At 42.4% G+C, this 288,358-nt stretch overlaps 4 protein-coding genes across 9 annotated transcripts in view; 2 read left to right on the top strand and 2 right to left on the bottom strand.

The window, feature by feature from the left end:
• TFDP1 (transcription factor Dp-1) overlaps positions 1–89,372 on the bottom strand; it is a 103,882-nt gene extending 14,510 nt beyond the window's left edge. The window contains exons 1-10 of one of the 5 annotated variants that reach the window (XM_084638941.1): positions 89,271–89,372; positions 87,991–88,078; positions 59,874–59,940; positions 35,611–35,717; positions 29,454–29,575; positions 27,711–27,876; positions 27,390–27,536; positions 20,117–20,185; positions 11,664–11,815; positions 8,413–8,579 (exon numbers count right to left, since the gene is read on the bottom strand). In XM_084638941.1, the coding sequence (XP_084495067.1) occupies positions 8,413–8,579; positions 11,664–11,815; positions 20,117–20,185; positions 27,390–27,536; positions 27,711–27,876; positions 29,454–29,575; positions 35,611–35,717; positions 59,874–59,940; positions 87,991–88,002 (1,009 nt within the window). In that variant the 5' untranslated portion in view covers positions 88,003–88,078; positions 89,271–89,372. Of the gene's footprint in view, positions 1–8,412; positions 8,580–11,663; positions 11,816–20,116; positions 20,186–27,389; positions 27,537–27,710; positions 27,877–29,453; positions 29,576–35,610; positions 35,718–59,873; positions 59,941–87,990; positions 88,079–88,224; positions 88,422–88,831; positions 88,950–89,134 lie in introns of those variants that run through there. The other 4 variants (XM_084638943.1, XM_084638939.1, XM_084638940.1 and 1 more) reach the window with 4 other exon arrangements.
• A 19,662-nt stretch (positions 89,373–109,034) lies between these two features.
• TMCO3 (transmembrane and coiled-coil domains 3) lies at positions 109,035–182,437 on the bottom strand. 2 transcript variants are annotated; one of them, XM_084639924.1, is made up of 13 exons: positions 182,148–182,437; positions 171,631–172,154; positions 149,471–149,650; positions 146,994–147,185; positions 145,141–145,269; positions 142,016–142,108; positions 140,396–140,582; positions 132,078–132,195; positions 130,205–130,400; positions 122,115–122,265; positions 115,717–115,796; positions 114,869–115,018; positions 109,035–110,627 (listed from the first exon to the last, which is right to left on the bottom strand). In XM_084639924.1, the coding sequence occupies exons 2-13, from the start codon at positions 172,075–172,077 to the stop codon at positions 110,514–110,516; spliced, it is 2,037 nt and encodes a 678-aa protein (XP_084496050.1). In that variant the 5' UTR covers positions 172,078–172,154; positions 182,148–182,437; the 3' UTR covers positions 109,035–110,513. The 2 variants fall into 2 exon arrangements, with proteins under 2 accessions (XP_084496050.1, XP_084496051.1); XM_084639925.1 differs by lacking the exon at positions 182,148–182,437 and adding an exon at positions 181,863–182,135.
• A 164-nt stretch (positions 182,438–182,601) lies between these two features.
• Positions 182,602–231,736, top strand: DCUN1D2 (defective in cullin neddylation 1 domain containing 2). The gene is made up of 7 exons (XM_084612451.1): positions 182,602–182,811; positions 186,209–186,425; positions 190,074–190,242; positions 200,412–200,542; positions 221,670–221,752; positions 229,965–230,061; positions 231,203–231,736. Exons 1-7 carry the CDS (start codon positions 182,809–182,811, stop codon positions 231,280–231,282), a joined length of 780 nt encoding a protein of 259 aa, XP_084468577.1. The 5' UTR covers positions 182,602–182,808; the 3' UTR covers positions 231,283–231,736.
• A 17,486-nt stretch (positions 231,737–249,222) lies between these two features.
• On the top strand, positions 249,223–282,324 carry ADPRHL1 (ADP-ribosylhydrolase like 1). Its single transcript, XM_084617512.1, has 7 exons — positions 249,223–249,461; positions 262,095–262,259; positions 267,196–267,321; positions 269,223–269,363; positions 274,398–274,525; positions 278,724–278,856; positions 281,981–282,324. Exons 1-7 carry the CDS (start codon positions 249,248–249,250, stop codon positions 282,136–282,138), a joined length of 1,065 nt encoding a protein of 354 aa, XP_084473638.1. The 5' UTR covers positions 249,223–249,247; the 3' UTR covers positions 282,139–282,324.
• Positions 282,325–288,358: the final 6,034 nt, after the last annotated feature.

Genomic DNA, 288,358 nt, shown 5'->3' with positions numbered 1-288,358 from the left:
TCTTCTCAGTTTCAACATGATGTGAAACATAGAATCCTGAGCAGATACTTCCCTTAAGCAACATGCTCTTACAGAAGTGCTCCCCAAACTAAGTGGGATGCACCCATGATCAAAATCTTCGTTGGAAGTGGGGGACTGAATGGCAGTGGGTGAACCCTCAGTGCTGAAGGAGATGGTGATAATCTGCCTCCACTCCATGATACCGGCAACAATCTGGTCCCTACTCGAGGACAGGGACACAGAGAGATACCGCAGGGAGTTCAGTACTGGCTAAAGTCTCAATACCGGGCACTGTGGTTGGAAAGTAATGATGAATCCAGTTCTTGGAGCACAAAGATGTCATTTGGAGTCAAGAAACAAGCTGGAGTAAATCGGAGTTGTTTCTGTAACCTGAGTCACCAAAAGGGGCGCCAGATCTGGCAGTGTTGACATGACAGATTTTGGTGTCGAGTACCAATTCCAGCACTGGAAATACAGCTCTCTTGCCCTTCAAAGACATCATGGTCCAGTTCTTCCAAGTATTGGACAGTTCCACTCCAGAGTATGAAGCTCCCAATGATTCAGTACAGTATGGAGATTTCTGCCTCTTCTTAGAGGGCTTGAAGCTAGAACCTTCGCTCTTGTCCTTGTGGGAACACTTATGTCTCCCTTCCTCCATCTGTCCTGGCTTTACTCTCCCAAGTCTCTCGGATCCGAAGATAACAGAATCACCTGGAACCAAAAAGAGGTGCCACTTTATCTTCTTCAGGATGATGTACAGGTGTTGTTCCTGCCTTTGTGGACTCCTCCATGAGGAATGTCTGAGTTGAAACTCCCTTTGACTGTTTGGCCCTACTCAGGAACGTCTTGCACACTGCACCTGGAAGGGATGTGGGTTTCCTCCAGGCAGTAGACAAGTGTGGTAATCTGAGCAGGGAGGATTTGTGGCACTTGATGTAGCTTTTAAAGCTGGGGATCCTTGGCTATTCTCCCACACCTGTAGCAAGAACAAAGGGTTTTTTCTTTTTTTGGGGGGGAGGGGCAGTTTGTACAGAGATCATTTCTTGCCTGTGAGGAAAGGCGCAAGTTCCAATTGGAATTGTACCCCTAAAACTATCTCCTAACTAAATAAATGGCAAAAGGCATTTAGCTGGCAATAGTCACTCGGAATCATCTGTACATGCACTCCAGCAGCATTCACTGTGTTATAGCTGCATCAAACGGCAAAGGAGTACGTTGAAGAGCTGTGATTGAGATATGAGGAGATCTGGGTCTGTCTCCCATGTATGTTATCAAACAGAAGAGTTGCAAGTGTACCTTGAGCTTCCAATCTACATCATTTCAACAGAGAATTGTGTAGATTGTGTCAGTAGCAGGGCAGTAGCAGGGCAGCAGGGTCTTCTTGCCATGGATGCCAGCATTGAGGTGGGATGAGACAGCAATCTGTGGATTTAATAGTGGGTAGCGGAAATTATAGGTTTAGGTAATATTCTATGTGCAAGCGTGAAGGGGTTGTAAGTGGTTATTAAACGTTACAAGTGTGGTATTTTGTTGTGGTAGTGAGCTCCGTGTTTGAGCAAAGAACAGGGCAAGAAGCAACTGTCCATTACAGTGAAAAGGCAGAATGGGAGTTGTTGTTAGTTGACTTGGGTATGTGTGTTCTTTTAGTGCACTGTCCAGCTCTTCACAGATAACTGGTTCAGCAGCTTCAATAGTGTCACCTACTGTTGTTAAACGCTGAAGGCCAGAACATCATTGCCTTAGTAACACTGTTCAGTCTGTCCAAATCGTATGTCCTTGATTATTATTAGCAGCAGATAACGTAGCCTGCTTGTTCTGCAAACTTCCATGTTACTTATAAAGAAAGAACATAGGCACGATTTAGTGGCAAAGGCCAGGTTTACTGTCGTCACGGAGCAGTCCTAGCCCCCTTAGCATACCTGTAATCACAGATCCAACACGAGTGCCCTGTTGCAAGAAACAGCTCAGTCAGCAGCGAGAATCTTTGCTATTCTCTAAGCCACACAAAGAATTAAGGTGAAGTAGTCCTACGTTTATAGATTAAGACATACATACATAAACAACATACCACCTTATGTATTTCATGACATCTGTTTGTTACTGCCCTTTATTCCTGATATCCTGGACAAAACATTCCTATTCATTGTTTTGTCAGGCCATCTTATCTTGTACTAGATTGGGATGTATCTGTATTAGCTAAAATATATTTAAGTAAATATCTAGTACCTAGTACATTAACAAATCCGCCAAGTCCTCATACTAAACAGTGAACTTCATCTACTTTAATATATGGCCTAATTTTGTTTCAGAGTCTTTGATTCAGGTTTCAATATCTTGCACCAGGCCCAGTGCTCCAGGCTCTTCTCTCGTTCTACTACATTAGTATGTGTGTTACGGGTGTCTTGGGGAATCGCCCAAGGAGGGCCGAGCTAAGGTTGCATAGGCATTTACCTTAAGTATTTATTTGCTGCTTTTAAAAAGTTTGAATTTTGCTGAATTTGATGTTCTGGAAGAGACCAAGCTAATCACTGGGCAACCTGAACTCTGCATTAACAAAGTAATTTCCTAGTTTTTTTGAACGAAGAGAAATGTTTGTTGGTAGAGTTAGTGGTCACTTAGACAGTTGTAGTTCTCATCTAGGTTTGTAGTTGATATGCTACTGGGGATAGGTAATAAGAGATCTAGCTTTTATATAGTGCTTTTAATCAACAGATAAAGAACTTTACATCACTATCCCCATGTTATAGATGGGAAACTGAGGCATAGAGAGGTGAAGTGACTTACCTAAAGTCACTCAGCAAGCCAGTGGCAGAGCTGGGAACAGTTTCAGTTCACTGGTCTTTCTACTAGTCCACTCAGCTCCTGTGTGATTCTTCAGTGCTTCTCTACCCCTCCAGTAGAGTAGGGATAATGGTCAGACTCTGAAATGTTTGTATATGTGTAGCTGCTAACAGGGCTGGTGAGAGAAATCTTATCCATGGTCTACATCCCCCACTGATCATTGTAGTATATGGCTGTTACAGTAACCTTAAGTGTGTGAGAGAAAAGTGGTGTCTCTCTCTCTCCCCCCTTCTCCATTCCTTACCCCACTGTTCCCCACAACATGTATCCCCAACATGTATCCACAAGGGGAGTAGCTCCCAGCACTGGTGCACTGTTTACACTGCCACTTTAGAGCACTGAAACTTGCAGCACTCAGGGGTGTGTTTTTTCATACCTGAGTGAGAAAGTTGCAGCGCTGTACAGTGGCAGTGTAGACAAGGCCTTAGGTAGAGCAGAGCTGCCCTCCATTATAAAATTAGAGGGAGAATGGAAGGGAGGAGCTCTACACATTCATCATCAGCATAAAGGGTTCAGAGAGGTGTTAAGCTGCCTATTCAGTTTAATGAGTTATTCTCAGATGAAAGAGAACACAGCCTGATACAACTCTGACACCTGTGAACTGGCACATTCATGTGGCATGGGAGTTGTGTTTCCCTGCTCCCCAGAGCTGGAGAGTTTCTGATATATGTCAAGCATACCTGTTCTCAGCACTTCATCCCAATCTCAGCAGTGTGTTTTTGGTGCCTGCTCCAAACATGCCTATTGTAAGCTCACCTCCCAGAGGGGAAGGGCGTCCCCAGATTCTGGCTCATATGTGGGGAATGGGCTTGGAAGCTACTAGAAAGGCATACCCCCTTGGAACCTGGCTCACATTGGGGGGGGGGGGGGGGAAGGCAGGGCCCACCCAGAACCTGGCACACACAGTGGGGCAGGGAACAGGACTGAGACATTCCCAGGGACCAGGAACCTCAGATCTCAGCTCAGATAGGCGGAGGAAGAGGGGCTCAGACCCCCGGCCCAATAGGTGAGCCCCTTCTAGAACCTGGTTCACATAAATGGGCAGGAAAGGGGGAGGGGGAGTCACACCACACCTGTAGAAGGCCTGGGGGCTCCCAGATTGTGTTACACACCTGAAACGGGACTGAAGGGTTAACAGGCACCTCACTCACCCCCCATCTCAATGTTCTACCACTCCCCTCCCTCTCCTCATCACCTGATCCCCCAATCCCTCTTCTCGTCCTATTCCCACATACTCTTCCATTGTTAGTCACCCTCCCCTCCCTCAGCAAGCATTTGCTCGTTGTAGTTGATTTTCCTTTAAAAAAATAGCTTCAGTGTTTTTGAATATTCTGCTGTACTCAGATTACATTTCCCCAAAACAAAATCCATCCTTTGACAAAGAAAGATTGGAGCAATATGTCTGGGGCTTTTTCAATTTCAAATTTCTGCCCTGAGTTGGATTTGAACTCTCTCTTTGACATGATGCTCAGATTCAGTGACATCATCATACCCTTGGAGCCACCTAAATCCTATGATGTGAGGGGAAATAAACAGGAAGAACTAGAAATATTAAGTGAATAATCAGTTACAACATAATTGGCATCAGATATTTGGTGGGATAATTCACATAACTGGAACACTGGTATAGAAGGGTACAGCTTCTTCAGTAAAGAGAAGCAGAAGAAAAAAAAAGGAGGTGATGTTGCTTTGTATATCAAAAATGTATACACTTGCACTGAGGTCAAGACAGAAGCACGAGGCAAACCTGTTGAAAGTCTCTGGGTAAGGCTAAAAGGGGTAAAAAACAAGGGTGATGTCCTGGTAGGAGTCCACTGTAGACCACCTAACCAGGAAGAAGAGGTGGACAAGGCCTTTTTTAAACAACTAACAAAATCATCCAAAGCAGAGGACTTGATGATGATGAGCGACTTCAACTACTCAGACACCTACTCAGAAAATTACACAGCAAGGCACAGATTATCCAACATGTTTTTGGAATGCATTGGAGATAACTTTTTATTACAGTAGGTGGAGAAAGTGTCCGAGGGAGAGGCTATCATAGATCTGATCCTGACAAACAGGGAGTAACTGATTTGAGGACGGAAGGCAGCTTCAGTGAAAGTGATCAAGAAATGATGAGTTCATAATTCTAAGAAATGGTACGAGGGAAAACAGCAGACTAAAGACAACAGACTTCAAGAAAGCAGACTTTAGCAAGTCTAATGGGAAAAACACAGTTCAGGAGAATGAGCAGGGTTTTTTTTTTTCTAAAACAGAGACATTATTAAGGGCACAAAAGCAAACTATTTCAGCATGTAGGAAAGATAAAGTATAGTAAGAGACAACCTTGGCTTAAACCAGGAGATCTTCAATGACCTGAAACTCAAAAGAGTCACACAAAAACTGGAAATTAGGTCAAATTATCAAGGATGAATATAAAAAAACAACTAAGCATGTAGGCACAAAATTAGAAAGGCCAGAATGAGATTAAGTTAGCTAGGGAAAAAGGATAACAAGAAAATATTTTACAAATACATTAGAAGCAAGAGGAAGGCCAAGGACACAGTAGGCCCATTACTCTATGAGGAGGGAAAGGCAGTAACAGAAAACACAGCAATGGCCAAAAAAAAAAAAAAAGCCTTTTTTGTTTCAGTTTTCAACAAAAAAGTTGGCAGCGATTGGACAACTACAATAATGAACATCAATGAAAACTGGGTAGGATCTGAGCTTAAAATAGAGAAAGAACAAGTAAAGAATTACTTCAACAAGTTAGAGGTCTTCAAGTTGGCAGGGCCTAACGAAATACATCCTAGAATACTTAAGGAACTGGCTGGAGAGAGAGCTCTCTAAGCTCCTAGTGATTATCTTTGAGAACTGGTGGAGGACAAGAGAGATTCCAGACTACTGAAAAAGGGCAAATATAGTACCTAACTATAAAAGGGAAATAAGGACAACCCATGTAACTACAGACCAATCAGTTTAACTTTGGTACCCAGAAAGATAATGAAGAAAACAATCAGGCAATCAATTTGTAAGCACCTACAAGATAATAAGAAATAGTAAACATGGATTTGTCAAGAACAAATCATGTCAAACCAACCTAACATCTTTCTTTGACAGGGTAACAAGCCTTGTGGATGTGGGGGGGAAGCAGTATATGGGATATATCTCTTCTTTAGTAAGGCTTCTGATACAGTCTCACATGATCTTCTCATAAGCAAACTAGGGAAATACAGCCTAGACAAAACTACCATAAGGTGGGTGCACAGCTGGATGGAAAAGTGTACTCAGAGTAGTTACCAGTAGTTCTCAATCAATCTGGAAGGCATATTGAATGTTATCCCACAGGGATTATAATAAATTATCTGAATACCACCATAAAGAGTACACTTATAAGTCTGCCAATGATACCAACTTGGGAGGGGTTGGACGACAGGATTAGAATTCAAAATGATCTCAACAAACTGGAGAAATGGTCTGAAATAAATAGGATCAAATTCAGTAAGGACAAATGCCAGGTACTACACTTAGGAAGGAATAATTAACTGCACAAATACAAAATGGGAAATGACTACCTGTGAAGGAGTGCTGCAGAAAAGGACCTGGGGTTTATTGTGGATCACGAACTAAATGAGTCAGCAATGGAATACTGTTCCTACAAAAGTAAACATTCTGGGTTGTATTAGGAGGAATCTTGGAAGCAAGATACAAGAAGCAATTATTTTACTCTATTCAGCACTGTTAAGGCCTCAGCTGAAGTACTGCATCCAGTTCTGGGCACCACACTTCGGGAAAGATGTGGACAAACTGGAGAAAGCCGAGAGCAACAAAAATTATTAAAGGTTTAGAAAATGAGACCTATGAGGAAAAATTGAGGGGAAAAAAAAAGGTTTGTTTAGTCTGGAGAAGAGAAGACTGAGTAGCAACATAACAGTCTTCAAGTAGGTCATAGGTTGCTATAAAGATGACAGTAATAAATAGTTCTCCTTATACGCTGAGCACAGGAGGAGAGGTATTGGGCTCAAATTGCAGCAAGAGAGATTTAGGTTAGACATTACAAAAAACTTCTTAACAGTAAGGGTAGTTAAACACTGGAACAAAATTCCTTATGGAGGTTCCACAATCTTCCTAATTGGAGGTTTTTAAGAACAGGTTAGACAAACATTGGCAGGGATGGTTAGATCAGGGCAACTTACGACCCACGCCGCTTCCTGCAGCTCTCATTGGTCAGGAACGGTGACCCATGGCCACTGGGAGCTGCAAGCGGCCATGCAAATGTAAACAAATGGTCTGGCAGCCCACCAGCGGATTACCCTGATAGGCCACAGGTTGCCCATCACTGGTCTAGATCAGTGGTCCCCAACCTTTCTGTGGGAATAGCATATTCCTATTCCCAGATGACTGTGGCATGCAGCAGCAGCGAGAAGCGTCACCACCGAAATGACTCCGAGAAATGGCAACGCTTCTCGGCGGCATTTCGGTGGGCAGTTCTTCAGCAGCCACATTTCGGCAGCGGGGTGCTGCGTTGGGGACCTCTGGTCTAGATAATTCTTAGTCCTGCCTCAGTGCAAGGGACTGGACTAGATGATCTATTGAAATTCCTTCCAGTCATACATTTCTGTGATTCTATCTAGAGGTAGTTTTCCAGATATCCTCTCTCTCTGTACATGTTCAGCATAAACCATTAGGCATGTGTGCCTTGGTAAGCCTAACTGGAGAAGCAAACTTTTTCAAGTAACATTTTAATTTGATTTCCCCCATAAGGGTGGTAGGTGCCATGCATTCTGTTGGGGTAACCTTTGAGCATTTGAGTACCTGGTGCAATGATCTGAGCCCTGGTTCAATCCTTATTTGTGAGTAAAAAACATTTTCAATTTTTAGAATGTGCCAATTTTTAAAACAAGCTGTTTTTCCCCATGGTACTATCTCTCTGGAACCCATTGGTCAGGTGACCCCAAATTTCAGTCACTGACTGTACCCCGCACCTCTACGAAGCACAACAAATTTCAAGGCAATCTCATTAACTATGGCTTTTAGAACCCCTAGAATAAACAGACTTTAAACAGAAAGCTGATCTTAACATTAACTATATAGCAGAGCTGTCACTCTGCTATAACACTATTGAATTTTATTTTTTTTAAACTATTTACGAGGAGAAGCTGAAAAAGTTGGCACAAACTGTGAAGCTCCATCCACAATCACCAATGGAAGAAAGAAATAAGACAGTGGCAGTCCGGCAGCTCCTTGATCTTCTTGAGTGAGGAGCAGGAGAGTGAGGGCACACATGATGACCAGACACTGCTAGAGAAAAATCTTCAGACTTGGGTGCATGTGCATCCTGAAGTGCAGTACACATAAGGACAATCACTTGAAAAAGGGAAAAAATTCAGTCTTGTTCTTACCACTTACATCCTACAACAACATACAAATTTAAGAGTAAGTTAAATATCTACACTGTTGGCTAATCAGAAGTTAGCAAACTAAACATTTTATAGATGGGTCAAGTCAGAGTTGTAGTTCAACCAGTTTTTCCTCAAGTCCTATTTCAAAGAGAAAAACAGCAGAAAGATCTTACTTTGAGTAACTAACCTGTCACATATGGTTCCAGAGCTTTAGGAACCAAACTCCTTGCAATTTTTAGGTCCTCTGCTGAACAGCTTCCAGATTCAAGCCCACAAGCCATTCCCATTCGCTTTAGTACTTCTATATCATCATGAATTTCAAAAGTATTGTCAAAATTAAACAGATATTCAAACCTGGAGGCGAGAAATTCAATCAGCTTGAATTACTTGCACTAATTTTTCCAAAACATTTCCAACAGATTTCAGAGTAGCAGCCGTGTTAGTCTGTATTCGCAAAAAGAAAAGGAGTACTAGCGGCACCTTAGAGACTAACCAATTTATCTGAGCATAAGCTTTCGTGAGCTACAGCTCACTTCATCGGATGCATTCTGATGAAGTGAGCTGTAGCTCACGAAAGCTTATGCTCAAATAAATTGGTTAGTCTCTAAGGTGCCGCTAGTACTCCTTTTCTTATTTCCAACAGAGTGGCACTTCAAGAAAATGAAAGCATGGCATTACAACATATGTAGCCTTAATATTTTGTTCTAGTGAGCAATTCCAATGTCTCAAAATTCATACCTTAACTATATAAGACAAATCATGAAAACGTTGCATGTCACCCAAACCATTAACAGGAGATTTAGCTGCAGACCCATAAGAACACAAGAATGACCATACTGGGTCAGACCAATGGTCCATTTAGCTCAGGATCCCATCTTCCAACAGTGGCCAATGCAAGGTGCGTCAAAGGTAATAAACAGAAGAGGGCAATCATCGAGTGATCCATCCCCTCTCATCCACTCCCAGCATCTGAAAATGAGAGGTTTATGGACACCCAGAGCATGGGGTTGCACCCCTGATCATCTTGGCTAATATCCATTGAGGGACCTATGATTAAGGCTGTGAGTTTGTTATGGACATAACTTTCTGGGACCTCCGGAACTTTTGCACTGGCCACTGCTGGGGCAGTCTCAGGCTACCGCATCATAGAATCATGGAATATCAGGGTTGGAAGGGACCTCAGGAGGTCATCAAGTCCAACCCCCTGCTCAAAGCAGGACCGATCCCCAATTAAATCCCCCGCCCACAGCAGCAGGAGTTTGGGTGGGAGAGGGTAAGGGCTCTGGGTGGCGCTTACCTTGGGGGTGCTCCCCAGAATTGGCGACATCCCAGCTCCTAGGTGGAGGAGCGGTCAGGGGGCTCAGAGTGCTGCCCCTACCTGCAAGCACTGCCCCCGCAGCTCCCATTGGCCGTGGTTCCCGACCAACAGAAGCTGCGAAGGCGGTGCTTGGGGTGGAGGCTGTGCACAGAGCTGCATGGTCACGCCTCCGCCTAGGAGCTGAGGGATGTCGCCAATTCTGGAGAGGTGCGGAGCCAAGTAGGGAGCCTGGCATTCCCGTGCTTGTCTCTCCCCCCTTCACCCCCAGCACCTGCAGTGCCCCCCCCAGGCCTGCCCCCAGAGCACCTGCACTACTCTCCCAGACCATGAACTTTTGTTTATTGCCCACAACCTGCCCATGACTTTTATTAAAAATACCCATGCCGAAAACGTAGCCTTACCTATCTTCCATGAACTTATCAATTCTTTTTTGAATCCAGTTATAGTTTTGGCTTTCAAAACATCTCCTGGCAACAAGTTCCACAGGTTGACTGTGTTATTTGAAGTAGTACTTCCATTTGTTTGTTTTACACCTCCTGCCTATTTATCGGGGACTCTGGTGTTTGCGTTATGTGAAGAGGCAAATAAGAGTTCCCTATTCACTTTCTCCATACCATTCATGATTTTATGGACCTCTATCATCTCCCTTCATTAGTCTCTTTTCCAAGCCAAATAGTCCCAGTCTTTTTAATCTCTCTTCATATGGAAGCTGTTCCATAACCCTAATAATTTTTGTTGCCCTTCTCTGTACATTTTCAGTTTCTAATATATCTTATTTGAGATGAGGGGAACCAGATCTGAACACAGTATTCTAGATGTGGGCATAGCACAGATTTTAAGAGGGGAGTTAATGATATTTACTGTCTCTTATTTTCTCTCTTTCCTAATGGTTCCTAAAATTGTTCGCTTTTTTGACTGCCACTGCAGACTGAGCTGATGTTTTCAGAGAACCACCCATAATGACTCCAAGATCTCTTTCTTGTTTGGTAACAATTAATTTAGACCCCATCATTTTGTAGGTACAGTTGGGATTGTGCTTTCCACTATGAATTACTTTGTATTTATCAACACTGAATTCCATGTGCTACTTTGTTGACCAGTCACTGTTTTGTGAGATCCCTTTGTAACTCCTTGCAGCCTGGTTTGGACTTAGTGATCTTGAGTAATTTTTTATCATCTGCAAACTCTGCCACTGCAGCGTTTACCCTTTTTCCCAGATCATTTATGAATATGTTGAACAGCACTAGTCCCAGTATAGCTCCTTAGAGGACTCTCCTATTTACAGCTCTTTTCTGTGAAAACTGACTATTTATTCCTACCCTTTGTCTCCTGTCTTTTAACCAGTTACTGATCCACAAGATGACCATCCCTCTTATCCTATGACTGCTAAGTTTCCTTAAGAGCCTTTGGTGAGGGACCTTGTCACAGGCTTTCTGAAAGTGTAAGTACACTATTCCCACTGGATCACTCTTGTCCACATGTTTGTTAACCTCTTCCAAGAATCTAACATTTTTTGGTGAGGCATGATTTCCCTTTATAAAAGCAGTGTTGACTCTCCCCCTGCAAATTATGTTCCTCTGTGTGTCTGATCATTATGTTATTTACCATCGTTTCAACCAATTTGCCTGGTACTGAAGTTAGGCTTACTGGCCCACAAATGCCAAGATCACCTCTGGAGCCTTTTTTAAAAATTGGTATCACATTAGCTATCCTCCAGTTATCTGGTACAGAAACTGATTTTAATGATAAGTTACATACCACAGGTAGTAGTTCTGCAATTTCATATTTGAGTTCCTTCAGAACTCTTGGGTGAATACCATCTGTTCCTGGTGACTTATTACTCTTTAATGTATCAATTTGTTCCAAAACCTCCTCTACTGACACCTCAATCTGGGACAGTTCCTCAGATTTGTCACCTAAAAAGAATGGCTCAGGTGTGGGAATCTCCATCACATCCTCTGCAGTGAAGACTGATGCAAAGAATTCACTTAGCTTCTCCGCAACGACCTTATCTTCCATGAGTGTTCCTTTAGCACCTTGATAGTCCAGTGGCCCCAACTGATTGTTTAGCAGGCTTCCTGCTTCTGATGAGATACTTAAAAAATTTATGAACAACCTACTTGTCATTTGAAATACTACAATCGATCACGGTCTTCTTGCTGGTGTTCACAATGATAAATGGCAGATGTATGACAGAATTGGACGGCGGTGGTCGGTTTGCCTGTTGTTCTGTTTGACGATTTCGTTGAACTAGATTCTTGAAGGCAATTTGCTGCAAAAAGTAATAGTGGCTTACAAAACTACACATTTAACAGTTATTCCTTCTTTGTTCTCTTATTAAAATGTAATTATTTGTGGTGTCTCTGAAGAAACTAAAGCAGAATTAGGAATCTCAGTATTTAAAAGAAATATGCTTGACACTGTCAACTTTTTCCAAACTTGTAAATAACTAAAATATAACATTTGGAATTAACCAGTTTAGTTTAATTAAAATATTTTGAAACTAAAGAAGCAGACATTTATCATTTAAATGCTCCACCACTTCTTTAATGTTACTAAACACAAGTCAACGATACCATAACCCAGCAGATCTCAAACTGTGGGTCAGGACCCCAAAGTGAGTTGTGGCCCCATTCTAATGGGGTCGCCAGGGCTAGCATTAGATTTGTTGGGGCCCAGGGCCAAAGCTCCAACCCCAAGGGCTTCAGCCCCCCTGACAGAGCTCAGGTTTTGGCTTCGGTCCCCCTGCCTAGGGTGATGGGGCTTTGGTGGGCTCAGGCTTCAGTCTCCCCTTCTGGGGTCATGCAGTCATTTTTGTTGTCAGAAGGAGGTCGCAGTACAATGAATTTGAGAAACCCTACCATAACCCAACACTAGGGTTGGCTGAAAAGCTTCCATTAGAAAATTGGCTTATTTTCCATGGAAAATAGAAGCTTTCTGTGGAAAATTTAGTTTAGTCGAAAATCCATTTTCCAAACAGCCCATACCAGCACCCAGTCACACCAGCATTTGTAGCAATACAGTCAGTTTTCTTTCTGAACCTTTAGCCTAAAGTTATGTCTACACTACAAACCAGAACCATTGCTGATCGCGCCTAACAATATTTGCAACTATAAGTACACACAAGACAGTGTCAGAATGCCCTCAGATTTCAATTTGTAAAGGTGTCACAGAATTATGCACTGAAAAATGCATAAAAGTTTGGGGAAAACTGGAAGTTTTAACCACTTTTGAGGGGCAGTTGTAGCTTCTGACAACAGAGGAGGAGTGGTGGTAAAGCTTCTTTAAGAAAAATTAGTTTGAACTCCCAATTCCTGACATACCAGACTCCATTCTAACTCCTCTTTCCTGCCACCTACAATAGTAAACAGAAGTAGTAGTTGTTCACCTTGTGAAGTAACGATGGTTCTTTGAGATGCATGTCCCTATGGCTGCTCCACTGTAGGTGTGCTTGTGCCCCGCACTGCTGATTGGAGAACTTCAGTAGCAGTGTCCATTAGGCCTGCACATGCGCTGTCTCTCCTTGTGCTGTGCCATGAGGTTAGTCAGTGCACATGGGCTAAGCCCCCTCAGTTCCTTCTCTACTGCAGAGTCATTGACAAGAACTTTGCAAAGTAGAGGGGAGGAGGGTGGGTTGCAGAGCACACATAGGAACACACATCTCAAAGAGCCCACTGTTACTGCACAAGGTGAATAACTACTTCAAGTAGTGTCCCCATGGGTGCTCCACTGTAGGTGATTCCTGAACAGTATCCCTTCTGGAGGGCTGGGACTTCAAAGTGGGGTAAGTTACAGAAGACAGCACTGTGGAGCCAAAGATGGCATTGGAGGTGTAGTCCCAGTGATCACACAATGTTCTGTGAAAATGTTGACTGATTCCCATGTCGCCACTCTACAGATCTCTGAGCTAGGGAGATTCTTGAATAAGGTGACGGATGAAGACCTTGTTGAGTGTGTATAAATATTAGCTGGAGAAGTCATAATGCAAACTTGCTAACAGTGTCTGATGCAGTTGGAGACTAGCTTGGAGAGTCTTTGGGCTGATATTGCTGAGCCCTTGGATCTTTCTGCAATGGAAAGGAAAAACCTGTGGGACTTCCTGACCATCTTTATCCTGTAAAAGGCTAGGGCTCTCCTGACATCTAGAGTGTGTAATATAGCCTCCATGTTGTCTCTGTGAGGCTTGAAATAGAAGGTTGGAATATTAATCAATTGATTCACGTGAAACAGGGAGGTTTCTTTAGGAATGAATTTCGGATGTGGCCTGAGCATAACCTTATCCCAAAAGAATACCATGCGCCATCAGAGCTGCTATTTCTCCTAGTTAAGGTAATAGCTATCAGGAAGGCCATTTTCATTGAGAGGTACATAAGCAAACAGGTGGTCATGGGTTCAAAGAGAGGCCTAGTCAGTACTTTTGGTACCAGGTTTCGGTCCCATGTAGGAGTAGGAAGTCAAAGTTGTGGGAAGAGGTTTATTATACCCGTGAGGTACCTTTCAGTAGTTGGGTGTGATAGCACAGAGTGTCCCTCTATTACTGATGGAAGGGGGGTATACCTGCTAGGTGGCCTCAGAGAGCTTAGAGATCACCCTGATTTTTTAGGGCCAGCGCACAGTTTAAGATATGTGGAAGAGTTGAGGATGTCAGGGAGATTTGTTGGGAAGTACATCAAATCCAAAACTGGACCGTTTTTGCAGGTAGGAACGTTGTGTTGAGGACTTTCTGTGTAATACTACTCTTACATCTCCTTCGAACAGAAGCTTTCTAGGTGTTTGAACCAAGGAGCCATACCTTGAGGTGAAGGACCCCCGAGTTGGGATGTAGGGTACGTCCTCTGTCCTGGGAGAGGAGGTACGGAATGACTGGGAGAGAGATCGGTAGGCATGTCATGAGCTGTGACATGTAAAGGTACCAGATTTGTCTTGGCCGAGTAGGAGTGATCAGAATGACATATGCTCATTCTCTTTATTTTCAGCAGGACCTTCGATAGCAGGTGAAAAGGAGGAGAGGCACAAAGAAGCCCCTTTTTCAGGGGAGGACAAGAGCATTGCCCGAGAAGTGCTGTCCTATCCCCATTCTGGAGCTGTAGCATGGACATTTTCTTATTCAGGTAAGTGGTGAACAAGTCTGTGGTTGGCATTCCCCCCTGCCTGAATACATCGTGAAGTATTACTAGGTCTAGCGCCCATTCGTGGTTGTGTGGGAATTTGCAACTGAGGGTATGTCTTCACTACCCGCCGGATTGGTGGGCAGCGATCAATCTAGCAGGGATCGATTTATTGTGTCTAGTCTAGACGTGATAAACCAAGTCCCGAGCACTCTCCCGTCAACTCCTGTACTCCAGCACCACGAGAGGCACAGGAAGAGCCGATGGGGGAGTGGCAGCAGTCGACTCACCACGGAGAATACACCACGGTAAGTCCATCTAAGTATGTTGACTTCAGCTATGTTATTCACGTAGCTGAAGTTGCGTAACTTAGATCGATCCCCCCACCCCAGTGTAGACAAGGGCTGAGACTGACTGAGTTGTGTGTGCCCAGGAAATAGGCTGCAGACAGTGTGATGTTGTGGGAGATACACCAGTTCCAGTCTTAACACTTCTGTACAAAGAGAGGGTGACCTGACTCCCCCTTGTTGATTTATGTAATACAGGCAGGCTATGTTGTCTGTTAGAATTCTCATGTGTGATCCTTTGATCAATGACAGGAAGTGCATGCAGGCATTCTGGACCACCCTGAGATTGAGGACACTGATGTGAAGGGACATCTCCGTGGGTGACCACTTGCCTTGCGTGGTAAGGTCATTTAGATGTGTACCCCACCCTATGAGCCATGTGTCGGTGGTGATAAGCAATAGCAGATGATGCTGCAAGAAGGAAATCCCTCTGCAAATGTTGGTTGGGTCTTTCCAGTGGACTAAGAAGTTTTTGATCCTGGAGAGTGGTGATAGGGGTTTCTCTAACCTGGCCCGGTTTGGTCTGCAAACTGAGCTGAACCACAGCTGAAGGCATCACATGTGAAGCTTGGCATGTGGTATTACCGCTGTGCTCACTGCCACATGCCCCAAAAGTTGGAGGCAGTGTCTGGCTGATATTAGCAGGCTGCTTTGTATGGTCTCTATGAGTGCAACCAGGGAGAGAAATCTATGATGATGAAGAACTGTGGCCCATAGCGAGTCAAAGTCTGCGCCTATAAATTCCAGGTGCTGTACTAGAATGCGGGTTGACTTCTGGGCGTTTATCTGTAGGCCCAATTCTATAAACAGGCATATTATAGTTTTGGTGACTCGGTGAGCCTCTAGGAGAGATGGGGCTTTGAGGAAGCAATCATCCAGATAAGGCTAAATTATGATCCCTTGGGAGTGTAAGTGCATGGCTACTACTGAGACAACTTTGGAAAATACTCTTCAGCCTGATGATAGTCCAAAGGAGAGCACTGCGTATTGGTAGTCGTCTTGTTCTAGAGTGAATCTGAGAAATTGGCTGTGAGACGGTAGGATTGAGATATGAAATTAGGTATCCTAAAAATTGAGGGCCAAAAACCAGTCTCCCTGTTCTAACACTGGAATGATCGTTGCTAAAGTGACCACCTTGAATTTTTGAGCTTCGACAAACTTGTTGAGCGGTCTGAGATCTAGTATAGGAGCTCCAGTCTCTCTTCCTCTTGGCTATTAGAAAATACAGAGAGTAGAACCCTTTGAATCATAGAATCATAGAATATCAGGGTTGGAAGGGACCCCAGAAGGTCATCTAGTCCAACCCCCTGCTCAAAGCAGGACCAATTCCCAGTTAAATCATCCCAGCCAGGGCTTTGTCAAGCCTGACCTTAAAAACCTCTAAGGAAGGAGATTCTACCACCTCCCTTTGCCTTGTAGATGTTGAGGTACTGGTTCTATGGCTTCTAACTGGAGGTAGCGATCTATCTCTTGTCGTAGTAAACTCTTGTGAGAAGGGTCCCTGAAGAGGGATGGGGAAAGGTGTTGTAGAGGGCGTAGGGAGGTAAAATGGATGGAATACCCAGTGTGAATTATCTCTATGACCGATTGGTCCAATGTTATGTTTTCCCAGGCACTGCGGAACACTGCCAATGGGTGGCTAAATAGGTATATAGCACTGGTCAGCTGTAGTGGTTGGAAGAGTGGTCTATCCATGCCTTGATCAACCTGCCAAAATTAGTGTTTGGACAAAGACGGCTGGGATGAGGAAGATTGCAGGCCAGGTGGTTTACACCTAGAAAATTTCCTTTTCTTTCTCTTTGGCTTGTAGTGGCATTGAGCCAGATATTGGGGTGTGCATGGTCTATGCTGGGATTAGTGACTGAACCTCCTTGTCGTCTCCTGGCATGTAGATGACCAGTGAAAGGATAGTGGCACTAGAGTCCTTCAGGGTGTGAAGGGAGGCATCAGTCTTTTTTGTGAAGAGCTTCATGCCCTCAAAAGGAAGGCCTTCAACAGTTGACTGTACCTCCTTCGGGAAAGCCCAACAAATGAAGCCATGACGCTCGTCGCATCACCACCACCATGAAGATGGACCTCGCCACTGTGTCGGCTGCATCGAGGACAGACTGCAGTGTTGTCTTTGCCACTAACTGGCTTTCCTGGATAATGGCCTTAAATTGGTAATGCTGTGACTCTGGCAGCTATTCAATAAAATCAGTCAGTTCTGAATAATTTATATAATCTTATTTTGTCATGAGGGCTTGGTAACTGGTGATATGGAATCGATGCGTGGCCAAGGAGTATGCTTTTCTTCCGAAAAGGTCCAGGTGCTTCCAGTCACTGTCATAGGGAGTGGACCCCATCTGGAGTTTATGGCCATTGGAGTTGACAGCGTCCACTATGATGGAGTTGGATGGATGGTGGGAGAAGAGGAATTCAGCTTCCTTAGCTGGGACATAGTATTTTTTGTCTGCCTGCTTGCAGGTAGGTGCTACTGATGCTGGGGTTTGCCAGATTGTTCTTGCCGGGTCCAAGATGGCCTTGTTAATAGGAAGGGTGATCTTTTAATAAGAGAAAGAATGGAGGGTGTCTGACTTCTTCCAGTGGTATTTGGAGAGCATCTGCAAAAGTCATCAGCCAAAGATGATGGGGAAGGTATAATACCCTCCTCCTCCCCGGATAAAACTATGGTCACTGGGGTCACTTCTTCCTCAGCACTGCCCTCATGTTCCTCCATAACGTCTTCCACAGGCTCCAGAGCTCTGGATGCTGCAGCAAAGGGAGTGTGCATCAAGGGTTCTTGGGTGAGCCTCAAAGCTCAAGAGGCATGCTGGCAATATGCTGGTCCCAATATGGCCACTGGGGTGGTGGGTACAGAGCCCAGCAATGGTGCCCGTGAATGGTCATATCAGGATGGTGTTGGTGGAGCCATCTCAGGGTATACTCTAGGATCCTTTTCATACTGGGCACCACACGGAGCCTGGAAGGAGTACTACCACTTCCTCTGGCTTGCTGTCTGAACCCTTGCTAGACAGCGGAGAAGAGTGGCATGGCAACAGGGATGATTACCGTGCTAGGCAGAGGCTCAGTGTGGAGGTCCCGATGTCGAGAAGCGGTGACTTCTGTACATCCGATATGAAGAGGTCTCTGGAATGACGGAATTCTGCTGGTACTGACCAGCATGGTGCCGGGGGGACAAGGATCTTGCCCGTACCACTCACTCAGGTGCCAGAAGAGGTGTTGTTGACAGTACTGATAGACACTCACGAACCAGGAGCACCATTTTAGTGGAGAGCTTACTCCTGTCCATCGGTGCCGATGACTCAGTGCCTGTACCCATTAGGTCCATGGGTATGTCAATGGTACCTGCTGCTGTCATTTTCTGTGAGGTGTGGGTACCATGCTGGGAAGGTGTTGGTGCCAAAGATATTGAGCGTGATTGGGATCACTTATGCCTATCTCGGGGCTCACTATGGGGGCTTCCCACCTTCTTCTCCAATGACTTGTGAGAAGGGTCAGAAGCTTGCTTCTCTTCAACCCACAGCCTTTAGAATGTAGAGGGTTGTGAGAAAGACTCACATCTGCCAGGTGACTCATGGAGCATGTCCTGAGAGGGTCTGAGAGCCGGCTCCATGAAGATAATCTTCTGTCGGAGCTCTGTGTCATTACGTGAGCATGGCATGAGTTGCTGGCAGAGACCTCACATCTGCTGGATGTGGCTTTCCTCGAGGCAGCAAATACATTGGGAATGCTTGTCTGCAACCGGGATTGCCTCCTTGCAAGCAAGGCTCTTCTTGAAGCCCGTGAACCAAGCATATCTCGTAGGGGAAAGGGTCCCCACAGTGAGGAAGTAAATGCGGGGTATTTAAAAAAAAAAAAAAGTTTGTTTTTTTTTAAACAGAAAAAAATGACGTAAGGAAAAAACCCCACAACTTTACTAACTAAGGCTATGTCTACACTACCGTGGTAAGTCGCCCTACGTTATGCAACTCCAGCTACGTTATTCACGTAGCTGGAGTCGACGTACCTTAGGTAGAGTTACCGTGGGGTCTACATCGCAGGGGGTCGATGGGAGAAAACCTCCTGTCGACTTACCTTACTCTTCTCGTCAGGGGGTAGAGTACAGGGATCAACTGGAGAGCAATCTGCAGTTGATTTGGCAGGTCTTTAATAGACCTGCTAAATCAACTGCCAGTGGATCAATCTCAGAGCATCTATCCCTGCTGCAGTGTAGACCTGCCCTTTGAGACTAGCTAACTATAAAAATGCAAATGGTTAGGATAGTTATTTCTGACTGTGAATAGCTCTGTCTCTAGCCAGGGGCAGTTGAGAAGAAACAGAGGGTTTAGCCGGCATGAGCTGACTAGCCTCATGGCATAGAATGAGGAGACATAGCAGATGTGCTGGCCTAATGGACACTACTGCTGAACTTCTCCGATCAGCAGCTTAGGGACACAAGCACACCTACAGTAGGAACACTACTGGAACCATAAGAACATTACTGGAAGAAGAACATTATCTAGATCTTTCTGCTAAAGTGATAAGCAAAGAAAGAGTTTAAATTTGGCTTTTAAATTAACATAAATTACATTTCAGAGTTACTCCATTGAGATGAAAAGTGGTGTATCTCACATCTTTTAGAATTAGTGTTTCAACATGGAACTGGTTCACATACCGAAAGTTATTTTTCCAAACATGAGGACTCAAAACTTAATTTTCTACTGTAATATATTTGGCAGACAAATTTGGTGACAGGGCTGTATTCTTAGGTCACGAATCACAGAAAATAAAATGCCAGTACTCGTTATAAATAAAATTTTCAAATATGAGAACAGCTGTAAAATAAACATACATTTCAAATCTGAGATCTGAACTGAATGTCAAAATTCAAGGAATAAAAAGGTTATATTGTCATTGTCAGTTAAAATGCACTTGAAGCTGCCACAGAATTTAACACAGAACACTGGGTTCTTGTGCTGTAGGAGAAGCTGACAACCATCTTGGCTACAGTGCTAAATTCACATGGGTGTATATTCTTCCATCTCCCGCTAGATCTTTTGTTTTTAATATGTGTAAGAAAACTGGTATACAAATACAAGTTACCTTGCCCTACAGACAAGAGTACCTTGACTGTACCTGTAGAATAAGTTCTTGTAGCTGAGACTGTTTTTGCTTTATTCTTTCAAGTCTTCTCTGTCTCTCCACCTTCAGAAAGAAAAGGGGTTTTATTTTAAACAGTATTTCATACTCAAATATATTTTATGATGAAAACATTTGACATTAAAAATGTCTAAAAATGCCATCCACTGAATTTTAATAAATTATAATTTTATACTGCTTTTTAGTGTACGGTCTCAAAAAACAAAAGTTTTTACATCAATTGGAAACTAGAGAGTGGACATTATATTAAAATCACATATAAAAAGATAGTCCCAGGCTCAAAACTTAAATTTATGGCATATACTATCTAAGCTAGTGAAAGAGAAATCTCATATGTGGTGTGCTTTGACAGTTTAATTCAGATATTTACATATTAACACAATTAAACTAAAACTATTTGCAAGATTATTTCAAGCCAAAGACCTTACTCATTACAGCAAATTGTGTGTTATGAAATCATAGGCGTCAAAACAACAAACTCCAGCAAACATATACACTATAGATAATTTCAGAAGTACCTAGCAGTCAAGAGGATTTATCTTAAGGCCCAGATTTTTAAAGGTATTCAGGAGTTGCTGCACTCAACATTCCACTGCCTTACTGATTTATACACCTAAATCTCATCTTCAAAAGGAATGTAGGCACTTACAAGACACAATTCCATTGACAGGGATGAAGGCCTAAATGAGTACGATGCTTTAGAAAATGGGGTTTGGGGTAAAATTTTCAGAAAAACCTATATCCCTGAATACTTGGCCTGTTTTGGAAACATTTATTTAAAGGGTGAAGCTACACATTTTCCGTTGATACAGGACAGTATTGTTTGTGCATTAAGCAGTGCAATTTTACAAGTTTATAAAAACCCCACATTTATTATAAAAGGTACCTGGGTAAACTCAGTTATAACTAAAATTACAACAGAACTCACATTATAATCTCTATTTCCAAATACTCAAAACTTCCTGGAAAAGCTACTCTCTTGGGCTGGTTAGGCTCAGTCTAGAGGCAATGCTGCGTTTTGTTTGGAAGTTAAAATTTTTTTTTTACCCATTTCCACATTACACACTTCCTCCAAATAAAAAGAAACAAATAATTTTTTCTTATGTAAGAATCAAATGTCTGAGAATTTGAAAGTTTGAAATTCAGATTGGGTCTTAATTTGCACAGAAAGAAGAACAGCAATAATTTGCTAATTCTGGCTGCTACAATACTAACTGCAGTACCAGTTATGATGAGTATGGCCAAGTGCCCCCTCTGAAGGCAGAGCCGGAGTCAACAGTAACACAGAAGTAAGGATGGCATGGTATGGTATTGCCAGCCTTACTTCTGTGCTGCTGCCTACAGAGCTGGGCCCTCAGTCAGCAGCTGCCACTCTCCAGCTGCCCAGATGTGAAGGCAGCAGCACAGAAGTAAGGGTGGCATGGTATACTATTGCCATCCTTACTTCTGCACTGCTGCTGGTGGTGCACTGCCTTCAGAGGTGGGTGCCCAGCTAACAGCCGCCCGACTCCAGCCCACCAGATCTGAAGGCAGCACAGAAGTAAGGGTGGCAATACTGCAACCTCCCTAAAATAACCTTGCGACCCCTCTGCAACTTCCTTTTGTGTCAGGGCCCCCAATTTGAGAAACACTGGTCTCCCCTGTGAAATCTGTACAGTATAGGGTAAGTGCACACGCAAGACCAGATTTCACCATCCGTGACACATTTTTCATGGCCGTGAATTTGGTAGGGCCCTATGTATCGGTGCTCCTCTTCAGAAGGATGCAGCTTGGATTGGAGATTTTCAGTAGCAGTGCCCGTTCAGCTTGTACATGCCCTCTACTTGGCCTCATGCCCTGCGCCGAGGTCATATAGAGCTGTGCAGGTGAACTGCACTCAGTTCCATCTAGACTGCAAGGTCTCTTAAAGGAAACCCCAAAGCAGAGCTAGAGCATTCATAGGGACACACACTATCTTGAAGAACTACAGTTACTGCACAGGATGAGTAACCTTTCCTTCTTCAAGCAGTGTTCCTATGGGTTTTCCATTTCAGGTGACCACCAAGCAGTATCCTCATGAAAAAGAGGGGGCTTTGGAGTCAAGTCCAATACTGAAATAATAGTGCAGAGCCAGACACAGCATACAAAGCTGAATTATAGATTACTACAAAGTGCTTTGAAAAGAAGTGTGTATAGAGGTTCAAGTTGCAGCTCTACAGATCTCAGTGATGGAAACATTCTTGAGAAAAACTACTAAGGTAGAGACACACCTCGCTGAATGGGCTAATACCCTAAGAAGAGGCTGAATATCATTATACTGATCACAAGAAATGATGCATCCAGATACCCACCTAGAGAGTCTTTGTCTGGAAACTGTAGATTCTTTACATCTGTCAGCAAATTGATACAAACAATTTGGGACGTTTTCTAAATAATTTAGTTCTGTCCATGTAAAAGACTAATGCGCTCTTACGCAATGCAGCATCCCCCTAGCCAGATATGGTTTGAGGAAGAAAACTGGGAAATGAATAACCTGGTTAATACAGAATTCTGCTGATAGCTTAGTTAAGAACTTTGGGTGAAGCTGTAGCAAAAATTTATCTTTGACAAATACAGCAAAGACAGGGGTTGCCTGTAGGGACCCCCTCTCTCTCCAACTCTTTGAGCAGACCTAATGGCTACCAACAAGGCCATCTTCATAGATAAATTCAGTAGTGAACAGGGAACCATTGAATCAAAGGTAGGTATCATAGGCACCTGAGCACTGAGGTCCCAAACCAGAGTAGAATGTTTAATTTGAGGGAAGAGTTTCCCCAGACTTTTGACAATTCTCACCTTAATCGGGTGAGCAAACACTGAGAAACCTTCTGCCAGAGAATGGAATAAGTCATGCTAGCTGCCAAGTGAATTCTAACAGAACTCTGAGATAACCCCGAGTTCTTCAGTTATAGAATGTAGACCAATAGCAAAGATGATGAAAGGTGAAAGATGTCGCAGAATGTGCCAATGGCTAAATATATTACACTTTTGCAGGTTGGTATTGTGCGTAGAGTCCTTCCTGCTATTTAAAATACCCTTTTCACCTGCAGAGCAGGTAGTTTCTATCCCTATGAACCATCGATGAGCTATGCTTTGAGGCAAAGAATGCAGAGGTTTGGATGAAGGACCAACCAGTATCCAGAGAGAGGAGATGGGGAATGACTGGGAGACTAATTGCCTGATGATCTGCCAGCTGCATGAGGTAAGGAAGCCATGTCTGTCTTGGCCACATTGGGACTATCAGTATAAAGTTGGCCTTCTTCTGTCTTGTTCTCTACTTTCAATATTAGAGACAATGGGAGAAAAGCAAACAATAGCCACAGTGTCCAAAGAAGGAGAAAGGCATCCCCCAGGAGTGGCGACCCAGTCCCTCTCTTGAACAGAACTGAGTGCACTTCTTGTTCATGGTAATGATGAAGAGGTCCCCCTACAGAAGACCCAAATCTAAAATAAGCAACTGAGAATCCAACGGTCTAGCTCCCATTCATAATCCTGTGCAAAATTTCTGCTTAGCGAGTCTACTATGAGGTTCTGAATGCCAGAAAGGTACACTGCAAATATGTAGATATGACTGAGTATGCACCAATTCCATAGTGTTATGGCTTAGAGTAAAGGGAATGCGATCTCACTCCCCTTTGCTGGTCAACATAAAACATGCAGGCCACATTTTCTGTCATGCTCTTGATGCACCTGACTCTGATCAATGGCATAAAATGGAGACAGGCATTTCTGACTGCTGAGTTCCAGCAAGCTAACGTGTAGGGTGATCTTGTGAGGACGAGTATATAGCAATTCAAGTATCTAGTGTTTTTGTCAGTCAAAAGAGTATAAATTTTAACAAACAGTTTAATAGTAGATCAGCAAGTTGAAACAGCAGTTACTTCCAGCAAGCTCCCCACGTCGTGAGCCCTGTCATGTCCCTCCCCTTCCCCGCTCTGTGGAGATGGGATAAAGGAGTGGGGGGCAGGAGTGGGACATGTGCAAAGTTTCAAAAAGTTCAATGAATAGAAGATTGTTGGGGGAGGAATAGATCTGGACAAGGAGAAGTCTGGAGATAAATGTGAGAAGGGAGGGACAGGCAGTAGAAACAAAAGTGAAACTGTTTGAGCAGCATATTTCAGACGTCTTGAGGCCTTTCTCAGTGTAGCCTTCATTGATTTGAGATCTACCATACCATTCTCTCACTAGAGGGGAAAACCTATAATGGCAGCAGGCCGTAAAAGAGACCCAGTTTGGGAATATTTTAATGAAGTTCCTCTACCTGTGGGTAAGACAAGCATGCGTGCAAAATGTAAACAGTGCAACAAAGAAATGCAAGGCCTGGTTGCCCAAATGAAACAACATCATCATAAGAAGTGTTTCTTCTCAGGAGGAAGCTGCGTTGAAGATGGTGAAAGGAACATGTCGGAACATGCAGGATCTTCAGCTTGGTAAACTTTTTTATTTCGTACTTTTTTCTTAAGGACTGCCTGTCTTCCTTCTGAATTATTCTTGAATTGTCACGTTTGAGCAAAAAAGAGAGTTTTAGATGCAATTGTGATAAAAAAATAAATAGCTGAAATAGGCAGATCTTCCTTTTACAATTTCACCTTTAAAGTAGTACTGCGTGTCAGTGAATGCAATGAGCAATACTAAAGGAGCAGCATGGGAATAATAATTAAATAACTGCATTGACTTATTTTGTTTAGGAGAATCCATCCTTGACATACAGGATTCTGAAGACTATCCACCTTCAAGATCACCATCATTTTCTCTAGTTTCAGAGTTATCTGCCAATGACAATGTTTCATCACATCATGTAGGTGACATAGCCACAGTATAGCAAAAAGAAAAAAAAAATCTCCATCATCCAGAAACAACCATAGATAAGTTTGTGATAAGAACCAGCAGATTACAAAAAAGAGGTAATTGATGAAAAAATTGCCCGGGTTTGTTTATGCAACAAACTCTCCTTTCCATATGGTTGGGAACCCACATTTCATTAACATGGTTCAATCATTAAGACCAGGATACAGTCTACCCAACAGCACAGATGTTGCAGGCAAATTGCTGGATAAAGCGTATGAAAGAGAAATTGAGCAGTGTGCAAAAGGTCTAGAGGATAAAATTGTTAACCTGAATCTTGATGGGTGTCCACAATGATCCCATTGTATGTGCCTCTGTGACAACAGAAGAAGGGAATGTCTTCCTTACAGAAACAATTGATACATCAGGAAATGCACAAAAGGCAGAGTATTTACAAGTAGCAGCAGTAAAAGCTATAACAAACTGTGGGGAAAAAATCCAAATGTCTAGTACACAGCTTGGTCACAGACAATGCAGCAAATGTATCCAAGATGAGAAGAAATTATTTAGAAGAGAGTCCCAAGCTAACAACATACAGTTGTTGAAACTGAAAAATACTGCCGTAACAACCACTTTTCAGCAGCTGCTCTGAAAAAAGTGGGAGGAACCAAGCTAACTCTCCCACAAGACGTGCAATGGAACTCAGTAGTGGACTGTTTTGAGCACTATATCAAGAACTAGCCTAATCCAATGACAGTTTGTGAAATCATGAAAAAAATCATGAAAAAATAGATGGCACTATCACAGCCAAAGTTTTCAACATTGGGTTGAACACATGCCGAGTCCCCTGAAGCCTATTTCTGTGGCCTTGAACACAATGCAGGGAAATAGCGGTTTTATTGCGGACGCTGTTGAAATTTGGAAGGAACTGAGGGAGATCTTAAAAAGAGAAATATGCAATGACAGAGTTAAATTACAAGCATTAAAAAAACAAATGGGACAAGCACTATGTCCAGCTCATTTTTTTGTAAATATTCTCAAGAGTTGGTACCAGGGTCAAACCTTAACTGCTGAAAAGGAAGAGTTGGCTATGACAGGCATCCAGCAATCATCCCTCCATAATGCCAACTATAATAAATGTCAGAGTTAAGGGTGAACAATTCAAGAAATATGTTTGCTGATATTTTAAAGAAAGTCACACCAGTGAACTGGTGGAAGTCACTTAAGCACTTGGATTCAGAGACTGTTGAAGTGATAATCTCCCTTTTAACAGCAGTAGCTTCCTCTGCCAGTGTCGAAAGAATATTTTCTTCCTTTGGACTAATTCATTCCAAATTGAGAAATTGTGTGGGACCTGAAAAAGCAGGAAAGCTTGTTTTTCTTTTCCAGATTATGAACAGGAAAACAAAGGTGAAGACTGACTTATAAAACAATTTAAATGTCTGTCTGGTGTTCTCCTCCTCCTAATACAGCACGGCAAGAAAATCCTCCAAATATTAATGATTAACCTGTTGAATTGGAGATAATTCACCTCCCAATGACTTCATAAATATCTCCCTTCAATTACCTTTGGTAAATGAAATAACCAAAACAATCATTCATTTTCTGATATAGCTGTAAAACTAAGCTGAAAAGTTTTCTAACTAGATCACTTTAAAAAGGTCTGTTGTGTACCTTCTAAAAATGAAACCTACATCTATTGTGGAGTTGTGAAGAATATGTATTAAGGTTATAGCAACCAACAAGAATACACTTTTATGTAGAAATCCATGATTAAATAGAGTCTTCCTGACTAGTGATTTAAATCAAATCCACCCTGATTGATAGCCTACTGGGTGGCTGCCGCACAGGGAATTTAGGGGAGCTGATGGGGGGCTGCCGGACCATCCTGGTTACAAGCCCCCACCAGCTAGCGCCAATGGGCTGCTCTTTCTGCAAGCAGCAGACAAAACAGGCGGCCGCCAAACAATGTTATAAGGGAGAATTGCGCAACTTTAAATGAGCATGTTCTCTAATTGATCAGCAACGTGACAACAAAACAACGTTAACCGGGATGACGTCAAGTGAGGAGTTACTGTACCTTAATAGAACCCCTTCCCTTTGTGCTGAACAGGCACTGGTTCTATAGCTCCTATGGTCAGAAGGGAGTCACAATCTTGTCTTAGCAGGTGCTTGTGAGGACAGTCTCAGAAGAGAGATGGGAAGAGGGGATAGGGTAGAGGGAGGAAGGTAAAGTGGATAAAACATTCTGATATTGCGATCTCCAAGCCACACTTGTCCACAGTGATTTGCTCTCACGCCTGCTGGAATTGGAAAGGCAGTCCCCAAAGGGACTCAAATACCCAATAGCTCAGAAGACCATATTCAGGTAGGATTAGATCACATTAAAAATCTTTAAGATTTAGCTAAACAAAAATATCAACTACTGAATTTCCCACATGTATACCTCTAAATTCTGACATTCCTGAGCCGAGTTAGTAGGTAAACCAATCCATTTGATCTCCTTCTTCTCCTTAGAGATAATGTTCATAGCCATAAGGACATTTAAGGCATCGTAGACACGTCGTCTAATATTCTTCTGGTCATAAGCCTGCTGTAGACACAATGAATTAATTAAAAACATACTAGTGACAAAAACGTTTGAAAATGTATTACAGTAGATGGGTAAACTCAGGTAGTGTCTCAACTGTTTCATTTAGCATTAGGAAAAACAAAAAAGTCACATTTTCCCCCACTCAAGTGGCATGTAACCCAGCAACATACTTACTGATTCATTTGGTGAAATGTGATTATCAGTGGTACTGAACTCTGCAACCAACTCATCTGCCACCTCATTATATGAGGTGGTTCCTTTTCTCTGTACCTTCTCACAAACCTTCATAGAGAAGTGTCGCAAACCCTTGCCATTCTTCTCTCCCTTTTTGTTGCGCTTCCTAGAAAATATGTTTTAAAGTAACCGATCAATATTCCAAAGTTTTCTGGTTTGCCAGTTAAACACGTATTGTTCTGAAATATAACCCTTTAAAATTTTAATCAGCAGAGGGCATTGTACTCCTAGAACAGGACAATAAAAGTTACTCGCCTGAGTAGGCGGGGGGAGGGATAGCTCCGTGGTTTGAGCACTGGCCTGCTAAACCCAGGGTTGTGAGTTCAATCCTTGAGGGGGCCATTTACGGATCGGGGCAAAAATCGGGGATTGGTCCTGCTTTGAGCAGGGAGTTGGACTAGATGACCTCCAGAGGTCCCTTCCAACCCTGATATTCTATGATTCTATGAATCATGGATCTGATTAAATTTACAACTAATTCTTGGTTTTATCTTGAATATGAAACACGTCAAGCTAAATTCATCCCTGCTGTAACTCTGCTAGTTTCAATACCAGAGATGAATTTGGATGATTACTTTTAGAAGATGTCAAATTAGTGGTAAAGAAGTTTCTTCTGAAAAGGAGGAGAGTAGTGTAATTGGAATGTGTTTTCATATGAACATCTGCAAGTTGAGGGGAAAAAAGAAAGGGCTAAAACTAGAAACCCTCTGAACTAGAGGAGCTAAAATTTATTTTTCTAGAGCATATATAATCTGACATTCAGGACAGTTAAAATAGTCAAGTATGTTATACTGAAAATCTGATATTGTATTCAACATTACAGAATAACCAAAATATGGATTTGAATGGTCATGGAATACAACTTTACTATGAATATTTCAAACCTAGGGTAGATGCGTCCTACAGCACTTTCAGCATTATTGCATAAGCATTTAGAAGAATATGATAGTTAAGTTCTCAGCATAAATTTCAAATGAAAAATTGTCTGGGTAACTAAAAAATATTTTGTTACAATAAAATGTAAATATGAAAGTCAGCAAATGGAACAGCTTTCAATTTCTGCATATATGGGTGCTTAAATACTTTAGGAACAACACAACTCCATAATTCCCTAATATAAATATTTCTTAGGGCCCCCCCAAAAAGACACACCCCAATAAATGTTAACTTTAAAGCAACTACATTCATCAGTGGGTCCTTCAAAACAATCGTGTGCGTAATAAACCCCCAAAGCACGTTTATGTGAAATCCAGAAGTGAAGCTTTCTTCAAGTTGAGCTACGATCTTATGCTTCTCATTTAAAATGGTCTACAGAATTATGCTTGTTTGGTTTGAAACAATATATTGCATTTATATTTTATCTGACAGTACAAGAGGATGAAAAATCTCAGTTGATTTCACTTGTTCTTTTAAGAGCCACTATCTTAGTGTAAACATGACATCAGAACACTATGTGTCCATTTGTTTCCTCAGAAATCTGACTTTTGCTACACTGAAGTGAAAAGGTATTCTTATTTCTCTCTCTACTCTAGGTAGTAAACAAAAACTTAGAGATCTCTTAAATTAAATCCCTCCTTCATATCAGTGTACCTACAGAGCACATTAATCCAAAAAAGAGAACTTTAGGACAAAATTTCCAAACAATTCTATGAATCCCTTGTAACTTAACAGAATTTTGCTCACCCAGCAGACCAAGGCGAAGAGTCTGCAGTCTGGTTCTGTGATACAAAGTGTGAATTGGGTGTATGTGGACTTCCTACCAGGATAGTATTTGGCGCTGAAGGTCTCTGAGGTGTACCAATAACCTACAGTTAAAACAAAATAATTTGGAATACAGTCAGAAGACTCCCACATTATTCAGATGCATTTCCCCCACTTTTCTGGAGCCATTTCTTTATTTCCACCTATCTCCATGAGATAAATAAAGTACCATCATCCTACCAAAGAAAACCCTTGCAGTTGTACATGGGTTTTGTACATATTGGCTTAGACTACTGTATGTTCAGGTGACAAGTTTTTATTTTTCCTTCCTTTGATCAACCTCATCTGCTTTCTTGATTTGTGATCAAAATTTGGCACAAATCTGACAAAAGTCAAAGCAAGCCTCAACAACTTAACACTAGTAAGTCAGAAAAAAATTAAAGAGAAAAGGATAAACTAAGCTTATAATAGAAAGCAAACAAAAAGGAACTCTAAAGCCAGTAACTCCTCTGGTAAGTAGGCATAAAATGTAGTGCCTACTGCAAAGAACAACCCCATCATTTCTTCTGATTCTCTCTCCTTCCTGCTACTGCATCAAACACAAAACCAACACAGACAGCTTTGGACTTGGGTAAAAGTCACTCTTCCAGTCCGCTTCAGATTACTCAGGTTTACCATGAACAGAGCCAGTTTTCGCAGTACATATGGAACACTGTTTTCTCTACATTTGTAGAACTGGATGATGCAGTAACCCTCATCTCTGCTGTAGGATGGTGCTTCACATCTAATCCTGCATAACAATATAACTTTCGAAAGCATATAATTATGAAGAAAAGCCTCTAAAACGAACTGATACAGCATAGCCTTCCTGATTTTGCAGAAAAATCTGCCTATTCATCTAAATTGCATCTACCTCCCCAACAAAGGCATTAAATTGAACCTGAAAGCTAAAACCTCAAAACACCCCCCATATTTTCCTGAGTGTCAAATGCCTCCGTATCCTTCTACCCAGCTGCCTCAAGCATCTTCCCCAGTCCAATTTCAATAGAGTTACCCTGATGTGATGTTTTGGCAGTACAAGTGTTAATAACTAAGATCACAGAGCTTGAAAGATTTTCCACATCACCCACTGGACAGGACTAAACCTGCTAACCAGATGTCCATATGAACAATTATCAGGGAGCCCACTAGCAAAAGCCCTGGTGAGAAACCAAGCCCATTTTCTCTGCAGCCCCTACAGGCTTAGAAGGGGGAAACTCTTGGGATTCCTACCAGGGTATTGTCTCTATACCTTATGCAGGGACTCCCTCTCTCATATCAGTTGTGCTCCCTTTCAACTGCTGGAAAGCACTGAATTCTCTTCTCCCACCCCCCCCATTACCTTCCCCACATAATCCAGAAGTTTCTAACTAATGTGGAAGGTCACCTTTTCGTCACGCCCCTGGAACCCCTACCCACAATGCTGCTAGTTGTTGCTGACAGAAGAAGAGGCATAAAAGGGTTGCATGTCAGCTAATAAAATTTTCCTCCTCAAAGAGCCCCAGCACTTCTGCTGCACTTCGTAGCTTCCTCAGGCAATGTCGGCAGCAGCAGCAGGGATAATGGAGGAGTCTGAAAGTTCAAAATCTTTATCTGCACTGGGAAAGTGAGTTGTGTTTAATCCCCTCCGCACTAAACTGCCCAGTTTTCACACTCTTGGGTCTTGCAACATTCCCGTTTCCTCAGTTCTCCAGGCACCATAGATTCTTCCTCCCTAGCTAGTACCTGATATGCTAGTGTAAAAGACAGCCTTTCAAAGAAGGTGTAGGCCTTCTTTGAAAATCGAAGCAAGGCACAAGCCCTTTAATTTTATGATTATTGTTACATATAAGCATTTTCTGACTTGTTCTAGATCAGAGATTCATTTTAAGTACTATTAAATATTCACAAGGTCTGTAGCACTCCTCTTATGTGCCACAGTACTCTTTCACTGAGCAAAATCATCCTGTTAAGACTCCATATTACGTCTGTTAGATCACTCCACCTGAATGACTATAATCTAAGTGTAAATACATTTTTTTAAATACAGCCATCTTTGATGCCTGTTTGGCCACTTGTATTTATTTCAGAGAAAATATTTCATGTGTTACAGAGAAGAAAATGGGGGTCAAAACCAAAAATATATATATATTTTTTCAGATTCAGAGCTATTTAGAGTTATTTTCAGGGTAGATAAAAATCAACAACTTAAAATAAAAAAAATCAGATTTTTTTGATAAAATGCTTTTTGAGGAAAAACCTATCTAAAGATAGTTATAATTAAGATACATTAGCTCAAAATATCTCATCATGGAATAGGGATTATATATTCTAATTCTATAGTATGAGCCAATATATTCATGTAATATATGAGGAAAGTTTTGTAAATGAGTTCCAATAGTTCATGAACTAGGGATCCAATTTATGGGGTTCCAGGGGCTTCTGTATAGATTATTTAGGTTAACATTTCTATCTACCCAAAGGGACTCAATGCTCAGTCTAGAAGATACCATCAAGGATGCTTAGTTTTGCAGTTCTCAAACTGCGGATTTGTGTCTCCAGAGATAACCTCGTTGTTAACAGCAAAAATGTTTTAAAATAAATGAATAAATAAATATATAGAGGTGAGAAATAACAGACCTCAACCCTATTGTTCCTCTGCAAATTTGTGTACAGAGTCAATCCCTTACCTCTCTCCAAAAGTGCAAAGTTTCAAAAAGTTCAATGAATAGAAGATTGTTGGGGGAGGAATAGATCTGGACAAGGAGAAGAAGTCTGGCGATAAATGTGAGAAGGGAGGGACAGGCAGTAGAAACAAAAGTGAAACTGTTTGAGCAGCATATTCCAGAAATCTTGAAGCCTCTCTCAGTGTAGCCTTCATTGATTTGAGATCTACCATACCATTCTCTCACTAGAAGGGAAAACCTATAACGGCAGCAGGCCGTAAAAGAGACCCAGTTTGGGAATATTTTAATGAAGTTCCTCTACCTGTGGGTAAGACAGGCATGCATGCAAAATGCAAACAGTGCAACAAATGCAAGGCCTGGTTGCCCAATGAAACAACATCATGAGAAGTGTTCCTTCTCAGGAGGAAGCTGCGTTGAAGATGGTGAAAGGAACATGTCTGAACATGCAGGATCTTCAGCTTGATAAACTTTTTTATTTCGTACTTTTTTCTTAAGGACTGCCGGTCTTCCTTCTGAATTATTCTTGAATTGTCACGTTTGAGCAAAAAAAAATAGAGGCAGGGCCTGGTTGACCAAATGAAACAACATCCTGAGAAGCTGTGCTGAAGATGATGAAAGGAGTTGGCTATGACATGGACATCCAGCAATCATCCCTCCATAATGCCAACTATAATAAACTTCAAAGTTAAGGGTGAACAATTCAAAAAATATGTTTGCTGATGACGTTTTAAAGAAAGTCACACCAGTGAACTGGTGGAAGTCACTTAAGAGGATTCAGAGACTGTTGAAGTGATAATCTCCCTTTTAACAGCAGCAGTTTCTTCTGCCAGTGTAGAAAAAATATTTTCCTCCTTTGGACTAATTCATTCCAAATTGAGAAATCGTGTGGGACCTGAAAAAGCAGGAAAGCTAGTTTTTCTTTTCCAGATTATGTACAAACAGGAATGCGAAGGTGAAGACAACTGAGTTAACTGAAGAAGCCAATATTTTAAGTTTTTCATATTGACCTGGCTGACATAGTCAATTTGTTGGGTTGTTTTTTTTTTTTTTAAATATTTTATTTAAACTATTTCAGGTAAAAACAAATTTTAACAAAAAACAAACCCAATTTTAAAAAACCTGAATGTTTAACTAAATTCAAAAATTCATATGCTTGTTTTGTTGCAATATTGTATGTTTGCTGTTGAAAAAAAATCCAGAATACATAATATTGTTGTTTTAGATAAATAAAACAATTTAAATGTCTGTCTCGTGTTCTCCTCCCCCTAATACAGCATGGCAAGCAAATCCTCCAATTATTAATGATTAAACCTGTTGAATTGGAGATATTTATGAAGTCACTGGGAAGTGAACTATCTGCTTCAATTACCTTTGGTAAATGAAATAACCAAAACAATCAATCATTCATTTCTGATATAGCTGTAAAACTAATCTGAAAAGTTTTCTAAATAAATCACTTAAAAAAATGTCTAGTGTGTACTTTCTAAAAATGAAACCTACATCTATCTCCGAGTTGTGAAGAATCTGTATTAAGGTTATAACAACCAACAAGAATGCACTTTTATGTAGAAATCCATGATTAAATAGAGTCTTCCTAACTAGTGATTTAAATCAAATCCACACTGTGACGTTATGATTATGCTTTGATAACAAAAACAAAATGGAGTCCAGTGGCCCCTTAAAGACTAACAGATTTATTTGAGCATAAGCTTTCGTGGGTAAAAAACCACTTTTCCAGATGTTTTTTACCCACGAAAGCTTATGCCCAAATAAATCTGTTAGTCTTTAAGGTGCCACTGGACTCCTTGTTGTTTTTGTGGATACAGACTAACCTGACTATCCCCTGCTTTGATACCAATACTTCTAAAAGTAGTTTCATCACTGGGTTACTGAATTAAGCTTAATAAAGCTAATGTAAGTGCTGCAGAATTTTTAAATTTCCTTGTCTGAAAACCTAAAGGATAAAATGCCCCATACAAAGGACCAATTTTACTCAGTCATTACCACATACGACTTACACTGTGACATCAAATCAATAGCTGATTTAATTCATAACAGGAACTGCAATGCAATAAAATAGTCTGCAGTCATACAAACATTTCATTAGGTCGTAGTCCACAGTCTCAGTGGAGACTCTTGAGAACTGTCTGCAGTTGAACAGTCTTAGGATCCGTGTACACAAAGACTTGGTACCTATATAACTATTTCAGTTTAAAAAAAAATCAATCATACCCGTGACTGAAATAGTTATACAAATGCAACTTCTGTGAATTACCACATCCCTACTGTGGATGCATTCAAATCAGTTTAGCTTATTGGTATAACTGTACAGTCTAAACTGGGGAGTGAGGCGATTGTTGAACTGTCTTAGCTACAGAAGTATAAAGTGCAGTGTGTGCGTGCAAAACTCTGTAGCTTCTTGAATTCTCTCAGCAATAACACCACCTCTTGCTCAGTTCCCCTCCCCACCAATTCTCTTAGTGCTGTGTTTGTATACTGAAAATCAATCCACGTTAAACCACGCGCACATGCACATACAAATTCAAATGTGTTTATACTATGGCACCTATTTTTTCTTTTATAAAATGAAATGCTTATGAAAGGTGCTATGCTGAAGTCCTGTTTTTCCCAAGAGAACAGTACAGTAAAGGCAGCAGTTGTGCCCTCAGTGTCTTGCAAATGTAACAACCTGAACCACTTTTACAGATGAGAATATAATTCAGTTTCTATGCAAACTAAAATCCTTGGCAAAAAAGTTACTCCGCAGAGACGCTAACTATAACACCTCTCCCTACGTAACAGAATAAATATATCAGTTCATGTCACATGGCTCACCAAATGCTATTGCAGTAATATGGATTGCACTTGGAACGTGCATTGTCGAGACAATCATTTTATCTGATCACCGGCTCCTTAAGTTATCCAGTCTATACACATTTTGCTTTTTTTAAAATTACAATACGCTTTTCAGCAGAAATGTCTGAAATAACTATTTTTTAAAATACGGACAAAAAAATCTATAAAATCCCACTGATTTTCCAATTTTGATCTCAATAACATATTTGCAAATGGGCTTTTGGATAAAGTTTCAGGTTGGTGTGTTTTGAAAGTGTCATGGATTTATCACAGAAAGATTGACAGACAATAGAGGAATCTGAATATTCAGTAGTCTGAAGTATTGAGGGTTGATGTACTTTTTTGTCAATAACTTTCATGATTAGCCCAACACGTGCTCCCTCTCCCCACAAAAACAACTAATGTTCCGAGTACAATTTAAAGTCACACTAAGAAGCCTTTACTATACAGAAAAGTGAGACGGTATGTTCTACATAGAACTAGTAACAACTGATGCTTTATATGATGCATTTACACTGAACCACACAGTTAGATTCATATGTACAACCAAAGGCAAAAAAAATTTAAACTCTCCTTACCACTTGCTGTGCAATGTTGACATTAGACTGTCCAAACGTTTTTGGCAGGAGCTGTTTTCCAAGTGTATTTACTGTAGAAGGATGAACAGCCACTAATGAAACAACCCCTAAAACAAATATAAATACAAATTTTCAGGTCAGCTTTGTTTCTTTCAGTAAATCTAAATTATATTAATATCAAAGCACATAAAATTCAGTGAAAACTAGTTTTCAATAGGCATCTACACAAGCATCAAAAACAAAATTTCTGAAGATGTGCATAAAAGCACCCTACGAATGGAAATATATACTAGTATAATATATTTTTCCTTCCTTCAAACAAACACAAAATTAAGATTCCCAGTATGCCCTCCCAATCTTTCTCTGCTGTGGACAATTGATGCTCTGTGATCCATTAAATCTTCCAAGCTTTTAAAAAAGAAATACCCCAAAACCCACTCTCTCCTAGCCTCACAATGTAGTACCAACAGGTGGAGTTGTTCATAGAACTGTCTCACCTCTGCTCAGAGAAGCAAAACGTTCTACTAAGACTCTCTCCAGGCAGTGTGTCTCCCATTTTTCTCTGTCCTTGATAGGTCCCTTTCTCCCCCTCCCCAGCAGTGAGGGAATTTTTGAGAAGAGGAGCCCGAACCCACCGACTACCACAACATCCAGTCCACTGCCTACTGCAGCACCCCAGGACCTGCAGGAAATTGGTATTTGAAGAGAGAAAGCTGAGCAGTGTAGCAGGCCCAGCTAAAATTAAAGGGGCTCCTTCCTGCTCAGCTGTGCAATTTTGTAGGGCCTCCCCCCACTCAACAGCAAGGTAGTAGCCAAGCCATTAGCTATTTAGGGCAGAAATTCAGCAGCAGAAACTGGCTTTGCATAATCTCCAAGCCATATATTCCTAACTATTCTGTGCTTCAGGACAAGGTGAAACATTGGAGTCAATTGTTGCTGCAACAGCAACAACACGGTAGGCAATCCTTCAAGCGCTTAAGGCTGTAATTTAGTTGATACCTGGCATTTTGGAAGCAACAAGCCAGAGGTCCTTGGCTCCCCCCCCGCCCCCCCAGCTGACTGAGGTGAAATATGGTGTCCTTGTCTTCCAGAGTTTAAGTCAGAAAGACAAGAAAAATCTATTGGGCAGGACGCTCTCCTCATCCCAACCCTTTCAGGCCATGTATGTGTTACGGGGACTATATACATATAGTGGCAAAACTACAGTGCTGTAGCTATGCTGGAATAACCTGTTACATAAATGCAGCCTCCAGCGAAAGAAGGGGTTTTTCTGTCACTGTACGAACCAGGGATTTGGAGCAATCAAATTCTTGAATTGCTCCGCTCTGGCACCAATAAATGACTGCTTCAGCTCCGCTCTGACTCCGCTCCGTGCTCCTACTCAAATTAATTTTTAACTATATAAAAAAGTGCATACTGTAATTTTGAAAAAACATTTTTATTCAGACTTTTAAAACAATTTAAATATCAACAATGATACAAACTAGAAACCTTCGTAATTCAGTCTGTAAAAAATTATTGCAGCAATCAAGTCATCTTTCACAGCCTGCCGCAAATCATTTAAAATTAACTTTAAAGCCGAAAACAGTCGCTTTACACTAGCTTGAGTTGTTGGCATGCTCGAAGCAATTCTACAGGCAGCTTGAATGTGGTGTGGGTAGCTGTGAATGGCCTCAAAAACAGACGACTTTTAGCCTACCAATAGGCTCCATCGCCTCACAATCTTCCCATCCGATGAAGTGAGCTGTAGCTCACGAAAGCTTATGCTCAAATAAATTTGTTAGTCTCTAAGGTGCCACAAGTACTCCTTTTCTTTTTGCGAATACAGACTAATACAGCTGCTACTCTGAAACCAATCTTCCCAAAAGTTTCTCTCGAATAATGCTTCAATACAATTATGAATCACAGAAACTTGCCGGCGTCTTTCTTGTTGATCCAATTCCTTTTCGAAGGAGTCATCTTCTGAAGAATTGATGCTTGAATTACCTCCATTTCCCTGTGATGGTTGAAGACGTCTCAGGGATGGACACTCAAACAAGTTCAGAATGGAGACGGAAGTTTGAGAACAGCCTGCTATTTCTGAAGGATGAGAACTTTCTGAAACCATAAATTCAATTGTTGATGACTCTTTGTTGTGTTTCGTTTTCTTCAACCTCTTCCGCCGAGTTCAAATGTAGCAATAGATTTTGTTTTTCGAGTCATCGAGCAATATCAAGAAGCCCTTCCTTTGCCTTTCATATTTCCCTTGAGGTAAGAAGAATCCGATACCGTGGGTCAACAAACTCCAGCAAGGAAATGAATATTGTCAAAAAGCTTCTCTTCGCATTTCTGCATGGAGGATAGAATTCCTTCTGCAATTTGTCCACCATTTTCTTGCAAGAATTTTGACAGTTCTGTCCACATCCCTGTTCTCAGAGGTAGAAATGGTTTCATTGCCCTCACTGAAATTTTTGACAGCACACGTCATGTTTGCTGCATTGTCAATGCAGATGCTCAGCACTTGCATTTCACTGATCCCAAATTTTTCTAAAATAGCTTTTACTTGACTTTTCACATACGAAGACTTATGATGCCCTCCAGTGTCGATTATGTCCAAGGTTTTTACCACAGTTTTATCTTTTCCTTCTTCGTAGCACTGAGCATTGATTACAAGGAAATTTCTGTTGCCACATCCATTTTCAGGTAAAACAATTTTTGTTCCAAAGCTTTCTTGACCTCTTCACAAAGGCTCAGCTGTGCCGACAACTAAATGATGAACTGCATTGTGCCCCGTCAAAACGCCAAGCTGCCGACCAATTTCATCTGCAATTTTTTGGAATCCTTTGTTCTTTAGCCTGAAGGTAGTGAGCGGTGTTGAACTCAAGCAAACCATTTCCATCAGCCCTTCACGGAAAGTATTGGCATCCCTGATGACTGTAACCTTTGAGGACTTCAAATATGAGTCAAGTTTTTTTGCTCAATTTTGAGTTTCTTTTCAGATGAAGCTCCGCAAAAAAATCTTTTCTCCAGGAGTTTTCAAAAAGCTAGATGAACGTCGTTTAGCTGCATCAGCTTTCTGTTTTGCCTCATCTTCCTGGTCCCTTTTTTGTAACCAGAGCTGCATAGTTTTCAGGATGGCGGTATGTAAAATGTAACCAAAGGTTGCAACTCTTCACGGCACTTGCTTCACTTGTCTTTGAGCTCACCATTCACTTCCTTTTCCATCTTGCACATTGCCGATTTCTTCTTTGCTTTTCCCAAATTTGGGCTTTTTAAATTCAAAAGTAAAGACATCACCGAGATCCTTTTCCATAAATCAGTTATCAATCGTGGGGGCAGATTTGATTTTTTTGTTAAAGCCATGGCCAAATCTTCTTGTGCTGCTACCGCATCCAAATGTTTCTTGTTATGATTTTCGAAAAGCAATGAACAAAAGCATTACATTTTTTTATAATGTACCTGCTTGTGATCTCTTAACCACTTAAGGTACTTCAAATTTATTTTGGATTTTCTGGACAAAAATGATCGCTTTTTTTTTTAAAACACAATTATTATTAAAGTATATTTTAATATTTTAACGTTTCTTGCAGTTTTAATGAAGTAGTATTTTAATATACATAATTAATATAAATTTTATTTATAAATTGCAAGTTATTTTTTCTCATGAAATTTTGCAGTAAAAATATTGGAAATATTTTCAAAGTTTTTAATTAATATCTCAAAAATGCTTTAATATAGATATATCAATGAAATTTGGTATGTGCCGTAGCGTTAGTACATGCTATCGCTGTTCTACAACATTAATTGTTGGGAAGTAACGAGGCTACATGTTACAAGGTTGAAAATAAACCAACAGGAAAGCAGATTCAAATTGCAAGCACAGTCCTTTTAGTAAAGAGAGCAAATTTTCCAAAAATTTTGGATGATGTAGTATGGTAGCACATACTAACGCTAAGAGACAGACATAATTTCATTACTTTATATTAAAGCGTTTTTGAGATATTAATCAGACATTAACTTTTCATCACATCCTTGACAGAGCTCTCTTAGGAAGAATTTTAGGACACGTGTTCACAGAAACGTTTTTTCTTAAAATGACCTAAGGATTCACCCCGAAAGTTGTGTTGGACATTTTCCAATTGCTCTGGATATATCACAAAAATCACTTAATTTATGCAAAAATGTTTACTGTATATTTATATGCCTGCTGCACGCAACTTTTTCAGTAAATTTAAAATTACAAACAACGCTACCAAAAGACCATTGAACAGATGACATATAAAATAAGTCCGCCAGAGTGATATGGGACCATGTACAAATGAACAAATGTACCAGTAACGGGAGCCCGTGTGAGAAATGAGCTTAAGTGGTTAATATCTCTTGCGATATCTTAATATATCAATAAACAAATACATTACTTTTTTTTGCAATACACCTGTTTGTGATATCTTAAATGTTGCGTCCCGCGTCACACTTTTCCATAATCGCAGCACTCAGCGCGTCTCATTGATCAACCCTTACAAAAGAAGTATCAACACATACTAATCTAACTAATCTACGCTAGTACGTACTTGCCTAACCTTGGTGCAAGGATGGGAGCAGTCTACCGTGTTGCCAGATGTCTGATAATTATCCGATTCTTTAATAAAACATATCTCCAAAAAACTTTGTAATTTTGTATCTGTACACTGAATCTTGATTTCGGCCCAAGTGAGAATAACTGACATATTATGTAAAGCGGTAAAGTAGATGTTAATATCAATTGTTATACAATCTGAAACTTTTTGGCACCTTTAGGACTTTCTTGCTAAATATAATTCATTTTGGATTGAAAATGGAAAAAAAACCCTCTGAAGCCAACAGCTGATCTTCATTGATTGTAGCCTTGAATTGCTCCTTATCGGAATCAGGAAGCTGCTCAATAAAAACTGAGTTTCACATAGTTCTGATAGTTGTATTTTGCCATTAAAGCTTGATAGTTTGCAATGCAGAACTAGACGGTGGCATAGAAAGAGGCCTTCATGCCAAAAAGGTCCAAGTGCTTCTTGTCCCACTCATAAAGGGACGGATTTAAACTGGTGTGGTGGCCCTTTGAATTGACTGCATCCACAATAATTGAATTGAGAAGAAAATGGGAGAAGAGGAATTCCGTGTCTTTAGCTGGCATGTAATATTTCTTGAATGTTTGCGGGACCGACACAGGGGTTTGCCAGGAGTGCCTCATTAATAGGGCCCTAACAAATTCACAGCTGTGAAAAACGCATCACAGACTGCGAAATCTGGTCTCCCCTGTGAAATCTGGCTATTGTAGGGGGGTCACAGTATTTCTATCCTTACTTCTGTGCTGCTGTCAGAGCTGGGCGGCAAGAGAGTGGCAGCTGTTGGCCAGGAACCCACCTCCTAAGGCAGTACCACAGCAAGCAAAAGCACAGAAGTGGGTGTGGCACAGTATGGGGGGCTGTCACTGCGGGGGGCAATGTGGGCAACCCCCCAAGGCACCATGATCGTCCTCCCCCATCCCATGCACAGCTAAGGGCCCTTTAACTTCTGAGCATGGGGCCTGGAGCCGGGGAGGGGCAGGGCAGAGGGTGCCCCAGCCACGAGGCTTTTCCTGTACACTGGGCTCCAGCTGATAGTCCTGGCTGGGCTGGGGAGGGACGGGACTTCCTCTTCCCCTGCATGGGTCGCACCCACCTCCGGGAACCTCCCACAGCAGCAGGATGCTCTGTGGCTGCTGGCTGGAAGCCCAGCTCCGATGGCAGCACTGCCACCAGCAACAACACAGAAATGAGTGGCAATATCACATCATGCCACCCTTACTTCTGTGCCGCTGCTGTCAGCAGTGCTGCCTTCATAGCTGGGCTCCCAACCAGCAGCTGCCACTCTCTGGATGCCCAGCTCTGAAGGCAACGCTGCCATCAGCAGCAGCACAGAAGTAAGGGTGGCAATACCACAAAACCCCCCCTATAATAGCCTTTTAACCCCCCACCACAACAACCCACTTTTGGGTCCAGACCCCCTCAGTTACTACACTGAAGAATTTCAGATTTAAATATCTGAAACTGTGAAATTTAAGATTTTTTAAAGTCCTATGACCGTGACATTTAGCAAAATGGACCATGACTTTGGTAGGGCCCTACTCATTAATAGGGAGTGCCACTCTGGATGAGGTGGAAGAATGTAAAATGTCCACCAGCCTGTGGTGTGACACTGTCACCTCCTGCAGGTGTAGAGCCTCTGCCACCCTCTATGCCAGGTCCTGGAACAGTTTAAAATCATTTGTCATAGATGGCAAAGGGGGCATCACAGTCACCCTTGCCACATGAGACAAGAAGCAGGCCTCCTCAACTTCAGCCTCCAGTTCCTCTCTTGCCTGGCTCAGGGGGTTCAGAAGCCCTCAAGGCAGCAGCTGAGGGAGGGTCACTTTTGAGTTAAGGGAGAACTGATGTCTTTGATCCTGCCAGGGATCCCAGTATTGCCATTGCGATGGAAAGGGACCTGCTAGTTGTTACCACAGCTGATCAAACCAGGGATGCTGTGGATCAGGCTGACAATATGCCTGATGTTCATAGTGAAATTGGGCCCTATGGGGCGGGGTGGGGTGGGGGGGAGAAGAACAGTGGAAACCACATCCTGTTGCTCACTTTCTCCAACAACGAGAAGGGCGGTGCATGGCAGGAACTCATCTGTCAATGGCTCTGGGTGAACTCAGTACCAGGGGCCCGGTACTGAGTAGACACAAGTCCCGTGCATTAGACACTGAAAGATCTGTCACGCACTGGAAGTCTAGAAGTGCAGAAGGTGTCGGTACCAGCAGGGGTTGTTGGTGCCGAGAGGCCTGTGCTGATGAGGCTGGAGATGTGGACCTGATAGCAAGGTCCGTTGTTGCTTGGTGTACCACAGGTGGTACTGGTGTTGACGTCTATAACAACAGAATTGGGGTGGATCTTTGTGCTTCTCACGCCGCAATGGTACTGGTGCTTCCTTGCCTGTGCCCAGTGGGTTCTTATGCAACTCAACTAGCTCTGTTGGTCAGTACCGTGCATGCCCTGGGTACCAGATTTAGACAGCTTCGGTGCCATTGGTACAGACTATATTGATTGAGCCGGAGATCATTTTCAGTTGGATCAAGGCTCACTATGGGACCCCTGGACCTTTTCTTAGAGGCCTTATGTGAGTGGCTCACGGGCATCTCCCTGGGCTCACCTCCTTTTGAAGTAGAGGGCTGTGGGGAGGGCTCCTGGGGGACTCCAGAGGCTGAAGGGCAAACTCCATGAGTAGGAGTTTGAGGCTCAATTCTAGGTTTTTCTTGCATCAGCGTTTCAGTTGCTGACACAAGCCAGACTTCTGTGAAATGTGTTTCTCTCCCAGGCAGAGAACACACTGCAAGTGTCCGTCAGTCACTGGGATAGATTCCTTGTAATTGAGGCACTTTTTGAAGCCCGGTTCCCGGGCATACCCTTATCAAGAAGGGGGTGCTCCCCTCACAGGGGGCTGGCAAAAGACGAAATCCTTTTATTTTTTTTAAAAGGCAATGGCCACAATAAAATGTAAATGAAGTAAAGAAAGAAAACCTTCAAGGGAAGCTAAAAATTATCAATTCTAAAAGAGTTAACTAACCGCAAAGAAACAGCTATAGCTTAGTCTCTAGCCAGGGGTGGTTGAGAAGGAACTGAGGAGAATTCACCCATGCAGCTGTCCAGCCTTGTAGCATGCAAGGAGCAATGCATGTGGGGGCTGAACAAACTCTGCCACCAAAGTTCTCCAATCAGCAGCACAGAGAAGCACACACACCTACAGTGGAGTACTCATAGTGGAGTACTCCTTGAAGTGTGTGTTATTGTGGAACTGTATACAACTTTGCTAGGGGACTGATTTATGTCATCTCAGAAAAGTATGAATTTCAAAAGGCTTTTTACAGAACAATTTGTGTAAAGTGGGTTTACTAAGGAATGCAAGTGACCCACTCTGCATCCACCCTTTTGGAAGCAAAACACATTGTTTACCCAGTACCTGCTTCTGGAAAAGTGGGTTCTAGCCCACGAAAGCTTATGCCCTAATAAATCTGTCAGTCTTTAAGGTGCCAATGGACTCTTTGTTGTTTCTGAGATCAAAAGACTCCTGAATTGTATAAAGGGCTGACTAAACATGTCATGACTGTGCTTGTTGTGAGCTGAAGCAGTGATAAACCTCTGACCTCAAAAGAAACCCATCGTTGGGGTTTGGAAGGACTATTCTAGTTACAGCCTACATTAGGGTTACGGTAATCCCTGGTAATCTTATTAGCATGCAAGTAAGTTCTTTCATTATTTTTAATGTTTTCTCTGCAGTGCTTTTACTATAAACCACCTCTGAAGAGAAAGTAAGCAGGTATGCTTGGACAGCCTGTCTGTTGGGAACACCACAGTAAAGGCCAGAAACTGAAGCCTAGAAATACCCCAGGGAGAAGGGACTGAGATGCAGGTCTCCACTCAGGACTGTGGAGCTGGAAGCCTGACAGTAGGTACCCTTGTTAGACCAGTGAGGGGAAGTACACGGGAGCAGCCAGAGATCATAATGTACATAATCCAAAACAAGGCAGGCAGAATCAATGAAGATTTAACTCACTTTATGAAATGTGGGGATAAATTTTCTAAGTGCCACACTAATAGAAATTAATAATGTACATTCCATAATTCCTCTTCTCCAAATACATTGTCTCCACAGAACTGTTCTGTAGGAGAACCCTGTACCGGTAGCAGCAGTCATCAGGCTTTTTTGAATATCAGTTGGGGGTGCATGTATGCTCCTTAAAACCCTTGGTCCAGTTGGGAACATGGACTCAAGAGCACAATGTCCATGAGCAGTCTCCAATTCCTCTCTACCGCAAGATATCCAGAATATAGCTGGGCTCTGAAAGATATCACTGAGGTTCTGTAGAGGCAGCACCTTCAGAGTACAGGAATTTCTCCTTCATGATGTTGCCAACATAGAATCCCATTGTAGAAGATCAGCTAACAGTGAGCTCCCAGAGGACGTGGTTCAGGAGCCATGCTAATCAACAATTTAATTACCACTCCCGCAAAGCTAGAATCTACTCTCTAATCCAACATAAAAAGCAAGATTTTGAAAAACTTGACCAAGCTTCACATAACAGCCCTAGAGATTTCCTATAAAGGCACATTACAGAGAGATGCCATGGATATTGCCATTCCCCCTCAACAGTAAAGTAAGGAGCTCTACAGTGTTCTGGCAAAAGGGCTTTGCAAGACAAACACTTGCACAGCCTAATTCGCTTGTACTAATGAGGTGAGATGCCTGGCTATTGTTTCTTTCCCCTAAAACAGTTTTTTAGATTTCCTGAAGGCTTTGATCCTATCTAAATATCTAAGGATGGCTTTATATCCAAAAACATGTAGTCTGCTTGCCCTAGCGAACATCAACTCAAATGAAATTGAGAGAGTTTTTGTGAGGAATGTGCTAAGACAACGTTACCTCCTTGTCTTCGTGGAAGATAACGCAAGGTGTACTAACCATCAGGGTCTGTACTTTGGACACCCTCCTGGCAGAGGTGAGGGCTATCAAGAAAGAAACTTTCAGTGAGAGACGGAAGAGTGCACAATATCTCTAAGTAAGGGTATGTCTACACTGGCAGAGTTACTGCGCTGTGAGTTACAGTGATGCTCAGAGAGCGTTGAAGGGAAACCGCTGTTGTGTGTTCACACTGTCAGCTGCCTGCGCAATAGTGTATTCACACTTGCGGTACTTGCAGCGGTATTCGGAGCAGTGCACTCTGGACAGGTATCCCACAGACCACCTCCTTCTCTTCTACCGCTAAGAGTTGTGGGAAGGTGGAGGGGGTCCGAAGGTATCCTAGGTAGGTCCTGTCCCAATGCCCTGTGATTCATTACTTCACATCCCAGCAATCCCTGTGCTTCTGTCCGCATTTGGCACCATCAGTGGCTTGGTAGTGTGTAGACCTCAGGAGTTACAGCACAGAAAGCTGCTTTACTGCGGAGAAACTTGCCAGTGTAGACAGGGCCTCAGTATCAAGGGTCAGCAGGCTCTTTGATCAGAGGGTACAAGCTCTAAAAGGTCTTAACTGCTTCACCAGAGGGTGGGGCAAAACAGTTTCCTCTAAAAGAAACAAGGTAAGCAGAATGGCCACTAGATGCCATCACAATTGCTAAAGAGAGCTTCAACATTAAAGAGCAGAAATTCCAGAAGAGTTGGAACCAGATGAGAGAAGGGATCCAGCCCATTTGAACAAATCTTTTGAATTCATTCTACTTGGCAACAGTGTTTTCTTGCCGAGGGCTTATTGGATTCCAACGGGAGTGTCTTGATCTCTTCCAGGAAGTGTCGGTCACTACCATAGAAATCCATGAGCCATTCTCTGTGGTAAAGAAATCTTAACACTCCGTAGGCCACTTTGCCACACTGCAGCAACAGGTCCTGACGAAAGATAAAAGAAACCGCAGATCTGAACACTAGGTATATTGCATCCAAGCTAATGTGATCAATCATGCTGGTAGTCTTGATAACCTTCCCAAGGACATTGGGGGAAAATCAGTGAGAAGGCTTCATCCCAATTCAAGAGAAGTCTGTCAGACTTTGTCCCCCCCCCTTGATGCTCTCAAGCAGAACAACACATACAGCATTGTGACTTGTAGTTGACCCCAACAGGGCAAAACTCAAATGTGCCACTTAAGTTTTTAATGACCATGCATACTGGTCAGCACCTTTCCACTGAGATTTGGTTTTAGTTTGTTTTTTAAAATTTACCCTCCATTAGGTGAATGACCAAAGGAACTGGTTCTAGAGGTTCCACTTCTACCAATGGATTACTAAGGGAGACTGGGTTTCCACCTACCTGTTCACTTAGTACATGGTAACCATTTTGTCTGTAAAAATTTGACCCAATTTCTCACCGACTTGAGGGGGAAATATTTTGAGGGCCAGTTTTATGGCCCTCAGTTCAAAAATATTTATATAGACATTCGTCTTCCTGAGGAAAAGAATTTTTTCTCATTTGAACAACGTGGGAGCACCTTCCCTTAGAAAATATCTTTACTTTTATACTAACTAGTCAGTGCTTCAAAGGGGGCTCCCCATCCTAAATCTGAAGCATCCTTTCCTATCATGACCCAAGGGAACAAATGGGATCCCCGCTCTGGATGTTTTCTGGACAAGTCAAGAGCAAAGAATCTTTCTTATGTTGTAGGATGGGGGAAGACACACTTATCTCCATAAAAGACATAGATAGCAGATAAGCCTCATTTATCCATTCTTGCAAGTGTCTGATCCTCTCCCAAATGATAAAGATGGCTGTAACGATGCTGAGTCTGGTGGGACCCAACTGAGAGTGCCAATTCAGGATAAATTGCTTAAAGCAGGGCAGTTACAGCCCAAGGCTGGGGTTTCTATGCACACCAAGGCAAACTAAACCAGCCAAACACAGAAGACTTTGGTTTTACCCCACTGGCTAACCACTGTCACACAAGCAATTCCCTTTGACACTCCAGTTTCCTAGTATCACCACCAGTGCCACTCGTTATGGGGACAAATGGGTATGAAAACCAATACCCCAGTAAAAGAAAAAAGGTTCTCTTGATCCCAAAGGACCAAGCCCCATACGCAGGTCAATACACAAACCAGATCTTACCCACAAATCACGCTGTTGCCAATCCTTTAGAATCTAAAATCTAAAGGTTTATTCATAAAAGGAAAGAAATATAGATGAGAGCTAGAATTGACTAAATGGAATCAATTACATACAGCAACGGCAAAGTTCTTGGTTCAGGCTTGCAGCAGTGACAGAATAAACTGCAGGTTCAAATCAAGTCTCTGGAGTACATCCACAGCTGAAATGGGTCATCAGTCTTTTGTTCAATGCTTCAGTGTAGCAAAGTCCCTCCAGAGGTAAGAAGCAGGATTGAAGACCAGATGGAGGAGCTGCAGCAGCTTTTTATATTCTCTTGCCATGTGGTCTTTCTTTCTTTCTTTGTTCCAAAGACAAGCTGTCCATCACATGGCATGGGAAAACCTCAGAGTTCTGTCCATAGGCAGGACCCTGCATACCTTGCTGAGTCACAAGGCGTGTCTGCCTTCTCTCAATGGGTCACTTGTATAGATGATGGTCCTTAATGGGGCATCAAGCAGGCTAGGTAGAGCTGACACCAACTTGTCTGGGGTGTCACCCAGAAGCATAGCATAAGTTTGAAATACAGACAGTATAGAGCCAACACTTAGATGTTTAAATACAAAAATGATACATGCAAACAGATAGCATAATCATAACCAGCAAACCATAACCTTGTCTTAGACACCTTATTTGACCCCCTTCATACAAGATTTGGTGCCACCACATGACCTTGGTTGCAACAGTGTTCTATACGGTCCCAGTTCAACTCAATAACGTCACATAACATTCTCCTCTTTACAGGCATTACTGCCTCGTAAGGGCTGAGGTACATTTTCACCACATTAGTAAGACGCTTAAACTTCTACTATGTGATTTATCAATTCTGTTATAGCTAGGGACTTTAGGGCTTGGCTACACTTGCGAGTTACAGCACAATAAACAAGCCCCGGGTGCACTAGCTCACTACCCGTCCACACTGGCAAGGCATATAGAGTGCTCTGACTCCGCGGCTACAGAGCTGCTGGTACTCCACCTCGGCGAGTGGAATAACGTTTGCTGCGCCATCACTGGAGGACTGCAGCGCCAGTGTGAACGAGGTGTTGCTTTACTGCGCTCTGATCAGCCTCCGGAAAAATTCCATAATCCCCTTAAGTCAAGTGGCCACTCTTGTCATTGTTTGGAATCGGCTGTAGGACTGCGGAAATGCCCTTTGAAAGCTCCGTTTCTGACAGTCGGCTGCTTATCTTCTCCGAGACAAAGCAACAATTAGCGTGGAATGCTGTGTGTGAGAGAGAGAGGAACTTACAAGACAGCATGCTGACATGCTCTCAGCCCCCTCAAAACCCACTCTCTCTCCTCCCACATACACACAACACACTCCCTGTCACACTCGACACCACCCCACCACATTTGAAAAATACATTAAAGCCACTTGCATGCTGGGATAGTTGCCCATAATGCATCGCTCCCAATGCCGCTGCAAGTGCCGCAAATGTGGCCATGCCAGTGCGCTTGAAGCTGTCAGTGTGGACAGACTGCAGCGCTTTCCCTACTGCGCTCTTGGAAGGCTGGTTTAACTCGAAGTGCTCTACATCTGCAAGATTAGCCATGCCCTTAGTCTCAATAGTTGTCAAACACATATCATTCATGAATGCTAAAGAAATAAAAGACCAAAAAAAGTACTTAAAAGCTTCTGGATATGAGCAGAATATCTTGTTTTGATTAAATGAAGGTTTCAACCTTCTGTTACTGCATCATGTTTTTCCTCTCCTCTCCATGAAATTGTTGTAACAGAAGAAGTATTTAGGGGAAAAAACTGAAGTACTTTCTCCCCTCTTCTTCCAGAGAATGTGTATATTCACTAGGGTGGGAGCTGAATGGAGTTTACAGTTAAATAATTCCATACATTAAAAATTGCAACTTCATTTAGTAATTGTCCTTTTCTATTCATAGTCCACTCACTAAAATTTAATAAAATTAAGCAAAACCATATTTTGTGGCTCACAAATAGGATTTACATACAAGGAAGACCCTGGTTATAGTGTTAATAGAAATATAGTTTTTGTTCCATTTAAAATACATTTTAAGGACCTTCTTGTTCATAAAATATTTTCTAGTTGTATACCAATACTGCCACCTACTGGTATGGCAGCTGCAAGTGCCTATCTCAAATCTTAAGAGCCACATTCACTAGACAGCCTATAGATTAATTCAAGCAATTTTGTTTTACCACAATGAAATAGAATGATTAGTTCTCTTCCTTTTCACCCATCTGAAACAACTGATTCTATGATCATCCCAAATCCTAAAAAGAGGGGTTGGGGGGGAGAGAGGATTATAATTAAACAGCATCTCACCAAGTATTTAAATATGCCTCCGGAATTTAACAATTTTTTTCTGAATGTACTAATGAAGACAAAAATGAAGCAGCTTTCTTCAAAGTTAACACCTCCAAAACAGTAAAGCTGTGTGAAACTATTTGCTAATTCTCTTCTGCCGGGATGGCTCCTCTTACACCAGTCCAACAGGTTGGATATGCTAGTGAAAATATTGAACTTTCTCAATCACTTTCTAGTAGACTCTCTCCCTTTCCCCTGGCATAGTGAAGCATTGCCAAAGCTGAAAACTGGACTCTATTATTTTAACCCTCCCCACTATGTTAAGATTGAGAAGTAGAGAGATAAGAAACTTCAAGGTTACACACTGTGACAAAGTTCCTCCTCTACCTTGGTGGGTCTTGCGCTTATTGGCGGATTTGCTCGTCTTGGAGCTTCACAGCAGCCCTCAGCTTGGCTGTTTTTCTGAACCCACAGTCCAGGTCGACTCCTCCTGTGTCTGACCAGGAGTTGGGAGGTTTGGGGGAACCCGGGCTCACCCCCTACTCGGGGTTCCAGCCCAGGGCCCTGTGGAATGCAGCTGTTTAGAGTGCCTCCTGGAACAGCTGTGCAACAGCAACTCCTCCCTGGGCTACTTCCCCATGGCCTCCTCCCAACGCCTTCTTTATCCTCACCATAAGATCTTCCTCCCGGTGTCTGATCATGCTTGTACTCCTCAGTCCTCCAACAGTCCGCGTTCTCACTCTCAGCTCCTATCGCCTCTTGCTCCCAGCTCCTTACACGCGCACCACAAACTGAAGTGAGCTCCTTTTTAAACCCAGGTGCCCAGCCTGCCTTAATTGGTTCTAGCAGTTTCTTGATTGGCTGCAGGTGTTCAAATCAGCCCGTCTGTCTTAATTGTCTCCAGAAGGTTCCTGATTGTTCTGGAACCTTCCCTGTTACCTTACCCAGGGAAAAGGGACCTACTTAACCTGGGGCTAATATATCTGCCTTCTATTACTCTCCTGTAGCCATCTGGCCCGACCCTGTCACAACACACATACACAAAAGAAGGCATGCTGTAGTTATTCCCAAGCCAAGCATTATAAATCCAGGAAATTCAGAGTTAAGTTTACACTTAGAAGAAGTCCAAACAAGTTAAAAACACAACTAAGCCACCCAAACATGTTTAGCTCTGCCCTGTAGTGATACACAATGTAGTCGAACAATTATGAGTAAGGTAATTTAGTGTTTGTGGTCCAAGATAAAACCCTGGTTTTATCTGTCTTTTATAAAAATAAATTTAGTTTGCCCCCCCCTCATCACATTACTACAGAGCAGAGTTACGGCACATTTCTTACCTTAACATGTTTGACTTTCTTTTAAATGCAAACTTAAATCTCATAATGTTTGGTTTTACAGTATTCCTCTTTTATTCTTAAATTATTGACACATATTCTCAACCTTAATTCCATTTTAACTGTTTGAGTATCTGGGAATTTTTTTTTTAAAATTACTATTTCATACATGAACACTAAGCAAGAAACCCAATTAATTAAACCATGCAATATTCCTGACCGATTGTATCAACTTTATTTTTTTTAAGGGCAGATTCACCATGCAGTACAAAGCTGTAAGAGCATACCAGCCAATTAATCCGAGTTTCCAGAGGCTTTGCATTGCCAGCACAACACAAAGCAGGTGAAAACCTACTGATGAAGCTACCCTTTTATTTGCAATTGATTATTTGTTTAGGCAGCTGTATTAGTGAGCCCTGTGGTAGGTGATGGGGGAACACGGAAAGCCTATTCCCCGAGTCCCAATGGCTCTATGCTGCAAGGGCTCTCCTGCACTCTTGCCCAAGTTACCCTGGTAGCACTGTCTCAATGCACAGTGAAACCAAGGCCTAAGTGTCATGGGAAATCTTTCTGCTACCAATGCTTAAGATATTCTGTGACTGCATGCTCTTTAGAGAGCAGTTACAGCTGGGCTAAGTAAGCTATCAGTGAGAACTTTTGACACATTTCCAATCTCCTTCCTACAAATTAACAAAACTGTTGCATTCAAGTTAGCTCTAAATGGTGAATGGCTGCGTTACTTCTAATGTCAAAATGGCCCAACTTGTTGACCAAAGACCACCTCTAGGCTGCAAAACCACAATAATTGGATAAAACAATAATTAATTAAAAAAGGACTTACTTACTAGTAACTGTTGTTCTTCAAGAGCTGTGTCTATGCAGCCACATTAAAAGGATATGGTGCCTCTGCCTATGAGCTGTGGAATCATGTAGAAGAGTAGTGTCCAATGCAGGGGAAAGGGAGCTCAAGAACATTCTTGCACTAAGATGTCACCATCAGATCATTCTGTAAGAAAGCATGCTCTCCCACCTCAGTTTCTTTTCCCTAGCCTATATAGTGTCTGGAAATAGAAAACTCCAAGGCAGAGGTGAAGACGGGGGGTAGGGATGTAAGAGTTTAACCGGTAAGCTTGATGCTTATTGGTTTCTGTTAATGGTTAAACGCCACCCGGCAGCCGGGGACCCCGCTGGACATGGGGCTGGCCGCCAGGGAACCCAGGCGCCCCAGGATGCCGGGTGACAGCAGAGCCCCAGGCGCTCTATGAAAATGGGAGACCACCTCCAATTAAACCATCGCCAACAAGCAGCAGTAGCTATGTCCAAGAGGGCTAAGAGTTGGGGAGAAGGTAGGGAATAGACAAATGCCATTCATTTAGTTAAAAAATCCTGAAACCATGGGGAATGCGACTTTGACATTATTAAATGAAAAGTAAAGAAGGAAATGGCCTAAATGAAATTACTATAACGGTGACTGCAGAACTGGTTGAAAGACCATACTCAGAGTAGCTATTAATTGTTCACCGTCAAACTGGGAAGGAGTATCTAAGGGGTCAGTCCTAGATCCAGTATCATTCAATATTTTCATTAGTGGCTTGGATAATGGAGTGGAGAGTATGTTTATAAAATTGGCAAAGGACACCAAGCTGGGAGGGGTTGCTAGCACTTTGGAGGATAAGGTTAGAATTCAAAACAGCCATGACAAATTAGAGTATTGATCTGAAATCACCAACATGAAATTAAATAAAGACAAGTGTAAAGTACTTTACGTAGGAAAGAAAAATTAAAATGCACAACTACAAAATTGGGAATAGCTGGCTAGGTGATAGTACCACAGAAAATTATATGGAAGTGTAGCGGGGTGGTAACCCCACTCCTGCCGGAAGGGGATAAAGCAGCCCCAGAGAGGGCTGCAGCGAGGAAAGCTGGGCTAATTGGGAAAGCAGCCACAGCTGTAGCCAGTGCAATCAGGGCCCAGCTGACCCTTATAAGAGGGCGGTGGGCCAGAAGGACTCAAGAGTCTCTCTCTAGATTCTTGAGAGAGAAGGACCTGGCTGCCAGGGAGCTGAGAAGGGTACCTAGGATAGAGCAGTGCTGGGGAAGGGCAGAAGGAGCTAGGGAACTCCAGCCTTGCAAAACCCCAGGCTGCAGGCCTAGTTAAAGGCCTATGAAAAGGTACTTGGGCTGCAAAGGGGCAGCCCAGAGATAGGCAGAGGCAGCTGATCCAACCCCCCCTTGCCGATGAGCGGTTCATAGACTGCAGTCTGCCCCAGGGAGTGGGGGCTAGACGATGACTGGCAGTAGCCACTGAGGCAAGGAAGGGATAGGGGGTTGGGGATTCTCCTGGGAGGGGAGACCCAGACTGAGGGGATACTGCCAGGGGGCAGAACCCTAATCTAGAAGGGCACTGGGGTCCAGGAGGGACACGGGCCAGCGGCAGGCGAGACACCGGCCTGCAAAGGGCAGTCCTGGCTGGAAGAGCTAATTCCCAGGATGACTGACAGGAGGCGCCGCACTGGTGAGTCGTCGCCCTGTGACAGGGAGTTACAGTGGATTGCAAATTGAATACAAACTAACAATATGATGCAGTTGCAAAAAAGGCTAATATTCTGAGACATTAACAGGACTGTCATATGTAAAATAAGGCAGGTGACTGTCCCAATCCACTAAGCAATGGTGGGGCCTCACCTGGAGTAGTATGTCCAATTCTGGGTGCCATACTTTAAGATATGGACAAACTGGAGAGAGTCCAGAGGAGAGCAACAAAAATGAAAAGGTTTAGAAAACTGAACATACACAGAAAGGTTAAAAACTGGACATGTTTCTTGAGAAAAGAAGACTGAGAGGAGACCTGATAGTCTTCAAACATGTTAAGGGCTGTTATAAAGACGACTGGTCGATTGTTCATGTTCACTGAAGGTAGGGCAAGAAGTAATGGGCTTAATCTGCAGCAAGGAAGCTTTAGGTTAGAGATTAGGGAAAACATTCTAATTATAAAGGTAAGTGAGATCTGGAATAGGGAAGCTATGAAGTATCCATCACTGGAGGGTTTTTTTAAGCACAGGTTACATAAACTCTTGTCAGCCATGGTCTAATGACTCCACTGACAGTGCTGGGTATACAGAGCACACGTGCATACTCAAAGAAAATGGCACCTGGGGTAGGGTTGGCACCAGGCAAATTCTTCACGCTGGCATCTCTGGTGCCAAGAGGGGTATCAATGCTAACGTTAACACCAGCGTCATGCTGAGTTTGGTGGCATCTAAGAGATTTGTCGTGGACTTCTCTATGTAGGACCACACAAGTAACTGAAGAGGGCTCTGCACGTCTTTCCATGCCAATGGGATTCTTTGGCAAAGGAATGCAACTGAGCTCTCTGCAGCAGGCTGGCAGAACATGCACAGCTGGTGTTATGGGAGAATTAAACCTGACATTACAGCAGGCAGCCATTTTGTGTCTCCAGCCACTACTAGCATAAAACCAAACACCACATAGCCAGGAATCATCATTAGGGCTCTGGGAGGCAAGGCCAAATAGCTGCATGACTGCAGTTTTGCTAATCAGACTGGGAGGATGGAACAAAGTTAATGAACCATGAGAGTGGAAGGACTGTTTGGACAGCTGAACTTGGTTTTAAGTGCCCCAACATACAAGTTTTATTGTTATTACTAGAAATACTAGAAATGCTTTGATAAGAAGTTATTTGCTGGAACTAGGAGAATTGGTGTCCTACTAGGAGTTATGTGCTTTGTTTAAGTTAACAATAAAAAGTTAAGCAAAAGACTTTAGAGCAGTCTGAAGGAGTTTTTCTTAGGGCAAGGAGCCAACACCTAAACCCCCTATCAACTGTACGAAAGGAGGGCCCCTGGAAGCCTAGCTGGTGATCACTTGAAACCATCACCTATAATGTTCAGGATACTCTGAACCTATTGCTATAGCATTTATGTGTGTGCGCTTGAGACCTAATAAATTAGCTTTAGGTAAAAGAACTCTGGTTTGTATCTAAGACAAAAGAGCTGTGTCCCCATTGATTTATTCCTGACAGTGTCTGGAGAGAAACAAGTAAGTTACCAGTGCTCTGGGTTCAGAAAACCCAGAGTAACACTGGTACTGAAGGGATTCAGTGTTCCTCCAGGATGTTCCTGACTGAAGTTGGTGGCAAACACCAATATACAGAGTCAAGCAGCTGAGACACAGACAACAGCTTCTAAGGGAAAAGTGGGTTATCACATTCCAGTGTGCAATATAGACCAGTGAGGGGCTGTGTCACTGCTTGCCCCGCAACCTTGGGTACCTCACTATGCTTCGCTGTTGTAGCTCCCCACCTGGGCTACTCAAATGGTCCACCAGCATGAAAGTCACACCCTGAGTGTCTGTGTATAGCTGTAGTCCTGGTCCAGTAGCTCTGACCCCAGCAGCCTGTCAGCAAGACTTCAGTCACACCCTGGCTTCCACCAGCTTTGGTTACTATTAGCAGCATGACCAACACACTCCCAGTTCCAAATTTTCCCAAAACATGTGTTCTGCACTGTCCAGCCCTCTTCTGGGAAGAGTCCCTAAAGGAAACATGCCAGCGGCAGAAAAGGAAAATAATGCTGCCTCCTCCTCAAACTCTCTGTGAGTTTGAATACTTTTTCATTTTCCTCAGATCAGGATCGCACAGATCTGGAAAACTGCTCTTTTGGTCACGGAGTTAACTAATGGCACAAATGAGTCTTCAGTGCAGATATAGGCCTTGGTGCCAGTGCAGACTGCCCAGGTGAAGTCTGCAGCTCCAGAAAGTACTGGATAGGAAGCCTGGCCACTGTAGGCATTGGTCTTGGGGAGCTGGACCTCAGGCTCGACAATGAGGGAAGACAACAAATCAGGAGCAGCTTGATGCATCTCAGGTGTCTTTACAGAAGACCTTGGCAAAGACCCAGAACTCAAAACCTCCCACAGGAGTACCAGGATAGTCCAACTGGAAGCGTACCAAAGTCAAATGAACATGCACCCTGAGATGCCCCTCATTCCTCAGTCAAGGAATAAAAGCATGGCAAAATTGTGCACTGAGATACTATGTGCAATTCTCCCAGGGACAGAAGACACCAAACATGTCTTTGTCTCAGAGAAGATAGCTGAGTGGGTTGCATCTCTTTTGAACCCTCTATGGGGTTCAGGACCTGCCATGATTTTGGGGATAACTCGAGGCCAATTGTCCCAAGTAACCTAACACTAACAGCAAACTAACAGCTTGTTTTCTCTGAATAGTTCCTAACTAGCCTCATGAACAGGAAAGGTATTTCCATGAGCTCTCTGTGGCTGCGAAGAAGGAACTGAGGTGTGTGCGTGGGTGCACTCCCATATACAGATGGAGCTGATGACATCATCCTAGCACAAGAGTGCTCCTGCACCTTGCACTCAGCAGACACTGCTTTTCTACACAGCTGCACAGTATAACACCAGAGGCACCATATCTCATGAGTGAGAATGCACAGAGGCGTTCAAAGAATAAGCCACTTTATGGAGCCAAAGTACTGAAACCATATGAATATTGCTTGTTGTAACGTGATGAATCTGAATCTGCTACTGAACACAGATACCAAACATATAGATCTTATTTTTTGACAACTGTGTCTCTGAAGATCCAAATCTTCAAATCTGTCAGCCCTAAGGAGAACTTTTTAGACAAACAGCAATATTGCCTTCCACTGCTGCAAGCTCCATCAAGCATTTTCTAGGCTTTGCAATGCACCAAACTAGAGATTTTTTTATGTCTCAAGGAGAGGCTCAGAGTCTTCAACTGCCATGGTGATTACAATTGTATTTCCAAGATAGACATTCATAAATTATCCTTAAGAATGTTTATAACTTGAGCTACATCACTCCCTCATACAGTTTTTTGCAATATGATTCAAACTGGTGACAGGCAAAATATAATTTTTAGTCATTTTTGCTATGCTTTGGCCTGACTACTAACTCAGTTTATACTGAAGATATTCCAAAATAGCTCACTGCTGCATCAAAGGCAACACTAACTGAAGGGGTCTTTTGGGACTTAAATAAGATCTGAAAAGATCTTTCAAAATACATTTCAGCTGTTTAGATAATCTCTTGCGATCCTGAATATCAAGGTTCAAATTTACGATTGATGCAGTTCACAGCATGAATAGTTTCTTGTTTAAAGTTGGCCTTCATGACACTTAAACAGTTCATGTTCACTGCTACACAATCTGAATTCAGAGCAACTGTTCTGACTTGAGTTATTCAATCTTGTTACCTGCAATTCCCAAAGCAGTTTTCTGTGCAATATGATCAGCTGTAGCAGAATTTGATGTGTACCAATTCTTGTTCAGCTACAGAATTGTCACTGGATCAGCCATTAAAATTCTAATGATAGTTTGATGTATTCCAGTCATTTTTCAATTTTTTTTTTAAAGTCAGCTGTAACAAAATATTAGGGAGCCCCAAATCAAACTGTTTCACAGCAGACAATCAAATTGTAGCCAATTTTACCCACTCAGCTTTGGTTGGCAACTGAAACTATCACTTGTGTTCTGGCAAAGACAACAACTGCCTTTGATCTAACTGTGGTCTACAGTTTAGAAGGTTCTATTGCTCTGCTCTATCTTCTCTCTTCCTTACCATTAAGTCCTCTCAACCCCCTGAACCCTTCCAGCTACTCTCCCTATCTGACAGGCAGATTTATGTTACTGCACCTTAGAACTGAGGAAAATGGACACTTTCATGAGGAGGTAGCACTCCTACTTGTCCTGGACTTCTGAACAACAGGACTTTTCCCAGCCTGGGTAGTGTCCACAGCTTATACAACACAGAACCCATGCCCAAAGTCTCCCTGTTATAGGTTCATGTTTTCTCAAAGACATCCTTCAAGAACTTCATGGTAGCTATAATCAATTTTCCATGCTAAAATTTATCAGAACTGAAATACAAATTTGAGGGATCAGGAGGTAAAGCCTTCAACAGCAGACTCTAGGTATACCTTTTTGCCACCACATTCCTCATGGAACCAGAATGGAGAAAAATCTGATCACACACTCAAAAGTAGCAACTCATAATAAACATAGACAAGTATAGAAATATTGCAGCCCAATAGTCATCTCACTGTTTCAATCCAACATTGAGGGCTGATTCCTGCTCACTGAAATCAATGCGAGTCTTTCCATCAATTTTAGTGGGAGCTGGATGGGGCTCTTAAAAAATGATACGCAATTTATAGATTCGTCAGTCAATGAAAACACTCTTCTTTGCTACATCATATACAGTTTGATTTGAAATGTCCGTTTTAAAAAAAATACCTACCAAACCATAAGGTACAGATATTGTCAAAAAAGCAGCCATGTAAAACTGACACCTCCTTTGTCAACAGATCTTAAGAGGTACCTGGATATTTTAGTGACAAAAATATTTACTACTTTAAACTCCTGTTAACACTGTAGAGTGTATATAACTATGATCAAGTTTGCTGGATTCCATTCTAGCTCCTCTATAAAAAGAGCTATTAAACAAGTTCCAGTAACAGGGAAAGTTTTGCCTTCAATTACACCTGTAACCCCATTGAAAGTACTGCACAGGATAACTGAGGCCACAATTTGGACTGCCGAATCTTGTTGGTGGTGACGCACAAGCCAAAAAGAACAAAGCTTGATTTTTAGACAGCAGGCAGAGTCTGCAGAGCTAGCACAAACTTTATTTAAAACCACTTAGAGAAAATCTTATATGGAATTACACTTAAGGCACTGAAATGAAGCCCTACTTATTTTCCAGTCACTTTTCGGTTGCCCTTGAAACTCAAAATAAACTTCTCCTTATTCTACTCTTTAAAAATGATTCACAAATATCAAGAAAATATACAAAGTGTGGGCGTTATGTGCTAAGTGAACTGAAAAGGGAATGAAGCATTCACTTCAATTATGGGGGTGAAGGGTCATGGCAGAAGGAAGTCTCACCTACCTAGATACAGACTGCTAACTCTTTTTGCTTCATGTCAACAGCTCTGAGTACACTATGCTGGAAATATCACATCTACCATGAAAAGCCACTAGGACCAGCTCGGCATGATAGGAGTATATAAGGATATTTTAAAAGATAAATAAAAAAAATCAAAAATCAAAGACAAGCCCTTGTTTTGTTTTCAAAAGGAAAAAACTATGAACCCATATATTACAATTAATGCTCAACACCTACACTCACCAGTCTGGCTTTATACTCCTGCTGACAAGTAGAGTACAAACTGAAGGGTTACAGATAGAATCTCTCTCAGAGAATCAGGGGGAAATAAGGGAATCAAATTTCCTGGTAAGTTATAAGCTGTGTGCTTCTCTTGCCTTTGCTAGTTGAAGCATTCAGCACATAATATTGCAACAGTTTTGGAGTTTAGTATCAGAGATCATGTGTCACATAGAAATAGAATTCTATAGCCTATGAGAGTACAAAAAATGTTGAGATCACTGAAGTAGTGAAGACTTAGACAAATGCAGCTATTATCTAACTGAATTACCTAGTTAAGAAGATTTATATTAAGAACACTATCCCAGGCCTTGGCTGTAACTTGGACAAATTCCCTGGGTAGATACTGACAGCCAACCACTACTGTAGCCATGCTGATTAGCAAGCACTTAGCCGAGACAGGCAAAGACAATTTAAACGGCAATTTGCACGAACGCATTTTCTCCAACTGATAAAATACACTGGTGCAAATCATGGCTTACAGCACCTTTGCCTGTCTAAGCTAGGTGGCTGCACCTGTGCAGCTACACGAATGACTGGCCACCTATGGAATGCCAGCTGAACCACCAATGAACTTCACACAATTGTAGCCATAGTAAATCTGCAGAATTGATTCACTAGAGTATAAAAATGAGCTATAAGAAAAGCTTTATAAAAAACTGTGCTAAGGAAGCAGTTGTCAAGGGCTTCTATTGCCCATAATACACAAGTATATACAAGGCCAAAACGTGGAAGTATCTTTCTGATAAAGTATTTTCTTACCTTTTCCAGGACTAAGGTTTTGGTCTATAAAAACCTTAAGTTCTCCATTGGCTTCAATTAGTCCAGCCTAGTAAAGAAAATAAAAGATTTACAATATCTATAGAAAACTACTTTCTTTACTATTAATTTTGAAAGATCTAACGTAATTTGTTAAGACTTCCCCAACCCAGGTTTCCAAATTAAAACTGCAACTCAATAACAATAGTATCTCCACCCCATAATGGCCAGTATGGTAAAGTATGTACTAAATAAAGCTTTGTGGAAAACGTCTGTTCTTTAAAATACTTAAATACCATACTAACAACTATACCGGTGACATATTCCACAGGAAAAAAAATCACTAAGACCATCCCACAAGAAAAAGCAGGGAGACAGAAAAACAGATTTCTGCTTCATTATCCAGAATATACTTATAAAATTGACAGCCAGTAAAATTATAGTAAGTCTTGAGTAAAGAATAAATGTCATAAGTATACATATATGTGCTTCCTCTTAATGATCAATAAACCTCAACTTCCTGAACTTAACTGCTAAACAGGTTAGTAGCCAGGCCCCATATCGCAACAGTTTGTAGAAAAGGACAAAAACAACTAGGAGTCTGGTGGTACCTTAAAGACTAACAGATTTATTTGGGCATAAGCTTTCATGAGTTTAACCCCCCCCCCCCCCCCACTTCTTCAGATGCATGGAGTGAAAATTACAGATACAGGTACAAATATATATTGGCATATGAAGAGAAGGAGTTGCCTTACAAGTGGAGAACCAATGCAGAAGGCCAATTCAGTCACGGAGGATGTGGTCCACTCCCAATAATTGATGAGCAGGTGTCAATACCAAGAGACGGAAAATTGCTTTTGTAGTGAGCCAGCCACTCCCAGTTCCTATTCAAGCCCAAATTGATGGTGTTAAGTTTGCAAATGAAGTTCGCAAATTGTAGCGCAGCAGTTTCTCTCTGAAGTCTGTTTTTGAAGTTTTTTTGTTGAAGGATGGCTACTTTTAAATCTGTTATTGGGTGTCCAGGGAGATTTAATTGTTCTCCTACTGACTTTTGTATGTTACCATTCCTGATGTCTGATGTGTGTCCATTTACCCTCTATGTAGAGGGAAGACTTATCCAGTCCCCCCCCCCAGTCTTCTTTTCTCAAGACTACAGGTTTTTTAAACCTTTCTTCATAAGTCAAATTTTCTAAACCTTTAATCATTTTTTTTGTTCTCCTCTTGACTCTTTCTGATTTGTCCACATCTTTTCTAAACTGTGGTGCCCAAAATTGGATACAGAACCAGCTGGGATCTACTAGTGCTGAGTAGAGAAGGGACAATTACCTCCTGTGTCTAACATACAATGCTCCTGTTAATATACCCGAGAATACTACTAAACCTTTTTTGCAGGTGCTTCACACTGACAACTCAGTTTGTGGTCCTCTACAACTTAAAGAACCTTTTCATCACTACTAACCCTAAATAGTTATTCCCTATTTTTGTAGTTGTGAATTTGGCACATGTAACAACCACTTTCCAGCAGCTGCTCTGAAAAAAAGTGGGAGGAACCAAGCTAACTCTCCCACAAGACGTGTGATGGATCTCAGTAGTGGAAGGTTTTGAGCACTATCTCAAGAACTGACCTAATCTGATGACAATCTGTGAACAAAATTGTGAAAAAATAGATGGCACTGTCACAGCCAAAGTTCTCAACGTTGGGCTAAGAGAAATGTTGAACACATGCCGAGTCCCCTGAAGCCTATTTCTGTAGCCTTGAACAAAATGCAGGGAAATAGCGGTTTTATTGCTGACGCTGTTGAAAATGGAAGGAACTGAGTGAAATCTTAAAGAGAGAAATATGCCATTGCAGAGTTTAAATTACAAGCATTAAAAAACCATATGGGACAAGAACTATCTCCAGCTCATTTTCTTGCAAATATTCTCAATACTCGGTACCAGAGTAAACCTTAACTGCTGAAAAAGAGGAGCTGGCTATGACATGGACATCTAGCAGTCATCCCTCCATAATGCCAATTATAATAAACTTCAGAGTTAAGGGTGCACCATTCAAGAAATATGTTTGCTGATGATATTTTAAAGAAAGTCACACCAGTGAACTGGTGGAAGTCATTTAAGCACTTCGATTCAGAGACTGTTGAAGTGATAATCTCCCTTCTAACAGCAGTAGTTTCTTCCGCCGGTGTTGAAAGAATATTTTCTTCCTTTGGACTAATTCATTCCAAACTGAGAAATCGTGTGGGACCTGAAAAAGTAGGAAAGCTTGTTTTTCTTTTCCAGATTATGAACTAACAGGAAAATGAAGGTGAAGATGACTGAGTTAGCTGCAGAAGCCAATATTTTAAGTTTGTCATGTTGACCTGGCTGACAGTCCATTTGTTGGGGTTTTTTTTTTTTAAATATTTCATTTAACTATTTTAGTTAAAAACAATTTTAACAAAAACAAACCTGATTTTAAAAACCTTGAATGTTTAACTAAATTCAAAAATTCACATGCTTGTTTTGTTAAAATATTATGTTTGCTGTTGAAGAAAAAAATCCAGAATACTTAATGTTGTTGTTTAAATAATACAATTTAAATGTCTGTCTGGTGATGTTCTCCTCTTAATACAGCATGGCAAGCAAATCCTCCAAATATTAATGATAAACCTGTTGAATTGGAGATAGTTCACCTCCAAATGACTTCATAAATATCTGCTTCAATTACCTTTGGTAAATGAAATAACCAAACAATCATTCATTATCTGATATAGCTGTAAAACTAATCTGAAAAGTTTTCTAAATAAATCACTTAAAAATGTCTCGTGTGTACCTTCTCGAAATGAAACCAACATCTATCTCTGAGTTGTGAAGAATATGTATTAAGGTTATAACAACCAACAAGAACACAATTTTATGTAGAAATCCTTGATTAAATTGAGTCTTCCTGACGTGATTTAAATCATGATTTAAATCAAATCCACCCTGGCCAGCAACACTCCAATGGAGCCTCAAATGTAAATTAAAACTACCCTCACCCTCACCCACCCCCACCCCCAGCGGAATCCTGAGGGACTGAAGCAGTACAAACCAACAGCACATTTTCCGGCATAAGTTCTCTTTTCCAAACATAGATGCTCCAGCTGGTGTAGGAAGGCTGCAATTAAAACTCCCATATACCATAAGGAGTTAGTCAAGCTCAACAGATTGCTGTCAATCAGATCTCCTTTGCACATGTGCAGTTTCCTGATTAGTTTCATTTATTTTATTCAAGATAACTCAAATCAAGCAACTTTTCAGATAGCTTTTTATAGCTGTGCTGAGTGAAGCTTGACTTCTAGAAGATCACAAAAATGAGTTAATTTTTCTGTAAGTAAAAACCTAGGACAGATGGGCAAACTTTTTGGTCTGGAGGCCACATCAGGGTTCCGAAACTGTATGGAGGGCTGGGTAGGGAAGGCTGAGCCTCCCCAAACAACCTGGCTCTCATCCCCATCCAACTTCCTGCCCCCTGACTGCCCCAGCCAAACCTCCCCGTTCCTTGTCCGCTGACAGCCCCCTCCCGGGACCCCCTCCCGGGACCCCTCCCCCCTAACCGCCCCCCCCAGGACCTCATCCCCTATTGAAGTCCCCCCCCCCTTGTCTCCTGACTGCTCCGACCCCTATCCACACCCCAACCCTGACAGGCTCCCCAGGACTCCCACACCTATCCAACTGCCCCCTGATTGTCCCCCAAGACCCTCTTCCCCTTATCCAAACCCCCCCACGCCCCACCCCCTTACCATGCCACTGAGAGCGCCAGGACTGGCAGCTGTGCCCCCCGGCCAGAGCCAGCCATGCCACCACACAGTCTAGAGCAGGGCTGGACAAACTACAGCCCGTGGGCCAGATCCGGCCTGCAGGATTGCCCCCCGTGGCGCTGCAGGCCCCTTGCCACTCTCAGAAGCGGCCAGCACCCTGGAGCCCTGGGGGGTGGGGGAGCATGCAGAGTGTGTTGCCCTTGCCTCCAGGCACTGTCCCCTGCAGCTCCCATTGTCTGAGAATGGGGAACTGTGGCCAATGGGAGCTTCGGAGGAGGTACCTGGAGACGTAGCAAGGGGAGTGTGCACGGCCATGCAGGGACATGGTGCCAGCTGCTTCCCAGAGCAGTGTGGGACCAGGGCACACATTCCCTGGCCCAGGTGTGCGCTGCTGCCACTCTGGAGCCTGAACCCCTCCCCCACAACTCCCTGCTTGCACCTCGCACCCCTCCTGCACCCCAACTCCCTGCCTGAGCCCCCACCGCACCCCCAAACCCCCTGCCACACCCCAACTCCCTGCCCTGAGCCCCCCTGCCACACCCATCCTGCACCCCAGGCTGTAGTTTGCCCACTTCTGACCTAGGACTATGATACCTCCTAGAACTTTGGTCTTTTAGACTATTCTTGAAGCAATACTTAGCTGTACTTATAGTTCAGATCTGCAAAAAGGTAAGCTTATTGCTTTAATTACATCTTGCTCCTTATCCTCTCCTTTTGAGCCACATTTGCATAGGCGCTGACTCTGTGGGTGCTCCAGAGTTAGAGCGCCCCTGGGGAAAAAATAGTGGGTGCTCAGCACTCACCAGCAGCCCCGGCGATCAGCTCCTCTCCCTTTGCCCCAGCACCTCCTGCCCTGCCAATGATCAGCTGTTCAGCGGCATGCAGGAGGTGCTGGAGGGGAAGGAGAGGAGTGGGGGCAGGAAGAGGCAGAGCAAGGGCAGGGTGTACTCGGGGGCAGAAAGAGGTGCGGCAAGGGCCTTGGGCATAGCAGGGAATCGAGCACCCCTGAGGAAACCAGAAACTCAGTGCCTCTGCATACTTGTCTTATCTAATTGCTCAGAAAGAGGCTGGGCAAGGGCAAAAAGAATTGGGGCGAGGGCCTAGGGTGAAGCACAGGGCGAGCACCCCTGAGGAAACCAGAAAGTCAGTGCCTCTGCACACCTGTATTATCTAACTGCTCTGAAACTTAGTTTTGTTTCCACTTAAATCACTCTGCTCAGCAACAGCGAATATTATACTATGTGGGCTATGGACAAGTTAAATCACTGCCTTGTCTCTTTCTTTCACCAAAGAAAAACTTTTAAGAGTCCATAGCTAAAATGCAGTGCAAATCATATTTATCAGAGTTCAACAATTTCTCAGGAGCCTAAAAATATCTTCACAAGATGCACATGGGCCAGTGGCCAATAACAGATCTCTCTGGTGGACAAGTTGCTAATACCAATGGTTTTCTTCTCTTGTAGGGAGCAGCCAAATGAGCATAGAATCTCCTGCATTCACCCAAGACTACATATAGAACTCAATCTCCTGCAAGTGACTTAAGCACTTGGTCTGCTAGTCTAAAGAGCAGGAGTGACAAGAGTTTCATTAACTCATTATACTGGGCTGCTTCTCCCATATTTCACTCCTTTACCACTATTACACTGTAGCTCACGAAAGCTTATGCTCAAATAAATTTGTTAGTCTCTAAAGGTGCCACAAGTACTCCTGTTCTTTTTGCGAATACAGACTAACACGGCTGCTACTCTGAAACCTGTCACTACTACACTGTTATTCCTGGGGGATCAGGTGCCAAAAAATTAAAAATTATGTCACAATATTTTCAAATTCTGCAAAATTCTGCATATTTTAGGTGTCAAAATAACACCAGTTTTAACTATTTGTAGTCATTTATTTCAAAATACCTGTCAGCAAGTATTCAGGTAATGTTTTTTGACAAATAGATTCCTTACTAGACATTGTGACAAAGTTCCTCCTCTACCTTGGTGGGTCTTGCGCTTATTGGCGGATTTGCTCGCCTTGGAGCTTCACGGCAGCCCTCAGCTTAGCTGTTTTTTCTGAACCCACAGTCCAGGTCGACTCCTCCTGTGTCTGACCAGGAGCTGGGAGGTTTGGGGGAACCCGGGCTCGCCCTCTACTCGGGGTTCCAGCCCAGGGCCCTGTGGAATGCAGCTGTTTAGAGTGCCTCCTTGAACAGCTGTGCAACAGCAACTCCTCCCTGGGCTACTTCCCCATGGCCTCCTCCCAACGCCTTCTTTATCTTCACCATAGGACCTTCCTCCCAGTGTCTGATCATGCTTGTACTCCTCAGTCCCCCAACAGTCCACGTTCTCACTCTCAGCTCCTAGCGCCTCTTGCTCCCAGCTCCTTACACGCGCACCACAAACTGAAGTGTGCTCCTTTTTAAACCCAGGTGCCCTGATTAGCCTGCCTTAATTGATTCTAGCAGCTTCTTGATTGGCTGAAGGTGTTCGAATCAGCCTGTCTGTCTTAATTGTCTCCAGAAGGTTCCTGATTGTTCTGGTACCTTCCCTGTTAAGGGACCTACTTAACCTGGGGCTAATATATCTGCCTTCTATTACTCTCCTGTAGCCATCTGGCCCGACCCTGTCACAACATATTACTCAGAGTTCTGTATTAATAATTAAATTTAAACTACAATACAGAACTGCTTTTCCTACACCCCTCAGAAGCAGTGCAAAGGCTTGGGGGAGTCAGGGGTAACGGAGAAGCTCAGGGAGAGAGAAGTAAATTGCTGGGAAGGAGCCTGGGTGTGAACTTGGGAGGGTTGTTAGGTATGTGTGGGAAAAGTATGGAACAAGTTTTTGGGGGAGGCGGGGAGGAATTGTTAGGGAGCTTCCCCCATGCAGACCCTGGCTGACCCCTAACCTCTCCAATTCAGTCAGGCACATCTGCCCCTGTCCCCATGTGTCCCTGCACCCCATCCACGTGTTCCTCCACCTCCACTCAGACATCTACTCCCCCCATTCCCATGTGACCCTGCATCCCTCTCCCCATCCCCATGTGGCTCTATGCCCCCACCCAGCCACTACCCTGTCCCTATGTGTCCCTGTACCCCCTACCCCTGCCACCATATGTCTGTCCCCCCACGCATCCACCCCCTGTGCCTATGTGGCTCTGCACCCCTTTTCCCTACCACCATGTGGCCCTGATTCTCCCTCCCCCGTAGCCCTGTACCTCCACTCCCATTCAGCCCCTGCCCCAGGTCTGTCCTCCCCCAGTAGCCTTTATGAGCCCCTGTCCGGCCCCCTAGCAGCACCATGCTGTCTTCCCATAGCCCATCTCCTGACCTGGCCTGACAGGAGCTGTGAAGAAGGCAGGTTCTCTCTCTTCCCTAGCCAGCTGGGAGCTGCTGCTGTGTTCTATTGCCACAGTGCCCTCGGGTGATCAAAAGGCAGAACTGCAGCAACATGTGAGCAGACGCTTTTTCTGCTCTAAAAATTAAAAATATGCATAACTCATTAATTATGCACTCAAGTCATGCTCATCCCAGATACTTCACATGCACAGAACACTGTCTAGTCAACTCTACCAGGCATACTAACGTACAGAGAAAATCATCAAGTGTTTTCTCCTACACGAGAACTCACGATATTACAGTATATATTACAGTCTGCAATGCCAATGGACATCTTATCAGGGCAGCAGTAGCAACAACCATGTCCATAAAAAGCTCTTGGTACTTGCTGCCCTAGACCTGAACAAAATACAGTACAGACCGTTTACGCGTGAATCCGTTTAAAGCGCGGTAGCGCCACGCCTCCCAGTGCTATCTATTTAACACGCGAGACTCATTAACATGCAGTACAGGAACTTGCTATGTAGCGCTACAGATTTGCTCACTTACTCACTGACATAGAAATCGACAGGAAGTGCAGAGCAGAAACGTGTTGTATGTCTTCACCGATATTGGTAAAGATGTATCATGCACACTTAGTCATTGTCACGCTAGAGAGATATAATATATATAGTAGTTATATAGTAATTTATATACTACTTTAGAAAATTTTAACTGTAGACCTAATATAATGGCAGAAGGCAAGCGTCAGCGTTCCTACACTGTAGAAGAAAAGCTAGCTGCAATAGATCGAGTAAACAGCAGAGAAACCCAGGCCAAAGTTTCAAAAGATACTGGAATTGTCGAATCTACTCTCCGAGGATGGCTAAAAAACTAATCTAATCTAATTAGAATTAGAATTAGGCTAATCTAAACTGAATGGCTTTGTACAAAATATCAATTCTGTCACGGGGCTTAAGCGAAAACATGTGCGCTATTCAGCAAAACCCATGACAGACAAAGCCATGCGCACACGGTTTGCTCAGGAAAGGCTGAAAGGAATGCCATTAAGTGGCCCAATTCTTCAAGCCCAAGCGACAAAATTTGGAAATTTAACGGGGGATGAATCATTCCAAGCCAGCAAGGGCTTATAAATTATTTTTAAAAGCATCATGCCATAGCGCAGGTATCTATTTCTGGAGAAAGCCGATCAGCCAATTAATTGGCCACAAACGTGTTTCCCGCCGAGTTAAAATCTATTTTACAAAATGAAGACTACCATGAAGAACAACTTTATAATTGTGATGAAACAGCTTTATTTGCAAAACTGCTATCTGATAAGACTTTAGCCTTTAATTACGACACAAAGAAAACAGCTGGATTTAAAAAGATAAAAGATCATGTGACTTCTTTTTTGTAGTAATAAGACAGGCAGCCAAAAGCTTGCCCCTTCCCTCTTCTCATTGGCCACTTTCATAACCCTCGCTGCTTTAATCACCTCAATAGAGCCAAACTACCAGTAATATACATGAAGAGCAAAAATGCTTGGATGACAAGACATTTTCAACAACTGGTTCCACAACAGCTTTGTTCCAGCTGTTCATAAGCATCTGTGGTCGAAGAAACTCAAAGCCAAAGCACTTTTGCTACTTGACAATTGTTCAGCCCATCTTCCAGCCGAATCACTGGTATCGAGCGATGGAAAAATGTGAGTGCTATACCTACCATTCAATACAACATCAAAAATTCAACCTTTAGATCAGGGCATTATTTAGAATTTTTAAAACAATTATCGACAGGAGCTGATTTCGGCGATCGTGTCATGCACGTCTTCAGGCACTTCCGAATTCCTGAAACAGTTAAACAGGAAGGAAATTTATTTAGTTAAAAAAGCTTCAGACGGAGTAAAACAAAAGTCCATTGAGAACTGCTGGATGAAGGCTCTCAGTAAAGCCTTTTCTGTCAAAGACGGCTCAGACCACTGTTCCCTTTAAGCTGTGCGCCTGTGCACACACACACAGATTCTAAACCCCACGCACACATTTGTCTCACATCCCGATCGCACATCGGTCGGGATGCCCGCTTTTCCCAGGCAATGGGAGCCACAGAGCTTGTGCTTGTGGCGGGCAAAGCACATGGAGAGTTGAGAACCCCCCCACCGCGCCCTGACCCTAGGAGCCAGAGACCTCCCAGCAGGGCTGGTGAGTGCAGCCAGGGAAGGGAGCAAGGTATGGTGGAGTGAGTGTCTGGAGGGCACTGGGCAGTGAGGGCGGTTTGTGTGTTTTAGGGTGCTAGACAGTGGGGGAGGTGTGTGTGTGTGTGTGTGTGACAGGGCACTGGGAAGAGGGAGTCTGTTGTGGAGCATTGTTTAATTGTGGGGGAAGGGCACTGGGAGGGAGGGAGGAGAAATCTGTATTGGGAAAACTAGCGAGTGGGGGGGTTCTGTGAGGTGCTCGGCAGCTGTGGTGGGGCTGTGGGCAGGGGGGCACTGGGCAGGGGTGGTGGTTTGCACAGCACTGTGCATTTGTATCAAATGTGGGGGGTTTTGGGGGAGGCTCTGGGCATAGTGGGTTCAGGGGGTGCAGGTCAGGGGAGCTTTCCCCTCCGCCCCGCTCACCCATTGTGTCCTGATATTTCAGTCTTGCGATCTGGTCACCTTATTTATGGGCGACTTTTGACACTGTTCGCCCACCATCTATCAACACAGCCAGATTCTACTAGCTGGCAAGTGGGGAGGAAAAGGGAAAGGAGGGCAATGAAACGTACCCCTCCCCACCAGTATTTTGAACGTGGAACATTGATCACGTCGGAACGGTCGGGAGGAGGAGACCCACACATCTCCATGTAGTCTGTTCATTTGGCTATGTACAAACTCAAGCACATGCGAATAAGTCAAAATGCCTGGTGGTAGTTGCTAAGGAACTGCAAAGAGTTCCCAGAAATGAACAAAGGTAAGCGTTTTTTTTCGTGATTGAAATTTTTCAAAGGCATTGGATTTCATACATTTACTTGTGATGTTTTACCATTTTCCCGTCGTTTTTTTGCCACAGAGAGATGGACGTGATCGGAGCTACGCACAAACGTCCGGTATCCTGATCTCCCGTTTGCCCTTTTGTCGAGTCACGCTGTTAAGTGCATTGAAATAGTAGCCATATAATAAAAAGTATTAATTTTATATGAACCAATCTGGTAAAAAAATCAATCCCAAAATGTCACTGTCTAGAGGTCTAAGCGTAAAAGAACAGCGACTTCATTTAAATCTGGATGGCTGGATGAGACTATAGAGACAGTTACACCGAAGTCACATAGTGTAATGCCTATTAAACTTCATGAAATATTCACATGAGGACGACAATGGAGTGGTTTGTTTATATTGTTGAGATGCCAGAGCTCCGGGAAAATTTTCAACAGCAAGAATGTGGAACGATGTTGGATTTCTTAAAGCACCATCTGTCAAATAAGTCTCATATAGATGGTGTAACAAGACTTAGAAACAAAAACCCTTCCTTACGGAATGGAATGGTTTCCATGATTCTTGAAAGTCCAGCTGAAAAGCAGAGGAGGCAAATTAATCTTGAACGCAAGCTCTCAAACCCAGAAGAAATCAAGGTACTTATTGACAATGTGTTGTTGGCTATTAAAATGAACAGCTCAGTGCTTTCTGTTCAGGATATTAATGACAATATGGAAAAGAATGTGCACAGACCAGCGAGCTGGAGAAGTAAAAATTATGCTTTTGAATTTCTTGAAATCATCAACTGCATTGTCCAAAATGACCTCATGTGTGAAACAGCATCGGCAATGTTTCATACTCTAGCTGTTGATGAAAGCACTGATATATCCATTCACAGATATTTGATACTCTACTTTAAATATAGATCCATAAATTCTGCAGATTATAAAAAACTTTGTTTGGTGGACTATTAAGATTGCAAGAATGTGATGCTGTTTCAATAATGTCTGCAATCAAAGAGTTTTCTAAAAAACACCAACTTGATCTAATGAAAATGGTGATGTTCACATCTGATGGTGCCTCTGTGATGTGGCGGTTCAGCTGAAACAGGATATTCCACACTTAGTCCAGCAACATTACGTTGCACACCAGGAAGACTTGGGGATTTCCGATGCATGGAAAGAGGTCAATCTGATAAGAGACAATCGAAACCTTAATGAGAACTGTCTACATGGCGTTCTGTCGGTCATCCAAGAGAAAATACAAATTTCAGAAAATAGTGGATGCTTCTGAATGCGAGTCAGTGGCTTTCAGGCCACTCAATGAAGTGCGCTGGTTATCTAGGCACATTGCACTTCAAGCAATTATTCGCAACTATAATCTTCTTCTGGAATATTTTGCGCAAGATAAAGATACTGATCCAGTTTCTAAATACTGCCACAAAAAGCTGAATACCGAATAACATTGGAAGTTTTGAATGATGCTTTGTCAGAGCTGGCTTCACTATCCACACTGCTCCAGAAACGGGGCCTTACACCTCTTGAAGCATTTCACCTTGCCCGAGGTAAACTGAACAATATCAGAAGACAGTACCTTGGATATTCAGTCTTATGGAGTGACAAAGTTAAGGCTCTCTTAGATATGAGCTCTCAAGAAAATAATGAAAATCAATACCAATTCTATACCAATTTCTATAATAACTTTCATAAACATCTTGTGTGCACAGTTGGCAGACAGGTTTCCAGAGGATGAAGTCCAGGAGTGGTCCGCTTTTGATCGTGAAGCAATAGTTAAGTGTGACTTCAATTTTGGAATTCATCAGGTCAAATCCCTATGTTCAAAATACAAAGACTTTCTTGCTGAAGAGATTGTTATAGTCAGTCAGTACAGTGACTTCAAGGTTGTAGTAGCCGAAAGACTCAAAAGCCAATTGGTTTTAAGTTTCCTGGATATGGTGACATTTGCTCACCAGAACGAGCGGTTTCAGAATCTTGCGAAGTTGATTGATATTGGAGGAACATCCCTAGCATCAAGTGCAGACTGTGAGCACGGCTTTAGCTTAATGAACACTCTAAAAAACAAATTGCAGAATCGTTTACAAGTAGATCATTTGGACATGCTGATGTGTATTAAGAGTTACCAGCTGGATGGAGGACTGATAGATCTGGGCAGAGTTTATATTGAACAGGTAAATGAAAAAGATCGTAGGGAAAAACAGTAAGATTAGTTTAGCAGTCTTTGACATTTTGACCAATAAGGAAATTAAAATGCATTTTTAATTACATATTATTCTTGGCTGATAATCATTTATTGATATTTTTAGGAAAATTTTAAATTTAAAACAAACTTTTGTTTTTCTTTTCTTTTTTTTTTACTTACGATGTCTGTATCTGAAAACCCATATAAATTGACACAAACTTCAAATTAAAATTTTAAATGTATAAGCATTTTACTCGCTTGGGCGCATTTGCCTCATGGTGCACAAATTTGAACTCTGCTTCAAAAATTTGCACAGAAGAAATTTTTGCTCACACGGCCTGTCAAGAATTAGAGGGAACACTGGCTCAGATTCAAAACTCCAGCAGTGGCACTGATTCAGAACCAGACTTTGAAGGATTTTTGGAAGAAGACGTCCTACACACATGCACGCAGACAAAAGAGGATAAAGGTAAACTTCTCTTTCAAATGATAAAAGATTTTAGTTTGGATACATTGCCAGAAATCATTACCGAGTGGCTGGAGATGGATGAAGATTGCCCGACTTCAGAATTTCTGTCCGAGGAAGAAATACTAACGGGCTGCAAGGCTACATCAGACCGCGAAAGTGATGGCAAGAATTCTAACAACGCAGGCCTAAATGGCAGTGACGACGAGAATGTTGTTGAAAATGTCAAAATTTCACCCACTTAGTGCTGTAGAAACTGTTGCAAGATCTATGGAGGAGTAAAATGTGGAAAGTATCAAAATCATTCATCTGCGGAAAATGACAGAGTTCAAAAGAAAAAAAAATGCGAGTCAGAAAGAGCAGAAAATAACAGCCCTTTTTTCTAAGTGAATCAGACACTTCTTTCAGCATGGCCCTCTTAAGCCACGGTCCATTAACACGCGGTCATAGCGGCTTGACTCCCGACACCCGCATGTAAATGGGTCTGTACTGTAGATATTTGTTCTTTCAGCAAAATTATTAGAACAGTTTATATAACTGTGCCTGTACTATACAATATTTTAGCATTAAGTGTTGAACACTATTCATTTAAAAGCCATTACCTCACCTACATCCTTAGCAATGTAATCTTTAAATGCCTATAGGTTTATAAAATAATATTCTGAAATAATTATGTGCCGATCAACATGATATCTGGGCACATGACTTCACCCAAACATAATAAATAGGGTGACCATTGTGACATTGCACTCTATGATTTTATAAAAATATACTAATGAGTGTGAATATAATGCAACTGGAATATGCTTCAAGGAAAAGGTCTCTTGTAAGGTATCATTACAAAGCTTATAATCTACTCAGTGTGGTCATCCTATTTGTATCAATGTACCACTCTTGTATCTGAAACTAGAAATATGAAATATAACACTGAGGTCTTATGGTAGTTATGCATAATATGGGCCATTAATGGTGGTTTGGAATCTTAATGGCTCCCATTAAGCAGGACAATTGACTGTAAATGGCTCTGTTTTACCTGTAAGTCTTCCTGTATACCTGTGGACTGGCAAGTGGGTAATGAAGTCTTACAGTGACATGTGATCATGTCACCTGAATTGGAATCCATCTTTAACCTGGTGCTTTTCCATTGAGAAGGAGGGGTGGGAACCCAGAGGGACAAAGGATTCCTGCCTTATGCAAAAGATATTTAAGTGGGTAGAAGAGAACAAATGGGGCAGCCATCATGAGAAATCCCCTAGCTACCACCTGAGCTGGAACAAGGGCTGTACCAGGGGAAAGGATTGTGCCCAGACTAGGAAGGCGTCCAGTCTGTGAAAGAAATTTATTGAAACATCTGAGGGTGAGATTTTATCTATATTCAGTTTTATTACTGTACTAGGCTTAGACTTGCGTATTTTATTTTATTTTGCTTGGTAATTCACTTTGTTCTGTCTGTTACTACTGGGAACCACTTAAATCCTACTTTCTGTTTTTAATAAAATCACTTTTTACTTATTAACCCAGAGTATGTATTAATACCTGGGGGGGCAGACAGCTGTGCATCTCCCTCTCTCTCTGTGTGTTCTAGAGGGCGAACAATTTAGGAGTTTACCCTGTATACGTTTTATACAAGGTAAAACCGATTTATTAGGGGTTTGGACCCCATTGGGAGTTGGGCATCTGAGTGTTAAAGACAGGAACACTTCTTAAGCTGCTCTTAGTTTAAGCCTCAGCTATTAGGGGACGTGGTTCAGATCTGGGTCTGGGTTTGCAGCAGGCTAGCGGGTCTGGCTCAAACCAGGCAGGGCTCTGAAGTCCCAAGCTGGGAGGGCAGGGAAAGCAGGGGCAGAAGTAATCTTGGCACATCAGTTGGCAGCCCCCAGGGGGTTTCTGTGATCCAACCCGTCACAACCATATTTCCCAAAATGAAAAAACGGGACACTGCACGGGGCTGGCCAGAGCAACTCACCCAAGCTCTGCTTGTCCCCGCCATACAAGGCTGGGGCTGGCGTTGCTGCTCGCCCGAGCCCTGCTTGTCCCCCAATGTGAGGTTGGGGGTAGCTGCTCCCCCTCACCACGTTCCTCTGCATCCCACTTTTGTGTTTTTTTAAAAAAAAAAAAGTGGGCATTTGTCCTGTTTGCTCTTGCAAACTGACCAAGTGCCCACTTTTGCCAAAAAGTCGGGACAGGGTTTAATAAATGGACTGGCCGAGCCAAAACGGGACATATAGGTCACCCAAATAAATCAATCATCCACAATCAAGCAAATACAAAACTAAAATTTGTGATGCATTAACATGACTATTATAACTAGCCATTAAAAGCAGTTATCTAGTAAGTACCGCTGTGTTCCTAACACAGGTAAAACTGAAGACATACACCAGAAGTCCATTGCTATATACTGAACTATGCTATTAAATTATTAATGAAGAAGATAAGCATTTTAAAGAACTGAGACTGTGGCAAAAAGACTACAACCACGCAGATAAGTTCCAGAACTGGCAAGTGACTTTTTTAGAAGGCATTTTTCCTTGGTCCTTTAGACGTGACTTCAAAAAGCAAAAATAATTGGGATTTTGCTTGTTTCCTCATTTATGATAATACACTAACTCCTCACTTAAAGTTGTCCTGCTTAATGTCATTTTAATGTTACATTGCTGATCAATTAGAGAACATGCTCATTTAAAGTTGTACATTGCCCCCTTATAACGTTTTTTGGCAGCTGTCTGCTTTGTCCATTGCTTGCAGGAAGGGAAGCCTGTTGGAGCTAGGTGGTGGGGGCTTGAAACCAGGGTGGACCAGCAGCCCTACTATCAGCTCCCCGCTCCCTTAAGATTCCTGTGGGGCAGCCATCCAGCAGGCTATCAATTGCCGGCAGTTCAGTTGTCCTCCCCCACTGCCATGTGCTGCTCCTGCCCTCTGCCTTAGGAGGTTACCGGGAGCCTCCTGCTTGCTGTGTGGGGTGGGTGTGCGTCTCTGCTAATGTCAGGGTGTCCCCCTCCCCCCTGCTTACCCCACGGGGGGGATGGGGATGGGACAGGGCTCAGGGCAGAGGGAGCTTGCTGGCAGCAGCTGCTGTCTCAACTTGCTGATCCACTTAAAAAGGCAACGTACTTAGAGTGGAATCAGCTTACTTAAAGGGGCAATGCGCATCTCTCTCTCCCAGGTAGGATGTGTGTCTCTGTCTGCCATGCTGTCTCCTCTCCCTCCATTTGTGCTGCATTCTGGAGTGTGAGGCTACATTAACATGTTAACCCTTGAAGGCTCAGCCGAGTGCTAGTTCATCATTTAGCTGTAAGGCATTCCTAGGAATATCCCACCCTCCGACTTCACCATCTCAACCAAGCTTCACAATCATCATTGCTGCATACAGTATTAAATTGTTTGTGTGAAACGTATACTGTGTGTGTGTGTGTGTGTGTGTGTGTATATATAGTGACAAATGTCTGGCACTACTTTGATGGGGTCTCGCACTCTCTCTTCTTGGGGAGGGTTCAGGGCACCATTTCTCTCCCCTGAACTGGGGTAATAACTGCCCCAGTAGTGTCCTAGAGGAGGGGAGTGGAGCAGGAGGGACCCAGGCCTGCCCTCTACTCTGGGTCCCAGCCCAGGGGCCCTAGGGATAGTGGTAAACCGCTTGAACTAGCAGTTCCTTCCCCTGGACTACTTCCCTCTCCTGTCCTTCAGCTTGTGGGGCTTCCTGCCCTCCCTCTGCACAAACCAGGTGTCCCTTTACCTACGGTCTTGGTCTTCTTAGCCCACCGCAGCCCTTCTCTAAACTCCCCTCTGCTCCAAGACCAATCCACTCTGCTTCAACTCCTTCCCTTGTCTGATTGAAGCAGGTGGGTTTTATTCAGCAACTAGCTTCAGGTGCTCTAATTGGCTTCAGGCGATTTAATTCATCTACAGCAAACTTTCTTCCCTTTGGCCATGCTGTATCACTATATTTTTTATACATACATTTTATTTTTATATATATACACATACATACACACACACACACACTCTCTTTATATATATATTATATATAAAAATAATAATATAGTCTTGTCTGGTGAAAAAAATTTCCCTGGAACCTAACCCCTCCTATTTACATTAATTCTTATGGGAAATTGGATTCGCTTAACATCATTTTGCATAAAGTCGCATTTTTCAGGAACATAACCTTTTACAGTAACTCCTCACTTAACGCTGTAGTTATCTCCCTCCTGCCTCCATCCAAAAAGGGTGTATGTGCAATGTTTTACCTTTTTAAAAATTTTTTAACATTAGAAATGTCCGGTCTTGTATACTCTTTCTTGAAAGACATAACGAACGACGGGAGAACAAGTAGTATTAGGATATCAAACACCAAGCAAGTGAAAAAATGATTCAGGGTGAATGATTTTAATTCAGATTTTTTTTTAAAAAAAAATCTTTCAGGCAAGTAAGCATTAACAAAACAGTGTCCATAAACAACTCGAACAAGATCTGTTTGTGAGACACTGAATTTTCAACCTCTTCAATTAAAACTTCCAATATGTACTGGAAATCTCCAACAACAAAACAAAAAACCAAAAAGCAAAAACATCAGACTAGATGTTCCTGATATGTAAAGAAAGAAAGCCAGGAAAAAATGCATATAAAATTCTTTTTAGGCCCTCTTCGTGCATCATAAAGCCCTCATTTCCATTACTGTTAGTGTCATTTTGACTTTTTAAATTTTAGCCCAGTTGTAACCTTTGGACTCAGACAGCAGATTTAAGTTCAGTTAGTTTTCCATATGGTACTTTTAAATTATCAAAGTATAGGCTTCACATTATTTTAATTACAGAACTGCAAAACATGAGAAAACAATTAAACTTGAAGATAATGGAGTAAATCTAGTTCGTACAGATATAAATAGTCAAGGTATTCATAATGAAGATTTTGTTCAAAAACAAAAACTGTTGCACATGCATTGGTTTCACAGATCTCATAGGAGATGGCAGTCTGCATAAAATAGTGAGGTTGTTATTGTTATACACCGAACGTATGTCTTTGCCAGTAGGCTTCATCAAATAGGTCTGAGAATGGTATACAAAATACACGTTCTTCTAAACAACTTCAGCAGTCTTGTATCAGGTATTTTCAGTACCATGATGCTACAATGAATGGTAAATAGCCCTCAAACATTAGAACTTATTTACTTTATTCGTAAGGCTGCATGATTACATCAGTTACCACAACTGGCCAAGCTTTTCTGCAAAGAAAACACATGAATCTGAATTCTGACCTGTGGATCTTGCTATCTTTTTTACAAACAATGTATCTTCACTCAAAAAATAGCCATGGGCCTTTACCCTAGTCAGATTTGTGCAAGTGAGCTCTTTTGCTCTTGTAGAACCCTACTGATTTCAGTAGTGCCCTGTGAAAGTGCCAGGGTCCACTCACACTGATCTTATCACAGGATTAGGGCCTTCAATGGCAATGCAGGAAACCACTCCTCAGCATTTCATAAGAACGGCCATTCTGGGTCAGACCAAAGGTCCATCTAGTCCAATATCCTGTTTTCCAACAATGGCCAATGGCAAGTGCCCAAGGGAATGAACAGAACAGATAACCATCAAATGATCCATCTCCTGTCGCCCATTCCTAGCTTCTGGAAAACAGAGGCTAGGGACACCATTCCTGCCCATCCTGGCTAATAGCCATTGATGGACCTATCTTTTTTTTTTTTTTTTTTTTAAAAAAAGCCGTCATAGTCTTGGCCTTCACAACATCGTCAGGCAAAAAGTTTCACAGATTGACTGTGTGCTGTGTGAAGAAATAATTCCTTTTTTTGTTTTAAACCTGCTGCCTATTAATTTCATTTGGTGACCCCTAGTTCTTGTGTTAAGAGGAGGAGTAAAACACACCTCCTTATTTACTTTCTCCACATCAGTCATGACTTTACAGACTTCTATCGTACCCCCCTTAGTCGTCTCTTTTCCAAACTGAAAAGTCCCAGTCTTATTAATCTCTCCTCATACGGAAGCTGTTCCATACCCCTAATAATTTTTGTTGCCCTTTTCTAAACCTTTTCATTTTCAAGTGTACATTTTAAAATATTTTCTTTGGCCAACATATTTACAGACGATATCATAAAAAATAAGTGAAGTGGAATGAAATAATTTATTCAAGTTTCTTTTGAACACCTCCCTTAAAAGGGAGAGAATACACTTCTCTCACCCCTCCATCTTTAGATATCTGGGGAAGTAATATCAGGCATTGAGCCTGCAACAAGCTCCGTGTGGCAGAATCCTGTACAGGGAATCAATAGGGCTCCATACGGGCACAAGGGTCCACCTGCTCAGAGTCAGGTATAGGGTCAGTCTCATTCGGTAACTAAAATACATAAAACACTAAAATACTGTTAATTAAAATACTTCAGAGGTATCTACCTATCTAGAGATAAAGAGAATAATTTTGCCAAAATATTTTCAAGTAAAAAAATAAAAATGTTGGTAGAACACACAATGTAAAATAAAACTTTGAGAAATCAATCAGTCCAAGATTTTGCAAATTCTCTCCTAGCACGGACAGAATTTTACTAAAGACCATATCTGGAAAGAGATGGTCCATGTGAGAGTCACAAAGTATCCCTGTGACAACTATAGCAATTGCCTACACAGAAATTGATATGAAAAAAGCAATTATGCATATTTGACTGTTTAATGCAGTAAGTGTTTTCTCCCCATACATGACTTCCTCCTACCTGGTCCCCTTCTCCCATGGGCACATTGCAAGGCTGTATTACTCCTCTCCTTTGAGCATTCCTTGCTAACTAATGGTTCTAATTCTTGAGAGCAGCTCCTGTTTCTTCTCTTCCTCCTAGGTAGCAGTGACTCCTAACAGAGAGCCAGACACAAACCACCTGTTTTCCTGCTGCTTTTGCAGGCCTCCAGGATTTTCTTTGCAATTGAAGTAACTGAAAACGAGAAGCACTAGCACCATTCTGCCAGTTGGTTTTCCACCAATCTGTTTAAGAACTGCTACACGATTACATTTTTGAACCATTTAGGAGGAATAGTGTTTCCTTCTCTATTTTCAGACATCAGTTCCAATATACAAGTGACCAACACCTTTTCCTGATATCGGGTTAGAGATGGTAGATGGCCATTAGGTTACTAATTATCTTCCCACCAATGCACAATTATTCCTGACTCCCCTTATTAGTGTTGTGTCCAGTCTAGTTTTAAGTTCCCAAAAGATGGAAATCTCACCCACTTCCCTTAGGAGAATATTGGATAGCTTGATAATGCTCACAGTAAGTTTATTCAAGGACAAAAATTCCCAAGTATTCCCCTTTCTTAACTGCACCCTATTAATCTTGCTAGACTTCACTGTGTTGTGATGAATCTGAGTGTTAACAGGTCAACAGGGTATAGAGTGTTATATCTGCTAAAGCTCTTATGTCTCCTGAATGAAGGGTGATAGGCCAAACTGGAGGGGAAGATCCCAGGGCAGTTGGGAGGACAGCTGGAAAGCTTTAAAAAACCCACTCCTAAGCGACAAGAGGAGCTAGCAAACAGGAGCGGCTAACAGGGGAGTTTCGTAAGGGAGTTCAGAGGGAGAATGCGAGAGGGGGTGCTAAATACACTTAACCTTCTTTAAACTTAAGCCAGAAACAGCCATTGATAAAAACCAAACATCAACAAAGGAATGAGCTGCAGGAGTAAAAATACAGAATGCAGGCAGAAGTCCAGCAACAGAGTGGGGGCTATCCATTTTATTGCACCAATGCAGCATATATGATTACCTGCCATATGGACAGGTGGCATACGTGTGCATTCAGTGTAGGGAGCTCCTGGCCCTCACAGACCACATACAGCCTTTGGAGACCAGAGTGGCTGAAATGGAGGAGCTAAAAGAGACAGAGGTACACAGATGAGACTTTCCGGGACACAGCAGAACGGTCCCACCAGCAGCCTTACATCCTCTGTGTTGCTGAGGAGGATGAAAGTTTCAGGGAACTAGAACATCCAACTGAAGCAGAGGGAAACAATCCCATAGTTGGGACTCTCCTTCCAGATGATGTTGTGGTATCCTCTCACACTGAGGAGACCTCTCCAGGGGAGGGAACTCCAGTTACTGGGAAGAGATAGGTAATAGTTATGGGGAAATTTGATCATTAGAAACACAGATAGCTGGGTTTGCGATGACCGGGAGAACCGCATGGTGACTTGCCTGCCTGATGCGAAGGTTGCGGATGTCTCAAAACATCTAGATAGATGTATGTGTAGTGCTGGGGAGAAGCGGATGGTTGTGGTACATGCAGGTGCCAATGACATAGGGAAGGATAGGAGAGAGTTTCTGGAGGCCAAATTTAGGCTACTAGGTAAGAGATTGAAGTCCAGGACCTCCAATGCTTCCAGTTGCACGCGCAGGGCCAGTTCGAACTGCAGGGTCTCAATGTATGGATAAAACAATGGTGTAGGGAGAAGGGGTTTAGATTTACTAGGAACTGGGGAAACTTTTGCGAAAGGGGGAGTCTATACAGGAAGGATGGGCTCCACCTAAACCAAAATGGAACCAGATTGCTGACACTTAAAATTTAAAAGGTCAGAGAGCAGTTTTTAAAAGAAGGGCTGCGGGAAAGCCGACAGGTGTGGAGGAACACGTGGTTTAGACAGATCTCTCTTAGGGGAGGATCTATTGATGGAGATTCTTTATGTCCTAGTAAGGAGGAGAGGATGGAAGCTGATAAAATACAGGTAGGATCTGATGAGAAACAGTCAAATGAAAAAAAGAACAGGAGTACTTGTGGCACCCTAGAGGCTAACAAATTTATTTGAGCATAAGTTTTTGTGGGCTACAGCAACTGATGAAGTGGGCTGTGGCCCACGAAAGCTTATGCTCAAATAAATTTATTAGTCTCTAAGGTGCCACAAGTACTCCTGTTCTTTTTGTGGATACAGACTAACACGGCTGCTACTCTGAAACCAGTCAAATGAAAAAGAGGCCCATTCAATTACATCAGGAAATGGCAGACAGCTAAAAAGTGACAAGTTTTTAAAATGCTTATATTCAAATGCTAGAAGTCTAAATAATAAGATGGGTGAACTACAGTGCCTCATATTAAATGAGGATATTGATACAATAGGCATCACAGAAACTTGGTGGAATGAGGATAATCAATGGGACACAGTAGTACCAGGGTACAAAATATATCAGAAGGACAGAACAAGTTGTGCTGGTGGAGGACTGGCACTATATGTAAAAAATAAATAAAAAAATCAAAGAATCAAATGAAGTAAAAAGCTTGTAAAAAAAAAAAAATGAACCAAACTGTACCAAAAAATCTTTATGGATAGTAATTCCATACTCTAATAAGAATATAGCAGTAGGGATATATTACCAGCCACCTGCACAGGATGGTGATAGTGACTGAAATGCGCAGGGAGATTAGAGAAGCTATAAAAATAAAAAAACTCAGTAATAATGGGGGATTTCAACAATCCCCACATTTCCTGGGTACATGTCACATCGGGACGTGATGCAGAGATAAAGTTTCTTGACACCTTAAATGACTTGGAACCCACAAAAGGAAAGTCAATTCTTGATTTAGTCCTAAATGCAGCACAGGGTCTGGTCCAAGTACTGATTATAGCTGGACCAGTTGGTAATCGTGACCATAATATAAGTAAACATCCCCGTAGCAGGGAAGCCACCACAACAGCCCAACACTGTAGCATTTAATTTCAGAAAGGGGGACTGCACAAAAATGAGGAAGTTAAACAGAAATTAAAAGCCAAAAGTGAAATCCCTGCAAGCTGCATGGAAACTTTTTAAAGACACCATAATAGAGGCTCAAATTAAATGTATACTCCAAATTAAAAAACCTAGTAAGAGAACCAAAGAAGTACCACCATGGCTAAACAACAAAGTAAAAGAAGCAGTGAGAGACCAAAAGGCATCCTTTAAAAAGTGGAAGTTAAATCCTACTGAGGAAAATAAGAAAGGAGCATAATCTCTGACAAATGAAGTCTAAAAATATAATTAGGAAGGCCAAAAAAGAATTTGAAGAACAGTTAGCCAAAGACTCAAAAAGTAATAACATTTTTAAGTACATCAGAAGCAGGAAGTCTGCTAAACATCCAGTGGGACCACTGGACGATCAAGATGCTAAAAGAGCACTTGCGGACAATAAGGCAGTTACGGAGAAACTAAATGAATTATTTGCAGCAGTCTTTATGGCTGAGGATGTGAGGAAATTCCCACACCTGAGCCATTCGTTTTAGGTGACAAATCTGCGGAACGGACGCAGATTGAGGTGTCACGAGAGGAGGTTTAGGAACAAATTGATAAACTGAAAAGTAATAAGTAACCAGGACCAGATGGTATTTACCAAAGAGTTCTGAAAGAAATCAAATGTGAAATTGCTGAACTACTAACTGTAGTTTGTAACATCATTTAGATCAGTTTCTGTACCAAATGACTGGAAGATAGTTAATGTGACACCAATTTTTAAAAAGGGCTTCAGAGGCAATCCTGGCAATCACAGGCCGGTAAGCCTGACTTCGGTACCAGGTAAGGTGATTGAAACTATAGTAAAGAACAAAATTGTCAGATGCATAGATGAACATAATTTGTTGGGGAAGAGCCAATATGTGTTTTGTAAAAGGAAATCATGCCTCACCAATCTACTAGAATTCTTTGAGAGAGTCAGCAAGCATGTGGACAAGGGGGAATCCAGTGAATACAGTGTACTTAGATTTTCAAAAAGCCTTTGACAAGGTCTCTCACCGAAGGCTCTTAAGCAAATTAAGCAGTCATAGGACAGGAGGGAAGGTCCTCTCATGGATTAGTAACTGGTTAAAAGATAGGGAACAAAGGGTAGGAATGAATGGTCAGTTTTCAGCATGGAAAGAGGTAAACAGTGGTGTCTCCCCAGGGATCTGTATTGGGACCAGTCCTATTCAACGTATTCATAAATAATCTGGAGAAAGGGATAAACAGTAAGGTGGCAAAATTTGCAGATGATACAAAACTACTCAAGACAGATATTCAAGCAGACTGCATAGAGCTACAAAAGGATCTCACAAAACTGGGTCACTGGGCAACAAAATGGCAGATGAAATTCAATGCCGATAAATGCAAAGTAATGCACATTGGAAAACATATATACACCTCTACCCCAATATAACGCTGCCCCGGGGAGCCCAAAAAAAACCTTACCGCATTATAGGTGAAACCGTGTTATATCGAACTTGCTTTGATCCACTGGAGCGCGCAGCCGCAGCCCCCCAGAGCGCTGCTTTACCGTGTTATATCTGAATTTGTGTTATATCAGGTTAGAGGTATACATATAAAATGATGTATATCTAAATTAGCTTGTTACCGCTCAAGAAAGAGATTTTGAATTCATTGTGGATAATGCTCTGAAAACATCCACTCAATGTGCAGCGGCAGTAAAAAAGCCAACAGAATGTTGGGAATTATTAAGAAAGGGATAGATAGTAAGACAGAAAATATCATATTGCCTCTATATAAATCCATGGAACGCCCACACCTTAAATACTGCGTGCAGATGCAGTCCCCCCAATCTCAAAGAAAGATATATTGACTTGGAAAAGGTTCAGAAAAGAACAAAAATGATTAGGGGTATGGAACAGCTTCCATATGAGGAGAGATTAATAAAATTGGGACTTTTCAGCTTGGAAGAGAGATGACTAAGGGGGGGGATATGATACAGGTCTATAAAATCATGACAAGTGTGGAGAAAGTAAATAAGAAACTGTTATGAGAAGGAGTAAACAACACACTAACTAGGCAGCAGGTTTAAAATAAGCAAAAGGATGTATTTTTTCCACACAACGCAGAGTCAACTTGTGGAATTCCTTACCAGAGGATGTTGTGAAGGCCAAGACTAACAGGGTTCAAAAAGTAACTAGGTAAGTTCATGGAGTATAGGACCATCAATGGCTATTTGCCTGGATGGGCAGGGACTGTGTCCCTAGCCTCTGTTTTGCCAGAAGCTGGGAATGGACGACAGGGGATGGATCACTTGATGATCACCTGTTCTGTTCTTCCCTCTGGAGCACCTGGCATAGGCCACTGTCAGAAGACAGGATACTGGGCTCATGGACTTTTGGTCTGACCCAGTATGGCTGTTCTTATGTTCTAAAGTGACAGAAACAGGAGTGGTGACTGAGCTGAGGTTTCTGGGATTCCCCAAGCATGGCTGGGTCTAATTTGGTTTAAGATCAACAGGACTCATGGGAGTAGCGTAGATGAGAATATGTACACAGTGTTAAAAAAAAAAAAAAGTTACACCACACCCAACTCTGGGACTCCAATTCCTCTCATCAGAAACTGATCACTGCCAAAGTAAAGGGAAATCATATTATCCTATCCCCAAGCTGCAAACACTCTTCACACACCATGGTCTTTGCTCCCTCTCTATTGTCAATGAGCCAGGCTACACATTTTCAATATCTTAACTCTCCCTAGCAAGTTATTCCTTCCTCCCCTTAAATAACTTTATCATCTCTTCTTTGAATTTAATCAATTTAAAGTCTTTTAGTAATGAGTGTGTCCTTTGGTCTTTCAGTAAATGAGTCAAGTTACTCTCTGTATAGTTCTGCTGACTACCTCTCCACTCTTTGATGTGGTATCTCTGCATCTTTAGTCAACATGACACTGGTCATTTTTGCTGCCAGATCATTCTGGAATTTCATAAATGAGCTGCTCTTCTCCTACATCTCTTTTAGCATTACAGATTTCAAGGTTTCTCCCTATCAAACATTTGTGTTCTGAATTATTTTCCTCAAATATTAGCCTGCATTTTATTTTATTTTTTAATTCATTTGGATTCACCCACTTGTGTTTTTAACTCTCTCTACACCCCTTTGCATTATTTCTCTATCCTCACTGGTGTTTTCTCAACTCCTCTATATTTAATATTAACTGTGATGTGCTCTTTACTCCCTCTTCTTCAATGAAGATGTTATTTATGACTGAAGCTACAGCAGACTTTGCAATAGCTTCTGGGCCTTATCCATTAGAAAAAAATCCATTAGTACTTTCCCCAAACTCAATACTTTGCCATTTATCATTATCAGTTGTTCACAATCCTCTGGCCAGTTTTCAGTCTATATGACACTATATCTATGTCACTAACATTTTCAGATAAAGATTTTGGAAGATTCACCAAATGTTTTAGTAAAATCCATATATTCTTTCTTTAATCCCCCTGCTTTGCTATTAATTTTGTAATTTTTTTTAAAAAGGAATAGATTTTGTTTGGAAAGAAATATTCTTTATACATTTATACTGCTTACTGTTCACAGTGCAAATTATCCAGTAAGATCCCAATCCTGCAGAATTATGCACATACTTGATTTTTACATACATGAACAGTTCTACTGAAGTCTACAGGATTATGCACCCACTTAAAGTTAAGCATGTGCAAATCTTTGCAGGATCAAGACCTAAAAAATTAGGGATTTTTTCCTCTTGTAAATTGTTCCATTATTTCACTAAGGACAGAAGTTAAGCTTTGAACCGTAATCATCAGGTTCACTCTTCTTTCCGTTTTTGAAAATTGGAAAAAAGCAATTAGTACCCCATCAGTTGTCTATCACTAAACTATACATAACTACATATAAGTTTGCAAGTTATCCTAATATCTTATGGTCCATATCAGCTGAACTGGATGAGTAGTATACACTTTTGTTCCCCAAGTACGCTCCTTACATGCTCTTCATCAATATTCAGTAAGTTCCTCCTCATTTCCTAGTTTTCTAAATTCTCCCACACACTCTTTTTTTGGGGGGGGTCAGCAAAACTTGTCAGTCAAGGGTGTGAAAAAACCCACACCCCTGACCAATGTAAGTTTTGCCGATAAAAGCACCAGTGTGGACAGCGCTATGCTGGCATGAGATGCTCTCCCGCCAGTGTGGTGCAGCTACATGGGAGACCTTACAGCAGTACAGCTGTATCTGTTGTGTAGACATAGCTTAGGAGGGATTTAAACAGAAGGACTTCAGTATCTCCGTCATTTTCAACCATCTTTTATGACAGGTTTCAGAGTAACAACCGTGTTAGTCTGTATTCGCAAAAAGAAAAGAAGTACTTGTGGCACCTTAGAGACTAACCAATTTATTTGAGCATGAGCTTTCGTGAGCTACAGCTCACTTCATCGGATGCATACAGTGGAAACTGCAGCAGACTTTATATACACACCATCTTTTATGTTATCCTCTCAATGGGCCTACTTTCTTCCCTCCCACCCATAAGGCCTTTTGCTATCTTTAACGTAATTCACTTCCTTTGTCTTTTCCTGGCAAGCCTTGACTGACTGTTTTTTCTATTTGGTTGCCACACCACTCATTAGGGGTTTTTTTTAAGTGGTTTTTAAACCACACCAGTGCTCTATAATATTAATTCTTTAAACCAAGGATTACTTAAGTTCTATCTGTGTCACACTGTTTGGAAGGTTGCAATACTGTCTCACATCAAACCTTATGCCATAATCTAAAACCTTTTTAAAAATGCTGTTCTGCTTAGTATTTTTTAGAAAATATGCAAAAAACATATCCATATGCAAATCAAAATATCAGAATACTTTACTAGCAATGTAACATGCAATTATGAAAGCCTAATGATATTAGATGAGGACTGCTAGTGAACAGAAGTTTGTTTACATTTAAAAATACTGTCTTATATTTAAATGTAATTTTTCTGATAGTTACAGAGGTATTAAAAAGGGAATTGTAAGAATAGATGGCTCAAGAGATAAACCCTCTTTTATTATCACTCACCTCTAGGTTAGTGGCATGAATTTGATGGACTATGTGGAAAAAAAATAGTTGCCTGAGGGCAATTCCTGTTGGCATTAAGTAGGTTCATTTTGTCTGTCTCAGAAGAGAAGGGGTGGAAAAGAAAAGGGAATGGAGACTGAAGGACCCTCTCACCCCTAAACAGGGTTGAATTGCAGGGAAACACTGACAGTGGTGCTCCCGGTGTACCTGTTTTATCAACAAACAGGTAACTTAATGAAAGGTACTTCACTGACAACACTCAGACTGAACAACAATTTCATTATTTTGTTTTTGTATTAAGCACAGCAGTGAAAAGCAGTTTTCATAACCTCTACTACAAGTATACAAAATGCCTGCATCACAAAATGCTTTTCAGCAAGATGGTGGCTTTTTGTTTTGTTGCACAGAACAAATGTCTGCAGATTCTCTTAAATCTAAAGCCTTTTTATAGTACAAGAGCTAATAATTCTATTCTAAACTTTCTATGTGAAAACAGTGACAGATGCACTGCAAACCCTATTTTAAATAAGATACAAAAAGAGGTCTTCATATCCCCTAATGCCATCTGTGGGATGTATGGCCTGCTTTATTTTTATTAGCAAGAACAAGGAAATATTCTATTACTCATACTTCCACATATAATATGAAAACAAATATACTTACATCTTTTGCCATGTTACCTATGCCTAGAAATCAAGGCGCTTAAATGCTTGATGCCCACAGAAGAAAACAGGAACAGTGATGTTATTTTCTAAAAAGAAAGTCAAGACAACACCAGCTATAATAGTGAATTGCAGAAGTCTGTAAAAATGTAATTTATTAACTACAAGCATATATTCCTTTACTTTAGAACGTGTCTCGCAATATTTAAAAAGTTTTCTGGCATCATCAACTTACTCTCGGTGAACAGCCGCACAACCCCCACAGGGGAACGACCTCCCTGCAGCTCGGGGAAGCTGTCACAATTCGCCCCCTACCTCCAGGGGCTTCCCCACCCCATATATACACGGAGGAGCCCAGCAGGGCGGCAGGCGGCCTGCGCTGGCAGTCTAAGCCCACACCGGGCCGGTCACGGTCCAGCTGTGCCCTCTGCAACATTACTCCCACCCCCCAGGCCAGGCCTCTGCAGAGGAGTGGGGGCGCCTCTATGCCGGACCTGTCAGCTTCGCCACAGACACTAGGCCTCTGCGGCCAGCCCCCTGACAGCCCCCCGTACCCGGCGGCGGGCGCAGGCAGACGGGCCGCAGCTGCGACGGGAGGCGAAGGAGGACGCGGCGCCCCTGAGGCTCCTCACAGACGGGCAGCCCCAACAGCGCCTCAGACCCCCCTCCCCCCCCGCCGGGGGCCCGCCAGCCCGCCCAAGCTGGCGCGGGGCCGCGCGAGGCACTGGGCTCGCCTGACTCAGGGGCCGGAGGCACCATCTCCCCCACCCACCCCGGCAGATCCCGCGCCCCCTCCCCACGTCCCGCCCAAACCCATCCTCCGGCGCAGCAGCACCTCCCACCTGCCGAACGGTGCCTCCACCTGAGCGGCCGGCGGCGGACAGCAGCCTCCCTCCGCCCGCCCGCCCCCACAGCGCCGCTCTGCGGAGACACGGCGGGGGGCGCCGACTGCACATGTGCAGCTCACGGGCCTCCAATGTCGGGGGGGAGGGGGCTCCGGGGCTGTCACTGGCCCCAGGCCCAATCGTGGGGTCTCGCTCCCGGCCGCCCCCCCCCCCACGTGTCAGTCTCACTCTTCCTTGTCCCCGCGTCCCTCCCTTCTAACCCACCCCCCCTGCCCCGCCAGCCGCCCGCTCCCCGCACACCTGCGCAGGCTCCCCCCTCCCCTCGGAGGGCTCCCTGTGTGGGGGCGGGGGCGCAGCCGCCCCTCCCCGGCTCCGACACGCGGATGCGGCCCTAGAAGAATTTTTCCGTTGGCACAAAAAAAAAATTGAAACTTACACTTTTGTACGTCCCACCCGCGTGATGCTGCGCGATGACGTCACAAGGTGTAACGTGCCTCGCACAGGGCACACGCGGAGAGACCAGTGGTCCCTCCACCCGCCGTCCGTGAAAAGCGCATGCGCGGCTTTTTCGCGCCCATGGGTTCCCCGCCCTCCTCTGGGAACAAGTGCGCGGGAAGCACGGGCGCGAGAGCTGGCGGTTAGTCAGTGAAAAGCAGCCGTTGCGCTGTGGCACGTGGCGTTACTCGAGGGGGTGGCTGGGCCCGGGCTGTGTAAGCGCTGAGCTGTCTGCCTCCCACCTGTGGGCGTCAAGCAAAGGGAGACGAGATCAAGACTGTACAGTGACCCACCTGTGCTGATTATGGCTGGGTTGGGGCACTCAGCCCATATCCCCTTCTTCCCTGGCTGCAGGCGAGGGCTTGTTGCCCAGGTGCTGGGTCTTCAGGTGTCTTAGCAGACCTAGCCCCAGGTTCACTAGCAGAACATTTCTGTTGCCCTAATGATATTGCTGGGCACACTAATGGCAGAGCTCACTGTCAAAACAAAGCATGAGGGTGTTGTCTCATGTACGGGCTCTGCATCCATTGCAACAGCATTTTAGTAACCAGCCCTAACCAACCTCTGAATAATGCTCATGTTACTTCCTCCTCACCCACTGCCTCATGATTATCAGGGCAGGAGCACTTAGAATGCCCCATTTTAAACATGTAATTTTAAAGTAGTTTAAATTAGAGGGCATATTTGCTCCTCTGCAAGCTCTGCTGGTTGAAGCAGACACAGTGAGATACTGTACTCATGACAGCTATGACAGAATTGTACTGCATAGTAAGTTCTATAGCATGGTTTGTCATCTTTTAAGACTCCTTTTTCTTCTCCACCATGCTAGGTTTTTAAAATTTAGAGAACTGTGATTTCATCAGAATAAACAATGACCTTTTTGCAAAATGGAGCATCCTTCGAATCTTCAAATCTAGAAGAATGAAGCAGTGACTGTAGAAAAAGGAGCTGGTACACAAATAAAACTGCTTTCAAAAATGTAAAAATCATGGTGTAAGGTTCAAAGACTTTGAAAAATGTTTTAGATTTTTGTGCAAGAGGAAGGCAGCAATTATTTAAGCAGCAAGTGACAGCTTAAAAGCAAAGAGGAAAAATATACGCTAGAGATTATTTTTGGACTGAGAATAACTGGTGACTGATTTATCCCGTTACAAAGAAAGAATAGGTAAGGAAAAAATATTTAGAGATAACATCTGTGCAGACTGGGAAAAGAGACCTAGCTCTAGAGGCTTTTAGATCATTGAGGGCAGCAGTAGTAGGATGTAGCATGAAACAGGTCTACTACCAGCTATGGCATGCCATCCTGCTTCTCTCCAAATGTTTGAGTCAGTTCTTTCTTGATCACAGTCAGCAAAGCAGTACCATCAAGAGAAAATATTTTTTGGTTGCTCAAATTCTTCTATTGCAGGGGTTCTCAAACTTCATTGCACCGCTACCCCCTTCTGACAGCAAAAATTACTACACAACCCCAGAAGGGGGGACTGAAGCCTGAGCCCCGCCACCCGAGGCAAGGAGAGGAGGGGGGCAAAGCCCAAAGGCTTCAGCCCCAGGCAGGCGTACTGTAACCTAGCCCTGACACCCAGTGTTGAAACCTGAGGCTGGGCTCAGGCGTGGGCTTGGGCTCCGGGCCCCAGCAACTCTAAGCCAGCCCTGGTGACCGCAGTGAAATGGGGTCCCGATCCACTTTGGGGTCCCGACCCAGAGTTTGAGAATCGCTGTTCTATTGACAGTTGTTATATAACCTTACCATATTAGTCATATCTTCCAGGCAGTCCAGTGCAGTTGCATAAACTACTTGTGAGGTAATTGGATTAACTATTCTAATGTGCTCTGAGGAGGTTTGGCACTTGTTTTATGTTGTGCTTTATGCCTGCTGCAGTGTTTAGGCAATGCTTTCCCCCCCTGAATTCTCCAGCTCCCATACTGGCATGTCCACACCTGAGTGGGCTTTTCTTTACCGCTATGGTATCTGCCCCAGAGCTCCAGTGCTTGCTTCAGAGCACGAGTCTTCAGTGTTTCTCAGCACACTAATGCCTGACTCAGAATGCTCCTGTGCTTTGCATTTCTCAGATATTTTGGAGCATCAGCACCTGGTTGTTCATGGTGCCAGAAATCTTTTAGTGTTGGCTTTTTCTATGCTCTGCCACTCAATTTTCTTTCAAGTATATTTTCAAAGGAGGAGAATAGGCCACTCAACGTCAAACTATGTCAGTGTGGCAAAACTATGTACAAAATAGCCTCTTTTCTTTGCATCATCTATCTCAAGAGTTGACCACAATATGCAGAAATGCCTGATTTGCCTGCAGAATGATGTCGCCTCATGCACTGAAGAAATATCCCAACTTGTGGCATTCCGATTAGACTGAAAGTCCAAGTGATGCAGGCACAGATTGCTTCAAAGGGTAAAGACTTGAAACTAAATTCTGTGGCAGCAAAGGATATTGAGTTCTCGAATTCAGTTATCACCCATATAAGAGCAGATCAAGACCCCCAATAAACCCAGTGGGGTAGCTTCATCACTGAAGTACCCTGTGCCAACATCAGCGAAGTTGATGACTCTGAGCCCAGGAGGGGCATGGGGCCAGGTGACACCTTCTGCCCAGGAAAGTGGACAGTGACTGGAGGAGGAGCTGGGTTGTGTGTCTGGCTAAGACTGCTGGAGGGGATTTCAGTTTTGGAGCTGGCTGGAGAAATGGAGGGAGACCCAGGACCGGGGTCTAGGCTCCCTGTCCCCCAAGATGGACCTGACTGAGGGGGTCCTGTTGTCTGTACCTACAAGCTCTGCTTTCAACTGTGTTCTTGTTGTCTAATAAACTTTCTGTTTTACTGGCTGACTGAGAGTCACAGTGAATCGCAGGAAGGGGAGAGTGCAGGGCCCTGACTCTCCCACATTCCATGACATGTGGATCTACAGCTAATTTGATGAAGTAAACCTTCCAAACAAGAGGCTGAAGTAAAAAGGACCTCAGTGCAGCTGGGAGCATTTTTTTTTATTTTTATTTTTTTTTACTGGTGGATTCATCTGATGCCAAATAGATCTCCACAGAGGAGAAGCACCAAAACCGTGGCCCCACAGAGGATAATCCTATTTTCCATGGGCGGCAGGGTGACCCCCTGTCATAAATATAAAGGGAAGGGTAAACCCCTTTAAAATCCCTCCTGGCCAGAGGAAAAATCCTCTCACCTGTAAAGGGTTAAGAAGCTAAAGGTAACCTCGCTGGCACCTGACCAAAATGACTAATGAGGAGACAAGATACTTTCAAAAGCTGGGAGGAGGCAGAAAAACAAAGGGTCTGTGTGATGCTTTTGCTGGAGAGAGGACAGGAATAGAGTCTTAGAACTTTTAGTAAGTAATCTAGCTAGGTATGTGTTAGATTATAATTTCTTTAAATGGCTGAGAAAATAGCTGTGCTGAATAGAATGAATATTCCCGTCTGTGTGTCTTTTTTGTAACTTAAGGTTTTGCCTAGAGGGATTCTCTATGTTTTGAATCTAATTACCCTGTAAGGTATTTACCATCCTGATTTTACAGAGATGATTCTTTTTTACTTCTATTAAAAGTCTTCTTGTAAGAAAACTGAATGCTTTTTCATTGTTCTAAGATCCAAGGGTTTGGGTCTGTGGTCACCTATGCAAATTGGTGAGGATTTTTACCAAACCTTCCCCAGGAAGTGGGGTGCAAGGGTTGGGAGGATTTTGGGGGGAAAGAAGTTTCCAAACTATGTTTTTTCAGGAACCCAGATAAAGTTTGGTGGTGGCAGTGGAAGTCCAAGGGTAAAATAGTTTGTACCTTGGGGAAGTATTAACCTAAGCTGGTAAAAGTAAGCTTAGGAGGTTTTCATGCAGGTCCCCACATCTGTACCCTAGAGTTCAGAGTGGGGAAGGAACCTTGACAACCCTACTTTGTGGAAGCAAGCCTGCCGGCCCTGCGCTCCGCCCCACATGCTGGAGCCCCGAAACTCTCCTCTCACTCTGTAAAAGGAAAAGCCCTGACTCTGAGGGGCCCTCGCAACAGGAGGAGCCCTGGCCCGCCCACCCCAGCCACACTGGGCAGAGCCGCTGGCACCCAGGAACCCAATGCCCCCCCGAGCGCCAGGCCAAGCTACTGGTCCCTCTGCCCTGACGTCTCTTCCCTCCCCCGAGCCGCACCGAGCCACTGGCCTCCCCCAGCACCAGGCTGGCCCAAGCTGCCGACCTCCACCAGCTCTGGGCCAAGCTGCCAGCCTCAGCACTGGGCCGAGCCACCGGCCTCAGCACTGGGCTGGGCTTAGCCAAGCTGCCAGCCCCCGAGTGCCTGCCGGGCTGAGCCACCGGCCCACTTGCCAGAGCCAGGCAGTGCCACCTACCACCAGCTCCTCCCGCCCCTGATGACCCCGCCCGCTGAGCCACTGGCCCCAGCACCCGGCCAAGCCTGCTCAGTCCACTGGCCCTCCACATTCCTCCTCACTCCCCCATCTGGAGGAGGAGGGACGCAGCGATCAGCGGGGATGGGAGGTGGTGTGGAATAGGAGGCGGCAGTGAGGGTCTCAGGGAAGGGCTAGGGCCACCACGGCCCAGGTATCCAGCAGCAGCTCCAAAGAAAGCAAGGCCTTCCCTGGTCTATTATACCCGCCGCCCATGCTATTTTCCCTAGTTCTTAGAGAAGTTAGCTAAGATAGCTGATTGAGTCAAGAATAGTCCAGGAATCTACAAGGTAAATAGTTGAGAGAGAGATCTGGGCTATTATAGGGTGTGTGTTCCCGATCCAAATATCTCTCAATTACCCTCTAGCCCCAAGAAATGTTTGCGAGGAAAATGGAAGATGTAGCTGATTCTTTGGGGAGATGTCTCAGGAAAGGATATACTTTTCACAACTGCTTTGGAAATTAGAGCAGCTATGTGAAGGAGTTGGCAAACCTTCCATTAACTGATCCAAGTTAGGAAATAAGGCTAAGATTTTTAAAGGAAATTAGACATTGCTGACCTTAGAGTTACAATGTCTAACTGATTTAGGAGCCTAAATATAATTTTCAAAAGTGCTTTTGACATTTTGGAGCCTAAAACTCATTGACAGTTAATAGGATTTTGGCTCCTATATGCCTAAATCCCTTTTGAAAATAAGATTTAGGCTCCTAAATGAGTTAGGCATTGCAACGCTGAGTAAAGTAACACCTTTTGGACCAGTTGGTGAAAGGTGGTGCAGCTCTGAAACACATTTGGACAATCTTTGAAAAGCCTGATGCTTTGATCTTTCAGCAAATGTCTTTGTTCTATCTAAATAAAAGTATAGCACTGTAAGGACATCTTGGTTCCCCTTCAGGAAGAATGTGGCTTGGGGGGAAAGAATGGTAAGTATATCATTTGATTTAGGTGAAAATCCTAAACTACTTTTGGGAGAAATTTAGGATGTGATCTAAGAGTGACCTCGTCTGTATGAAAAGTTTTATACAGTGGTCTAATCATGAGGGCTTGCAACTCCTTTATTCTGTGGATTGAGGTGATTACTACTAAGAATACTGTCTTCAAAGAGAGTTGCAGTAAAGAATTAGTAGTTAAGGGTTCAAACAGAGGACCCATTAATCCCTGGAGGACAGCATTTGTATCCTAGGGGGGATAAGGCTCTTATACTGGTGAGAAGTTTGACTATTGTTGGATGAGAAAAAATATTGTAGTTTTGAATAGGTGTGTGATGTGCTGATATGGCTGCTAGGTGAACCTGGAGTACACTAATAGAGAGACCCAAATTCTTAAGTGATAATATGTAGTTGAGGATATAAAAAAATTGCAGTATGAGTTGGAAACAGGTTATGTTAAGACAACCAGACTGAAAAGCTTTTCCATTTGGTAGCATAAGTAGATCTTGCCAAATCCTTTCTACTTTGTATTCAGATGTACTGCAGCCCTCTGGAACATATCTCTTCCAAATCAGTCAACAAGACCGCATCTAGGTATTGAGTTGCGGGGATGCTGGATCTGGATGCACAGACTTCCCATTGTCCTGTGAAATCATGTCCAGGGATAGTGGTATCACTATTCGGGGAGGATGTGTGGAAAAATGGTTATTTACCTTTTCTGTGGTTCTTCAAGATGTGTTGCACACATCTATTCCATGTTAGGTGTGTTCACATCCAGTGTTTCAAAGCTGGAGATTTTCCCCATAGCAGTAGCTGTCAGGGCAATGCATGCACCTGGTGTCTGCAGAAGGTGGAGCCACTCTGACCCCCCTTCAGTTCTTTTGCACTGGAATACAGAATGAATTAAACATAGAAGCAGATAAGGAAAGTGGATTGTGGAATGGACATGTGCAACACATGCTCATTCATTCTGTTCTCAAAGGAGACAAACAGCTGAAGAAATGCACAGAATGGCTTACTGCTACCTAAGATGAAGGCCAGGGCTCTACTCATCTAAAATATGGAGTCTCTCTTCATCCTCATGATTACGTGTCTTGAGGAAGAGAGATTGTAAGTACATTTTTTGGCTGAGGTGAAAGGTGGATAGAGTCTATCTATACCCTTTAAAAATCTAATAGTCATGGGATTAGAAAACACCAATCTACCCCCTATCAGAGGGTGGAAAACTGAAACTGCAGCCAGGTGAACCCTCAGGGAACTAACTGAGAGACCTTGTTTGTTCAGGGACAACAAATATTCCAGGATATCATGGAGTTAAGTCTGCAAGGAAAGGATGCCTCATTGCTAAGACTAGATGGAGAAACACGTTCATTTAATAAAGTAATGTATCCTGTAGAAGGTTTTCTGCTGTTTGTTACGAATTATTCCAGTTAGGACACGTACAGTTTGTTTCTAGGCTGAGGCAACCAAATAAAGACAAACTGCAGAGTATCTCAAAGTTTGTGGGTTTATTACGCTTGAGTGTCGTACCGCTCTGTTAAGCAGAACGGGACCCCGATTACAGGTTACACAAAGATTATATACTGTTGGCAAAATATCCTGCCTGTGTGCCTCGGGGGTCCTAAACCAATAAACAGGCCTTCTCCTTACCAATCCCCTGCAGCCACCTTCCCCATGCAAAAAAGCTGAAGTGGCAACTATTTCAGGCTTGTCAGCTGGTTCCTGTCTCCTTTGTTTCCCTTATCTTGAAACTGTCCTGCTGTCCACCTTGAAGGATCCTTCCTTGGTACGTGATGTGCTCGCTTCTAGTTAATGGCCGAGAGGAAACCCAAAACGGAGTCACATATGCTAACTAGGTTGATTTCCCCTAACATGTTCAGTAAAATATTTTGAACTACCACAGAGCAATCTGCTTCCTGAGGGAGGCAAACAAGCAACTCCACCACTTCAAGGAAGAAAGAAATCTTGCAGGTACATGAATTAGCATGTCCAGCAAGTGTCTTGATGAATGGTACACAGACTTCAACCACCCATACATGCACAAGAGGTCGAGGATGGCATGCTGAGTACATGCCTGCAAACCGCCATATGTTCTAGGAGTCTTAGGCAGTTTCTTACTTTCATCAGAGAGATGGGCCTGCAGGGCATTGCATAAGTCCAGAATCTCTTCCAACCTAGACTGGGGCAAATAAGTTGCTACTGTATTTGAACTGAGGACAATTCCAGTAAACTCGATCAGCTGAACAGGTTACAGGATTGACTTGCCCTTGTTGATTATCAGGCCTAAGGCACTGGATTTGTCTGATGATGTCCTCTGTCTGTTGCTTGGAGCAGCCTCAAATCAATCCTTCTGAGGTCAGCAACCACTATTGTCATGCATTTTGTGAAGACCCTGGCGGCTGATGACGGGCCAAAGGGGAGGACTATACATTGATAATGAGCATTTGCATCCGTGAAACTAGGGAATCTTTTGTGGCCTAGGTAGATAGTCACATGAAAATAAGCATCTTTCAACTTAAGGGAAACACACCCATCATTGTGATCCAGGGAAGTAATAACAGGAGCTAGGAAAACTATGCAAAACTTTATATTTTTTAATGTATTTGTTTGTTTTGTAGATCTAGGTAGGATAGGCCTCAGATCTCCTTTGGACTTTGGCATGAAGAAATGATGAGAGTAAAACCCCTTTCCCCAATGTTGCAGAGGCACCTCATCTATGGCTCTCAACTTGAGAAGACGCTGTATTTGTTGCTTGAGAACAGCCTTGTGAGATTGGCCCTTGAAAAACGGACAAAGAAGGGGTGGGTGGAAGGAAGGAATTCAGAGAAAGTGCAGAGTATAATCCAGTAGTGTTTAGAATCCATTGGTGTATTGTAACAAGGCTCCAAGCACTGAGGAACAACTGTTCCAAAAGGGAGGAGGAGGACAAGGTAGATCTGGATAGATTGATATGCTGATCTTGACCAAAGAATCAAATGGACTGCTTCAGGGTGGACGGTTGTTTAGACACAGCCAATGCAGGAGGAGGAGGTGGTGGTGGACTCCTTTGAGACTCATCCCACCTTTTAGCTTATTCAGGCTGTCTTGTGGGATAGAATGTCTGCTTCTGTTGGAATTGAGAATGGCATTGTTTTCTCTTTGAAGATGGAATGTAGATGCCCAAAGGTAGCCCTAGAATCCTTGAGGGAACGCAGGGCTTTGTCTGTCTTCCCAGAAAAGGGGTTAAGTTTTCTCAAAAAGTAGAGTTTTTTATTTATTTTATTTTTATTGTTTGTTGGACTTCCATAGACATACAGGAAAATTGCAACCAAGAAGAGTGGCACTTAGTGACTGCAATTGCCATCACTCTGGCTGCTGAATCTGCCACATCAAAGGCTACTTGGAAGGATGTTCTCTCCACCAGATGACCTATATGGACATTTCCTGGAACTCCTCCTTGGATTCCTCTGGTATTCTATCCAGGAAGTTGGATAGTGCATGCCAGTTGAAGAAATCATACCTAGCCAACAGTGCTTGATGGTTAGCTCTACAAATTTGTAGCCCTGAAGTTAAAATAAATCTTTCTACCAAATATGTCCAGCTTTTTCAAGTCTTTATCCTTGGGGTAGACTTTGAATGCCCCTCTTAAGTCTTTTCATTCACTGCAGTGAGCATCAAGGATCTTGGGAGTTGGGAGAGTAAAAATGTTCATGACCCTCTGATGAGACCTGGTATCTGCACTCTGTTCTCTTAGCCATACGAGGCATAACGAGGGAGTTTGCTGGAGAAACTTTATAGATTCCAGTATAATAAGGCTCATTAATGGGTAATGCTACGGTGACAATCAGAATCCAGCACCCCAAGCAGAGAACAGAAGGCCTGATCCCCAAAGAGTAAGCAATTGAATCAACTAGTTGTATGCAATGTTACTGTGTATAAAATATGTTGAGTAAAGGCTTTAATGAAAGATTGTAATGTTCTGAACTTGATGGTCATTATAAAATATTGTGACAAAGTTCCTCCTCTGCCTTGGTGTGTCCTGCGCTTATTGGTGGATTTGCTTACCTGCCGTTCACTCAGCTAACCTAATCACTGGCCAGCCTGGGGAAAAGGAAGGAGTCTCTGCTGGTCCACCTAGTGGGTCAGGGATCAGGCCAGGGACCTTCCCCTCTGGTGGGATCCACAGTCCAGGTCAACTCCTCCTGTATCTAATAGGGAGTTGGGAGGATGGGGGGAACCCAGGCCCGCCCTCTACTCCAGGTTCCAGCCCAGGGTCCCCTGTGGATCACAGCTGTCCACAGTGTTTCATGTAATGCCTGTGTGATAGCTACAACTCCCTGGGCTACTTCCCCATGGCCTCCTCCCAACACCTTCTGTATCCTCACCACAGGACCTTCCTCCTGATGCCAGATAGACTGTACTCCTCAGTCCTCCAGCAGCATGCCCTCTCACTCTCAGCTCCTTGCTCACCCCTCACTGACTGAAGTGAGGCCCTTTTAAAAAGAAGGTGCCCTGATTAGCCTGCCTGTCTTAATTGATTCTAACAGCTTCTTAATTGGCTCCAGGTGTCCTAATTAGCCTGTCTGCCTTAATTGGTTCCAGCAAGTTCCTCATTGTTCTGGAACTGCCCCTATTCCCTTACCCAGGGAAAAGGGACCTGATTAACTTGGGGCTAATATATCTGCCTTCTATCACTCTCCTGTAGCTATCTGGGCTAACCCTGTCACATATTCCTCCCCCCTCAACACCATGGGGTTCGGCAACTTGGGATGTCAGGCAGTGTACCTGTGATGAGCCATCTGCATTGCCATGGTGGCTTCCAGCCCAGTGTTGCATGGTGAATTGAAAAGGTTGTAGGGACAGGAACCATCTGGTCACCCTTGGGTTCTTCTCTTTATTTCGCTGCATCCACTGGAGGGGTGCATGGTCGGTCACAAGGGTAAACCATTGTCCCAGCAGGTAATAACGTAGTGTTTCCATGGCCCATTTCACAGCAAGTCACTCTCTCTCAACCACTGCATACTTCTGCTCTCTCGGGAGGAGTTTCCTGCTGAGGTAGAGTATCGGGTGTTCTTCGTTTCCAACCATCTGTGATAGGACAGCTCCCAATCCTACTTCAGAAGCATCTGTCTGTAAAACGAACTCTTTGTTGAAGTCTGGGGCTACAAGCACAGGGTTACTGCAGAAGGCTGTCTGTAGATCTATGAATGCTTTCTCTCCGGCATCTGTCGACTCTGCACTCTGGGCTTTTATCGGGTCCGTCAGGGGACTTGCTCTGGTGGCGAAATGGGGAATAAATCGCCAGTAGTATCCCACCACACCCAGGAATGCCCAGACTTGCTTTTTCCAGTTAATCTGGGGCCAATTTTGGATAGCCTCCAGTTTGTTTAGTTGGGGCTTGACCACGCCCCTTCCTACAATGTAGCCAAGGTATTTAGCCTCAGCTAGCCCTATAGCACACTTGGCTGGGTTGGCTGTGAGGCCGGCCCGTCTTAGCGTGTCCAGTACCGCTTCCACCTTTTCCAAGTGGGTCTCCCAGTCAGGGGTGTGAATAATCACATCATCCAGGTTCGCAGCTGCATAACTGGTATGGGGCTGCAGGAGCTTGTCCATAAGACGCTGGAAGGTGGCAGGTGCCCCATGCAGTCCAAAAGGAAGAACAGTATATTGAAACAGACCCTCGGATGTAGAGTATGCCATCTTTTCTTTCGCCTCTTTGACAAGGGGAATCTGCCAATATCCTTTTGTTAAATCAAGGGTGGTCAAAAATCGGGCATTGCCCAGGCAGTCAACTGACTTATCAATACAGGGTATGGGGTTTGCATCAAATTTGGATAGCTCGTTCAGCCAGCGAAAGTCATTACAAAACCTAGTGCTGCCATTGGGTTTGGGCACCAACACAATCGGGCTTGACCATTGACTATGGGACTCTTCAATGACTCCCAGAGCCAACATCTTTTTTACCTCTGCCTTGATCTCCTCCCTTTTTGCCACTAGGACCCAGAAGGGCCTTAAAATTACCTTCGCCCCAGGGTCTGTGATAATGTGGTGATATGTTTTTGTGGTCTGGCCTGGTTTAGTTGAAAGCACGTCTTGGTACTGGCTGATCATCTCCGAAACCGCCTTTTTCTGGTTCGGTGTCAGATCAGGGGATATCCTGATCTGCTCATGCAGGTTATTTCCCTGGTTTGGGGCCTCTTGGGCCACTACACACGCCACTCATGGGTGCCAAGGTTTTAAGAGGTTAATGTGATAAAGCTGTTCTTGTTTCCAGCGTCCGGGCTGCTGCACCTTGTAGGTTACTTCCGGCACAGTTTCAACCACCTCATAGGGCCCCTGCCAGTGAGCCAAAAGCTTGCTTTCTGCCGTAGGTACCAACATCATTACCCGATCCCCTGGTTGGAATTGTCGGACTTTTTCCTGGTGATTGTAATGGGTTTGCTGGGCCTCCTGCGCCTTTTCCAAATGTTCCCATACAATAGGGGTGACCCGGGCTATCCGGTCTCGCATCTACAACATATGTTCAGTTATATTTCTCCCCTCATTGGGTTCCTCTTCCCAGATCTCTTTGGCAATATCTAGTATGCCACGAGGGTGGCGCCCATATAATAACTCAAAGAGGGAAAACCCAGTTGAGGCCTGAGGTACCTCCCGGATGGCAAACATAAGGTAAGGTTGTAGGGTGTCCCAAAAGTCCAAAACAACAAGTATATATTAGTCGCCCTGAGCCATCTTCTCCAGGGATCCCACTAGCTCCATGGCTATTTGCTCAAAGGGGACCTCTATGATGGGAAGAGGTAATAAATGTGCCCTCAGGTGGGGACAGGGACTGTGCAGCTGACACTCTGGGCAGGAGGCACAGTACTTCCGCACTTCTTCATGTACTCCAGGCCAGAAGGACCCATGCCAGGGTCTTCTCTACCCCGAAATGCCCCCCAAAAAGATGACTATGGGCCAGACTTAATACCGCATTCTGGTGTTTTTGAGGTACTAGGATCTGCTGTACCTTCTGCCCCTGTACTGGTGCAACCCGGTAGAAGAGATCCTTCTTCATTATGAAGTAGGGTCCTGGTCCCTGGGTTTTCCCTTCCAGGGCGACCCCAACTATTTTGGTCACCTCCTTCCTAATGTTGTCGTACCTTGGGTCTTCAGCCTGGTCCCATCCAAAATTTTCTCTCCCGGGGCTAATCTGCCCGAGATCTAGGGGACAAGTCTCGGTCACCGCTACTGTTTCAGAGACATTAGGGTGCAGGTCAGACTCAGGAGCTGCTCCCTCCTGGGCGGCCTCCTTTTCAGCTGCTCAGGTCTGCCTACCTATGAGAGCAACCATCTGGCTTTGGGTCAGAATTTGGGTTCCCAAGGCCTTAGCTGCCCTTCTTTCCCTTTTCGTCTTTCTTTCCTGCCTGGGAGCGGAGAACAAATCTGGGAATATTTCAGAGAAGATTGGGGGTTGACAGTATTGTGGATGTCTCACTAACTCCAGGGTTTCCTCCTTTCTCCAATCTCCCTACCGGGAGTAAGTCTCCAAAGCCTGGAAAGTCCCTCCCTATAAGCACTGGGTATGGGAGTTTAGGGACTACACCTGCTGCTACTTCAGTAATGTTCCCCTGGATTTCAATTTTTATTGGGATGGTGGGGTAATAACTAACTGTCCCATGGACACATGTCACCCCTGTGTACTTTGCCTGCAGCAGCTGACTACGCTTCACAAACTTCCCTGAAATAAGCATGATAGCACTCCCCCAATCAACCAGTGCCGTGGTTTCTGCCCCATTTAGTTTTACTGGTCTGGTGTACATATGCGGAGTTAGTGTGCCCCCCACCAGGTGAATTAGGGAGCATGGGTCTGCCCAGTTCCCCAGGTTACTCTGCATAGGCTCCTCAGCTTTGGGACACTGTGCAGCTATGTGTCCCCACTCCCGGTAGGTGTAACATCTGTATGGGGCCCTAGGCATTCCCCAGTCTCTCAGTTTGGGCAGTCTAATGACACTATACTCTTCCCCCTCAGTGCTCCGACTCTTTGTGGCCTCCAATGGGCCTTCAGCCTCTCTCTTTTTCCACCTAGGCCCTCCAAGGGGCCCATTCGCCTGAGCTCTGGGGCTTGGTGCTGCTAGTTTAATCTGGGGTGCCTCTTCCTTCACTGGTTGCGTCAGTTCCCTTGCTGTCCTTCGCTTCTCTACCAGTGCGACAACCTCGTCGTAGGTGGAGGGTTCGTTCTGGCTTACCCAGGCACGAAGGTCTGGCAGTAGTCCCCTCATGTATCAGTCGATGACCAGAACCTCTAGTATCTCTTCTGGACTCTGGGACTCAGTTCGTAACCATTTTCATGTGAGATGGATGAGGTCATATAATTGGGACCGCGGGGTTTTGTTTTCAAGGTACCTCCACTCATGATATTGTTGGGCCCGCACTGCAGTCGTTACCCCAGATCTGGCCAGGATCTCTGATATCAGCTTGGGGTAGTCTGCTGCAGCCTCTTCAGACGGGTCATTGTAGGCCTTCTGGGCCTCCCCACACAGGAATGGGGCGAGGATGCCAGACCACTGTTCTTGGGGCCAAGCCTCCCGCAGGGCTGTCCTCTCAAAGGCCAGGAGGTACGTCTCTACATCATCCTCCCGCATCATTTTCTGCAGCCAGTTGCTGGCCTGTATTATATGCGTCCCATCATGTCAGCGGTTCAGTTCTGTAAGGGCCTCTATCTGGTTTACCAGTTCCCACAGCATAGCATGGTTTTGAGCAGTCTGGTCCATCAACAGGTGATTGGTCTCTTGCTGCAGACGCACTGCCTCCTGTTGGGCAGCTGCCTGGACAGGGGAAGCCTCCTGCTGGGCAGCCGTGGCTTGTATCAGTGTCCACACTACGTCATCCATTGTGGTGGAAAAAAATAAACCCTCTTCCCCCTACCCTTTTTTTAATATATAATAGCACCCTCCTCCTTCCGCCGCACTGCGTACTCCAAATCCCACCCCTAACACCAGTTGTGACAAAGTTCCTCCTCTTCCTTGGGGGGTCCTGTACTTATTGGTGGATTTGCTCACCTCAGTGATTCACGGTAGCCCTCAGTTTGGCCACTTTTGCAAGTGGCTCAAACCTGCCATTCACTCAGCTAACCTAATCACTGGCCAGCATGGGGAAAAGGAAGGACAACAATCCCCGCAGTCAGTGCTGGTTGACCTTCCCCTCTGGTGGGATCCACAATCCAAGTCAACTCCTCCTGTATCTAATAGGGAATTTGGGGGATGGGGGAACCTGGGCCCGCCCTCTACTCCGGGTTCCAGCCCAGGGCCCTGTGGATCACAGCTGTCCACAGTGTTTCATGTAACACCTGTGTGATAGCTACAACTCCCTGAGCTACTTCCCCATGGCCTCCTCCCAATACCCTCTTTATCCTCACCACAGGACCTTCCTCCTGATGCCAGATAGCGTTTGTACTCCTCAGTCCTCCAGCAGCATGCCCTCTCACTCTCAGCTCCTTGCACGCCCCTCACTGACTGAAGTGAGGTCCTTTTTAAACCAGGTGCCCTGATTAGCCTGCCTGTCTTAATAGATTCTAGCAACTTCTTAATTGGGTCCAGGTGCCCTAATTATCCTGTCTGCCTTAATTGGTTCCAGCAAGTTCCTCATTGTTCTGGAACTACCTATTACCTTACCCAGGGAACAGGGAACTGCTTAACCTGGGGCTAATATATCTGCCTTCTAACAATCTCCTGTAGGTTGGTCCTGGCAGAAGTCACAAGAGTCGGAGATCTCCTGGACTATGACTGGGGAGACTGGCTGGATCCCCTGATGCTTGCTCAGCGTATGGGGCTCTCCAGACCTTGTACTCCCCAGCGCATACTTCAGGAGGTGAGGGCTGCTTTGCTGCCCGTGTTTACCTCGAACGGGTCCTGCACGAGGGCACACCCCTCCCACCCTCCACCCCAGGCCCACCAGACGTTTTGATCGGGCCCCTGCTCCGTGGACCCAACCAACTCCACTGCCCCTTCACCACGAGCTGGCTGCACCAGCTGCAGCTGGTCTGCTTCCAGACCGCGCCAAGGAAACATCTATACATGCTCGTGCTCCACTCCCTTCATGTCCTCACCCTCGCGTCCTGCCCCGATACAAAATGGCAAAATACCTTTATGCTTTTAGTTACACTTTTCCCCTCACCTTCTTATTTATGCACTCCCTATCCGTGGCCCCACAAAGTTACAGGATCTCCTGGTCAACCCCCTCCTGGCCCTAGATAAAATGGCCATCTATAAAACCAGAGTGAGGAGATTGGCCGATGGAGTCTCCTGTGATTGTGGGGCCTATTTCCAATCCTCTGTCCTTTAACGTATCCGGGCAGAGTTCCTCTAGGTGGCGTCCACTGACTCCCTTGATGCCTTTAAGGAGCAGTGGGCGCTGTCCGGGGTTCTCTGCTCAGTATCCCCGTCCGGTTCCCTTCGTTTGATCCTTTGACCACACTCCTGTCCCTCTTATTTCATTAGTTGTCCACTGTATTTATTTGGTGTCCAGATCCTGTGGATCCCCCTCTTCAGCTGGGGGGGATCCTTTAGCAGTGGGCGGGTGAAGCCATCTGGCCTGACCCTGTCACAATATGTATAGAGACTGTTGTGAATCTATATGTATTTATGTATATAGAATAAGATGCTCATTACTTGTACTACAATTTAAAATATACCTCACAGCAGGGAGGGACTACTCTCAGGCCAGGTGTTTACAGAAAACCAGACGCAACTAACAATCCATGAAAAGACAAATAATGTACCATTACAGTTAATGAGAAGACACTGAGACTCTGCTATCAAGTTGAGGGAATTTCCCACTTGCTCTGAATAACCATGAATTACTATAGTCTGAGAGAAAGGAAAATAAACTGCAAACCCTGTTAAAAGGGAAGGGTTTTGAAATGAAAGTCTTCCAAAAGTGAGGGACAGTCTCAAAGGCAGGGGACTGTTTGTGAATGCAATATCCCCTCTATGGCAGAGGGGTACGCTGCCAAACTGTTCAAAGGCAATAGGTAACTCGTATTAGAAAAGGGAATGTATCTAATGTATAAGTGTATAGCCTAAAGTTGCATCTTTATGTTTATTTTCTGTGTAAACTGTATGTGTTTGCTTCCCTTGCTATTTCATCTTTGAATCAGTGATTTTTCTGTTTGTGAGCAGGTGCCTGGATGGGCCACACTGAAAATGCCACACTCAGGGCAGACTGCAAGGAATAGGGTAGACAATTCTCAAAACTGTTGGTTTATTCTATTATTAGATTCACCAAGCCAGTAACAAAACAGATTCTGTAATACCACACCAGTAAACAAGAAGCCAAATGCAGTTCCCTCTAAGTATTCCAGCCCTTGACTCCCATCTAGACAGCCAAATCTAATATAGTGAGGGGTTATTGAAAACCTGATTCACCATATGTGAGGTTCAGCAATCCCAAAGGACTGGACACTTATCACCAGGTCAATATGAGTCTCGGACCTTACCCAATAATCACACTGATACCAATTCTTTACTAACAAAAACTAAAGGTTTAATAGGAAAAAGAAAAGAGTTCCAAATGGTTAAAGATCGATATACATACAAATGTGTGTAAAGTTCTTAGGTGAGTTTCATAGCAGATGGCGAGGCTGCTGATTTGTAGAAGTCTTTCTGGAAACAATTTAAAGAGTTATAGTCCAATGGGCAGCCTAGGTGCAGAGTCTGTTCAAGGCTTTCCGTGCATTTTCCAGGTTATACCAAATCATTATATGGAAGATCTTCATCTTACAACTGGTATTTTCCCTGTTCAAAGTTTAGACTAGAGATGGCAGGATCAGGCCCAAGGCTTTCCTTTATAGCTCTCCAGCAAGCTGACAAGCCTCTTCTCACAGCAGGACCTTCCCCCAAGGAAGAATAGGCAGTGTATATTGTCTGTTAACTGTTGCTTTGAAGCTAATCTTCTATTTTCAATGCATGCACAGGTAAACTAGTTGCGTTCATTCACACAAGGCAATTAGCCAGCATTTCATTATAGCACAAATAGTTAAGCTGAAGACAATGTTAATATTATTAATTTCCTGCAGTATCTTACATCTTTGATCTTGAGGTTAACTGAAACATCTGGATGCATAATACAAGGCAATTAAGACATGAAAGAGAATTAGCATCTACAAGCTAATCTGGTTACATTGTTAAACATCTAACAAGATACAGGTAAATATAGACAGCTACACTTTGCATCTACCCTTGATTTCTGTTACTACAAATAAATGGGTTAATGATTGCTGGTCTAGTACATCTCTTTGAAATTCACATATAAGTAGATTGCCTTGATTACATTTCCGTGCCTCTTGTTAAGTTATGGGTCATACCTAGGTTGGCTGGTCTGTCTGTGTCATACTATTAAATAAACCTTTTGTTTATTTTTACCCCAAGTGGTCTCTGTTGTGCAAACTGTATGGAGTGTATGTGCCAAAGTGAACTGGTAACTGGGGGCAGTTTCACACCTTTGGGGATGATGAACCAGAGGGGAAAAGTCCAAGTGTCTGGTAGTTAAGAAGTCAGGGTAGACGGGATTTGGAGAGACTGCAAGGAGTGACCAGGCTGGCAGAAGCCAGCATGAGACCTTTACGCTTGTGGGCTGGCTACTGGTGTCAGGATTCTGAACCATAACAGCATAGCATTAAGGCCACCCAAGGTTACAGGGCAGGGGGTGACAGAACCCTTTACTGGTCTGGGTTATCCCCAAAACATCACAGCTATCCTACCTAGAGCTGAGGTGTGGAAAATGTGGATTTTTGTGAATCCCCACTGGTTGAACACTGTCAGGGTGAGGGGGTGCTTTATTGACCATTAGTGGTTTAGCAGTCTAAGGTATTTTGTAACCCTGGTAGATGAAGGCTGAAATTGTTACTTGATAGGATATCCAATTCCACAGGATGGCCACTCTGGGGACACTAGGATGAAGGTGATGCTTCCCCCCCGTCCTGGTGGGCTTGGAGACAACTTCAGGGAGAAGCCAGCCAGAAACTTCAACGGGAAGAGCAGAAGCAGCCAAAGCAGAGATTTCAGACATTGAGAACTTTCCAGTTTTGATTGGATTTTCTCTGCCCTGTGCTGATCAGCTGTTTGCTCCATCTTCCCCACCATCACTGCTCTCCAACTTAGCTTCATTCCATACCTGTCCCTCTTACCCTCTCCTCTCCTGTTCCCCTTGCCCCTCCCCCCCCATTTAGCTTATCCCCTTCTAAGTAACCCCACCCATGTTACCCAAGAACACCTCTCTTGTACTCCCTCTTTCCCCTCCCCCCACCTAGCTCCAGAAAGTGCTGTTGCAGAGTGAATTGCTTCCCTCTGGGCTCTTGCAAATGGTGGGGACAGGGACTTTTGTGTGATGATACGGAAAAGCCACTCTGGGGGCAAGTGCCCCTGCATACTTCTCACTACACCCACCCATACCCTCTATTCCTCACCCCTTCCAAAAACAGTAGTACTCAGTGGAATTAAAGTAGCCCACTCAGTACAAAAAGAATTTAGAGGGAATTTTGTCAGACCTCTCAGGAAGGAAGGAATGACAGCAGGAGTAGCAGAGGAATGCTTCAGTAAAGAAGCAGGATCCCTAAAACTTGAGTCAGTGGCAATAGCTGCCAGGGCATTTTTTGTAGAGAACTGCTTTGAATCAGATGAATCCTGCCTATCCTGGTCTCAGGAAAGCCTCAGACTTATTTAAAAGAAAAACCTTTAAGCAAGTCTGTTTTAAAAACAAAATGTCAAAGTACATTCCTTGGTGATATGCTGCTCACCAAGATAAAATAAACATTGAGTGTCCATTATTGAAAGGAACAGCCACCTCACACAAACCGTATTTAAAAAATGAGGGATTTTTGATCAGCCATGAGACTGAAGACCCAGTACCCGGCAAAGAAAAAAAACAAGATCCACACGAATAAAGCTTACATAAATTTCCCCACACTAATTAACCCAAGCTAAAGATAACTATACAATTTCTCTTGAAGAAGCACAAGTACAACAGATGGGCACTGCTCTCTTACATCTCGCAGCCACAGGTGTAAAGGAACTGATGATCATTGGCCTTGTTCCACCTTTTATGCCCTCAGGTTGGTGGGATAGTGCAGGTGAGGCCCAATGGACACCACTAGCTAAAATTCCAATTTCAAGTGCAGGCACACCAGAAGTGGAATACTTATAGACAAATCACTCAAAGAACGGTAAATTATTTTAAACAAATGTACGGTAATGCTGCCAGTCTATTTCAATTACTTTTGTAATTAGAATGTCAAATGCTGATTTGCAGCTGAAAACTATAGCTGAAATTAATGAAAAAATTAAAATAAAGAGCCTTCAAAGTTATTTTCTGTTAAAGATGGTATGTTTATTAATTGAACAGTGCTTCAGTTGGTAGATTTTTTTAGATTTCACTAGCAAATTAAGAAATTCTACAATGCATATTTAATGTGCATTTTTCTATTTTTGACTCTCAAAAATGGTATTTCATATGGCAGTGTAATAATACTGGATCTAAAATGTTGACAAATTATATATCTTTCTATTTTAACAAAAACATTTTTTTTAAACAAAAATCACAAGCTAAATCTTCATAGTTTGTCAGAGTAAACTACATTCTGTTAGCTCATACTATGACATTTAAAGAGCGGCTTTCACAAGGTTTACTCTATTACACAGACTAAATTTTAAGAATTTGTTAAAACAGAAGCACATACGTATATCACAAATATGAATATAAAATGTTTTTAATATCACTTTAAAAAGCTTGCATTTTATTCAGTATAAATTTGAAGTTTTGAGTTATGCATGTTCTCAACACATCCAAATTGTCCCTCTTTTGTGAAACATAATTTATACAAAATCATTTTTAATGTAGAATAAGTTAACTACATTCATCCAAAAGCACTTTTAGAGAGTCATTGAAATGTTTTCACATCTATTTTCAATTCTGAAATATTTAGGCTTTCTTTTTGTACCATTTTATTTTGGTCACAATTAATTAAAAAATGTAAACAATTAGTATAACAATAATCAGTAGCGGGAGATGTTGATAATTGGTGTCAGTCTTAAAAACAGTTTAAAAGTCAGGACACCATCTGATCACAGTTAACTTTTAGTCACAAATGTAGTCAATAAATATGTGAACAAATTAAAATGAATTAAAGTTACAACCCTAAGCAAATACATAATATCTGCTTTAAGAGGTATAACAAAAATCAAAAGTACAATATCATACAATATTGGCTGCATCATTTGGGGATATATATTTTAATGCTTAAAATAGCTGAAAGCTAGAGTTGTTAAACCTCATCTCTCCCTTAAAGGGCCAGAGTTTACACACTACTGGATATATATGTTTTGTGGCTGATGTCGGACCAGCATATTAACTCTTGAATGTTACATTTAACTTTCTCAAGAGTTATTTTAAGAAGGTACCATGGGCACGATAAAATAACTTGAATTTTCTTTGTCCTTCCCCCTCTTTTTTTTTTTTTAAAAACAAAATTTTGTGATGAATGAACAGTAGATGATGAAAATCAATGTAATAAAAAGGCACATCCAGGCAAAATATTCAAGGCGACTGCATGATGCAATATTTAAAAAAATAATTTCTACACTGTGTAACTGATTGGATCAAAATCAAAAGTTATTCTGGCAGATTCTAATATGTGACAAAGTTTCCTGTAAAAGCTGTGCAATCATTAAAATACCAACCTTTTTTATGTACTGTTTTGTTTCTTAAAATCAGTATAAGGCTCAGAACCAAGTGCATGTTTAGAGGAATATCAAAACCTCCTGTTTTCTAGCTGCATAGAAACACAATGAGCAATGAGGAGATTCTTTCCAAAGAAATTTATTATTTCCATACAAGTCTTGTCAGGTACTTGATCGTCTCTCTGGTCTTGGTACACATTTCATAATTGCAGCTCTCCACAGTGCTGGAGCAAGCAAAAGGCTTAGAGTAGTTACACTCAAAATAAGGAGGTATACCTGAAAATTAGAGATCAGAATGCCATTACTTCTCTACAGTTCATATTCATAGTTATGCAATAAACTAAGGAAGGGTTGGGAAGGTTAATGAGATATGCCAATTAGGGAATTTCTGGACCACTTTTAATAGAGGCCTCAGACTGGCCTCCAACTCTGTGCCTGCAATTGCACATGCAAATGTATTCACAAATTAAGTAGTGAAATGCAAATAATTATTGGTATATTTTACAGGACAATTTTAAAACTGCAACCCACAGGATGCAATATTGGACAAGACCAAAAGCCAAGTATCAACCACATTTAAAACAAAAACGAACAAAAAAAAAAAACACCACAAACTATATTTGGTGTTAATTAACACCAAAATGTGCTAGCCATTTTACAGATAAAAATCAAGCCATAATCCATACCATAAGTGATTACATTCATTCTAAAGGCATAACTATATGACTGTACATCCTGAAGAGTTTAAAATCGTTACTTTTAATTAAAAAATTTAAAAACAAATAGTTTTTTTGGAAATTTAAGTGCTAGACCTTGACTTAAGTAAGGCTTTTGATTGTGCATGACCGTCTCATAAACAAACCACGGGAAATATAGCCTAGATGGAGCTACTCTAAAGGTGGGTGCATAACTGGTTGAAAAACCATTCTCACAGAAAAGGAGTACTTGTGCCACCTTAGAGATGAACAAATTTATTTGAGCATAAACTTTCGTGAGCTACAGCTCACTTCATCGGATGCACACACAATTGTGATCTCTGTTTGCACAGGCTGCAACTATTTTACAAAAGTGCAGTTTTTATAACTCTTCATGTTATGGAGGGGAGCATACTGCCATTAGTAAGAATGCCTATATAATACACTATGTTTTTATGTCTCCCTTATATGTAACTGGCCCCAACAACTATACAGCTTCCTGCTATCACAGAATAAAGGAGTTCTTTAGCTCAAGTAATAGATTTATTTATATTGTTTTTTGTGCTGAGACTGTAGGCTCAATTTTTATTGACAAATTTATTACAAGTTTAGAAGTGTGAGCAACAAGGGTGATGTCGTGGTGGGAGTCTGCTATAGACCACCAGACCAGGGGGACAAGGCGGACGAGGCTTTCTTCTGGCAACTCACGGAAGTTACTAGATCGCAGGCCCTGGTTCTCATGGGAGACTTCAATCACCCTGATATCTGCTGGGAGAGCAATACAGCGGTGCACAGAGAATCCAGGAAGTTTTTGGAAAGTTTAGGGGACAATTTCCTGGTGCAAGTGCTGGAGGAACCAACTAGGGGCAGAGCTCTTGACTTGCTGCTCACAAACCGGGAAGAATTAGTAGGGGAAGTAAAAGTGGATGGGAACCTGGGAGGCAGTGACCATGAGATGGTCGAGTTCAGGATCCTGACATAGGGAAGAAAGGAGAGCAGCAGAATACGGACCCTGGACTTCAGAAAAGCAGACTTTGACTCCCTCAGGGAACTGATAGGCAGGATCCCCTGGGAGAATAACATGAGGGGGAAAGGAATCCAGGAGAGCTGGCTGTATTTTAAAGAATCCTTATTGGAGGTTACAGGGACAAACCATCCCGATGTGTAGAAAGAATAGTAAATATAGCAAGCTTGGCTTAACAGTGAAATCCTTGCTGATCTTAAACACAAAAAAGAAGCTTACAAGAAGTGGAAGACTGGACAAATGACCAGGGAAGATATTGCTCGGGCATGCAGGAGTGAAATCAGGAAGGCCAAATCACATCTGGAGGTGCAGCTAGCAAGAGATGTTAAGAGTAACAAGAAGGGTTTCTTCAGGTATGTTAGCAACAAGAAGAAAGTCAAGGAAGGTGTGGGCCCCTTACTGAATGAGGGAAGCAACCTAGTGAGAGAGGATGTGGAAAAAGCTAATGTACTCAATGCTTTTTTTGCCTCTGTCTTCACAAACAAGGTCAGCTCCCAGACAACTGCACTGGGCAGCACAGCATGGGGAGGAGGTGACCAGCCCTCTGTGGAGAAAGAAGTGGTTCGGGACTATTTAGAAAAGCTGGACGAGCACAAGTCCATGGGGCCGGATGCGCTGCATCCGAGAGTGCTAAAGGAGTTGGCAGATGTGATTGCAGAGCCATTGTCCATTATCTTTGAAAACTCATGGCGATTGGGGGAAGTCCCAGACGACTGGAAAAAGGAACTACAGGCCAGTCAGCCTCACCTCAGTCCCTGGAAAAATCATGGAGCAGGTCCTCAAGGAATCAATTCTGAAACACTTAGAGGAGAGGAAAGTGATCAGGAACAGTCAGCATGGATTCACCAAGGGCAAGTCATGCCTGACTAATCTAATTGTCTTTTATGACGAGATAAATGGCTCTGTGGATGAGGGGAAAGCAGTGGACGTGTTATTCCTTGACTTTAGCAAAGCTTTTGGCACGGTCTCCCAGAGTATTCTTGCCAGCAAGTTAAAGTAGTATGGGCTGGATGAATGGACTATAAAGGTGGATAGAAAGTTGGCTAGATTGTCGGGCTCAACGGGTAGTGATCAATGGGTCCATGTCTAGCTGGCAGCCGGTATCAAGTGGAGTGCCCCAAGGGTCGGTCCTCGGGCCGGTTTTGTTCAATATCTTCATAAATGATCTGGAGGATGGTGTGGATTGCACCCTCAGCAAGTTTGCAGATGACGCTAAACTGGGAGGAGAGGTAGATACGCTGGAGGGTAGGGATAGGATACAGAGGGACCTAGACAAATTAGAGGATTGGGCCAAAAGAAATCTGATGAGATTCAACAAGGACAAGTGCAGAGTCCTGCACTTAGGACTGAAGAATCCCATGCACCGCTACAGACTAGGGACCGAATGGCTAGGCAGCAGTTCTGCAGAAAAGGACCTAGGGGTTACAGTGGACGACAAAGTGGATATGAGTCATCAGCGTGCCCTTGTTGCCAAGAAGGCCAATGGCATTTTGGGATGTATAAGTAGGGGCATTGCCAGCAGATCGAGGGATGTGATCGTTCCCCTCTATTCGACATCGGTGAGGCCTCATCTGGAGTATTGTGTCCAGTTTTGGGCCCCACACTACAAGAAGGATATGGAAAAATTTGAAAACGTCCAGCGGAGGGCAACAAAAATGATTAGGGGACTGGAACACAAGACTTATGAGGAGAGGCTGAGGGAACTGGGATTGTTTAGTCTGCGGAAGACAAGAATGAGGGGGGATTTGATAGCTGCTTTCAACTACCTGAAAGGGGGTTCCAAAGAGGAGGGATCTAGACTGTTCTCAGTGGTACCAGATGACAGAACGAGGAGTAATGGTCTCAAGTTGCAGTGGGGGAGATTTAGGTTTGATATTAGGAAAAACTTTTTCACTAGGAGCGTGGTGAAACACTGGAATGCGTTACCTAGGGAGGTGGTAGAATCTCCTTCTTTACAAGTTTTTAAGGTCAGGCTTGACAAAGCCCTGGCTGGGATGATCTAGTTGGGGATTGGTCCTGCTTTGAGCAGGGGGTTGGACTAGATGACCTCCTGAGGTCCCTTTCAAGCCTGATATTCTATGATTCTATGTTTGCAGCCACAGTTCATTGCAATTCATACAACAAGCTTTCCCTCTAGAGAACAAGGTTGTAATAGCTTGAAAATGAAAATAAGTCTGATGGTCTCACTGTAGTGCATGTTTTCATAACTTATGGAAAAGCTGGCCATTTTTGCTTAAAACAATTTAAGTCAACAGGTTTTGGAAGTCAAGATTAAGGTATGCTGACAGATGTGTTTGGGAAACTAGTATGTCTCCTGTCCCCACACTCTGTAGCTGTAGGCCACTGTTATTTCATTAGTCGTTTTCAATAACTATCAGTTACATATAGATCTACGATATTTTAAAGGGTCTTCAATCTTAGCTTTAATAATTTGGGTGTCATCAGAAATTCTCCATCAAGTACAAAACTTTAGAGTTGTTATTCTTTATAGAATTAAAGACTGTGCTAAATTAAAAACAAGTTACCCAACAGGGAAAGCTGCATTTTAAAAATATGGAAGCCCAATATGAAATTATATGAATGATGCATAAATTATTTAGCGAAGTTACATTTATGAAAGACTTGCATGCATCAAATATCTTCTGATTTATGCAGGCCTATTTCATTTAGTTAGCATGTGCAAGATGATAGCAAAAGATTACCAATTTAGACTGTATGTTTCAGATACAATATAGTATACAAAACCCAATCAACTACTCAGTTTCTAAAAATGAAGTGGATATCTCTAAGGAGCTCACCTCTCGAGAAATGATCCCTGCTCTGCGTGCTCTACTTCCCAGAACAAAAGAAAACTCACTGACTTGAGCCAGCCCTGCTGAGACAATCCATTTGATATACTGGCTGCTCTTTGGAAGAATCAGAGAAAGGACAAGCACTGCCAAAACAAACTTTAAAAAACAAAGTTTGTTTTTAGAAGTATGGTAGATAAAACAGCATGCTCTCTGTAATCAATACAACAACAGTTACACCAGGTATTCTATTATCGTGTATTGAACAGCACAATGGTCTTCTGAACCAACAGTTACTGTGCATTTAAACACTTAAATCAGACTGTTCATTAGCAGCTGTCCTTTATACAGTCTACAAGTAGTACAGAATTTGGTTTAGTGAAAACATTTGATAATGCTGGCATACATCCTGCAAAATCTAGACTCATGGATGTCAATCTAAATTTAACAGCCCCCTTTAATGTTAAAAAGTCCCATTAAATACTGGGAGTCTCACATCAAAATATAATACTAAGTAAAAATTACAGAATATATAGCAAAAACTGATATTAAACACATTCTTCAAAGTAATAACACTTTATATATTTCCCTAGTTCACAGAGGTGTTGCAAGGATAAATACATCAAATACTGTGAAGTGCTTTGAGATCTACTGATGAAAAGCACTAGGTATTAATTATTATTATTATTATTATATAAAACATTTACTATATTTCACAGACACTACTCACTGTATTCAGAAGAAATCTTTGCCAACATGACAATTCTATACTTACGCACTTCTTTTTAAATATTACATGTATTATATGGCATGCAGCACTTAAAATACTATGTTATCAAAAGATAAATAAAAAATACCTTCATTATTACCACTGATAATGTAAGAAATAGTAAGACTGTGAGTTCATATATTACAAAGGTGGGGAAAACATGAAGCCCTGTAAGAGAAACCGAGAATGGGTTAGAAATATTATTGCTTTACCATATCATTTTCCAGTAATAGTGAATATAACACAAGAACATTTACATGTACATTTCTAAACATACAAAGGATGATGAATTCCTGATTGGTTTTCTTTGTAATAGTTTCTCTTAAATACATCTGTGGAAATCACTGGAACAACATAGTTATGTTACAAGATAATTGTGATTTCTTTTGCTTTTGTTTAGTTGGTTGTTCTGGGGGGAAGCTACAAGATTAGGAAAGATTTTTTAACTTGTAAAGTAACTGGAGTTCTTCAAATGTTTGTCCCTATGATTATTCCACTTTAGGTGTGTATGTGCCCCATGCCCCTTTGATGAGAGATTTTTGGTAGGTGATAGAAAAGCCTGTTTGGTCCATGCACACACCGTAGCTATCCTCATGCTTTGTACCAAGGGTTACTCCTGGAGGAATTCTGTGCTACTGCACACGTGCATAATTAATGAGCTGCACATATTTTTATTTTTTTGTGCAGGGAAAAAAAAAAGCTTCTGCCGAAATGTTGCTGCATTTCCACCTTTTACCCACCAGAAGGCGATGTGGTGATAGAACACAGCAGCAGTTCCTGGACAGCTAGGAAAGAGAAAGAACCTGCCTTCTTCACAGTGCCTGTCAGACCAGGTCAGGAGACAGGGGCTATGAGGAGACAGACAGCGTGGGGTGGTGGAGGGGGTCAGAGAGGGGCTCATAAGGGCTAGTGGGGGAGGACAGACTGGGGCAGGAGCTGAATGGGAGTGGAGGCACAGGGCCACATGGTGATGGGGGGAAAGGATGCAGCGCCACATAGGGACGGGGGTGGCTGAATGGGGGCACAAAAGATGCATGGGGATGGAGGTGCAGGGACACAGGGACAGGGGGTGGCTGGGTGGGGACACAGACATATAGGGACTGGAGGAAGCGCTACAGGGACACACAGGGATGGGGGAATGGGTGTGTGAGTGGGGGCTGAGGGACATGTGGACAGGAGGTGTTGTGACACTTAGGGGTGCAAGAACACATGGGGACAGGGGCAGATGTGCTTGACCGAATGGGAGAGGCTGGAGTCAGCAGGGTCTGCATGGGGGAAGCTCCCTAACAATCCCTCTCCACCCCCCAAAAAAACCTGTTCCATATTTTTCCCCCACACATACCCAACAACCCTCCAAGTTCACACCCCAGCTCCTTCCCAATAATTTACTTCCCTCTCCCTCAGCTCCTCCATTACCTCTGACTCCCCCAAGCCTTTGCACTGCTTCTGAGGGGTGTGGGAAATATGGTTCTGTATTATAGTTTAAATTAATTATTTCTCAGAGTTCTGTATTAATATGCCTTGTAAGGAATCTGTCAAAAAATATTTCCTGAATTTTTTTGTTGTCTGTATTGTTACAGACATACTTTCTGACAGGTATTTTGAAATTAATGACCAAAAATAATTGAAACTGGTGTGATTATATTGTGTTATTTTGACAAAATATGCAGAATTTGAAAATACTGTGCACAGAATTTAATTTTTTGGCACAGAATTCCCGCAGGAGGACAAGGGTATATAGGGTTGTGATGGACAAACAGCACTTGGTTCCTTCTCTATCCCATGTAAAAAAGATTTTGAAGTTGGGGGGAAGGAGTGCAGGTAATGGAGCATCCATATGAACAAACATCTTGAAGAACTCCAGGTACTGTACAAGGTAAGTAACCTTTCCTTTGAGTTATATTCTTACATGTGCTCCACTTCAGGTGCCTCATGAGCAGTACTCCTCAAATGGAGGTGGGTGTTTTGGAGCAGGGTCTAAGACTATCTGGAAAGCAGCAATTCCAAAGGCAGCATCTGCCTGAGATACATGCACTAAGGTATAGTACTTTGAGAAAGTGTGGATGGAGGCCCATGTGGCAGTTTTGTTAATTTTTACAATAGGTCATTTTTTTTTAGTAGGGGTACAGAAGTGGACTGAGATCTGGTAGAATGGGCTATAGCCCTAGGAGGACGCTGGACATTAGCAGCCTTGCAGCAGGAGAGAATTCAACTAGAAACCCATTTGGAATATCTTTGGGTGAACACAGGTATCCCTTTAACTCTGTCTGTGAAAGAGATAAATAATCTAGGAGAGGCACGAAAGGATCTAGTCCTGTCCAAATAAAAGGCTAATAAAAGGTGAAGAGTGGCTTCCTCCCTCCACCAATTAGGTTGAGGATGAAAAACTGGTACATTAAATATGAAAATACAAGGTCACCTGTGGTGAGAACAAGGGATGTGGTCAGAGAAATACTTTGCCTTTAAAGAAAACTCTGTAGGAAGGATCAGCCATCAATCCTCTTGCTCACCAACTATGTGAGCAGGGGGATAGCCACCAGGAAAGTTGTTTTCATGCATAACTAGAAAAGCAAGCAAATGGCCAGTGACTCAAAAGGGAGGTTTCAACTGAGTGTTGAAGATCAAATTCAAATCCCACGCGGTGGTGGGCTTCCTGACCTGCGGAAATATATTAAATAACCCTCTGAGGAACTTTGAAGTTGCAAGATGAGCTAACACCAAACACACTTCCACAGGAGAATGAAACCCACTGATGGCTGTTATGTGAACATTAACAGAACCCAGAGAAAGGTCTGTGTTCTTTAAAATGAAAAGGTTCTCTATAATCTCCAAGAGAGGAGAGCTGGTGGAAGAGAGTTGTTGTTGCATACCCCAGTGGTAAAAACCTCTTCATTTCTGCAGGTAAGTTTTTCTAGTTGATTCTTTTCTGGTATTCAACAGTACCTGTTGAACCTCTATAGAATAGGATAATTCTATTCCCAAGAAGCAACCAGCCGCCAAGCTTTGATTCATAGAATGTTCAGGTTGGGAAGTATTCTTCATCCCGAAGTCCTGAGTGAGAAGATCGGGCATTAACAGAAGATTGATAGCAGGGTGAGATGAGAGACAAATTAGGTATGGAAACCATGCCTGCCTCAGCCAAGTCGGCACAATCACAGTAACTTTGGCTTTGTCCTGTTTAATCTTGTGTAGGACTCTGAGGATGAGAGGTGTTGGAAGACAGCATAGAGCAAGTTCTTTGACCAGGAGATGTGAAAGGCATCTCCCAAGGAATGACAACCTAGACCTCCTCTTGAGCAAAACGGTCTCTTGGTGGTGGTGGCAAAAAGATCTATTTCTGGGAAAGCCCAAGAAAGATATATCTGTTTTATTATGGTGTTATTGAGTTCTCACTCATGATCTGGACAGAAGCGCCTGCTTAGATCATTGGCTATGGCATTCTGGAGGCCAGGTACACAAACAGTTGCAATAAGGATGTGATGGACTACACAGCAGTTCCATAGCTTTATTGCTTCTGCAGAAAGGGAAGAGGATCTCGCTTCCCCAAGAGAATGTATGTAATACATACTGATCCTATTGTCTGACATTCGGACAGATTGTCCTTAGATCATACAAAGGAAGTGTTGACAGGCAACTCTGATGGCCCTGAGTGCCAGAAGGTTAAAAGATCCCTGAGAGGTTCACGTGCCCTGAATAGTGTGCTCTTGAAGATGAGCCCCCCATCCTAGAAGGGAAGCATCAGAAACAATAGTGATGGTGGGGGGTGGATGGGTGAAGGGGACTTTGCTGGGATTCTTCCACCAGTCAAGAGACACTAGTACATGATGAGGAATGGATGATGAGGAATGGAGAGTAACTTGTTCAATCTTTGTTTGTTGGACAGGCCTGGAAGCAGCAGAGTTGTAACCTGGCATGTGATGTGGGGAAGGTACATGCTGCCATGTGGCTGAGGAGCTGCAGAGAAGTCCTGGCAGTTATCTGAGGACTCCTCTGTACTTGCATAACCAAATTTGTTAATATAGTAAATCTGACCTTTGGTAGGTAAGGTCTGGATTTGTAGCAACCAGAATGGTCCCTAAGAATTCTATTTGCTGAACTGGTGAGAGAGAGGACTTCTCAGTATTAAAATGAAGCTCTAGCATGTTGAACAGAGTCACAGCTTTCTCGATAGTGACTTGAACTTTGGTGTAGCCAAATCATCAAGCTAGGGGAAGACAACTACTCCCCATTACTGAAATTTGGTGGCAACTACCACCATAACCTTTGTAAATATCCTGAGGGCAGTAGGAAGCCTGAAGAGGAGCACTTGACATTTAAAGTGCTCCTCTGACTTACGACACAACATAGAAACATCTTACGAGAATGATGTATTGCAAATATGAAAGTATGTGTCTTGTATATCGAGGGTTGCGAACCAGTCATCCCGGATTTAGAAATGGTATAATAGCTTCAAGTATCACCATCCTAACCTTCTTCTCCTTGATGGAGGCATTTAGCATCCTGAGATCTAGACCAGTCTCCAACTGCCTTTCTTTTTGGGAACCAGAAAATATTTGGAATAGAACACTTTCCTTTTGTGCTCGGTGGGATCTAGTTCCACCGTTCCTATATGCAGAAGGGACAAAACCTCTGGTCTCCACAGAGGTTTATGAGATGGGTTCCTGAAAGGGACAATGAAGGGGATGGGAAGAGGATATGGACTTGAAATGGATGGAGCAGCCTCATGTTATAACCTCCAAAACCTATCTATTGGAAGTAATCTACTCCCATGAGGTGAGAAAATGAGAGAGATGATTGCCAAAAGGTGGGCAGATCACAGTAGGATGATGCAATGTCAGATGCAAAAAGTGGGACAAAGGTATCAAAATGTATGGTTGGCTGACAAGGACAGCTGAGTTGTTGCTGTCAAAGTAGCCAACGCTTTTCTTTTCTGTAGTGTAAGTTTCTTTCTAGGAAGTTCTCAGGGTTCGCGGTAAGTAGAAAATTGAGCCCATTGTGACCTATCGAATATTCTCTTGCTTGCAGATGTACAGAACTCCAGTGAACAAAGGGTAGCCCTTGATTCCTTCAGAGAGTGTAAGGACTCATCTGTGGACTCATTGAGACCACCAAAGGGAAAGCCTTCCACTATATTACTCCCTTGAGATTCCTGAAGACTACAGCCATGAGGCTCACGACATGACAACAGCTGCGGAGATGGAGTGAGCTGCCATATCAGCTACTTTGAGGGAAACTTGTAAAAAAGTTATTGCTAGGAGCCGGTCTTCAGTGAAGATGGCCTTAAACTATCCTTGGAGGGGATGTTCAATAAAGGAGTTAAACTTGCTATACTTAATGTCGTTGTATTTAGCAAGGAGCACCTGATAATTCGCAATTCTGAACTGCACAGAGGCTGATGAGTAGCTCTTGCAATCAAAGTGGTCCAAATGCTTTAGATCTTTATCATGGGGTAGGGAGCGTCCTTTTTAATAATGTCTGTTGCATTCATTCACAGCATCTATAGCCAAAGAGTTGGGGGCTGGATGTGTGAAGAAAAATGCCATTCTCGAGCAGGAATGTAGTATTTTTGTATCCGCCCTCTTACAAGTTGGTGGCACTGTGGCAGGGATTTGCCAATTGTTTTTGTGGGCTCTAGAAAAGCCTCATTTATGGGTAAGGCTACTTGAGTAGAGAGGGAGTATGAAGAAAATCCAATAATCTATGTTGGAACTCTTGGACTTCTTCCAAGGTAATGTGGAGAGTGTCAGTGACAGTTCATCAGGTCCTGAAATTGTCTGAAATCATCTGTGCGGGTGTGGGGGTGAGATAAATGCTTCATCAGAGGACGACAAATATTTGTTTAAGGGGTTGCCTCATTAGCTCTTTTTTCTTGTTCTTCCAACAACTCCTCCTGTGGTGGGGACTGAGGTGGAGGGTGGAAGGAACAGAAGAGCGCAGATTCTGGTGCTCAATCCGGGAGCTAGATGCCTTGGAGAGCTGCTGCTGATAGGCAGCCCAAAGATCCCAATATGGCCATTGAGGGGGGCAAAAAGGGAAGTGTGGGGAGACACCCAAGCTTACTCATACTAAGGAGGATGTGGAACGGCTTGAGGCTATCTGTGTCTTGAAATGTCCCTTGGTGGTTTAACAGTTCAGCCGAGAACTATTGGCTATGAATATTCCAACCCAGTCACTTGTACATAACCAACAGGTTTACACTAGCCTGCCAAATTCACCCTCCCCCTCCGTGTGTAAAACAGCTCCAATTTAATTGAGAGATTTAACAATTACTCAAGAATTGGCATTTAAAAATGCCAGTAAGAGGCCAGAGTTATTACAGATTTAATTTACACATCAATAAATAAATACTGTATTTAAAAATAAAACATTAATAAGTTAATGTAGTTAGTGAATACATTTCTTAATATTTTTACAAAATAAAAATCCCGTAAAACTCCCCCCCCACACTTGCAGTCTGACACTTAATGAACTTCCTAAAAAAGTTACCTATAGATGCAAAGAAAATGATGGCAAGAAAGTCACGTATTGGTTCAATACAGGACATAATCTCTTCAGTAACCATGTGACCCTGAGAAGAGATCAGTGCTCCAGCTAAGAAGCATCCCAATTCCATTGAAACATCCAATAGCTCTGTGATCTGTTAAAGAAGAATGGAAAGTTTATTCCTATTCTCTGGCTGTCATCAATTATTATAATAGTTTACAGATATAGACTACAAAAATACTGCTTTGGGATTTAACATATTACTTATTGCATCTCAATACAATTTCAACAATGAAAGGAATTTACAAGATTTCAATATATTATTCTACAGTAATGTATTTACTGTGGTAATCTAGATTATTAATAAACTAGACACCCTCTAGAAACATAATTGTAAATTTTCTATCCCACACTTTAAGACTTCTTGTATGATGTTCCAGGAATAATATCTAGTCCCACTGACTCCCATTGATATTAACAGAGATAGGATTTCACCTAATTTAACTAATTTAAACCAGCAAATTTCCTGCCAATTGTTAAACAAGGATAAATACTCTGAATTTATAATCTAGGACAAGATTATGGTCTTGATTTAACAAAGGATTTGAGCATGTGCTTAAATTCTGTTAATGGGATTTAAGAACATGCTTAAGTGCTTTGCTGAATAGGGATGAATTTAAGCACATACACAAGTGCTCTGCTGAAGTGGAGCCTATCATACTTGAAAGATGTTACACATTGCTCTTCTGTTGCTGCTTGTCCGTTTATGATCCATGGCATTAAAAAGGAAAGAAAATGGTTGTCAAGAGTTCAATTTAAGCTTACAAAATCAAGGAAATTGCACCATGCAAAATGAAGACAATGCTCTGAGTGTTCAAATAGTGAGTAGCACTTTTTATCACGTATAAAAGTATTCAAAAATAATATATATAAATATAACTGGTATTTAAAATCCTGCTGCTGCAGGCAGACATCTTACTGAAAGACAATGTCATAAATATTGAGGGAACGCAGTAAACTGACAATTTCCATCCTAATTTAGATTAAGCAATAACATGTTACACAGTACATTTATGCCTTGGATGGTGTTGCAGTATAAAGTAAGAGGCCTAAACCCAAGAAACTACAATCAAAGGAGGAAAGCATTAATCCCCGAGATATGCACTGCCTAGAATGTCTTATTTACTATGAACTGGAATCAACAAATAAAATAATAATAAAAAAAAAAACCAAAAAACCAGACCTGGGTATTTGTCAGTATTAATTAATTGACTGCTGATTAAACAACTCCATTTGTCCACAGTTTTGAAGCAATTCCAAAACATTGAATCATATGGATTGGTCTATCACACAATATAGTTATTTATCAGTAATCAAACTAATAAAAGAAAATTATAGCCCATGTAGGCTGCCATATCACATCTGGATACCCCATATGTTAAGAATTAAATTAAATTTTATTTTCTAAGTATGGACTGCTCTTATCAGGAATTTAAAATTATTAGAGAAGTTTTAAAGCTTCAAACCACTTTGGCAGAGAAAAACAAACAAAAAAACCCAACACATGATGGTGGATGTGATGGAAGATATGAGTCAAAGAAATTTTACAGAATTTTTTTAAATTATTTATAAAAGAAACAGCACTGTAGGGAATAATCATACTTTAAAAACAGCATTTTCAGCACACAACTGAAATATGCTTTTGCTACTAAGATATAACACATGCTCATGCGTCAAGTTATTAAAAGAGCTGTGTGTCAAAATAATTAATGTTTACATTTTAATTATTTGCATTTGGGATGGTTAATTCAGTGTTTAAGAAAGAATTTACAATCTCTTCAACTGGATTGTCACGCTACTGTGGTGTCATGAGAATCACTGTTCAGCAAGGTAACAACTTAAAATAAAATGAGAGACATACCATCCACAAGTCAACAATGCATAAACACGATAACCAACTAGAAGTTATATACACCAAACAATACCCTGATTTTCCCCTCCAACATAAAAGCCTCAATCTATCCACTTGCTGCAGAAGTTAAAACAGAGCATAAAACACATGTCACTGAAAATGGTAGCTTTGTCTTTCTTTTGTCCACTCTCCAGACCAGTGGTTCTCAACCAGGGGTACACATATCTCAGAGGGTACTCAGAGGTCTTCCCGGGGGGACATTAACTCATCTAGATATTTGTCTAGTTTTACAAAAAAAACTTTTGTAGTTTGTAGTAAAGTATCCTCACACCTTCCTGTCAACTATCTAAATGGGCCATACTGATTATCACTACAAAAGTTTTTTTCTACTGCTGCTAATAGCTCATCTTAACTAATTAGCCTCTCACAGTTTGTATGGCAACTTCCAACTTATCTGTATGTATATATATATTTCTTCTTACTATATGTTCCACTCTATGCATCCGATGAAGTGGGCTGTAGTCCACAAAAGCTTATGCTCTAATAAATTTGTTAGTCTCTTAAATTGCCACAAGTACTCCTGTTCTTTTTGCGCATACAGACTAACACGGCTGCTACTCAAACTTGTTTATACTGCTCTATATATTACATACTGAAATGTAAGTACAACATTTATATTCCAATTTATTTATTTTATAATTGTATGGTAAAAATGAGAAAGTAAGTAATTTTTCAGTAATAGTGTACTGCGACACTTTGTATTTTTATGTCTGATTTTGTAAGCAAGTAGTTTTTAAGTGAGGTGAAACTTGAGGTAAGCAAGACAAATCAAACTCCTGAAAGGGGTACAGTAGTCTGGAAAGTTTGAGAACCACTGCACCAGAATGAAAGCAGTATTATAAAACCCCCAGCCACACAAAATATTTACTACTATTCTACCTGGGGAAAACCTACAGTATTAGTATCACACATAAAGTAGCTAATACTGCAGGAAAAAATACAAGACAAATGGGATTTAACCAGACCACAACTTTATTACGTAATGCATCTGGTATCTATCTGGTAATAACTAATCCAGTCCAGATCATCCTTCTTTTGTAACCCATAGCACCTGGTGGAGAGTCACTGTTTGTGCCCCCACCCCATTAATCTGATCCCAGCAATGCTGCTGGGACTCCATCACCCCCACTTCCTCCATCAGAGAGCTAAGCAGTAGGAAGGTCTCCTTGCTTTATCAGTCATTAGGAGCCCCATCCCCATTTCCCGCCTTCTCGTAATCCACTTCCAATTCCAGTTCATCAGGAAATTAGATCCCCACTGAACGATAACCTGAACTGAACGCCTGCCAAACTGCAACAAAAATGAATTTTGCCACCTAATCTATACACAAGATCCCTGGGCTCCTGAGAGGAAAGTGACAAAAACACACACTGCGTAGGCCAATTGGAGGGAATTTTTCCCCCCAGCCTCAAAAAGGCAACCAGTATTATGCCCATAACAAGGTCCAAAAAACCTGATCCTATATTAATCCCAAATTGGGGTGGAGAAGGGGGAGCTTTTCTTCCTGCTGGCCCAAACTATCCCTCCCACATCTGAGGCTGCAGTGGAATGGTGAGGGAGGAATGGGACTGTTCTGTTTTGCTTGCAGTCACAACTGTGGCATTTGCAATGTGTTTTCTGCAATGCCAACCTCCCACCATCAAGGATTGCTACAGTGAGCCCAAACCTTTTAAGGTTTTCAGTATTACTGGAAAAAATACATATCACAAAACAGAGTTTAAGTTTTGAACTCCTGATGATAATCTATTCTAAAAAACTAAAATTCACCAGAATATCTATACAACTTTATGGCAGATGAAGGCCCAGCAGCTTCCAGGCTCCCAGTTTATTTGGGGACTTCCCCTTGGAAAAGTTTTCAAACCTTGACAATTGTAATGTCACGAAACAACCTTATAAAACCGTAATAAACCAGGATTCTTCATTTGAGCAAAACTACCCCACTGAAAGTGTTTATACTAAAGCACTCATTTCACTCATGCCTTCAGACAAAAACATGCAACTGTCAAATATGACACAAATCAACGTCCCAGTATGAATGGCCAGGACGGGTTAAAGGAAAGAGAAAAGAAAATGCAAGAATGAGGATTATTTAAATACCACCGTTAGATTCCTAGCCAGAAACCTTGTATTCTTCTTTGTTCAACTGCGCCTACCAGTTCTCCTGTATCCCAAATATGTACCAATAAGGTAATGAGTTTCTTCAATTAAATCTACAGCATACTTATTTAAGTAACATATATGAGATGAAAGCTCTTTCTTAATCTCTTTAATTAAAGAATTGAGAAAGCTCCCAAAACAACACAGTTATTCAAGAAGTCCTACAGCAAAAAGGGGTTGATAAGATTTGACAATGCTAATATTTTTAATCCAATTTCCAATCCAATTGATGCTACTTCCTGTTCTACCTCTGATGTAAGGGTAATCATTCTGTTCCACATCTTATTTGGTAAAGTAATGTCACTGGCAAAGTTAAGGTTGTGTAACTCGTATCCGTTAACTCATTTTGTACCCTCTGCAGTGCTTTTTGTTGCCTCCATCATTATCCAGTGTAGTGCTAATGCAAAGAGTGTTGATGATAACACACACCCTTGTCTAACACCAACCACAATACTGAACCACTTACCCAAGCCTGTAACCAATCTTACAGTGCATCTACTTTCATCATAAAAACTCATTATTTTAATCAGCTTGCCTAGTATCCTGTAGCTTCCAGCAATATTCCACGGGGTCTCTGTGGATGCTATCAATCACTTTCTTAAAGTCAGTGAAGTTGATTAAGATGGGTTTCTGCCAAGAGGTAGCTTTTTTCGATGATCTGGCAAAGAGTGAATGTTTGTTCACAATATGATCTACCCACATGGACCCCTGCCTGTTGTAGTAATATTTCATCCACTGCCTTCTACATTCTACTCAGCCTAACAGTAGCTGATACTTTGCCCAGGATTGATAGCAATACAGCATCTCCCCCATTTGTGCATTGAGTAAGATCACTCTTTGTTGGCAATGCCACAATACCCCCATCTTTCCAGTCTTGTGGCACTGGTTCTTTCACTCATATTTCATTAAAGTTTTGTTAGCTGCTCAATCAGAATTTCACCTCCCACCTGTGCTACTTCTGTTTGAATTCAGTCAAACCCAGAAGCTTTCCCTTGTTTGAAGCCTTTGATGGTTGCTTAATTTCATCGGGTGTTATTGGTCCCTCTTTCGTTTTTAATTTAGCATTGGCATTTCTCTTGAACCTGTGGATGATCGTCAGCTCTGGACAGTAATATAGAAAGGAAATATTCTTTCCATAATTTGGCTTGCTCTTCATATGTTTTCAGTATCTGTCCACAGGAGTCCCTGATGGGCATGAGCTGTGATAGTCTGATTCTTTCTGAGAGGTCTTTTATATAGCAAGCAGCAAAAATTGGATTGAAAGTAAATGCAGAGAAAACCAAGATTATAAAGGTAGGACACTGGACAACAGATACAAAAGTGTACATGGATGGAAAAGAAATCAGATGGGTAGATGCGTTCTGCTATCTGGGGAGTGTGATGACATTTGAAGGTAACTGCAATGCAGATATTTATGTGAGATTAGGAAAACAGACACCACTACTGGAAGGATGAACAACATCTGGACAGAGGTCTTACACCAAGGCCAAATTTGATCTGTTGGGCCTTTATTAGTGGTGATAATATGCATGGCGGAAAGATTCCAGACTGAGATTGTGAGGCTGTCAGTTTACAAGTAAAAGGATGTTTTTTCCCCTAATTTGAGTACATTTAGTGGGGAGATAATTAAGAAAACAATAAAGACAGATATTCACACAATGCCATTTTCACAGCCATTTTTCAGAACAGACCTGAATTTTGAGGTACACCTGTCATCTCCCTCCAGCCTCAAACCTGACTCGTCAATATGATACATCTGATATATTTCTGTAACGACTTTTTTATACATTAATAAAATATTTGAAATAAAACTAACAGTTTTCATTCAAAAGTATTCAAAGCAATAGTATACATTTGCTTTCTCCACTTTAAGTGCTGAAAAAGGACTCCACTTTCTTTTATGGCTTAAATCCACTAATATACATCCTTGTGTATACATAGTGCTACTCCTCTTTTACTAACACTTCAGATAGGCACAATTTCTGTTAATGTTTCTAATGGAGGTCCATTTCGAATAAAATATGACCCCTTATTATAGACATCAGTGTATGTTTGTGTGATTAAGCAGATTTCTAAAGTCACCACTGCACACTTTGTTTTAAGTTTCTCTATTGCCTTTCCATTAAGAGTGCTTCACAGAAATTATGTCTGCTTGTTAATGGAAATCTACAAGAAACTACGAATAAATTCTTTTCTTACTTATATGACCTAACAATCTGCTGTGCTTGTTTAGAAAAGGATTAGAATCTCAAGCACTTCTACAACAATGACATTTTTCTAAATTACACAGAAGTCTGTGAGTTGTGAAATGGTTCTCCTGTTAACCTCTTCCATGACCTAAATTATAAAGATTAAAAGATGTTCTCCCTTAGCAAAAAGTGCCGTGCATACCTAAGTCCTTTCCCAAGATACATCTACGCTTAGGGTGGTGTGTACAATACAGACAATGCATGCCCAGCTAGCAGTGTAGATGGTGAGGCATGGTTAGGCAAATCGAGTAGAGTACCCTACATGGCTCTCTACATGGCTAAGCAGCGCCTCCCACGTCTACACTGCTATATTTGGCAATGTAGTGTCCTACTGCCTCCACCCTGCTGGAACCTTTCCACACAGCAGGGAAGACTCTAGCAGTAGAGAGCTACCTGAGCCCTTCACTGCCACATGTAGATACACACCACACTTACAAATGTGGACACAACCTGCCTTGCCTTTTACTATGGCACATAACTACATGTATCCCACACCACACCGCAAGTGTAGACAAAGTCCTAATGACAAGATTTTCTTAGGATGTATCTGAAAGCTTCTGTGCACATTTTGCTGAACTTAATTGTTTTCATTACTCCATCTTGATCCTGCTTCTGCTCCCTATAAAATGTCTTAGTGCCAACATTTTGCTTTAAAAAGCTCACTATATTTTCTAAATTAATACAAACAGCACGTCTACAAGCTCCTCTCACTTTTATGGTCAGTTTCATACTCTGCTTCTGTCTTACACTATTAGTTCTCAAGAATAAACTTGGAGAACTGAAACAACAATCTAAAGCGTGGTAACACCAGTAGAAATTCAAAGAGCATGAACAGATTCCGCAAATCCATATCAATACTACTTCAAACGCACCGTTCATAAAAGATTATGGGTGATAGCCACTTTCTGTTCTCCAACAGTCTGCTCTACTCAATGAGTAGAATATGAAACACTAAATTAATGGACGGGACACTGAGACAAGAGAAATATACTTCTAAGATCTATCAAGAACTTATTAAAATTTAATGTGTGTATGTGTCCTAAGAAACTACAGTGTCTTCAAGGATCCATTATAGCCTTTAAAGAAAAAAGTATGGTTAAAAAAGTCCCACCCACAAAAAAACAAACAATTTGTAGTAAAGACTAAATTTGGTCAGCCAATAATGTTAAAAACAAACAGAAAAAAAGCTGACTTTATTTCAGTAACTCAAAACCCCTCCTCAAATTATTTTTCAAATTTGTTAAAAAAAAATAAAAATAAGAACACTGCAAAGAACCCAAACAAACAAGAGCAGTTTTCAGCACTGGAAAATAGGATTTTAGACTTTTAGAAAATTGGGGCACACAATGAGGATTAACAGACCTTTAGTTGCAATACAAGCTAATATGATAATTTACACAAGCAGTTTTACTTTAAAATTATCTGTTGAAGTTCAACCTGATTTTATTTAGGTTAAATAAAATTAAAATTATTGTCCCTTAACTCCTAATCAATTACTACTTATCACTTATATTGCAGTAGAACTTAAAATGTGCTAGATGCTTTGATCCTCCATGCACTTGAGTTTTGGCTTTAATTCTTGGTTTTAAAATACCAATTACAGAACTGTGAAAATATGTAATAAAGGTTAAATGTGTCAGCGTTTTTGGTATTGATGTCATATTAATCTGTATATCAAAGATATGCAAAAATGTTTTATTATTTTAAAAGATTACCGTTAACATAAGAAAGATGAAAGCAGATATTCCTAAAACGAGGATTTCTTTATTCCCTTTACTCTCCACATGCAACTTGCGATAATATGGTCCTATGAGATAAGTCTTTATAACAAGACATATAAGAAAAACAGCAGCCAGAGAAAAGAGAATTTGGCCAATCAGTATCAGTATTCTCAGTATTTCCATGACAGTGCTAGAAAAGAAAAAAGAAAAAAAAAATGTTATTTTACCTGTTCTCTTGCCTTTAAACCAGTTTTCCTCAAGTGAAAAATCTAATGACAAAAGTTTTCAAAAAGGGTTGCTAGTTAGCTTCCCAGATTCATATTTAGGAAACTCAATACAGGTCTTAATTATCAAAACTGCAACGCACCCAGTAATTCCTGCTAAAGTCTAGAATCTACTCCCATTATGGTCCAACACAGCCTGTATTGGCTGACCTTCAGGGCACAGCATATGGCTCAATAATTTACTCAGGCTTATATTTCAACAGGATGATTATGGGATATAATGAGATGGTATGGAAGGCATTTAATTTCATGACACAAATAACTTTTTCCCCATCATTTGTTTTTACGTGAAGTATTGGGGTGAGGTGTTCTGATTTAATATTATACATATAAATAATATAAGGGTGCACATAGCATTGGATGACCATGTTTTGAGAAACCTGTAGGGACAGGAATTTATAATTGTACTGTAAGAATTGATGTAAACTTTGATTTCATTCTGCCATCCACTCTTTTTGAATAACAGAAAGGAATGACTGTCTGAGACTGAGATCCTGTTTCCCATATGCATTACAATTAGGACCTGTTATAAATTTTAGTTAGTAAAAAGACCGGATTTTGTATTGTGTCTATGATAAATAGATTAGAATTGTTGAGAGCTTGAAGCCAGTGTGAATCATTTTAGTTATAAGATTTAGCAAGGCTTAGTTTACAATGTATTCTGCTACCTTTGAAGGTTTCTGTGAAAGACTGTGTGAATGAGCAAAAAGAAAAGGGAGTACTTGTGGCACCGTAGCTCACGACAGCTTATGCTCAAATAAATTGGTTAGTCTCTAAGGTGCCACAAGTACTCCTTTTCTTTTTGCTAATACAGACTAACACAGCTGCTACTCTGAAACCTGTGTGAATGAGGAATGCATGCATCAGGAAAAGATAAAGTGTGAAGGCCATTGTTAACCAGATGGTCAAGAAAGGGGGAGTGAAGACACTTATCGAGATTTGTTGAAGCCAAAGAACCATCAATGCGTACCCATGATTGAGGAAGGGCAAATTGACAAACCTGAGGTGAAGGCTGGCCCCCTAAAGACAATTGATTAAATCGAAACCAGGACAGGATGACCCTTTCAGAGGTGTTTTGGAATGTTAACACCCATCAAGGAGTAACCGGTCAGAAACTGACACAGCAAAATCTATAGACTTCAACAGAGAAAAAGGACTATAAGAACAGGGTCCTTTGTCATGGGACTTTGGGTTCATCTTGCCACACTCCAGGAGCATCAGATTGTGACCGACAGAGCCCTGCTCCCTTCTGCGACCAATCTGTCTGGCCACTAGATTGATCCAGACTCTGGACTGGTAATTATAAACATCAACTGGCAGAGGGTGTGTGTGTGTGATTAAAAAGCATACGCTAACTGTTGTATTCTCAATACATATGGCATATTTGCCTTCTCTCTTATAAAAAGATCCTGTGTGCTTTGTACAGCATAACAGACATTAAAAATTCTAAATATAGTTTTGTCATAGCCATACACAGATCCTTAAGCTTATGGGTGGTCAAATTCTATAAGCCACAAAACAATGAGGCTCTCTTCAGAGACAAATAAAGTACAAAAATAAATACATTTTTAAAACCCCTTTACCTGGAGTATGTGCTGGCTCCTGCTTGAATAAGGGTCGGCATAACAGCTATAAACAAACCAAGTTGTACATCCTGCATTACCAGCATACCAAGTAGTACACTACTGTAATCAATATCACCTGTTTGTCAGAAAAAGAAGCTGATAAAAATATAGCTTGATGCAGACAAAACATTTAATGGCATCTGTAACAATGTTAGTAGTAACCATATATCGAGAGACTTCTTCATTGACTGAAGATATAGAATACAGTGTTATATTTTTTAAATCAACTATGGCAATCTAATTACGGAAATAATTATAAGCCATTTACAGGAAGCTTTTATCATGGATTAAAAATAAGATTTTGCTAAAGCCAGCTGATCAGTTGTTGGGTATATCATTTCTATTCTGTAAACTAACTAAGATGCTGTAGAATGATAGACACAGAAGCCTGATGAATAGGCATAGCATGCATAAAATATTTATTTTAAGTTTCATGCAATGGGATGTGAATAAATCTAAGTCGATGTCCATTAAGGAGATATGCAGTTTCTTTCTTAATTAAAATAGACCTGTGGGGAAGAAGAAAGGAGATGCTCAAAAAGCTTATGAGGGGAAAATTTTGGGAATCATTGGGAAAATAAGCAGCCATTATGCAAGGTACATTTCTCCTCTGAAATGTGTTCAGGTAAAACTCTTCTGACTTTCCATATCTATTCCATATGTGCATTCAGAATCATATCTGCTTCTTTAGAGATAAAAATAAGTTTGCTTTTCAGTCCTGTTAGCACAGTGGAGTCAAAACAATTAAGAGATTGAGCTGCATTCTATTACTTCTTTGTATCAGAATTGTTTGTTAATTTCCGATCAGTTACATCTACACAAACCCATTGATAAACAACAGTTACGAACCTTTCTGTAACGGTTGTTCTTCCAGATATGTTGCACATGACCATTCCAATGTAGGCATGTGCATGCCCTGAGCACAGCTGCTGGAATTTTTCCCCCTACTGGTATCTGCCAGGTTGGCTCCAGAACCCTCTGGTGCCACACACTCATAGCGCCAGTAAAAGGACCCTGCTCCACCTCAGTTTCTTCTTATCGACGGACTCTGACAGAGGGGTAGGAGAGTGCGTTTTGGAATGGACATGTGCAACATATCTTGAAGAACAACAGTTGCAGGAAGGTTAGTAACTGTTTTTCCTTCCAATCGAATATAGATAATTCACAAGAGGGATAGCTCAGTGGTTTGAGCATTGGCCTGCGAAACCCAGGGTTATGAGTTCAATCCTTGAGGTGGCCATTGAGGAATCTAGGCCAAAAATTGGGGATTGGTCCTGCTTTGAGCTGGGGGTTGGACTAGATAACCTAATGAGGTCCCTTCCAACCCTGATATTCTATGACAAGCAGTTGTACAGGAAGTGGGTTTGGAGTTCCAAGTCAGACCGACTGCAAGGCTGCCTGGCTGACGTTGGCATCGTCTCTAGCCTGCTCGGTGATAACACAGTACATTGAGAACATGTGCACCAACGACCATGTTGCTGCTCTGTAGATGTCCTGAATAGGGACTTGTGCTAAGAAGGCAGCAGAGGAGGCCTGTGATCTTGTGGAATGAGCAGTCAGATTATCTGAGGGTGAGATGCCTGGATACATGAAATAATCCAGGATGAAATTCTCTGAGCAGAAATGGAAAGACCCTTCATTCTCTCTGCTATTGCTATGAACAGCAGAGTTGATCTGTGGAATCGTTTGGTTCCTTTGTATGTAGGAAGCCAGAGCCCATCTAACATCCAAGGACTGTAGGCACTGTTCCTCTCTGTTCACATGACATTTAGAGTAGAATACTGGTAGGAAGATTATTTGACTGCAAGGGAATTGCAAAACCACCTTTGGGAGGAATGACAGGTGTGGACGCAGCTGAACCTTATCCTTGAAGAAGATAGTATATGGGGATTCCAATGTAAGGGCACAGATCTCTGAAACTCTTCTGGCCAAAGTGATGGCCACTAAGACAACCACTTTCCAGGAGAGATGCAACAGCAAGCAGGTTGTTAGTGGCTCAAATGGTGAACCCATGAGTTTCGACAAGACAAGGTTTAGATCTCAGAGAGGAATGGGTTTTCTAACCTGGGGGCATGCCATCTCCAGGCCTTTGAGAAAATGGATAACCATCTCGAGTGAAAAAATGGATTGGTTGTTGACCTTAGGATGAAAGGCTGAAATGGCTGCTAGGTGAACCTTGAACTGAAGAGAGGAACAGGCCTGGTTTCAGCAGCAGAAGGTACTCCAAAACGAGTTGCAGAGAGGACTGCGTAGGTAGAATTCCCTGTTGGGAGGACGAGCTGGAGAACAGCTTCCATTTTGCAAGGTAGGTGGCCCTAGTGGAGGGTTTTCTACAGCCAAGTAGGACTCTATGGACCTGCTCCGAGCAAGCTTGCTCCTCAGGATTCAGCCATAGAGTTTCCAGGCCATCAGATGAAGAGAGCTTAGGTTCAGATGGAGCAGGCAACCATGGTCTTGGAAGATCAGGTCTGAGTGGAGAGGAAGCAGTCGCAGGGTCTCCACCGAAAGGCCTCCGAGCGGGGTGAGCTAATGTTGCCTGGGCCATGCTGGGTCTAGGAGAATGACTTGCGCTCAGTCCCGCTTGATCTTCATCAGAACCTTCTGAATGAGCGGGGTAGGAGGGAAAGCATAAAACAAGTGATTTATCCATAACAGGAACGTGTCTGTGAGAGACCCTGGGCTGTGGCCTCCCAGGGAGCAGAACTGATGGCATTTCTTGTTGTTGTGGGTAGCAAACAGATCTATAAGGGGAGTTCCCCATGCTTGGAAGATGTCCTTTGTGATGTCCAGTTGGAGGGACCACTCATGTTGAGAGAAGATAGATCACCTCAGCAGGTCTGCCAGCTGGTTCTGCATTCCTGGAAGGTAGGACGCTTCTAAACTGATTGAGTGTGCGATGCAGAGCTCCCACAGCCGGATTGCTTCCTGACACAAGGTGGAAGGGTGCGCTCTGCCCTGTCTGTTGATGTATAACATGGCCATCATGTCTGTGAGAACCAAAATTATCTTGTTTGTAATGTGGGGTAGGAACACCTGACAGGCTAGGCAGACTGCCTGGAGCTCCCTGACATTGATATGGAGGAAAAGCTCTTCTTGAGACCAGAGGCCATGAGTCCTGAGGGGAGGGCTCCCCAGCTGAGGTCTGATGCATCGGATGCTAGAGACATGGACAGTTGAGGCAGAAAAAAAGGGTACCCTCACACATACCACACAGTGGTTCAGCCACCATGTCAGTGAATCGAGGACCTGAGTGGGAACAGTGAGCACCAAGTCCAGGTGAGGTCATGAGGGAGAGCATACTGCAGCCAACCAGGCTTGGAGAGGTCTGAGACGTACCCTCACGTGTTGCACTACATATGTGCATGAAGCCATGTGGCCCAGAAGACTCAGACTCTTTCATGTAGTCCTGATCAGATAAGCCTGGAGGGATCTTATCAGGGCTGTAAATTGAACAAAAGTGATCATCTGGAAGAAGGGCCCTTGCCTGCACGGAGTCGAGAACTGCACCAATTAACTCTATCCTTTGGACAGGAATAAGAGTGGATTTCTGGTCATTTACCAGAAAGCCTAGTGGCTGGAAGGTCGATTGGATGAGACGGATGTCAGCTATGGACCGGCCTCTAACCAGCCAGTTGTCGAGATATGGGAATACGAATATGATATGAAAGGGATATGAACTCCCTTTTTTCTGAGAAAAGCTGGCACCACTGCCACACATTTAGTGAAGACCCATGGGGTGATGGACAGGCCGAACGGAAGAACTGCAAACTGGTAATGAACGTGGTTCACGACAAATCTTAGGAATCGTCTGTGGCCTCAGAAAATCAATACATGGAAGTATGCGTCCTTGAGATCGAGAGCAGCATACCAATCCCTTGGATCCAGAGAAGGAATGATGGAAGCCAAGGAGACCATGTGGAACTAAGTTCTTGAGATAGCGGTTGAGACAACGCAGATCTAGGATTGGTCTGAAACCACCCTTGGCTTTCAGGATTAGAAAGTAACAGGAATAGAACACCTTTCCTCTTAGGTTGAACAGAATCTTCCACGGCTCTGACTGAAAGGAGGATTTGGACTTCTTGTTCCAACAGTTGCTCATGAGAAGGGTCCCTGAAGATGGACAGGGAAAGGGGGTGAGACGGTGGGGTAGACAAAAACTGGATGATGTATCCCACTTCAATTGTTCTTAGAACCCAATGATCCGAGGTGATGTGGGTCCAGGCATAGAGGAAGCATGAGAGTCGGTTGGAAAACAAAGGGGAAGCTGGATCCTGTGTTGAGGGGATTGTAATGTTGACCTTGAGCGTCTCATCAAAATGAGTGCTTCAAGGTCCCCGAGTGTCTGGGGTCAACCTGTATTGGTCCTGCTGAGGAGATTGATGGAGGGAGCCCTTCATCTGAATCTCCTGCTCTTCCTCCTCTGTTGATCTTGTCTTGCTGACTGGGCAAAGCAGAAGCCAGTCTGTTGGGGCCTCTGGTGCTTTCTGGATACAGCCAGGATATCATCATCAGACAATCCCTTGATTCTCTACCACAAATTTACATATGGGTCCTGAGATGACTCAGGAGCCCTATCCTGGAATCACAGATCTGCCTGCAGTAGGTAGACATTTCCTGGTAGGTCAGCTGCCTGCTGGGAGAAAGTTTTTTTTTCTCCTTCCTTCTTTCTCTTTTCAGCTTCGAGGGCAAGGTATACAGATCAAAGATTTCAAGGTCACCTTAGAGTCTTTAAGGTTATCTAGTCTAGCATCCATTTGCTCTGAAAAGAGTAATGAGCCTTCAAAGGGGAGGTCTTGAAGTATTTGTTGCACCTCATATAGAAACCCTGAGGACTGCAACCACAAGCTCCTGTACCTGGTTACAGCTGTGGCCGTTGATCTGGCTGCAAAATCAGCAGCATCCAAAGCTGCTTGAAGGTAAGTCAGTGCCACTGTCTTCCCTTCCTTGACTAAGGATGAGAACTCTTGTCTAGACACCTGGGGGAGCAAGTCCTTAAATGTTAGCATGGACTCCCATATATTAAAATTACAGCAGCCTAGCAAGGCTTGCTATGCTGAGCTGTAGAAGTCTGTGGAGTAGGCCTTCTGAACAAAAAGGTCCAATTTCTTTGGGTCTTTCACCTTCAGCACGGACCCTGCTTGACCTTGTTGATTCCTTCTGTTGGCAGTCGCCATAACCAGGGACCCTGGGGGTGATGCAAGGAAAGGAACTTGTACCCTTTAGCTGGTACAAAATATTTACGTTCTGTATGGTTCACTGTAGGAGGGATAGAGGGAGGGATTTGTCACAGTGCCCTGACTGGGTCCATAATGGCCTCGTTAAGTGGTAGAGCCACTCTAGAGGGGCCTGCTGCAGACAAAATATCTAAGAAACTATGTGTTGTCTCCTTGACCACCTCTGCTTGTATTCAAAGTTTGAGGCTTCCCACTTTAACAAATCCTGGAATGCTTGTGGTCATCTTGTGGTGGGGACACCCCTGCTGCCACCACTGCCTTGTCTGGGGAGGACGATAAAGAGGCTATGACCAGCCAAGCAGCCTCCGTCACTTCCTCAATGTCAGCAAAGACCTGTGGTACTTCTTCCTTCCTAAGAAGGAAGTGGGCGGAGTGGTGTCAGCAGGGCCCTTTAGACCAGTGCTATGAGCGCACAGCACCAGAGGGCGCTCGAGCTGACCAGACAGATACTAATAGGGGAAAAAATTCCAGCAACTGTGCTCAGGGCACGCACACACCTACACTGGAATGGACATGTGCAAGCACTCGAAAAAGAACAACAAGTTGCACAGTTGTCTGAGGTTCTGCACCAAAAAATTAAAATTTTCTGCACACAGTATTTTAAAATTCTGCAAATTTTATTTGTCAATAAATAAATATGGAGGCTCCAAAATGGCAATGGGGAGCACAGGCCACTGGCTGCATGGAGGTGGGAGATCACCCCCAACCATCCCAGGACATGGACTCAGCAGTGAGGCTGCACCTGACCTTGACACAGCGCAAGGCCTGGACCTGCCCCCTGCGCAAGCTGCACCACGTGCGGGCAGGCAGGCTCAGCCCAGCAGATACAAGTGTGGAGTGGCTTAGTGTGGGTGGGATCCAGTGTGTGGTGAGAGGGTTTTGTGTGGGCCAGTTTGGGGTCCAGGTATAGGGGGTCTGAATGCACAGAGGCTTGTTGAGGGTTCCAGGTGCAGGGGCAATAGGACTCTTCAGGGGCTCCAGGTGAAGTTGGTTGCAGATCAGAAGGAGGGGTCTGAGTGTGTAGGGTTCAGAGGGGGGTCCAGGTGTAGGGGACTCATTGGGGTGGTCCAGGTGCAGGGGGATGAGGTTCATCAGGATAGGGGTTCGAGTGTGGGGAGCTCAGGGGGAAGGGAGGTGGTCCAGATACAGGGTAATGGGGCCAGGTGTAGGGCCCGGGTGCAGGGGGGTGTTGAATGCAGGAAGTGAGACTCGGTACGGGGGATTCAGGTGGAGGGCTCGGTATGGGGGTTCTGGGTGTGGAGGGGTGACACTTGGCAGGGGGACTGGATGTACAGGAGTTGGATGGACGGGGGGTAGAACTCCCCATACAGTGACCCTTCCCCCAGGGCGGAAGAACTATGGGGGCAGGAATCAGTGTGTGTGCAGAGTTTCCTGCAGCCCAGGGAGGTTTCTGAGGGGGGTCTGACCCAGCCCCAGCCGCTCCTTGCAAGGAAGAGGAAGTCCCATCCTCCCCTAACCCCAGCCTAGACAGGATTAACAGCTGAGTTAGGCATAGGGTAGGAGCTACTGGCTAGGGCATCCCTAGCCCTGCCACTCCCCCCGCTATAGTGATTTACTTCAAGTACCTGAAGCAGCCAGCAGTGAAGTGACGTGCCTGTGCTGCTGGGGAGAGGTACATGACCACTCTTGCAGCTTCCCTTTGCTTCCCTGTTAGAAAGTCATTTTTCTGCGGGGGAGAAAAAAAATCTTTGGGGGACATGAATTCTGTGGACACACAGTGGCGCAGAATTCCCCTAGGAGTAATCATTTGACTTGAATAACCTTTATTACTGGTCATGATTAAGGCTAAGATTTTATCATGGTTATTTTTAGTAAAAGACATGGACAGGTTATGGGCCATGAACAAAATATCACGGAAGCCGTGACCCGTCATCTGTGACTTTTGCTGATGTGGCTCCATTGTTTCCCCTGCCACTGTGGTGGCTAGGAGCTGCTGGGTTTTCACCTCCACCCCACCTCACCCCACAAGGCTGTCCCCAGTTGCTGGAACCTGAGGCGGCTGTCGCCTGTTGCTGGAACCCTGCCGGGGCCGCACTGGCTGCCAGCTCCAGTCCCACAGACCCAGGGGCTGAAGCAGAAAATGTCATGGAGTTCTCTGGAAGTCTCTGCTTCCATGACCTCTGTGACGTTAAAGTAGCCTTAGTAATGATAAATGAGAAGTAAACAACAAATTTTGATTAATAGAATCCAGGTTGACTTGTAGGGCTGACAGTTTGAAAACAAAACAAAAATCTTTTCACCTGTAAACTGAGCAAATAATTAAACATGGAATTCACACACTGGAATTTTTACAGTCACATGGAGTAGAATTACACTAAGTGAAGTGTGTAGGAATGGGAGTACATTTCTTCTAAAAGGAAAAAACTAGCAAATGCAGAACAAGTGCATAATTTAAGGAAAACGTTCAGATTCAGAGCCCTGAAATTTCCATTCATAATTTTCTTAGATATTTATTTAACCAAAAACTATTAATTGAGAATGCTGTCTTAACTTTCCATGTAGGTGGATGTGCTACAGAAGCTAAAAGCATTTGGGGGATAGACTAATTAGCAGGCCTCAGACTGCAGAAAGAAGGTGCAAGTTATTGGGTCAGGCCTTTCTGCCCTCATGGCAGATTGGTAGTAGCAGTCTTAAACTGGCGATTTAGCACAAACATGAAAATCACCTGTGGCCGAAAGGGTTAAAAATCAGTGTGGGACTCCATTACAGAGGGATGTCATAAAAGAGAACATGACACCTTATAAGTAAATGATGTTATTATCTATTCAGATATTTCTATTGATATTTTAGAGGAAGTGAGCCTGTGCAAACCATACAAAAACAAGCAAGCACCAATGCTTGGTATTATCAAATAATACTCCAGGCTCCCCATCAAGTTAGTACATTAAATAGTAAAGGCAATGTTCTTTTTTCTATTTTGTGTCAGGTCATTAGTATGATGCTCAACCATTTTGAGAATTTATTACAGACATTTTTAATCAGTGCTGTCATTGGGACAATCCATATGTAAATTGCACCTACCTTCTTTATCTCCTCGAGCACTCCCTACAAGGAATCTGGATACTAAGGGTGTGCTGGATAAGGATAAACAAGTAGAAATGAAGACACTCTGTGTTGGTCTAATCTGTAGTAAATGTCCCCATAGTAAGCCAAAAGCAATCATCAGAAGTGTCATGTAACAGGGTCCTTGCAAAGATATCTTCCACACCTTGAGGATAACACAGTTAGATTTGTATTGTATAACCCGAGGGCTATTCTCTCATTGATGAATGTTACATTGGTTTTCAATGCAAGTGAGTAGTAAAATAGATCCATGTGATTTTGGGCTGCAGAACTATGCCATACAAGTAATAGCCCCCCACTACACAGCTCTGCTGAGACTATGTCCAGTGTTGGGTACCTCATTAGATGTATTAGACAAACTGGAGGGAGTTCAGAGAAGAGAAATGAAAATAATTAAAGGGCTAGATGGCCTGACATGGTAATTGTTGACAAATTGAACTATACAAACACCACATAGGCAGAGGAATTATTTAGCATGATGCAAGGAGTATAACTAGGAGTAATGGGATAAAATAAGGAAAAAAAGTTACATATCAGGAAAAGCCTCCCAAATATGAGCACTACCATGCTATGGAACAGCTTTTAAGAAAAGCCCCACCCCCCAAAATTATTTAAAACTAGACAGGACAAAACACTAGAAAATATATTGTAGCAGGTACAACTTAATCCAGCAATGGCAAGGTATGGATTAGTATACGGTTTAATAGGTCTTCATCTTGAAGAGCTGTAATTTATGAGTGTCTAGTGAATATAATTTACATAATTAAACTTAGATACCCATATAATTGTCCACATATCAATAAAATAGACCTCCTTTTATGAGCTGACTTTTAACCATCAATTTAAAACAAACATAAGCCATGCAAAATGTGTCTTTTAAACTATTACTGTTATTTGTATTATTGTGCTAGTTTTAATAATTTATTTTGCAACAATATATTTTCAGTTAAAAATAATGTATCTTAACCTTGCATCATAAAACTAGCTGCAGTTTCTGACTCTCTACATTAACAAGTCAACTTTTCTTTAACATATTTGTCTCTTTTTTGCTGTAGTCTGACTGTCTCAATATATAAATTAGGTTATACTATGGTACATGTCTAATCAAGGGCCAACAGGCTCTTACAACACATTTCATCCAGTACACTTTATGTTGTAAATCCATCATATGGTGTTTAATCCGTTAACTGTGCCTTGCAGGACACATGCCTGCATCACAACATTGTGATGTCTACACCTCTACAACTGGATTCAACACCACAGTGTAATATAGTTGGATTGCCCTGCAGTAAGTGTGTGTCTTAATTTCCTAGAAATCATGAACTGTTCTGGGAAAATCAAGAGGGATATTAAAATAGGCACTAGGATAACATTTTTTGCATTCTTTCTCCTCCACCTATCTCCCCCTTCACTCTCAGTATCTGTGGAAAGAACCAGAGATATTTCTCTTACTTTTAAAGATCATGGTCAAACTACATTAAGATATATTGTAGACAGGCTTTTAAATGCTGAAATATAATTGATAACTTCATCACGACCAATCAAATCCTGAAATGCAGAAGTTTTATACAAAAATACCTTTCTCAGCCTTTCAGGGGAAAACTCCAGACCAACTAGAAACAAGGTGAAGAACACACCAAACTCTCCTAATGTCTCCACTTGTACAATAGACTGCAAAATAAGAATATAAAATGTTCAGTGTACTAGTCTGCTTACGAGAATATAATCACATCTACATTACTATTTTAGCTATGCAGTGCTATGGGACATAGGATGGTACATGTACAAATTTCTAGACAGGCAGTACCCAAATTGTGGTCTGTGGAGCACTTACTGGTAGTCATATGGTGCTGGCTCTCTTTGTTCACAACTATTTTTGAAGGTGGCCAGGCTCTCTTTTACAAAGATGACTTACAAACAAGAAGGAACCTGCCTACCTGCCTCTTTTTAGGGGCTGTTGCTACATAAGGAGTGGTGAAAACAGAACAAGAGCTGCCTTCAGGAACTGGCGCCACCAATCGGAGACAAATGTCCCAAAGAGTGGAAAAAAATAATGAAGCAGCTGGGCAACATTTCCAGAGGAGAAGGAAACCAACCAGCAGGGAAGTAGGTGCAGGACAAAGACAAGGGGACCAGGTGGCAGAGAAGCATGTACAGGTGCAGCAAGGGGAGAGAATAATAGAACAGATTAAATGAAGAGCAAAAGTAGGTATTAGTTTTTTTCACAAGTGACTGAACACTTCACATTAGACAGCTAAAAATACATAAATACTTCCTTGCAGCAGCTACAGCAGTTACTTTGAAAAGTGATATTGGCATGTTATGTGACTGGAAACAAAAGGGTGATGGCCTGTGCAATCGCACAGAGGTGGTGTCCTGCAAGACAACCTCTCTATTAACATGTGGTGCACACTATGAAAATTATAACGAACCCCTGATCTGTTCTAAAACATCTTTATCACTAAACAGTCAAATTTTTAAAGCATGTGTCTACTGTAAGTACACAGAATTTTTTGTAATTACATATTCATTAACTACCTTCTCTCCAATTTTCAATCCCTCACTTATTGGGCAAATCTCTCTCTTGGAAACTAAAGCTTTGCGTGCTTACTCTGGAAGTGGACTTTTGCTAAGATTGGCTGAAATGAGTTTTGCCATTTTTGTTTGTATTCTTCTAGGAATGCATGAAGGAAGTTGAAAATTTGAGTTTAAGAGAAGTTTATTCTTCCTCCAACAGATTATTTTATCTATGTTTTAAGTCCCACCAAACTAATCTTCTGTTCTCCATTATTGCTACAATAGTCCCTAAACTCCCTCCCCTGCTTCGTCCTCACAGTTTACAGATTACCTGTGACAGATGAAGCAAGATGGAGATAACTAGAGAGTCAGTGACAAATCTTATGTTGAGTCAGATTACAAAATACATTTTTTTTAAAAGATTTTATTCTGTGGCTATGCAGAAAGCAAAGAAAGTTTTCAAAGCACTCAAGTTTGCAGAGGCCAATGCTGAGCATTGCTGAAAATCCCACCCATAACATTATCATCCTTCAGTATTTGACAGTGATTATAAATAAATGCACTAATATAATTTTGTAAGAACCTGACAAGTGCATGACTAACTGCATTAAAATTAATGTAAAGGTGAAGAGACCAGTGCCATTATTTAGTGGAAACATTGTGTTCTGAAAATGTAAATGGTCACTGAAGTCAGTGGGAGCAGAGTTAAGCCAATGCCAAGTACTTTTGAAAATACCATCTATAAGTTTATTTTCAGCTGTAAAGATTTGAATTCTAAAAATGTTCAATGTATTTTGTCTACAAAAGGAATTCATAACAATCCTCATGTGGTTTGCATTAAATACTTCTTCAGTGTTTGTAAAGCACTTTGAGATCTTTTGATTACAATTCCATAGATCAATTTTTACTCATCTCATTTCCCATTTTATAGCAGGGGAGACAGGCCTAGAACTCCTGTTTACACAGACAAGAATTTCACAGTGTTTATTTCTCTTGTGTTTTTGGCAATAATTCTGACAGAATTAAATTTAAAATTAGAGATTCTAAAAGGGCTGAACTTGGTAAATTTGTAAATAAATGCCTATTAATTGCACTTACTGAATATGGATTGATGTCTCCTGAGCTAAATGTACATGAAGCCAAAGGTAGTCCTAAATCACACCTCAGGGGACACATGTCTCTGATGTCTTCATAAGGGAGGGAGCCTCTGCCTAGCTACTATATTGCTTTGCAGGGTTGAATATTTTCTCGACCTATAATTCATTCCAATAGACTGAAGTTGGTGCTCTTCTCTCTGCTATTCAGAAGCCCTGTGGTTGTATCTCTGATCACTCTGCCACCTCTTTGCTTTTCATTGCAGGGAGAAAATGACACAGTGACAGCAAAGTGGAGAAGGCAGATGCCTCTCTTCCCATAGCAACAGTATCACCACCTAATACTTAGAAGTTAGAAGATTCAAAGCAAGAGAGGTAGATAGAAAACGGGATAAAGAACACCATTGATTATGGGGAAGTGAGAGATGTTCTCTGTACCTCCCAGACTAGAATCCGGCCTGCCTCTCCCTTCCTCCTACAGGCCGCATCCTTCTAAAACTCAGAGGCGATAGTGTGAAACAATTCTTAGGTTAGTGAATTTTATTTATTTACTCATGAGAAACATGACAGATCATAGGAGAAGACTTGAAGAGCTCTTTGTAAGCTCAAAAGCTTGTCTCTCTCACCAACAGAAGCTGGTCCAATAAAATATATTACCTCACGCATCCTGTCTTTTTAATATCCTGGAACCAACATGGCTACAACAACACAGCACAGATCACAGCAGAGCCCCTGAGTAGGAACAACTATAATACGGAAAAGTAGGGTTTTATTCCAACTCCACAGGAAAACAATTTCTCACTGTAATTAGCCTAGAGAAAACTCACTTGCTTTCATTTAAAAAAAGTAAGTTTTTACCCTTCCTGGGGCTGGAGAAAAACTCGAAAACATGAATGAATGCTAAAGGATCTGAAATCAGAAGGCAAATAAAAAGAACATCAGACGTAGTCTCCTTAAAATCCTACGATTTTCTGGGGCCTGTCTCATGATTTTCAAACAATGGAAGTTGGCAATACTGTAAATCTTTAAAAAAATTATTAAAGCAACCCTAAAAATGAAGACAGGTATTAAAAAAAAAAGTCATTTTCTTACCTTAATGCTGTTTAACCCTGATGGTCCCAAGAGTACTCCACAGATGATGTACCCAAACATGGTTGGCAATCCTATCATTGTGCACAACCAGCCACACGGCAAAGATAACATTCCTATGGTCACAATATCCTAGTGTATAAAATTGATTAATATATTAATATAAAAGTCATGAGGAAGTTGTGGTGAAATTAAGGGCTATTTCCAACCCTTAAAGTTTAGTGGCAATGTAAAAATAAATTTAGACAATATCTTCCATCTGCAGAGTTCAAAGAACGTTACAGATATGAATGAACTGAGCCTCAAAACTCTTATGTGGTAAGCATCACTACTGCCACTTACAGATTAAGAAACTGAGGAACAGAGTTGTGTTTTTGTAAATGTAATATACCTTGCCCGTTTTTGCAGCTGAGAGGATTAAAAAAGTAATTTTTTTAACCTGTAATTGATGTTTCTGTATATTAGACACACAGCTCTGGAAAGCTGCTCTCAGCACACAAGTCAGACAAAAAGATCTGACACAGATCAGACAGTGATATTATGCCAAAAGTTTTGGCTCTGAGGACTTTGAATCCTGCCATGTCTCTCTTGACCTTCCCAAATGAAGCTTCCATAAGAGAGAAATACAAGGAAATATTAAAGGAAGAGCTAAATCCATAATATTAAAAAGTATCAGCCAGAAGTAGCTCATATTCCCAAATGAAAAACAAACCAACTGTCGCAAAAAAATTCAAAATGAACAACAAGAATGCTAATGAACCACGTATATCAAAGCATTAATATCTGTAATACTAATGAGAGACCTTCCAAACTGGTGTATCCAAAATACAGAAACATCATTTACATATAAAACATTCTAATTTCTGGATTCATCAGTCTGGAATTAGTCCCTTACAGAAGAGAATGGCGGGGGTGCATGCAGCAAAGTCTTTCGATAACTGATCTCAAAACTGGCCAAAAATGTGGCAAAAACATGGCCAAAAATGTCTCAGTAGTTACATAAAGTGTTGGTCTGGTGAAAAAGTATAAACTACAGGTTTGCATCTCTAATTCTATCCAGATCTATCCCCTCTCACATCCCAAAAAGGAGGCGGCCCCAGGCTTTCATACTACAAGCTCAAAATCAGATAACCTTTGCATTTTTCTTTGCCCATTTCTTTCTTCTAATATTTTAGCTAGAGAAAAACAAAGGAAGCGTTATGTCTCCTACCGGAAAGTGAATAAACAGAACAGAGTTTCTTACTTCTTGCAAAAGATTCTGCACCACCACCACCACCGATTCATTGGAACTGCAAACTGATCTGAAGATTGAGGGTCCTGGAACAAGAGGATGCTCTATGACCCTTTTAGGCAATGGTTCACAGTCCTGATGAAGGGGAAATGACTCACTACGAGGGAGGAAACACAAGAAATGTGTGTTTGGGAGAGACAGGGCAAGACCAAGGATCCTTTACACCAAAACATCTGGTACATGTTGACTGGTGCTTCTGCTAGAAGCTCACATGATGAGAACAACTGATACAAGTTTTCCAGACTGGTGGTATCAGATTGCAGAATTTTTTTTATTTTAAACTACAGTCTTAGTATGTACAGTTCAAAGGGCTGAAAGAAGACGAGTGCTTTTGCCTTGTCTGAAGAAATTTGTTTTAAAAATGTTTAAAAGATTTGTTTTTTAAAAGTTAAGGGCTGATAATAGTGTTCTGAACATGTAAAATACATTCTTTTCCTTATCTTCAGGAAGATCAAGGTAAGTGCAACACTAAGTTTTTGATAAGGGAACAAGGGTGGAATTTGAGAACTTTTCCATCTACTAGATCAAGATAGACAATACTCTAAATAAATGTATAACAATTTACCTTTATGAAATGGCGATCAGCACGAGGGATGGTTGAATCCCTGGGCTTGGTAAGTATATACTGATTGTTTTGGGAATCAATAAGCATGCTAAGACCTAAGTCATCTTCCACTTTTCTTTTTGAAATATTTCTCTTGGAGTCTGCTTCATCTTCTTCCACCCTTAAAACTGCTTCAAAGTTGACACCTCTCACCTGGCAGAAAGCAAGCATTTCTCAGTAGAAAAGTAGATATTCAAGTCTCAGACTGATATTTTTTACACAATCTGCTTTTTATAACAAACATATAAACAAGTTCAAATACTGATTAGATATTGAGGGTTTGTTACTATAAAGATAACACAATTAGGAATTTAGGGAATGAAGACACTGATGGGGACAGGCATGAATGGCACTAGAGTGATGTCAGTGTTGGAAGGGAGGCAGTATGGCCTAGTGTATAATACACCAGACTGGAATTCAGGAGACAGGGTTCTATTCCTGGCTCTGCCATTGATCTGCTGAGTGACCTTGGGCAAGTAACTTCACCTCCCTATACCTCAGTTTCCCCGTATGTAAAATGGGTCTTTCCAAAGCGCTTTGAGATTTACAGATGAAAGGCGCTATATAAGCACTAGGTGTTACTAATTAACAATGAGTGTTGAAGACTCTGAACATCTAATGGGCCAATATGAACACTTCTGGAGTCTGTCTCCTAAAAGGAGTATTTATTGTATGTGGATTGCACATGACAAGTCCTGTTTGCCTGTTTTATGTGCGATTGCTATTATCTTGCATAGGAGGCTTAATAGAATTATTTTCCTTTCCTTTTTATAAGAACATAAAAATGGCCATACTGGGTCAGACCACAAGTCCATATAGCCCAGTATCCTGTCTTCCAACAGTGACCAATGCCAGATGCTCCAGAGGGAATGAACAGAACATTCATCAAGTAATCCATCCCCTGTCGCCCATTCCCAGCTTCTGGCAAACAGAGGCTAGGGATACCATCCCTATTGTGTTATCCTAGTTGGCTATATTTTTGATGAAAACTTATGTTTAGATTACTGATTCTCCGTTAATAGTGCTCTTTTCCTTACAAAAGTCTGGTTTGTAGCCCAGGTTTGGTATTAGTTACATGTTTTGCTTTGGTTCAAGAAAAATTACAAGAAAATACTGAATGCTTCTTGCTAAACTGAAGTGGGGACCTGAGAAGGCCTCTGACTGATACTTTATTCCTTCTCCCCCACCAGCAGAAGCAGAGGGAGGAAGAGAGAAAAGAAATATATTGGAGAAAAAGGAACCATTCAACCTCTTGCCAATTAGCAGGAAATGCAGCATGAAAGGGGTCTGCAGACACACCTGGCCTCCTTCCACACAGCCTGACACCATTAGGCTGTACCACTACTAGCAGGGGTAACAGAACACAGTGCTATTGCCAACTACTCCCTGGTCACTTGTGCTCCTGCTAACCATGACCCCCCCATCTACAAGGATGGGCCAGCTTAGAGTAGAAAAAACATAACAGCTAGTTGTTTCCCAGCAGGAGGCCACCACAAAAGGGGCCTAGAGAGGCCCTGGCTCCCTCCTAAAGGACAACTTCCTGTCCCCCGTAACACAACTCATGAACTGCACAGACCTTGCACCAGGTACTGCAAGCCAACAAAAACCTTTCCCACCAGAACTTCCAAGAGTAGAAGCCAAGGCCAAAGAGCTGCGACCTTATGTTCAGATAACAGGACTGACTGGAGAGGCTCTAAGGAAGGCTGATGGAGAAGGCATGGAGAAATGGATGTGTTCCTTACTCCAACACACGCACAAGGTTAACCTGAGGATTGTTTCTTTCCCCGAGTCTCCCACACCCACAGAGCCATTGCAATTAGTCCAAGATACTGAAAACAGATGAAGTCCATGGAAAAAAGCCACTGCAAATGCAACAGAGGTGTTTCATGCCCTTACCTTGTACACTATTCCTTTTTTCAGACTGTGAAACCTAATTTCAAGGGTTCTCCTTCTCCCATTATATTCTCAACAAAAAAGGAGGAAGAAAAAAAATCAGAAATAAAAATGGAGGCTAATTTTAACAGGGTGAGCCTGTATTTTGAGAGCCTAGACACTCCAAATATCATTGGGCTAGAGGACCCTGAACGGTTATGTCAACATCACGATGTGCAAGTCTGTTCCACAACATAATAGTTAAAAGTTGCAATCATATTTAAGACTTCCAGACCATAAGAGACAAAACACACTAGTGATATGGGAGATGACAGAGTACCTGCTTCCTGGCAAGCAGTCATAATAGCTCTAAACAAACAATTTCTTCTGTGGGAATCAAGGGACAGGAAAGATATGTAATAAGGTCAAATATTTTAAAGTTGTCACTAAAATTACCACCACCATTTATTACATCTGACATAAAAGTAGCATCAATGCAATGCTTAGTTCGATCTAAAAATGAAAGTATATGAATTAAAAAGCAGAACGATTTCTACATCACTTACTGATTTGTTGTCATCAAAGGCATGTTCTTCTATTTCCTCTTCCAGCCTATCGGCCGCTTTCCTAACATCTTCAAGAATTTCATCTAGCATGGACAGGCTTTTATTTTGATGCTGCATGTTCTTAAGGGCTTCAACCTGATGTTTTTCTGCTGCTAAAAGTTCAACATATTCTGTTTCCTCCTGTTGGATTTTACAGCAAATACGAATGAAGTTTTTATTTGATCTTTGAACAGGACAACATTCCACCTTATTAACATTTATTTATACTATTTTTGAAACAAACCATTTTACAAGAATTAGAACTTCATAGCAAATTTTATGCAAATAATTCTACTGAGACTTCACAGTTATTTTTCTACCTTTTATTTATTACTTGAGAAAACTCATCTTACAGGTGGATTCCTCTGTTCTTTTATAACATTTAAAAGCAGTTGGAAAGCTGAGGACCAGGAAGTATCACAGAGGGGACACCCTAATATATCTTCTAGAGAGTTTCTTAATTCCAAAGCCAAGTACAATTGAAAAATATATATTTTAGCAAGGAAATTAGAGCATAGTGAACTAAAAAGTATGACTTCACTAGCTATTACTAAGCAAACAAATATAATGGAAAATATGCTCAAAGTTTTATAAACCTCTATATAAAATCAGGATTTTTTTTTTTAAAGGCCACAATTGTGCAACCATAAACAGAAAAAACATGAACATGTCAAGTGAACTCAGAAAAGGGAAGGTGAGATTTATAAGCATGCTTTCCAACAACAGAAATTAGCAGGTAAGAAAATATTTCTTTTTCAAAGATGCATCCGCTAACCCTTACAAATGGGATGTAGATAATCAGAAAAAGTGTTTACACTGAGAAAAAGCATTCTAAATAGAGAACAAGATGAAACAAAAAGGTAAGCCTGTGTTTGGTTTGGCTGTGACCTAGAGATCGCTTTGGTAAATAAAGCTTCAGATACCAGAGATCTAATTCGTAGCACGTGGAAAAAGTAGAGATCAACAATCAAGTAGCTGTGTTGCATAAAATGGTTGAGGTTCCTGCTCACTCTGTATAAAAAGACACTGCTGCATTATATGTCCTGATGTCAGAAGGCAATTAAATGCCTGATTTCTTGTGCACCTTTCCAAGTCAATGTCTTATGCTTTTAGTCTGAAGTGTTTTGGTCCCTGCACTTCAGATGTAAGGAAGAACAAAGTGCTGACATCTGGTGATTCAGTACATTACAAATATACTGTTATGGCTTCACTATCAAATTTTAGCTGTTTCTCCTCCTCTGGAATTTCAGGTGCAGAAAGATTTCAGAGTAGCAGCCGTGTTAGTCTGTATTCGCAAAAAGAAAAGAAGTACTTGTGGCACCTTAGGGACTAACCAATTTATTTGAGCATAAGCTTTCGTGAGCTATAGCTCAAGTGAGCTGTAGCTCACGAAAGCTTATGCTCAAACAAATTGGTTAGTCCCTAAGGTGCCACAAGTACTTCTTTTCTAGGTGCAGAAAGGATAGCAGAACAATGGAAGGTGCAATATTATCTATTGACAATGTACCAGCTCAAATAGGCTACTGGTCAAGGTTACAACTACTAAGATTGCAACCTTTAACTAGTAAGTAGTTACTGAAGCAAGAGATTCATAGAATGCTCTGTCAACAGGGTGGAGTGATTTAAATCAAGGCTATTTAAATCATGATTTAAACCACCAACTGGAAAGCCTTGAATTAAATAATTGATTTTAAATCAACTTTTCTATTTGTACTTGTTCTTTTCTAAAGAAAGGTGCATTCTCATTGGCTGACAACCATTAAAACACCTTAATTTACAACTAGAGTCTTTGTACCAAATCTAGTGCATCTTTTTGCTACCTAGGAGGGTATGTTATAACTATATCTGTTTTATTTAAGCAATTACATAATAAGAATATGAAAATATTAAGCTAACTGTACATTTTAGTATGTTAGAAAATGGTGAATGATATATTGCTTATTAACTAATTAACTTTCTCATGATTTGTGTCAAGGTGCCTTAGGATCATAGAATATCAGGGTTGGAAGGGACCTCAGGAGGTCATCTAGTCCAACCCCCTGCTCAAAAGCAGGACCAATCCCCAATTAAATCATCCCAGCCAGGGCTTTGTCAAGCCTGACCTTAAAAACTTCTAAGGAAGGAGATTCCACCACCTCCCTAGGCAACGCATTCCAGTGTTTCACCACCCTCCTAGTGAAAAAGTTTTTCCTAATATCCAACCTAAATCTCCCCCACTGCAACTTGAGACCATTACTCCTTGTCCTGTCCTCTTCCACCACTGAGAATAGTCTAGAACCATCCTCTCTGGAACTACCTCTCAGGTAGCTGAAAGCAGCTATCAAATCCCCCCTCATTCTTCTCTTCTGCAGACTAAACAATCCCAGTTCCCTCAGCCTCTCCTCATAAGTCATGTGTTCCAGACCCCTAATCATTTTTGTTGCCCTTTGCTGGACTCTTTCCAATTTATCCACATCCTTCTTGTAGTGTGGGGCCCAAAACTGGACACAGTACTCCAGATGAGCCTCACCAATCTAAGGATGGTAACTGGAATTTAATTAAAAACACAAAACCGTATATCCAATTTATTTTTATTAAACAAAACAACTTTAAATGTTTTGGATAAATCTCTTATCACAACATGCATCACATTTACAACTAAATGATTTATTAAAACAGCAGGATTAACAATAGCCAGTGAATTAATATTTCAAGTCAGCCTTGGGAAAAATTTCAAATATGCCTAAGTGAAAATGACTGAAGCTTAAGTTCCTACTCACCTAAGTCTATTCAAAATGAGAGTCTCCTAAAATTACTTAGGCTGACCTATTGTTCCAGATTTATAAAGCTTGACTTCAAACGCTAGATGTTTTCCCCGATTCTTCATATAGAAAAGCAGCCTTTAACTCAATGTTTTTGATAAAGGCTCATGGAACCAGCATATTTATTTTAAAATTAATGTTTTAAAACATTTTAATAAGTTTAGGCCTTAACATATTTTGTATTAAGTTTTCTTTTTAAAAATAAACCTGTTTAAAATGAAATCTGAATTTATTATAATTTAAATAAAATTAAAAAAAAATCTGATTTTTTCCAAAAGAATTGTTGATTTTAAATCCACTCTCTCGGTCAGAGCACAAAACATTACCATGAGTTTCTTTGGAATAGGGAAGAGAATGAAGGTGGTAGAGAGAAACATTTTTAAAAGACTGAGATGCATTAACTTAGTGAGAGCATGTAAGAATTTGGAAAATAGAATGTGATGCCAGGCTTCTGCTTTTGTTTGGATCCAAAACACTAGTAACAGCCACTATCTGGACCTTAATGGATCTAACACCAACACCAAGCATAAGAAATTGTATTGCATGTAGCAGAAGACATGAGCAGTTTTCTTTTATAAATGACATTGTTCTCCCTTTACACAGAGAACAAGTCCATCCCATTTAGTGACAAATCATGAATAGCTTCTTTGATGTTAATGTTGTGACAACAATCTGTTCAGAACAACCCTGTCACTTCAGATTACCCCTTTAAAACTCTTTCCAGTCACAGACTCCAGGTTGTGACGAAAACCCTGGCCTTGGTGTACAGATTTGTTTATTGTCATGTTTAGAATTGCCAGAACCCACAGTCTCACTGGCACGATGAAAATTACCCTTTGCCAGACAGATCTTTGACAATGTTCCTAGAATAAGTGGTGTTGGGGGAAAAATTAACAGCAAATGTGGCCAGGCCAAATGTCAATAGCTTTAGCTTTTCTATCTAGTCCCCTGGTAAAGACTATTTGCACTTTCATACTTTTCTGGGAGGCTGTATGCTTCCCAACCCTTTATAGCTCTCTGCTAGAAAGCACTGTTTGAAGGGTAAAAACGTCTCCCAGCAGCTCTGGATCTGATGCACAGACACTCTCCTTGTACTGTGAGAGAAATATAGGATGCCTTTAGAATCCTGGTGGTTTTTCCTTACAAGAGGAGCAATTCATGCCAGCTCCTCCCCTAGGTCAGGACTGTGACAGGTTCGGCCACAGAGACCCCCTTGGGACTGTCACCTGATGCGTTGAGACTACCGCTGAGCCCTTTTTCCCTGCCAGCTTTGGTCTTCAGAATCCTGCCTTGTTGAGCCAGACACACTAGCCTGCTGCAAACACAGACTCAGGTCTGAACCATGTCCCCCAAAGCTGCAAACTTAACTGAGAATGTCTTAGCAAGTGTTCCTGTCTCTAGCACCCAGACACCCAGCTCCCAATGGGATCCAAACCCCAGATAAATCAGTTTTAAACTGTATAAAGCTTACACAGGGTTAACTCAAATTGTCCGCCCTCTATAACACTGATAGAGAGCTATGCACAGCTGTTTGCTCCCCCAGATATTAGTCACTAACTCTGGTTCAATAATAAGCAAAAGTGATTTTATTAAATATAAAAGTAGGATTTAAGTGGTTCCAAGTAATAACACACAGAACAAAGTAAGTTACCAAACAAAATAAAACAAAACCATGCAAGTCTTAGCCTAATACATTAAGAAACTGATTACAGATAAAATCTCACCCTCAGAGATGTTCCAGTAAGCTTCTTTCACAGACTGGACTCCTTCCTAATCTGGGCCCAATCCTTTTTCCTGGTACAGTTCTTATTTGCTCCAGCTCAGGTGGTAACTAGGGGATTTCTCATGACTCGAATCCCCTTTGTTCTGTTCCACCCCCTTTTATAGCTTTGGCACAAGGTGGGAATCCTTTGTCTCTCTGTGCGTTCCCTCCCCTCCTTATAAATGGAAAAGCACCAGGTTAAAGATGGAGTCCAGTAACAGGTGACATGGTCACATGTCCTGCGAGCCCCGGCTCCTTTCCTCCAGGACTGGCCTGCATGTGTGCAGTGGAGGCTTGCAAGTAAACAGAACCATTTACCACCAATTATCCTTCTTGATGGGAGCCATCAAGATTCCAAGCCACCATTAATGGCCCACACTTTGCATAGTTACAATTGGAGTTCAGAGTAACACTTTATATTTCTAGCTTCTGATACATTCATACGAACAGGATGAACACGCTCAGTACATGATGAGCTTTGTAATGATTCTTTACAAGAGACCTTTTGCATAAAGCATATTCCATTTACATTATATTTACACTCAAGCATATTTCAATAAACATATGGAGTGCAACATCACAAGGACAAAACTGTAGAAAAAACAAGTTAGAGATCAACTGTGGTAAAGTAAATAAGGCTATAAACTGAAAACAGATTAGCTACATCTGAACAGTAACACAAAAGATCTCTGATCACTTGAAGGACAGTTGGAGGCAGAACTTCTGTAATATTTATCCAGAGAGTCCTTTACTATTCCACCCTTGCCAGAGCTTTGCAAATGCCCCAATCCTGCAATGGAGTAGAAGGAGCCATCTGCAAGGAATGGCAGGTGGGTCCATGAAAACAGGGCTGGCCCACACCATTTTGGCACCTGAGGCGGGGAGCTCAAATGATGCCCCCATGACTTGACTTGCTTGGGCCAAAACTTTGAAACGTCTCAATTCTGCCTTCTTCCTGTTCTACTCCTCTCATGGTACTGCTCTGCTACCTACCCCAATAAAGGAGAACAACTTAAAATGCCTTGTTCAAAAATTAAGTAACATTTAACTTTCAAACGCCTGAACAGTAAATGTAACTTTTCTTGTCTGCATACTAAACACTGGCATTTTTATCTGTTTGAATAATCAAAGTGGTCCTTTCCATGCCTTCTTGCTTGCAAAGATTTGAACTGCTTCCTGAAGGTCCCCAGTCTGGGCCAGCTCATGATCTATGGAGATGGTTGCAGGCCAACCAGCCTCTCCTGTGTCATTATGGAGCATAGATGTGTTTTGATTAACTTCAGCTTGGAGAAGCTGCGTTCTCCACTGGCAATTGTTACAAGAAATGTTAGAAGTATGCGCAGAGCGACAAAAGCATTTGGAAAGAGGGTGGTCATCTTCTTTGTGCACATATATTCCAGAAAAGCCTTTGGAGTTGATCCTGCTGAAATGTATCTTGAAAGGGCTTTCAGTTCATCACCTAAATCACTCGCATCAATATCGCGCATGTCATCATGTGTCAACGCTGTCTCTAGTGCCTTGCTGGTGTAGGTCTTCTTCAGGTATAGCGAGGAGTTTTGGAATATCATACAACATCCCAAATACACTACTGTGTTCCTTGAGCTGCATGAAATGTTGTGCCTTACAGTCAGTTGGAGAATCTAGCACCTGGTTAAAGAATTCAACTTTGAATTGTTGTTTGGAGTCTCTTATGGGATTATCTCGTGCCGCGTAATCAAAATGCCTCCTTCTTCAGTTACTCTTATATTCTTGAATGGGTAGGAAAATAGCTTCAGTGTGAAGTTCCTCTGCCAACTTCTGTGCCCTCTTCAGAAAGTTTTGAAATCCCTCTTTTGACCGGTAAGACCGTAGGTATGACTTCGCTTTGCCCAGTTGTTCCGTTGCTCCAGATATATCAAGGTCAACACCTTGGATTCTCTTGCTTACAACATTTATTTCAAACAGTATGTCATGCCACAATACTAAGCTACACAGAAATCTGAAGTTATATATGTTTCTGGTGATTCTATTTCCCTTTGCCACTGTTCTCCCACAAACAGTTCCTGTCATTGCCATTATGGAGGATAATGCTAATTATGGCATCATCTATCTTCCCAATTTGGTGTTTGATAGGCTTTATCGCCTCCACTTGACTTTCCTGTCGTGTGGCACTCAGTGGTTTCAGTGTCAGAGAGGATGTTCCCAGATGTTTCTTCAAAATTTGCCATCGACGAGTTGATGCAGAGAAAAATACATAGACGCTTTGAATTACATTAAAAAATTCAGCAGCCTCACTGGAAGCTGATGCTGCATCACTGACCACCAAGTTCAAAGAATGAGAACTGCATGGGACAAAAAAGCTCGACTGTTAAACTCTCGGATCCGTGTCTGCACTCCTCTGTTCTTTCCTCTAATGTGGCACCATTATCGTAGCCCTGACCTCTCATGTCAGCTATCGCAATTCCCGTACCTTCCAGCTTTTTAAGAAGCACATTTGTCATACCAGCTCCTGTAGTATCATCAATGTTAATAAATTCTAGGAAATGCTCTCTGACAGTCACCATTGCAGGGACATTTTCACTAGGTTCTGTTGTTGTTACAGAACGCACCATTAAAGTCATTTGTTCCGTATGGCTGATGTGAGGTGTGCAGTCCAGAATAAAGTAATATCTTGCTGACTTCAGATCTGCCACAATCTTCTGTTTGACTTTTGTTGCCAGTAACTGTATGAGCTCATTTTGAATTGTTTTTCCAAGGTAGTGGTGTGTGTACATTTCTTGGGTAGGGACTCTTTTTAGATGCTCCTGGTGTACACCATCAAACTCAGCCATCAGCTCCACAATTGTAAGGAAGTGTCCATTGTTTGGCACATACAGCTGATCTGAAGTGCCACGCAGTGCTAGGTTTTGGGTAGCAAGCATTCTCACAATGGCAATGAGCCTTTTCAGAACATTTTGCCAGTAAAGAGACTCTGATGCAATCTTCTTTTGATGATCATCATCTATGGTGGCCTTTAACCTTAGTCTCATCTCAAGCTCTTTCCACCTATGGAATGCTCTCTGGTGATTTGCTGCCTTCTCATGGCATGTCAGATTTCTAGCCAAATTTTTCCAGTCCTTTGTTCCTGTAGAACCCAATGTGGCTGGAACATTAGACTGGAAGAGTCTGCAACAAAAACAGTAGGCAGCATTTTGAGTTTTTGAGTACATAAGCCATGGCCTCTCCACTTTGTCACCATTGGGGATTTCACGCCAGTAATGTGTTGGATGGAAACTTCTATTTTCATTGTCTTTGGGGAACATGAAGTTTTTCACTTGCTGTGGTCCATGCAGTACAAGGAAGTCCCCCAGGCTACTGCTCAAGTGGGTCCACAGTCCTGAATCATCTAGACTTAAGGAACTAAACTCAGCAGCAGCTGTTTCTTGTGCCTCCACCACACTCTTCTCTGATCTACATGCAAATTCCTGAAGAAAAGTGGTTACATCCATTTGAGATGGAGATATGGATGCTGCAGTAGCTGCCAGGTCACCTGCACTCTGACTAACTAGAAGATCAGGCATTTCCTCACCACCCACTGGGGCCGGAAGGCTCACCATAAACATTTGTGTCTATGTATCTCAGGAGAGCTCCTTCCTGCTTAGATAGAAAAACTTCCTTTGCTTTCTTTCTTTTTCTGAATGCTGCTCCAGAGTGATGTTTTCTTCTTTCACTCATGACTGCTGTTCTGTGCCAGCTATAGTGGCTCTCACTCAGTTGAAGGGGACAAATAAGCAGGCTGGTAGCAGGGCCTGAGTAAGGGAAGATATCAGCGACTTAAGGGCCTAACTGGCTCCTACTACTTCAGTTGGCTGCCTGTTCTCCTCAGGTGGGTTCAGGGAAGCAGCAGGAAACAGGAAGCTCCCTGAGAAGCTGGTGTTAATCAGTCCAGGCACCAGGGGTGCTAGAGAGGTACATAAGAGGCTCCTCCTCCTCTCTCTCCCTGCAGCTCCTGCTGCTTTCTGTTATTCTCTCACCTTTTCTCCTTCCTCCAGCACAGCACTCCACCATCTCTGTGCATCTAGAGCAGAGAGAATACATATGCACCAGCAGTAGACAATTTTCTACACTCTGGGTCCTAGTGGTGCCCCCGAACAGTCTGGCACCTGAGGTGGCTGCCTCAGGTCACCTCATGGTAAGGCCAGCCCTGCATGAAAAGCAAGTGCTGCTTCAAAGCTGCTGCTCTGACCAGACCTAGTCAAAAGCATAGGACAGTACACACTGCACGGTGCCTCACATTGGCTAGAATGAGACACCAGACCACAAAATGGCAGAATCTGCACCAGTATTATCTGCACTTGAAAAATTTACACCACCTACTAGCCACAGGACTGAACACCTAGAGATAGATATGCAAAATGAGGATGTAAGGTCTGAGGCATTTTTCTGAAGTCATATTAGGAGAGGAGCAGCCATAAGCCGAGAAGCACAAAGTCACATCCTCACATTCCTTCCAAATTAGAACGATAAAATCATAGAATATTAGGGTTAGAAGAGACCTCAGGAGATCTAGTCCAATGCCCTGCTCAAAGCAGGACTAACACTCACTAAATCATCCCAGCCAGGGCTTTGTCAAGCTGGGCCTTAAAAACCTCTAAGGATGGAGATTCCACCACCTCCCTAGGTAACCCATTCCAGTGCTTCACCACCCTCCTAGTGAAACAGTGTTTCCAAATATCCAACCTAGACCTCCCCCACTGTAACTTGAGACCATTGCTCCTTGTTCTGTCATCTGCCACCACTGAGAACAGCTGAGCTCCATCCTCTTTGGAACCTCCCTTCAGGTAGTTGAAGGCTGCTATCAAATCATAGAATATCAGGATTGGAAGGGACCTCAGGAGGTCATCTAGTCCAACCCCCTGCTCAAAGCAGGACCAATCCCCAATTAAATCATCCCAGCCAGGGCTTTGTCAAGCCTGACCTTAAAAACTTCTAAGGAAGGAGATTCTACCACCTCCCTAGGTAACGCATTCCAGTGTTTCACCACCCTCCTAGTGAAAAAGTTTTTCCTAATATCCAACCTAAATCTCCCCCACTGCAACTTGAGACCATTACTCCTTGTCCTGTCCTCTTCCACCACTGAGAATAGTCTAGAACCATCCTCTCTGGAACTACCTCTCAGGTAGTTGAAAGCAGCTATCAAATCCCCCCTCATTCTTCTCTTCTGCAGACTAAACAATCCCAGTTCCCTCAGCCTCTCCTCATAAATCATGTGTTCCAGACCCCTAATCATTTTTGTTGCCCTTCGCTGGACTCTCTCCAATTTGTCCACATCCCTTCTGTAGTGGGGGACCAAAACTGGACACAATACTCCAGGTGTGGCCTCACCAGTGCCAAATAGAGAAGAATAATCACTTCCCTTAATCTGCTGGCAATGCTCCTACTAATACAGCCCAATATACCGTTGGCCTTCTTGGCAATGAGGGCACACTGCTGACTCTCATCCAGCTTCTCGTACACTGTAATCCCCAGGTCCTTTTCTGCAGAACTGCTGCTTAGCCAGTTGGTCCCCAACCTGTAGCGGTGCATGGGATTCTTTCTTCCTAAATGCAGGACTCTGCATTTGTCCTTGTTGAACCTCATCAGATTTCTTTTGGCCAATCCTCCAATTTGTCTAGATCACTCTGGACCCTATCCCTACCCTCCAGTGTATCTACCTCCCCCCCAAGCTTGGTGTCATCTGCGAACTTGCGGAAGGTGCAATTAATCCCATCATCCAGATCATTGATAAAGATGTTGAACAAAACTGGCCCCAGGACCGACCCCTGGGGCATTCTGCTTGATACCAGCTGCCAACTAGACATTGAGCCATTGAGCACTACCCATTGAGCCTGACAATCTAGCCAGCTTTCTATCCACCTTATAGTCCATTCATCCAATCCATAATTCCTAACTTGCTGGCAAGAATACTGTGGGAGACCGTATCAAAAGCTTTGCTAAAGTCAAGATATCTCTCATCCACCGCTTCCCCATATCCACAGAGCCAGTCATCTCATCATAGAAGGCAATCAGGTTAGTCAGGCATGATTTGCCCTTGGTGAATCCATGTTGACTATTCCTGATCACCTTCCTCTCCTCCAAGTGCTTCAAAATGGATTCCTTGAGGACCTGCTCCACGATTCTGGTGGGGACTGAAGTGAGGCTGACCAGTCTGTAGCTTCCTGGATTCTCTTTCTTCCCTTTTTTTAAAATATGGGCACTATTTTTGCCTTTTTCCAATTGTCCAGGACCTCCGCCAAACGCCATGAATTTTCAAAGATAATGGCTGATGTGATTGCAGAGCCACTTGCCAACTCCCTCAGCACCCTTGGATGCATTAGATCTGGACCCATTGAGTTGTGCACGTCCAGCTTCTCTAAATAGCCCTTAACCTGTTCTTTCACCACTGAGGGCTGCTCACCTCCTCCCCATCCTGTGTTGCCCAGTGCAGCAGACTGGGAGCTGACCTTGTCTGGGAAGACTGAGGCAAAAAAAGCATTGAGTACTTCAGCTTTTTCCACATCATCTGTCACTATGTTGCCTCCCGCATTCAGTAAGGGTCCCACACTTTCCCTGACCTTTTCCTTGTTGCTAACATGCCTGTAGAAACGCTTCTTGTTACCCTTCACATGCCTTGCTAGCTGCAACTCCAATTGTGCCTTGGCCTTCCTGATTACACCCATGCATGCTCTAGCAATATTTTTATACTCCTCCCTAGTCAGCTGTGCTAATTTCCACTTCTTTTTGAGTTTAAGCTCAACGAACATTTCACCGTTAAGCCAAGCTGGTCGCCTGCCATATTTGCTATTCTTTCTGCACTTCTGGATGGTTTGTTCCTGTGCCCTCAAGAAGGCTTCTTTAAAATACAGCCAGCTCTCCTGGACTCCTTGCCCCCTCATATTAGCTTCCCAGGGTATCCTGCCCATCAGTTCCCAAAGGGAGTCTAAGTCTGCTTTTCTGAAGTCCAGGGTCCATATTGTGCTAATCTCCTTTCTTCCTTTTGTGAGGATCCTGAACTCAACAAATCTCATGGTCACTGCTGCCTAGGTTGTCACCCACTTCTACTTCCCCTAACAATTCTTCCCTGTTTGTAAGCAGCAGGTCAAGAGGAACACTGCCTCTAGTCGGTTGCTCCAGGACTTGTACCAGGAAGTTGTCCCCAACACTCTCCAAATACTTCCTGGATTATCAAAACAATGTAATATTGGGCTGTTAAGAAGGACCCCTCCTAACAGTACCAACCATCATCAGATAAGCAAGGAATCTCTTAAAATGTTTAAAGAAAACTTTGTTTGATAGCATTCTAATCTGGCAAAGAATCACTTAACAACAGTGGTGGGTGTGAAATCTCTACTTCTTTATTGTTTTGCTTTTATGGTCCCCACTTCTCTATTGTTTATCTGTATGGTTTCTGTCTGGTTCTTTGATTGTTTCTGTCTGTTGCATAATTAATTTTACAAGATTTAAATAAACTGAAGTGGTGGGGTATGATTGGGTAAAGAATTATTTCACAATATGTTAGGATTGGTCAAAGAATTCTTTTGTAATATCTTAGTAAACTGATTTGTTAAGGTATAGCTAAGCAGGACTCAAGTTTCACTACATAAACAGGCTGAAGAAAGAGACCAGCTTGGAAGGAAAAAGAAAGGAAAAGGGAAGGAGGAGGAAAGACCTAAAAGAAGAAGATCTCACCCCACCCCTCCACCAAGAGGCAGCCTAAAATCAGAGCTGCTAAGAATCCTTTGCACAACCACTTTGACATGCAGCAACCAGAACTGAGATGAGATGGACCTTGCCGGGCCAACAGGGAAGGTCTGCCTACATGATCAGGATTGGTGAGCATAGCACTTTATGCTTAGCATGTGTATTTTGCTTGGTAATTGTTAATAAATAGATTATAAGGCTATTACTGCGTAAGGCTCTTTCACTGATAAAAAGATCCTGCAAACCCATAGACAGGGCCATTCCAAGCTATTCTGGGGCCCTACACAGCTCCCCCGAACGGGGGAGGAGAAGGAGAAGACCTCTGGGGGGAAGTGGGGAGAGACGGACTGGCCCCAGGCCTCCGCTGGGGGAGGGGGCGGGGCTGGCTTGGGGGGCAGGGGGGGAACCGCCCCCCAGCACTCAGCGGCAGTGCGGCAGGGGCTGGGTTGCTGTACTTCCTGCCGCCAGTGAGTGTGGGCCCAGCCCTGCTGCAGTCCTCAGGGGCGGGGCTGGGGCACGGGCAGAGCAGGGGCAGGAAGAGGTGGGGCTAAGGCGGAGCAGGGGCAGGGGCCGTGGGAAGAGGCATGGCAGGGGCTGGAGCAGCATGCAGCTGCACAGGGCACCAGAAAATTTGGTGCCCCAAATTTCCTGGTGACCTACGCAGCTGCGTACGGGTAGGGACGGCTCTGCCCACAGAAGAGTATGCCCTGAGCCTAGGAAGTAGGTAAGGGTGTGTGCCTTTTGCCTAGAGCCCTACGAACTGAGAAAGGGTAGGGGTGCCTAAATCAACTGGGGTACTCCTTGAGCCTTAGGAACTGGGTAAAGGTGAGTGCCCTAGAGTGTGTGTGTAACAAGAATGGGACCCATAGGTGCCAACTTTTCCTGGCACCAGTGGGTGCTCAACCCCTCCCACCCCGACGCCACTCCCACCCCGCCCCCATTCCAACCCCTTCCCCAAAGTCCCCACCCCCTCTCTGACCCTATTGGACTCCTTCCCCAAATACCCGCCCTGGCCCTGCCTCTTCCCCAAGCATGCCGCATTCCCCCTCCTCCCCCCCAGTGCTTTCGCAGTGACAAGCGCTGGGAGCTAGGGGGAGAAGAGGAGCCATGGCGCACTCAGGGGAGGAGGTAGAGGCGGAGCGGAGACAGAGGTGAGCTGGGTCGCGGGGGGCAGGGAGCTGCCAGTGGGCGCAGAGCACCCACCAATTTTTCCCCATGGGTGCTCCAGCCCCGGAGCACCCACGGACTTGGAACCTATGATGGGACCCATCAGCAAGATTTAAGGGCAATCCCCTGCTGAGAACCCACCCTCTGCTGTTAGGGAAAGGGGAGAGTGGTAGAATTACTATTAGTATATGTCCCTGGACCCTGCTTGGCAGCTTTATCTTTTGTATCAGCATCTGGCTAGTAGGTGCCTGGTAAAACTGAAGTTACTGAAAGATAGAAGGACCTTTCAGTCACTTCTCTGTCCTCCATAGTTTTCTGCTGTAAGAAAGAGTCAAAGGCAGAAGAATGGAAGACATAAGAAGCCTCCAGTACTGCACCCTGTCCCAGCCTTCTCTTTTGGCTCGCCTCTGTGAATAACAAACTTTTTTTCAATTAACAACAATATGAAACTGACATGACACTCAGGAGCTAGAAGCTATATGCTTCAGCCTACTAAGAGTAAGAGGTGAAGACAGTAGGCCACAGACACCCAGAAGTTTGGCTTTTGCAGCTAACATCCCACTGGGAAAGTGAAAAAGTGCTTTCTAGAACAAATCAATATTAACCAAGGAATTCACACATTTAATACAAATAAACTAGAACAAAACCGGAATAATGTGCAAACAAGTAACCTTAAACCTACCTCATGTAAACTTTGCTCTCTTTTCAACCACCATTTTCCAGAGTCATCTCTCATTATTCTGCTTTATAAAAGATTGTTAAATCACCATACTAATATTTTACAAATATAAGAAAAGGGAGGGTTTAAAATAATCTACTTGTCCCAAGTGAGTAGTAAGCTTGACATGACACACAAGGGGAACACCTTCCACTTCAGCAGAATCTAAGCTTTCTTAAAAACAAAAAAAACACGCTTCTAGATTTGATAGTTCTAAAGAATCTTCAAAATGTGACTAAAATGTAATATAATGCAGTGATTTATTCCCAAGCCTGCAGACAGATCTCTCCAGTACCTCTTTAGCTACTAGTACCTTTGCCAAGCAGCAGGAGAGTGAAATGTGTAAGATTCTTATTAGCTTCACAGTTGCTATTTAAAACTAGATCCGAAGGGAAAACTGATGTTTTAGTTTGTTGACAGTTCCAAATAACTTTAAAAAAATCTTTTAGAGTCAGATGAAAGGTGTCATTTTAACTGAGCTTTTTAAAAAAAAAAAAAAAAAAAATTTTAGGGTTTTTTGTAATTAAACTTGAGACAATTTCTAGATAAAAAGTCATTTTGAATCAAAAAATAAAAAGTTTAATTTTTAAAATGTCAGAGAAACATTTTGATTTTTCATTTTTTTAAAAAACTAGAACAGTTCACGAAATGGTTTGGTTGATGTGAATGTGCATTTTTTCACCTAAAGATGTTTTGTACAGCAGTGAAATTGTCAAAAATCATGTTAATTTCATAACGATTACCACAGCTTCAGAAAGCTATATGCTGCAGAGGCCATCTCCTGCACTTCCATTAAGCACTGGCATAGAGACATGCTAAGGGCTTGGTTGGAGAACACTGTGTTCAAGGTACTCTCTGCCAAACTTTCCATACCCCTCATTCTTCGTGTTTAGAGAACAGACTCTCTCCGAGTGTCTCAGCTTGCATCCTACCCTGTGTTCACATCACCCCTTGCACCTCCTTCTTGGATACCTCAGTCTCTTGCATCATCTATGCCAGTGGTCCTCAACCTTTTTGGGCTCAGGGCCTATTTATAAATGTTTATTGCCTGTTGTGAGCCATCAAATAGTCTGGGGATAGAGGCCCTGGGGCAGAGCTATAACTAGGCATTTTAGCGCCCAGGGCAAGCAAGCATATTTGCACCTCCTACTAGAGGTGATGATAGGGGATGGGGGGGGGGGTACACGGGGTCATGTGCTCACCCCACCCCCAGGTTTTTTGGTTGTGACCCCCCGCAACCCAGTCAGGCTGGGTGGCCCGCTAAGGTGAGTCGGGGATGGAGGTTGTGATGCAGGCAAACCAGCTTAGATTAAAGGCAATAGGCAGTTCACCTGTCTGTGAACCTCAGAAGAACGTCAAGAGGTATTGTAACGTGCAAAGCAACTCACTCATAACATCTGTAAAAATATTGTAAAATTTGATCTGTTAATTTTGGCAATATCCTGTTGCTTATTTGTTATTAAGCATGCCCTATAGTGAATAACCCTAGATCATAAGAAATACTAATGTTATTGTATCCACTTGGCTATGAACCTATTGGTTGCTAAGGTTATTGTATCCACTTGTTCGACTAGAACAAAGCCACACTGTGTTTACATGGCACAGGTAAACTTAGTGTAAGTGTAAACTTACACTAAGTTTACCTGTGATTGTTGTCTGTATACTTAATTAATCCTGGAGCAATATTGTGTGTTAGTGATTAGTTGTGAATTCATTTGATGCGTAAAACTGCATGAAAGCTAAATGTTTTTGGCTATCACATTGTTCCCGTTTATCTATATCCATTTGTCTAAAGTTGCTCAGCAAGGAGGAACATTGTTGAGCACACAACACCTATGCTTTGAAGTCAAAGGGAAATCTAGGGACACATGCTGTGCTAAAAACACTTCACAGGCTATATTCTACTATAAATACTGGATGCTGGGAATGATCCTGACATCTTTGATCTTTTTGGATGCTGTCTGGTAGCTTTCTAGATACAGACAGAGTTCCGCAAATCCGCTTTGGAAAAACCCTGAGAGAATTTGTGAAAAGACCCTATGAGACTGGCAGATTGCTACATCACTGCTTTTATTTTGAACCTAAAACCCCTAATTCACCTGAAATGTATTTTATTTGCTTTAAACTTGCTATGACTCTCATTGCTTTTTCCCAACTAATAAATCTTTAGTTTTAGTTTATTGAAGGATTGGCTACGGCAGAGGTCGGCAACCTATGGCATGCGTGCCAAAGGTGGCACGCGAGCCAATTTTTAATGGCACACTGCTGTCTGCCAGGGACAGCAGCTTACAATTAAAAATCCTGCCCGCCCCCTCCCACCACTCTCTCCTTGCAGGGAAGGCAAGCTCCCGCCCTCAGCGTGCTGGGTTCTTGCCCCTCCTCCCCCCTGCGGCCAATCAGCTGACGGCCCTTGCTATGGAGGGGAGAGGGAAAAGCAGAGCCGCGGTGCTCTCTGCTCCGGGGACGTTGGGGAAAAGGGTGGAATTGGTATATCCCCTCCAGCCCCCAGCCTTGAGCCGCTCAGGGCAGGGGGCTGGGAGCACCCCCACCACCCCAGCCCTCTGCCCTGACCCCTGCACCCCCACACACCCTAGCCCCGTGCCCTGACCCCTGCACCCCACACATCCCCACCCTGAGCACCATATGGGAGCTCCTGCACACACACACACGCACACCCCCAGCCCTCTGCCCTGATCCCTGCACACCCCAGCCCCGTGCCCTGATCCCTGCACACCCCAGCCCCCCAAACCCAGCCCTGACTCCGGCACCCCCCACACATACCCAGCCCCCCATCCTGACTCCTGCCCCCCTACAGCCCCCCCACAGCCTGTGCCCTGACTCTTGCACCCCCACATCCCTACCCCCACCCTGAACATCAAACGGGAGCTCCTGCACGCACACACACACACACAATCCCACCTGCACCCCTCGCACCAAATGGGAGCTGCCCAGGTAAGTGCTCTACACCCAAACCTCGTGCCCCAACCATGAGCCCCCTCCCTCATTCTAGCTCCTGGCCAGACCCTGCATCCCAATCCCCAGCCTGCTCCTTCACCCCCAGCCCTGTTCTCAGTGCACTCCCACCCTCAGCTCAGTGCAGAGAGAGGAAGAGAATGGGCCAGAACCAGGGAGAAAGTAGGTACCTACTCTGTATGGACAGGGCCAGGACCCCAGACCGGCAGCGGGCTGAGCGGGACCGGCAGCTGGGACCCTGGATGGCAGGAGCCGGCGGACGGAACCCCAGACTGGCAGCGAGCTGACTTGCTCAGGGGTCCTGGCCACCGGCCCCGCTCAGCCTGCTGCAGGCCCTGGGTTCTGGCTGCCGGCCCCTTGCCAGCCAGGGTCCCAGCCACAGACCCCGCTCAGCCCGCTGCCGGCCTAGGTGAACAGAAACCCAGGCCAGCAGTGAACTTAGCGTGCCAGCGGTGTAAGATCAGCATTTTAATTTAATTTTAAAGGAAGCTTCTTAAACATTTTGAAAACCTTGTTTACATACAATAGTTTAGTTATAGAATATACAGACTTATAGACAGAGACCTTCTAAAAAGCGTTAAAATTTAGTATTGGCACGCAAAACCTTAAATTAAAGTGAATAAATGAAGACTCGGCACACCACTTCTAAAAGGCTTCCGACCCCCGGGCTGCAGCATTGCCTTTGGTGAGATCTAGAGCATATTCTAACCTGGGGAAAGTGACTGGCCTTTTGGGGCTGGAAGTAACCAAATGTGGCTCCACAGTAAAACTAATATAGTGATCCCGGAGGACTATACCACCAATCTGGGGTGTCTGCCCTGATTTCTGACAGTCAGACCTGAGTTTGGCACTCTTAGCAGTGAGCCACTCCAGACACCAACACATAGGTGATGCTCCCTTTCCAAGCCTTGGCCCCACCGAGCCCCACCACACACCCTGGATGGCTGCCCCGCTCTGGTTGCAGTCCTGCCCTAGAGTGGTTTCAGTCGGATCCTGTTGAGTTCTGCCTGACACACCCCACAGTACTGGCTCCTGCAGCTCCTGTGCTGTGGGGCTGACTGGACTTGGCTCTTTGCTCTGGGTATTGCAACCTCCAGGGTTGCAGCACTGCTCAGGTTTGGCCCTGCCACCCTCAACTGGACCAAAATTTGTGAGAGTGAAGTTGTGACCTGGCTCACAGGGTTGTTTTCCTTGCCCCCTCTCCAACCATTATTGTAGAAAATATAATCAGAAATGTTCTGATGTTTACAAGATAGGAGGGAAGAAAATGGGAGTGAGTTGTCATGGAAGGGAGCAGACGAGAGGAAGAGTATCTAGTTCACAAGAGAATTAGATAAATTCACGGAAACTAGGTCAATCAATGGTGGGCAAACTACAGCCCAGGGGCCACATGCAGCCCTTCAGAAGTTTTAACCTGGCCCTTGAGCTCTAGCCGGGGAGCGGGATTCGGGGCTTGCCCCGCTCCATGAGTGCCGTGGCCAGGAACTGCGGCCAATGGGAGCTGCAGGGGCGGTGCCTGCGAACAGGGCAGCGTGCAGAGCCACCTGGCCCTGCCTCCGCATAGCAGCTGGAAGAGGGATATGCTGCTGCTTTTGGGAGCTGCTTGAGGTAAGTGCCCCCCTCCCACACCCTGACCCCTTGCCCCAACCCTGATCCTCCTCCCATCCTCCGAACCCCCCTGCTCCAGCCCGGAACCCCCTCCTGCACCCTGAACTCATTTCTGGCCCCACCTCAGAGCCTGCACCCCCAGCCAGAGCCCTCATCCCGTCCTGCACTCCAACCCCCAATTTCATGAGCATTCATGGCCCTCCATATAATTTCCATACCCAGATGTGGCCCTCAGGCCAAAAAAAGTTTGCCCACCCTAGCCTCTATTTGCCAGAAGCTGGGAATGAGCGACAGAGAATGGATCACTTGATGATTACCTGTTTTGTTCATTCCCTCTGAGACACCTGGCATTGCCCACTGTTGGAAGACAGGATACTGGGCTAGATGGACCTTTGGTCTGACCCAGTATGGCCGTTCTTATGTGGTTGAAGTGCCATTCATTCAAATTTGCCTACCCAGGCTCCGATCATCATGACAGCTGGGCCAAAGCTGAATGGTGCTGAGACCCCAGAGGTTGCAGTGTCTGGAGCAAGGAGGTGAGCCCAGCCAGCACTGTGGGACTGGAACCGCTTTGAAACATTCTGGTGACTCAATTTTGGGTTCTGACCTATGGGCTGAGAAACCCTGATCTATGCCCCTGTTCTGCCTCCAGGTCTCCAGCACTTACATCCCCTGCAAGGATTGCCCAGTCACATAAGCCATGTCCTCCTCACACTCTTCCCCTCTTCTCCGCCTTCCACAACAACTCACTTCCATTTCCTTCCCTCCTATCTTGTAAACATCAGAACATTTCTGATTAGATGGAGAGGGGGCAAGGAAAACAAGAGGATTACAGTGAATGTGCCCAAGGAAGCACGGCATGTAACTCCACTATAATGGCACTTTCTCTGGATGGGAGACTGTGACAGGGTCAGTGGGGTATAAGCTGACCTGTAGGACTGCTGAGCCCTCCAAACTCACCAACCTGGGCTGGCTGCCTCTCACACAGTGATGCTGATGTCAAGCTACAACCCTCTGACAGATTCTGCATTCACACCGCCGTCCACAGGCAGAGACGCACCCAACTGAGTTACATAAATGATCTCCCTGCCACTTATGAACCATCAATAAAGGATCCAGCCAATTCCCCCAGGTCTCCAGCACTGCACCCCAGAAATACACCATCTTGCACTGCTCAAGGTTCTCTTGAGCAATGCAAACCCATTAATAAGTTTGCCACTTCCTCATAGAAAAGTGGACATGCACCAGCCTTTGTAATCTGAGCTGAGATTCCCCTAGCATTTCAACCAAAAACACACTGTTTTAGGTAAATTATAAAACAGATGTATTAAGTACAGAGAGATAGATTTTAAGTGATCATCAGTAACAGGCATAGAGAGCAAACTTGGTTACTTAAACAAAAATAAACTCTCAGTCTAAATTCTAAGTTAAAGAGACTAAGCAAGATTTGAATCAAGCAGTGTCTCACCCTGACAGCTGGTACAAGCAACTGACAGTTCCTCAATACCCAGACTGAGCCCTTTTCCAGACTGGGACCAAATTTCACAGTTCAAAAAGTCTTTTCCTTCCAGAAGATTTTCCAGGTGTTGAGATGGGGGCCGGGGGGGGGGGACGGGACAGAGGCCCAGTGATGATGTCACTGTCTGTCTTTTTACACCTTCTTCTAGCTGCTAGAAAGATCCTTGCAGTGGCATTGGGGTCAGTCAGTTCCCATTGGTCAAGCAGTCTCCATTGTGTACGTGCCTTCTGTAAGGAGCCTCTGGGATAGTCGCAAAAAGAAAAGGAGTACTTGTGGCACCTTAGAGACTAACCAATTTATTTGAGCATGAGCTTTCGTGAGCTACAGCTCACTTCATCGGATGCATGCCGTGGAAACTGCAGCAGACTTTATACATACACAGAGAATATGAAACAATACCTCCTCCCACCCCACTGTCCTGCTGGTAATAGCTTATCTAAAGTGATCATCAGGTGGGCCATTTCCAGCACAAATCCAGGTTCTCTCACCCTCCACCCCCCCACACAGCAGGAGAGTGAATTTGTGTGGGGGGGTGGAGGGTGAGAGAACCTGGATTTGTGCTGGAAATGGCCCACCTGATGATCACTTTAGATAAGCTATTACCAGCAGGACAGTGGGGTGGGAGGAGGTATTGTTTCATATTCTCTGTGTATAAATAAAGTCTGCTGCAGTTTCCACGGCATGCATCCGATGAAGTGAGCTGTAGCTCACGAAAGCTCATGCTCAAATAAATTGGTTAGTCTCTAAGGTGCCACAAGTACTCCTTTTCTTTTTGCGAATACAGACTAACACGGCTGTTACTCTGAAATCTGGGATAGTCGATTGTTTTCTTAATGGGCCATCAACGTCCATCTGGCCAGTGATGGGTGCTCCTTTGTCCTTACTGAAAGTTTCATTGTCAGTCTCCCCCAACCTCACAACATATTTCAATAGCACATATTGCAATACTTCATAATTCCACAAACACTGATAGTACATACAACCCAACAGGTTATTAATGTTCAATAGATTAAGACTTTTAAAATGATACCTCGCCAGGCATGCATTTGAACCAAACATATCCTAATCATATCACAGTAGTGAATATGGGGTTCCAGGGTGCTACTTTGAGGTAGAGTGTCACAGAGACCTGCTTTGGCTCCCCAGAGAGCAGCCCTGCTCCGACAAACTTTTCCCACAATCTGAGTAAGTTTCCGAGACCTGAAGAAGAGCTCTGTATAAGCGTGAAAGCTTGTCTCTCACCAATAGAAGTTGGTCCAATAAAAGATATTACCTCACCCACCTTGTCTCTCTAAATTTTGCCAGGTCTGTTGGACTGGGGCTCTCTTTGGTAAACCTTAACAGATCAAGGTGAGGCTGGAGAGCCACAATAGTCAGTGAAACACTCATGCTTCACTATCACACTTCTGTGCTTTAAAGTGATTATTTTATAAAGAAGGCAATCTCAGTTGCCTTGTCTTGACACAAAGAAGTGCAGTTACGACACAGAATGCTATATTACTGCCAAAGTATATGAATAGTCTCACCTCTCATATTCCTTTGCCTTCTAAAGTAATGCTCGGGTTGGGAGTTACAGGGGTTCTCATTAGACTGTTTTTTATAACTAATTATTAACCTTCTCTAAATTTCAATAATGAATATTTTTAACTCCCTGTAACTACTACATTACTTCTAACTTATCTGAGAACAGATTTACTGCTAGCTTTGCTCAAAATTCCATCTTTACACTAGGAATAAGTGTTGAAAGTTTGGTATAGATCCATATTTTTCATACAAAACAAAAGAATTTAAACCTCTTTTTAATCATTAGAAATCCCTATGAAACCTTCACCATATTACCCTCCATAATGCATTAGTAAAATTGGAAAGTACTACCTTTATTGCAGCTTCTCTCAAGGCCTCCAATCGCTGTCTACTACTTTCTTTCATGTTTACAACATCTTTGTAGTCACCTTGAAGGGCTCTTTGGAGTCCATGGATTGCTTGAAAGACTGAATTTTCACTTTCATTCAGCTCCTTCTGGAAAATTTCAAATGTGTGCACCTGAAAAAGTTTCTCTTCATCTGACAGCCCCAAGTCCTTCTCCACTGATCTTATTGCATTTTTTAGTTTGTTGAGAACCACATTCTTTTGACGAAGGAGCCCAGATAGCTTTCTGCAGTTTTCTAAGACCCATTGTTTTCTCTGTGTGACAGCAGCACCTTTCCCACGATGCAGCTTTATTGCATGCTTTACTACATCTTCATGCTCCGCAGTGTTCAATAACTGGCAGCAAAGCAGTGAAATCAATATCCATAGAGAATTTAATTCAGTTGCCTTCATTGTATTACTGTATACAACCAGGAACAGTCCAAAGCCTTCTATAACATGCTTTTTGCATTTCGAATATACATGTTGTGCTGAAAGATAATACACATTAGCTGTCAAACATGGTTCAGTATTGGGCCACTGGATCAAATCCAATTTAAAAAAAAAGTCTCAAATGAAGTGTGAGTTCTCCCTGATCAATAGATAGTCAAAACCACCAAATCTTTCTGGTTTAGCAACATTTTTATTTTCCTGGGCTACCGGTTCTCCAAAACATAATACCTTGCTTTAAATCCATCAAGCTGTAAAGCTTAGCAGTACCACACTGGTCACTCATGCTTCTTTTGGATGAGATGCGGACTGTTTCTTTAAACTTATTTGTTAAGCTAAGGGTTGGACTTAGTTACTAGTATGTAAGTTTGCTCTTTTTACAATATCCATGAACCATCTGTGGTTTTCAAGCCTACATTTTAAAAAAATATGCCATTGTCAAATTACGGATACCACCTCAACATATAATAGCTGCTCTATAGAAGATACAGAAAAACAAATTCTTTGCCTCAAAGAGACTACAAATAAGTCATATAAGACTACATGCTTGCAAAATTCTCATTTCACATAGGACACATAGCAATGAGATTTTCCTGACGTTTTGTCATTTCCAGCTTGAGACAGACTTGGACCAATTTCCCTAAGCTATCCCAGTATCTCTCAACATCATTTTTCAGTGCCTTTCTGAGGAAAACATTGTAAAATGTCAGTCAATATCATTTATAAACCAAACTCCTAGTGCTGATAATAAATAATTCAAAATAAACATTTAAAAAGATAGTCAAAGTTATGTGTCTTTAGCACTAACTATGGTAGGATTTCAAATAATGGACAAAGGACGTGCACAGTCTGCATTAGTTCAGAAATTATGTGCAAACATGGTACCCAATAAAGGCCTTAGATTTCCTTAAAAAAAAAAAAAAAAAAAGTATTTGCCATCTAAACATGCCATTCTAGAATTGCAGAATTTAAATTTTAGCAAATTTCAGTAGAACAGGTAAAATACCTGCCTTAATATTTAGCTGCAATTTTGAACTTCGGTGCAATAACCATAGTCAAGAAAGATTACAAGTACAAATAACTTGATCAGTCCAACTGAGACACCACCTCTCTACTCATGATACACTGCCAATTACAATGAGCACATTAATGATGCTAGCAGGGCTGTCCTTAGGCATACGCAGCATACTTGGCTGTGTAGGGCACCCGAAAATTTGAGGCACCATTCCCCTCACTGGCCATGGCTGGAATCCTCTCTTCTCTGGCTCCTCCTGCATACTGGGCCAATGGGCTTCCCCCTGCCCCCAATCCTGCCACCTCCCTCACTTGGTCCTCAGCTGGCCGGCAGAGGGCTCCAGTCTCCGGCTCTGCTACCCCAGCCCCAGGGAGTCCAGAGTGGCACAGCTGGTCACTGGCAGCCCACCACCGCCCAGAGCAGAGTCCCTCCCTGGACCCTGCCTTCCTGCGCTGCTTGCTCTCTGGCGGAGACCAGGCCAGGAGAAGCGAAACGTCCAGGTGAGTCAGGGGGCGGTAGCTGGGTCAAGGAGAGGAGGGAACTTAGTGACAGTGCACTCACTGTCTCTCATGCTTCCCACACACACACACACACACACACACACACACTGTCTCTCATGAGTCACAGTTCCCCAATACAGATTGTCACACAGTCACACACACACACACACACACACACAGTCAAGGTTCCTTCCCGACTCTGGACTCTAGGGTACAGATGTGGGGACCTGCATGAAAACCCCCTAAGCTTATTTTTACCAGCTTAGGTTAAAACTTCCCCAGGGTACAAACTATTTTACCTTTTGCCCTTGGACTTTATTGCTGCCACCACCAAGCGTCAAAAACAGGAATCTACATTCCATTCAGCACAGCTTATTTTCCTCAGCCGTTTAAACAAAACAGAATCTAACGCATATCTAGCTAGATTACTTACTAAGTTCTAAGACTCCATTCCTTTCTGTTCCCAGCAAAAGGATCACACAGACAGAGAGAGCCTTTGTTTCTCCCCCCCTCCAGCTTTGAAAATATCTTGTCTCCTCATTGGTCATTTTGGTCAGGTGCCAGCGAGGTTATCCTAGCTTCTGAACCCTTTACAGGTGAAAGGGTTTTTCCTCTGACCAGGAGGGATTTTAAAGGTGTTTACCCTTCCCTTTATATTTATCTCACACACACACAGAATCTGAAACACACTCTTTCATACAGTCCCCCAACACACACACACAGGCTCTCTCTCTGGCTCTCTCTCACGCATGCACACGCATACACACGTATTATTGTTATTACTGCTTGGTACTTCCTGTTAAAATGCTTGTGGTGAGCCAGGAGTGGCAAGGGGCTGCAGGCTCTGGCAAGATGCAGCCCTCACATGACAGTGTGAGGCCTGCCGTAAGCCACTGCCACAGCATCTGCTGTGTACAAAGCTCGGGGTGTGTCAGCAATGGGGAGAGGTTCTGTGGGTCTGCGGGCAGGTGTGATGGCTGTGCCTCCTCGACACACTGGGGTCAGTGGCGGCGACTGGGGACCGCCTTCAGTGGAGCACAGGGTCACCAGTTTAATGCTGCGTAGGGCCCCATAAATCCTAAGGACGGCCCTGGATGCTAGGTCACTAGATATAAGAGAGGAGGAAGGGCTGGCACAGTGCTCTTCATAAGGGCCCTAAGCTTCTGGAATTCACTCCTATCCCCGTTCTAAATAGCTTAGATTTGTCAACTTTCAGGTCATGCCACAGGGACCTTTGCTTCAACTGGCCTATAGAAGAAAGATGGGGGATTGAGATATAAGCCAATGTATACATTTGACTGAGAGATTTACTACTCAGCAGATTGGTTTAACAAATTTTTATTAGGCAAAACACTTAGTAAGAAATTCTTATTTACTTACAAGTGGGAAGCTCATTAGGATAGTTTCACCACAAAGTCACCCCCAACACAGGAGCATATACAATTTCTGCTTTCCATTGTTTAGACTAACTTCTTTATATTTTGGAGGAAGGAAGGCGGGGAGGGTATGTTTATGTATTAGTTTATTTTTATGACAGGTTTCAGAGTAGCAGCTGTGTTAGTCTGTATTCACAAAAAGAAAAGGAGGACTTGTGGCACCTTCAAGACGAACAAATTTGAGCATAAGCTTTTGTGAGCTACAGCTCATTCATCGGGTGCGTTCAGTGTATGCACTCGAATGCATCTGATGAAATGAGCTGTAGCTCACGAAAGCTTATGCTCAAATAAATTTGTTAGTCTCTAAGGTGCCAGAAGTACTCCTGTTCTTTTTATTTTTTTTTGTTAACTCTTTTGTCCTGTCAGCACAGGTTTTGTGCTAGTGCAAACCAATTTTTTCTAGCTTTGTGGCTACACTTTTTTTTAAACAAACTATTACTCTGCGTTTTTCTTACACAGGCACAATACTAAACATAATTAGTCTGCAATGTCTTTACACATGCACAGTTCTACTTAAGCTTAAGCTGTTAAAGGTTATCAAAACAGAGTCTTAAAAATCACAGCAGGCTTCAATCAGGCCTAAAGCATGCCTTCACTCACAACAATATAAATGTGCTAATATCTGACGCTGACCTTGTGTGCGGCAGAAGAGGTGTAAGGATTTAAAAAAAAAAAAAAAAAAAAAATCACAAAACCAGAATTGTTGTTCAAATAATTAATGTGCTCAGAGCCCGTGAAATGAATGTTTCTTTATTATTCTAAATATTATATATACACACAAAGAGTGAAAAATATATACACACAGTGAAAAATATCTGCGTTTGTCATTTTTTAAAATTCTGTTTTTAAACCAGAGAAAAATTGCCAATAAGGCTAGAGTTTAAAGACCATTTGGAAGACAAATGTTTTTTAAGGAGCTTGAAAGATTTATACTTGTGGACGTAATATAGTGAGTGAGGGATTGGGGGCTCCAGGTAGCAGCATCATAGAATATGGCACAAATAGGAGTTTGAGAGTAAGAGGACATGAAGAGCATAGGTAGAGATGGGTCTTGAGTGAGTGAACAGAGATGACTGGAAATATACGAAGGACCTGAGCTGTGGAGCACTTTGAAAACAAGGATGAGAAACTTGATTTGATTAATAGGGAGAGAAGAAGCCAATGAAGGGTCTTAAAATTGGTGGGTGGACCTGGGTATTATATTCCAAAATTAAAAACAAAACAAAAAAATAGTGGAAAGAATTACTATGGCTAAGGCTACACTACAGCTTAACTCAACATAAATTATGTAACTCAGGGGTGTGAATGAGCCACCCTCCCCATCGACATCACTTATGCCAACTTAAGCACAGGTGTGAACAGCGCTATGTCAGTGGGAGAGCTTGTCCTACTGACACAGCTACCACCACTCGCAGGGGCTGGAGCAATTAAGCTGTGCAGCTGTAAGCTCTTTAGTGTAGCCATAACCTATGAAAGTAATGGAGTCCAGCTAACACCTCTCCAAAATGTATACTTAAAAAAAAAAGCTATACATTTAAAATGACGTTGTTGCAGCTGTGTCAGTCCAAGGATATTAGAGAGACACGGTGGGGGAGGTAATATCTTTTATTGGTGAGAGACAAGCTTTGGAGCCACACAGAGCTTTTCTTCAGGTCAGAAGAAAAGCTCTGTGTGACTCGAAAGTTTGTATCTCTCACCAACAGAAGTTGTTCCAATAAAGGATATTACTTCCCCACCGTGTCTCTCTAATACATTTAAAATGTTACTCTGGAATTGAACAGTTAAGAGATCCAAGCATTTAACACTGCATACATTCCTTAATTGCTCACTATAAACCAGTGCTTAAGATCTGGTCCAAAGAATAAAGAGCAGAACAGCAAACAAAGGGTGATTTGCTTAAGTCAAGAAAAAGAGAGGGACAAAACCCCAACTCCTTAACTTAGGAGACACTAGTAGGCAGAAAGACCTTCTATGTAAGCAAAATGATCGGTTTCCCAGGGTCTATTGCTTTTCAGTTTGGGAGCTTCCAAATTCTTTTTCTCTGAACTGGAAAGGAGTGGCCCAGCAACCTCTCGGGGTCAACTGGCAGAGGGCACAGGAGGTGCATAGGGTTTTACAGAGATCCCCTGGGTCAGATATATTCATAATAGCTAGGGCCCTACCAAATTCACAGTCCATTTTGGTCAATTTCACGGTCATAAGATTTTAATATAGTAAATTTCACAATTTCAGCTATTTTAATCTGAAATATCATGGGGTTATAATTGAAGGAGTCCTGAACCAAAAAGGAGTAGGGGGAGGGGTGGGTGTCACAGAGTTACGGTAGGGGGAGTAGTGGTACTGCTACCCTTACTTCTGTGCTGCTACTGGCAGTGGTGCTGCCTTCAGAGCTGGGCAGCCAGAGAGCGGAGGCTGCTGGCCAGGAGCCCAGCTCTGAAGGCAGAGTCGCTGCCAGCAGCAGCGCAGAAGTAAGGATGGCACAGTATGGTATTTCTACCCTTACTTCTGCGCTTCTGCTGGCTGGGCACTGCCTTCAGAGCTGGGCACCCGGCCAACTACGGCTGCTCTCCAGCCATCCAGCTTTGAAAGCAGTGTAGAAGTAAGGTGGTAATACCATGACCCCCTGCAATTCCCTTTGGGTTCAGGACCCCCAGTTTGAGAAACACTGGTCTCCCCTGTGAAATCTGTACAGTTTTGGGTAAAAGCACTCAGAAGCCCAGATTTCACAAGGGGAGACCAGATTTCACAGTCCGTGATATGTTTTTCATGGCCGTGAATTTGGTAGGACCCTAATAATAGCTCACCAAACGGTGACAGGTAAGGTCTCCACCAAAAGCAACCCTGTGCTCTGAGTGTCCCTAGCCTCTGACTGCCACAACCTGGGAGTGGACAACAAGGGATGGATCTTTTAATGATTACCTGTTCTGCTCATTCCTTCTGAAGCACCTGGCATTGGTCACTGTCAGAAGACAGGATACTGGGCTAGATGAACAATTGGTCTGACCCAGTATGGCCATTCTCGTCGCAATCATTGTGAAATGTATGTACAGATAAAATTTAAAGTTATGTATCTATTCTGAAAATTATGCTCCTAAAGCCTTGAAGTTATGGCAGGTCACCAGGAGGTGACAAACCTCGGAAATGTCCCTTTCAGGCAGGAGGTTACAGATACAATACACAAATGGCCAGATGGAGGATAGGTATGCCTTACAGACTATGCCAGGGGCTAAATAAGAGACTGTGAAATCTACAAGAGAGGAAACCTACAGGAACAGCAGCAGGATGCCCTGTTTATGAGTAAAGATGAAGGATTGTTTTGGTATATCTGACAATGAAAGAGACACAGTGGGTCTTTCACCTAGGAGACAGAGTGTTTGTGTCATGAAAGGAGGGTCACAGCCATCCTAGCTATAATGATTTTGAGTGAGCAATACTTTACAAGACACGAAAGTACCTTGTTTATGAAATCTAGGCTCTAGCATGTGTGTTATGATTTTATACGTAACCATTTGTTTCCAGTACTTCCATTTGCTACTATTTGACTCTGTGCTTTGTTAAATAAACTTAATACTTGATTTCATTATAACACACAGCACTTAAATGTGTTTAAGCAGAAATGTAATCTGAGGTGGAACTGGATAGCTGGGGTGTACCGGTACTTTGGAAGCAGCAAATCTGTGAATACTAACGTGTTCAGTGGACCAGGGACTGGACACTCTAAGGAGATGCTTGGGTGGGGGCTCAAAGGTTGAAGTGTGCCAATCACTAACCTGTAAAACAGTGGTCCCCAGACTTTTGAGGGTCACACCGCCTTCCTCCTGTCTGTGCCTTCCCTCCGTTACCCCCCAAGCCAGGGCCAGGAGCGGGACTATGATGGGGGGGCAGGTGGAGACACAGACAGGGGGAAGGGGACCAAGGCTAGGGCTATAGTTGGGGGTGGGTCTGGGCTGCGGCTGGGGGCTGGAGCAGAGGCGCAGCTGGGCTGTGGTGGGGGCTGATAGCTGGGCCCGTGGCCAGGTGCAACTCCACTCCCGGCCTTGCCCCCAACTTCTGCCCCACACCACAACAGAACTGGTGGCGGGGAGGGGCTGGGTGGCGCTCCCTCCCTGCCCCCGTGTTGGCTGGCCTGAGTCCCGCTGTGCCCCCCAGATGGTCCTCCATGCCTCCCTAAAGAGGCATGCCCCTCACTTTGGGGGCCTCTGCAGTAAAGTTGACTGTGGGGACTGCTAGGACTAGAGGCGAGTGCTTATGTTGCCCATAGCCACTGGAATTGCGGAGCTGACCCATTGCAGGAACAGACAAGGCTTCCCCATGCTAAAGGCACGTGATAGGGAGGTGCCTTCCAATCCCAAAAAGTGTCACAGCCACCTCTCCCCCAAAAGACCTTGCCCATTAGTCCACGGCCTTCTCTTTATAACATTGTTTCAGGAAAGCATGCAAGCATTAAGTCAAGGGGACTTGTGCACAGGCTAAAAGTTAAGCCTGTGCTTAAGTGCTATCCTGAATAGGAATTCTTTTCTGAACAGGGACTTACATCACTGCTCTAAAGAGACCTTCACTAGTCCTTTCCCTTTCTACTTAATATATCTTTGTAGTATACTTCCACTAACCCCTCAAACACAAAACACACCAAAACAAAACCAAACAAAAATACCAAGCCACACACATTAATGGGGCATCACAGGCAACTAAATGGATTTGCAATTCATAGGCCAACCTACCATGGAGATAGGATGAACCAAATATGTTAAAAGATTTTTCAAAGAGTTAATGAGAGGGATTTTTTTTAAAAACCATAATAGTGTATTAAATGATAAGCAATTTATAGAGTGGAATGATAGTAGCTACTCCATAGTTAAGGTTCAGTTTATCATCCAGTTATAAGCTTAATTCTCAACAGTCCATACTACTAAAAGAAAAGGAGTACTTGTGGCATCTTAGAGACTAACCAATTTATTTGAGCATAAGCTTTCGTGAGCTACAGCTCACTTCATCGGATGCATACCGTGGAAACTGCAGCAGACTTTATATATACACAGAGAATATGAAGCAATACCTCCTCCCACCCCACTGTCCTGCTGGTAATAGCTTATCTAAAGTGATCATCAGGTGGGCCATTTCCAGCACAAATCCAGGTTTTCTCACCCTCCACCCCCCCACACAAATTCACTCTCCTGCTGGTGATAGCCCATCCAAAGTGACAACTCTTTACACAATGTGCATGATCATCAAGTTGGGCTATTTCCTGCACAAATCCAGGTTTTCTCACATCCCCCCCACCCCCATACACACACAAACTCACTCTCCTGCTGGTAATAGCTCATCCAAACTGACCACTCTCCAAGTTTAAATCCAAGTTAAACCAGAACATCGGGGGGGTGGGGGGGGAGGAAAAAACAAGAGAAGCTACTCTGAAATTTCATGTTATAATTCACTGCAGGGTAGTCTTCCCCTCAAAAATTTGGAAAACATCAGAAAAGTAGCTTTAAAAATATGAAGAAATCCTATATTTTGAGGCATAAGCAAAGGGAATGGAATAAGCATTCAAACTTTACTCTGCCTTTCATGATTTCAGTTTAAATTTTCAAAACTAAAGTTACATTAACCATAGCCCTTGTATGGCATTCCCTTGCTTTATTTAAAAAATGAAAAATATATATTACCAACTGAATTTGTAAATTTTATTATACTGAGACATCATATTTTAAGTCATATGAAAAAAGGAGGATTGCCTTAATTTTGAATATTTAATTCGTTAACTGTAATGTCTGAACTGTAGCACATAGTGTGGAATTTAAATTACTAGTTTTATTTGAATGTAAGTAATGAAAGACTAGGGTAGGACAGAGAAGTGCTGAGAAGATCCTATACCAATACAGCTAAAATTATAAGAAGAAACTGTTGATGTTCAGTCAAGAAAATAAGAACAACCACACTGCAAACAGTCCAGCTAGTCCAGTATCCTGTCTCCAACAGTGGCCGCATTGTCAATGGGACTATTCACAATAGTAAAATTAAACACATGCATAAGTGTTTGCAAGGTCATGGTCCAAGTTGCCCATATGGGAATGAGGTGCAGAAATCATCCCATTAAGGAATGTGAACTTCTAAAGAGACAAAGCTATCAAGTCTCACTAATTTTGGAGGAGACTGGGGGACATACGGGAATAGGTAGTGTAACAAACTGTCTCACTGGGAACAGATTTTAAACCAGTGTTTGACCAGGATTTGGCTGGTTTTGTCCTAAATCTATTTCCGCACATGTGTGAAGGGGACAACTTTTGCTTCTGGATGTATCTGAAAGAGATTTTACCATGTTCTATATAGTTTCAATCCCTCTAGAGATAAGGAAAGGAGCAAAAGTTTGTAGTTTTCCATTACAGCAGTGGTTTCCAACCTTTTTATGCCCAAGATCACTTTTTGAACCTAAGAGCAACCCAGGATCTACCCTGCCCCTTCCCCAAAGCCCCACCCACGCCCATCATCACTTGCTCTCCCCCATCCTCACTCATTTTCACCCAGCTGGGACAGAGATTTGGGGTTTGGGAGGGGGTGCAAGCTATGGGCTGGGACCTAGAGGTTCACAGTGTGGGAGGGGGCTGGGACACAGTGTTGGGGGTGCAGGATGGGGTATGGGGGGTGGTTCTGAGAGGGCTGGGGCAGGGGGTGTCAGAGGGAGTGAGGAGTGCAAGCTCTGGAAGGGCGCTCAGGGCTGGGGTGCAGGAGGGGGTACAGGGCGCTGGCTCTGGAAGGGGGCTCAGGGCGGGGGGGGGTGACCTCCCGCCGGGCAGCACTTACCTCGGAGGAGGGGGAAGAGCTGTGCATCTCACAGTCTCTCCGGAGGAGGGGGGAGCTGTGCTGTGTGTCTCACGGTCTCTCCGGAGCGGACCCCGGAGGGGGTGGCGGGAGGGGGGTGGGCTGTGCGTGTCGGAGTCTCTCCAGGGCGGGCTGTCCCGGCCCTGCAGCCCCGCTTTTCGCTGTCACTTGCGAGTGACCCGGCCCGGCGCCCGGAACCCGCTCGCAGCTGTAGGGTCCGGGTCCCGCCCTCCCGGCGCAGGGGTAACCGGCCCGGCCCGCTCCTACCTCAGGGCGGCGGCCAGTCCGGGTGCCGCGGGCTCTCGCGTCCGGGTTGGGGCGAGGTGGCCGCTCTAGGCTCCGGCTGCCGTTGCCTGCATCCGCCCGGCTCACCTGCAGCGGGAGGCGCCGCAGACGAGGCCAGCCCGAGTGGCGCCGCGTGCCGTTATCCCTGCTCCTATTGGGCGCCCGACCCAACCGCCTCGACGGCCCCCCTGGTGAGAAATGACGACACCGCTGGCTGCCAAGCCGCTACCACCCTTAGCGCTGGTTGCTGAGTGCAGATGCGGCTCCTTTAAGCACAATGTCACACGGGATTTGTAGTTCCTCGCTCGGCCTGCGATCAAACTGCCGCCCGTTTCGCGCGCAGTGCCCTCTGGGAGATGTAGTCCCGACTCGCCGGCGCAGCCCATGGTGGGTAACAGTCTCCGGCTCGTCGGCCCGGTGCATCATGGGAGATGTAGTCCCCTGTGCCCCTCCAGTCGGGTGCTGAGTTTCCAGCGCCTGTGGCGCGGCGACGAGGCGGGGACTCGCTGCTCCCAGGGAGGCGGCCGGGGCCTAGGGCCCGCTCGCCGCTCAGCGATAGGTGGCTAAGGAGAACCGGTGCGCGCCTGCGCAGGAGGCGGCGGCGGCGCTGGGCAGTGAAGTTGGTCAAAGCGCCGGGGATAAGATGGTAGGTGGGAAAATACCTCCCAGCCCCTCCCCGCTTCTCCCGATCCCAGCGCCCCGGCCCTGCCCGGAGTGGGCGCCGCGCCCGCCGCCCCTGCCAGCGCGGGAGCCGTGTTTCCTGCTGCCGGGGTCGGCGGAGGGAAGGTCACCGGGCGGGGGGCCGGAGCGAGAGGGACGGAGCAGCGCGGGGGGCCCCGCCAGGGCCGAGGGGGGGTAGTGAGGGTCCAGCGGAGCTGGGGGGCCGAGCCCGCGGCGTGAGGCGCCCGGCCGGCAGGGTCCCGCAGAGGGCGGGGAGGAGCGAGGCTGTGGGTATTTTGAGAGCTGAGCCTGGCAGCGGCGGCACGTACTTGCCCTGCTTTGGGCTTCCAGGGCAGGTGGCTGGAGCCGAGTCCCTCCCTCTCCCGGTGTCCGTCTGTTGGGGGTGGGGCCTGGAGTTCGCAGGGCCTTGGGAAGCACCGAGGAGCTCCCTGCTAGAGGGGGCGATTTAAGTCGGCTTGTGGGGTGTCTCTGCGTTTGTGCTGCACGTGTCTGTGCTGAGCGTGGGGGAGGTGGTTGAGGGAGCTCCAGGGGAACTCCCTCCGTCCCCCAAATCTCTTGGAGTGGTTCCGCCACCCTCGTTCCTCGCTGACTTGCTCGGTGTTGTTGTTTTGTTAGGAAAGAAAGTTAGACGAGAATGAAAAATCATCCATGATATGGAAACCCTCTTTCAGCCCTCACTGTGAAATCACAACTGTGACTCCATAAACTGCTGTCAAAGAAGGGTATTGTCACTCTCCTCAGGAAAGGCTGCCGTAGTTGAGCTAGCAAGTTTTCTTCCAGCCCACCACAGTCCCCAGAGAAAGTGAGCCTAGCGAGTACAAATCCACTGCACTGGAAACAGTTCTAGCAGGATAATACCAACGCTTAAATTGTATTTGGGCACCTAGATGTGACTATAATTGGCAAAATGGAAATGCATGTATAGATTGTTATTGGAATAAACATTTGATTGAGTATAGGGGGAATATATATTTGCACATGCAAAAGAAAGCAGGTTTATGTCCCACTGAGCAACATTCCAAGGCCATCACCGCTGTGCAAGTGCATAATTGGAAAGCCCAGAAAAGCAATAGGAATTTACAATTAATAAAAAGGTGATCAAAGCTATTTTACAAAGAGTCCAAATTAGGCCTTATCTTGCAACATCTGTTTTTAATAGATGATATATTTTAACAATTTGTAAAGTGGTGGTGATGAGGCAGATTGTAGTTTTCAAGTCAGAGTACATAAAGCATGTCACCTCATTGTGACCTATTACAAAATATACGTACTATGTTGCGATCATTTAGAAAGAAGACATGCTAGAAAAAATGATTTCTATATATCTTTTTTAAAAATAAAGACTCTGTTCACGTATGTAATTTAAACTGTATTTTGGAGAACGATTCTGCATTGGCAGAGAGGTAAAGTGAATGATCTTTTTCCATCTCTGTCCTTTTGAAGCAGAAAAGAGACACAGGTTACTTGAAGTTTGTAGAACTTATATATATGACATAACTTTTAGTTTGCAGTGTTGTAGCCATGTTGTCCCAGGATATTAGAGAGACAAGGTGGGTGAGGTAATATCTTTTATTGGACCAACTTCTAGTGGTGAAAGCTTGTATCTTTCACCACCAGAAGTTGGTCTAATAAAAGATACTACCTCACCCACCTTGTCTCTAAAAACTTTTAGTTGTCATGGTTGTATCACAGATTCCTATTGTGAAGTGACCCAACACTAAATTAATTGTAACTTAGAAAGACACTTGTTTAAATGTGTACACAAGATTTTATTGTAGTAAGATTTGATATATTTCCACTTCAAGGAAAATTTAGGATTTTTAAAAATATAAATAGATGTACACAGTATCTCCAGTAGGGAAACAACAAAGATAATTTAACGTTTCCTTTGAAAAATCAATTGCAATTATTTCTGTGGCTATCAAGGTGTTCCCATTTTATGAGTATCCTTTTCTGTAGTTTTTCAATATTTAGAAAATAACTTTATGAAGGAAAGAATGAAGTCTGTATCTTCTGCATATGATGCACTTCTTGTCTTATATGACCATCTGCAATAATTTTTTAATGATATGACTATATGTAGAGTGTGTAAAAGAGATAAGGGTGGACTAGAAGATGTATGAATGTTTATACTGTAGTGTCACATTGAACATGAAACAGTGATGTGCAGTAGAATACATCATAACAGCTTGTTCTAGTACTCAGGGATCAGCAAGTCAATGCGTCGCTTTACACTGTTGACTTAAATACTAGGGTGAGCAGATGATGAAGTGCTTACCCAGATAACTTAGTTATCTACCCAGAAACATAACTTGTACTAACTATGATGAGTAAAACAGATGTATTGAAACCCAAAGAGAGTTTGGTTTTTAAAAAGTTACTTTAAGTACAGCAGAGAATAATGGTAAAACACATTGGTAGCAGATTTTTGCTCTCTTTCAAACCTCTTTCCCCTCATTCCTGTATTCTCCAGAAGTATACTCTGGGAATGTAGAGCTATGGTTTGCCGCAACTCATTGCCATTGAGAAAAACATTTCATGTTTCGTATAAGCCCTATTTTCTACTGAATAACAAAGTAACCAATTGCATTGGTTGATATAAACATCTCTTCTATTGTCAGAACATATTAAAGCTTTTGATTAGATTTACAATAACTTTTTGGAAACTCGTAATAATGAGTAAATTTCTTGCTTGGCTTCTTTACCAGTTTTATTTTCTTTTGAGTTCACTTTTTCTGAAAGCAACAATGAACAGTTCCCAGTGTTAAAATTGAAAAGTGCTTTGTAACTTTAACTGTCTTAAATAATTAACTGGAAAACACTATTGTTCATTAGCACTAGAAATTAATTAGGAAAACTCTTAAGTCAACTGTTAAACTTTTCAGATATTTCTCAAGGCCTTTATTTACAGAATCTCTGATTTTTGTATGATTCATACCTTTGAAATGTATTTTATCATTAATGGTAGACTTATTTTCAGCAAATAGACCCGATTGTCATAACAATAGTATTTTAGAGTTTATAACCAAATAAATTCTGAATTTAATGGGAAATATCTGGAGATCAAACAGTTTTCGTACAAAACAATTGTGTGTACGAGAGCAGTAACACAAATTTGAATTTATTTTTGCCAGAATATTTGCTACTAAAATGTACATACAGATGCTGTCATTTCAGTTTCCAGAAGTGCTGCCTTTTTAACTGCAGAAGAGCAAGGCTTTGTCTTCCTTTAATTCTGAAGTGAAAGTTGTCACACACGGAGAAAACTAAACCCCTTTAAAAGATAGGCATTAGTAGTAGAATGCTGAAACAAACTTCTGGATTAGCTTCATTGGCTTTCCTGCTTCTTTTGCATCCCAAAGCATAAGCTTAAATCGTCTCAGAAGGACAAGGTCCGCCAGTTTATGGCATTTACCCAGGCTGGTGAAAGGACTGCTATATATTGCTTAATGCAGAATGAGTGGAAACTAGAAGTGGCAACAGACAACTACTTCCAGAACCCAGACTTGTACTACAAAGAATCCATGAAAAATTCAGTAGACAGAAAGAAATTAGAACAATTGTATAACAGGTACAAAGGTAAGGATCACTTTTTTTTTTCACTATTTCATTTGAATTACGTTTCTACTTTACATTTTTGCCACTGATGACATCTTTTAAGACTGCTAATGCAATATCCTACTTTTAATTGTCTATCTGTATGAAGCTGTAATAGGAGATTCTCAGGAATGTAAGGCTGGTTTTTCTTCTTCTTCTTGCATGTCTTATAACGTTCACTACGGAAGTCCAAAATTTTATTTTATAAACTATAGAACACCTTAACAATAGGAACTACTGCATATGAAGTTAGGAAAAAATGGACTAAAATCAGTTACTTTTGGACTTGACCATGGCTCTGTACAAGCACATTATGCATTGTATTTGATCACTTGTCCATGACATTTGTTAAGGAATTTTGGTATGTGATGTTACTTTGCATGGTAAAATTATGGCTGTAATTTCTCTATTAAATGTTTAAGTATAGTTCAGATAAAAGGGGGTAATCTTTTATTTTAAACCACAAGAACACTTTCAGCTACAAGAAAGGGTCTGATAACACTATCAAGCAAGGAAACTCAGAATTAAGGTTGAAACTCCATCCTTAATTTACCCTTTGTGCTTGCATATTCCATCATAAACGATATGCCAGACCACCTGCTGTTTAGATATGCTAGGAAAAACATACTCACAAGGAAGTGAATTAAAGGTGGAGTTGTGTTTTATTTTCCATTTCTTTTTTATTTTATGGTAGTGTTTAAAAGAAGAGGAAAAATAAAAGGGGAAAAAATGGCCATGGAAGTGTAAGAATTGACGTGATCCAGTGTAAGAGCTCCTTTTGAAATGTTAATATTTTATATTAATGCATGTAAATGTTTAATAAATAGAATGAAGCAGCTCTGATCATTACTATCTGTTGCTTAAAATCTAAATCTTCATCTAGAAATTCTTTTAAATGGATATTTGACCAGACTTTTGTCTAGTCTAAATCCTTTGTAAACCTACTGTATGGTTATGCTTTTTGCCAGAATTACTTTGTATGTACATTAGTCTCTTTCATATTAATAAATACACTATTTTGAAAGGTTTTAAACACCATAAAGTCTTGTTCCATATTACAGACAGATGATCTTCAAAATTTCATTTTAAAAACATAAGGTTGCATTGAGTTGTAGGAGCACAGAGATTCCGGCAAAACTGGAACATTTGTGTGTACTTGGTTTAATTTTGCTTTTATTTATATCAGTCCTTTTCTTGGCTTTTGTTTGCCAATTTTAAAGGATGCTGAGGTTAAATATAATATATATGAAAAAATCCTGAACGGTTACCTATAGTTGAATACTGAAGGAATTTTATGAATCTTATTTAGCTTTCATTATTTGTGCTGTTTACTTTTCTACTTCATTTCACTTTGGTGAAAGAAAATAGTCTAGTCAGTTTTGTTGTTTTCATGCATCAGCACAATATTGCAATGTTGTTAGGACTGAAAATGCTGTTAGGGCATATGTAAATCTAAACAAATTTTCAGATAAATTAATAAGGAAAAAATTCATCATGAAAGCGTTTCTATTCATATTAGTATTTTTAAACACCTTTTTATTTTGTTAAACAGAAACTAAACTTTGTATGTTAACTGCCTGGCCAGGGTTCCTTTTTAAGCCCTTAGAAAGGGTTTGCTTATAGAACCTGAAGAAAAATGTGTAGATGCCATCATGTTTGAAATGTGAGATGACACATCTTTCATTGTCCAACTGTACTATCCTTTCTTAAGTGTTTTTTGCTTATTTAATTAATAACATCCAAATCAAATCAATGCATGTTCATTTTTATTATTCCCTCAGTTGCCCAGATATGTGAATAATAACGCTAAGAGTGGGATCTTGTCTTCTTTGAAACCAGTGGGAGTTTTATCATTGACTTCACTGGAGACACAATTTCACTAAAATATTTTAAGAATAATTTTAAAACTTAATAAATCAAGATATTCTCTTGGAGCCTGATCCTTAAAACAGACTAGATAGCTTTACTCTTTCCTTCAACGCTCAGTTCCATCGATTTCAATGGAATTACACCCGGGAGAAAGATAAGCAAGTAGCAACTGTTTGTTGCATCAAGTCCTTATTTAATTATTGGCTACTTTTAATTTTTAGTCATTCAGAAACCTCTGTGTGATGCTAAAATGAAGCTGCATTTTAAAGCCCTGATCTTGCAGTCTGATCGGATTGCAAGATCAGGGTCTAATAAAGAATGGAACAGTTGAAGTCTTTACCAGTTAGTTATCCAAAATATGAAACTTAAAAGAATATTTAAGTTGCATTTTAATTGTAGCTGCAATATAGTAAGCTATTGTAATTATAGAAAGACATAGGACTTGTTGCATCTAAATTTGGGGAAAACACTTATGTATTTTGAGTAGTACATATTGTATATGAAAAATAGAAGGGTAAGTTTGAGGATACTACGTATGTGTTTGTAACCATAGTACATTTTTAAGAGACTCCTGTATTATAGTCGAATTCAGGGGTTCTCAAACTTTTGTACTGGTGACCCTTTTCACATAGCTAGCCTCTGAGTGCAACTCCCTCCCCCCACCCTTTATAAATTAAAAACACTTTTTTATATATTTAGCACCATGGTAAATGCTGGATACAAGGCAGGGTTTGGGGTGGAGGTTGACAGCTCGCAACCCCCCATATAATAACCTTGTGACTCCCTGAGGACTCCTGACCCCCAGTTTGAGAACCCCTGGTCTAATTGATATTCTATAGCAAAATAAAATAGCTGCCATGCCTCTATAGTACAGTAACTGCTTTTTAATAATTTCTTAGGGTCAGACTAATTAAAAATCCAATATAATTTTCATGAAGGATTTGTTTGGGGGGTTTGTTTGTTTGGGGTTTTTTGTTGTATTTAGTTTTCCATATTTAAATGTTTATAATTATGGTAGTGACATAAACTGACACTGGCAATTACAATGTGTGGCTCTATCCTAATTAGTAACCACTTCTTATTAAACAGTTATGTATGTCACAGTGCTGCTGAATGGCCTCATCGAGGTTGAGGCCTATTGTGCTAGGCACTAAATAAATATCGTGTCTCACTGATTTGGTCACTCTGCAAGTATTAGAAAAACAAACAAAAAACAAAAAAACAACCCCTCACTTCCTGCCTCCTAAATTAACCCTGGGCTCTGACATTTAGATAAATTCTTCCCTTCTCATACATCACTACCAGGATAACGAATCTGTAGGCCAAATTTGGTGTTTCTCCTTCACCTGTTGCAGTGTTCTAACCTGTAAATGCCTAATCTTCTTGTGCATTTTATAGCACTTTGAGTATAATCAATTTCAGTATTTCCTCCCTATAGTTAGGCAGTTCCACCTGTTGTTTTTGTGGGTCTTTCACAAAGCAATGGGGAGAAGGGAAAAATATCTAAGGGGTAATCGTTATTTTTAAAAAACTAATAAAAAACCCACAAAAATTGGCAGGGGGTCTTTGGAAGATATAACTTTTAACTCACTTTTTGAACTAGACTAGATTTCAAATTGATGTCCTAATTAAGAATGAATATATTTGAGAAGTACTCATACAATAGCTTCTGCACTGCAGCATATCAAAACTGTTCAGATCATTAGTCTGAAGGGAAGTTTTTAATATGTATTGTAATACTTTTTATATTTTTGACTGCAGACCCACAGGATGAAAATAAAATTGGTATTGATGGAATTCAGCAGTTTTGTGATGATTTAAGCCTGGACCCTGCCAGTATCAGCGTCTTGGTCATAGCATGGAAATTCAGGGCAGCCACTCAATGTGAATTCAGTAAAAAGGAATTTGTAGATGGCATGGCAGAGTTGGGGTGAGTGTATCAGTTTTCTGTGTAGTTCAAAACTTTAGGGCCTGAGCCAACTCCCACTGAAGTCAATGGAAAGCTGGATCAGACGTCAAGCTTTTAAAACATTCCATGGATTTGCTCCGTGCTACCCTTAATTTAGACTGAATTGACTTGCTCTCCAGTCTCCCCTTCTCCAGTCTACATCCTCCCTGTCACCTTCCTCTAAGTTTGTTTGTTCATTTTTGTTCACTTGTTCTGGGTATTTATCTTAATAACATCTTTTTTTCACATCTCATCTTAAGTCTAATTTTTCTGCTTCTTTGCCATTTCCTCACTCACTCACTATAGCTAGTAGGAAAATACTTCTATATGTCAGCTTCATCTTATTTTTTCCTTCCCCATACGTCTTTCCCTTTTATTTGTATGATAGTTGCTGTACCCAGTTCTGTGAAGTGTTCTCTCTTAATTCCACCTTTATGGACCATGGATCTCAGATGTTAGTATTTTTGCTAAAATGCTGCAATAGCAACATTCTTAACAGTTGCTAATGGTCTAATTAGATTAAAATAAATATTTCCATGATATTAAACTTAAGAACTCCAGCTGTAGTTATTTGTATAAGGTAGCACTAGCACCCTAGGAACTCCAGTCATGGACCAGAGCACTAATGTGCTAGGCACTGCACAAACGCATAATAAAAAGGCAATGCCTGTCCCCAGAGAGCGTACAGCGTAAGCAAAATGTAAACAGAAACAGAGGTGAAATGACTTGCTGAAAATTACATAGCAGGTCATTGGCATGGCGGGGAATAGAATCCAGTCTTTTGACTCCCAGTTCAGTGACATTTCCACTCTACTATATTGCCACTCCAATTAGGTAAATTTCTTATGCAGTCTGAAAAATGATTTTGTGAAAAGTGGTATTGTGTGGTTCGTATTCATTTTTTATTCAGTGGCTTACATTGCTGATTTGCTCAAACTGCAAATTTAAAAGATGATTTGTCTAACTAAACCTGGAATTTTAAATTGAGCTGCATTCCTGCAGTTTCTCTCAGCACTACTTGTAACTCTTTTCATTTCAGCAGCATCTGTCACTGTAATAGCTGAGTGTTCCAGTGGGATGAAATTTCTACAGCTCAAATTTAGCTGACAATTTTGAAGATAAATAAGCTACAGTAGACTCCAGCTCATGCTTTCATGACTGTGTTGCCTCTGCAAAGCTAACAATAGTAAAATAAGTGAAGAGTTTTAAGAAGCTAAACTTCTGAATGTGACTGTAGCTCATTTGTATAATGTGTACATCTGAGTTTTACCAGAATTTCACTGAAGCATCATGTGTTTTTTCTTGATTTCCTTTCCTATGATTACTGACTTAGATAGTCATGTCAGTAGTGGCCCTTTCTAATTAGCCTGCTCTTCCTGTCTGATTGATTTAGGGATGCCCAGTAATACTAGTCACTTACATGGAAATGAATAGTTCAGGAATTGAAATCTCATCTCTGCTAACTGTTGTTTAAAGCCCCTTATTATTGATTGAAAGTACGAACCCCAGCCTGGGAGAAAGGGAAGAGCTACTAAACAGTCGTCGTCTTACCTCTCCCCTTTCAAGTTAGTAGGGCTTATGCAAAGTCATTACAGGCATAGAACCTAGGTCTCCAACATGACAAAAACGAGTCTTATTCACTGCCTTTCACAGTGACTAAACCAGTTTTTGTTATCCTATCTGTATCGCTATACACCACACGCCTCCCAGAACCAATTATAGAATCCAGGATTCATGTGACCACTTTACCACCAATTTTGTACTTTGAAAACTATGATTTGTAAACTATGGCGTGAATTGCTGAAATATACATTTCACATTTCAGTAATTTGTTACACATTTTGCTTGTGTCACCCGTTAGTCAGTGTGTATGTTGACCTGTGGATGCAAGTCAGTGACAGCTCTGAGAGCCTCGCTCTTTAACACAAGAATGCTTTTAGTTCTGGAGGTCATCTGTTCAATGCCTGGTTTTGGCCAAGATGGCAGCCATCACACTTTCAGGTTCACCAAAATATTTGCCCAGACTTCGAACTGGCACTTTAATGCAAAACCTTAACATTGACCTCAGTAGGGCTGAGGCAAAATAATTTCCCAAATGCATAGAGTGTGTGATAGTCAGATGTTTTAATCTGTTGATATAAAAACATATGAGGTCATTGTTAAGGTTTTGTGTTGAGTGCATATTTGATGAAGTAGAGGGTATGTATTGCTTTTGGCTGTCAGTTGGAAAGTGGAAGTGAAAGCCTTACGGAAATTGTTGTAGCAATATAAAGGTGGAAAAGAATGTATGAGTTTTTTCCATTTTTCTAAGCAGGAAGGATTGATTTAAATCAAAACGATTTAAATCATCAAGTAGGAACCTTGGTTTAAATAATCTAATTTAATTGTGTTTTGCATTTTTACTTCAGTTATAAACCTTAAAGAAAGGTTTATTCTTATTTGTTGTTAACCATTAAAACAAGTGAATTTGGAGCTAAATAGGGCCTTTTCACTAAATTTGTGCTGCTTTTTGCTAACCAGGAAGATACACTATATCTGTGCACATTTATTTAAACAGTTGTATAGTTTAACTTGCATTTATTCAGATTCTTAATGTTTACTTTTTTATTCTATTGGAAAATGGTGAATGATGTATTTCTTATTTACTAGATGACTAGTTTTTTTACTTGTGATTTGTCTCAGCCTCTATTTGGATGGATATTCAAATTCAATTAAAAATGCACAAAAACAGGATTTTAAAAAAATTAAATAAAACTACCTTAAATGTGCTAGATCAGTGGTTTTCAATTTTTTTTTCTGGCGACCCAGTTGAAGAAAATTGATGCCCGCGACCCAGCGGAGCTGGGGATGAGGGGTTTGTGGTATGAGAGGGGCTCACAGCTGGGGCAGAGGGTTGGAGTGCAGGTTGGGGCTGGGAATGAGGGGTTCAGGAAGTGGGAGGGGGTTAGGGTGCAGGACAGGTTTAGGACTCTGGCTGGGGATGCAGGCTCTGGGGTGGGGCCGGGGATGAGGGATTTGGGGTGCAGGACTGAGCTCCAGGTTTGGGGGGGGGGCTCAGGGCCGGGGATTGGGGCACGGGATTACCTCAGGAAGCAGTGCAGGGGGGTGCTAAGTCAGGCTGCCTGCCTGTCCTGGCACTGCGGATCGCTCTGCACCCCGGAAGCGGCCAGCAGCAGGTCCAGCAGGGTGTGTAGGCACACAAGGCACTGCAGGCACTCTTCCGCCCCCCTCCGGCTCCCATTGACTGGTTCTCAGGGCGGGGTCAGCACACGGAGCCCTGTGGCCCCTCCCACCTAGGAGCTGGACCTACTGCTGTCTGCTTCTGGGGCACATTGCAGTGTCAGAACAGGTAGGAAGTAGCCCGCCTTAGCCGGGCAGCATTGCCAATGGGACTTTTAACAGCCTGGTCGGCGGTGCTGACCAGAGCCGCCACAATTCAGTGCCTTACATTCTACGACCCACAGTTTGAAAACCACTGTGCTAGATACAAAGTTTTTTTTCTTAGACATGTTTTGCATTTAAAACATACTGATTTATGAAAGAAGGGAAGTATTATCTGTAGTTAATGAATTGAACTGATTGTTTCTGGCCACCATGTCCTTCAAAATTTTAGAGCTAGTAGATCTCATCCTCTTACACCTAGCTTTTATTCATAGATTGGAAGAGGATAGCAAGCTTTCCTTCTTTTTCAACTCCCAATTGGTTTCTCAACTTTAAATGAACTTGTCATTGAACTGAACTAGCTGAATAAACTGAAATAGAGAAAATATTCTCTCTGCACTTGCAAATAGGCTACTGCTGTCAAAAGCTAGTTTAGCACTTCAGCAAACTCTGATTCCAGAGGCTTAGCCCGTGACTTCCACCATTTCAGTGGACTGACTTTCTTTAAAATATGGCAGCAAAAATGCTTAATATTATTTTTGTATTTAATGTAAATAATTTTAATCATTTGTTAAAAGGTTAGGCCTTAACATAAGGTATCTATTTTAAATGGTTTACTTTAAAAAAAATCTGTATGTAATTTAAACAAAAAAAATTGGATTCTTTTTTATCACTAATTTTTAGCCATCCTACTTTTAAGGTTTTATATGGGTGGGGTTTATCCTACTGCAACCTTAGCTGTCTTTAAATGTTTGTTTGCTAACTGTGCAGTACATAAGCTCCATCTTTCTAGATGTTCTCTGTACTGGTCATTTTAGTATTCTGAGAACCTGTGAGAGATGAGGTATCTGGGGTTGAAGTTAGGGCAAGAGTAGTGGAAATAGTTAGAGCCCTGCAAAACCATGGGTATCCGCTTTATATCTGTGGATCATTTCTGCAGATAGCACAGATTCAGATACAAATTTTGTATTCACGCAGGGCTCTGATGGTAAGAGCCGGGCGGGCAGCTGTGAGGAACCGCAGCATGGATCCTCCACCTGCCCTGGGCAGGAGGTCTGGGGGCAGGGACACTGGGTGGGGGACTGCTTGGGCCCCATGCCCAGGGCAGGTGGAGGATCCACTGTGGCTCCCCACAGCTGCCTACCTGGCTCTTACCATGGCAAGGCTGCACCTCCAAGCTGCCCCAGCCAGAGCTGCACTGGGGAAAGCCGCACTGGCAGCTGTGGGGAGCCTGGGTCCCTCCACCAGCCCTGGGCGGAGGGGCTGGGGGGCAGGGACACTAGGCAGAGTGGCTGGGACATTTGGCTAGGGGGACAGGGACACGGGTCGGGGGCTGCTCGGGCCCCCAGCCCAGGACAGGTGGAGGGTCTGCTGCGGCACCTCACAGCTGTCCGCCTGGCTCTTGTTGTGGCTGGGCTCTGGCTTTGAGCTGCCCACCCTGGCCGGAGTCGGGTCAGGGAGAACCACGCTGGCAGCTGTGGGGAGCCTGGATCCCTCCTCCTGCCCTGGGTGGGGGACTGGGACACTGGGCATCGAGTTGCTTGGGCCCATCAGCCAAGGCAGGTGGAGGGTCTGCTGCGGCTCCCCACAGCTGCCAGCATGGCTCTTCCGACCCAGCTCGGAGCTACAGCCCAGCCACAGTAAGAGCAGGGTGGGCAGCTGTGGGGAGCCATGGCAGACTCTCTACCTGCCCTGAGCGGGGGGCCCTAGCAGCCCCTGGGCAGCTCCACAAGTCTCCCCCCAGCCAGGCCAGTGTGGAGCCCAGCCAGGGAGCCATGGGGAGCCACAGCGGATCTGCCCATGGTGCGGGGGAACGAGGGGGCTGCGAATAGCCCGCAACCGTGTCCCCAAGATCCCTGCCTGGCCGAGGGCAGGTGGAGGGTCCGCATCTTTGCGCGGGCTCCCCACAGCTGCCCACGTGGCTCTCCCCAACTGGGCTCCGGTGGGGGTATACCTCGGAGCCTCAGCCCAGCCCTCAGAGTAGAGCCCTGCATTTATCACTGAAAGGAATTATATATTAGGGCTGTTGATTAATTGCAGTTAACTCACGCGATTAACTCAAAAAAAATAATTGTGATTAGTTGCACTGTTAAATAATAGAATACCAATTGAAATTTATTAAATATTTTGGATGTTTTTCTACATTTTCAAATATATTGATTTCTATTACAACACAGAACACAAAGTGTACAGTGCTCACTTTATATTATTTTTATTTGATTACAAATATTTGCACTGTAAAATGATAAAAGAAATAGTATTTTTCAATTCATCTCATACAAGTACTGTAGTGCAATCTTTTTATCATGAAAGTGTAACTTACAAATGTAGATATTTTTGTGCATAGCTGCACTCAAAAACAGAACAATGTAAAACTTTAGAGCCTACAAGTCCATTCAGTCCTACTTTTTGTTGAGCCAATCACTAAGACAAACAAGTTTCTTTACATTTATAGGAGATACTGCTGCCTGCTTCTCACTTTCAGGTGACGTAAATAAGAACAAGCGTTCGCATGGGACTTTTGTAGCCTGCGTTGCAAGGTATTTATGTACCAGATATTCTAAACATTTTTATGCCCCTTCATGCTTCGGCCACCATTCCAGAGGACATGCTTCCATGATGATGATGCTCATTAAAAATATAATGCGTTAATTAAATTTGTGACTGAACTAAATGTTGGTTGAAGCACGAAGGAACATAGGAATCTTTAGCTCATCTGGCATGGAAATGTCTCGCGACGCTGGCTACAACAGTGCCATGTGAACGCCTGTTCTCGCTTTCAGGTGACAATGTAAACAAGAAGTGGGCAGCATTATCTCCTGCAAAGTGTAACCAAACTTGTTTGTCTGAGTGATTGGCTGAAGTAGGACTGAGTGGACTTCTAGGCTCTAAAGTTTTACATTGTATTATTTTTGAATGCAGTTATTTTCTGTATATAATTCTACATTTATAAGTTCAACTTTTCTGATAAGATTGCACTACAGTACTTGTATCGGGTGAACGGAAAAATACTATTTCTTTTGTTTTTTACAGTGCAAATATTTGTAATAAAAAATAAATATAAAGGGACACTATATTCTGCATTGTAATTGAAATCAATATATTTTAAAATGTAGAAAACATCCCAAAACATTTAAACAAAACATTTATTGCTGAACAGCGCGATTCATTGCAATTAATTTTTTTAATTGCACGCTTGACAGCCCATACACGTGCGCGCACACACACACATATACACCTGTTTCATGGAAAAGATGTATCAAATACATTCTTCTCATATTGACTGATCCACTCCCAGAAGGGTCACATTGAGTTTCATTAATTGAGTTTGTTGTAGAGGTGCATGAAGAGCTTTGGCCTGTGACTTGACCCCATACCTCTTGTTGCTAATAAAATTTAGGTTGGTTTGAGATTGTTGTACTGCAGGAAGATACTAATAAGGTGCCAACTTCTGTAAAACACAAGTGGTTATTAGGCCCCTGCTCAAGAAACCATCTGTTGCTTGTGATCTCATCAATTCCAACCTCTTTCTAAGTTTTCCTTTTTGGGTAAGTAATAGATGTGGGGGAAAAAGGGAGTGAAAAAACTTTGATGTTATATGAAGTCCTCTGATTTATTTTATCCCTTTCATTCTTGCTTTTGGCTAGAGACTGTTAGGATAATTGCTTGATCATCTAACACTGGGCAGCAGTAGGTGTTCATGCTGATTCTTTTTAAACCTGCCAGCAGACTTCAGTGGTTTCACCTCTTCCTGATAGTATTGCTCTTCTGCGCTGAGAACTGTTTTAGACAGAATTCTGCTCAACATGTATGTGAGGCTTTGTGTGTGTAAGTGGCCAATAATCTCATGGTCTGGACTGCAGTGCCATTGATATGCTGATCATAGGCGGTTTGACACCTTTCTTGTTGAACGCAGGTTCTGCAGGCTCTTTGCTTTCCTAGCAGTAGGCATAGATTGGGATATAGATGAAAGGAAGCTTACTGAGGCTTAATCCAGACAAAATGATACTGCCAGAAAGTTTCTAGAGTATGGCACCTGTCTCCATTATTTAGGGAGTTGACCTACCCTTCAGACAAGAAGTTTTTGATGTAAAGAAGTGTTTGAATCCCTGATTGCTCACTATCAGAGGGTATTGGAAGTCAAAGATGTTATTTTAGCTGCACTACATAACGCAGTTGTGACCATTTCTCCATAACGTGATCTTTGCCATGACTATCCATGTCTTTCACCTCCAAAATAGATTTCAGCAATATGCTCTAATACACCATTAAAAATCCTTTAAAACTTTTATTAAAGAAAAAAGGAAAAACAGTTCAAGCATTTTAAATCTAAAGTATTAAATAAGGCTTTCATTTTTACAATATCTCTTGTTTCCTTTCCCTTTAGCTGGAGAAAGCATTAGAAGGAAAACCCGTGTTGTTTAACAGTCTCTTAGAAGGTATCAAAGATGGTAATAACTATCCTTTTGGGGGAAAAAGAAGAGGTTAGTTGAGATGAGCTGGAGCTGTTGTTAGTCTGATCCCATTTCATCCCAGGTGGTGTTTGGAATTCAGCTGGAGCCGGTTGAGCTGGCAATGTCATTTGGGTCCCTCTCTCTGACCTCTGGTCAGGACATCTCTCAAGATCGGATGACAAAGCGTAGGATCCCAGAAGATGGTAGGGGTGGCAGCCATGATAATGAGGCTCGCTCTAGTTGCCTGTTTTTCTCCCCATAGTCTCGTTCTTTACGGACCCAGAAACGGAGTGATGGGCAATATAGCCTGTCCCATCATTTTGTCCACCAGTCAGACCTAATTTCTGACATACCAATTTTGGTTCACTGATTTCTGGTTCCACACTTTCTTGTTTATCAAGCATGATCTTAACACAGTCCTTGAGTTATATCTGTAGCCTTTTTGTTTGGACTAATTCTCTGTCTCTCTTTCATACCTTTTCTCGTTGTTATAAGTTATTATGACATCTTCTGAACTCCTATGTACTTTTTACATTGAGTTCTCAATTAAGGCAATTTTGTAGGCTGAATTATCACAACAGTTCCTGCAATAGAAATGTTGTGGGGGATTATCTATGTTTCTGTCCTTGCTCAGCTCTGCTTCCCCCCTGACTTTGCCCGGTGCCATCCAGCTCCAGTGGCTCCCTCCCTATTGGCTGATTGACTCTCAGCTCCCAAGCAATCAGATTGTGGCCAGCACCCCCGCAATGGCTGGGGGCAGGGCACACCTCCACCAGTGGGGAGGTAGTAATTGTGTGCACACATGGGGAGACGGAGGTGACGGTAGGACCCAGATCGGCTGCAGCAGTGCCTAGGATTGGGATGGGGAGCAGGTAGGAGCTGGGGTGATCTCTTCCCCTCCTATCCGTCTATTTCCCCTCTCCGATTCAAGATGTGCTTCCAGCTCCTCTGTTGTTCTTCATTTGTTTCCAGGTTCAATTCATAGTATTGGCTATATCCAATAATCTGTCTTTTGGTTTGTGTTCTCGCTACCTGAGAAACCCTTATTCTTCCTATATGATACTGAGTCATTTGAGGTCAAATTGGGTAATGTAACTGGCAATGCCTCAATACTATTGTCTTTAAGCAGAAGGGTCTCAATTCTGAAATTTGCTTCCACCTTGGTCTGCCAGTACCAATCTGTCAGTCTTCAGGTCACAGTGGAGGACTCGTCTTTTTCCTGGTTTTTGATTGAAGAACGTGACTGTGTGGATGATACAGTGTAGTGGTTGAAAAGTCTTCTGAAGTTAACATTGGTCACAAGCTTAACATGTAGTACAAATTCCCATATGGTGTACGTAGACTACAGTGGGTGGTTTCGTAAATTTAAAAAACCACAAATTTAGGGTAACAGCAATAAAAGTAATAAAGAAACAGTACATCACAGTTCAATAGGATTGCAATTAGTTATATTTAAATTTTACTTGATTCTGGTGGTGTCTTTAAGATAGAAGAATATTCATTAGTCCATCAGCTCAACCAGTTAAGAAAGTTTTCTGATCAGCTCTAATCTGCAGTCTGAGGGGTGCGCACATGCACACATTCACATACCCATCAGTTCACACTAATGCACACACGTGCAGAAACAAACATGTTCACAAAAGTAGTCTTAAATATTAACAACAGCCAAGAAATACAATAAACAACAACTTGTAACTTACGATAGCCACAGCAACACAGTTGGGAAAGCTGTTACTTATTCCCATACATTACATCACCCTACAAGGGCATTTTGAGATCCAGTGGCTGGAAGTTGAAGCTAGACAAATTCAGACTAGAAATAAGGTGTAAAATTTTTACAGTCAGGGTAATCAACCATTGAAACAACTTACCTAGGGATGTGGGAGATTCTCCCTCATTTGGAGTCTTTAAAACGACGATGGGACATCTTTCTAAAAGCTGTACTCTTAGCTCAACCAGCAGCTCTGGGCTGGATACAAGGATTGCTGGGTGAGAATTTCTGCACTGTTATGCAGGAGATCAGACTAGATGATGATGGTCCATTCTGCTGTTGAAATCTATGGGGGGAAAAGTACCTGAACTAAATGGCTCAATCTTATTCAATCTGTATACTTTTGGTGCTTGTGTATAATATTACCCCTTGTTTCTGCTTAGGGCTTTTAAATGTTTAGTAAAGTAAACGAAAGTGATACTTTGTAGTTGAATCTTACAATAATGTTACTCATTTGTGTGTTTATAATAAATATTTGTAAGCTTCTTTTCTAAAATGGTTTATGTTTGGTTTATATACAAATATTGTCATCTCTTCTGCGGCAGGTGTGACACCACAGACAAGCTAAAAGCTCTATTGCCAAGATTGGAACAAGAGCTAAAGGATCCAATAAAGTTCAAAGATTTTTATCAGTTTACCTTTACCTTTGCTAAAAACCCTGGACAAAAAGGTTTAGGTGAGTATAAAAACCAAGAAGAGAAGGGTAAAACAACAAGCTTGATTCATGTGCTTTCAATAATATACTAGTCACAAATTGCAAATGATAACTATAGTAAAGTTCACTTAAAGAGTTCTTTGCCTCCCCCCCCCCCCATTTAATCTTTTCTTTAGTAGTGCCTTGGGTGAGGTAAGTTAACTAGGTTTCCTACCACGTTTGACATCCTATCTACTCTATGAATTTAAATAAATTCAATGTAGAAGTGCACAGGGCAAGAAGGTCCTTAGAAAAATTAACGCAAGCCTATAACTAGTATTAAAGGTGATACTTAGACTGTAAGCTGCCCTGGTGTGAATACCACATTGTCTTCCTTGGTTTGTTCAGCACTAACTAAACTTTTGCTGCATTATTAATCCCAGAGTGGAGGCAAAACCTTGGAAACCCCACTATTCTGAACAAAAACTTTACACAAAGGTGAAAATTGTAGGCTGACACTAAAGTAGGCCTGCTTTGGTATTACATTTTATGTTGATCCAATTTGGCATAAGACATTGTAGGATCAGCTCCAAATTAGTAGGTTGATATCAGCATACAGTATCAGGTTTTTTTTACTGTTCTCTTAACGAGACTCTGTCTGAGAGTTCATCCCAACCCATACCTTGCTGTTGCTCTCAGAATAACAACTGGTATTCTTTACTCACTGCCTGATGCAGTACTGTAAAGATATCTTTTCTCACCTGCTGTTTCATTATGACTTTTGTGAAGTCAAGGGTGTTTACCAGATTTATAAGTAGATAAATCTAAAAGTATCAAATCTTTGGTATTAAATAAATTCATAAGTCTTTGTCCAACACATACCAAAGGAATTTATCCATGGAACAGACAACAGCTTGGAAAAAAACAGATAACATGAGGGCTAATAAAACATTTATTGTATTGTCATCAATTTAACAATATTGTCATCATTCTCTTTTGCTATATGCACAGTATTTGGGAGAAAGTAATCACTTATTCCGGCCATTTTAATTGTGTATCACTTTGAAATTGGCGTGGATGTTAACAGACATTTTTTCGTAGTAAAAATAGCTTGAAGGGAAGGAGAGTGAAGATGGACAAGAATAGGAGCAAAAACTTTGTTTCAGAGAATCTTGGCTGAGGGGTTTGTTCATTTTTTCCTTGGTTTTACTTTGAGTGTATGGTTCTTGCCTTCCCCACTGGCTTTGGAGGTTTTATTCAACTATGATGTGTTTTATCAGCTTTATTTTCCTTTAGGTATTCTCCCTCTTACCAGATATTTTTTTCATGCCATGTGCTACTGTCATACAGACCAGATACCATCATGCAGCTTAAGTGTTTGGCAAAGCCCTGCAGCCAACATCATATCATGAGGGCTCCTAAGCAACTTGAATCAGTCCACTTTAAAATTGACAAAGAGTAAAGCATTGGTATGTGACTTTTACTAGAGCTAGAGATCAACAGTTAAAAGTTAATGTTCTAAAATGCATGAAGTCTTGCACACCATTTATTAAAAATCGTAGTGCTTTGAGACAGAGCAAAACTTATCAAACATAAGTTTAGTTTGCATAATATCTGACTTCTTGGAATACCTAAAGAAAGAGTATATTGCTGTTTCAGTTGGCTTAAATGCAAAAGAGGAACCAATATATTTAATATATATTACAGAAGACGTTTACCTAAATCTGTACCAAGAAATAGGAAAGTCACCACAATCAGAATTACAGCAATGGATATACTTGTGTATGTGGCACAAAAGAAAAAAGGAATTGAGCAGTTTTCTCATACCCCAATTTATCTGGTCTGAGGAGAAAGGAGTTAGCTACTGACCCTGGATAAACCCATAGGTGTATGGTATCTCTCTATCCTGAAAAATGGTATTTTTGGTAAGGAACACCCGAATGTCTTGAAATACTTATGTGACAAAGCTTAGAAGAGCAGAAATAAAAATTAATCTAAAGAGGACTCTAGAAACTGATGACTATATTGTTGCTAACTTGAGGTCTTGGGAGCTTTAACAATTCTAGTAATGGTTGATATTACTTGAATGGGGTAGTGTTGGGTTTTTTGAAAGCTGGTAGGTTTTTCAGCCTTTGGAAAATTAACTTTTTAGTATTTTTAAGAAAAGGATCAATTCAGGCAGATTTAAGCAGGTGTAATTCTTTTGATTTTAGTGGAGATACACCCACTTTCAACAGGTCTGAACTTGGTCCACTGTTGGTTTAATTGGGAGGAAGTCCAGAATCAGCATGTATATTAGAATGCACACTTTTATGTCTTTATGAAAGTCAGTGAATTCCATGATGCCAAGTGCTTCAGACAAGCAGTAATCTTCAAGAGTCAGGCTAGTTTGCAAATTGCTTTTTCTGTTAGTCTGTTATGCCTTGGGGAAATTCTTATAGCTTGTCTTCGCTGCAGTGTTAGCTCGAGTTGTAGCTTGAGTGTTGCCCCTAATTTTATTCCCCTGTACGCATACAAGTCTTGAGTTCAAGTTAAGTGGTTCTTTAAATTCAGATAGCTGGCCCATCAGAGTTGAAGCTTGAGTGCTGCTGACTCGAGAGCTTATAATGTAGTGGGGACTCAGCTACTCTGTTCTGTAGAGCTGGCAGTTTCTCAGAGGCAGTTTTAAAGGCACAGCGGCAAACTATCCTGATGGGAAGGAAAGACAGAGCCATAATGATCTCTTACTATTTTTCCTATCAGGAGCTCTTTAATGACTTGCAAATCAAAAAGTAATCGTACAAAAATGGAAACATGGACAAATTGTATGGATGAATACAAAACAATAGCATAAGTGTGTAGGGACAAAATCAGAAAGGCTAAAGCACAAAATGAGTAACACCTAGCAAGGGACATAAAAAGCAATAAGAAGAGGGTCTATAAATACATTAGGAGCAAGAGAAAGACAAAGGAAAGTGTAGGTCCACTACTTACCGGGAAATGTGGGCTAATAATGGATAACATCAAGAAGGCTGAGATGTTTAACATCTATTTTTGCTTCTGTCCTCACTGAAAAGGTTAATTGTGACCAGATATTTAACACAATTAACATTGAGTGAAAGAATAGATTAAGGAATATTTAGATAAACTGGCTGTATTCAAGAACCCAGGGCCTGATGAAATTCATCATAGGGTACCTAAGAAACTAGCTGAAGCAATTGCAGAACCATTAGCAATTATCTTCAAGAAGTCATGGAGGACAGGTGAGGTCCTGGAGGACTGAAGAAGGGCAAATATAGTACCTATCTTTAAAAAGAGGAATAAAGAAGACCCGAGGAGTTATAAACTAGTCAGCCTAACTTTGATACCTGGAAAGATACTGAAACAAATTTTACAAACTGGCTGTTTGCTATACCTAGAGGACAGTAGGGTATGATCAATAGCCAATATGGATTTGTCAGGAACAAATTATGCCTAACCAACCTAATTTCCTTCTTGCACAGGGTCACTGGCCTAGTGGATGGGGGGAAGCAGTGAATATGAAATATCTTGATTTTTAGTAAGGCATTGACACAGTCTCACATTACATTCTGAGAAGCGAACTAGGGAAATATGTTCTAGATTAAAGTACTCTAAGGTGGGAGCATACCCAGTTGAAAGACCATACTCAGAGTAATTTTCAATGGTTTGGTGTTAAACTGGGAGGGCATATCTAGTGGGGTCCCTCAAGGGTCTGTCCTGATACTTTTCAACACTTCCACTAATGACTTCTATAATGGAGTGGATAGTATGCTTATAAATAGGGCTGTCAAGCGATTAAAAAAATTAATTGCAATTAATCACACTGTTAAACAATAATAGAATACCATTTATTTAAATATTTTGGATGTCTTCTACATTTTCAAATATATTGATTTCAATTACAACACAGAATACAAAGTGTATAGTGCTCACTTTATATTTATTTTTGATTACAAGCATTTGCACTGTAAAAAAAAAATTGTATTTTTCAATTCACCTAATACAAGTACTGTAAGGTTTCAGAGTAACAGCCGTGTTAGTCTGTATTCGCAAAAAGAAAAGGAGTACTTGTGGCACCTTAGAGACTAACCAATTTATTTGAGCATAAGCTTTCGTGAACTACAGCTCACTTCATCGGATGCATACTGTGGAAAGTGTAGAAGATCTTTTTATGTACACACAAAGCATGAAAAAATGTGTAAGGAGAGTGATCACTTTAGATAAGCTATTACCAGCAGGAGAGTGGGGTGGGAGGAGGTATTTTTTCATGCTTTGTGTGTATTTGTAAGGAGAGTGATCACTTTAGATAAGCTATTACCAGCAGGAGAGTGGGGTGGGAGTAGGTATTTTTTCATGCTTTGTGTGTATATAAAAAGATCTTCTACACTTTCCACAGTATGCATCCGATGAAGTGAGCTGTAGCTCACGAAAGCTTATGCTCAAATAAATTGGTTAGTCTCTAAGGTGCCACAAGTACTCCTTTTCTTTTTACAAGTACTGTAATTCAATCTCTTTATCATGAAAGTTGAACTTACAAATATAGAATTATGTACAAAAATACTGCATTCAAAAATAAAACAATGTAAAATTTTAGAGCTTGCAAGTCCACTCAGTTCTACTTCTTGGTCAGCCAAATCGCTCAGACAAACAAGTTTGTTTACATTTGCAGGAGATAATGCTGCCCACTTCTTGTTTACAATGTCACCTGAAAGTGAGAACAGGTGTTTTCATGGCACTGTTGTAGCCCACGTCGCAAGAAGAGACCATTATGATCTAGTTTGACCTCCTGCATAACACAAGCCAAAGAACCTCACTCAGAAAATTCTACATCAATCCCATAACTTCTATTTAATTAAACTGTAGAGGTTTTGGTACAGGTGAAGATACTGTACATGAAGGGAGCTTATTTCCCTTTTGGTACAACAGGTGCTATTTTTTTTTTCCTGGTCACTAAGGAGAAGTATACTATGCCACCCAAATTCAAGAAAACACTACTACCTGTGTAGCAGTGCAGTGTTCCTGTCTTTCTTAGAGGCAGACACCAAAGTTGTCCTCTGCCTAAAATGGGGCTGAACTAGCATCTACTTCACCCACGTAACATACTCTTCATAAGACATATAACTGATCCATAAAAGACAACACCCAGGTCGTTCTTCTTGAGCCTAAGATTTCCTTTTGGGGTCAGTACTTTGGGAATTGAATCTCTTAAAGTTCTTTCTGGGATTATAAGGGAACAGACCGACTTTCTCAGGCTCAGATTTCAGTATATTTGCTAAGTCTTGAGCCTTCTGTCTTGGGGCAGGTGTTGGAGAGGCTTTACCTATAGATGTTTCTCTACGTAAAGGAGTCATGGGGAAAGGGGAGGGACCCATCCCTCCCTTCTCCCAGTGGCAGTAAAGGTTTTCCCACATGTGGGTCAATGTGATATTTTGGACCACTGAAGGGAAGTAGGGAAGACAGAGCAGAGGCACAATGACTGAGTTCTGCATTCTGTGAGCTGGGGGGAAAAAAATCATTATCTTTCTCTCACTGATTCATATTACTGGGGACCTGAACACCAAATCTATCAAATTTGCCCTGGAGAATGGAACTTCTTTAGGAGGTCTGCAAGAAATGGAGCACTCTCAAGTAGACCTGGTGATTGCCTGGGAGAGCAAAGATCAGGGACTACTATATCAGCTTCAGGGACTTTTTGGCCCTTAGAGCTGATGCCCTCTCTCAGCTGTAGGCAGGTTTCTGTAAAGGGTCGCCATAGCCATCTTAATGGCTCCAGCCTAGACCTGGCAGCTGTGGTGTTTAGAATTGTTAAATTTCATTTGAATGCTTCCTATACCTTTCAGGTGGGATTTGTTTTGTCAAGGTCTAGTTTACCCGTAGGACTTGGCAAGACCTTTTTTTTAGAGTGATTTTTCAGACTTTGGGATTCACCATAGTTCTGCCTATGTTTAATCTACACCTCATGATCTTGTTACTGAGTCTGGAACTTGGAGTATCTTTAAGGTTTGCTTGGTATAGGACTAGAGAGGTTAATCTCACCTGTGCTTCATGCCTTCTGGCTCTTGTCAAGGGCGGTCTGAATAAAGGTTTGAGTCTTAGCTCTTAGATGACACAGTTGTTCAAAGGGACAGGCTTAATTGTTCCTTGGTCAGTTTATACCCAAAGATGGTCAGGATCATAGAGACAGCAGCCAGGATCAGAATGAGGTCTTGGCCCCCTCTTTCTTCCTTGGACCTGAAGCTTGTCCTGAACATCCTAATGGATCCTACTTTTGAGCTCTAAGCAGTAACGTTTGAGAGTTTGCCTGTGCTCAGGACTATTTTCCTATGGATAGTTTATGTTTCAGAAGAATGGAGGAACTTTCAATCATTTCCTCTAGAAGTCCCTCCATTACCCACCAGGAAACAGTGATCAGATTGGTCTTCGTGGCTCTGCTGAAATCTCTTCACCCATACACCTGGTTCAAGGGGGGGTCCTTTCTTCACTCTGCCACTTTACCAGGAATGAGCAAGAGAACTTTGATTGTGAGAAGGACATTCAGGTTTGTGTTTCAGAAGTATCCTTGATCAGGAGATAGATCATCTTTGGATGAGGACTCCAACGAGGTTGCATCCTCCATAAGTAGATGGTATTACGTGCTCTTCTTTTTAATTGCAGCAGCATCTTTACCTTCCATAGTAGTAATCTCTGAGTAGACTGTTTGGGTCTGCAGCTCTCCGAAAGATTACTTCAACATTGGTGTGTGTGGGAGTCATCTCTCTACAATTAGTGACCAAGATTTTGAATTACTGACCAAGATTTTGAATTACTAGTATTGAAAAAGTGACAGCATATATGTTTTCTACTATCTTTGTCTTTTACAATGTTTGCCAGAATAACAAGACAAATGCTTGCTCTATCTAGGCACTCTGTGCACCTCCCAAGTATTTAAAAATAGAAATAACAATCTTCCTTACAAACCTATAGGAGAATTAGCTTAGAGGTTGTTTGTGAGAAGAGGCTGAGTATGTTCTGTATGTGGGTGAAGAAATTATTGAGGGAAAAGCTAAATTGAAGCAATATATTCTTTATTTAGTCCTGAAAGTGGGTAGTTCCATGATTGTTCATTTCTCTTATGTGTGTGAGTTTTGGTTATGTCTACACTGCACTTTTGTTAAAACTTTTGTCACTTGGGGGTGTGAAAAAACCACACCCTGAATGACAAAAGTTTTAATGACGAAAAGCACTGGTATGGACATCGCTTCATCAGAGGGAGATTCATAGATACTAAGGTCAGAAGGGACCATTATGATCATCTAGTCCAACCTCCCGCACAACGCAGGCCACAGAATCTTACCCACCCACTCCTGTGAAAAACCTCTCACCTATATCTGAGCTATTGAAGTCCTCAAATCGTGATTTAAAGACTTCAAGGAGCAGAGAATCCTCCAGCAAGTGACCCGCGCCCCATGCTACAGCGGAAGGCGAAAAACCTCCAGGGCCTCTTCCAATCTGACCTGGAGGAAAATTCCTTCCGAACCCCAAATATGGTGATCAGCTAAACCCCAAGCATATGGGCAAGATTCACCAGCCAGATACCCAGGAAAGAATTTTTTGTAGTAACTCAGATCCCACCCCATCTAACATCCCATCACAGGCCATTGGGCCTATTTACCATGAATATTTAAAGATCAGTTAATTGCCAAAATCATGTTATCCCATCATACCATCTCCTCCATAAACTTATCGAGTCTAATCTTAAAACCAGATAGGTCTTTTGCCCCCACTGCTTCCCTTGGAAGGATATTCCAAAACTTCACTCCTCTGATGGTTAGAAACATTTGTCTAATTTCAAGTCTAAACTTCCCAATGACCAGTTTATATCCATTTATTCTTGTCCACATTGGTACTGAGCTTAAATAACTCCTCTCCCTCTCTGGTATTTATCCCTCTGATATATTTATAGAGAGCAATCATATCTCCCCTCAACCTTCTTTTAGTTAGGCTAAACAAGCCAAGCTCCTTAAGTCTCCTTTCATAAGACAAGTTTTCCATTCCTCGGATTGTCCTAGTAGCCCTTCTCTGTACCTGTTCCAGTTTGAATTCATCTTTCTTAAACATGGGAGACCAGGACTGCACACAGTATTCCAGGTGAGATCTCACCAGTGCCTTGTATAATGGTACTAAAACCTCCTTATCTCTACTGGAAATACCTCACCTGATGCATCCCAAGACCGCATTAGCTTTTCTCACTGTCATATCACATTGGCGGCTCATAGTCATCCTATGATCAACCAATACTCCAAGATCCTTCTCCTCCTGCGTTACTTCTAATTGATGCGTCTCCAGCTTATAACTAAAATTCTTGTTATTAATCCCTAAATGCATGACCTTACACCTTTCACTATTAAATTTCATCCTATTACTATTACTCCAGTTTACAAGGTCAGCCAAATCTTCCTGTATGATATCCCGGTCTCTCTCTAAATTGACAATACCTCCCAGCTTTGTATCATCCGCTAACTTTATTAGCACACTCCCACTTTTTGTGCTGAGGTGAATAATAAAAAGATTAAATAAGATTGGCCCCAAAACTGATCCCTGAGGAACTCCACTGGTAACCTCCCTCCAACCTGACAGTTCACCTTTCAGTAGGACCCGCTGTAGTCTCCCTGTTAACCAATTCCTTATCCACTTTTCAATTTTCATATTGATCCCCATCTTTTCCAATTTAACTAATAATTCTCCATGTGGCACAGTATCAAACGCCTTACTGAAATCTAGGTAAATTATATCTACTGCATTTCCTTTGTCTAAAAAATCTGTTACTTCCTCAAAGAAGGAGATCAGGTTGGTTTGGCACAATCTACCTTTTGTAAAACCATGTTGTATTTTGTCCCATTTAGCATGGACCTCAATGTCCTTAACTACTTTCTCCTTCAAAATTTTTTCCAAGATACTACAGATGTCAAACTAACAGGCCTGTAGTTACCCAGATCACTTCTTTTCCCTTTCTTAAAAATAGGAACTATGTTAGCAATTCTCCCATCATATGGTACAACCCCTGAGTTTACAGATTCATTAAAAATTCTTGGTAATGGACTTGCAATTTCGGGTGCCAATTCCTTTAATATTCTTGGATGAAAATTATCTGGGCCCCCCGATTTAGTCCCATTAAGCTGTATGAGTTTCGCTTCTACCTCAGATATGGTAATATCTACCTCCATATCCTCATTCACATTTGTCATCCTACTATTATCCCTAAGATCCTCTCTAGCCTTATTAAAGACTGAGGCAAACTATTTGTTTAGATATTGGGCCATGCCTAGATTATCCTTGACCTCCACTCCATCCTCAGTGTTTAGCGGTCCCACTTCTTCTTTCTTTGTTTTCTTCTTATTTATATGGCTATAGAACCTTTTACTATTGGTTTTAATTCCCTTTGCAAGGTCCAACTCTACTTGACTTTAACCTGTCTCACTTTATCCCTACATGTTCTGACCTCAGTAAGGTAGCTTTCCTTGCTGATCCCTCCCATCTTCCACTCCCTGTATGCTTTCTGCTTTTTCTTAATCACCTCTCTGAGATGCTTGCTCATCCAGCTTGGTCTACAACTCCCGCCTGTGAATTTTTTCCCCTTTCTTGGGATGCAGGCTTCCGATAGCTTCTGCAGCTTACATTTAAAGTAATGCTCTCCTGGCTGATGAAGCTACTGCACCCATTCGGGGTGTTTTTATTTTGTCGTAAGGAGAGCTCTCTCCGGGCACCAAAGAGCGGCTACCTTACAACGGCCCGGCTGCAGCAGCACAGCTGCGCCATTGTAAGATAAGCATTGTAGACATAGCCTCAGTCTGTTTTCTTCCATTTCACATTTTTCTTGCTGGTATTCTGAAAAGCATGGCAATCTGTGGAAGCACTGGTGTAGGACACAGTTCTTTGATACTAGATTCTGTCACAGGAATTAGGGAATGGCTTACTAATACTAGTAATGCCTCAGGTTCTGCTTCTTTGGTCGTTTGTTTATGTAAATCTTTCTATTAGTCTTTGAGAATCTGGCAGACAGGTTTCCAGAGTGGACCATACTTGTGGTGAATCTTGCCTGGCAATATGCAGAGTTTTATTTCTGCCTAGAAGATGGAGCAAAGGGTTCTTTTTTCCACATCCATCATGAGCAAGCTTGTAGTTTAAAGTCAAGTATTATGATTAATCAAAAGGGGAAGGGCGAAGGAGGGATTCAATAGCTCATCACATCTTGCACATAATCAGTTGACTTATTCTGAGAAAATCCTTTTCTTTACAGGCACATGAGCCAGATTTTACTGCAGTTTGTCAGAAAGACTAATTGAAGCAAAAAATAGATGTGACTATGCTGTGAAGCTCTTGTTTGAGCTGTAGGAGAAAGAAATGTCATCTCACATGAAGTTATAGTCATGGAACAAGAGGAAAAAGACCAAATTAGACCAATCCAGGGTACCTTGAAGAAAAAATTAACACCCAACAGTTTGAATACTTTGCAAGCTTAAGGTACATTTACGCAGGGGGGAAAAAAACCCCCGAAAAACATGGCAGCAAGTCTCAGACCCTGGTCAACTGACTCAAGCTCACCCTGCGAGGCTAAAAATAGCAGTGTAGATGTTTGGCCTCAGGCTGGATCCTGGACTCGGAAATCTGGTGAGGGAGGAGGGTCTTGGGTCCACCTAATGTCTACGCTGTTATTTTTAGCTCCCTGCTACCATGAACCCAAGTTAGTTGATCCAGGCTCTGAGACTTGCTGTTGCAGGGTTTTGGTTGGATTGATTTTTTTTTTTTTTTTTGATGTGGAGACGTACTCTGGCTCTTATGTGTGCAGACCCTTTACATGTAAGGATACTGAATGGTGCAGTATGCTTCCGTGTATGACACTTAGCCATAGGAGTCACTCTCTGACTCTACTGTTTTGAGGTTGAGGGTGTTGTGAAGGGGGATATGTTGCATGATATGATAGTTACTCTCTTTCTTTCATAGTCCTAGAATAAGTTCAGAAGTAGAGGGAAAAGACAGTCCAGAATGAAGATGCTAACATTCTCTCCTCTTCCCTGCTTCTTTCTCAAACCAGCTAAATCTATGCTATAGTCATTTTCTTAATGAAGTTGTAGCTTCTCGGGAATACATCTTTAGAATTTTCGGATAAGGTTGAGGAAATCCCATGCTGCCCTTTATTTTGTAGGTGTAAAAATAATATGTGATCATGTAATAAAGATTGAATCATATTGCACAAGCTACTCCTGAGGGCATTCTGTGTCTTCCCCCCCCCCCCAAAAAAAAATTCTGCGCCCAATATTTTAAAATTCTGCAAGTTTTATTTGTCAGTATATAAATGCAGAAGCTCCAGCATGGCAGTGGGGAGCACAGGTCACTGACTGCACGAAGGTGGGAGATCACCCTGCAGTCCTCCCCCCAACCCCCTCACCCTGGGAACATGGACTCAGTGGTGATGCTGCACCAAACCCTGACACAGCACAAGGCCTGGGCCTGCCCCACAGACACCCTGGGGCCTTGCTCCTCTGCACCAGGAGTGGGGCAGGCAGGTTCATCCGGGCAGGATCCAAGTGTGGAGGGGCTCATTGTGGGGGGATCCAGGTGTGGGGTGAGAGGGTTCTGTGTGGGACAATCTGGCTGAAGGCAGCTCAGTGCGGGGGTCTAGGTGTGGGGGGATCTAGATGCACAGAGGCTTGTTGGGGAGGTTCCAGGTGCAGGGGCAATGGGACTTTGCAGGGGCTTTCAGATTAAAGTGGTTGGGGCTCAGCAGAGGGGTCTGCGTGTGGAGGTCTCAGCAGGGGGGTCTGGGTGCTGGGGGAGTGGAGCATGGTGGGGTGGGGGTCTGAGCACAGCTAATTGGGGGTCAGTGGCGTGGGGGTCTGGATGTAGGGGCTCAGGGTGGTGCCAGGGGGTGGGGCATCAGGGTAGGGGTTTGAGTGCAGGGAGCTTAGAGGGTGGTGATCTGGGTGCAGGAGTGGGAGTCCAGAGGCAGGAGGTCTGGGTGCAGGGGGCTCCAGATGCAGGCGTTGAGGTTCAATGGGGTGGGGTTTGGGTATGGAGGGCTAGGGTGGCTCTGGGTGTACAGGATGAGGCTTGGCAGGGGTGTCTGGGTATGGGAGGTCAAGATGCACAGGGGTCCCCATATAGTGACCCCTCCCCCTGCAGCTGAGGAGCGTTGGGGGCAGGAAGCAGAGGAGGATGCTGAGCTTCCTGCAGCTGGGGGAGGTTTCTGGGGGTGGGTCTGACACATCCCCAGCCACTCCTTGCAAGGGAAAAGGAAGTCCCATCCTCTTCTGCCTCCAGCCCAGCCAGGATTAGCAGCTGATCCCAGCTCAGCGTAGGATCCACTAGCAGGAGTGTCCCCAGCCCTGCGGTGATTTACCTCTCCGCCGGCTGCTCTGGGTGCCTGAAACGATGTACCTGCACAGCTAGGGAGTGGTGTGTGACTGCTTTTGCAGCTTCCTTTTGCTTCCCTGTCAGAAAGTGATTTTTCTGCAGGGAAGCAAACAAATCTGCGGGGGACATGAATTCTGCGCATGTGCAGTGGCGCAGAATTCCTCCAGGAATAATAAGCAGAAGGGGACTGAATTAAGGTTGCACAAGCAACCTAAGGAACATAAGAATGGCCACACTAGGTCTTACAAATGATCCATTTAGCCCAGTGTTGTGTCTTCTGACAATGGCAGGTGCTAGAGGCTTCAGAGGGAATGAACAGAATAGGACAGTTTATTGAGTGATCCATCCCCTGTCTTCCAGGCCTAGCTTCTGGTAGTCAGAGGTTTGGGAACACCCAGAGCATGGGTTGCATCCCTGATCATGTTGGCTTGGATGGACCTATCCTTCATGAACTTATCTAATTATTTTTTGAATCCACTTAAACTTTTGGCCTTCACAATATCCACTGACAATGAGTTCCACAAGTTGACTGTGTATTTTGTGATGAAGTACTTCCTTTTGTTTGTTTTTAAACCTGCTGCCTGTTAATTTCATTGGGTGACCCCTGGTTCATGTGTTATGTGAGGGAGGTAAATAACACTTCCTTATTCACTTTTTCCACACCATTCATGATTTTACAGACCTCTACCATATTCCCCCTTAGCCTCTTTTCTAAGATGAACAGTCCCAGTCTTTTTAATCTTTCCTCACATGAAAGCTGTTCCATGGCCCTAATAATTTTTGTTGCTGTTCTCTGTACTTTTTCCAATTCTAATATATCTTTTTGAGATAACATGACCAGAACTGTACACAATATTCAAGTTGTTGGGTATACCATGGATTTATGTAGTGGTCACTGTTCCCTCTAAGCTGTGCACGTGTGCACACGGCGAAACACCGCACGCACAAAAAATGAAATACTACATCAGAGCTAGGCTGAAATATCATTTACGGGCAACTTTTGACATTGTTCGCCCGCCATCTATCAACACAGCCAGATTCTACTAGCTGGCAAGGGGGGGAGAGGAGGGCAGTGAATCATACCCCTGCCCACCAGCATTTCGAACATGGAACGTTGATCACGTCGGAAGCGACACATCTCCATTTTCCCTTGTTTTTTGCCGCAGATGCATGGACGAGATTGGAGCTATGCATAAACTTCTGATATCCTGATATGAATGATCTCTCGTTTGCCCTTTGTCGAGTCACGCTGTTAAGCGTATTGAAATAGTAGCCATATAATAAAAATATTAATTTTATATGAACCAATCTGGTAAAAAATCAATCCCAAAATGTCACTGTCTAGAAGTCTAAAGCATAAAAGAACAGCGACTTTATTTAAATCTGGATGAGACTATAGAGACAGTTACACCGAAGTCACATAGTGTAATGCTTGTTAAACTTCGTAAAATATTCTCATATGATGAAGACAACAGAATGGTTTGTGTATATTGTCGAGATGCCAGAGCTTCGGGAGAATTTTCAACAGGAAGAATGTGGAACGATATATGGAAGTTGGATTTCTTAAAGCATCATCTGTCAAATCCCTATGTTCAGAATACAAAGACTTTCTTGCTGAACAGATTGTTATAGTCAGTCAGTACAATGACTTCAAGTTTGCAGTAGCTGAAAGAATCAAAAGCCAATTAGTTTTAAGTTTCCTGGATATGGTGACATTTGCTCACCAGAACGAACAGTTTCAGGATCTTGCAAAGTTGATGGATATTGGAGGAACATTCCTAGCATCAAGTGCAGGCTATGAGCATGGCTTTAGCTTAATGAACACTCTAAAAAACAAACTACGGAATCGTTTAAAAGTAGATCATTTGGACATGCTGATGTGTATTAAGAGTTACCAGCTGGATGGAGGACTGATAGATCTGGTCAGAGTTTATATTGAATGGGCAAATGAAAAAGATCGCAGGGAAAAACAGTAAGGTTAGTTTAGCAGTCTTTGACATTTTGACCAATAAGGAAATTAAAATGCATTTGTAATTACATATCTTATTCTTGGCTAATGATCATTTATTGATATTTTTTAGGAAAATTTTCATTTAAAACACAAACTCTTGTTTTTCTTTTTTTACTTATGTTGTCTCTATCTGAAAACCCATATAAATTGACATAATGGCATATTTATTAAATTGTCTTTATTATATGTTTATCAAAATCTTTTCGGACATGTGTATAGAATGAAAGGTGAAAGTGGACACCAACGGGCATAAGTCTATGGACTGTTAATGATCATGATTAATATGTGCTTGATATATGCTCATAATTGTCTATAAAAAAAATCATAAAGTGTAATGCTTAAAACTAACTTCTGCTTCATGAAGAATGGTTAAATTTCCTTTTTCTAAGTATTTTAAAATGACATTTCTAAAATAAAATGGTGTAAAACAGGGGTCTCAAACACGCGGCCCGCATGTGGGCCGCATGTGGCCCGCAGGGCTATTTCCTGCGGCCTGCCAAGCAGCCCGGCCACGGCCTACCTCCATGCCAGCGGTGGGCAAACTACAGCCCATGGGCCGGATCCAGCCTGCAGGATTTCTCCCCGTGGACCCGTGAGCCCCATGCCGCTCCCTGAAGCGACCGGCACAATGTCCCTGCAGCCGGGGGCGGGCTCCGTGCATTGCAATGGCTTCTAGGCACCGCCCCCCGCTTCTCCCATTGGCCGGGAATAGGGAACCGCGGCCAAAGGGAGCTTCGGGGGAGGTACCTGGACGAGCAGCAAGGCAGTGCCACCCCAGAGCCCACACCCCGAATCCCTCCTGCACCCCACATCCCAACCCCCTGCCCTGAGCCCCCGCCGCATCCCTCCTGCACCCCCTGGGAGCAGGGAGGAGGCAGAGTTGGGGTGGGGACTTCGGGGAAGGGGTTGGAATGGGGGCGGGGAAGGGGTGGGTGTACCATGGATTTGTATAGTGGCATTAGGATATTTTCTGTGTTTTTATCTATCCTTTTCCTAAAGTGGTTCCTAAAGTAATTTCATCTTATTTATGAAGATGCTTTTATGTCTGTACAATGTTAAAATAAATAGTCCCAAGACCTACACACTGAATCTAAGCCCACACAGGGAATGCTCTTGCAGGACATAAAACACCCATGGCCTAAGGAGTCTCATAACTTCTAAGTACTCCAAATTCATTGTAGTGGTTGTATGACCTCCCCCTGCAGCTTTTGGCAACTTTGTATTCCATTAGGAGGTATGGATTTTTTAAGTAGCCAAACATGTTTGAGGAAATAGGGAGATATTGAGTTAGGCCTAACTTCATAAGCAGGTAGTGTATGCATGGTATGTGTATTATTGAAGGTATGGGTAGCAGCTGTTATCACTGAAGTTGAGCTCCAAATTCCATTCCTATCCCCATGTTTCAGTTGCTCATAACTTTATCCAATAAATTCCTTTTTGATGTGAAGTTTTTTCCATGCTTCGATTCTCAGCCCAAAGGAGAAAAATCAGGTCAGCCAATTTTGAGTTATTCAAGTACGAAAAGACTTTTTTCCAAATTTTCTGATTAAAAATTTTTGCATACTAAAAACTTTTTTAAATATCTGAAACTACAAAATGCAAAGTTCTTTTGTCTTGTAGGTTTCACTGAGACTTCAAAAAAGCTGTTATTTCAGTGGTTTTAAAATTATGAGCATGTAAATGACCAATTTTGCTTATTTGCTGTGGAGTTTTTCTTTAAGGAGTTTTGCAGTGCATTAAAGAAAAATGCTGATGATGCCTAGTAGTCCTTTAGTTTACTGGCACAGTTAAACTGAAAGCTAGGTCCATCGAGTTTAGAAGCTCTGATGAGGCTGGAAGAATGTAAAATTCCCAAATAACTTCATATCTCACTTCTACCTTTTTTTTTTTTAGGTGTGGGGGGGAAAGAGTAGATTAAATGCCAAAAAAAAAAAAAGCATTAATGCAACATTAAGTTTGAAAAATCAGACATTTAAGTGAGGAAAGTCCTAAGATTTACATTTCTCCCCCATGAATTTGATTTTTTAGATCTCTCCATGCATAGTATATTTTCTAGTCCTATGTTCTCTCTTAATGTAATTTTAATGTAATTATTACTATATAGCATAAAATGTATAGGATATGCAATGTGACCAGTTAACACTGCAGGAACAAACTTAACTTTTGGAATGTTATGACTTTTGGAGAGCTTGATTTTTGCAGTGTTAGGGCTGAGGAATCTTAGAAATGTAGGGCTGGAAGGGACCTTGAGAAGTCATCAAGTCCAGCCCCCTGCGCTGTGGCAGGGCCAAGTAAACCTAGATCATCCCTGACAGTTGCTTATTCTTACTGTTGTTAAAAACTTCCAATGATGAGGATTATACAACCTCACTGGGAAGTCTATTCCAGAGTTTAACTACCCTTTTTTATATTTTCCTAATATCTAACCTAAATCTCCCTTGCTGGAGATTAAGCCAGCTACTTCTTGTCCTATCTTCAGTGAACATGGAAAACAATTAATCACCATTCTCTTTATAACAACCCTTAGCATATTTGAAGACTGTGATGAGTTCTCAGTCATCTTTTCTCAAGACTAAATATGCCCAGTTTTTTTAACCTTTCCTGATAGGTCAGGGTTTCTAAATCTTTTATCATTTTTGTTGCTCTCCTCTGGACTCTTTCTAATCTGTCCACATCTTTCCTAATGGGTGGTGCCCAGAACTGGATACAGGGACAACTGCCTCCTGTGTCTTACATACAACACCCCTGATAATCATTAATGCTAACTTTACTACCCATTATGAATTTTTCTCTTTGCTATCTGTCTCAGAAATCACTACATAAAAGAGAATTTAGAAATATGAATGTGTAGTTCCACCTTCTGCATGAGAAGTATGCTTATTGTACATTGTTATATCAAGTCTGTCCTATATTTTTGTTGCCTACTTTGCAAGAGATTGCTTGCCACATACACACAGAGAATTCCCCTCAAAGTATAGTATTAATGTTAGAATAACATTTAACATTCCCCAAAGCTTTATTTTCACCATATTAAACTAAATACAATCTTGAAATAATCAGGTTCACTTTAATTAACAATAAACATATTCATAAATGAGACATTCTATTTAAATATAGATGCTATAATCAATAAAATCACAAAGAACTTCTACCCCTGCGTCCTTTTAACTTCCTTTGCACCCCTTCCTTCGTAATAGGTGTATTTAATCTAATATTTTAAAACTTTTGTCTCATAAAAGTAGTGCTTTCCTACAATGTGCATTTCAATGTAACATGTCATATGGTTGTGTTGGAAGGTTGATTTCTCTGTTAGATGGGATAACATTTCATAATTATGAGCTGACTGACCATTGCCAAAACCAGTCAACTCATAATGAATCATTGAAACTATAATGTTGTTCACATTAGTTCCTTCCTGTTTCCATCTCTATTCATTCAACATTAAGTATACATGGGTAGTGGAATAAAATAGTTGTGTATAATATCCCCTTGCATGTACTAATGTAATTTTTGTTCTGACTATATTATATGTTAACTCTTTCCAAATAAATGTCTGTCTTGGTGCATTTTAAACACATTCATAATTTTTCTTACAATAAGTTCATGTATTGCATGATTGTGGACCATCATGTCCATAAAATGAGGAGATGAGTGCCAGATCATCACACGGCGAAGGTTGGAAATGCTCTATCAGAGTTTATGCTTTTTCTTTAAAACTTTTGTTTTATTAAATGTTACCTTAATCTCTAAAGAACATAAGATATTCAATATGTTATGTTGCAAACAAAATGCCTTGGGAAAAGAAGGCACCTTACCTAGCAAGACTTTTTTTTTTCTTCTCTAAAGCCAGTCAGAGTTATAGGCTGAACCAGCTCAGTCTTAACTTAGTCTCCTCTTATGAATGTATGACAATAGTTTTTTATGACAAACTTTCTCTCCTGCCACCTCCTCGCACAGGTCCCTGTACTCATTCATTGTGTATGTCAGATAACTAAGCAGGATTCTTTGGTGTATGGGCCTTGGGTCTATAGCACCTCAGCCTTAGTGATTGTCATAGCATGATGTGTAGCAAATGAGAGGAGTCTGCTGGAAGAGGAAGAATAGCTTTGTGATCAGAGCACTGGACTGAGATGTAGGAAATACGGGCTCTGCCACAGATTTTTCTATCTGGAAATATAGTAGTTCCAGGTTTGAAAATGGGGGATAATAACAGTAAGGATGGCAAAAAATACTGAACCAGCTGTTTCATTCGTTGAGCACTTGTCTTCTACTGCACTGAACAAGGCAGGAATCTTGCAGAAAACAGTGTATGATGATATAATCTAACTGTTATGCATACAGTCAAGAGGACAGAGATGAAGGTGGTCGGGCACCTTTATCTTTGTTAATTTCTGACCTTTTAATGCTTCTGTCATAAACATACAGCTAACGGTAGCATAAAATCCCTCCTTTACCTGTAAAGGGTTAAGAAGCTCAGATAACTTGGTTGGCACCTGACCAAAAGGACCAATAAGAGGAGAAGATACTTTCAGATTTGTGGGGGAAGGTTTTTGTTCTGTGTTTCTTTGTGTTCTCTCTGGGACAGCAAGGAACCAGGGCAGGGAAAATACATCTCCTAAAGCCATACCTGAACTAAGCATCTAAGATTACAAATTTTAAGTAATAGGAAGGAAATGCTTTAGATTATCTTTTATTTTAGCTTGTGAATTTTCCCGAGGCTAAGAGGGAGGTTTATTTCTGGTGGGGGGTTTTTTGTAACTTTAAAGTTTTGCCTAGAGGGGACTCCTCTGTGTTTTGAATCTGATTACCCTGTAAAATTACATTCCATCCTGATTTCACAGAGGTGCTTCTTTTTCTTTATAATAAAGTTCTGTTTTTAAGAACCTGATGGGTTTTTAGTGTCCTGAAAACCCAAGGGCCTGGTCTGTGCTCACTTTGTTTACTCTCAAGTCTCCCCAGGAAAGGGGGTGAAGGGGCTTGGGGGGATATTTTGGGGAAACAGGAACTCCAAGTGGTCCTTTTCCTAAATCTTTCTCTAATTCACTTGGTGGTGGCAGCGATACTGTTCCAAGGACAAGGAAGAATGTGTGCCTTGGGGAAGTTTTTAACCTAAGCTGGTAGAGATAAGCTTAGGGGGGTCTTTCATGTGGGTCCTCACATCTGTACCCTAGAGTTCAGAGTGCGGAGGGAACCCTGACAGCTTCACTTCACAACTTTAATGCAGTTGTTTGTCTATTAATATACACACACATGCATATTTCAGAGTAGCAGCTGTGTTAGTCTGTATCCGCAAAAAGAAAAGGATTAAGTATACTGTAGAATAGAGGGGTGTGGGCAAGGTGACACGTCTATCATAAACCTATGTTTTCAGCCAGAACTTCTGGATAATTCCTTATGGACTAGGACTCCTGGACAAGTACGCTGTAATTCATTATTAAAACCAATCTCTCTCACAGTAGATATTTGAAAAGACGGCACTACTACTAATAAAAGTTAGTGAAATGTCTCTTAACTTAACAAACAGAACTACTTTAGCATCCAAAAATCCCCTGTTCAGGTTCCATCTGAATGTGTCATCCCCCCACCCCCAGTGAACTAAGCAAAGGACTATCACTCATTTAACACTGTGGTTACTTTGCTAAATTCTGAACTCTAGTATCCATGATATTAAAATTTGTTTTATTCTTGCCATGATTCACTTAAGCAACTAACTACTGTAGTCCACAGCCCAGAATTTCAAAAGCGTTCTTTTATTTTAGATACCTCACCTTTTTTGGGTACCCAAATACCTTAAAACATTTATACCCAACTTTGAAGGTATCTCAAGTTGAGTACTCCAAAAGTGAGGCACCCAAAATCATTAGTTGCTTTTGATAAATTGTGGCATAGGTCTTTAATATTGGGCATAGGCCTTCTTGTTATAAGTGACTTGTAGAAAAGCTATACTGTCATGAGGGTTGCTGCAGAAATATTGTGCTCCAGATGACTGAAAGCTTTTTTTTTTTCTTTTCCTTAAAAGCCCTAAGAAATGCCAATCTAACACACAAAATGGGCAAGGAGACAAGGCATCCAGCATCTTTCAAGCTGAATATCTTGATTTTTGTGGATTTAAATCCAAACATTAATGTTAAGTCAATACCATTTTCTTCATGTGAATTGCTTTATGCATGTCTAGATGGATACTATATCAATACTTTTTATAAACTGGGGTTTAGCCAGGATTACTGATAATCACTGAGTGCTAGCTATATAGGTAAAGATACATTAGCGTGCTCAATGATAGCTTCAATGTTTTGTTCCGTCTTTTATCCTTCTCTGTATGTAATTGTGATTCCTTTTATGCCTACATTGTTCCATATGCCATTATTACTGTTGAATTTCTATCTTCAGTGGTAATCAAACCAGGCTGATTTGATTATATATAACTTCACAGTGAACCAGTACTTCAAAATGTGAGTTTTTGAAAAGGCTTTCGTTACAAGTTAAAGGAAATTGAGCAAAGTCGCACGCAGTAGTATGACCTGTTTAACAGTTGAGCACTCCAGATCTACACTTAACAAATACATCTTTGTCACTGTGTACCATGGAGACATATCCTAGGCTTCTACATCTCAACATGCAGGCAGCTTTTTAACTGGGTCTTAAGACCATTCATCATAAAAAGTGGTTTAAAAACTGGCCAATAAATTTGTATAGTGAGATGTATGGGTAAAATCAAAACTGTGTATAAAGCACTGTAATATGTGATTTTTGTCTTGTTTTTTGCAGATTTAGAAATGGCAATTGCATATTGGAATTTAGTCTTATCGGGAAGGTTTAAATTTTTAGATCTTTGGAATAAATTTTTGTTGGTAAGTATATTTTTCTATTCCTGTATGTGTTAATGCACAATAGTCAGGTGAACCCCACAGCTTGTAAGATTGTGTTCCCACTGCACGCGCACACCAAAAAAAAAAAAGATGAGAGTACAGTGAATGACAGCAGTTTCCTTTTCAGCATCTTTGCTTTATGAGAACTGATCCGGAACATTGTTAATGGACCCTAAATGAATCCTCTCTATAATTTCTCTCACTAGGGAAAGTGAAATGGTACCTAGAGGCAGTCCCATGAGGTATGCCTGCCTCGCAGCACCCCCCCTGCTAGCTGAGCATGATGCTGCAAACACACTGGCTCAGTTTCCCCTTACTAAGGTTTTCTGTCTCCCAGGAATTCATGTGGCTCAGAGCTCCTCTTCATAACAACTTCTGGGCTCCCTTTACATCTCTTTGCTTTGGGATAGAGTGTTGACTCCCAGGGTGTTTCTTATGACTCTCAGCCTCAGCCCCTTTGGGCCACCTTTCCTCTTCTATGCTCTGGGATATAGATCTGACCCTTCTTCCCTGGAGTCCTACCAGAATCTACTTTAGGGTCTTACACAGGAGACCAACTTGCTTCTTGTAGTTCTTCCTTCAAACTGAGTTCTCTCTGCCCTTTTATGGGGTCCTGATATTTATCAGTCTGTCAAGTGACTCCAATTAGTTCAGCCGCCTTACTCTGGGAGGTAGCTAATTATGGCAAAGGGATGGGGGGAGCTGATTGAACAGGCCTCTTGGCCCTTAAGGAGCAGGCCTCCCTAGTCTGGGAACCACTTGACCTTGTGCCCTCTACTTGTAAAGGCTGAAGATACAATCTGACACCCTAAATTGTAGATTGAGCCCTCATCCTGTCTATCCTCAGGAACATATGATTCTTCTTCGAGTATTGTCCGTATGGGTGCTCCACTATACATGTATCTGCATCTCTGCGCTGTTGATCGGAGAACTTTGGTGGTAGTCCTGCCCATGCATGCATACTGGCTGGTGGGGAACAAGGCTAGCCATGGGCAGGCAATCCCTCCTCAGTTCCTTCTCAACTCCCCCTGGCTAGAGACTGAGCTAGAGCTGTCCATTTGCAGATCGTTAGTTCTCTTAGAATTGTTAATTTTAGCTTCTTTTGAAGCCCCTTTTATCTTTCTTTGCTTTGTTTACATTTTATTTTGGCTGTTGCCTTTAAAAAAAGAAAGAAGAAAAGAAAGGGACTTCATCAACTCCCTGTGGTGGGATCCCTCTCACCCCACAGGGATATGCCTGGCTCTCCGGGCTTCAAAAAGGAAGCCTTTGCAAGGAATCTATCCCAGTGACTGACAGACACTCCTAGTGCATCCGCTAGGTGGGAGAGAAATAGAAGTGTGGCCTGTGTAAGCAACTGAAGCCCAGATCCAGGAAGGAGAGAAAACTGAGGCTCAGACTCCTACTTGTGGAGTCAGCCCTTCAACCTCCGGAGTCCTCGTGGGAGCCCTCGCCACAGCCCTCCACTCTGAAAGGAGGTAAACTCAGAGAGACACCTGTGAGCCACTCACATAAGGCATCTAAGAAAAGGTCCGTGCCTCCCCATAGCAAGCCCCAATGAAGCGAAAAACAATCCTCGGCTCAATCAGTATAATCAGTACTAACAGCACCGAAGCCACTGAAATCTGGTATCCAGGGCATGTGCTTTACCGAACCGACAGGGCAAGTTGGAATGCCTGAAGACTCGATGGGCACAAGGAAAGAAGCATCAATAGCGGGGGTACATGAGAAACGTAGAATATCTGCCGCGGGGAAGGCTCCATCTGTGCGGTCATCAACATCACTACCGCTGGCGATACACCAGGCACTGACGGACCCTGCTGTCAGATCTGCATTTCCGACACTGTAGGTGCAAGCGTCTTTGGCACCAACAGCCTCTGCCAGTACCAATGCCCTCCACGCTGACAGATTTCCGGTGCATGATGGATCTTTTAGTGTCCAACACACTGGACTCTCCTCTGCTCAGTAATGGGGGCCCGGTACCAAATTCACACAGAGCCCTTGACTCACTAATGACCTCCTGCCACACACTGCTCTTTTGGTTGTCAGAATCAGAATGTGAGCCAGCTTCCCTCACTCTTCTCACCCACCATATGGAGCCCAGTTTCATTATGGACACTGGGCATATCACCCCTCTGACCTGCAGCCTCCCTGGTTTGGGCAACTGTGGTACCAATCACTGAGCCCCTTCCCATCTCAATGGCTGTACTGGGACCCCTGGCAGGCCCAAAGGTAACAGGCCTCCATCACTGCTAGTGTGGCCTACCCACAGCCAAGGAAGTACCCTCCTTCAGCCATTGCCTCAAGGACCTCTGAACTCCCTGAACAGGCAAGAAAGGAAGGCCAAAGTTGAGGAGGAAGTCATTTCTTCAGCCCACTTCTTGTCATTATCATCAGATGAGATGGTGATGCCTCCTCCGCCATGTATAGAGGATGACTTTAAACTGTTCTTGGGCTTGGCACAGAGGATGGCAGAGACACTCCAAATATTTTTACAAGAGGTGTCTGAGTCAAATTACAAACTGGTGGAAATTCTGCATTTCTCCACCTCCTCCAGAGTGGCCCTCCCTATTAATAAGGCTCTACTGGATCCCATCAGGGTGATGTGGCAGACCCCCACATCCATCCCACCAACTTATAAGAGGGAGGAGAAGACATGTGCCAGCAAAGAACATGGAGTTCCTGTTCTCACACCTGCCTCCCAATTCAATCATTGTGGATGAGGTTTACTCTTGAAGCCACCAACACCACTTTAAGTCCACCACTTATGACTGGGATTGGAAGCACCTGGACCTACTCCTCGGCCACCCTCCAATTCATAATGGCGAACTATCAAGCCTTGTGGGCTAAACACAATTATCAGAAGTATGTTAAGCTTAGTTCTCTTATTGAACAACTCCCCAATTCTCACAAGGACCAATTTAAAGCCTGGATTAATGAAGGCCAGCTGGTGGCAAAAAGGTCTCTCCAGTCTGCACTTGATGCAGCTGACACGGCAGCATGTTCTATTTCAAATGCCATTGTGATGTGACGGGCCTCCTGGCTTCATTGTTTGGCTTCCCCAAGGAGGTTCAAATGATGGTGAAGGACCTTCCCTTTGAGGGGATGAAATTATTTGCTGAAAAGACTGTTTCCTCCCTCCACACACTAAAAGATTCGAGGGCCCCTCTTCGATCCCCGGTATCTATACACCTGGGTACAAAAGAAGGCACAGCACTCAGTGACCACTCAAGCGCTGCTCACAATACTCCTCTCAATACTCATCCTAGTTTCCATCTCAATATACACAGAGATTGTATGAACCTCAGAGGGAGAAGCCCAGGTTCTCCAGATGAAAGACATCGGGATCTCAGCAAACTTCCTCTTAGCCCTCCACCTCAAAGAGATAGATTTGACGGGATGGTCGAGGTACCTGTAGAACACTCTTCTCATTTCATACTGGAAAACCCCACCCATCTGTTCGGAGATAGTCTCACCCCGTTCCACAGCACTGGGAATGGATAACCTTTGACAAATGCGTGTTGGAGATCATCCGAGATGGATACTCCATCCATTTCTCCCCCATCCCAAATACCTTTCCCAGTCCCTCTTCAAGGACCCCTATCACAAGAGCCTGCTGCCTAGGAGATAAACCACCTTCTCAGCATATGAGCCATAGAGCCAGTGCCTGCACATCTAAGGGACAGAGGCTTCTATTCTCATTACTCCCTGATACTGGAGGAAAAAAGGGGGTTGAAGACCTATATTGGACCTCAGAGTGCTCAACAAGTTTATCAGGGCTCAGAAGTTCAAGATGGTCATATTATCTACAATCATTCCAGCGTTAGAAAAAGAAGACTAGTTCTCAGCCCTCAACCTCCAAGATGCTTATTTTCACATCTCAGTTATACCGAGCCACAGACGTTACCTCAGGTTCGCGCTGGACCAAGACCACTACCAATACAGAGAACTCCCCTTTGGCCTCTCCTTGACCCCCAGAGTATTCTCCCAAAGTCCTCTCGGTGGTGGCAGCCCACTTATGCTCTCAAGACTTCATGATTTATCCCGACATGGACGATTGCCTTTTAAGGGCATGGTCCTTTGCAAAAGCCCAGCAAGTCACTCAGACCACACTGGATCTGTTTCAGAATCTGGGCCTACAGATCAATGAACAAAAATTGACATTAACACCAGAACAGAGGCTAGAATTCATAGGAGCCGACCTCAGCTCCATTCAGGCGAAGGCACTCATCCCACATTACAGATTTCTTAGTCTCTCCTCGTTGATGGAGACAGTACAATCCAGTCCCCATATTTCAGCCAGACAGTGCCTCCAACTCTTGGGACACATGGCTATGGGCACATCGGTTATAGCTCGTGCCAGACTACGCATGAAATGCCTCCAAGAATGGTTTGGTTTGGTTTGGTTTACAGGCTGAACAGACAACATAAGGAAACTGCTACTGATGCCCACCAGGGGCAAGCAATCCTTGGAGTGGTGGAAGGACCCAGTGAACGTCTATACAGGAATCCCATTTGTTCGGTCTTCCCCATCTCTGCTTCTGACCACCGATGCATCCCTCAGAGGATGGGGTGCACATCTCAGTGGTCGCACAATACAGGACAAATAGTTTCCAGCCGAGAGATGTCTTCACCTCAACCTACTAGAACTCAGAGAGGTCAGAAACGTGTGCACTCACTTCCTCCCACGGTCAAAGATACGCACACAAGAGTCATGATGGACAATATGGCCTGTATGTATTACATAAACGATCAGGGAAGTACCAGGTCTCATTCCCTGTGTGTAGAAGCACTAAAACTATGGAACTGGTGCATCTCCCACAATATCTTAATATCAGTGGCCTACTTACTGGCAATTCACAACACAATGGGGGACAGTCTCAGCCACCAATTCCCACATGACCACAAATGGGAGATAGATTTGGTGGTACTCCATAACATATTCCAACAATGGGGGACACTGATGTTAGAGCTGTTCACTACTTACCAGAACAAGAAATGACCACAGTACTGCTCCAGACCGGAGATCAGACAACACTCCATGGGAGATGCCCTCCTCCCTCCATTGGACAAGGGCCTTCTTTACACCTTTCCCCCATTCCCTCTAATACTGAAATACTAATATTGACAGTGAAAAGAGAGAGAGTGAACATCATACTGATTGCTCCCACCTGGCCCAGACAGATGTGGTACCCTTACCTGTCACAGCTGACACTAAGTCCACCGATGATTCTTCCAGTCACTCCTTACTGTCTGTCGCAGAATGAGAGGTGTATTTTGCATCCTGACCTGCAGATTTTACATCTCAAAGCCTGGGTCTTTCACATAGAGACATCTTGCTCTGAGGAGGTACAGGAGGTGTTATTCCATAGTAGGAAAGGAGCTACTCACTGTACCTATCTACAAAAATGGAAGAGATTCCAAATCTGATTCCAGCCCAAAGGTTTCATCCCTAATACATCCACCCTACCGGTGATCCTAGACTACCTGTTGACTCTCAAGACGTCAGGGCTCTATCAGTTCACTAAAGGCTCATCTAGCATTGCAAATAGGTCAAAAAGTACAGTGATTTCAGCTCAGAGACTCTCCAAGTGTGTCTCAGACTGTATTAAACTCTGTTACCGATTGGGTAATGTAATACCCCTGTCTTTAATACAGACGCATCCTAGGAGGTCGGTCTCCTCCATCACGTTCTCCAAGGGTATCCCTATATCAGAAATCTGCAGAGCAGCTACCTGGGCATCTGCACATACCTTTGCAGAATACTGTGCCATCCTGGGGGATTTGGCTGCAGATGCCAAATTCAGTGCCACAGTACTATCATCCATATCAGACTCAACTCCAAAGTCCCAGCCTCCAGTGGTGGGCACTGTTCGGGAGTCACTTACAGTGGAGCACACATAGGGACATTACTTGAAGAGAAGATTACTCACCTTGTGCAATAATGATGTGTCTCTCTGTGGGTGCTCCACGAACCACCCTCCTCCCCTCTACTTCAGAGTTCTAGTTGCTGACTGTGCAGTAGAGAAGGAACTGAGGAAGGATTGCCTGTGCACACTGGCTAGCCTTGTGGCAGGCAGGGAGCAGCGCATGCGTGGCTGGGACGACTGCTACCAAAGTTCTCCGATCAACAGTGCAGGAAAGCTGCTGTTATTTTATTAATAAAACTTTAAAACTTAGTCACTTGGTGTGCTCCTTCATCTCCTCCCCTAATGATCCTGCGGCCTCAGCCTAATCACCTGATGCCTCAGGCATATTGGTAACATAAATCTGTCACGTTATTAATAAAATAACAGCAGTGAGCGCGGGGGCTCCCCCCATCACTCAAAGGAAGGAAGAAAGTGTTAGTGCCCGTGCCCTAACCCACTTTCATACTCACACACGCTCAACCCAAGGCTGGCCAAGCCTGGTTGTAACATAAGAAGAAGAGGGGGAAGGGTGGACGAGAATTCTGTCCTGTGCACAGGCCGTCCAGGATCCGCTGTTGATCTCTGACTTGCTTTGACTCTTGAGAGGATTTTTAAGTCCTGGGTTCTTCCAGGGGCATTTCGTTAAGGGACCTCTGTCCCCCGTGTTCTTTGTACCAGTCCAAACTGGCTTTCTGTGGCTTCCTCGGCTTCAGGGACGCAAAACCGTTGTTTTTCCCCCTCGCTGGCCTTCACCGTCTCACTAGTTTTTGCAATCCCCTGCAGTCTTGTTCAGCTTACTTCTCTTTTCTCACGGCTGGTCGGGGTTGGAATCCAGGCTCCCGTCTTTCTTGGCATTAGAGAGTCTGCTTGTGTGCATTGGCCTTGGGCAGCTGGAGTCAGCTTCTTATTTTCAGACCTAGCTGGATCGTTGAGTTAACCCGTTCCTTTCTCCCTTCCTCCCCCTTTGGCCTCTCGCAACCTGCAAAGGAATCTTTCGCTCCACACTCACACCTTCAACCCCTCCCAAAATCCTTTCCCATGCATATGTGTATATAGGCGCTAGCAATATACAATGCTGGTGCTTACCCGGGGGAGCAATTTTACTGTGCCTGGGACAGGGCCTGCTCCCCTAGGGGGGAACGGCGGGTCTTTTGGGGGTGGGGGGTGCGCAGCGGATCCAGGCCAGCCCCTGAGCCCCTGAGCCCGTGAGCCCCTGGCCACGGCTCCATTCCCGCCTGGGGCCGAGGCTGGGGCCAGAAGCGGGGCCAGGAGCTGAGCAGCAGTTCGGTCCCTGGCCCCGCTCTTGGCCCCCTTACCCATGTCTGCTTCGTCTCTCCCCCGCTCCCCCAGCCATGCCCGGCTCCGGGGGCGGAGGCAGCATGGCCCTCAAAAATTTGGGGACTGCTGGCTTAAATCTTGAGGTGCTCTGACCTGTGAGTCCCAGTGCAAAACCCGAAGAATACTCTTGTTTTTAAAACATATTTGTTATAGATATTTCTCTGCTGCTACTCCACTAAAAGCTGTGTGAGGCAGTGGAAAGGGGTAGTATTTTTTGAAATGCTTATGATCTAATAGGGACTCACATACATATGGAAGCACCAGAGGTTTGTTTTGGTTCCATTATAGCACCTCCCTAGTTTTTTTTGGTGGTATATCTAGCCTGCTGCCCACCCGTGACTGGGTTTCTCCCCTTTGCCATTGACTGTTTTCATCCACAATCTCCTGGCCTCTCTCCAGCAACCTTATGCCTGTCTCAGCCTGTACCCTCTGTACCCACCCACCCACATACCAGTTTTTTGATTCCTCATGCCATCTGGTGACACTATTTTTCCCCTGCTGGGCAGAAGTGGAGCTGATCTTGCAGCTTTCCAAATTGGGGAGGAAGTTAGGAAATATAGTCTGATCTCCTGCTGAAGCAACCAGAATTGCAAATGGGGAGTAGGGATCTGGACTTTGGCTGGTTGCTTGTCTGAGTGCTTGATCCTAACAGTCACTGTTCTTAAAATAATAATAATAATAATTAATTGATGTGAGTGGATCAGGAGAAATAAATCAGTACTATTAAATGTGCTCTATACAGTTACCTTTTTTAGAAATATTTTATTTAGTAGTTTTCTTAGAAAGCTTTCAGTGTTAGTAAAGAGGATTCTACAAGATGGTGTTAGTATATAACAATGTAAGTTGTTTTTTTTTTGTTTTTTTTTTAGTGAAATCTGGATTTAAGGTAACTGCAGAATTTGAAAATAACTTGTATCTTAAACAATATAATTTGTTTCCATATTGCATAGGAACACCATAAAAGATCAATCCCAAAAGATACTTGGAATCTTCTGTTAGACTTTGGAAATATGATTGCAGATGATATGTCAAACTATGATGAAGAAGGTAATTAATATGAATTTTAATATTTTTAAAAATTGGATTTAGCAAAATTGAAATAATGCTGTGAATAAACGCCAAAACACAATTTACACCCAATGTTTTAAAATGTCTACTATCGGGAGCAGAGCTACAAATATACTAGATCATATTTGCTGCCGAGAATGTTGCCTGTAAGTAGGCTGAACAGGATCTTGCTTTAATATGCAGATGAAGGTAAGCAGTCCTGGACAGCACCGGGATAGTATGTGCTATCTAACATGTTATGTTACAGAAGCCAAAATAATACTGTGTATTTTCATACAAAAATCTTTATTAGCTTTAAATTAAGCTAATTTAATTAAAGCTAAGCTGGTGGGGGGGAGGGATAGCTCAGTGGTTTGAGCATTGGCCTGCTAAACCCAGGGTTGTGAGTTCAATCCTTGAGGGGGCTGTTTAGGGATCTGGGGCAAAAATTGGGGATTGGTCCTGCTTTGAGCATGGGGTTGGACTAGATGACCTCCTGAGGTCCCTTCCAACCCTGATATTCTATGATTCTATGATTCTAAGGCTACTAAACTTAGAAAAATATCTACACAAAAATAGCTTTTTAATAGCATATAGAAGTCTGGAAGTGAAAATTAAGTTTATGAAAATATTCATTAGTTCATAATCGATGTAAATGTCTAATAATAAAAACTAAACATTATCTCCTCTAGTAAAAAAATATTAAGGACAAATATCTTTCTGCATTTTGATATTCTCACGAACATATGTTATGCTGTGGTCCCAAATCTACAAACGTGTACACATGTTGAGTATCCTTATGCATGTGAATAGTTCCCATTATATGAATGTCTCTAATAGGAGTACCATGATCTTGCTTTGAACTCAAGTTTATTATAAACATCTCATAATATGAATTATGATACAACTTGCAAATAGTTTTCGCTATGAAGTATAGCTCAGAGAGAACATGCTTTAATGTTTTCTTTTATTAGTTAGGCACGTTTTTTTTTGTGCAGATTGCCCATGCCATCACCTTGTTATATCCAGTCCAATGACTAAGATATAGGTCATGCTGCGAAGTTGATATCCCTTGTGTTTAAAAACTAAATAGATTTATTTTAAGTTTTATGACTTTTTACATTGTTTGACTTCTCTTTAGGAGCATGGCCTGTTCTCATAGATGATTTTGTGGAATATGCACGACCAGTAGTCACAGGAGTAAAGCGTAAAACCTCCTAACCACAGACACTTCCAAATGGACTAAGTTTGCAGTCTGAACTCTATCAGGTAATGAAGACCTTTTCTCCAATAACTGCACACCGTCACTGGTTTTAATAGTCGTGGCAAGATGCCACTGACAAAACTTGAAATTGCGCCTTTCTGCCTAAAGAAAATGATGGCTGACTCATGGACACAGCAAGAAGAAACTCAAGATAGCCCAGGCTGTTCATAGGATATTGGCTTCAATTATTGTGCTGGTTGTATCATATAGGATGTAGATTTTGCATGATTTTATACTTTGGAGAAGTTTAACTAGAAGCCATTTTAAAGTTTTGACAGCACGGCATGCCATTCAGTTCATGATCCAAGATGAACACCAGCAGTTACATAATTAAAACTGTATTATATTGTACTTATATTAAAAGCAGTATTTGTGGTATATAAATTAAATCCCTAAATAAAACTTATGTAGTATGGTGTATTTTTATACAAGTCAGCTCTGTGTAAGTATCTGCCCTAATATAAACTTGTAACAAAACACTTACTGACACTTTTTTCTTGGTGCCAGGATTCTAGATTTATATTTTTACGCTCTCAGAAATGTACAGACCATGACTGTTTTTTTCCCCTTGTAAGATCAACTTCTTCATCACAGTGTTCACCTGATGTGTGTGTGGTTATGTTAGCTATCAATAGCATTGCTGCACAAGGACTGCTCTACATTGTTTTGACTCCAAGAATGGTTTGAATATGATTATTTACACTGTTGATTGATTAGTCTTTTTTAAATAGACCCTAAAACAACCAAAGACACATTTTTATAATTCATAATTGATAGATAAACGTAATTCAGTTTTTCTTCATCTTTACATTTTCCATTTACTTTTTTGTGAATAATGAATTGGTGGGATTTGAGGATTTTAGTAGCCTTCAATTTACCGTAAAATAGCTAGGTTCCATTTAAATGCAATATTCTGTGCATGCAGTTCCTGATATGATCTCAACCCCAAAAAGGAAGGGGGAAAATAAACACACAACCACACTATGGACAGTATATCTTAACTCCCCTTCTCAAAAACCTTTGGCAGGGGGGTGATTTTTTTTCTCTACATTATGAAGCCTCTTGCTTCTTGTTCTAAATATTCTGTAAAACAAATAATAGTTCTTCTTTGAATAGTGTCCCTGTGGGTGCTCCACTTCAGGTGCGAATGTGCCTTAAACCCTTGATCAGAGATTTTCCATTAGCTGTGTTCATTTGGCCCACACAAGCATCCTAAATATCTTTAAAACTCACACCAAGGCTACATAGGGTTGTGCAGGCAATCCACCCTCAGTTCGTTCTCAGTTCCTCCTTGGCCTGAGCTAGACCCCTAATGCGTCTGCCTGGAACGTGCCTTGGCTAACTTCTTGTTTATAGTTTAGTGTTAGCATTAAATAGTTGTTAGTAGATAAGTAGCGTGAGGATTAACTTTTTGCCTCTCCCTCCCTCTGGGAAGCCTTTCTCTCCTGGCATGGTGTACTTAGCTCTACAGGATTCAAACATCTCCCAGTCAGCGGCAGCCACTCTTAAGTCCACCGCTTGGGAGAGTCGCATGTCTACTAGAAGGAGACTTCTGCCTGGCCCTTAAATCCAGGGCAAGGAAGAACCAGGAGATCAAGTTGAGGCTGCTGCTGATGGAGCACTCCCTTCGACCTGCTTTAGAGAGTCATGTCAGGATATCCCTGCTTTGGACATCTGTCTCCGAACAGATCCAATGCCCCTTTGACCTCAGCACAGATCTCCTCTAATAAGGGGAAGACTTGTGAGGCCACAGTGAAGTCTCCCAAAAAGAGGAGCACTGGATCCCATCATAAGGAGACTGTTCTCAAAAGATCTTGGTCCCCCACTAAGTCCATGGTATCAGAAGCCTCAACCTCTCTGCTTCATACCATAGAGGTGAAAGACTCTTCCAATACCAGTGAGTCCAAATAGTCCCAGAGTTCTGACAGAGCCCCGGTACTGACTATAGGGGACAAGGAGGACAAGGATAAGCGCTTCTTCAGCCCGTTACCACTGAGCATGGTTTTATTGTTGGCACCTCCCCAGTTGGGACAACCCAATATCACACAACCGAAGTGTGTGACACCACCGGTACCTACTTTGGTATGCTCAAAATCTATAGTACTGTCTGCTTCCATTGCCAAGCACGCTACCATGGCAGTACCGATCCTTCGCTTGGTACCACAGGAATTCAGATACTCAAATGACTTATCAATGGCTGATGGACCAGAATCTCTACTGCTCATGGGTACTAAATGCTTCTTGGTATCAAAAGCCCAGTCTCTGGACTACCATCGCTCTCTGGTACTGCTGGACTCTCCACCCTTTTCCACTTGTGCTCCGCCATTGGAGGATACCCAAGGAGGAGGAAGACTTCCTTCAGTCTCATCCAGGGTTCTCTTGCACATCCACATAGAAATCTGTTATTTGACTCCCATAGGGAAGATCCTCAGGCTTGACACCAAGGATGGTGGGACCAACCCTAGATGCCACTTTCTCTCCCATTTGGTTCCTCCCAATGGCCATACTGGGATCCCTGGGCTGAGTACTGATAGCAACTTGTCAGATAACCAGTTCTGACACATTGGAAGGTTAGAGATGTTCAATCCTCTACTCCCCAACCAGGTCCCCAATACAAGGAAACGTTTGAAGAACAGAAGTCTAGGGCAGATGAAGAAGCCAGCCCTCACTCCTATCTCTTTATCATCTCCAGATATGGCAGTTATACCTCCACCACCGATGGTTGATGATTTCCTACAATTTCAGGACCTTATAAAGTGAGTAGCCAGTACTCTTCAGATACCACTCAAAGAGGTCAAGGATTTGCAACACAAATTGCTTGACCTTTTGCAATCTGCAACACTCACTAGAGTTGCACTACTCATTAATGAGGCGTTCCTGGACCGAGCAAAGACAGTTTGACAAACATCTTGTAACATTCCACTAACTTGAAAACAGGTGGATAAAAGGATTCTGAATTTTTATTCTCGCATCATTTACCTAATTCTCGGGTGGTAGATGTGGTGAATGAGTTGCAACACTACTATAAGCAACACTACTCAGTCTACCCCATATGACAAGGGCCAAAAGCATTTAGACCTCTTTGGATGGAAGTCCTATTCTTCCTCAACTCTGCAGTTTCAGATTGCAAACTATCAGGCGGTTATGGCCAAATAATAATTTCACAAACTCATGCATTTACAATCTTTTTATTGATTTTCTACAGGAACAGAGGAACCAATTTCATGCCATTATTGCCGAGGGTCAGTTATTAGCTAGAACTTCTCAAGCGTTCTTGGATGCTACATACACCAATGCCAGCTCCATCTGTGTGGTAGTAGTTATGCGCAGGGTGCCATGGCTCCAACTCTCAGGGTTTCCGAGAGAGGTTCAGAACACTGTTGAATGTCTCCCCTTTGATGGTTGAAAGCTGTTTGCAGAAACCACAGATGAGTCTCTTCACACATTGACAGACTCCATGGCCGTTTTAAGATCTCTGGATGCACCAAACCCCCCATGAAGAGGCATATGTTCCAGAGAAAAAAAGCAGCTCCTCCTTCTTCCAAAAGTTCCAAATCATCATTGAAACAACAATTTTGACCAGTTGGTCAAGGGTTTGAATCCTCCCACACCTCTGATTCAGCAGCTTGTAACCCTTTGCCTATCTCTCCCCTTTTGAAGACTGCTTTTCCCTTTCCAGCATGCTTGGAGGTGGATCACTACAGCCAAGTGGGTCATAAAGGTCATAACATCAGGCTACCCTGTCCATTTTTTATCCATCCCTCCCTCTCTCTCTCAAGCCTTTACTGAAGCAAGAAATAGATTCTCTTTCCATTAAGAGCAATAGAGCCAGTCCCAGCTCCTCACAGGGATAGGGGACTCTATTTGAGATATTTCCTTGTGCCAAAGAAGGATGGAGGGTGGAGACCAGATTTTGGATCTTAGGCTATTAAACAAGTTTGTAAAGTCTCAGAAATTCAGGATGGCGACTCTGACTCTGATATAATCCGTATATCAGAGGCAGCGGAGAGGTGTCTTGTAGGTCCAGGGCTGAAAACCAACTTCCATATAGTGAGACACCCATTTAACAGAAAATATCTACGTTCTACTATAGCCCAGGAACTTTTTTAATACAGAATACTTCCCTCTGGCCTTTCCTTGATCCTATGGGTGTTCTCAAAGGTCCTTGCGGTAGTGGCTGTTTATCTTCGTCAAGAAGCGATTTTAGTTTTCCCATACCTCAACAACTGGCTGCTCAAGGGTCAGTCTTACCAAGTAGTGCTGTCATCTGCTCAGACATCACTCTCTCTTTTCCAGGAATTGGGTCTTCAGCTCAATGTAAGAAAATCCACACTGATCCCTGTACAGAGAATACAGTTCATACAGTGTATTTGAATTCAATGACAGCCATAGCATACCTTCCCATGGAAAGATTCTTAACTTTATTACATCTAATCAGGACCATTGAAGGGAGACTTTAATCCTCAGAAAGAAACTGTCTACAGCTTCTGGGTCATATGGCAGCTTGCGCCTTCATGACCAATCATGCAAGACTATGACTGCTGCTCCCAGGGCTGGCTCAGAACATTCTGTTCACAAACCAGACACAGTTTGGACAAGCAGGTCACAGTCCCTCTCCATATAAAGAAGTCCCTAGACTGGTGAAAAGATCAACTCAACGTTTATGTAGGCACTCCTGTTGTTCACCCAACTCCAACAATAATTGTGACAACAGATACGTCTTTGCTGGAATGGGGAGCTCACCACAGTGCCATCACAGCTCAGGGCAGAGGGAAACCAGTCTCCACATCAACCTGTTGGAACTCAGGGCAATCAGGAATGCTTGTCTTCATTTCCTACCCGTCATCAGGGCAAATGCATTAAGATCATGACAGACAATTTGGCCTGCCTGTTCTATGTCAACAAACAAGGGGGAGAGCAAGATCCCACTCCTTGTGCACTGAAGCAATAAAGCTGTGGAACTGTTGTACAGCCCATCAGATCCAAATTTCAACCGTTTACCTCCCTGGAGTTCAGTACACCAAAGCTAACAAGAAGTATTGTATGTTTTTTCTCAAGAGGGTGTCTAAGCTATCAGTCTCTGGGAGACACCTTTCTCCTATCTTGCACGAAGAGTCTATTCTATGCATTTCCTCCAACAGTGCGAATACGGAGACTAATGAACAGGATCAGACATGATACGGTCAGCGTTATGCTTATAGTACCGACCAGGCCGAGACAAACTTGGTATCCTTACCTGTTTCAGCTGTACATCCACACAGCAACCAAACTTCTTATCATTCCTCATCTCCTCTCCCCAGACAAGGGTCATTTACTTCATCCCAACTTACGGATCCTCCATCTCAGGGCATGGTTCCTTAATGGTTCGTGTGATTAGAATCTACCTGTTCTGTGGAACTACAATAAATGTTACTGAATAGTAGAAAGCAGTCAACCCAAATTATTAACCTGCAGAAGTGGAATAGAGTCAGCCATTGGTGTCGGCGCCACCGACTCGTGTCTGAATCCTTGTTGCTTTCAGCTATTTTGGACTACCTGTTGGACTTAAGTTTGATTTCTTTATCAGTTAGCTTGATTTAAGGTTTATTTGGCTGCAATATCAGCTTTTCATCCTCCAGTAGAAGGAGTTTCTGTATTTGCTCACCCCGTGTCTTTAGATTTATTAAGGTTTTGGGAAAACTCTTCCCCAAGTTAGGGACCCCACTCCAACTGGGAACTTCAACTTTGTACTTAGATGTCTCTCAAGACCTCCATTCAAACCAAGGACAATCTGCTCTTTGCTTCACTTATCCAGGGAGGACTGCCTGTTTAGTAGCTATTATGTTGGCCGGTATGGACAGAGAAATTGGGGCCTTGATGGCAGACCCTCCTTCCCACTTTATGGAGTTATTCAAGGACAAGGTCTCTTTACATCCACACCATAAGTTCTTACCTAAGGTACTATCAGAATTTCATCTTAACCAGTCCAGTTATCTTCTGGCTTTTTCCAAAACCACAAAAGTCTCAACAGAAGAGTTCTTTTCATACCTTAGAGATTAGGATGACAATGCCCTTCTATCTAGACAGGACCAATCAATTTCAGAAGTCACCTAGACTGTTCGTTTCCATTGCGGTCCATGACTTCTGCCAAGAGATTGTCGAGGTGGATCTCCGTGTGCATTGTCACTTGTTATGGTGCAGCTGGTGCTCAAATCCTTCCTCCCCCCCCCCCCCCCCGGTGACTGCATATTCTACCAGATCACAACATCCAGGGCATGACTCAAAAACATTCCAGTATCTTCAGTACATACGTTTAGTACATACTACACGAAGTCTTGTTCCATGCCTCCAGTTCAGGAGCAGCACTTGGTACTGTGGTCCTGTCTTCAGTTCTGGACTCAATTCTGAAGCTCCCTGCTCCAGGTGACTCCCAAGTAGTATCTCCACAAGAAGCGCAGCACCCATAGGGACACTACTCGAAGAAGAAGAGGTTACTTACCCTGTGCAGTAACTGGTTCTCTGAAATGTGTGTTGCTCTGTGTGCTCCACTACCTGCCCTCCTTCCCCTCTGCTTCAGACTGTTCTCTGTGCAACGTTTGGATGGAGAAGGAACCGAGGGATTCACACAGCCCTACATAGCCTCAGTGCGAGGTGCAAGGATACATAAGACACATTCATAGGCCAAATGGACCATGATAATGGAAAATGTCGGATCCAGGGCTCAAGAGGAGCATGAGCACCTGAAATGGAGCACCCATTGGGATGCATGTCTCAAAGAAGCATAGTTACTCCACAGGGTGACTAACATCTTCTTATGGTGTAAGTCCATGCAATATCACTGACTTCAGTGGAGTTGCATCTGTTTATACCAAGTCTGAATCTGGTCAATCATCTCTGTTTTCCTATGATCTGCACCTTTCCGCAGGTGACTGCTGTGGTTTAGCACAAGGGATTAATCTTGTCTTTCTTAACAGTGTCTTCCTATCCATAAGCACAAAAAGTGCATATGATAGAGAGGTTTCATTGGAAAGTATTCAACATATTACTTTAACATACAGGGCTCTTGTAAACACTACCTCATCCTGCTGAGTATGTCGTCATCATTGTAAAAGTTTTTGTTAAAGCAAAGAGCTGTAAGTTACTTACAACTATGATTGATCTTTCCTTTAGTCAGAGTTGAATTGTCACAAGACCCTTAAAGGCATTAGCTAATCTTCTGAGCTATGTAATTTATTGATTGATTGATCTTTAGATCATATTCTATATCAATAATGTAAACATTTCATAACCTGTTGTACCATTTTGCTTCATCAGTCATGAAGATCTGCAGGACTCATCATATTTAAAAAAAACTCTTAACATTTTGACTTATTAATAAGTACTTGACTTCTAATATGTCAAGACAACCTCCAGTAATAAAGCATCTCTCCATAAATATCATGTTGACAAGGGAAATATTACCCCATTCTTTCTTCCACTTGTATGAATTTAAATTGTGCATGCTGGTAAAAAGTGAGGATGGGAATCTGTATTTGTCTGAATCCTGAAATGTCCTGTAATAAGTTCCATAGCAGAAGTGTTCTAACTAAACCATTGGCATTTTTTTTATTGTTCTTAGTCTAGTTCTACCCATATTGAGCATTTGTAAACACATCTTGCTTGACAGTGTATCCACTAGATGTCAGTATCTCTGTCCTTAGACAACTTTCTCCTATCTGTATGGGCAATTAGTATATAATATTTATAGTAACTAAGAAATAAAACTATTTTACTTTAACTAACCTCTGAAGCTTCTGCTTAGAAATACATTTGTATGCATAATTTAAATTATTTTACAGAAATCAAATGCAGCTAAAGCAAGAAAAGCAAAAAGGATTGCATTGTTTTTACAAAACCAAACAGGTGAATAGTCTGTAGCTATTAGATATGAAATGTTTAACACTTTCCAATATCCTCAACTATATTTATCCAACCAAATGCAATAGCATAGTCCTTTATCAAACAATGTTGACCTGAAATATAGTTATGTACGTTACAAACTAAGCATGAATTGCGTTCATCTATAGTTCTGTTATAGGCAACTGGGTAGCTTCCGTTACAGGAGAGCTTGTGAAACATTTGGTCATGCTGAACACTTGCTAGAATCAATCTAATTGACACCCCTTCCTCTTTTTTTAAATTTATGTACTATATAAAATTCATCTGTATTAAAGGAAAACATTTTAAAAATACAGAGGTTACCATTCAGCTGAGTCTTGCAACCAGGTTGGGCTGGTCTGCTTTTGCCCTTCTGACTCTGAGAGGAAGGGGGTGCTCAGTGCTCCAGAGGATCTATAGTTTCCCTGGACACACGCACCTTTATCCACCCACTTTTAAGCCTTACTTCTATTAGGGCTCTTTCTGGAAAACAGATTCCATGTAAGGAAGACTGGACAGGAGTTCCACAGTGCAGTTTGTGAAATTAGCTGGCCAGTAGGCACTTCATTATTGCTTAGGTGGAGTATCCCACTTCCTTGTTGCTACTGGTCTTCTGCACCTCTGAGGCTGTGTCTGGAATTTAGCCTAGATCCTCTTACATAATAGCACAGAACAATACCTCTTGGCTGTTAAGCCAGAGACATATTAAATATAAATACCTTGCTTTCACATAATTACTTTACTTTACTGGTTGCTTTTGTCCTTTGTTCAAACTTATTCAAAGGGGACTAGCTATGATTTGGCATTTAGGTAAAACGGTATATTGATAACATCTAAGCTGACCTGTTTATAACAGAAAAATTATACAAAAATCTGTCATCAGGTTGTTCACTGCATACAATATTAGTGCCTAGACACACTGTGTATTTTTTTTAAAGTTGGTGCCAATTTGTTTGGTTTGACTTGTTAGAATATCTTAAATTAATCATGGAGTTTGTACTTGATAGTTCTAAATCAATGTGATTTATCATGTGTCATGTTAAGGAGAACAAGCCTGCAGGCATTCACTCATGCAATGCACCTCATGAGAGTCTTGCTGCTAAGTAAGCTGTACATCTGTAAATTTTGTGATAATGGAAAAAGAATAAATAGACTTTCAATACAATGCATCAAAAACAATAAATTGTTTGGTGTTTGGTTTTCGTCTCTTTTCTCATTTGGAAATCTTGTGGTTTTACAGTTCAGCGTATTTGTTAGATCCTTGCATTCTTATTAAGTCATTCAGCAGATTACAAAGATCTAACAAAAATGAGGTTTTTAGTATTTAAGCTTAAAAGAAAATTGTCCATTTTGCTTAGCTGGGCAGTCTTATATTTCAAAAAGTTTAGAAATCCTTCTTGCGCTGTTTAACTGCAGTGATGGAATCATTAAGATACAATGTAGTTGACCAAACATCTGTCTCAGGTCCAGGCTGCAAACTCCCAAATAAACTTCCTAGCATCAACTCCTTCCGCCTCAATTCTCTATCCGCTCATAGATCTTGATTTCCAATGGCATTCTTTCCAGCACACCACCTGTACTCCTTAGGGAGCAGTTCTAGGCCCCTATCTCTTTTTATTGATCTCGCATATATCTAGCCTTAAATCATGTGGACATGTTATGCTATGGTTTTTAATAATTGATATGAAAGTGCACTAATGGGAGGTGGCAGACAACTTCTTTAAAAAAGCAAGGTATGTAACTTATGACAATGGGCATATGGAGCTCCATGGTTTTAATAAGTAAACCAGGTAGTTGTTCTTTGTCACTGAAGCAGTCTTGGAGCAAGGTAGAAAATGTAATCAAGTGCCTGTAGCATCAAAGTTAGGGTGGACACTCTATTAAAGCTGGTGCTAAGGCAACACTAGAATACTAGGGAGATGGGTCTGGTATAGAAATCTGACTAGAATAATGCAGTAGCACGTGCTGCCCCTTTGCCATGGGAGCCCTTCTTGCTCATAGTGAAATGAGGAGGGTGTGAGGAGAAAACCAAGATGCTCTTTTTTTTTTAAATAGGAAGACTATTGAAGGAGTGAGAACAGTGGATGTCTCAGGAACAGTACAAGAGCCTCCTGAGAGGAGGGGAATGAGACACTGATGTGTGGACCCCTTCCTCAGCTGCTACTTGCACCTTCTCTGTAAATATGTAAGAGTGATTCCATACTCCATCCATGCTTCCACTTGTTTCACCTCTAGCACCATGGTGGGAAAAGACTCTCCCTTAAAAGTGACCTGCACAAAGCTTTTAAAATCAGATAAGGCATGTGGGAGGGAGTCACTCAACACAGAGCCTGCTCACCAGCCCCCTCTTACGGTTTACTGCCCCCATTTCATGTTGTTCACCCTTTGCAGTTTGCTGCCTCTCCTTCCCCTTCATTTCGTATTGTTCCCATTTGCAGTTTGCTGCCTTCCTTCCCCCTTCACTCCTGCACGGTTCCCCCTTGTGGTTTGCCCTTCTCCTCTCCGCCCCATGGCTTTTTTCCCCTTTGCAGTTTGCTGCCCCCTCCCTGACTTGTATGATTTCCCCCCTCCCCACACCCTGCAGTACTCTATCCCCCTGTTTTGTAGGCCCTCCTTCCCTTTCTTTTCCTTCCTTCCCCCCATCTTGGGTGGTCCCCCTTGTGATTCCCTCTCCCCTGTGATTTGTTGCCGGCCTCTGAGTCCTGTTGCTGCTGCACCTGGCCCACCTCCCCTTGCTGTTTGCCTGCCTCGCCCAATCCCACTTGCCCTGTGCACCCACTTGTACCCAGGTGTGTGTTCTTCTCCCTCCCCCCACCCCGCACTTTGATTCTCACTCAGTGCATTCTCCTCGTTTATATACACCCCCAAACTCCCAATGCAGCTGGAGAAGTCAATTTTCCTTGCCGTGCACACTGCTGCATTCCCCTCTCCCCTGTCCTCCAGCTCCCATGTGGCTTCGTGTGGAGGAGTGGTTAGCGGCCTTCCCATTCACTTTGTCCCTTTATTATTGACATCCTCTTCCCCCCTGCACCCTCCCCCCAGATGTTCCTATCACTTGCCCTCAATGGCAGATGCTCCAGAGGCTTCATCTGTGGGGGGAAGACTGAGGGAGGGGGATTTCCAACCACTGTCATTGCCCCACCTCAGCTTTTTCCCCATCCACTCCCACGGCCATCCCCATCATGTCTTCTGGCAGCAGAAGGCACAGGCAGGGACTTCACTGCCAAAATCACTATCAGTGGAACCCCCTCAGTCAGCAAGCAGGAGCAGGGCAGGAAAAGGGGAAGAAATTCCCCTCCTCTTTTGCTGCTGGGTCTGACTATAACATGGTGAAAATGGGCATTTTGGTTGGTGGGGGGAGTCTTTATTCCCCTCAAGCCCTTACAGGCCTATGGGTGTTTCTCACTTCCGTTCTGCCCCAGTGCTGCTCATCTGCTTCCCTTTGTGTCCCTGGGGAAACCATCAGCCATCTCCTACAGGGCTTCAGAGGCCCCACACACATTCAGGTGCTCGCATTCCACTGGAAGTTACCATCTAGCTGCTGGAGATGGCATATGGCAGGGGGAGCTTGGAAGGGTCCTTTGTGGTGCCCTTTCAGGGCCTTTCGTCATATGCATTATTCACTGGGGAGGCTGCAGGGTGGATAAAAATCAATGATTTTTTTTTATCAGATTTTTTTTTATTTAAATAGGATTTTTTGATAGAATGCTTTTTGAGGAAAAGATTATAGCTCAAAGATATCTCATCATGGAATAGGGATTATAAATTATAATTCTATAGTATAAGACAATATATTCATATAATATTTAAGAAAAGTTTTGTAAATGAGTTCCAATAGTTCATGGATTAGGGACCCAATCTTATAGTATTCCAGGGGCTTCTGTATAGATTATTTAGGTTAATCTTTCTATCTATCCAATGGGACTCAGTGCTCAGTCTAGAAGATACCATCAGAGATGCTTAGTTTTGCAGTTCTCAGACTGTGGATTTGTGTCTCCAGAGATAACATGTTTGTTTAACAGCAAAAATGTGTTTAAAAATAAATAATATATAGAGGTGAGAAATAAGAGACCTCAACCCTATTGTCCCTCTGCAAATTTGTGTACACAGGGTCAATCCCTTACCTCTTTCTAAAAGTGCAAAGTTTCAAAAAGTTCAATGAATAGAAGATTGTTGGGGGCAAGGACAAGGAGAAGAAGTCTGGAGATAATTGTGAGAAGGGAGGGACAGGCAGTAGAAACAAAAGTGAAACTGTTTGAGCAGCATGTTCCAGAAGTCTTGAGGTCTTTCTGAGTGTATCCTTCATTGATTTGAGATCTACCATACCATTCTCTCACTAGAAGGGAAAACCTATAATGGCAGCAGGCTGTAAAAGAGACCCAGTTTGGGAATATTTTAATGAAGTTCCTCTACCTGTAGGTAAGACAGGCATGCGTGCAAAATGCAAACGGTGTAACAAAGAAATGCAAGGCCTGGTTGCCCAAATGAAACAACATCATAAGAAATGTTCCTTCTCAGGAGGAAGTTGCGTTGAAGATGGTGAAAGGAACATGTCTGAACATGCAGGATCTTCAGCTTGGTAAACTTTTTTATTTTGTACTTTTTTCTTAAGGACTGTCTATCTCCCTTCTGAATTATTCTTGAATTGTCACGTTTGAGCAAAAAATAGTTTGTTACTCTATGGTACTATCATTTTAGATGCAATTGTGATAAAAAATAAATAGCTGAAATAGGCAGATCTTCCTTTTACAATTTCATCTTTAAAGTAGTTCTGAGTGTCAGTAAATGCAATGAGTAATACTAAAGGAGTAGTATGGGAATAATAATTAAATAACTGCATTGACTTGTTTTGTTTAGGAGAATCCATCCTCGACGTATAGGATTCTGAAGACTATCCACCTTCAAGATCACCATCATTTTCTCTAATTTCAGAGTTATCTGCCAATGACAGTGTTTCAGTCACATCATGTATGTCACATAGCCATAGTATATCACCTGTAGCAAAAAGAAAAAAAAATCCCCATCATCCAGAAACAACCACAGATAAGTTTTGTGATAAGAACCAGCAGATTACAAAAAGAGATGATTGATGAAAAAATTGCCCGGTTTGTTTATGGAACAAACTCTCCTTTCCATATGATTGGGAACCCACACTTCATTAACATGGTTCAGTCATTAAGACCAGGATACAGTCCTCCCAACAGCGCAGATGTTGCAGTCAAATTGCTGGATAAAGTGTATGAAAGAGAAATTGAGCAGTGTCGAAAAGGTCTAGAGCAGGAATGTCCAACCTGAGCCTGAGAAGGAGCCAAAATTTACCAATGTCCATTTCCAAACAGCCACAGTAATATGTCAGCAGCACCACCCGCTCCTAGAGCCTCCCAGCCCAACGGATCAGTGCCTCCCTGTCATTCCCCGCACCTCCCAATCAGCTGTTCCGTGGCATGCAGGAGGCTCTGGGGGTGGGGGATGAGCGAGGGCACAGCAGGGTCAGGGGAGGGAAGGGGTGGAGTGGGGACAGGGCCTGTGGCAGAGCCAGGGGTTGAGCAGTGAGCACCCCCTGGCACGTTGGAAAGTTGGCGCCCGTAGCTCCAGCCCCGGAGTTGGTGCCTATCCAAGGAGCTGCATATTAACTTCTGAAGAGCTGCATGTGGCTCCAGAGCCACAGGTTGGCCACCCCTGGTCTAGAGGGTAAAATTGTTTACCTGAGTCTTGATGGGTGGAGCAATGTCCACAATGATCCCGTTGTATGTGCTTCTGTGACAACAGAAGAAGGGAATGTCTTCCTTACAGAAACAATTGATACATCAGGAAATGCACAAACAGCAAAATACTTAAAAGAAGTAGCAGTAAAAGTTTTAACAAACTGAAAAAAATCCAAATGTCTAGTAGGCAGCTTGGTCACAGACAATGCTGCAAATGTATCCAAGATGAGAAGAAATTATTTAGAAGAGAGTGAAGAGAGTCCCAAGGTAATAACATACGGTTGCAGTGCTCATTTGATGCACCTCCTAGCCAGAGACTTCAGTGTTCCAGAAATAAAGGCTAATGTTGTTAAAATTGCAATATACTTCCGTAACAACCACTTTGCAGCAGCTGCTCTGAAAAAAGTGGGAGGAACCAAGCTAACTCTCCCACAAGACGTGTGATGGATCTCAGTAGTGGACGGTTTTGAGCACTATCTCAAGAACTGACCTAATCCGATGACAGTCTGTGAACAAAATCATGAAAAAATAGATGGCACCGTCACAGCCAAAGTTCTCAACGTTGGGCTAAGAGAAATGTTGAACACATGCTGAGTCCCCTGAAGCCTATTGCTGTAGCATTGAACAAAATGCAGGGAAATAGCGGCTTTACTGCTGACGCTGTTGAAATTGGAAGGAACTGAATGAGATCTTAAAAAGAGAAATATGCCATGTCAGAGTTAAATTATAAGCATTAAAAAAACAAATGGGACAAGAACTGTCTCCAGCTCATTTTCTTCTAAATATTTTCAGTACTCGGTACCAGGGTCAAACCTTAACTGCTGAAAAGGAAGAATTGGCTATGACATAGACATCCAGCAATCATCCCTCCATAATGCCAATTATAATAAACTTCAGAGCTAAGGGTGCATCATTCAAGAAATATATGTTTGCTGATGATGTTTTAAAGAAAGTCACACCAGTGAACTGGTGGAAGTCACTTAAGCACTTGAATTCAGAGACTATTGAAGTGATAATCCCCCTTTTAACAGCAGTAGCTTCTTCTGCCGGTGTCGAAAGAATATTTTCTTCCTTTGGACTAATTCATTCCAAATTGAGAAATCGTTTGGGATCTGAAAAAGCAGGAAAGCTTGTTTTTCTTTTCCAGATTATGAACAAACAGGAAGATGAAGTTAGCAGCAGAACTGAGTTAGCAGCAAAAGTCAATATTTTAAGTTTCTCATGTTGACCTGGCTGACATAGTCAATTTAATTTTTGTTGTTGCTTTTTTAAATACTTCATTTAACTATTTTAGTTAAAAACAATTTTAACAAAAACAAACCTGATTTTAAAAAACTTGAATATTTAAATTAGAAAATGTATATGCTTGTTTTGTTGAAATATTCTATGTTTGCTGTTGAAGAAAAAAATCCAGAATACTTAACGTTGTTGTTTTAATTAAATAAAACAATTTAAATGTCTGTCTGGTGATGTTCTCCTCCTAATACAGCTTGGCAAGAAAATCCTCCAAATATTAATGATTAACCTGTTGAATTGGGGATAGTTCACCTCCCAATGGCTTCATAAATATCTGCTTCAATTACCTTTGGTAAATGAAATAACCAAACAATCATTCATTTTCTGATATAGCTGTAAAACTAATCTGAAAAGTTTTCTAAATAAATCACTTAAAAATGTCTAGTGTGTACCTTCTAAAAATGAAACCTACATCTATCTCTGAGTTGTGAAGGATATGTATTAAGGTTATAACAACTAACAAGAATGCACTTTTATGTAGAAATCCATGATTAAATCGAGTCTTCCTGACTAGTGATTTAAATCAAGTCCAACCTGGGAGGCTTGGTGCTTCCTCTTGCAGGCTCTGAGGCACCTCCAGAAGGACTGTTGCTTGGTCTGGCAAGGAGCAGTGCAAGGCACTCCCTGTGTCCTGGGAGAGTGCCAGCCCCGCCAGCACCAGTGACTGCCCACCTGGTCCCTGCTCCTCCCCAGCTAACAACCCCGCTTGGGTTCCTGGGGCAGCGCCACCGCCAGCCATCAGGGTGGGGTCCATGGCGGGGAGTTGAGGCAATGTCAGGGAGCATGAGAGTGGGTCCATCCAAGGTGGAGACTGTCCCTCGTGCAGTTGTCCCATCTGTGCTTCCTCTAATCCCCATCCTATCAGTCCTGCCTGCTGAGCCTACCCCTGCTGGCCCACCCTCAGACAATACCAATGAGGACTGGGTACTGGTAATGGGGGGTGGGGTGGTCAGCACAACAGACGTAAGCTGTAAGCCCAGCACCTCATTGGTGACCTGAAAGGGGGGAAAGAGGCCTCCCACACAGCATCTGGGGGTGGGCACTGCTGAGCCACCTTGGTCCAGCGGGAGGAGCTGACCGGGGATGCTCTGGCAGCGGAGGGGGGACGACTCTGCTCCTGTCGCTCTTCTCCTGGCCCTCCAGTCAGTGCTGAGGTGGAGCTTACCTTGGTGGCTGATGGGGAGGATGCCTTCTTGGCGGTGTTGAGGAGGGCCTTGGGGCCATCTGAGGCCATGAGTCTGACCTCTGTAGCCCCAGGGGAAGACAACTGTCTGCCAGCAGGCCTTGATCTAGGTGCCAAGTCCCTTGCAGTGCCCCCTTCTCCTTCTTCTCTATCATGGCACCTCAGACCAGTGTCACCCTGTCCCTTTAACCCCTGTATCTGGTATGGTGCTACCAATGCCTCAGTGGCATGGCTGTTAGGGTCCCCAATCCTACTCCCACAGATGACCCTCCCCCATTGCTGCCACCTCTGGGGTTGCCATCCTCCCTTCCTTGAGAGTTCACCTTCAATAGATGGTATTTGTGTTCCCTCTGCCCACTCCACCAGGAGCTGCTGTGCTCCCTCCGCTGCTCAGTATTGTCAGGGGACAAGATGGGCCCTCTGAGCTGGGTGGTGCTGTGCTGGTGATGAGCCACTATTAAGGGAGGGGTAGCTGTGCCAGGGGCCACAGGGACATTGACAGAGGCCAGCTGGATGACAAGCAGGGGTCCCTGGGCTTCTTTGAGTCTGTGGACCTCCTGACTGCTGTCATGCTGTGGGATGGGACTCAGTGTTGTGTTTTTTCATTTCAGTGTAGACAGAGTGGACAGGGATAGTTGTGCTCAGGTGCAAGGTATTGGGTACAAAGACTGGAGTCTCCCTCCCCAAATTATGCCACAGAAGGGCTGGTCATATATATATAGCCACAGAGTGAACCAAACACTGAGTACAAGAGTGTTTATCAAAATATAAGATTATCCATCAAGTTGGACATTTTCTGGATAAACAATTTTCCTAGGGCCCCATGATCATCACTTAATATTGATTCCAAAACATATGATGCTAATCTCCTGTCACATCTAAAATGCAGCCTGTGGACATGCTGGTATGAAAAGTACATTCCTTTCTAGAGAGGAGAATACTCGTAGGTGTGGTATAAGTCATTTTGCTTGCTTTTATCCAAGGACCCAGTCCACGGTGTGGTATAAATTATTATTTTACTTGATTTTATCCAAGGACACAATGAATTAGTTAATCATTCCTACTGTAAAGGGGAAGAGCAAAAGTGTGTGTGTGTGTGTGTGTGTGTGTGGTGTTTTGTTTTTTTTAATGGATCAGGCAGCTTAATTTGGAGCCAGTGTTTTCTGGGTCACCTGTCTAAATTCAGTAACAAACCCAGCTGTGCCTCCAGATAATAAAACTTTGCCATTGGATATAGTTAGAAATGTGAAAGCGCTACTGAATTTTATTTTCTTTCTACCTAATTTTCCAACCTTGAATCTATTGCATTTGAGGGGCTCTGTACATCCTTTTGTAACAGCAGACTGTGCTTCTGTTTCTTAATCAGTTCCACAAAGAGAAACTAATTCTAAAATATTACAGAACTAAAGAAAAACATGTTCATTTACAAGCCATTAAAAAAATTAACACCCCACCACACATTTGTTTATCTGGGTGTAGAGTTACTTAAAGTGGATCGTCAAAGTATTTCTGGCTTGCTTTATGCTGCATTGCAGGAATGATTTTGATCTTTACATTTCACTTCTTGCATGTTGTACACACATGTTTTTACAATTAACTAACCCCCTGTAAAATATACTTGGATTAAGAAATATTTTCTCTTCATTGGATTTGGGACAAGAGGTGGCACCTGCAAAGCCAGAAAAGGCAAGCCTTGCCTTATACAGCGAGATCTGTGCAGTGACACAATGTCTAATATAAAGTGTCAGTTGAACTCAGCTGAAGGCAAAGGAACAAAGAAAGATCCAGACTCAGTGGCTGCTTTAGACAAAAGGAAAGTGAGAAGTGTCAAAGTCCCTTGTGATGGAGAAATTTAAGGCTGCTGTCTTGCTGGCAGGGGTAGGGGATGCTCTTGGTTATCGAAATTTCACCCGAGAAAACAGTGCTTTAGGTGCAAAGATCCAAGAGGAACTAAAGGAAATTGGAGGACTTGAGAACCTGGTGCTGTCTGGAGACAAATGGCCAGTGAGTGACAATACCCTCATGCACATGGCTACAGCAGAGGCTGTCATCACAGGTAAGTAATGGCTGACTAGCGAACCTAGATTGGGAGGGAATAAAGCTGTGGAGCTGCTAGCTTTCTTAAAATAGGCACTAAATGATATGGGAGCAGTGAGCTTGGGAGAACCTATTCAGAGTCTAAAGACACAGCTTTACTGAATAACAGTATAAGCCCACAACTTGTCTCCCAGGGGAAAGTAATGTTCTGATAGCCACAAAAAATAACAAGGTTTGATTTCTTAGGTTTAGAGTGTCTCCCTATATTTTTTCTAAGGTTCAAAGCTAATAAAAATTAAATACTAATACAGTGGGGCACTTGGTACCTATCAAAGTGAAAAGTTGGTTAAATAAGTATTTTCTGTGCCCTAAGTTTCAGGGAACAGTACTGCCCTCTGGGAATAAACGTATTTAAAAGAATGACGCTCTTGTGCAGAAAAAATGCATATAGACTAATCATTAATACAGTACATCATGATGTCACTGGGCCATCTTAAATTCATTAAGGAGTAACCTGGTTAGAAAAATGTGTATCTTTGATCTACAGAGAGCCATTTTAAATTACTATATTTTCACCTAAAATATATTACAACAGTCACTGCTATTTATATGCATCGTTCTCTAAAATCACACAAGTTTGAACAAGTACTTCTGCATTTTCTTAAGTTATTAATTTTCTTCTTTAGGAAGCAATGGTTTTTATGTCTACTCTCTGCCCATTGAGCTAAAGTTTTTAAGATTAGCAAGTCCTTGTCATCAAAAACTCACCATTAAGCACATAGTAACAGTGTTTAGCGAGATCTTTTTATTCAAAATGAAGCAAATATTTATACCTCTCTTAAAATTAGTCTGTTTCTCTTAACATTAAGTAATAATATATATAATAATATAATAACATATAACTAAGTATTAGCATGTATAGATACATGTATGTATCGTCTAAGTTAATGCAATTTCACTTGTGCTCATATTTCATGTTTTATCTGCCTGCTGCTGAACTGTTCTAAATTTAGTGTCCAGAGATCAGTTGAAGAGAATGTTGGATACTTCATGTTTGGCTACTGGCTAACCAATGGTTTGAGGGATAGCTAATACACTAAAGATAAGGACAAGATGTCAGTCTAACATATTTCTGAATATGGTCAATGATTAAATGCACATCACGTTTCCTGCTTCTTAAGCTCTATAAAAGTCTAAATTATATCTGCTAGGCCTGACAAGTCCTGCTTGTAATCCTTTCATTATGCTGTAGTGTAATAGTAAATTGTATTATTAAAATACAACAGAAGCACAGCTATTCCTAAAAAACAACAACAACAACAAATCACCACAAGCACAGTATAACTTCCCCAAAATAATTCCCAGACCAGATCTTTTAGAAAAACATCCAATCTTGGTTTAAAATTTGGCAGTGATGGAAAATCCACCTCAATGTTGGGTAAATTGTTCTAAGGGTTAATCACCCTCACGGTTAAAAATGTATGCCTTATTTCCAGTATGAATTTGTCTAGCTTTAACTTCCAGCATTGGATGGTGTCATATCTTCCTCTGCTAGACTGAAGAGCCCATTATCAAATATTTGTTCCCCATGTAGGTACTTTTAGACGGTAATTAAGTCACTCCTTAACCGTCTCTTTGTTAAGCTACTTAGATTGAGCTCCTTGAGTCTATCACTATAAAATATACTTTCTAATCATTTAACCACTCTGATGGCTCTTCTACAAACTCTCTCCAATTTAATCAACATTCTTCTTGAATTGTGAACACTAGAACTGGAAGCAATATTCCAGCATTTGTTGCATGAGTGCCAAATACAGAGGTAAAATTAACCTCTCTACTCCTACTCAATATTCCCCTGTTTATGCTTCCATGGATTGTATTAACCTTTTTGGCCACAATGTCGCACTGGGAGCTCATGTTCAGCTGATTATCCATCATGACCCCCCAAATCTTTTTCAGTCACTGCTTCCCATGCAAGTATGGCCTACATTTTTTGTTCCTAAATGGCCAATTAGAACGGTCAAGGCACAAAATGAGATGAAACTAGCTAGGGACATAAAGGGTTAAAAAAAAAATCTACAAATACATGAGCAAGAGGAAGACCAAGGAGACGGTAGGCCTATTACTCAAGGGGAAATACAACAATAGAAAATGCAGCAATGACCGAGATGTTAAATGCCTTTTTTGTTTCAGTTTTTACCAAAAAGGTTAACAATGGTCAGATTACTAACACAGCAAACTTCAGTGTAAATGGGGTAGGATCTGAGACTAAAATAGGAAAAGAACAACTTAAGAACTAGACAAATTAGGACTTAAGGACTTAAGAACTAGTCTTCAGGTTGGCAGGGCCTGACTAAATACATCCTAGAATACTTAAGGAACTGGCTGAAGAGATCTCTGAGCCATCAGCGATTATCTTTGTGAACTCGTGGAGGACAGGATCGGTACCCAAGAACTGGACAGGACAAATATAATACCTATATATAAAAAGGGGAATAAGGACAACACAAGGAATTATTCACCAGTCAGCTTAACCTCAGTACTTTGAAAGATAATGGAGTAAATAATCAAACAATCAGTTTGTAAGCACCTAGAAAATAGTAAGGTGAAAAGTAAAAGTCAACATGGATTTGTCAAGAACAAATCATGTCAAACCAACCTTGTATCCTTCTTTGACAGGGGATAGGGGGACTTGTGGATAGGGGGAAGTAATAAATGTGATATATCTCAACTTTAGTAAGGCTTTTGGTACTGTCTCACGTGGTCTTCTCATAAGAAAACTAGAGAAACAGCCTAGATGAACCTACTATAAGGTGGGTGAACAACTGGTTGGAAAACCTATTCAGAGAATAGTTATCGGTAGTTTTCAATCAAAGTGGAAGAGAAGTGAGATCCCACAGGGACCTGTCCTGGGTCTGGTTCTGTTCAATATCTTTGTAAATGATTTGGATAATGGTATGGAGAGTACACTTATAAAGTCTGTGGATGATACCAAGTTGGGAGGGATTGCAAGCACTTTGGAGGAAGGGATTAGAATTCAAAATGATCTTGACAAACTGGAGGAATGGTCTGAAATAAACAGGATAAAATTCAATTTGGACAAATGCAAAGATCTACAGTTAAGAAGGAGTAATTAATTGCACAAGTACAAAATGAAAAATGACTGCCTAGGAAGAAGTACTGCAGAAAAGGATCTAGGGGTTATAGTGGCTCACAAACTAAATATGAATCAACAATGTAATACTGTTGCAAAAAAAGCAAACATAATTCTGGGATGTATTAGCAGGAATGTTGGAAGTAAAACAGAAGTCTTTCTTCCACTCTGAGTATTCACCCATGAAAGCTTATGCTCCAATACATCTGTTAGTCTATAAGGTGCCACAGGACTCTTAGTCTGGATCTGTAAAAGCAGCAAACACAGCTACCCTTCTGATAATTTCCTAGGGAGCTTGTGGAATCTCCATCACTGGAGGTTTTTAAGAACAGGTTAGATAAATATCTGTCTAGGATGGCTTAGAGAGATAATACTTAGTCCTGTCTCAGTGCAGGAGATGATCAGATGACCTACTGAGGTCCCTTCCAGACCTACAGTCTATTATATGTATATAGCTACATGTAATTTTATTAAAATACATATTGTGTGTCTACACCCAGCTTATGAAGCAACCCAGTTTGCTCTGTATCAGTGAGCTGTCTTCTTCCTTACTTACCACTCCCCCAATTTTTGTGTCATCTGCAAACTTTATCAGTGATGATTTTATGTTTTCTTCTAGGTCATTGACAAAAATGTTAAAAAGCGTAGGCCAAGAACCAATCCCTGTGGGACCCCACTAGAAACACCCGTTCAATGACAACTTCCCATTTACAATTACATTTTGAGACCTATCAGTTAGCCAGCTTTTAATCCATTTAATATGTGCCATGTTAATTGTCTATCATTCTAGTTTTTTAACCACAATGTCGCGTGGTTCCAGGTCAAATGCCTTACAGAAGTCTAAGTATGTGACATTAACACTATTACCTTTATCAACCAAACTTGTAATCTCATCCAAAAACATACTGAGTTAATTTGACAGGATCTATTTCCTATAAAGCCATATTGCTTGGCTTTAATTACATTACCCTCCTTTAATTTATTGATTAATTGAGGTTCATATCATCCACTCAACTCATTTGCCCAGGATCAATGTCCGACTGTGTTTATCCTGCACTTTGAATGCCGTACACACTGCCTGGAGAAACTATAACAAAATGCGTGACTGGACTACTGAGACAGTTGCAAATTGGAGACGGGAATTTTAGTGAAGACTCTTCAGCCCACAGCCACATGCCTGGAAAGAACACAAGCATAATGAATGAACTTTTATCGTATGACCTGAAGAAAAACAGAACTAGAGCAGTCCATAACACCATGGTGGGCTGAAAGCAAATAAAAGATATTGGACCCGATTCTCATTTCAGAGTTGTGTCAAAGCATTGAAGTCAATGGAATAAAACTCAAGTCAGTGGAACCAGGTCTATTGGGCCTATTCAGCTACTACTTGTACCTGTGACTTTGTGAAGCTGCTGCTAAATGGATTGTTTTCTCTCATTTGAAGCTTAAGGAGCAGCATTGTCAGCATCTGAAGGCTCCTGCCTTCCTCATCCAAGATGGTGGCCTTGATGCAGACTGAGGAGCATAAGGCTGAATGTACATAGAAGGGGGAAACTTCATCAGAGATTTGGAAGACCCCTGATCCCAAAAAAGTAAAAACGGGGAAAAAATCCTATTAGCTGTATTGGTTAATAACACACTTAGTGATCCTTTGTTGCAGCTGCAAGAACATTTCATTATTTCCTCTTCTTTCACCTCACCTTTTGTGTATGTGTTTTGTTATTAGTAGCATCCAGAGGTTCCAACTGGGAGTCTGCCCCATTCCTCTAAGCACTGTATAAACACAAGAGCAGACATGATCTGTGTTGTGAAAACCTTACAATGGAAGGACCTGTCAGCTTCTCAGTGCTGGTGGTCTTTTGTTCCCACACAGCCACACTGAAGTTAGGGTCTCCCATGAGAGTCAGTTGGCAGGATAGGGCCTAGAGTTTGTAGTGTGATTCTAAAAGCTGAAAGATTTGTATCAAATGGACACAAAACCAGTACTGAAGTTGAATGGCTTTTCCATTATAATGGCAGTATTCATTCAAGCATCTATGTTGATGACATAGAGCAAGTGAGTGGGGAATGAGGAATCATGAAGAATGGTAACTGTTATCAGTTATGTTACTGTATTATTCTTATACTCCTTCACATCTTCTCCAACAAAGCAATGTGTAAGTGTGATTTTTTCCCAGAGAGATTATACCAGGAAGTCAGGATTTTAATAAAGACTGGGAAGTGACAGACAAGTGCCTTTTCTTCTGTAATGTATTCACCACAACAGTCATCAGCACTTTAGCTTTCAGTTGTTCCTTAAACAGGACCTTTTTTGGTGTTTAAAATCTTGATTTTTTTTCTTCTGGTAACATCCCTCTAAGGAAAAAAATCACAATGATTCTTTTTTACTCTTCACTTTGTTAAGGCAAAGCATAGAGTTTCAACATTCAAGTGCTATTTGAGTCCCATTAATTACTGCTGTCAAAAGCATAGATGGTAAAACCACAATTCAAATCTACATTTCCTACAGCAGTCAGCCTCTCCATTTGCATGACCACAGAACTGCAATCTTGCCAGCCAGAGCACCTGAGAAAGGATATGCAACAAGCAGCAATGGCAGCTGATACTCATACCGACTCAGCTAAAGCCTAGGTCCCATGAATCTGGCCAAACATCCAAGCAGAAAGTCTCATCCAGGAACAAAGGTTGAAGCAATCCCAGGAGCTCTTTCAGTGCATGCTTTATTGCATGGAAGGAAGATCAAGATACCTCTTGATATTACCAAGAGCAGGAGAAACCATACAGATATGACTGAAACCAGTCATGTCCTTCCTGACATGAACAAGCACTTAAATAATCAGGCTTCAGTTTTGAAGAAAAACAAGCTTCTATCTCTAGTGGGCTTAATTGCTGAGATAACAACTTGAAAACTTCCCCTGTGAGTCTGCAGATACAGGACCCGTCAAGATACTACTACTGAGGCGGTCCCAGGATGTTCTAGACCAGAGTATTGAAGATAGATTTGGTATTGAAGACAGCTTTTATAGTAGTAGGCAAATATTTGCCAATCTCTGTGATTTCATCTCCAAGCAGTTTATGCTACCATGTTCTTTTTAAAAGGATACAAGAACAGGCCTGGTTCTTAATCCACCTTCTGGTGGCAAAAGCCCTTCCATTAGCTCCAGGTAGCTGATGTGCAAGGAAGCATGTGCCTACCCAACTGATACATTTCTGCCTCTTGTTTCCCACCTACATAAAATGGCATCTGGCTAAGTCTGAAATGGGGGGCAGGGGGTGGCTTGAAGATGTCCTTGCTCCTCTGGGATTCCATGTGGGTTGAGGGATATGTTTTATATGATACGCTACAGATGGAAGAAGGGAAACTGCTGTTTTTAACCTTGTTTTACTGCATATATGGTCATTTAAAGAACATCCCTGGATTATGAGCCTGCATTCCTTGCCTTAAATTGACTCTCTTCCATTATTCTGAAGAACTGGACAGTGACTGAAATAGAGGTGTTATTAGATGAGCTTTCCCCACAGGATGCCTGAGGCATGTGATTTTCACTATTTGTTCCTGTCATAGAGCACCATCCTGCAGCCCAACAGGTACTCCTGCCTCAGTTTCCCCATTCAGAGTTCCCAGTAACTCAATTTCAGGTTGTCTTGCTTGAATAACAGCCCTCCTTGGGGCCAGTTTATTACCAAAACATCATTCAAAAAATCCCCAACAAAAGTCCCAAACATAATCAGTTTCCTACACCCAGTGTATACTGTCCTTAACACCCCACTCTTCCCAGTGGGCAGCCCACCAGCATCTCTGCTGTGAGTCTTTCCATACAACACTCTGGTATCTTCCACCACACTGAGGCTCCCAGTCAGTAATTTTCCGTCCCTCTGCTCTGGCCGGATGGAGTGCAACCCCTCTCTTCCCAGCAGGAATCCCCACAGCCTCTCTGCTGGAAGTGCATCTTCACCAGGAGAGCATCCCTCTGTCCCCCTAGCTCTCCCACAGTTCCCCTGGATCCAGCTCTCCAGTGTGGAGATGTCAGTGAGTAAGCGCATCAGCTGCTCCCTGCCTTCAGCCCTCTTTGGCTCTCCGCTTCAGCTCTCCAGCATAGAGCCAGCAGGTACTTCCCTCTGCTGCTTTCTGGTCTCCAGCCCTGATTCTCTGGCTTGAGGAAGTTAGCCAGCAAACCCCCCCTTGTTGCTCTCCAGCCTTCCCCAGGAACCATCTGCAGCTTCCTAAAGGGACCTCCTGCCCCTGCCCCGGTCTCTGGCAGATCTCATCAGCCCTTTCCTAACTGACCCAGGCAGCCCTGACTCACCAGGTCTCTCTTCCCTCAAGGGTCCAGGTGCATTCTTTTAAGCCCAATTGGAATGAGCTGATGAGGTGTTGGTGTACTTAGTAATTTACTCCAACAGGTAGCCCTACTGAAGAAGCAATGTATTATTCAACATGACTAAGGGCTCTCAGTGAAGACCTCAGGTTTCAGCACAGTAGAAATAACCAACAAGTAAATGTAGTTAATGACCATATTTCAGAGAATCATTTCAGGGTGGTCCATCCATATAGGTGAACTAGGTGGTCACCTAGGGTGCCAAGTTAAATTGGGTGCCAAATTCGAGGGGAGAAAAATCAAATGAAAAAAAAAAAGAAAATGAAAAAAAAAGAAAAAGATGAAAAAAAATACAAATAAAATAATGATGTCATTATTTCAATTCCTGTGCGCGTACGGAGGAAATATGAATTATAATTCATTTCTCTACATTTCTGAGAATTTATTAATATGTCAGATCCTTTATTTACTGCAAAAATAAATAATATTTTAGTGAAATTTTTTTTAAATTTGCGACATAGGGTCAAGATGACCCACTCTGCAATTTTGATAAGCAATAACTCAGCCACAATGAAACACATCTGCCAGCAGCAAGAGCTGCAATGCTAGTGACACCTAACTCAAATATACATCAAGATCGCATAGCCGGAAATTCATGTAGAGCGGAGATGTTGTGAGTTGATACACGTCAAATGGTCATTTTAACACACATCACAGGTAGATGGTTAAGAATCAAGCGAATACTGTGGAAAATTGTGTTTCTTAGTGCCAAAGAATAAAGAATAACATCTTTCAGTGTTATAAATCCAAAATGTGAGTATCTTTAAGAGTTATTAAACCTTAGTGTTATTATCGGGCTGTATAATTATGAACTTTTCTTTGTTATAACTGGTTCACATGTAATAAATAAGGTCAATAAAAGAAAAGTAACAGTATTAATGCTTAATAGACTACAAAAGTGATGACGTCACACTCCAAGCGGGTAACCGCGAGGAAGCGGATTACTTTCCAAACAACCGGTGTCAGGTTATAACGTCAAAAAAGGTCATTTTATTTCCATGTAAATGCTGTAACTGACTGTTTTAATAGGTAAGTGAGTGTATGTTACTAATCATTGAACCTTTAAGCAGTGAAAAGACATGTTGGGATGGCTGCAATGTGCTTTAAATTGCCAGTTATGTGGTGGGTGTGCCAGCCATCCTTAAAGCTATAATGCTTGCTGTCAGGAGCACAGTACATTACAATATTCAAATGCCCCATGTCAGAAAGAGGAAAAGAAAACCCTCAGGAGCTGAGTATCGTAAATGAAAGGCTGAGAAAGAAAAGGACCAAGCAAAACAGTAGGGATCCTTCCTGAAGTATCGTCACTTTAATCCAAATAAAGATGGAAGCAGTTCACAGCATCCAGATGAGGGAATTTTACTTGGAGAGGAGGTTAGCTCACATCCGCATGGAAGCAGTTTGGAACATCAAGATGAAGGTATATTACTTCGAGATGAGGGTAGCTCACATCCACAAAAAAACAGTTTGGAAACTCAAGATGATAGAAACTTATTTCTAGATGAAGGCAGCTCACAGCATCAGACTGATATGGAAGTTGGAGAAAATTTATTCACCTTAAGAGACACATGCAGAAATTGAAGTAAATAAAGTAGAAGGAAGAAAGGATGAGGAAGTTACAAACAAGTTACCATATGGGGACCCAGCTTCATGGCCCAGATGTGATGACAGTGTGCAGCAAATTCTCGTGGAACATGGACCCAAACCAGTTCATGATTTTCCCTTCCCTAAGGATGGAAATAAAAGAAAATTCTCTGCTCAGCATTACAAGAGGAAACTCATTAATGGGGAAGAAATTCATTGAAACTGGTTACAATATTCAGTGTCAAAGGACTCTGTGTTTTGCTTTTGCTGCAAGTTGTTTAGAAATCAAGCAATTGGTACATCACTTACTGAAAATGGTTCGAAGGACTGGAAAAACATATCTTCAATTCTCTCTTCACGTGAAAGAGTACAGAACATGTGGAATGTTTTCAAAATTGGAAAGAACTTGAATTATGATTGAAAAAAGGAAAAACTACTGATGAAGAAAATGTATGTGTGATCAAGGAAAAAAGAAGAATATTGGCAACAAGTATTAGAGTGTCTGTTTAGTGAGTATTCTCAGTGGGCAAAATTTAGCATTCCACGGCTGCAGTAGAAATGAAAAATTACACTCCAGGTAATGGAAACTTTTTAAAATTTGTTGAATACCTAGCTTTGGTTGATCCAGTCATGAAGGAGTACCTACGTAAAATAACTGATCATGAAACACAGATTCATTACTTAGGAAAAAATATGCAGAATGAACTGATTCAAATCCTAGCAAATGCCATTAAAAAGAAAATTGTAGAAGCTGCCCATTCTGCAAAATACTTTTCAATAATACTGGACTGTACATCAGATGTGAGTCATATTGAACAAATGATGATGATCATTCGTTTTGTGGCTATGGAAAAGTCTGCTGACAAAGATAATGTTAAAGTGCTCATAGGGAACATTTTTTGGGTTTCGTACCACTGAAGGAGACAACTGAAGCATTTATGACTGAAACTATTCTACAAGAGCTTGAAACAATGTCGTTATCTGTTGAAAATTTATATGGCCAAGGCTATGATAATGGGAGTAATATGAAGGGTAAAGACAAAGGTGTGCAAAGGAGAATGATGGAAATCAATCCTAGGGCCTTTTTTGTTCCTTGCAGTGTGCATTCTCTGAATTTGGTTGTCAATTATGCTGCTAGATGCTGTTTGGAGGCAAGCAGTTTCTTTGACCTGGTGTAACATGTTTATGTGTTTTTCTCAGGCTCAACACGCCGTTGGGAGATTCTGACTTGCCATGTGAATTCTCTAACTGTGAAACCACGTAGTCAGACAAGATGGGAGGGTTGCATTGATGCTTTGAAGCCTCTTTGCTATGAACTTGGAAACATTTATGATGCCCTAATTGAAATTTCTGGATCATCTGACAATGTGGTATGTTCAGATGCAGAAGCTCTTGCAAATGGCCTTTCCAAGTTCAAATTTGTGACTTCACTCATTTTGTGGTATAATATCCTTTTCAAAATTAACCTCACTAGTAAGCAGCTTCAGGAAAAGAACTTGAACATACATTCTGCTATTCAAAAATTGTAGCAAACTAAAAATATTCTGGAGAAATTCAGAAGTGATGAAGGGTTCGAAAGAACACTGATAGATTCTCTTGAGCTTGCTGAAGAAATAGACTTTCCGACAGAATTTGAACCAGAGCCAGTTCGCATTCGGCAAAAGAAACCGCAGTTTTCATATGAAGGACGAGACACACCCATTCAGAACCCAAAACAAAGGTTCAAAGTGAATTTCTACTTCACAGTCCTTGATACTGCTATTCACTCGGTTGACGAAAGATTTCAACAGATGCAGCAGTCAGTATTTGGCTGTCTGTATGATATCCACAGCTTGCAAAAGAAAACAGCAAAACAGATAAGAGAATTTTGTATAAAACTGGAGTTGGCATTGACTCGTGAAAATTCAAAAGACATTGATGCTACAGATTTGTGTAGTAAGCTTCAGGCTTTTACAAGGTGACTTAAGACACATTCCACTCCTGAAGAAGTACTGAAGTTTGTTTGTGAAAATAAACTCACAGACAATTTTCCAAACATTTTTTTAACTCTTCGCATCCTTTTAACTTTGCCAGTTTCTGTAGCTAGTGGGGACATTAGCAAGTTAAAATTGATAAAAACTTATCTGCGTTCAACAATGGTGCAAGAGAGACTTGTTGGACTTGCGACAATGTCAATAGAGCATGAAATAGCTGGAAAATTGGATCTAAAAGAACTAGTGACTGAATTTTCAAAACTTAAACCAAGAAAAGTCATGTTTTAAGAGCCCAGAGCATTTTTTATTCGGAGTGTTTTTTAAATACAGGTTAAAATTCATTGAAGAGTTTTCTTATTTCTTTCTATATTGGATGTGGTGGTAATGGCAGTTAAAGCAGGATAGCGTAATGGATAGTTTTGGATTTGTAATAAAAAATTATAATTAACATTTTAATGCATTTCTATTTGAAATCGGACTGAAATATCATCTAGCTGTTGTGTACAAATCTATTCTGAAAATTTCGTGTCTCTATTTTATCTGATCTCAGAAACATTGGTTGGACCTACGGACAAACCGAATAATTAAGCCAATGTTTAAAAAAAATGCTTAAAAAACATTAAAAGGAAAAAAGGGGCAAAATGTTTCCCAGTTTACCAAAAACCTCAGCCTAGATCTGCCCTTGGGGCTTGGGGGTGGGGAGACATGACTGCATGGTTCACCTATGGCACCAGTTGCAGGCAGCTAGTCTAGGGCCGCCCCTGCATTTGCTAAGAAAATCACAAAGAGTATAGAGATTCACTATTATTATTAACCATCCTCATCATCATAATTTATATCATGGTAACACCCACCGAGGATCAAGAGTTCATTGTGTTGGACACTGAAGAAATATAGGAAGACATGGACCTCTGCACCAAAAAGTCCGCAAATCTAAATAAATGATCAATAATTATATAAAATTTACAATTAATAAAAATATATTAAAAACCACTAATTTGCCCCTGTGCTTAATTACGCATGAACCAGTAGAATTGAAAACTAGCGAGTGGCAATTTTTTAAACAGGGTAATTCAGTCTTGAACTGGACTAGTGTCCACATATAAACTCAGAGGCTCTGGTTTGTCAAGGTATTAAAGCATGTACATAATTTTAAGCACTTGAATAGCCATATTAAAGTCAAAGGGACTTCTCACGGCCTTAAAGTGAGGCACATGTTTAAGTACCTTGTTCAATGAGGGCCTAAATGGGTGCTGAAGCAACAGTCACTGGAGGGAATTAAAATAATAACTAACTAACTAAATGAAAATATGTCTCTCTAGTGTTTTCTGCTTTTGCTTGTTTATATTATTTATTGCAATTTGGACGGAGATGCAGATGTACCCTCTCCAGGACTGTTTTAATGGTTTGTATAAACGGGTTTGTATTCATTTATGTTTAACAAATCTTCACATAAATTAGAAATGAAAAATAGTAGTATTTGAAAAATGCATGATTGGGTTGCATGATTCCCCTCTTCTTTTTACCACTTATAATGGTCCTTTATTCTTTATTCTGAACAGATTACTGGTGTTTAGAAGACCTGTATCGTGACTTGGTAAAACGCTATGTTGAGATTATTGACAAACTTCCAGGGAAATGGTCAGACCCCGCTACCATTGAAGGTTGCTCACAGTTAAAACCAGATAACTATCTCCTAGCTTGGCACACACCATTTAATGAAAAGGGTACAGTATTTTCTATCTGTTATATATTGATAGTTAATAACACATTTATTTTAAAGTTAAATATCTAGAAATAGATTATTTTTCCCCTCCACAAATAAGATATTACTACTGTAACAATGCTAGGTTTGTCCAAAAATGGCAAGTGATATGCAAGAAATTCCTTTTGTAGGGCACTATGTCCTTTTGTAAATCAACTCTGGCCTGCTTAACATCTATTTAAAGAAACTTTATTCCCGGCTGTATGCTTCTGGGTCCAGAATTTTGTCACTGAATTTCATGTTTATTTTAAAGACTATTTTCCACCATGTTTCCATTTTTGTTTCTCTAGTTTTTGATCTTTTTAATGATCCCACTGAAAAAGACAAATTGTTGAGCTTGCAGTTGAGATAGATAGATAGGGTGATCATATTTCCCTATGCTGAATACGGGACACCTGGTAAAATTACTTGTATTCAAGCGAGTTCAATGGCAATCAATCACAACTATGCAGTACAAACGTTCAAATTAACATCAAGTTGACTGAGCCCCTGTTAAAATAAATGCAGCGTAGTTGGATTCTTTTTATTTACCTTCTTACCCCTAAGGCTTTAGGGTTCACACAGGGAGAGGTGACACACACACATTCCCGTACACCTCTCTCACATGAGGGGGGTGACTGACCAACCCAACCCCTTCCTGCCTGGCACTCTCCATGCTCCATGCCTGGCTGGACCCCCAGGATGGACCCGCCTCTCCTGATAACTGGCGCTGCATCTTCCCAAGGCAACACATGGGTGGGGCAAGCAGGGTCACATGCCTCCCCTCTCTAGATTTCTGCCAGGGTTCACACCAGAATGTGGCCAGCGGCAGCCTTTTGGCACTGTGTGGGAGGGAAAGGATGGGAGCTGCTTCCAGCCACAGGGGAGGTGGGGAGAAGGGATGACCTGGCTCATGTCTTTGAAGAGCTCATCTCTTCCCTCCCTCCCTGCTCTCCTGTGGCTGAAAGTAGCTTGTCTCTTCCTGCCCTCACAGTGTTGAGAGGCAGCTAACACCTCCAGGCTGCTGCTGACCACCGATATAACCCAGCTGCCTCCTGTCCCCCGTCTACAGCATGGGCAAGAAGTGGCTACGCCCTTTAGGATGCATTGTGCACCAGGGCTCGGCTCCTCCGGGCCAGTGCTGAGGGCTGGAGGGTCTTGGGCTTTCCTGGGGCGCCAGCCCAGCCAGAGGCAGTGGGGGACAGAAGGAGCCTGCCAGCCAGGCTGCTGATGAGCTGAGCGCTCTGTCCAGGGGCTGGTTCTCAGCACACCGCTGGGAATGGGACACGTCCTGCCAAGGGAGATATGGAGGAGCAGCGGGGCTGGGGCAGGTGGGGAGGGTGAAGGGGCAAAGCAGGGAGAGGACAGTGAGAAGGGGAGCATGTAAAGGGCCAATGGGTGGGCAGCAGAGGCAACATGTAGCCAGCCACTACCTGGTGCCTGCCCTCACTCCCAAGCCACCAGAGCTCGCAGTGCCCAGCCAGTGCCATCCAGAAACAGGTTGGGGGATGGGACCCTGCTGGTCAAGAGCCAACACGCAGTGGGGGCTGCACTGAGGGCCTCGCAGTGGGAGCGGCCACCCCCATATACTGCAGCTTTGCCCCGCCAACAGCCTTGCACACCCACCCCTATTGTTGGCCACTTGACCCCCCACACACAAACACACTCACCGGTGGTGGGCAGGCAGCTGGCAATCAGGGATCTGGCCAGCAACAGGACCTGCCAGTACTGATGGGGGTGAGACAGAAAATACCGGACAATTTGCCTGTTTTTAAGAAAAAGTCAGGACACCTGCAGGAGGACTTAAATACCGGACTGTCCCTTTAAAATGGGATGTCTGGTCACCCTATAGATAGATAATCTTTTCAGTGTAACTCTTCAGTGGCGGAAAACGAAAGATCTGATTATATTATCTTCGTTCAGATAGCTACAGCATTAAACTCCCAAGACCAATTTTTTCTTCACTGATAACCCTACCATCCTTTAGCACTGTTCTCTGTCACATAGTGAGAGATTGGTGTATATACATAATATATATTTGAGGGTCTCTCTGACTATTTAATTTGTGACTCTCCAGGTCTTCAAGGTTAAATAAGCTATACATTTAGTAATATATACACACATATACATACAGTTTAACCTTGAAGAACCGGAGAGCCACTTTATCAACAAATGAAATAGTCACAGTCACTAAAATATAGTAATGTAAATCTCACTGGGTTGATATGATACTGTATCGCTGTGATATGACACTGCATCAACACCACTCAACAGCATCAAATATTGATGCAATATCAGGACCAAAACACTGCAGTGCATGCCATCATTGTTTATTTTTGCCCTTCTGCAGCCAACTCTCTTCAACATGAATAGGTCTGCTCTCACATGCTCAGTTCCTCAACACAGCTTCTGGGAGGGAAGGAAAGTAATCCTGGCAACTCCAGTCCATTTACTCCTCCTGTGTGTCAGGGACTGGGCAATGCCCCTGTGATGGGCACTATGCATGCTCTAGCTGATTTTAAGTCGAGGCTGAGGAAATTCAAGCAGACGGAGACTGCATGGGTGACCCTGAGAAAGCTATATATACCTCTAGAAACAGAGTATCACCGTTACATAGTTTAATTAGCTCTTCGGGTTCCTATCTATTCTTCTCAGCCTTCTCCTTCTTCTTCTTCTCATGCTGGAGGTATGGTTCTTAGGATGCCTTAAACTAGAATTCTCTAAAATGAAAACTTATAGATTTTAAGGTCAGAAGGGACCATCCTGATCATCTAGTCTGACCTCCTGCATATTGCAGGCCACAGGACCTTGCCCACCCACTCCTGTAATAGACCCCTAACCTCTGGCTGAGTTACTGAAGTCCTCAAATCATGGTTTAAAGACTTCAAGTTACAGAGAATCAACCATTACACTAGTGTAAACCTGCAAGTGACCCATGCCCCATGCTGCAGAGGAAGGCAAAACACCTCCAGGGTCTCTGCCAATCTGACACAGACGAAAATTCTTTTCCAACTTCAAATATGGTGATCAGTTAGACCCTGAGAAGGTGGGCAAGATGCACCAGTCAGACACCTACGAAAGAATTCTCTGTAGTAACTCAGAGCCCAATCTATCTAGTGTCCCATCACTAGCCATTGGAAATATTTGCTGTTAACAGTCACAGATCAACTACATACCATTGTAGGCAGTCTCATCATACCATCCCTTCCATAACTTATCAAGCTCGGTCTTGAAGCCAGTTAAGTTTTTTGCCCCCACTGCTTCATCTTGTGTTTTGCCAAACTATTCTGCAGATAAAAAATGCAGATCTGTATATTTCAAGAAGGATTTTTTTAAATCTTGAGAGCAGAGCACAATTTAATTGAGGTGAGGGATTCCCTATACCCAAGCATCTAAATGTCTTCACGAGATTAGAAGATTCCAGTAGAACTGAAAGTCTGGTGATGAGATTAATCTTTCAGATGAGGTTAGAACCAAATTCTTGGTTTCTTGTGGTCATTCTAGAGTGTCTCACTTTTGCAAAAGTTGCTATGTTGGCCTCCATGTCCTGGAGAAAATTGCAGAGCGGGTAACTACATATTGCCTACATAAATTTTGTGTGCTCAATTTCCTCTGGATACAGTGATCCTAGTCACTTCTTGTGATAAACTGTTGTGTGCTGTTTCTGTACACTGTCAAATAATGGCCATATTCTGTTTCAGAAGTAGCTGAATTACATTAAAGGATGAAGTGAGCTATAGCTCACGAAAGCTTATGCTCAAATAAATTTGTTAGTCTCTAAGGTGCCACACGTACTCCTTTTCTTTTTATTAAAGGATGAAGTGATTCTAGTATTATAGGCTGAACTGGCAGTGATTGTAGTTAATGTTGCCTAATGTTTTCCATTGTAAGACCCTGTTTTCAGTGACTCAGAACCTTGCTAAACTTTAATCGTTCAGGCTGAAATTTTCCATGCTGGGCATTTGCCTTGGGCTGAATTTTTGTTAAGGCTTCAACAAACATGGTTTAGCTGTTTCTAAGAGATTATGGGGAAATATGTTGTTTTGCCAGTGTTAAAAAAAATTCTCCTAACCATTTAATTGAGTAGCTTTGGGCCCTCCATGCTCTAGACCAAAGACTTGAAATTTGACAGGTGGGTCACCCTGGTATCAGAGATGTACCTTTTGCTGTAACTCTGCCAATACACCTAAATGGAGAGTCTTGTTAGGGTTTGGCAGCTAAATTCTCCAAGTTTCTCTCTGCACTGAGCATGCTGTAGGCCAGGGCTACAGGCACTGAGGGGGTCTTTTCCTGCAGTTACACCACTCAGCTGCTAGAGGCCATCATGGCACTAGGGAATGGAAGTGAGATGAGGAAGACTCTCTCCCCCGTGGTCTCAATGTTCCCCCCACTGGTGCCCATGTCAGCTTGAAGGAGAAGAAGAAAACAGCCTGACTTGAATGTAGAAGAATGAAAAACAGAGGGGGACCAGAAATGGTGGGCAAAGTGGGACTGGAACAAAAGGGTGCAACCCTATGGGACAGAGCAAAAGAGTCTAAAACCACTACAGCAGTGGTTCTCAAAGTCCACTACTTGTTCAGGGAAAGCCCCTGGCGGGCCAAGCTGGTTTGTTTACCTGCCGCGTCCACAGGTTCGGCCAATCGCTGCTCCCACTGGGAAATAAGGGAAAAGGGAGAACACTTATTTTTGTGCACCTACAGTGTTCCTTACAGGACTTTTAATGACAATTGTAATGAGGTTTCCACATGTGGAGGCACGGATCCATGTGTGAGGCTATGAAAACTGCGGTACAGTTTGACTGATAGCTTGCTGTTCCCTAAATGTTATTTGAATTAGCAAAATATGCTTGTTTCCAATGGCATTCTACATTTTGTGTATAATTATTTCCTTTTTAAAGCCTGTAACATTTTTTAACGTAGGTTCTGGATTTGGAGCTGCTACAAAAGCCATGTGTTTAGGGATGAAATACTGGAAGCCTGAGAGGCTAGAAACTCTTATTGAAGTGAGCATCGAATGTGGACGAATGACTCATAATCACCCTACAGGTAACATCCACTGAAATAAAATTATTTGCCTGTGATATGTATGACTAATAATCAATTTGGAACAGACTAGCACAGCTCCTGTTAGCTCACTTGGTTGAACTACTGCCGTATCTGGAGACCCCTAGGTTCTGACTTGAGCCATGCCATCCATGAGGTATTTGTTCAATACATAGCAACTCCAGCTGTAGGGTGGAAAACCCCCTTAAACATCACTTGTAATGACTGAAGAATTTGCATGTTACTATCCTGCTCAAATTACTGTGTAACAATTTCACTTTTATCCAGAAGACCCTGTGAACACGCAGGTTTATCCTTCAGAAGATACTGTTTTTCTGTTATGGGGTCTTACCTCATCAGATTATGTTAGCTATAGATGTGAAGAGAGCAAATTGGATATCAAGATGTTTCCAAATCCACATGTTTTAGGAAGAAATCCAAATATGTCATTTGTTTGTGTTCTGAAGGTTCATTTTTATATTTCTGTGCCACTTAAACAGTAGTAGAGAAACACACAATGAACTATGACATGGAGCAGGTGTAATGGTTTCATTTGGAGATGTAACTTTGTAAAATACTCCTGACAATTTTTACTCCTGACAATTCCTTGAAGACCAGCATTACTCTATCAGCAAACTTTTTCCCTATAGCACAGTTTCATATTTAATAAATCTAGTGCCACCAACAAAATATCAAATCAAATCACATATGAGGGCTTTATGATTGTATTCCTAACTTAATGCAACTAGTTGCATTCTGTACTGTTTTATTTCGATGTTTCATGTTGACCATGTCTTTAACAAACACACAATCTGCACCAGTGAGTGGCATGCTTCTTATTGCACCTTTGCTCTTTGACCATGCTCTCAGGAAAATGCATTCTGTGGGGAGAAGCAGAATTATGGCATAGTCTGACACCTTGAGGTGCTAAAAAGATTGAATGGCCCAAAAGGTGGGGATGTTCTTATAAGGAATAAGGCCCTGATCCAGCAAGACACTTAGGTCAGTGCTTAACTTTAAATATGTGAGCAGTACCATTGACTCATATGCTTGAAGTTAAGCACATGTTCCAGTGCTGTGCATTGGGGCTTTAGTGTCTACAATTACCGAGCTGGTTTCTTAGCTTTATTTTCAAGTTTACACTCAGTATTTTTGGCTGTGTTTGAAAAAAAGCTCAAAAATTTCACAAGTAGATATAAGAAAACAAGCAAGTCATTTTCTGACTCAGCCTACATTGCGAGTGTCTCTTAAAAGACAATATTATCTTGAACACAGTGAAATTCCATGATCCGCAACCTGCAGATATACACCATAGACTACTTGCACAGCTTCCTATTGAGGGCAGTTAGATCCCAAAACAAAATAGGAAGAACCCTGAAGTACAGAACATAGTAGCATGCACAATGTCTATGAAGAAATGACTTAGTTACTCAGAGTAAAATGAGCAAGAAACAGTATTACATCTAAAATCGTAATCAGTCTGCAAGCTGAATGATTTTGTAAACAAGTGATTTCGAGTATAACTGAATTACTTGGTCCATGTCAGTTGTTCCATGTGACTTGAGTTAAAAGATTTTTAAGTATCATATGAACACATGATATTTATTTTGGATGTCTGCATTATTTGCTGTCATGTTGTACCACTGACACCAGAATCTCCCTGATATGTCAAATAAGTCGTCATCCAGTGAGCAGCATGCTTCAGCCAAGAGTCCTGACAGACTAAGTGTCAACCTGTTAAACAGAAAGACATAGGTCAGATGGATTTGTTAAACCATCCTAAAGATATGACACAGCTAGTAATGATTTTACTGAGGCTATGTTAAAGATGTCTTTATTATTACTATTACAGTAGAAATGTAGATCACATGTTAGTAATTATTAATATTATATGTTAATTCTAGGCTTTTTAGGGTCCTTTTGTACAGCTCTATTTGTATCATATGCAATACAAGGAAAACCACTTGTGCAGTGGGGAAGGGAAATGATGAAGGTGGTCCCAATGGCTGAAGAATATTGCAAAAAGACCATTCGACACATGGCAGGTAACACTCCTAAACTAAAACTATTTTTTTAAAAAACCAGTCACCTATAAAGACACCCATTAAACTTCACTGCTCAATTGCGCCACTTTTGTTAGTTCACATCATCTCCTGTGCTAACATGTTGTCTTTCCACATTGTCTGCACATTAGACTGCAAGCTGTTCAGGGTAGGGGCCTTGTTTTCATATGGCTTGCAAGTTGCCTAGCACACTAATGGCACTATATAAACAGACAAAACAATAATGATAATGCTAAACTGCACAGATTTATTTTTTAAGGAGTCTTCCGATGTCATTACAAGGTAGGAAGAATGTTGGTCAGCAAATCATTTGCAAAGCATGTGTGCTGAGATTTAAGCTGTTTCAGCTGCATTCCATCAAATGGTACAGTAGAAGAGACCCAAGTGATCAGTACAACTTTTTCCATTAGAAATTCAATAGACACTCCTCATTTTGCCAGTGGAAGCCATAACGCATTTGGAGATGCATATATTTAGAGAACAGTTAATTCATCCTTTGTCTGCATGTTCAAATCTGGCTGTTGCTATTCCGTGCAAACATTTGGAATATGTTCTGTTGTACTCATTGTTCAAAACAGCTGAGTGAAACAGGACTCCTGTGATAAATAATGTTAATGCATCTTATACATAACAGCTTTTTAGTGCCTGTTTGCCTAGGATCACCGTATTGTAGTATTGTTGTCCTAATGTGAACAAATGTCTATAGGAGCTTGTCTACAGGAGGACGCTTCGGAAAGTTAATTGTAAGTAGCTCAATGAGTGAATTTAAAGTGGATTAGTTAAACCAAATTAAATTCCTGTGTAGATGCTTTTGCTCAGAATTAAAGGGTCCTTAATTTGATTTAACTTAATACACTTCCAAAGTCACTTTGATGTAAAAGTGTTACCTATGAAATGTTTTTTCCATCTGTTCTAAAAGGTTACAGGGGCCTGGGGAATGCTGGGGAATGATTAGACTACATATAAATCTTTACTTGGAGCGTCCAAGAACTAAGATTTATTTGCGAGATAAAGTTGCAGCTCAAAAAATTGTGGACAAACAAGAAGCTTTTCTGGAACACACTGAATTCTTTTACTGTAGCCTCTTCTGCTCTAAGGTTGTTGTTGTTCTTTTTTTTATAGACTAGACCTAACAGCAGCAGGTGCAGGATTAGTATATAGAGGTCTCTCTTTGACTGACCTTACAGAAGGGTCCTGTCACTCCACCAGGGTGAACCCACAGATGTGTAAAGATATGTGGGACTCCTGAAGAATGCATTGTATAATAATGGCATTGTGGAGCTTGGGGCTATTTTGGAAGGGGAAAAATATCTCCCACCTCAGGCGCGAGTCCCTTGGCTGCTGAGATGCACTGAAGAGAATTTCTGCTGAACAGAGCCCCACATTTTTAGAAAACCATTTCTGAGAAGCCTTTTTTTGTTTCAGTCACAAGACAATGAGACCCATTTAATCACAAAAGGTCTGTTGCTCTCACTAAGTTACACTTACTCTCATGTGTACTCCATTGACTTCAGTATGACTACTCATGGCATGCAAGTAAGTACTCAACACCCGTAAGGGTTGAAAAATTGGGCCGAAAGACAGGAAGGATGGTTTTGTGGTTCAGGCCCAGGACTCTGGGAGGTCTGGGTTTAATTTCTGGCTTTGCTACAGATTTTCCATCGGACTAGGAAAATCACTTAACTTTGTTCCTCACGTCTTCCATCTGTAAAATGGGGATAATAATACTTTCCTACCTTACAGCAGTGTTGCGGAGGGGGCGGGGGAGGAGAATCATTTATGTTTTTAGCACCAGGGTACTATGCTGATGAGTGCAACAGAAAAGCAGAGATAATTGCTAGGTCTTTTGAGTTTTTAGGCCAGTTTTAAAATCACATGATGATCAAATCAATTGTGTGTGGTGGTTTATTTAAACCAGAACTATTTTTCTCTTAAAATACTCTCCTGTTTTTTAAGGGGCAGGTAGACATTTTCACTCTGCTTTTTCAAACATAGAATTTCTTTTAAGATATTAATCAACTGCTGCTTGGGCTTCCTGTAACAGAATGAAAGTACCTCATGGTATGTTCGGCATGACACCACCAGGGTCAGCAAATGCCAACAGGACCCTCTCTGTGTTGGACTCCTCCAGGTCCTGCGCCTTGGCAAAATCCTTCCCTTTGCAGCAACCCTGGGTCCTGGTGTGGGTGCAAGGGAACTCTGTGGGGGGGTTGGATTCCCTCCTGCCACCCAGCGATCTGTGGCAACTGCTGCAGCATCAGGAGTGCTGTAGTCTCTACTATCATTATACTTTCACCCCCTCTGCTGGGAAGTGCGGGGTGGGAGAGTTACCAGCAGGTAGAAAATACCAGAGTATACAAAAATAGCTTTTGTTTTTTGATATATGAAGATGAAGTGTTTTCAGGATATTAATCCCTAATGAGGAGCACTTGCTTAGCCTTTTTGGAAGAGGAAAAAAAGAAAAGAAAAAGAAACAACCAAATTGCTTCATTTAGAAAAGTGACTACTATGTGTGCACAGTTGCTAATTTTCTGTCAGGTCTGAGTGTTTGTGACACTCTCCTCAAGGAACCTAGAGCCGGAAGCCACTGTGTTACCCCTCTTGCCTCAGCAAGAGTGAGCTTTGCTGGAGATCAGATTGTGTGTCAGCTCCCTGCCACACCAGTCTCTCTTCCTCACCAGCAAACTCCTCAAGACTCTGCCAGTCTGAACCTCGCCTTGCAGGTAACAATCAGTGAACCCCAGTTCCCAACTTCCCCTCAAGACGTCTCTCTGCAGCGTCCAGTCCCTCTCACTGGACGCTTACAGAAATTACTAAGTTCGCTGCCTCCAAAGAGACAGTGCACACACCAGCCTGTTAAGTTCACCAAGCACTCACTCTACTTCAAAATAACAGCACTGAGATGGTTTATAGTAAAATTAAGAATACGTTTATAAATAAAGAACAGAGATTTAGGTGATACTAAGCAAGAGAAAAGGGAGACAGGTGTGGTTGCAAACAAAACAAAATAAAACATGCTTTCTAGTGATTAAAACTTAATTTTAGCAGGTTATCTTTGCCTAACCAATTTTCTCACTTAAATCAGGTTACCAGCAACTCTAGCCCTCCAGGTCAGAGGACCCCACTTTCACAGAATCTTAGGGTGCTGTCCTCTTTGTTCCCTAAGTGATGGATAACTAGAATGTCTTTTTGTGCTCCTTTTATATTTCCCCAAAGTCTAATGTCTTTACCTCAAGAGCCAGGAAAAATTCCGAGGGGTGCAGACTCTGTTTCCCAGTGTGCTCACTAGGCTGTTTTCCGCTAGTTAGCTGGGTGGCTTTGTTTATCTTACATGTAAATGTACTTTCATTGTCCTCTGGCTTACAAAGCTTGATCCAGACATGTAAAGCCACATTCCTTTGTCTAAGGCAGGCTTGCTTATCAGCTCTCTCCACAACATATTTTAGGAACATATTTCCAGAGCATGTACTTATCTCTTTACACACCATTGGTACATACATCACACAGGGATATTCATGACCAGCATGTCATCAGTTTGTATATGATATCTTACTTGATACACTTTCATAATACAATAACATCATATACAGTCATTTGATTCAGTTGCTTATTGGTTTGGGTTCCGACCCTCTGATCTCCCCCTGGGAAGTCTGTACCCTGATTGTCACCATGGTTGAAAGGGAAGGCATTAAAAAACAGAAGGTCAGACTTGGTTCGTATTTAATTTGGAGCAGCAGTGATGCTGAACACACCTGCAGTCATACTCCTATACAGAAGTGCCAACTTTCCAATGGCTTGTTTCATGGCTTTCTCCATCTCCCTGCTTTTTGAATTCTTAATTCTAGTCGTCTTTGCCTCCTATCCCTTTTTTCCACCTTTCCCCTCATGGTCGCAATCCTGCGAATAAATATGCATGTGCTTGACTTTACACATGAGTACAGTACGCCCATTGATATCAATAAGACTTAATTGCATGTTTAAGTGTTTTAGTTAATAGGACTGGATTTAAGCACTTGCTTAAAAGGTAAGCAGACACTTAAGTGCTTTGCTGAATCAAGGACATCAGTAGTCCAATTGAAGATAATGGGGCTACTCATACGCAGAAAGTTAAGCATGTGTTTGCAGTTTTCAAGACTCACTGTATTTTCTCACTGACCAGAGCAAAAAGTAGGTGATATATAAAGATGGGCTGAAGGTTTTCTCCTCCTGTTTTGTTTGTAGTGCAAGTTCTGGTCTTTGTTTACCCAGTTTTTAATGGAAGATTCTATGGATGACTGAAGAACTAGTAGGTTCATTACACTAGAGAAATCATACATATAAAATCTGAATAATTGAGATGGAAAGTGATTTATATTCAGGCTGTGTAAAAGATTTTGTATTTTGTTTGGTATCTTCAACACCTGTTTAATTCAAACAATTGGGAGAAAAGCTCTCTATTCCACACCTCTGAGTCCCCCAGCAAAACCAGGGAAGGTAAGCCTTGACAGTCCTCATATTTCTAAGGTAAAAAAGCACATTCCCACCTCCCACCCAATTATTTCATTTTAAAGAAACTCAAGCAAACAAAAATAAATGTTTTAGGTATTCGTGATTTGCCATAAAGGAACACCAGCAAACAAAGGCACAGACTAATTTTTCTCCCGTGTAATTCACATTTATCTTTTTTCTTTATAGTGTTTCAGAAGAAGGTTGCACTGTCTCAATGTCATATCATGTTGTATTTCTAGTTTGTTGGATGTTTTTAAGATAATTCTACAGTTCTTACCATTTTTAATTTTCTTTCTTTCTTTTCATGTTAATTTTTCTTGCCTTTCTGTTACCTGTTCCACTGATATAATCAAATAGAACATGCAGTTTGATCCTGCTTGAGTGTGTGAATTGTTAAAGTTATATTCCTGTAGAATACAAAGTTTTACTGGGAAAACCCTGTTTTGTTCTTTCTTTAAAAGCTATTTAAGTGCACCTGAAAGTCTTGTCAAGATGAAATATTACACCATTAGTTTGTTTTGCATTCAGAGTATCAGGAGCACTGGTTTTACTTTGAAGCCAAATGGCAGTTTTATTTGGAGGAGAGAGAAATCACTGAAGATAATCAGAATAAACCCGTCTTTCCTGATAATTATGATGCTGAGGAGAGAGAAAAGGTAAAAATCTGTAAATGTAACTTCAAGAAGAGCTCAGAAAATCTCATTACTAATAGACACATTTCCAGAGAGATAATCTGAGATGGTTGTTAAATGTCTTTTCTGCCCCATAGGATGGGGGTTCTTCTGAAAAGGTTTTTTGCTTATTTACTAACAAGAAAAATTATTCCATCTTTACTTAATATGTGAGTTAATACAAGAAATGGTTACAACTGAATCAGGAATAAGGTTCTAAGCGACAGTCATGGAATGGGAGTGAAACAGCATATACTGGCACTTTAAGGAAAAGAGGAATCAGGGCGAAAGGGGAACAGAGTAGCCTGGACCCTGCTCTCCCATCCCCCAACATGATTTCTCTTTTCTTTAAAGACAGTATAAACCATTACAGGGAGAAATACAATAAGCAGGGAAGTCAAACTGGCCAGATGTTTAAACATCTAGAGAAGGGGTGAAATTGAGAAGTAAATTGCAATGAATCATGGCTATTAAAGATGGAAAAGACATACTCAGAGATCTAGGCTGGAATTTTTAAGGGTCCCTAAAGGAAATGGGTGACCAGCTCTCATAGAAATTCCCATGGGAGTTTGGCACATAACTCTCTCAAGGCTCTTTGAAAATCCCCATCCTAGTCCATTCCTTGATCAATACAGAGTCGATTCCTACACTGGTTTTGTCCAGTCTTGTTTTAAGTATCTCAAGAGATGGTGTTTCATCACTTCCCAGGGTACTTTGTTTTGTAGTCTACACTGTTTTTAATTTAATCCCATTACTTTTAGTTATTGCTTCTTGAACCAAGCTAAATAAATTCCTCTTCTTCTTTGGTGTTTATGACTTTCCAGTATTTGAAGATAGTTCTCATGTTTCCAATTTACTTAGCAGCCTGGCAATAAATATGAAATTCTTTTCAACTTTCCCCATATGTCAGTTCTTCCAGTCCCTTGGAGCATAGTTCTGTTCTGAAAAGTGACTAACATGGGGTGCTCCGTAAACTTTTCCATGCTCTGAAATATGATAGAGGGCACCCATGGATGATAATGAATAGTAGATTCATTAGTAGATAATAAGACGGCACCGGCTCACTTAACAGCTCTGTTCCCTGTGTGTATTCAGTCATATTTTCTTACTTTAGTGACAATAAGTTTTTACTAGTTTTATCTCCTACTAGTGTAAATACAACTACTATATGGGAGGCTGAGCTGAATAACATTCCTCCTCATTCATTATCAACAGAATAGTTGACTAAATTCCAGTTACAAGGACAGGAGTACTTGTGGCACCTTAGAGACTAACAAATTTATTTGAGCCTAAGCTTTCATGGGCTACAGCTCACTTCATCGGATGCATAGAATGGAACACAGAGGAAGAAGATATATATAGACATACAGAGAACATGAAAAAGTGGAGTAAGAGGCTAATTAATTATGAGCTATTATCAGCAGGAGAAAAAAACTTTTGTAGTGATAATCAAGATGGCCCATTTAGACAGTTGACAAGACCAAATTCTACTTACACCTGTGTGACCACTTTGGCAGGTTGAGCTTTTGTTATTGATGATGCACAGGAAGGAAAGACCCTTGCTTGACTTGCAGCGCCTTGGCTGTCTGCAGGACTGACAGTTGGAAACTACATCTTTTTACTTGTAAACTGAGCACATTGGATCTGCATTCCCTGAATGTGAAATACATGGAACCCTCACTGTGCCACTTTCACAGCCTCTTTTCAAAGTAGAACTGCACTTTGATCCTCTTTGGTGCTTTTCCCTGCATTCCTTTCAGTTTGTCAGTTGCGCGTGGAACTCCTTTTGTATTGCAACAATAAAGAGAAATGTCCGGGGCTAAATTTTCAAACAGGTCTCTAAAATCATGTGTGCATCTCCAGTCCATGCAAAGCCCCCATTTAAGCATGCACACAAAAACTGCAGAAGCTTTTAATATTAGGCAGACATAGCCAGATTTTATTTATTGGAATATATTTGAAAAGACCATTTTTATTTGTAAAAATAAATACTCTTCAGATTAACAAGGAATATACAGTAGTTTCTATAAAATTGGCTGCCATGTCTAGATACCCAGAAATTTGGGGCAATGAAAGATAAGTTAACTCTGCCTGACTGTATGGACAAGAAGCAGGCAGTGGGCACAATCAGAACAAATCATCTTGCAGTAAATATGAGTTTGATTCTTCAACTGTGTATTAAGTAAACTGCACAAATAGACAGACACTGTAGCTCACTCTCATTTTAAGACTTGATTCTTCAATCATCGCTCTCAAGCTATGGACTCAAATGTTGGAAGCAATGTGTGATAAAGACCCAAAATGAGAGCGACTGAAAAAGCGGTCATACAGGAAGCTTAAAATGTTGGAGTTTCATTCCTTGAGTGTCAATAACTTTCTATAGCCTGAGTTTCAAGATTCTTTATTTCTGAGATAAACAATTTTCAACAAAGCTCGGAGACACCAAATCTGGAGGTATCATCAGGAGTAAAATGAGTGACAACTCTCAAAGTAAAGGATACTTGAGACATATGTCTGCAGCCCTGATCCAGAATAGCACTGATGTAAGTAATCCCAATGGGACTTTATGTGTAAATCAATGCTACTTCACATGAATAAGGGATGCAGAACTAAGGCCTTAGAGTCTACTTGTGTAAGATGACAGCAGAAGCAGATAGGCACTGCCTATTGTTTGCAAACATGAAAGTAAGGAGAAAGTGATGCTACAGTCTAGCTGGATACCCCTCCCACTTTGGTATATGTGTGGGTGCACAGTATATAAATATATAAAGCTTAAGTGAAAGTTATTTTCATAGCATACAAACAGAGAAATTAGATAAAATGTATAATAGTCCTGCTGGAAGGCTGCAATGTGACACTACTTTATTTCTCAGAACACACAAGAACTCCAAAACAGAGAGAAACAAAACTGGCTGCTCCCTAAGCAGAGAGATACAGCTCATCTCACCTTACTCTAGCTGGCGGTTTGCACACTGACTCTGCTGAATGCTCCCACACTTTGCTACAGAGCCCACTAGTCTGCACATGGGACTAGAGACAGACAGACAAATACACACACACTGCTCTTAACACGACAGCTTGCAGTTCCAACACAGTCCTCAGTAAACCATAAAGGGAATAGACTGAAATGCAAGGAAAGGCCTCATGTGTCAAGAAGCTCAAGGCTAAATTCAGCCCTACTTGAAGGAGGTACAACTCAAATTGCTATATTGTATTTTATATGTTAAGGGGTTAAAAAACAGGCTTGCAGGCCAATCTTTAATCAAAATAATGTTTTTGCTTTAAGCATAACACATGCACTTTGGGTGTGGTTTGGAAATTGGGGCAGGTAAAAAAGGTAAAGTCTGGATGTACCTATTTTAGGGCCTGTTTGATGGGCCAGTGCACAATGCCCAGGGTTTTTGTTGCAGAGGAAGTATTCTGCCTCTTGTATTTGAAGATCATTTTCACTATTGTTGTTCAGAGCAGTCTTTGAGAGGAAGGGAAGCCTGGCAGGACAAGGTGAGAAAGAATGATTTGAAATAAAATATCTAGAAGTGGAGACATTTGAACAAATGTGGAAGAGGACACAGTAAAGACATATTTAAAACTGGGCAGGACAAAACATTTGAGAATATGTGGTGGGGGAATGGAGAACAATTCCTCATTGTCTGAGAGGAGACCAAGACAACCTAATAAGTCTTTTCCACCTCTAATTTCTATGAGTGTGAACTTTTAAGATGTGAAATGAGACTCTGACTTGATGAGCTTCTTGAAATTCCTGGCTCACTTGAATCCTAGAGACCTTTGCTCCTGATCCAGCCTGCAGAGTAGTTACAAGTATTTTGTTTCCTTCTGGCCTACATGACTGTTGGCATTAAAGCCTCTCTCTGTCCCTGAGAGTCAGAGCTGCTTCTGGGGGGACTATTCAGCAGAGGAACCAGGAAATTTGTCAGTGTTAGGAGGCTTTGAAAAAATATCAACTCAAATTAATATTGTGGTTGCATTTGTAAATGGGAAGATCAGAGACGCTCCTCCGTTGCTCCATACGAAATGTCACAAATACATCGAAGTGAGCTTCCCCTGAATGCAGATCCTTATCAACCATCTCAGGGTAAAAGTGTCTAACAGTATATCATTCTGCATGTGAAAAGTGGTGAGCGCTTGCAACATTTTCCGACCAACTCGACAGCTATTCTTTTAGACTTACAGGCGGTGGAGTTCTGAAGGCCGGGGTGGAAGAAGAGGCCATGATGCTCCCATGATTGCATATGATGCTCTTTTAGGATGTGGTGGTGACTGGACAGAACTTTGCAACAGAGCAATGTTCCACGGGGGTGAGTAATCCTGTTGTTCCTTTACAATATCGAGTGTTTGAATCCCCTGGAGTTTAAATGGCAAAATGGTCATTATTGTATGAGATGCAACCTTTAAGTCACAAATTTCACTCCTGTTGAAAAAGACATCTCAGCAGTAAAGCTCCTGACTAAGTCAAATCTGCCATATTGCCTATTATTGATTCCTTATCAATGTCACATGATCAGTGTTGTTATTATGTCAATAGTACCTGCCATTCAGGACTCGGAAAGTGCTTTACAGACATTAGTGAATTAAGCCTCACAACATGCTTGTGAAGTAAATTAAGGATATCCATGTCTACGGTTCACTTTACGACCACTTATAAACAGCAACCTCTGTCTGGGATGGCTGCTATAGAACCACACACAGGAAAACAACACAAGGGCATAAGATGGGGGAAGAAAAAGAATACTGAATGCAATTAAAACTGCAGGGAGTTTTCAGGCAGGTAGTATGTAATTACTTAAGCAGTAGTTTGTCTGGGACACTGGTTTAACATCCTTACTCTTATAAAAAACACCATGTATTCTTTAAGGGACACAAGTGGTTAATATCTTTGTGTTGCAACTCATGCCAAAGATAGCTCCTTCAACATCACTGTGCCCTGCCCCCTACCCTCATGCTGAATCACCAACACTGCAGATTCACCCAGCAGGATGCCATCAACAATCAACCTAGGCATTCCATGGAGACCCTCTGTGTGCGCTGCTGACCCAACCCACCCCGACTTAGCTTTGGGAGAGTTAATGGGATCTCAACACAAGATACCATGGATACATACACACAGCCATTATGTGATTTTAAATGATTAATTACAGTAATAAGATACTTTCCCTGCCCTAAAGATCTTGCAATCTAGTGGTTTCTTCTGTAGCTACTCTTCCTTTCTAGCACTGGGTTAACTGCGATGGTTTGTTGCACCCTGAGAGCCATTTAAGAGAAGGGGGATGTTTTGTTGCAGAAGCTTCCTCCCAAAAGGAAAAGAGCAGTAAGTCAGGGACTTCGGGGTTGGAGGACCTGGCTTTTCTCTGTCCCCTGGCTCCTCCCCAGCCAATGGCTCCCTTATTTGATCAGATGAGCAGCTGATATCATTGCTTTTTATTTGCGTTAACCACATTCTCTTTCTCTGAAACAATATCAAATATATTGTTTTCATTGGATTAACTATTACCTTTTAAATGTAAAGATTGTTGCTTTCACCATTTAATAATAATTGTAAAATAAAATCTGCTGATCCTGTATTTGTGAGGCAGCGCATTAGCTAGATGCCCCACGAAAAGTCCCTTCTAATCGAAATGATGCAATGTGCTGCCCTTTAAGCAGCCGGACAGCATTGCTGCTTACTGAATTGACTTTTGTCCATTTGGCAAATGGACTTGTTGCCCTCCCAGCATGATTCTAATGGCACACAGGTTTCCTTGCTTGTGAACCAACGTAATCAGTGAGGTAGAGGGAGCACGGGCAGAAAATACCAAGTTTTTTGTACACTCTCTACAGCAGCAGGAGACAGTACTGTTAGCTTGTTGCCTGCTGGAGACTCCCCTGTGGAGGGGGTATCCATAGCAAGGGAGCGACAGGTTTCCAATCCCTTTGTGCCACTTAGCACACAAAGCAAGGCAGGGATTCTGCCCCACAACATCTGCACTAAATGGAATATTGGGGCCAACCCAAGTGTTCATTTGGTATCACAATGAATGTGTCAGTACATATTAAACTCATGGTTAAGGCTGGTCTTCACTGCAGCTGTTAGTGTGAGTTAGTACACACGCGTTACTCCACGTGAGCTAGCCTAGCTCAGTGAGAGCAGCTACACTGCGAAATAACATTTGAGCCACGCAGCATGGTTTGATTAGCAGAGTGACTGATTTAACAGCTGATGAGTAGTTGTCATTTAAGCTGCAGCATACCCACTGCATTATTAGCTCAAGGGTCAGCAGCACTGAAGCTTCAACCCATGCACAGAATTCATGGTCCCCGCAAATTTCTTTGCTTCCCTGCAGAAAAATTATTTCTGGTGGGGAAGCAAAGGGAAGGCACAAGAACAGTCACGCGCCCCTCCCCGGCAGTGCAGACAGGTCGGTTTGGCCTCCCGGAGCTTCCGGTAGAGATGTAAATCACCACTGGGGGGCTGGGCAGTCTGGGCAGTGTGTATGAGAGAGAGAGAGATACTCTATCCCTTTCACTCACTATTGCAGCATGCTTGGCATGGCAGGGCTTTGGCGTGTTTCTGAGGAGGGAGGCATGGGGGAGGCTCTATCCTGTCAGGCAGAGCAGAATGTAGCAACCTGCCTGCTTAATGAATTGTTCCGATTGTTCTTAGTGAATTTCCCCAAGAGTGTAAAACAGGTGTAAAAATGTTAAGGCTCCTTTACATTGCCAGAGTGGTGTAAAGGATCCTTACTGTAAAGGACAGTGTGGCCTTATAAATGCTTATGGTGTTTTAGAGAGTAGAACTGGTCTAAATTTTTAAAATTTCCTAGCAAAATGTGCTCCATGAACTGATTGCTACTGACCTTTCTGGAGATGGTCAGTAGCCAATATAAATTGTGAGTTTGAATACCCAGCCCTTGCTTGCTCTTCCGTTGCCTATGATGTAACACTGAGCATATGGGTGCATATATTTGTTGACTAATAACTAGAAGTAAAGGGTCAATACTCGCTACATTACTATTAGACAGAGGGGGTTTGGGGATTTCCTCCAATGCTCCTTACTCCCGAACTCCATCCATTGTATTGTAGTTTACATAAATTACCAAAATAATTGAAACCAGCCTGATTATTTTGCATTATTTTAACAAATAAAATATGCAGAATTTTAAAATATTGTGTGCAGAATTTTTAACTTTTTGGGGCAGAATTTCCCCAGGAGTACATTATGCAGTCTGACCCATTACTGCTGGCAAAGGTGGAGGCTTGAAATTCCAGTTGGTTGGTGAACTCCCTAGAGCTACCATTCTGAGAGTCTCTTTGGCACACCACATATAAGTAAAAATCTGTTCTGCAGTGGCTTAAAGCTTCCTTCTCTGTGTAGTGATATATCTGCAAAGGAGAGTGCATTTTTCACAACAACAGAACTGCACACGGTTGTGTTTAATTTTACAGGTGAGAGTGCAGCCACTGGATCTATTGCCGGCTGCTTGTATGGATTACTTTACGGCCTGAACAAGGTTCCCAAAGGCTTGTACCAGGATCTTGAACAGAGGGAGAGGCTAGAATACTTGGGCGAGTCTCTTTACCGACGATCCACAGAGGAAAAGTAAAGCAGTTTCTGCCATTTTTCTCTTTCTATAAAGACTCTGTCAAACACTGTAGATAACTGACTAATTATAATAACGCTGTTCTAGGCTGGTGAGGTTTAGTTCTAAAAGGCTATGTGGAATGTGTATAAGTGCAGTTAGCTGAGTCATTCAAGAGTAACTGGACACTGTAAATGTTCAGTTTTTCATAGATACAGGGATTTTTGAGTACCAAACTTGCTCTTATAGTACAATCCAGGTCAGTGAGATTATTTTAAATAAAAATATATATAAATAACTAAAACCCTCTTATTATCAAAATTCTGCCTACCTTACTAATGCCACCCTTAAAAAGCTATCATCAGTAGTATCTTGCACACATATATAATTAATTTTCAAAACTAATGCTTTTCTTCTGAACTAATAGTATGATCCTTTTGTGAGGATGTTCCATTCCCTGTAGATTTTAAACTTTTAACAATTCTTCCACCTCCCTCTTTCCTCCGCCTCACATCTCATGCCTCTGTAATATTTGCAACTCTACTGTGTCACAGATTATTCATTAATGAAATGTTAACCCTTTGTCAGCACTATGGTGTATATGTATTGTTATGTGAGAAGCTTCCAGAAAGGAAAGGCCAACACTAGCAACACTTCCAAGGTACAGCAAAGCATCATTGTGTTTAACATTTCTGCATTATTATGTTTTTTTTTTCACTCTAGACTCTTCAAAACTCTTTTAAAAAGTCAACTGGCTGAAATATTTGTAAATAAATTAATCTTATGCTCTTCATAAGCATCATTTCTTCATTTTCAGATCACACTTATATGTTGCTGTGTCAGTATCAGAATTTTTGTCTGAGGCCATTAAAGAGCTGTAGTACGTCACCAGCCAGGCTATAATGTGTTTCGTGTGACTGAGATTCCTCTCCCAAAGAGGCCTGGAGAGAAAACAGTTACTTTGGCTTTTAAAACAGAAAACCAACTAACTATATGGCCAGGTTAAAAACTAGTATCTGATGTGAATAAAACTAATAGTAGAATTTACTGAATCATATTCTGATCTATAATACTGGCATAAATCTGGAATAACTTCCATTAGTGGAATTATACCAGTATTAATTCTGGAGTAATTGAGAGCAGAATTTAGCCCCATGTGATTAATTCCACGTTTTAGCACAAAGATTCTTAAACTGTGGTCCACAGAGAACATTCTAATGGTCCGCAGAGAGCTGACTGGTCACGTGGTCCTGTTTTCGCCTCTCTATTTCCACCTGCTGACTTGCATTTAAAAAGGCAGCTAAAAATACATAAATACTTTCCTATTGCTTTTCCATATAAGCAATTGCCATTGGGATGTTATATGATAGAAAGGGGAGCAGGTGATCCATGTTGCTGTGGTTAGTCGGGGAGATGGGCCACACACCAATCTTTTTATTAAAATGTGGGCTAATCAAAGAACAATGTTGAGTTCTTGTTTTAGCATGCTCTCTCTTTGCATCTTTGCTATCTGCTGCTTTCTCATTTTGAGCATATGTTAAAGTTTAAACAAAGAAGGATATTTGTTTGTAACTTATGACTTTATATAAGAAAACATCAAGACTTTCTGAAAACATTCTTTCTAGTTTATGATGCCTCTAACATTTCCCATAATAAATTCAGCAATTAAGAAGAGAGAAGAATGTAGCTCTCATAAGGTACGATTTTCTTTTGTACATCTAACTTTTCCTTTACCCATGAAAAAATCTCCAGCGGAAAAGAAATCATCATTCCACAAAGACAGCATGCCTCATCATTAGACTTCGAAAGGTTGAACTAAACATATGGTTGCTGTGTTTTTAAAGTTAACAATTGTCCATATTGTTCTTCTAGAATGTATCACAGCTATCCCGTTATTCATCTTACCTTACATTCATGATGGAGAAGGACCCAAACTTAATTTCACGGACAGAAAAGCAAATCTAATTTTGCAAAGATGGTTCAGATAGACAGAAGCTATAAAGTTGGCAAATGCTAGCAAAGCATTGTTTCCATAGTTATAGGGGAAAATAGGCCATTGACCACCACTTTATTAAAGATATAACAAGGTTTAAATATCAGCGTTAATAAGAGTAACCACTACCGCAAAGGAACACAGTTGTTGCCTTTCCTTACTGTAGGCTATTCCTTGAACCAAATTACTGCAAAGCCACGTGACCTCAAAATACTACGTGTAGTCCCAAGACTAAAACAACCTTTTTGCTCCCCTGTCATGGCCATCTGACTCAAGCCAAGATTCAACTAACAATAAGTTAGAGCTGCTGATAGTCAGCTCCTGGAAACTTCTATAAGTGGGTTTATCTTGTGGTACAGACTAACCTTCATTTCCCAGTAACCAAACACCAACTACCTTTCCCAACAAACTTTGAACCAGTGTTACTGTTGAACCCTCTCTTCACTCAATGTATTAAAACTTGCTAACACTAAGAAAAAGGTGCTGAAACAAGAGCCAACTCACTGAGTACTCATGACCAGACAATAACTTAACATTACCCAATGTAGAGAAAAGAAAATACAAAAGAAAATACGGCTAGTGCAAATAGGATGCAAATATTCTAATTTATCAGAACTTAAACTACATGTAGCAGTTACAAACCATATGGCCAGGCCTGTCTGTCTGAACATTGCTGTGTGAGCAGGCAGGAAAAGCTTTCTAATAGGGGCAAGTGGGCATGAGAAGCAGCATAGCTCCTGCCAGGTGTTCTCTCTCCCCTACCTATAGCCGCCTTCAGCCAGGCAGTGGGAGCTTTATGTGAGTCAATGGGGTGACCAGTCATGCGGCTCATAGTGAAACAGCTTGTTTTGATTGGCTGCCCAGGCTGGAGGTGTTGTAGTCCTTGCTTGATGACCCTGGCAAGAATGGCTGGGGCTGCCTACTGTGTAGTGGGGGCGAGAATGGAACAGAGTAGTTGGAAATACTTGTTTACTTGCCTTCTTTAGTTGAGATGACAGTTTCACACTGTCTCGTGCAGCATTACTTGGCCTCTTAAAAGCTGAGTGCCTCTTCGAGGCAATGAAACCATTTGTACCCCTGCAGTCCTGCCATGTCAGCAAGGTGGCATGGGGGAAACCTGCACTGACCCTGTTCTGCACTCCCTGCTCAGCTAGTCCTCTCTGAGACACATTGAAACAATAATGCCTAAACGGAAACCCAAGTAGTTGAGGGCCAAGCGTTTGTTTTGTTTCTTTTTACAAAAGGTTTTTACAAAATCTACCGTGAATATTTCATAAAAGTTCTGATGTTGTTGTTGTTAACAACCCCTGGACACACTGTTGTTGTTGTTGTTAACACAAGCCTTCCCTTGCAGCGCTGGCAAACCATGGTGCTCCCAGTGCATGCCAGCCAACGAGACTGGGCTTAGTGTGGGTTGAAGAGCACTAAGAAGGGCAACGCCCAGCACCCACCTACTGATGGTAAAAAGGAGAGCTCCCCAAGCCTCTAAAGTGTATGTTTGCTGGAAACTACCCTCCCTCGGCAGGACCCCATAGGCACTACTGCTGGTCTAGGGCTCCAGAAACCCCTACAATCCCAGCACAGAGGCAAGAAGGGGCCAGGCTCCAGGGGTTGTTCAGAGGGTTAGTAAACGCATTTGTATGAGCTCCCTCTCCCCGCCCTACCTCCAGCAGCTCTTCCTGCTCAGGTGCTGAACACATTTCCTCTGCCCCATAGGCATAGGGTCTGACTGTCCTCAGGTCTGTGACATGACAGTGTCTGCTACAAAGGCTTTTACTGGGATTAGATTGCATTTCAGCCTGCTAGTGTATCAGGCTTTTGGCACTCACATAGTACAGTGATGAGTGTCACAGAAGTGCCTGTGAATACATAAGAGAGACAAGGTGGGGGAGGTAATATCTATTACTGGACCAGCTTCTGTTGGTGAAAGAGACACGCTTTCGAGTTTACACAGCGCTCTTCTTCAGGTCTGGGAAAGGTAATCAGTGTGTCACAGCTAACGACAAGGTGGAACAGATAGTTAAGCATAAGGAGTTAACTCATGTTGCAAGAAACCTTACAGACAACTATACACAAGAAACCCTCACATCAGCACACTTACCAGCACAGATCCAGCAACCACCCCAATCACACCAAGAAATCTGGTATCCACAGCCAGGCACTCAAATACCACAGAATATGCTCTGAGGAGAAAGTCCACGATATACACTTTAACACACGTAAAACCACCTTCACCAAATAAGGACACTCCACCAGAGAACTAGATTGCATCATGGAATGGGTCATCCTAATTTCCCGAGAGAACCTGCTTCAATACAGAAAAAAAGTCCACTGACCACACACCCCTAGTTGTCACCTATCACCCCACGCTGGAAGGCATATGAGGTAACATCAAACAATTACAACCCAAACTTGATAGGGACCACATCTTGAGAAAAATCTTTACCAAACCTCTTTTCTGGCCTTCAAACAACCCCCCAACTTTGCCAAACTCATCATCAGAAACAAGTTCCCCACAGACCAGGACACACCAACTCAATGCAGCACCACACCCTGCCAGAACAGATGCAAAACCTGCAGCCATATTTCCACTGCTACAATGTTCAATATCCCTCACAGAACCCCTTTCAAGATCCATGGGTACGACAAGTACCTATGGCAACATGTGGTATACCTCATCTAGTGCATCAAATGCACTAGCAATCACTATAGGGGTGAAACAAGACAATCACTACACTCTCAAATGAACTCATATAGAAAAATTATAAAAGACAAAAACATCACCCAGGAGTGAACGCTTGTCCCAAAATAATAGCGCCATATGTGACCTCTCAGTCTACGTCCTCAAAGGAAACTGGCACAATACCTTCAAGAGGCGAGCCTGGGAGCTTAATTTCATAACTCTGATAGACACCAGAAATCATGGATACAATAGAGATACTAGTGTATGGCTTGTACCAGAGGGGTAGCCGTGTTAGTCTGTATCCACAAAAACAACAAGGAGTGTGGTGGCAACTTAAAGACTAACCGATTTATTTGGGCATAAGCTTTCGTGGGTAAAAAAAACCCCACTTCTTCAGATGCATGGAGTGAAAATTACAGATACAGGCATAAATAATATACTGACCCATGAAGTATATATCTTATTAGGACACTCTGTAAACTACTAACTCACCTTTGTCTTGTGACGGCAGAGGTGTTAACTGCCCACTTCATTTTGAATGGTTTCTTGCAATGTGTTAACTCCTTATGCTTAGCAATCTGTTTCACCTTGTATTTAGCTGCAACATTCTGAGTACCTTTCCCAGACCTGAAGAAGAGCTCTGTGTAGCTTGAAAGCTCACCAACACAAGTTTGTCCAATAAAAACTACTACTTCACCCACCTTGTGTCTTTCATGTCCTGGGACCAACATAGCTATAACACCACTGCAAACAACTATGCATAAATAAGTAAATTGCCTGCTCGCCTTTTGAAAATATATTATTGCTGAGTGGGTGGGGTGAAGGGAGTTCATTTAAAATAAGCAAACGAACAAGATCTTTTGCAACTGGTCTTAGATCACCTAGACATACATGTGATCAACCCATTCTGACATTTAAAATCATGTAGTTAGGATAAAAATATCCAGAAAACAGCTTATCTAGATCTCCTAAGGCAGATGGCAGCCTACTTTTTAAAAATGGCTTTTGGGGGGAGGGAAGAGAAGCCAGGTACAGTAGAACCTCAGAGTTACAACTACCAGAGTTACGAACTGACCAGTCAACCACACACCTCATTTGGAACCGGAAGTATGCAATCAGGCAGCAGCAGATACACACACAACACAGTACAGTACTGTGTTAAACATAAACTACTACAAAAATAAATAAAGGGAAAGCAGCATTTTTCTTCAGCATAGTAAAGCTGTATTAAGTCAATGTTCAGTTGTAAACTTTTGAAGGAACAACCAGGGCGTTTTGTTCAGAGTTATGAACGACCTCCATTCCTGAGGTGTTTGTAACTCTGACGTTCTGTATGCGTTAGTGCTGCCATGGGGGAGTTCCAGGTTGCAGTTCCAGAATGCTATTACCTCATTCCCTGGCCTAGCTCATAGCCTGGGGTAGTGCCTTCCACTTCTCAACAGAGAACCCTCTGACTGTTTATGAAATGGTGTTAACAGCCTCCCACTATGCACAACAGCCCTAAGGGACCATTCTGCCCAGTTCCCCTCAGCTGTAATGACAGGTGGTTATAGTCCAAGGTGTGAAGG

The sequence above is a fragment of the Lepidochelys olivacea genome (assembly GCF_965140295.1).
Source record: "Lepidochelys olivacea isolate rLepOli2 genome assembly, chromosome: 1".
Taxonomy (NCBI): Eukaryota; Metazoa; Chordata; order Testudines; family Cheloniidae; genus Lepidochelys; species Lepidochelys olivacea.
This window is presented reverse-complemented; position numbering and strand designations above follow the sequence as displayed.

Coding starts and splice junctions, on each gene's coding strand:
- TMCO3 (XM_084639924.1), bottom strand. CDS start 172,077: ATGAAGGCAACTGAATTAAATTCTCTATGGATATTGATTTCACTGCTT. Junction 149,651..171,630: donor TGAGAGAAGCTGCAATAAAG/GTAGTACTTTCC, acceptor AAAATCCAACAG/GAGGAAACAGAATATGTTGA. Junction 142,109..145,140: donor CAGGGTTAAACAGCATTAAG/GTAAGAAAATGA, acceptor CTTATTTTGCAG/TCTATTGTACAAGTGGAGAC.
- DCUN1D2 (XM_084612451.1), top strand. Junction 200,543..221,669: donor CCCTGGACAAAAAGGTTTAG/GTGAGTATAAAA, acceptor TGTTTTTTGCAG/ATTTAGAAATGGCAATTGCA. Junction 230,062..231,202: donor GTCAAACTATGATGAAGAAG/GTAATTAATATG, acceptor ACTTCTCTTTAG/GAGCATGGCCTGTTCTCATA.
- ADPRHL1 (XM_084617512.1), top strand. CDS start 249,248: ATGGAGAAATTTAAGGCTGCTGTCTTGCTGGCAGGGGTAGGGGATGCT. Junction 267,322..269,222: donor GACTCATAATCACCCTACAG/GTAACATCCACT, acceptor TGTTAATTCTAG/GCTTTTTAGGGTCCTTTTGT. Junction 278,857..281,980: donor CAGAGCAATGTTCCACGGGG/GTGAGTAATCCT, acceptor TTAATTTTACAG/GTGAGAGTGCAGCCACTGGA.